Source organism: Mustela putorius, unplaced genomic scaffold (assembly GCF_011764305.1).
Source record: "Mustela putorius furo isolate JIRA1106 unplaced genomic scaffold, ASM1176430v1.1 tig00000179_pilon_pilon_pilon, whole genome shotgun sequence".
Taxonomy (NCBI): domain Eukaryota; kingdom Metazoa; phylum Chordata; class Mammalia; order Carnivora; family Mustelidae; genus Mustela; species Mustela putorius.
Window position 1 is genome coordinate 12538705 of NW_025421305.1, and position 280430 is coordinate 12819134.

Below are 280430 nucleotides of genomic sequence, written 5' to 3' on the forward strand. Positions count from 1 at the left end.
CAAAATTCCTCAGCATCTGCCCGATGCTCCTCCCTCACCATGCCCCACCCAACCAGGCTGGAGAGCGGACATCAGTTCCTGCCAGCCAAAAGGATTCCTTCCACAATCTCTCTAGAAGCCATATTGCACCAATCCCCACATCTGGTTTTTGTTCATGACTGGGCTCAATGTGTCTAACACCAGCTTACTCTTCGGTTTTTCTTTAGACTATTTTCTCCGTTACAAGCTCACCCTGCCCTTGTATCACTCACCACACCTGAGAATTTACTGAACCTGCTCAGCCGAGCACAGTGCTGGTCTTACTTAAAAGGGTATTTCTAAAACCTTGCACAATGCCTACCACATATTAGGCGTTCAGTGTGTGTTGGCTGAATGAAGTTAATTAATAAGTCATGCTACATTCTAATGGAACTGTCAAAAGGAAACATCCAGAGACATCTCATAAAGGGAACATTTTATTTGGAGATATCTTGAGCATTATTTTATCTTCATTTCCTGTTAAGGCAGTAACAGTCTTCCTGGAGGCAGGTGGGGGAGAATGATCTGAGGCTACATTAAGTTCAGTCTACGATGAAGCCAACCTCTTTGTATCCAGATGCGGCAGAAATACAGATTACGGGCTAGGAGAGGCCACAGATTGGCTTCTCGAACGTGCTGCCAAGGAACAGATCCAGGGCGAGGCATTTCAATTGCTTTGCAAAATGGCTAAGTTCCATTACATGCCATTCCTGAAGAGGATACCTCATGGATGAGCCCTTTTACCGGGACAGAGGGAGTCTAGTGTTGGTTCACAGTGCTCTGTCGCTTCCTAGCCTTCGGTAGGTTTTCATCATCTATTAGGGTGGTTCAGATTCACACTGCTCCTCTGGTTTTGTTTCATAATTCTTTAAATGTCATATGGATATGACTGTGTATTGTGGGGGGGATAAAGGGTGGGATGGGGGTGCGCTTTTCATTGGCACATATTGCCCCCTTGAGCTTGGGGGGCTAGCAAAAAGCTTCTACACTACCAAAAAAGTAAACATTGATAATATGGCCTTGCAGCAATCAGATGTACTAAGATCTAACAGCAAATTAAAGCAGAGCCCAATTGCTTCCAGTCACCAGATAAGTTAGCCAGACCACATCAAGGAGAACTAACAGGCAGGGCTAAATGCACGGAGAGCCAGCACCCGGTGGATGCTTTGCTGTGGCTCCACACTGCCCCCTGGTGGTATAATGCTCAATTACACCCTACTTGGCTGTAAGCTGCCCTGTTAAGAATCTGAGGACAAGATGTTAGACCAGGTCTCAACCCAAATCCTAGAGTTAAAAAACAGAGGCTTCCTGTTGACTGATAAAACCACGACTGATGACATTTGGGATTCTAGTTCTGAGGAGAGGTTCTGATGATGTCCTACTTCTGCAAATCACCAGACTGTTGGGACCCCAACAGCCTGACTGATCTGTCAGATGCTCCAAAGGGCCCAGATACAAGAATGGGAAGCAGAGGTGGGCCACAGAAGAAGGCACAGCTCTGAGAGCGTGTAAAGCAGAGCTACGGGAGACAGAGTGTAGGGGACAGGGAACAGAAGAGGCTTGTAACAGATCAAATGCTGGCTGCCAGAAATAGGCTTTAGGACTGGTTGGATGATTTCCCCTCTCCTGGCTCTCACCTTGAACAAAAAAGGCAGCCAAATTAAGCCAGTTTGAAATATGATTAATAACAGTGCAGCTTCTATACTTGACCAATGGCAAAAGCAGGAAGGGTGCCTGGAAGATAAGTTTTTTTCTTCTCTAGATTTTCAAGGCAGCAATAAATTCAACAATAAAAAAAGATTTGTAAGAGATTGGATTTTGTTTTTTGTTTGCAAAGAATGAAGCATTTTTGTTAAAAACAGGAGAAGCTACCTGGCTGAACAAACATATACTTTCTGGAATCCTGGATAACGTCACCAAGTTGAACACTTTGGAATGGCTTTGACTCGTCCCCATGCTTCCTGTAGGTATCCCATGCTGAGCAATCAGGAATGTGCATGTGGCCTCCCCACTGGGATCTACACCCTCTTCATTCCTTTCCCCATGAGGCAAGCAAACACCGTCATGACCATTTTGGGGTTCACTTCAACCAGATCTTCTGGAAGAGCATACACTCTGGCGCCAATTTTTCGGGCCATAGAGATGGCATATCTAAAAGGGAGGAAAGAGGAAGAATGAGGGGAGCTTGAGCAACACAATATGAAGGGGACCCCTCAGGACCATACTCATTGTCATCCCACATACGACATACCACGTACCACACACCACATCTATATCCCAGATACTCTGCAGAACTCATTTTTGGGATACTTGGAGTCCGTCAGGGCGTCCTCCCATTTTTGTGGGCAAATCTTGGCCCAACAAAGCTGCTGACTCTTATCAGACTTGCTGTCTAGACTCAAGATGATTACAAATGTATTATCTGTCCTTAGAGACCCCCTGAGCTCTTGCCATTTTTGGTGCCTTCACCATGAGTATTCTCTTGGGCTGCAGAGTGGCAGAAAATGTCATAGAACTGAACAAGAATGTGTGCTGGGAAAGGTTGGCAGACTCCATTTCCCCTACAGAAATATTTTTACAAGGAAGTAAAATGGGGAGATGCATCGGTCATACTTCAACCTCACACATCAGTTTTATTCCTTGTTCCATTCCAGTCTTTGCCCACATAGGCATGTATTTATTTATGTTACTATAATACTGGTATAGCAGAGTTTTATATTACACATTTTCCACATAAGATTATTATAGCTCCATTGGAACATTTTGCTCACTTTTTAATTATAGGAAGATAATTTTTATGAGTTGTAATCTATTTTCAAATAAGCCCACACTACTACCTGGCAATTCTTTTATTCACCTCATTTATTATCTAGCAACCTCTTATAAGGACTACTCTAGAGATTCCCCATTCTATCTAAGGCCCCATTATTCTCTCTGCTCTATAAACTAACTTTATTCTTTCTCTACTGATCATATTAAATGAAAAGCATCAGGCAGGCATAGTCCCCATTCTTTCTCCTTGACCATTTCTCAATCACTTCCTCTATATTGATTATTAATGAGACAAAAATGTACTTTTCTATTATAAAATACAGAGGGAAGTTGTTGAAAAATTAGAAACAAGAGCTTCAAGAAAATCATGCAAACCTTGCCACCAAAACAGAACCATTTTTAGCATTCTGTATAATCCCTTTTACCCAATTTTCAAAGAAATTTTGGATCATGCCTGCAGAGACGAGGGCTTGGTGGGGGGGAGCTCTGATATCAGACTTTGGACCTCAGCTGAACCACTTAGTAACTCTAAGACTTTGGGCTTTGTAAACTAACTTAAGAACTTCAAGTTCTTTAAACCTAATCACATTCTCCTTGAACAACTAGGCCCACGTTTTTTTTTGTTTGTTTGTTTTGTTTTAATTTCTAGGTTTTCATATGTATTCTTTCCTCTACCTGCAGTATTCTTTCTCCCTCCTTCACCTGTCTACCCCTAGCCTCCTTCTTATTGTCCTTTCAATATATCTCATCTTAGATGTTACTTGCTCTGATGATCTTCGTTTCCCTTCCTGTCTCTTCCATAGCACCCTGTGTCCCTCATCTACCCCATCCTTCTATTGTAGTTACCATTCATAATTCCAGCATACAAGGAACACAGGCCTCCAAATTTCCCAAATTAGGAACAGAAAGAATACTGTTGAGAATATATATTATATATATATATATACATATATATATATGTATATATATATATACATATATATGGCTGCTGGGCACTATTCAACTTGTTAATTCTGGAACTTTCTGATGGATTGAATTGTGTCCCCTCTGCCCCCCCCAAAAAAGATATATGGAAGCCCTATCCTTCTAGTAACTCAGATTATGGCCTTCTTTGGAAAGTTATTTGTTTCAAGTATAATTAGTTAAGATGAGGCCATGCTAGAGTGGGGTGGGGCACTTATCCAATATGACTAGTGCCTGAAGAGACCCAGACACACACACAGAAGGGAGACAGCCATGTAAAGTCACAGACACATAGGGGAGACAGAGGCAGAGACTGGAGTGATCTATCTATAAGCCAAGGACTGCGGGCCATCAGCAGAAGCTAGGAGAGAGGCAAGGGAAAGATTCTCCCTCACTGCCGCAGAAGCCACCAACCCTGCCAACTTCTCAATCTCACACTAACAGCCTCCACAACTACGAGAGAAGACATTTCTGTTGCTTTAAGTTGCCCCGGTTGTGGTATTTGGTTATGACAACCCTAGGAAATAATACAACCGGCTCTGAGAAAGGCACCACTCCGGAGTATGGGTCAGCAAAATTTCCATAAAAAAAAAAAAAAATAGGTAGCCAATATTTTAGGTTTTGTGGGCTTTGTCACAGCTACTCAACTCCGCCCTTCTAGTAGGGAAGCAGCTAGAGAACATATGTAAATGAAGAGGCATGGCTATGCCAATAAAACTTTATTTATAAAAGCAGACAACCATCCAATTTTGGCTCATAGACTGTAGTCTGCTGCTCCTCACTCTACACGGTAAAGCCCCCCTCAAGCAGCTGCTCCCCAGCTGGTAAAGATTCTGGTCTTGACCCCAGTCCTGCTCGGTCATATCTACGGCTAGTCACAAATGGGGTGTGTTTATATTTGGGCCTGGCACGTACTTTATTTAGGAAGTCTCTGATCGATTACAATTAGAAAATGGGTTTTATGAAACTAGAGGCTTGCTTACCAATTGGAAGAATATTCTTGTTGTCCTTTATCTTGCTCCCATTCTAACACTAGGAGTCTTAAACTGCTATTGTACAATATCTAAAGTAATGATGATGGGACACAGTAAGTAATGAGAAGAAAAAGCAAATAGCGCAATAAACTGCCCAAAAGGCACAAACAATAGACTTTATAGCTATCATTGCCAGTTGGATCCTCCCCTCCCCCACCTCGGGCTTATTAACGTACTTGGCATTGTTGAGTTTCTCTTCATCATTCAGGTTTTCTGTCTTTAGAAGGTCATAGTTGATGGAACCTGGTTGAATGGCATCAATGAGATCCAGAACAGGCAGACTTGTGCTAATCTTCGGGTCCTGCACAGAGAGAAAGAGTTGGTTTCATCAGTATGTCCCCAGCTTACCTGTGTTTCGCTCAAGGGAAGTGGATGGTTCTCTCCTCTTAAACACAAAAGATACACGGCCTGGTTTGGGAAATGCCACAGTGTTCCACATGGGCTTTCAAGTCAACTGTCCTTTCTGTAGGTAGGGGTGTCACAGACTTCCCAGTGCCTCTGGAAGTGGAGGAAACCCATTGTCTGCCAACAGGCAGGGAGTCGTTCTCATGCAGTGAGTGGAAGGGAGTCTGCAGGCCAACCCGGAGCTGACCGGCAGGGATCGTGACGAGGACCCAGCTGGACAGGAGTTTTGGCAGATTCTCCCTTCTTGAAGACCTCAGGGAAAGAACGGAGTCCGTAGGTCCAAGGAGAAGGTTCCAGCAGATGCATGAGTAAATGCAACAATAGTAACTAGCACCTGCTGTGGCCTCCCGGCTTGCCCAGAACTTCTTGTAGGTTGCCTTTAGGTTGCCTCACTTGTCGCCACCAGCCTCAGGTCTAGGCATCAATGCACAGTAAATAAAGGGAGTTTCTGAGATTCAGTGACTTACTGGTAAGCGGCAGAGCTGCATTTGAACCTAGATACTCCGACTTAAGATCCTGGGCTCTTTCTTTGGCATTGTAAGCATTTTCATGATCACGCCCAGAGCTGTGAGGGCGCCCAGGTGCTCTCCCTTCTCCCGTGCACCTGTGAGTGCACGCATGGAGAGGCGACAGCACGTGGCCCTCTGAGCAGAGTCAAATCCATACACTGCACTCCTTGAGGGTCCAAGTCAGAATGCATTCTCAGCAAGGAACAAGCTACAGCACCCTTGCAAGGTGCTAGGTCTCTCGCATCGGTCCTCTGGAGAAGAGGAATGATATTTAAAAAAATATAGTGGGTTCATTTTTAATTACTCCTTGGTAACGTGAAGACTCTTACAAAATAAAATGGATACGTAATCATAATCCAATTTCCAACATTAGCCTGAATTTCTATCTCTTTTGAAGAGCCACGAGGGAAACCAAATGGAGGGATCTGAGTTTGGATTCCTTTCCTCCTTTCCGCCCACAGTGCTGTGCAAGCGCTGACAGGTGGAGCTGGCTGGCAACTGGCAACACTCATAGACGAGGAGGGGACCAGGGCTCCTTCCAAAATGGCTACTTACTCAAGAGTGAACTGTGTTCACTGTTTTCTTTCTAGGATTTCACTTGAAAGGAATGTGGGGCTAAGGTGACATTTTTCTTTTGTGTGTGTGTGTATGTGTGTTTAATCAATTCTATAATGACTTCATGAGAAGACAGGAAAAAATGAGCCCCGAGCAACACAAGGAGTAAAAAAGCTGTCAGACCTTCTCAAGAATGAGTCCCCACGAGAACCCCGCTGAAGCCACAGGGCAACCTCATGGGCGGCAGTGACATCTGTTTTGTGGAGAGGCTGCGCGCCCCTGGGCTATCAGCCCCATGGCTGCACAGTAATGGTTCAGTGGCCTATGGCTGCACGCTGCTCTGGAGCCTCACCTCACGGGTAAAGGCACTTTCTGCTCACTGACGGATCACCTCCTGCAATTAGTAGCTGTACCCTCAGCCCCTGCAGCTCCAGTGTCCTCACCTCTAAAGTGAGGTGAACACCAAAGCTGCCTTCACAACATCTGAGAGATGACACGAGGCATGACAAGCAAGGAGCCCCTGTTGCTCAGGGGGCGTTCCCTATTGTGAGTGTTCCCAGATTTGGCCCTTTGTCTGCTTTTATAAATAAAGTTTTATTGGAACACAACCATGCCCATTCATTTATTTATTTTCTACAGCTGCTTCCTTGCTACCACAGTAGAGTCCAGTCTCTATGACAAAGCCTGCCCTTCCAAATCTTTTTTTTTTTTTGGAAGAACTTGCTTAAGCCTCTGACCAGCCTCTGTTCCTGTATCTGCTCAGCTCTCCAGACTGAAGGGTTAGCTGGAGGAGAGACAAAGGTGGACATTATCTGTGATGAGCTCCCAGGGAGGACGTTCCTGGTGCAGCACAACCCAGAAATACTGTCTACTCTTTCTGGTGGGGTGAAATTTTCTTTTTTTTTCTTGATTGTTTTCTTGATTTTGAAGCAGAAGTCTAGATCATGACAAACTGCCTCAGCAATCATGTTAATAAAACTCTGAAGGGGTCCCTTCCCCTAATTCCTGACCTTTAAACCAAAGCAAAAACAAAAACAAAAACAAACCCTAGTTAAGACAGCACAGACATTATGAATCAGGTGTGAAAGTCCCTGGAGGAAGGATCCAGCTAATGTATGAAAGAAGAGTTAAGAAATTTAATAAAGTATAATGCTTTTTTTTAATAAAAATGGGATTTGGATACATGTACACAACTGCTTTTCCCCAAAAAACACCACATGGGAGAACTTTTAGCATTTTTATATTCCACCATCGTTAGGATACTAATCTGAATCATGAAGCTGTGTGCATTTAAACAATATTATTGTATTTTATGTTACTTTGGAAGAGAAATGTCTAAAACAATGTATTTAAAATGACGGGTTCTTTAAATTAATTATTACATGGGCGCCTGGGTGGCTCAGTTGGTTGAGTGACTGCCTTTGGCTAAGGTCCGCCTTAGGTTAAGGTCATGATCCCAGAGTCTCAGGATCAAGTCTTATATCAGACTCCCAGTTCCACGGGGAGTCTGCTTCTCCCTCTGACCTTCACCCCTCTCATGCTCTCTCTCACTGTCTCTCTCTCAAATAAATAAATAAAATCTTTTAAAAAAATTAAAAAATAAAATTAATTATTACATTAAAAAGTGACAAGAAATTTATCAATGAAATAGCCTGTGACCATTAAAACAATAATGGGTCATTCAAGCAAAATAAAAATTGGAGGGGAAGCCTCAGACACCTCACACTGAAGGTCACTTTAAAATAGAGGGAAAACAATAAAGATAAGCACATAGCTCAGATGGCCGTGAGCAAGAGACTAAGACTTTTACCTTGAAACTAGAGATAGATGAACTTTTCGCCGCTTCCTTCAATGTTTCATTCACCCAGTTGACAATAATGTCATCATTGACCTTCTGCCCACCTCCAATTTCTTCAAGAATATTCAGCGTGTACCTGAACAAAATCAAGAGTGATTTCTAGAGAAAACTCGCTAAGGAATTCAATAACACAGAAAGCAGCCAGGGTAGAATTGTTCTTTTCTTCCTTAGGTACGCCTCAGAAGATAGCCTGGACACCATTATGCTTGCAGGAAACATAAAGTAAAATAAAAACATTATTTCCTTTTAGAATATAATTTAAAATGTAGCTTTGTGGTTATTATCCTGAGATGCAGAATACCTCCTTCTAAGCACTGTCATTGCTCTGGATAGGAAGGGAAAACAGAAAAGAGGGAAAGCAAAGCAAAGCAAAGGATTCAAACCAGTTGACACTTTTCTTAAAGGAACCATGAGGGCACCAGGGTGGCTCAGTGGGTTAAGCCTCTGCCTTTGGCTCAGGTCATGATCTCAGGGTCCTGGGATTAAGCCCCGCATCGGGCTTTCTGCTCAGCAGGGAGCCTGCTTCCTCCTCTCTCTCTGCCTGCTTCTCTGCCTACTTGTGATCTCTGTCTGTCAAATAAATAAGTAAAATCTTTAAAAAAAAGAAAAGAAAAAAAGGAAACCATGAAAATGGAGGGACAAGTCAATGTTAGAAAAACCCAAGGGGCCAGCATAATGAAGGAAAAATATTAAAGAGTTTCCTTCTTATACCATACAAGTAGAAATATTAGGAACACACAGACCACAGTTAGTCTTTAGTCTGAGCATAAGAATCACCTTAGAAGCATACTGTTAAGAGAATTGGGTTTTTCGGGAAAAGCTTTAAAAGACACTTCAAGCTCTAGTAAGTGAAAGAGTCGAGTGGTAGGTGCAATAAACAGAACAACTTTCTCCCAGGGAAAGCAAGGAGAGTGTCAAGATGAGAAATGCTCAGTCTGGGCCCAGAGACCAGACCAGAGGTTAAGGAATTAATGGATTTGAATGGGATAAGGCTCAGGTAGATTTTCCAAATAATCGTATCCTGGAAAAAGGCCCTAGTTTTGATTGGTTCATAGAGATGATATTTTATAGCATCACTGGCTTCCTGTTTCCTGATAGTTTCCTGATAGCATGGGTATTGAGTTTTGAGCGGTTACCATAACAATGAAGCATTTCCGCCAGGGGAGTGTGGTAAGAAAAGGCAGGTGAGTGCAGGTTTCATCCATCCTGTCTACCACCTCATGGGGCAAAGGAAGTTTGATCTGCTAGAGGCTACGCTTGTCTCAGAGGTGAATTCTCACTTCCCTTCATCAGGACGCCCATACTACTTTGTTGACAGGTAGGGTCCAAGGGCATAAAGATTATTTTGAGTTAAAAGCAATCAAAACACAGCAGATTTAGGAAAAGCTCCTTACCTCCCTCCAGATCTGCTGAAAAGAATTTGGAAGAAAGACCTGGTCCAGGAAGAGAGCTATCAACAACTATGAACAAGGTGTGGCAGATAGGGAGGAACCTAGCAAGGCCTGTTTGATCGAAGTCCTCTCTATGTCTCCATGTTTCCGAGTGGCCCACCAAACATCCGTTTCCCAAACATTTAGTCTTTTCATCTTCCTGAATTGCATTCCTTTCCTTTGAAGTCCCAGATCCCTACCCCTTCTCCTTAGTTCAGAATGCTATACCACTTCATTTGGCCTGCCCATCTTTGGAATTTCCAAGTCTGTGTGGATTCCCGTTCATACAAAATTAAATTTGATTTTCTCCTATTAATCTGTCTCAGGCCAATTTGATTCTTATTCTGGAAAGAAGGACGCTGAAAGGCAGAGGAAATTCTTCCTCCCTGACAATACTCCCAAGTGGACAGAAGCTAGGGAAGAAACCAGTACACACAGGCTCACCTCGATACAAAAGTCTGTCGGTGCCAACAAAAAGGCACCAAGCAACAGGGAAACTGAGAGACATACAGAAAATCATGGAGGCAGCTGGCTGCATTTGGGGGTCTGAGAACGGCCCCTCACGGTGGCAACAGAGTTCTGGGGAGTACACAATTGCCCTTCCCCCACCTCAAGGGAGGTGCGACAGTTTAAACGGAATCCTATCCCCACCTCTAAGCACAATGGTAAAAACAAAAGGAAAAAAAAGATAGAAGGACATTGGAATCTCAACTCTGGACAGTCCAGGGAGCACTTGCCGTAGATTCAAAATTTTAAAACACAAATCAATTTGGCTCATGTCTACCTAGGATTTTCCTTGTGAGAGCATTGCTCCATACCATCAAACGTGTTTTGGGACAACAGTGCTTTTATTAACCTCCCCAGACAGGATCCCAGCACAGCACCCCTGGTGCTTGCACACTGCCTTGTGCTAAGAAGCCGTCTGTTACGGGGAAAGGGTGTCGCGAGCCCCAGCGTCAGCTGGTGCCTGATTCAACAAAAGAAGATGGATGGGGGGTGCACGCGTGCCGCGGGAGGGGCTGCGATTGTTACTCACTTGCCTTCCTGCCTTCCAGGGCTTGTTTGATTTATTTAACATTTGACCCAGAGGGACAAACCGTGCTGTTTTGTTTTACAAGGACCTATCCCAAATTCACCGTCCACAGCCTGTTTGATCGGCGGTGAATTCCTCATCTGCCTGCATCTTTGTTCATTCGCTGGAGTCTGACACGGCTGGCTGCTGGCAGCTTCCTTCCTTCCAGCTTTTGTCTCCAAATTTATACAGATGCTATTTGCCAGCTTTCTAATCTGAAAACGACTTCCAGGCTCCTGAAGGGGAAAGGGAGGTTCAAGCACGCGTCTCTCATTTGTTCTTAGAGGGGAAAATGACATGCCATTTATTGTCCAGATAAATGACCAAATTAGCACATCTGTGCAATCCAATGAAATAAATTCCAGCTAGAACTAGCTCTAAATTTAATAGATTTGTTAATGTGTGGAACACAGAGAAAAAAAAGGTCCCCTCTGGTGGCATTTCCATAATTATCAGTCATTCCATCACCTTCAACAGTAATATATTTCTCTGTCCACTTTCTTATATGTACCATTCTTGAATAAGCACTCATGAGAAATGTGACTTATTAGCCAGCTGGGGACAGCAGCTGCAGTCTAGACTTTATGGTATATACACCAGCCATCGAGTACAACATCAGGCCCTGTTTCTATAAGATAAACGGAACAAAGATGATATTACAAGGTGATTTTCAGGTATTAGTAAATTCAAAGTGGCATAGAGTGGGCCGGAGATTTTTTTTTTTAATCATTAAAATAGAAAACATCAAAGCTTACATCATATTCAAACCCAAAAGTCAACTTAACCATTGCAACTAAAAAGGTTTGTTTGTTTTTTAAAGAAATCAGTAGCCAAGTCAGCCTATTAAGAATTAAACACACACATGAAAGACAAGAGAGAAGAGGTCACACATGTTTCTGAAAATACCCTGGTACAGCTGCTCTTAGGGACGTTCAGGGACATTCTAGATAATTCTAGACGGAGCTGAGGTTTCTTTAGCGTTGGAGTTTTCTGTGCCAGAAGAGCCTTGTGAATCTGCCTTTAAACTTAAAGGAGACCCCGGTTTAGAGGTGGGTAGTAGAGCGCTATACTTGGTAAAGCCAGTGTGAATCAGGTAGCAAACTCCATTATGATCACTTCTGATTACATCCCATCACCTAGAAACACTGACATACTTACTTTGAAGGCCATTGTGAATATCAGGGCCTAGAGACAGTGGGTTAGGATTAAAGCTAGTGCCTAGAGACACTACACACCTTGTCTTTGCCACTCACTCATGAGACATCATGTAATGTGACATGTGGTTTCTGGAACTTCCTTCCAGGTAGTAAGTGAATTAAGTCATAGTAACATTGGTTATAATAAAGGGATATAAGATTTCTGCCTGGTCAAGGCCACCAGGATAGGGGGAAAGAGTGAAACATTCTTCACTGCCTGGTCAAGGCCACCAGGATAGGGGGAAAGAGTGAAACATTCTTCACTGCCTGGTCAAGGCCACCAGGATAGGGGGAAAGAGTGAAGCATGCTTGGGAAGCATTCTTCCCAAGCTCATGCTTTTGCACCAAAAATCATTTACTTTTCTTATATTTTCTATTTATATATTACATTCTACCTTGTTCAAATAACATTGCCACATGGTTCTCACATTAGTCAAGTCTGTATTCAATTCTACAAGGTAACTAAAATTATCTCGTGAAGAACTAGCAGGAAATTCTGCTTCTAGCCATGGTGCAGTAATAGGGACCAGCCTTCCTCTTCTGCCTTAAGCACCCAAACACAATGAAGAACATATGAAGCAGTGGTGCTCAGAGACACTGGACAAAGTAAGCATAAAACAGTGGTCCCTGAAAGAAGGAAGGCAAGCCTGCTGAGCCCTAAGATTATCCCAGCTTATTGTGTGAAGAGTTTCCAGGCTGCAGTGCAGAGAGAAGGAGAACCCAAGCAGAGCAGAGCACTCCCCCTGAGTTGAGAGGACAGGACTGAGAACTCAAGGAAACCAAGGTGTGTGAAATTTGTGGGGCAGAATACCAGAGCTGCCTGGAGAGGAAAGAGTCATCTAGAAAGAATGCTCCGGACATCTTCAGAAGGTTTGCCGTAAGTCTTTACCTAGCTGAGTATTACTCAGTGCACGTGTGTGAGAAAAGTACTAGAGACTGGAACAAGAACAGTCAGAAAAGAATGGACAGAATGATTCTCAGAAAGCACACAGCACTGGAAATAATTTGGTTCCCACCAGTCAGAGTAGAAAAACCTCATGATACCTACAGCATCAAGTTCAGTATTCAGAGGAGATTATCTCAGTACAGAGAGACAACACTAGCTCAAGCCTAATTAAACTTTTAATAAGCCCCAAAAGGAGCATACTGTGTTTAAGTGTCTTAACTGCATCCCAGGAAAAAATTACAGAATATTTAAAGGAATAAAGAAATATCAGCATGCAGCAAGGTGAAATTCACAATGCCTCACATACAATACAAAAGAAGTGGCAAAATATAATCCATAGTGAGGATAAAAGTCAATTAATAAGAAACAGACCAAGAAATAACAGTGACTATAATTATGTTCAGTGTGTTCAAGCAGGTGGAGGAAAGAGACACTGGAGATGCTGAAAAGACCAACTCAAATTTTTATGCATGAAAACGATAATCTCTGAGATAAAATATATAGATACATTGGATGGGGTGAATGTAAGATTAGATAATCCAGAAGAGATTAGTGACCTTGAAGACAAAGTAATAGAAATTATCCCAAATGAAACACAAAGAGGAAAAATGAAAGAGAGGGGAAAACTGAATAGTGTCAATGAACTTAGGACAACTTCAGAATGACAAAATAGGTGTGTAGTGCATACCTGGAGTCCCTCCAAAACAAACTGGGGTGGGTGGTATAGGGAATATATTTAAGGAAATAAAGACCACAAGTTTTCCACATTTGATGAACACTACAAACCTGCAGATTCAAGATGTTCAACAAACCTCAAGCATGAGAAAGACCAAAGCCCATTATAATTCACTTGCTTAAAAAGAGTGATAAACAGGGGTGCCTGGGTGGCTCAGTGGGTTAAGCCTCTGCCTTCAGCTCAGGTCATGATCTCAGGATCCTGGGATCAAGCCCCGCATCAGGCTCTCTGCTCAGCAGGGAGCCTGCTCTCCCCCTCCCCCCACTCTCTGCCTGCTTCTCTGTCTGCTTGTGATACCTCTCTCTCTCTCTGTCAAATAAATAAATAAATAAATAATCTTAAAAAAACAAAAACAAAAATAAAACAAAACAAAAAAACAGTGATAAACAGAAAATCTGAAAATAAGCCAGAGAAAAAAGATGTTATATACCAAGGAATGAAGTTAAGAATAACAGCAGATTTATTATTGGAAACAATGACTTTTTCAGACATCTGGAAGCTGAAAAGCTTCCTCCCCAGCAGATCTCCACTGTTAGAAATATTTCAGATAGAAGGCAAATGGCATCAGATGGGCATCTGGATCTATGCCATGGAAAGGTAAGCTCCAGAAAGGCAAATGGATAAGTATAGCACATACAGCACATTTTCCTCTTATTTGGAAAGATTCTTTAAAAGATAATTGACTTTTACTTACACAAATCTAAAAATAGAATGTTGGAAAAAGATATGTCATGTTAGAATTCACCAAGATAAAGCTAAGTTTATATATATATTATAGCAGTGGCTATATTAACATAAAAAAGTAGATTTCAGAGAAAATATTATCAGGAATAAAAAGAGTCACAACACAATGAAAACAGAAGTGATACATTAAGAGGACAAAACCATCTAAAATGTTTAGAAATCTAATAGAAAAGTTTCAAAATACCTGAAAGAAAACTTAAGGACCTGAAAGGAAAAAAACAAAACAAAATAAAACAAAACAAAAAAACCCAGGAAAATTTAAAAAAACACTCCTTTGGTTTTAAGTTTAGCTTAAAATATCGTTCCGCTGGTTTAAATCACATTCCTGAACGTTTGCTAGTATCTTTCCAGGTCATCAATAATACACTCAATAAAAAGTCATTTCCCTGGGCTACATTACCTTCTCATTAACTGCCAAATCAAGGCTAATGTTAGAGTGCGGTTTCCTTCGTTGAGATCTTGTCCCCCAATGCCAACCAGGGAGAACTTCGCTTGATTCTTCCCCAGCTCCACTGCATAGTTACAATTTTCAAGCTGTTATTGAGCAAGAAGGAAAACATTCTAATGTCATCACCTCTACGATGAGAAATATAAGATAATAAAAATAAAGACACGAAATGAAGTAAATATTGTCAGACTGAATCATCTCTCAAGTCTTGCCTGATTTCGCAACGCTACATTTCTAAACTAGTCAAAGAACTTCCCACCTTTTTTTTTTTAATAGAACCCCTCACTTCCACCAAAACATATTCATAGTGTACTCTAAGTGCAAAACCAAAATGAATTCATTATTATGGAACACTGTCATGGCTATATCACACTCCAGAAATAGAGGGCCATGCTCGGTGACCCATCCATGACATTCCTAAAACAGCTGAAGGCATGGAGATTGTCATGGAAAATCTGGATTCTCCATCCCACCTGCCCATAATGGGCTGACGTGTGGGACAGGGAAGTATTCCTGTGGCAACGCTTGGATCATTGAGAGCCAAGGAGACAAGGAATGGTGAGAAATACATGTACCGACCCCATCATTGTTTTACAAACAATGTGTTCCCACTGTGTTGACATTAGACAAACTATTGGTACAAGTCAAACTGTCAGTCCCAAGCTCTAATTCTTAAGGAAATTAGAATAAGCATCCCGCTGGTGGAAGAGCGACCCTGTAGCTCGGCTTGCTCTAATTATCTTAATTAGAATTTTTACATCATAATGTTTAAAGACATCCAACATGGAATTATAAATAAGTAATCAACTGAAATAATGGACTCACTTTAATAAGTTCAGGCTTCTGATTGCTGTGCTATAATTTAATCCCTGGATAAACATTACTTATCTAGGTCTGGCCTCCTAATAAAGTATTCACGGGGTGCGCTCGAGGCCTGTGACTTCCCCTGCCTGTGGGAACATCTGGAGAGTCACTGTGTACCTTCTTCATGTTGCCTCCCAGTTTGGGGTATGGTGGTTTGTTTACTCTATTCCAATCAACAGGGACTTTAATCTTTTCATAGAGCTGGAAGATGACCAGGGCATCCGATAAGTCACTGGACAAAAACAAACACAAAAAGAATTCTCAGACAGCCACCACTGATTAAAGGCCTACCAGGGGCAGGCCCTTCCTTCTATATTGGCACAAGGAATGTTTGCAACAACTCAACAGAACTGGTATTAGTAGCTACATCTTTAGAGGTGAAGAAACTCTGACTCAGAGAAACCAAAGAAACTTAGGCAAGGTCTCTCCCAGGATGACTATCTGTGCCCTGGGGGCCTGAGCTCGCTTCCTCCAGGAAAAGAAATATGGCTCCAATGAATGGCATAGGGGACACATCACCGTAAACTCAACATTTTTTGTTTTGCCTGCTAAGGAGCAGGCCGCAGGGTTACGAGGTGTAGGAAATCTGTCCTTTTGCTGGGTTAGGATTGTGTACTGACCACAGAGCAAGGGTGGTGTGTGGAAGCGAGTCTCTCAGTTCAGTTTGGCAGTAACCCCCTTCTCATCAAGGTGCATACATTTGTGAAGAGAATTGCCCACCACAGAGATACTTGAAATCCTGGGGAATCTTCCAAAGTCTTGGTGTCTCCTGTTAAAGGTGAGTCCCCACACACTCTTACCTATACAAGTGATTGACTCGAGGGTTAACGCCCAAGGAGTTCATCCAGTTCCTAAATGTCCGTTCTTCTCTCGTCTCACCTAAATTAATGAAGACCCGTTATCTTTCAGACCCCTAGAAAATATGCCTCTTTTATGATCAACATTTAACTATCGAGGCTATAGTAAAAATTGAACCTACAATGAAAAAAAAAGCCCTTAATTCAATAAACCTTAATGGATTTGGATGAAGATTGTTATTCTGTGTTCATTTTTTCTTCTCTAGTCCAATTTAGTGAATGTTTCTATAACATCTATTAGTATGACACAGGCTCCTGTGTGGGGAAGCAGTTCAGAGCTGGCCCCCAAAACATCATATTCTTTACAGAAAAACAAGAATTTAGGCATCAAAGCGAGATCATGCAAGCCCCGGGGTATGGGGTGGTATGAGGTAAATATGAGGTAAACTTATTTGCTATTTGAGTTGAAATAGGAGAGAGAACAATTTGGGAGGGAGTGGAGTTTGAGCCCTACCTTATACATAGGGCTGGAAAAACCTGGGCCAGAAGGAGGAAAGAGGAGAGGATGTGAGGGAATAGGAAGTGGCGGGAAGAGAAGACAGCAAACACAAGGAGCATAAAGGGAGCCACCAATTGCATACTGGGTATTTACCCTAAAGATACAGACGTAGTGATCCGAAGGGGCACGTGCACCCGAATGTTTATAGCAGCAATGTCCACAATAGCCAAACTATGGAAAGAACCTAGATGTCCATCAACAGATGAATGGATCAAGAAGATGTGGTATATATACACAATGGAATACTAGGCAGCCATCAAAAGAAATGAAATCTTGCCATTTGCGACAACATGGATGGAACTAGAGCGTATCATGCTTAGCGAAATAAGTCAAGCAGAAAAAAGACAACTATCATATGATCTCCCTGATATGAGGAAGTGGTGATGCAACATGGGGGCTTAAGTGGGTAGGAGAAGAGTAAATGAAACAAGATGGGATTGGGAGGGAGACAAACCATAAGTGACTCTTAATCTCACAAAACAAACTGAGGGTTGCTACGGGGGGGTGGTTGGGAGAAGGGGGGTGGGGTTATGGACATTGGGGAGGGTATGTGCTTTGGTGAGTGCTGTGAAGTGTGTAAACCTGGCGATTCACAGACCTGTACCCCTGGGGATAAAAATATATGTTTATAAAAAATAAAAAATAAAAAATAAATAAATAAATTAATTAAAATTAAAAAATAAAAAAAGGGAGCCACAGACAAGGTCTGTATTAAAACCATTAGGAACTCATTTTTCAAGGATCTGTGTGATAGGCGGAGATAAGGCTGTTTGGTAGCTACAACCAGAAGTGGGGTTCTCTGAATGCCAACCACCAGATTTGGGTTGATATTTTAGACAATGCCAGTCATTACAGGTTCTTTTTTTTTATGATGACAATAAATTCTTGAGCAAGGCAGAGACACAATGAAGGCGGTAGTGAGATGTGCCTGGAAGCAGTGTGCAACATTGCCGACATGCAATGTGCATTTAAATTAAACACACAGAGGGGATGGTGTGTGCTACCTACACATGGGCACACTCAAATGGTCGATAAATGGAGGAACAGGCCACCACGACCTATTGAAATGGTTGGTGTCTGATTTAATAAGAGTCCAGAAAGCAGTAAGGAAAAAAAATAAAGATCTACAAGTCATTCTGCAGGAAGAACTACTAGTATTTACTCATCAGTAGACTCGGGTTGAGAAGAAGAAAATATCAAAGTGGGACCCAGGGTTTGGGTGACTGAAGAAAAACAAAGTGGTATGATTAACGAAAATGGAGAGTTTCTAAAGGACATGGGTGGGAAGCAGGGAAGGCAGAAAGGCACCGCAGGGAGGAGAAGTGATCAATTGTGTTTGTAGATGCTGAATTTCCAGCGATAGCAAAGGAACCAAATGGGGATGCTCTAGAGGCAGCTGGAAGTGGGTGATTAGAGGGCTTGATGTATATACTTGGTAGTCCACAAAATGCCTGGACCCCTGACCACAATTTATCAAATGATACAAATGCAGCACTGTTGGAATAAGGATTGATTTTTATACTCCCAGCTCAGGTAAAGCATTGCAGGAAAAAAAAGAGATCAATCAAAACTTTAAATCCAGATTTCCTTTCTTTAGTGATATTCATTTTGTATTAATTTTGTCTTGATTTTTTTTTTTTGGTGTCAACATTAAAACTCATTTGTGAAGGAAAAAAGAAGAACCCGACAATAGCTACACCCTTTTAATCTGATGTTAGGGCTGTAACCCCCAAAACACAGCAGTCAGGGATCCTGCCTCAAAACTGAACTCCGCCCCACCCTACCTCCCACATCCAAATCAAAGAAACAGAACAAAAACCTCACTAAGCACCTCTTAGAATTAAGTTAAATATTTTTGGGTGACAAGTGGCTGCCGTCTCTTGCATGAGGAATTAACACTTAGTCCATTAAGTACATAAATTAGGTTTTTGGAACTCGGGATTTATTTCTACCCTATAATTAAATGCATTGTCTTCCCTAAAACTTTTAATTCTGATAATGGATGAAGCTTATGCATAATGGATGCGATATAATGGTTTTTGATTATTCCTGCTTGGCTGTAATTGGCTTGATTAATCTATTTATTCTCTTGGTTATATATCAGAGAATTGATGACCTGTTTGCACATCTTCCCCAAAGTGTGGCTTATATTTGCTTAGCAGGTAATTTCAAACCGCCCTTGAACTGGAATGGTGAATGCTTTCCCAAACTTCTAAGCAACAGGTTTCCAGTTACCTTCAAGAGCCCCCCAGTCGATGTCCTGGTTCTCGGGTTTGTGCAGGGCAGGGTATCTGTTAAAGAGGTTGGCAATGAAAGCCAAGTTCAACTTGGGGTTCCCTCGGACTACATCTGTGGCTGTGACAAACTGCCGGCAGCCCAGCCTCTCTGCCTGCTGCAGCATGCATTCTGCCCTCTGGATGTCATCCTTCTCCTGCAAAAGGGAAAAGGCCAGTTCAAGGCTGGGTCAAGGCTGTCCATGCAGAAAGGAGGTAGGAGAACATGAACAAGAAATGGGAATCTTATGGGTGCACTTGGTGTTTAACCTCAGATCGACACTTAATCACGGCATAGGATTACTTCTCAGTGCCTGAACTGAAATCAGCAAGTAAAATGTATCTCAGAAATTGAGACATCGAGTCTCTTGTCTCTCTCTATACAGAACCAGGTCAGATGAAGGCTTGGTTGTCCTGTTCTTAAAGAGATTCAGTAGATTCTATATAGAAGTTTCTCATTTAAGCAGATCTTAATTATTTTCAACGATGAAACTTCCCTTTTATTATTTGCTTACAGATTCTGTGTGATTTCATCTACCAAAAGTGTCCCTTTATTGTCATAAATAACACTCCTATTATCAGTTCATCAGAGACATTCCCACCACTCAGTACGAACTTTCGATTCATAGAGCCACCTTTCCCACACGTGGAGCTGTTGTGCATGTGACTCAAACACAATGAATGCAATCAGTTAGTCGAGCTACACATGGTCAGCAATGAATCTGTAGCAGCAATTTGGCTTTTGCAGACTTCAGACCAGGGGCTTGACATGTTAACAGTCTGTTCAAATAGTTCTAGGGAATCTCCAGTCATCTGTAAGTAGACTTTTATCTGAACATAAAGTTTTGTTGAAAGGTGGTCCACCATTCTTAAAACGTTTAGGAGTCTATGACCCCACCAAGTTTCAGGAAACGGAACTTTTCATTGTTGATTAATACAATGCTTCCCTAGATACTGCTGCACATTACACACTTCATGAGCTTGTCATTTGGGAATGAGTTGACTTAGATATTAACATTGGATTTAACTCTAAACGAGGCTTAAGACTCGATAATACTCTCGAGGTGAGTATGAGTGGTGGCAAAATCAGTGTGAATATTCTGACCCATGCTGTGCGGTCTTTAAGAACTCTCAAACCAGACACTTCTAAGAACTCACACAATCCTACCTAGGGCTTTCCTCCTGTTATCCGCCCCCCACAATGATGTGGTGATGTAGATTGTGGCTGGGTGAATGTTGGAACCACCCTGGGTTTAAATCCTTTCTATACCATGACTCTGTGGTCATGAGATGACTACTATCCTCTCTGACCTTCAGCCTTCTCAACTATGGAGCTGGTATTTAACACTTAGCTTAGTGATATTTGCGACAGTTAGAGGCCATGTATGCAAAATGCCTAGCGTAGTGCCTGGCACTGGAGGAGGTGTTGTCTCCTTGTCATTACCAGAGGAGAAGGATCCAGCCTTGGATCAAATAGCTTCCAATAATCTATCATACTAAGTAATCCATCTGAGACTCAGCTTTTTCATTGATAAAATGAGAATTTATTTGTAAAAATATCCCACTGATTTCCAGAAATAATATTCAGGCACCTAAAAATAAACACAATAATACCTCTTGGTGTCCTGTGTCTCTTAAATGATGAGACATAGAGACATGCCTACCTACCATGGTGTGTGGCACTTGAACAGTATTAGTTTCTTTCTTTCCTGACTATTTTCAGATGTACTTTCCCACAGTTATAATCCCAAACCATGAACAGTTGTTAACAGTTTTAACAGGGCTTTAAGCAGACACAGGCACTCCTGGAAATCCCAGAGTCAGGGTCATGCAGGGCCATGGAACTGCCAACGCAAGGACAACATCACATTCTCTAAACACAACTTGGGACACAGCCTTACCCTTAGTCCTGACATGTCAATAACAACTGCAGGGATACCTTCTTCATCTCCTTTTGGAGCCACCTGCTCAAGCAGGTGGTAATAAGCTTTTGAGTCCTATGAGAAATTAAGAAATTACAATTTCAGAATAGCACAGCTAATCACACACTTAGCACAACTATAATTTCCCAAAAGCAAACATATTATATTTCTTATTTGACTGTCATTCAAGAATGCAACTTAATTAACAAAACTGGAAGCATTCACTAATTTGAATTTTCTGTTTCTCTGTTTACGTATCATCCTGGACTTTCTTTTTCAATGGAACATAACAAATATAGGACATACACAAAAAGCAACCCGAAGAAGCAAATGCTATTCTGTTGTTCTTAGGGGAGAAAAATAATTTATTTGTAGGTATTAAATTATATATAGGAAAACATATATACCTTTATATTGCTGTAGAAGTCAGTCAGCTAAGGTTTAATTAAAAAAAAAGTGACAGAAAAAGGAAGCAGAAGTTTAAAGCAGAGTTTAAAAACACATTTATATGGACAATCAGCAAAAGAAAAATAAGGATTTCAAAGACAGAAGGTTGAAGCAATAACAAGCGATCTTTATGTAATAGGAGATATTAAGATGACAGGCACATTCAATGTTTATCAAGAAGTTGGAAAAAAATGGTTAAATTTGATGACAGCAGATTGGATACAGTTATTGAATTCTCACATTTTCCTAGATTTACAAATATGGTTATTGAAGAAAAGATTTCGCAGAATCCTAGACTTAGAATTATAAGTTCATGCTCATTCAATACAGATCATCAGGTAATTTATTTAAATAATTTAAAATCATCTTAATTTCTCTTAAAGACTGAAAACTCAGCTGTTGTTCTTTTTGTTTTTAAAACTGGGTGGGGCCTGGGGACAGCAGAGGTAGGCTCCCCACTTACGACATTAGAGACATTAGAACAAGAGAAAGCCTGCCACTGATGTTGCACCTGGGGAAACTGATTTTTAGCCCTCCCTTCCACCCTCCCCTTCTCTTACTTTTCGCCGTAGCTATTTTGAAGTCAGTGAAAGTTCTGTGCAGGTGTTGGGCACAAATCAAATCTGCTTGCCACGTGTTACATCTGGTTAGCTTTGCTAAGTCTTCTCTCATTTTCTGACCCTAATAGACCCTTCTCACTCGCTGTAGGGTGGGTGTTCTCCCCAAGTTTGCTGACTTGGTTGATTTCAGGGCGCCTCCCAAAGCTGCCAGATGTTCAGACACACATCACAGGGCTGACCTTGGGCACGTGCACCTGCCCCCTGGTGACAGCCACCATCCCAGTCTCGGCTCAGCTTCTCAGTGCCCATGGTTATTATTCTAAGAAAGACAGCTTTTTAGGGATGAGAAATCGGGCACATGTATGGCTCAGATGAAGCAGCCTAATTTTGGCTGAAAAGCTTGAAAATTTTGGCTGAAACAGGTGCAGAGCTTAAGGGCTGGACACCGAGGAAGATAATGCTGCTGCCTGACTCCTGTTAATCCCTGTTTGGTTGGTGGTGCTACGCCCTCAATAACCAGTGAAAGTGGCGTAGTTAGAAAAATGCATTTGGCATTATTAGCTTAGGTGCTAAGGAATGGGGGACGTTCCATCTGGAAGCTTCTGTCTAACTAGCACGATGCCCAGCGGCCCCTGAGTCCACAGTAAGGGAAAGCTGTCAAAGAAACAGAAGCATGGGAGACTCTTGGTGAGTCATGTGACCTTTTGTGGACTCTTTCTCTTTGGAGATTTCTTTAACTTTCAAGAAAGTGGAGCCTGAAATGTTTTTTTCCTGCTGCCTCCCAGCATCTCATACCGTTCCTTAAGCTCCTTCTGTCTTGGCCCATCTGTCCTTAGTGCCAACAGCCGTCTTTCACCCTGACATGGGAATTCCACCACCTGGAAAACCACAGGGCAAGCTTCCCTCAGCCTTTCCACACCTTGGGTCTCCGCTGTAGGACTGCCTGCCCTTCTGCTTGCCCTGGGGGACATTCTCACTGCAGAGAGTTTCCAGAGTCATTAACTTTTAAAGACAACTCTGCTTTCTACAGAGGAAAACCTTGCAAGAAATTCACTGGCTGTTTCACAGAAGCACTATGTACGGTGCCCAAGTACAGGGGACCTTGGCGGCTGACGTGGGGCTTGAATCCTGACCCGGCTCCCCAGCTGTGCGAACCTGAACAAATTACTGAAGTTCTCTTCTACCTCAGTTTCCTTATCTGCAAAATATCAACGGTTTCGTGTGAGGATTAAATGAGCCCATACACATGGAAAGTAGGTAGAACAGGTCCTGGTAAGCACCAGACACCATGTTTGATATTCTTAGGGTCATTAGAAGAGGAATCCTCATTTAATTTTTTTTTTTTTAAAGGATTCCCATCTGATGCTCCCAGCAGACACTCCCTGATATTTTATAAAATTGGGACATCCCCGTCCTACGCATCCTCTCTTCCTTGAGAAGCAGTCTGACTCCCGCCCTTCCTCCCTCTACTTGCCAAAGCTGTGAGCCCCAGGAGGGCCACGTCCCTTTGGTGCTGAGGTCAGGTCACCACGGGGCCCACAGGCGGAGCTGCACGGGGAGTCCTGGGAGGCCCGAGCTGCTCCCACAGCCCCAGCCACCCTCTAACGAACTCTAGGGCTTCTGAAGTGATGGAGCTGAGTCTTTGTGCTTTCTCCAGGAATGCCCCAGTTCCCCATCTCCGCAGCAGTTGGTCCTGCACTCTACCTACCTTGATGTCCGTGCTGAAGTTGCTGATTTTGCCGCAGCCTGCGTTCTCCAGGTGGTAATTAGCCCACCTCAGCAGGAGCTCCTCAGGGGACAGCTTCATCAAGTCCTCCAGACTCTCCCCTTCTCTCAAAAGAGCAATCAGGGCTGAAGAAGGACAAAAGCCGAAGAAAAATAAATAAATACAGGGGATGTTTGAAGGGATTAGTTAGAACTTCAATTGAGCTCTGCTGGAAAGCTGACATAGCAGATGTTATTTCTCTCGGGTGAGGGTACTTACAGCCCTTCCCATGGAACAAACACTTTATTATCATTCCCTTATCTATTATCCTCAATTTTCAGGTGGGGAAGACACGTCACCAGTATATCTCAGTGCTAAGCCCAAGAATACCTCAGCAGAGCCACAGAAATAACCAAGACTGTCAGGGTCAGAAAGTTCTGCCAGGTCTGTCAGACCACCTTTCACCATACGACAACAGTTCTGCTTTTAAGAGATCAATTTTGTAATAATGACAATTGTCTTCTTGTCTGTTCCCATAGGTGTTTTATATTTCAAATGCTTACTTGCATAATTATAGCATCTCAAAAAGTATAATCAACTCTTTCCTCTATTTTCCCCAGCTAAATAAATACATTTTGCTCAGCTAGAAGGTTTAAATTGAGTCCAGGCTATAATTTGTAAATCAATTTTCTTTCTCGTGGGTTCTAAGTTTCCTATTTACTTCTTCTCCTCTATATGATGTTTAATATATATTGGTTTAAAAATGGAAACCCAGGGTTCTTCGCCTGTTATTGTGATTTAGAGATAGAAATTAAAAAGTGTGTATAACTAAAGATCAGAATTTGGCTACAAACTGCCTATTGGTGGGCTCTGTCCTGGAAAGCTAAAAGGTAACTCTGTTTTTTATATGATTCTTATCATCAACTACTCCTTTTGTCTAAACAACTGGCTGCAATTGTTCAAATGCAGATGAGATGCAGAGAGCAGACAGAATAAGATTGGCAGCTACAATAATTAGTTGTGAACTCTAAAACCCTGCATATAATCTTCCATAGTCTCAGTAGGAAATAGATCAACTCTCTCCAAACCTGGAGCTAGCACTGTGAACTGCTTCATCAAATAGAGTTAGAATGAGTCTATTTGTTACAAAGTATCTAGAGGTCAAGTAACCCAGAAAAGCTCTTGTGGATAGAGCCTAGACAGCTAGACTGAGCTCTAGGTTCTAAACAAGCATTAGTCTGTGGTCTTAAAAAGCTTTTGCTCTGTCATTTTTTAAAAGTCTGGTCAGTGTGGATAGAAACTGTTACATTAATGCAAGGGATGCGATGCAACTGTAGTTCTCAAAAGTTGAAGATTCTGAGCTCAACATTTCCTGACATCTTCCCCCTACAGAACCCCAGTCCATGCATTAATAAAAGGCCAGGCTACTCTTAATATCTGCAGCTTTGTACATACCTTCATTTCTACTGAGTTCGATGTCAGCAAACAATCCAATCTTGATGACTTGCCACAAAAGTCCCAGGACCAGGTAAGGCTTCCCCTCCTTTAAGTCCTCAGCCCCGATGTTAACCACATGGCATCCAATGGCTGAGGCTGAATTCAGAGCCAGGTTCAAATTCTCCTGCGGGAGAAAAAGTGTACAAATGTTGATTTTGACTTTGCAGATGTCAAATTAAGGATTCCTGGATGACAACAATGCCTTGCTTCTGGAAAGTTCACAGGTCTAGAAGCATGGTCTTCACTAAATTTTGGCACTGCGAAAAAGCGGTAAATAACAGCTGAAAGAAAAAATCTGGGCATATGCCTCTTCGATCAAATCAGCACCCTGAGTCAAAAGCCCATCGTGGCCCAGATGAAACTAATGAGGGTTACAGTTTTCCATTTTTCCCTGTGATGGAGCCTATGCCCTCAATGTCCCCATCTGCCAGACATAAAGGGGCACCTTTGAAGATAGTCACTGTCATGTCATTGGCTATCATTAACAGTGTAACTGTCAATGCAAATCACGGTCACACAAAAAAGAATAACAAAACAGCTTTTTGACTTTCAGATTGGGTATTAAGAGAATGAAAAAGACACAAATCCAATTCCTAGAAAAGATAAGAGTACTTTTTACTGAGACAATTTATTGAGTATCCATGATATCTAAGGACCTGAAGTATCAACGTACCTATTCATACACACATACACACAGGCACACACACATAAAGACTACATGTTCTTATAACTAACAACAGTGTATATAATGTGTATATAACTCATACACAGTTGGAATAGAATCAATGACATTTTTAGTCTAGAATCTGTACACTGTTCTTGGGTCCAGATAGGAGACGATATTAGAGGCAGTGATGTATAGAGTTGTTTTTATGACAAATTAAAAATAAAACCAGGCCACTAGTGAATTGGAAAGGGATTATCAGAAAAGTAGTCTTGGCAGGAAAAAATATACAGTGGGAAAAGGACAGTCTCTTTAATAAGTGGTGCTAGGAAAATTGGACAGCTATGTGTAGAAGAATGAAACTTGGCCATTCTCTTACACTATACACAAAGATAAACTTGAAATGGATAAAAGACTTCAACGTGAGGCAGGAATCCATCAGAATCATAGAGGAGAATATAGGCAGCAACCTCTTTGACATCGGCCACAGCAACTTCTTTCAAGATATGTCTCCAAAGGGGCGCCTGGGTGGCTCAGTGAGTTAAGCCGCTGCCTTCGGCTCAGGTCATGATCCCAGGGTCCTGGGATCGAGCCCCGCATCGGGCTCTCTGCTCGGCAGGGAGCCTACTTCCTCCCCTCTCTCTGCCTGCCTCTCTGCCTGCTTGTCATCTCTCTCTGTCAAATAAATAAGTAAAAAATCTTAAAAAAAAAAAAAAAGATATGTCTCCAAAGGCAAAGGAAACAAAAGCAAAAATGAATTTTTGGGACTTCATCAAGATCAAAATCTTCTGCATAGCAAAGGAAACAGTCAACAAAACAAAGAGGCAACTCATGGAATGGGAGAAGATATTCATAAATGACAAAACAGACAAAGGGCTGATATCTGAGATCTATAAAGAACTCCTCAAACTCAACACACACAAAACAGATAATCATGTCAAAAAATGGGCAGAAGACATGAACAGACACTTCACCAAAGAAGACATATAAATGGCTAATAGACACATGAAAAATGCTCATCATCACTAGCCATCAGGGAGATTCAAATCAAAACCACATTGGAATACCACCTTACACCAGTTAGAATGGCCAAAATTAACAAGACAGTAAACAACGTGTGTTGGAGAGGATGGGGAGAAAGGGGAACCCTCTTATACTGTTGGTGGGAATGCAAGTTGGTACAGCCACTTTGGAAAACAGTGTGGAGATTCCTCAAGAAATTAAAAATAGAGCTACCCTATGACCCTGCAATTACACTTCCGGATATTTACCCCAAAGATACAGATGTAGTGAAAAGAAGGGCCATCTGTACCCAGTGTTCATAGCAGCAATGGCCACAGTCACCAAACTGTGGAAAGAACCAAGATGTCCTTCAATGGACGAAAGGATAAGGAAGATGTTGTCCATATATACTATGGAGTATTACGCCTCCATCAGAAAGGATGAATACCCAACTTTTGTATCAACATGGACAGGACTGGAAGAGATTATGCTGAGTGAAATAAGTCAAGCAGAGAGTCATATGGTTTCACTTATTTGTGGAGCATAAGAAATAACACAGAGGACATGGGGAGATGGAGAGAAGAAGGGAGTTGGGGAGTTAGGGGAAATTGGAGGGGGAGACAAACCATGAGAGACTATGGACTCTGAAAAACAATCTGAGTGTTTTGGAGGGCCAGGGGGTGGGAGGTTGGGGGAGCCTGGTGGTGGGTATTATGGAGGGCATGTATTGCATGGAGCACTGGGTGTGGTGCATAAACAATGAATTCTGGAACACTGAAAAGAAATTTTTAAAATATAAATAAATAAATAGATAAATAAAAGAAAAGTGGCGTTGGGGTGACTGAGTGGCTCAGTGGGTTAAGCCTCTGCCTTCAGCTCAGGTCATGATCTCAGGGTCCTGGGATTGAGCCCCTCATAGGGTTCTCTGCTCAGCAAGGAGCCTGGTTCTCCCTCTTTCTCTGCCTGCCTCTCTGCCTGTGATCTCTCTGCCAAATAAATAAAAAAAAAATTTTTTTTTTAAATAGAAAAGAAAAGAAAAGTGGGTTTTGCCCTAGTGTAGAGCTCAAATGATGAATGAAAAATCTTCTTCCTATTTATGGCCAATACTAAAACACGACATCAAGATGAAATTTAACATGAAGTGCATTCATATAGGTTTAATCATTGTCCTCACTTTGGTTACCACTTCCATTTTAAAAGTACACAGTACTGCTTACAACCAAACAGCATAATATACTGTTCATGATTTAAGGAGTGAGACATGCTTTCTGAGCAAGGGAATTACAATAGTGTTGAAACACTGGAACATTACACAGAAATACAGCTTACTTACTACTGGTTACTGTTCCAGTTAATCAACAAATTGAAGGCATAAAACCAAGTTATATTTATCACACTGGTGGCTGTGGCCAGTACCACCGTGGGCTCCTAGAGGTCTTCCTGTTTGTTGCCCCCTCATTTCTTAGAAAGGCTGATCTTTTCAGCTAACACGCTGTGGATTTGGCATCAGCTCGAAGATAAATTGCTAGGGAAAGTGGAATTAAAACTTTAGCCAACATGAATTTTATTCATAAGTGGCCAAAACAAACAAAGAATGCCCCCCCAACTACTACCATCCCACCAACATTCCCCAGCCCAGGTCCCCTGTTCTATTAATAAAAGATACAACTGTCTCCCTCTGTCCTCATGAGTCATGACGAATCACCAGCTGCAGAGCCGAGTTTGGGATTAATGTCCGAGCACCTGGGGAAGACTGGCTCCTCCTTTCCAGGGCTCATTCATTCCAAGCACACTCTTATAGCTTAGTAACAGAGAGAAGGCATACCTGAATGGTGAAGGGGGTGAGTTTCTTTTTGTTGATTGTCCTTTCATCAATTGTGTCTGGCACTGACAGGTTGATCATTTTACTGGGGGGGGGGAAAAAAAAGAAACAATTAAATTAAAGAAAGCTGGCCTTGGAATAACAGAGTCCAGTGACACTGAATTTAAATTCTAGCAATACTATCACCGAATAAGGCAGCAATATAATCTGTGTGGTCCAGTGTTTAGATAAAACATCAGTTATGCAATTTTGATGAGATTCAAACTCTCTATGAGAAATGTCAATGTTACTGAAATCACACTAATATGTTGAGGCAGGAAATAAAGACCCAACTTTATTCATGCATGTAAGAGGCTGCAAAATCATCCTGGTGTCCTTAGCATATTAGGAAATTCTGGGTAGAAAACCAAGGTAAATCCTCCATAAATACTTTACTTTCTCAGCTGTGAAAATTGTATATAAATGACTATATATATACTAATATAAATGACTACCTGTACACTTCTGAGCTGATATAATGTCTGAATTTCTCTCTGACACCTGGTGGAACTCTATGCTGTTAACCAAGTGGATGATAAAATATTTTATATCCTGCTGTAGTCACTGTTGTATCAGTGCTTGGGAAGTATCATCCACGTAAGTGCCTAATACATTGATCAAATGTCTAAAGCAAGCAATTTTTATTTATAAAAAACTACTTTCACTCATTTAGCATTGGTGTAACCTCTTGGGACATCAAAAATAAATTTCCTTAGGTCACCTCCATCTTATTTAAAGAAAGGAAGTTGAAAAAGCAAATCCAAAGAACCCACAACAAATTCAAAGAATAGTAAACTTGACTGTGGTTATTTGTTTTTTGTTTAAAGATTTTTATTTATTTATTTGAAAGACAGAAAGAGACATGAGAGGAAGGAGGGTCCCAGGGAAAAGCAGACTCCCTGCTGAGCAGGGAGCCCAGTGTGGGGCTCGATCCTGTGACCCCAGGATCGTGACCTGAACAGAAGGCAGTCGGTTATCCAACAGAACCACCCAAGCACCCTGGCTACTTGTTTTTAATGAGAAATCAGCATTAACACTTTTTCCTCACAATTTTTTAAGCAACTACCTTTTCTTTGGTGTTCTTTAAAGATGCATTTCTGTAACTTTGTAGTGTGTGTGTGTATATACATATATTTAAATAAAAGACACTTTATTGCAATTCAGGCAAAACAAACTCTTAAGTCATTATTTTAAAAATCTGAAACTGTTGGTGAAATAGAAGCCGTGGGAGATGGCAGGAGGGAGGGGTGACTTTAGCAAGCAGAAGGTAACCTTGCTCTTGAAAAGCTGATGGTGCAATTAAAGAGACAAAATATATGGACATGAAGGATCCATAAGGATCCAACAGAAGAGCATTATAATGGCTTCCAGAGTACTATGAATATGTGATTTGAGAATCCAAAAGACCCCTGGGGGACTGGAATAGACCAGAAACTATTAGAGTCAAAGGATTTCTATAGAAGAAGAAGATGTAGAAGGGTATTCTTAAAAATAAAAGGCAGGGGCGCCTCGGTGGCTCAGTGGGTTAAGCCTCTGCCTTCGGCTCAGGTCGTGATCCCAGGGTCCTGGGATTGAGCCCCGCATCGGGCTCTCTGCTCAGCAGGGAGCCTGCTCCCCCCCATTCCCCCCCACCGCCCTGCCTGCCTCTCTGTCTACTTGTGATCTCTGTCTGTCAAATAAATAAATAAAATCTCTTTAAAAAAAAATAAAAAATAAAAGGCAAAGCCATAGTTGCAGTTATGAGCAGGATGGGGATGGGGGAGAGTAAGTATGGTTGTAGATGTCTTCATTGTTCACAGAGCAATTCACTCAGTAGCCTGGGCTGGGTACCTGAGTCATGGGTGGTCCCTGGAGATAAAACTAGAAGGGTATTGAGGAAAGATGATGGAGTGCACTGGATGCCAACCTAAGGAATTAGAACTTGATCCTGAGGCTATATTCTTTTATGTCTTTTTTTTTTTTTTTCCTTTTTGGCAGTTGAAAGTTTTTAAAATGAAATATCTGTGTGCACTCTAATAAGTAAAATACCAAAAGCAGAGCTGTTCTACTCAGAGCAGGGAAGATGGGGTTCTAAGTCTTGTCCATCCATCCTTCCCTTCAATTCCTGCGCCCATCGGAGACTGGGCATTTCAAGCCTTTTCACTAACCACATGTGTGACAGCGGTATCAGAAGCTGCTAAAGCCAGAGCTACAGAAGCATTTCAAAGACACCGTCATGACCATCTGTGTGTTGAGGTCTTCCACAGACTGAAAACATTCCTCTTTGCCAGGGGTCCCAGCATTTGCATTGCATGTTTTTATGAACCCCCTCAAAAGTCCTTTTGCTTAAGGACTTGCATTGGGATTCTTCAGTGGTCATGCTGCTATTATCAAACTATCTATTTTTGGGGGTAGGTCATGTTCAGATCAAGCCAAGTGGTATATAATTTCAAAAACAATTGCTTTGGGCCTTGTATTATTGCATCGTTATTTGTACATATTTGTCTCTATGCTGCCCATCCCTCTCCTCCAACCAAGTAATAACAGTTTTAAGTTTCTCATTATAAGTTGCTTTTGAAATTAGTTTGCTTTCCAAGGACCTGCCAAGTAAAAGTCCGGAAAGCATTTTGGGTCCCCCTGAGTACCAAAGGAAGCTGGTCTAGAATAAACCCAATGAATCATTGGTATTCCCCCAAATTCCATTATTTACCAAAGGACAATGCCATCCCCAACAGCACTGAAGAGATCATTTGTGTTCGGATCCATCGGAATAACGTGCCGACAGTCGGGGTCATTCTCCAGGGCTTTGTTGATCCAGTTGACGAAGGCGTACTTCTCTTCCTCTGCAAGTAAATGATAAAAATGACTTATCTGCAAAGTGAAAATCTGACATAAGCACAACTGCCCCCATGGAAAGACATTGAGATATTACCTGGTCCTATCATCTTCTATTTTTTGACATTAGAAAATCTCAGATGACTTGGGGAATAGGCACAGAATCTCTGTTCACTCCAAGTCATGAAATATATGGCAGGCAGATGGAGAAATTATATATATCATACATAACTATCATATAAAACTATATATATAAGTAATAAAGATATATTTTATTTCTATGCAGATACAATTTTTAAAAAAGATTTTATTTATTTATTTGACACAGGAGAGAGATCACAAGTAGGCAGAGAGGCAGGCAGAGAGGGGGAAAGCAGGCTCCCTGCTGAGCAGAGAGCAGAATGCAGGGGTGGAGGGGGGGACCCTGAAATCATGACCTGAGCAGAGGCTTAAGCGACACAGGCACCCCTGTAGATACAATTTACATATGAATGTGATCTCATGCTTATAGGACAAAACTCAGGCTGCTGATAGCCCAGCCAATTTAAATGAGGGATAATCACAGATAATTCCTATAATATCTCTGAGTTTCTTTATATAATTACAGTGAAATTGCTATGAAATACAATCTTTTGTCCTATACACTTTCTTTCCTATCAGTAAAGCTGCCAAAAGTTGATTTTGGAAGTTTAACTAAAACCTCAAGTTATGCCTTACAGCCCAGCACCGTGTCTCCCAAATTGTGTGTCACTGAAAACAACAGCATCATTCAGAAGAATCCTGAGTCACAAAAGTTTGGGAAGCACTCCACAGTGCATCACTGTCTTAAAGATTCAACATGTATATTCATATAATTTCTGTCTTCGAACGTCAAAGGTTAAACGCTGTCTCCGCAATTACAGACCGTCCTTAACCATGAACGTATCTTTAAGACCAGCTAATGTTTTGAAGAACTCAACTTGGGATTTGTTGGATGACCATCCCATTTGAACTTTGAGTTTCCATTAAGGCTGTTGGATGGCAGCCTTCAGGAGAAATATGCAACTTCCTTCCAGATCAGTGAAAACACAATTTTGGGGGGACCAGTCAGCAGGCACTGAGAAGAATGACAAGGTTTGGAGGACATAGAAGCCTAAGCCATTCATTTTATGCCTGACATTGACAAAGGAATTCTGACAGCCTTCATGTATTTTTTAAAAATTTTATTGAGATTATTTGGTATTGGACTCTGCCAGCACCCACCCCACTTCCGCACCCACGGGGGTAACCTACCTGAATAGGAGTGCTGGGTGCCAACACTAGACTGCTCCGACGTGCCACCGATTGCACAGATCCCTTCCTTCTTGTTGATCGCCTTTCTAAAGGTCTTGGCAACCTCTGTGCTTTTTAGGCCATGAAAAACCTGCCAAGATGTAATGTACGTTTAGAAACCCAATCTGTGGTCAAGAAAGCCATAAAGCGAAGAACACGGAACATTGAAGCAAGGAGGGTGGGAATGTATTTCTGGATATTTTTTCCAGTGGAAGTCCCAGGTGTCAAATGCATCTCCTGGTATTCTGCATCGTACTCACCTTGATGAACTCATCAAAGCTGATCCTCCCATCCTGGTCTAGGTCACCTGTAGCCATCAGGTTTTCTGTGATTTCTCTCACTCTGTACCCAGGCAGAGGCAAGCAAGCAGCCTTGAACAAGTCATTCAGCTCATTGCAGCTGATGTACCCGTTGCCGTCGGTGTCTGCAAGGCAAGCGACCACCTGAAGTTTCAGGGCAATTCGGGGACCAGGATGAAGAGGTGAGGGAAAGGTGAGATGGGAGGGGCGTGTGCTGCAGAGGCAATCATTCAGCGGCCCCAGCCCGACCCCAGGCAAGAGCTAAGTCTCACGAGTTTCTATGAGAGAGGGGCATTCATGTTACTTTCAACTTCCATGGGTCACCATGTCACAACAGAGATTCTGGAAGCACAATCCAAAGAGACTTTCGTAGGAACAGATGGGAAAATAAATCACAAACTTAGAGATACAAAGGAAAACTATGGAATAGTAGAAAAACAGAGGAAACCAAAGAAAGAAGACAAGATAAAAACAGGAGAAGAGCTGTAGGTGTCAAGGGGTCCATTCCATGTTTTGAGAGAAAGTAATTTTCTTAAAGTAGACCTTTCAAAATGAGGTTCCCCCAGCTCCTCTGGCCAATACCACTGTATTCTTTCCACCTGTACCATTTTGCTTATGTTACCATTTCATCAACTCTCTCCTGAAGCCACTCAGTAAAGAGGAGAATTATGGGATGTGAGCTGCCTGGTCTACTTACCAACTTTGGCAAAAGCCTCTCTGAGCTCCATCATTTCTTCGTCGGACACTGATCCTCTGGCCATTTTTATTGCTTGAGGGAACAGATCTGGAGAAGAAAAAGAACATAAGGAATGACTTCTGTGCATCTTAGTTCTTAAAGTACCACATTAAGCAGCAATCTCCACTTATTAAATGAAGAAATATCCCTCTGCATCCCTCATGATTTATAACAATCTTTCCAATAGGTAAGAAATCGCCTTATTTTCAACCCTCCATGTGGTGGTCTCCAATTGCCTCTCACCACTTTCTCCTCTACCTGTGTATATAGACTGCTCCTCACATCAGGAGCTGAAGCTGATTTCTCTCCCCTTGAATCTGGGCTGATCCTGTGTCTGCTTTGACCACTGAGAAGGCAGCAGAAGCCATGTCTGGGACTGGAAACTTCTGGTTCCTTCCTTTTGGAATGTCCATTCTTAGGATGTTCCCTCTTGGAAACCAAGTGCCAAGCTATGAGATGTGCAAGTCACATGAAGAAGCCAATGGCTGGGTGATTTGGTCCCTGCTGGGCTCCCAGCTGACAGCCAGCATCAAGTGCCATGCCCCAGAGTAGGTCAGTTAATTTTATTTTATCTTTTGAAGATTTTATTTATTTGTAAGAGAGAGGGAGAGAGCGAGCGAGTGAGCACAAGTAGGGGAGTAGCAGGCAGAGGCAGAGGAAGAAACAGGCTTCCCACTGAACAAGGAGCCCGATATGGGACTCGACCCCAGGACTCTGGGATCATAACCTGAGTCGAAGGCAGATGCTTAACCAACTGAGCCACTCAGGCATCCCTGGAGTGGCTCATTTTAGATGTTCCACCTGATTCAAGACCCTGGATGTCCACAGTCCCAGTCAAATGACATGGAGCAGAAAAATCATCTAGCAGTGCTCAGTCAACAGAATAAATCATTGCTGCTTTAAGTCACCAAGTCTTGGAATAGTGTGTTACATGGTAATACACAACTGTAACACTTAACTTTTACATAAATGTCTTTTTTAGAGGTGGCGTCATGTTCACATCAAAAATAATTATGTTGGGCCAAGCCAACAGATAACTTTTATAACTTCAAAGAGAGTTTTCCAAGTTCTCTAAATATTTAGAGAAGGAGGAAGGGAACCTGACCCTCTAATAACTCATATATGGGAATCTGAGGGACTTTTTAGGTGTTCTTTTTTCAGAAAGGCTAGTCTTGCTGAGAAAAGTTAATGCTAGGGCTGGAGTTATTCTGCTTTCCCTGCGCTTTATTGCTGCCCCCTAGTGGGTAGAAAAAGAATGAAACGGAGCATGGATTCTATTCCCCATGCCCCTGGCTAATTCCCACCAGGTACTTCAAATCGGGAGTTCCGCTAAAGTTTACAGGATTTCCTGGTGGGGAGAGGATGAGTGAGTGGGGTGGTAGTGTGGATGACGGGGCATTTTTTACATGGAATTAAAATTTGAGCATTTTAGTGAAGTTACTGATTTTTAAAACCATCTTACTACGTTTGTTGCAGGATATTGTTTTAAACGAATTTCCTTTTCTGTATAGTCACAGCATTCTCTAGGCTGTGTTTGCTCTCAGTGGCAACCAGCAACCACAGAAAACAACAGTTTTAACACTTACACCTAGAGGCCAAGAATGCCTTGTGCTCAATTTTGCAAATCCACATCTCTTATCCACAAACTATTCTGTCATGTACCTTTATCAGAGGCTTCAAACTTTTATTTCCCCCCAAATCCTTTTTTAACAGAAGCTTTACATGTAGATAAAAGTGAACAAGTGAAAAAGAACAACTCTGAGAGGCTTTGGTTGAAAAATCCCAAATGTCCCCTTGCTGCCACTAGCCCTCGTCTTGTCACCGTATGCACCTGTGGGAACCCAAGGGAGCAGGATTTGAAAGTCAGAGAATTAGATACTGTTGCTATTTCAACTCCTCTACAAATATGTTTTATTATCCATGAAAATTTTATTATTTACCTTATGTATCTAAAAAGTTTCCCTGGGGGGCACCTGGGTGGCTCAGTGGGTTAAGCCTCTGCCTTCAGCTCAGGTCATGATCTCAGGGTCCTAGGATAGAGCCCCGCATCGGGCTCTCTGCTCAGCAGGGAGCCTGCTTCCTCCTCTCTCCCTCTTTGTGTGCCTCTCTGCCTACTTGTGATCTCTCTTTGTCAAACAAATAAATAAAGTCTTTTAAAAAAAAAAAAAATAAATAAAAATATTTTAAAAAATAAAAATAAAAAAATAAAAAGTTTCCCTGGATTTTCTGAAGGTAAAACTGTGTAGAACTTAAGGGTACAAGCAAACATCAGTTACATAGCATGGGGACCCTTGGGGACAGACAAAGCTAGCTGACTTCTTGCCATCTTCACTCCCTTTCCTTTTTTTGTCTGTTTTTCTCTGTATCCCTTCTCCTTTTTTATTTTTTCAACCTCTCCTCCCATCCATCCTCCACCTACCCCCGTCCCACCAAGCCCTGTCCCCAAAACAACTTGAGTCAGGTTACAAAATTAGATCCATAAGAATTAAATGAATAAAATCATATGAAATTTTTTGTTTTTTGATATAACTTTGCAAAAGATATTTTATTTGAGAGAGAGAGAGAGCATAAGCAGGAGGGAGGGGTAGAGGGAGAGGAAGAAAGGGGCTCCCCACTGAGCAGGGAGCCCCTGATGCTAGGCTCCATTCCAGGACCCTGGGATCATGACCTGAACTAAAGACAAACACTTAACTGACAGCCACCCAGGCACCCCAAAATCAGTTCAATTGTTAAGAAGAAATAAGTATGGGCAAAAATAAGATAATGACAGAGAGGAGCTTTACTCCTCCAAATTCAGAGTTAAAACTACACATTTTGCTAGAAGGAAGCTGAAAATCTAGCTCCAAGTTCTCCAGAAGCTAATGCAAAAAGGAAAGTGTCATTAGTTACAGAATTTACTCTATCAATATAAGCCAAACAAACCAGATTTTTTAGGGCCACAGAACTGAGCTCTGATGGCAATCCCTTCACCCAGGCCTCAAGGAGAGGACACCTGTGGGATGCAGTAAACACAGCTTTGTGTTTATTACAATGTCCCTCAATGAAATCTGGTGGCATAAATATACGTATTCCCATTTTGTAGAACAGGAAACAGACACTCAGAGAAGTTAGGACACATTTCTCAGATCACACAGCCAGGGAGGTGGGTAGCCAGGATTCCAATTCTCACATGTTTTCTCTTCACTTGTGCTATCTGTTCAGATTCAATGCCTTCACATTTATGTTAGACACATTCATTTCGTCCACTCATTTGTTCACCCAGCAATTATTCCTTAGCTGTCTAATATGTATATTTCCTGGGAGATTTTAAAAAACTATAACAGAGAACCTTCTAGCTGAGGAAGATCATGCTTTCACATGTTAGGAAAACAAGGCTTCTGGGTTAAGAAATTAGCACTTTAGCTTTTTACCCTTTACTAAATCCTTGTGACTAATTTGGCCAGGTTCTCCCTTATGCCTTTACAAATATTCCCTGTAGTCATGAAGAAAAGGCTCCCGTCCATCCTATTTTAGCAAGATCTTTGACAAAATCTGGTCTAAAGCCCTAAGCTGGCTGGCCTTTCTTGGTTTTTAAGTGTCTTATCACTTCCTGGTTCATGGATGTTCATGGGATTACGAGAGACACTCTCTCACTTACAAATACTTTCCGAATGTCTACTACAAGCCAGGCACTACTCCTCATTTCAGGCATGGGACATCTACACTGACCTAGTTACCCTGAAAGCATGAAGCAATGTTAAAGGTAAGGAGACTGAATGGGATCTCTGAGCCTAAATTTAGCCCTATCATTCGACATAGAGTTCGAGGTTGTAAAGCATGGTAAGAGACTGGTGAAAAACACAAGTAAAGGTAAAAAGAAGATGACATTTTAAGGGCCAAGAGCAGGGCCAAAGAAGAAATGAAGGAGTTATAGTATTAAGCAAGAAGGAAAATCTGAAGATGATGCTGCAATGAAAAAGTAGAGAAAATGTTTTAGCATAGAAATCGCATGGCCCATTCAAATTAAAGACTTAGAAAGGGGGGTAAAAAAGCATTACTTTAAAGCCACGTGATTTTTAAACCACGGCAAGTAGGTCAAGACGAAAAACCCGAGCATCTGGAGAACTGTATCTTTCCGAGAGATTTATAAATGGGGAAGATCAACTTGGAGAAGCCATACAGAGAGATGGCCATCACATTTCAAAAATCCAAAATCCTTCAGTAATTAAAAACCTAAAGGAAATTTTATTTGAAAAGGTGAATTGGATGGGGTGCCTGAGTGGCTCAGTTAGTTAAGCATCTGACTCTTAGTTAAGTTAGTAAGTTTCGGCTCAGATCGTGATCTCAGAGCTCGTGTGAGATGGAGCCCTGTGTCGAGCCCCATGCATCAGGGCTCCATGCTTAGTGGGGAGTCTGCTTGACCTTCTCTCCCTCTCCCTTTCCCCAGCACTCTTAAATCAGTAAATAAATACACACGTACATACAAACTTTAAAAAGGTGAGCTGGAGAAGGACTAGTCAACAGCCCAAGTTAATGTGCTACTGTGTTGTTTTGGGTGCAAGCATGAATAGCTATGCTATGAGAGGGTCTCATTTACTATCAGAATGAACAGAAAGTCCTGGAAACACATGTTAACTTCTAGAGGCAGAGGGAACCTATGAAATAATTTATTATGACTCCTTCATTTTATAGATAAGAAAACCAAAGTTTTGATGAGATGAAATGCTTTGTCTATGCACATGTTCTCTAAGCAAGGCTGGAGTTTTAAATGTAGTTGCTGGGGGTGCCTGGGTGGCTCAGTGGGTTAACCCTCTGCCTTCGGCTCAGGTCATGATCTCAGAGTCCTGGGATTGAGCCCCGCATCAGGCTTTCTGCTCAGCAGGGAGCCTGCTTCCCCCCTCTCTCTCTGCCTGCCTCTCTGCCTACTTGTGATCTCTCTCTCTCTCTCTCTCTCTGTGTCAAATAAATAAATAAAATATTTTAAAAAATAAATTAAATTTAAAAAATTTAAAATTAAAATTAAAAAAAATAAATGCAGTTGCTGGTGAGCAGAACAAGAAGAGGATGGAGGTACCCTTAAGAGAGCCATCAAGGTCCATGACTGAGAAGAGACCCTTGAACTAATTGAACTGAATGTGCAAATCGCAGCACATTCACAAAACAGAGAAGCAGGAAGAGGAGGGAATTAAAAACATGCAAATCAGAATGTTTCTAAGAAGGATATTCCTGGGGTTAGAATCAAAGATTAGGTACTTTACACAGTCTACTAATGTATTTGCCTGGAAAAAAAAAAAAAGCCCACTTCAGGCACATTTGAAGGTTATAATCATGGTAGTCAGATTCATAAGAATACTAAGTTAAGGTTTCAGTTTGCAAATTACTGGCATGTAGGAGGCAGCCTCTAGCAAGCTTGCTGCCCTGATGGGATGAGCTGAGCCCTTTGAAGCCTGAAGGAAGTGGCCAAGGAAGGCATGTTCCTTCCTGGTTCCACGCTGCTGCTCCTGCTTTAACTGAGGCCCCATTTTGTTTTTTCCAGTTTTACAGAGAAATCATTGACATGCCTCACTGTGTCAGCGTACCACGTACTACATGATAGTTTGATTTACATATGATAAGAAGAGGTTCCCCGAACATCCATTTTCTCATACAGATACAATAAAAGGAAAAGAAAGAAGAAAATAAGAAAGGGAAAAATTTTTCTTCTTGTGATGACAACTCTTGGGATCTACGCTCCGCAGTTCTCCTGGGTACCACACAACAGCGCTAGCTGTGTACTTCGCAACCCTAGGAACTGTTTCTCTTGTGATTGGAAGTTCATACCTCTTGACCGCCTTTCTCCAATTTCCCCTCCCCTACCACCTACTTCTAGTAACAACAAGTCTGATTTCTTCTTCCATAAATTCAGTTTCAGTTATTTTCTTTTTTATTTTTTAGATTCCACATGTAAGTGAGATCAGATAGTATTTATCTTTGTCTGTCTGACTTATTTCATTTAGCATAAAGCCTTTGAGGTCGATCCATGTTCTCGTAAATGGTAGGACTTCCTCCTTTTGATGGCTGACTAATATTCCATTGCATATTCTTTATTCCTTATTAAGGGCTCTTGCAAATCAGTGGTGAATTTCGGAACCCTGTTTTTGAATCACTGCCAAGTCATGAATCTAAGGGGACAGACTCACACCATTCATCTAAGTCACATTTGGCTGCTAGTTTTCCTGTAAGCACTTAAATTTATTCAATTCACTTAAATTAATACCTATAAAATCTCAACATTTGGCCAAAGAAAGTACTGGTTGTTCATTTTTATGAAATTATTTCTAAAGTCTTAAGAAAACAAAATAATCCTCCAAATTGCCAAAGCCACAAAACCCGCTCACTTCCTTAGGTTGGTGAGTGTTGAGTCTTAGCTTAGAGGAGGCTGGTAGTTTCCAGATCAATAGTGAAAGAGAATTTCTGATAATGGCCACTTAGAATAAAAGCACCTGACTCAACTTCCCTAAAGTTGGAAAACAGACACTATTTGCAGGAGGTTACTAGAGAACATAGTGCTGTGGAATTTACAGAAGGAAATACATTCTCTAAAAATAAATGCAAAAATGTAAGCTAAATTTTCTCTGAGGGGTTTCCTAAGTGACAATGAAAAGCAGCAGAAAGGAAGGGAAAGGTGACTTGCCCAGAGTGAGATGCTCACGGGCTAGATTCCTTTCCTAGAGGGGGTAGTGGTGAGCTGGTCAGTATTTTGGTTCGATATACTGACGCCCAGTTATGTAACTGTGAGGATCAGGGAGGCATCTGTAACCTGGCATCACATTGCCTGGGACTCTTTTGAATGTGTCCTACTTTTCCTGCAACTTGACACACTGGGTAAAGTAAAACTGGAAACTCAGGACCCAGATTCCTAGCTCTACCTCAATAATTTCAATACACAGAGAGGAGAAAGCTATACAACTTGCGAACGTTCGGTCAATAATCCGAAACAACATATAATCAAGGATATCATTAGTACTGCAATCTTAGTGCTAGACCACGCTGCCCGAAGAAGAGGAACATAAAATACACAGGAGTCCGAAGCAAAATAAAATGCCCCTAAGTTTTTAAGAAGCCATCATGATAAACTGTGAGACAAGGGAGTAGCTTTGCTTCAGGTAATTTGGTCCCCTTCGTGTTACAAAGTTGCCCACTGCAGGGGATCTACCCGCCAGTAATTTACTCTATCTTCTTGGGATACTATTCCTCTATGGATACAGATATTCCAAAGTTTTACATAAAGGAGGAGTCTGAAAATATTTTAAAAATGACTTTGTTTTTAAGAGCCAAATCATGATGAAGAGCCTCAAATATAGGTGACCGTTTAAAGGAGCTCTTATGAATTCTTCTGTCAAGTCAAAAATCTTTTTTGGATGGTCTTTTTTCTCCCTGCAGATACACTGATTTCCCCGAGGGCTGCTCCAGAGCCCAGAACGCATGTCTCTGCAGCATTGGAGGTAAAGGTCCAGGAAGGAGTGAGGGTTGTGGGCACAGACCAGGAAGGAGTAAGGCAGGGGCACAGACTCGGCGGCTCTCTTCTCTGGCTATCTCGGGCCTGTAAACTCTCCCGGGAAGCCAGAAGGCAAGGTTACTCCAAACCGAGTGAACATGCTGTTCTGGGTGCCTCTGTGGTCTGATCACGGTTGAGGGGCTTTGGAAGCTGTACAAAGCATAGCACACAGAACTCGGCTCAGTTACCAACCATGGAGTTCCCATCTCCCCCCCCCCACACCCCCTCCCCAGCACCAGCACACCCCTGATGCCACCTGTTTTCTACGGAGTTGCTCAGAGCCATTACGGATGTGACCCAGAGCAAACATCTTGCAAGCAGAGGGGATACCCAGGCTTGTAGGTATGGAAGCCCTCGATGCTTTGTCATTTCTCTCCTTCCCTAGGCTGTAGACAATGACGCCTCTGGGGTTAACATCTTGAAAATCTGCAGCTACCCTTCATTCTGCATTCTACCACAAAGACTTTGAGATCCAGACTCTTCCCTACTGAAACGTCAGGGTATCCTTGGATCGTTTCAAAATGCTAAACATTATTACAGACTAGCAGATTACCTACTATTCAATTACCTCAATACCAGACACCATTCATTCATTGTTCAGTTATTCATTCTTTCTCATCCTCTATAAGACTAGGTGCAAAGCACCACTCTTATAGCTGGACTATGAGCACAGGGGTTGCAAAGCCTCAGACTTCAAGAAGCCCACAGTTAAATGTCAGGTTTCAAATGTGATGCACAGATTTTAGTTCACTTAATGCTTAAAGTTTAGTTCACTTTAAGATGTTTAAGATGGTTAAACAATGCAAAAAGTTTTGAAGATCAAAAACAAACATGTGAAACAGGGCCGTGAGAGGAAAAAAGATTACCAAGAGTAAGAAATTAGCATAGAAACTTACCAAAAAGTAAAAAGAGAAAACATCTAAATCAGCCATGCAAAAAGGTAGCCAGATAATTTATACACATGTACATCTCCAAGGAAACCTTAACCGAAATAACTGAGGAGAATTGGGACACAGAGCCCCACGTGGGGGCCTGGGAGACCTAGCGTACTGTCTGAGGACTGTCGGGCTCTGATTTGCCTCCTTGGACCTCTGTTTCCTCATCTATAAATTGAGAGATGAAATCCCTTCCATGTTAAAAAGTTCCAAGTCTAAACCATAAGTGACTCTTAATCTCACAAAACAAACTGAGGGTTGCTGGGGGGAGGGGGTTTGGGAGAAGGGGGTGGGATTATGGACATTGGGGAGGGTATGTGCTTTGGTGAGTGCTGTGAAGTGTGTAAACCTGGTGATTCACAGACCTGTACCCCTGGGGATAAAAATATATGTTTATAAAAAAAAAAAAAAAAAAAAAAAAAAAAAGTTCCAAGTCTATTCACTAGCTGGTAAGTGTGTGCACAAGTTAGAGCCTAGAGAAGGTGTATTTCAAATGGGCCTAGAGATAGGGAGGGGGCCATCAGGAGCCATGGCAGTCACCCCAATGGGCCTTCTCGGGGAGGCACAGTCTCTGAAAAAGGACCCAGCATCTCCCAGCCCCTTCCGGCTCCTGCCCTTACCTCAGCAGCAGGTAAATCTCTGTCCTCATGCATTCTCCTCACTGACCAAGGCAGATGCCCCTTGCTTGGTGGCTCAACACAGAGCAGCGAAGTTAACCAAAGCAGCACATGGGACCTGCTTTCTGAGATGTCAAATCTGTGAACAGCTTAAGACATGCTGATCCAGTTCACTCCCGGTTTCTAGGCAAGGCTGTATGCAAACTGGCCCAGAAAGACAGCCACCTACTATTTTCTTAAAAATATCCAAATAAGGAAACCCTATCACCTCTCTGGTGTCTCATATCCCTACCTGTAACCTAAATCTTTTCTGATACGATGAAAACTTGCTCTCTCTTGAGCTATTCTCAGAGGGAATTAGAGAAGCGGCTCAATTCATAAAAATTCTGTCACATGCCTTAAGTGATCGCCACCAACCCCCCTTTTTTTTTTTTTAATTCTTTTAACCTGTTTTTGGGGACTTATCTTCCAAACCTTTTCTTTGCTATATTCTGGGTCTATGGCAACTTCCTTAAATGATGACATAAAAATAACAGAGTCAGGGGCGCCTGGGTGGCTCAGTTCTAAAGTGTCTGCCTTTGGCTCAGGTCATGATCTCAGGGTCCCGCATCAGGCTCCCTGCTCAGCAGGAAACCTGCCTCTTCCTCTCCCAGTCCCCCTGCTTGTGTTACCTCTCTCACTATGTCTCTCTCTGTCAAATAAATAAATAAAATCTTAAAAAAAAAAAAAAAAAGAAGAAGAAGAACAGCGTCATAGAATGTAGAGGAGAAGGGACCGTAGAGATAATCTATCTGGCCACCCTCTTCCTGCCACAGAGCATGCTCGGATTGGAGTCTGGGTCTCCTTCCTTTTCCTCTTTCCGTTATAAGTTTCCAAACTCAAGAGGTCATGCTGTTCTTGAAGTAAGACCTGCTCAATATACAGTAACTTTAATTCCCCCATGATTTCAAATATTTAATAAATATAATTTCATGTGTTTCCTGTACATGACGAAGAACTTAATGAAGAACTTAATGGAAACAAAACAAAACAAAACAAAACAAAAACCTCTCTATGTATTGAGAAGATACTGTCAGGCTACAAAGGTCCTAGGTCCTGGGCTACAAACAACAGGTGCTAAATCCTATGTACACGTACTATTGGCATCTTCTAGGTTAAAATGACCAAGGCTAGGTAAATGACTTCTTCTGGGTGTTGTTGTGTTTTTTTTTTTTTCCCCTTGACTTTGCATTGAGGGCCTCTGATTTTCCTTTGTAACCAAAAAAAGCAAACCCCATTAAAACAACTCACCCTGAGGCACCATGTTCAAAGGATAAAATGCCAAATTTACAGATAAAAACTAAAATGACACCCTCAGACTTCTAAAAACATCTGCATGGCTTCAGACACTCTGTTCTGGCTGTCAGTTGGGAATCAGTGAGCTTTTTCTACCCTCAGCTCTGTTCCTGACCTGAGCACGTGGCTTCTGGGTGCATATCCACTCTTTCAGCAGACTGTGAGATCACCGCTGGACATCTAGACCGGAGGTCACCTCATGGAGCTGTCACCTGGCAGGTAACCGGGTGAATGAACAAACCCATTAACTGATAGCATACAGGGCTTGAGAAGTCTACTCTTACCTCCTTTGAAGAGTTTAACGATAATATTCTAAAAATATCCCTCCCGTGGAAAGGGACAAAGGCCTAGAGCAAGTGAGCGAATGTTTCAAATTTTGTGAAACCATTTTGCTGGAAGAATGACCTTGCTGAGTTGCTATGGGTGTGAAGAGAGGCTAGTGTCCCTAGGCAGTCTTCCAACTGGCTGCGGAAGGCTCCCTGGCCCTGCCCGGCCTTTGCCAGCGGGTTTCTGCTTGTGTGGTAGCAAAGCCTGGGCCTGGGGATCCTTCAAGCTGTCTCTGGAAACCCTGCTGGCTGCCTGTGATGCTTGGCAGTGGGTCTCTAAGTACAGTGTCTGACTTTGACAGGAGTCCTGCAGAGATAAAGCTGTGAGCTAAAGGGGGGGCAGAGCAGCTGGGCGGCTCCAAGTCCAGGAGCCAGGAGCACCCAGGAAACAGCGAGGAATGGGTGCTAGAGGTCCCCTGGATGTAACTTGCATGGAACAATCTGGACTATGAAAATATGTCTGTACATTTCCTCTTTCAATAAATATCTGCCAAATACCTGCTCTGTGCAGGTCCTGGGTTAGATGTTGGCAACACAAGGATTAGGTGTGGCCCCAGCCTGTTTAGTATGGAGGATGGATTCCAGTCACTAGAATATGAAGGGAAATTTAGATCCACAGGAAGGGGGAGAAGAGCTCTCCCTTGGAGAGCCAAGCACAGCCCCTGGAAGAAGTGACACCTGGATTTCCACAGATGAGGAGCCTTTTTTTCATATTCATACAGGATGATTAATCCTTATTCTCTCCATAAAATGTTCTCTCCATCTATGTTGGAGTCAGAGACAACAATAGCTAAAGGACAAATGGGAAGGTCAGCTAATGTTCAGTGAATGGTTAGTCAATGCTAAGTGTTTTATATGCATTATCACACTTAACGTTAGCCACAATCCTATGCAGCATTATTGTGATTTTCTCTTTGTAGATGAGGGAACTGAGATTTTAATAATGGGCTCAGGGTTACCCTACTATGACTAGGGAAGCCTTACACTTACTCCAGAGCCCGGGGGGAGGGTCAGCAAGGGACACTGCCCCACACTGCAGGCCAACACCATGTAGGTCTTACTGGAGGCACCTTTCCTTGTGCCTGTGACCACTGGATTTCTGCATCTTAAGGTTCTCTGCTCTCCTTTGGGGTTATGCAGCTCTGACCTCGTGTAAACGAAGGACACACACCCTTTGCAAGATTTTACCTATGGCTGGGGCTCTTCCTGGACTCTTTTGAGATGTTCTAAATGTTTCTTCTCTGCAATTCTTCACCATCTTGAGGGAAGAGTTAAGAGTGAGAAAACACCTCGAGGGGGATCTTGCCTTTCCCTGCCCCCGCCTCCTGCCTCTGGTGCACGAGGGCTTGTCTTTGTTAGAAGCTCCACACCTGTCAGCCAATCACATTTCGTAAAGCGCTGGCCTCCTTCTAGGTGCTGGAGATGCAAAGATGAAGAGGGGGAAATCCCTGCTCTTACATGACAACCTGTCCTGTGAAAGAAGAAGCCAGTGCATCTCAGAGGCCAGCCTGACCTCCACACTCCAAAGGGCTTATGATCATGGTGCTGTGGGAGCCGGGAGAGGGAAGCACTTATCTCTGTCCCAGAAGAGAAGGGAACGCTGTCCAAAGGCGGTGATACTGACCTTCATTGAGTTACATCTTAAAGAACTAGTTGTAATTTTCCAAAAAGACAGAATGGAAAAGGACCCTCCGTTTCTCCATACAGTGGTACCCCCCTATCTGTGGGGTAGACGTTCCCAGATCCCGAGTGGATGCCTGAGACCACAGATAGTACCAAACCCTACAAATACTATGTTTTCCTTTATATATACACAACTATGGTAAAGTTTAATTTACAATGTAGGCACAGTAAGAGACTGGCAATAGTAGCTAAGAGAACAATTCTAATACTCTGCAATAAAACAAATGTGAGTGTGGTCTCTCTCTCAGAATCTCTTACTGCACTGTACTCGCCCTTCTTGTGGAGATGTGTGATGATAAAATGCCTGTGAGACGAAGTGAGGTGAATGACGGAGGCACAGTGATGTACAACTAGTAGGCTACTGTTGACCTTTGACCTTCTGAAAATACATCTGAAGGAGGACGTTCTGGTAACTGAAACTGTGGACGCGAAACCATGGGAAAGGGGGGACTACTGGATAAGAGAAAACAGTCCCACGAAGTGAGGAGACAAGCCTGAGAAGATTGCCAAGGAAGCTGCCGGGGTTTGGCATTACTGGCCCTGAAGGCAGCTCCCAGAAGAGTTTGGGGAAGTGCCGGCATGGCTGCCTTCCTCTTGTTTCTAGAAGAAAAACCTTGGTGGTCTAGGCTCTCCTTTCTATCTTCAGTCACAATGCTTACAGCATGTCCTCTAGGTAAGACACTCTCCAACCTCCTCAGGCAATAAAATGATTGCACCTAGAAGCCATTTCTGCCTTTTGTATGGACATCGCTTTCTCCTCATATCACCATCTCCCATCTAGAAAATACAGCCCTACAGAGTGAGGAAGGAACTGGACATATTACAAAATGGGAAATGGGGGCCCGGAAAAGTGAAGTTGCTCCCCAGAGTCTCACAGTGAGTCAGTGATTGGTCTGAAAGGAGAAGTAGAGCCTGGAGAATGCTAGTTTAGACTAGCTAAGATATGGGAAAAACAGAAGTCCATTCACATTTAAACTACCTAATAGAGTAAAAACAAACAAACAAACAAACAAACAAACAAACCTGTTGAAATGCAAAGTCCATGAAATGTGCTTTATAGCTTAGGGAGGTAGGTGGAGAGGAAAATGAGAGGAGGTTCTTCTCCCACACCTTCCAGAATGGCCTGGGCTCCATAGTTGACAGCTTCTCCCATTGCTACCCTGTCCAAGCCAGCAAAAAGGCATGTCAGGACATGGGGAGATAGAGAGGAGAAAGGAGTTGGGGGAAATTGGAAGGGGAGGTGAACCATGAGAGACTATGGACTCTGAAAAACAATCTGAGGGTTTTGAAGGGGTGGGATGTGGGAGGTTGGGGGTACCAGGTGGTGGGTATTATAGAGACCACAGAATGCATGGAGCACTGGGTGTGGTGCAAAAATAATGAATACTGTTATGCTGAAAATAAATAAAAAATAAGTAAATAAAAAAAAATTAAAAATTGAAAAAAAAAAAAAAAAACCAAAAGGCATGTCAGGCATCCCCTAAACCTCATCCAAATGCTAATGATCAGGTGGGGGAGTGGGTTAGCCCATGCATGGGTATTAAGGAGGGCATATATTGCATGGAGCACTGGGTGTTATACGCAAACAATGAATCATGGAACACTACATCAAAAACTAATGATGCACTGTATGGTGACTAACATAGTGTAATTAGAAATAAAGAAAGAAAGAAGGAAAGGAAGGAAGGAAGAAAGAAAAAAGAAAGAATAAATGCTAGTGATCTTGCCTTCCTTTGGGAAGTTATATAATATTTGTATATCTATAATAAATAGGAAGCAGCATGGTATGGTGAAAAAATGATGAGTTTCTATGCAACTGCTTCTTGCTATGTGTTTCTGTACATGTTCCTTAAGTTTTCTGAGCCTCAGTTTCTTCATATGTTCATATGTAAAAAAGGGACATTAGTAATGCAATTTACAGGGCTCACTCTATAGGGCTGCATTAGAATTCAATGAGACAAAGGGTTTAAATTGTATACAACAGTGCTTGGTGAAGGAAGGAAGGAAAGAGTCAAGAAATGAAGGGGAAAATTTAAAAAAAAGAACTTTCATAAAATTATCGTGGGGAACAAACTCAAGTTCCACTATAAATTATATAAAATATTATGTATAGTCACCATCTAAAATCCACACTTAACTGTATGTATGCTGTGTGTGTGTGTGTGTGTGTGTGTATAAATCTAGATTTCACATCTATGTTCTATCTTCAACTGTCCTTAGGTTGGCTTCTTTGGGCTCTTTTACTACATTTCCCATCCAGAGTCTTTGAAGGCAGTTTCAAAAGGCATTGCAGGAGTGATGGATGCCACAGATGAGAAGCTGGTGGTACTGGTACTGGCTGATCTCAGGTTGACTTGTCAAGGGGCTCTGGGCCTAGCCTCGCCTGAAATACTGACTGAAATACCGAAATGATGGAAAGTACCTACTAACAGTTGAGGAAGTGCGACCCAGAGGACGAAAATGTACAGCAACTTTAAAAGCCTGACCACATCCACCATGAGTCACAAAAAGAAATGACACTCTATGGACCATCGGCCCATACCTCCTCGGTCTCAGGGCTGTACCAGTGCCCGGCGACTGATTCCGTCATCCTGAACCTACTTCTCTCTGCTCCCTGGTTCTCCAGGCATTTCCTCTATTACTGTTGGAGCTGGAAAACTACCAAGACAATGTGCAGCCCACATTTGTATATTAGCAATGACTTAATAATTCTTAATAATATGACCTCATTTTCTATAGGCTCCATGGGGTAGTTGTTCTAGAACCTCTAACGACAAGCTCATTCTCATAAAAAACAAAATGAGGACTAACAGATACACAAAGGCAGGAGATTTGTATTAATTTGATGGGCTATACTTATCTTCACTCTGTTGGAAGCCACGGTTTGGTTGGCAAATATTTACCAATACCAACTGACAATGGGATTTGTGATAACATTTCATTTGTCAAAAATTTTAAAACACCTTTAAGAAACTGTGACTATAAAATGGGAAAGAGGCAGGGTGTAAATCTTGGCTCTGGCACGTACTGGCTCTGGGACCTCAGATGTAACCTTCCCCAAACCTCAGTTCGGCCATCTGTTATAAGAATAGGACCACATTGACCTAATCTGGCTTTGGTGTGAAAATGGAAGAGTAAATATATGTCAAGGGTTTAGCGCGGCACCTACCAAATAGCAAGGGGCCGGTCAGTCCATAGTGAGGTGTGTAGTAGAGTGAAGTGTGCACAGTGGCTGATGGGGGGGGGGGAGAGGAAGAGAAAAGGAACCCAAGAACAGACCAAGGAAACAGTACTTTCCCCCATTTTACAGAAGAAGAAATGGAGACTTGCTCAGGCTCCACACTTAGTACAAGGCTAGAAAGTGAATCCAAATTTGCTCTCCTTCTGTATACCAATACCATGTTTCATGCAGAGAAAGGACAGTCCTACTCCCAAAGTTTAAAAAAGCTAACATTAGATACAATGTTAAACACAATATATACTATATACAGTCTATATGATCACCAAACAGATGAAGTATTATAATTGCCTTTCTCTGTGGTTGCTGGCAAGAAACAAAGAGTCAAGGATATTTTGATGAAAAAAAAAATCTTAATCTGAAAGACAATGAGGGAAGGGGAAAATCTGAAAAATGTCTGCAAGGTGACCATAGTATTCTGTCTTTCCAAAGGGTAGATTTTTTTTATGTTTATAAAGCACTGGAAACAACAGAGAAAGTTCGTTTCCCATTTTTAATATGGAGAAGGGGGTGTGCAGTAAAGCCAGCACCATAGATGTCACTCATTGTGTTTGTAGTTTCACTTAGCACACGTCACCTGGATTTCTCCTTAGGGACCCTTGTGGTGAAGATAACCTGAGCTGATGATGTCAAGGAGGTGTAGAGGACCCAACGTTTTAAAATGCTACACCAGAGGTTAACAAAGACACAAGCTGAATTCTAAATTTTGCCTGAGAAATGGCAAAAGGAAGATGTAAATTTTATACAAATACATCTGTGCACCTCTTAACTTCATATATTTGGATACATAGCTTGCATAAATCTGGGTGCTGACGACCCAACTGGGGGATCAAAATGCAGGCTGTTGTTTAAACGCAAAGTAATTATTCCATTAATTCACTTCCCTCTTGAAAGTACAACCAGAGAAAAAAAGGAAAACACATTATCCAGGAGATTGCAATTCACATGCATAATTCATTTGCCTGTAGAATTTGGCGTCTTAGCTTTTCTGCCTGTGGAGAACATAATCACTTTTCCACTTCAGCTCAGCCACTCAGGAAGGTGTGTGTATATGTGTGTGTGACCGAGAGAGAGAGAGAGAGAGAGAGAGAGAGAAGACAGAGAATGTCCATCTGTCATACAATTGGTGCTGGACTAAAACAAGAATCAAGACTGCAACCACAGGACTGTGGCTTTGCTAGTTGCTCAGTTTAACATCTTTCCTCCCAGACAAAAACGAATGACCATATTTGAGAAACAAGACTCCTTTTAACTTACAAACGGGCCTGACGCATAGGTGTGGCTCTGAAGCTCACCAAAACTTATTTTAACTTTAAAAGTGGGTCACATTTCCTCCTCTATTTTCAACCCACAATTAAAACACTCTTTCATTCTTTCAGTTTGTAGGATGCCTGTATTTGGCCAATACTGTATAAATATGGGTATATGGACTTCAGCATAAATATTAAATTATTTATTTGTGTCTATTGGTCACAACAATCAGAAAATATGAAGACCATTTGACTGAAAATATTATTCCAACCTTCAAAGATGGGGAACTTTTCAAAGATTTTGAGGTACAAGTCATGTTTTGTGACCCATGCAGAGATCTATAAATTGGTAAAAACTAAATACTTAGTCAAGTGCACAGAGGTGTGGGGTAAATGCTGCTGCTGATGACGGACGAAGAAGAAGTCTGTTTGACAAACGCAAATTATAATATAACTGTACTTATTTGGGATAGATTATGATTATTTGAGCTCAACTCAAGAGCTTTGGTACAAATAAGCCCCATGGTCACTGTTTATTCCAGGAGAATATTACTTCTCTTGGAACCTAGCAGTTATACAGAACTGATTCAGCTGTGGAAAATTAAAGTAATAAAATATTTGAATGCATTAACTTGTCTTTAGATATGAAGATAACACTCTAACCACCTCACAAGATTGTAGCGATGACTAAATGCATCAATATGGTTAGAAACACTTAGGAAAACACTCAGTCCGAAGTGAGTAATAGGTAACTGTCAGCTATTATTATTAGGGTGAGAAACTGAAATTCTTCCATTCCCCCGCTCTGCTATTCGCTGTGTCTTACAAAATGGAGAGATGACGAAATTACAGGGAAGACTGCTGTAATCACCAAACCTGGCAAACCAAAACAATGGGGACAGTCTGATAGTTTAAGGAAGTTGATTCAGGAGGGAACCGAGGAAAGCCAGAGGAGATGCCATCTGGGCAGCTTGAGGGAGGCGCCCCTAGAATGTGATGGCAACTTCTTAGAACTTCAAAATGGAAACAGTGTGAAATGTGTTGTTGTTTTTTTTTTTAACTTAAAGCTTAAACTTTTTAAAATTTTTTTTTATTTTTTATAAACATATATTTTTATCCCCAGGGGTACAGGTCTGTGAATCACCAGGTTTACACACTTCACTGCACTCACCATAGCACATACTCTCCCCAATGTCCATAACCCCACCCCCCTTCTCCCAATCCCCCTCCCCCCAGCAACCCTCAGTTTGTTTTGTGAGATTAAGAGTCACTTATGGTTTGTCTCCCTCCCAATCCCATCAAGCTTAAGCTTTTTTTTTTAAACATTTAGTTATTTATTTTAAAGAGAGAGTGAGAGCAGTGGGAGAGGGAGAGAGAGAATCCCAAGTAGACTTTCCAGTGAGCAGGGAGCCTGATGGGCTCAAACCCATGACCCTGCAATCACAACCTCAGCTGAAATCAAGAGTTGTATGCTTAACGCACTGAGCCACCCAGGTGGCCCGAAACATGAACACTTTTTTGATTTAAGTGCATTGCCACATGGCAAAATAGGGAAACATGAAACTCTTGGAATCGGTTGACGATGGTTAGTTTTATATTTTGGTGGGGCTCTAATTCTAATTTTTATGCCTCCAGGGTTCAATGGGAAGATACATAGCCTTATTTCAGTTGATTTCTGAGGTTGGGAAACCAGCCGACAAAAAACCCTAAAGAGACCATGAGATTAATATAAATGATGTCACTCTGTTATAAAATCTACTATTAGTCATAAAATCCAGTACTTTTACAATCTTACTTTATAAATTGTGACCCTTCATTAATACAATCTCATGAGCGAGTTTCTTAATTTTATTTCACCTTAACTAATATAAAAATTTGTTTGCCTTTTCTCCTGTATACATAAAAGGTCTTTATTTCGTAAATAACAAGAAGTTGAGTTGAGAACTTTCTAGAATAATCCAAAGTAATTAAGCAAAAGTTAATGGGTTTCCAGTCATCAAAGAAGCCCACTGTCGGTGCAATAGTTTTGCTAAGAGCAGTTAAGTTTTAGCTCAAAGAATGAAAATCATAATTTTGTCTGTTTGTTGTGGTCATCAGACAATTTCTTAAATACACTGAACTCGATATTTAGTGCTTTGAAGCTAAAATAAAGAATAGTGTTTTGGCAAAGAGGAAGCATGGTAGAATACAAAATATTGTATGATTACTGTAGCTCTTTTCACAGCAGTCACTGGGGGGTCTCAGTAAATATTAAGAGGTGAAGTCAGAGAAAAGAGTTCCGTGCATATCTAAGGAGCTGACAGAAAATACTTGAGACAATTTTTCAATTTAGTCAGTGTCATTAGAGCAAGAGAAGGAGCTCAGGCTGTCAGCAAACAACAGTATGATTACTGCTATACTTACTCTAAGATCAAAGCCCTAAGCAGGCACACACTGGAGAAACCGTTAGTGGGGGCAAGGGAGACAGGGGAAGGGTCCAGAAGGGAAGACCTCAAAAAGGACACGCTTCCTGACGTGAGTCTGGAAAACTGAGCGTAAGTGTTACAAATAAAAGAAAGCAATTGGTGCAACAGTTGGAGCAAAAAAAAAAAAAGTGAAAGAGCTTGGAACTTTCTGGTGGCTTGTGGTCTTGTGTACCCAGAACGTGGCCAAGAGAGGATGGGGGAGAGCCAGAGCAGAAGGAAGTGACAAGAAATAAGGTTGGGGAAGTGGTTGAGGCAAGTTGGTGAAGGCACACAATTCTTTAGTAAAATGATAAATTAAAAGAGAATGCTTCTTTATTCTATTATTACATGAAACCCACAATGATAACTCTTACTTATAAAAATAAAAATGCTTCTGGATTTATTGCCATTTTTTTCCCCTCTTCTTTCTCTCTCTCTCTCTCTCTCTCGTTTCTCTTCCTCCCTCCCTTAAAATTGTGAGCACCAAGATCTCTCCAGTCAGCTTCTGAAAAAAGTCTATAATGATCTACATGTGGGAAAAATATGCTGGTGTGGAAGAGGGGATCTAGAATAGACAGCTGCTTATTGAGAAGGAATATGGAGCCGACAATCCTGGCTATCTACCATCCCTCGACCCTCCAAATGCCCAGTGACCTTTGGCCAGTTTCTTCCATGCTGAGTCCACTCCTCAGGTCTAAGAGCAGTTGAGAGAATTACATGAGATGATGCATAAAGAGTGGCTTCACATTGGAAGGACATAAAAATATTATAATATAATAATATTATTACTTGTCTTCTCTAAGTAGGTAATATTTGAACGACACTTCACTTGCTGGCCTCCTCCCCTTCTTCAAAGGGGTAGGAAAAGGAATTAGAAATGAGATTTAAATACTGAAATTGTTTGCCAAATTACTGATTGTGTCAGGCATACTCCCCATTATAAACTAAAGGAGACAAAATTTAAAATGTGATAATGAAATCATCCCTGAGATAGTGAATGAAAGGTCCCACCACAGCAGTCTTTGTTCAAAGGACAAGACCCAGAGGATTTTTCCCTGAAGTTACTAGGGGTGAGCTGGAATGAAGAGAAAAGGGTATTTTATAACGTATCTGGTTGACACTTTAACAGTCTAAACGTGATTTAAGTCAAGAGACTTTTTTTTTTCTATTTTGAATTAACTTATCACATTCTGTTTTACTTCCTCACAAAGTAAGGAAAATACTGATACAACTTCACATTCTGATTTATTTTGTTCTCACTAATAGTTTTACTGGAAATAAGACAGAGCATTGTTTTTCAAATTTGTTGTTTTCTAGGATGCAGATCCTCCTCCCCAATTTCCACATGCTTGCTAGTGTGAAACCATTCAGGAAAGATGTGTAAAACAATATGGATAGCCACATTTTGCCACTTTCAGAAATTCACATTTATGGGCACACAACTAATTCCATTCAAATCTGCGTGTGCAGATGTTCTCTGAAAATGTTTATTTAATAAGAACCAGTTTATGATCAATTTATGTAAGTTTAAAATGAAGACATGGCAAATAAAACACCATTGTCAACTGAGATGGTTTTTCTTTTTTAAGTTGTCCTGAGGAAATAACTTTAGAACACAAGTTGCTCTATTGAAAAAAAAAATGGGTTTTGATAAGCATCCTGCTAAATTAATCCATTTCCAGTCCCAATGGCTTTTTATGTTTACCCTCTGTCTATGGTTCTCAATAACTGTTGGATAGGATAATTAAATGAAGGTTGATGCTACAAAACCCAAAGCCTACAATTTCAACAGAGCTTCTGGAGAGACTATCCCATATCAACTCTATTGGGATTTCTGGTTTTTATCAGTCATTTGTTTGGTCATAAGCCTACCCAATAGTTCAGCCAATTCTGTAAAAACAGTACAATTAAGCAAACAAATTGCTTTTATTTTTACAAAATAAATGAAGGAGAGGCCTCTGAGATGCCTTGTGGTTATTAAACACACCCATGAAAAACCGTTGGCGCCAAAATCACTCAAATACCCAGTAACTCACTCAGTACCGTGTGACTCAAGATGTGAATATATCCACTCAAGTACTGCAAAGCAACTTTTTTAGAAAAACAGAACCACAGGAGCTAAAATTAAACTATTCCCACTAGGCCAATGAGCAGCACAATCTAAATGATCAATATGCACTTTCCTGAAAACATTTTAAGGCAGATAAAATCACAGTAAATAGCCTCCCTGAAAGGGACCAAGAGATAAATCAGAACATGGTTTGGTTTAAAAGGGGGGAAAAAAGAGTCATTGGGTAAGCGGAGAAGCCACCCCGGAGAACTGAGGGGCCCCCCTCTGAACTGTAGCTTGGTGGGACAGTTAAACCATGGCAAGGCTCGCATAGGGCTCGAGTGACAGGTGCCGAACCTCTGTCCCCTGAAGGCAGAACCCACAGTCCACAGAAACAGAGCCACGCAATGAGCCAAACATCGTAAGCACTTAGAAATGACAAAACGACAAAAAGACATGAAGAAAATTTACCTTGTAGAAAAACTGTCCTCAGTGGTACTGGCGTGTGACCAGAAACCCCCTTCTTTCTGATCTGCAGAAAAACTTTGTCAAACCCGGGTGTGCAGTCACAAGGCAGGAAGTGACTAGAAGGACAAATCATCAGCCGGGAAAGAAATAGATTTTGTCTTTATAAGGACATTTTACCTAACTTTTTTTTTCCCCCTTCATGTCTCCTCCCCCCACAGGAATCACCTGACAGAACAGGTCACGCTGAAATTCAGAACTCTCTTACCACTTCCTCTTTATAACGCATTTCTCTCTAGCTGTCGCTTAGGCTCCCTGGGCTACTTAAACCTGTCTGATTTCCAGATAACGAGGCAAGGTCAGCTTGCTGCCTTTACTTCTTGCTCTGACCTGGACGGCAAATGCAAAACCCAGGTGCCTGGCTACTAATAGCAAAGACAAACAAATGATTGGTTTTTCGTGGGGTAGCCAGAGGGAAAGGCGGCAGGTACACCTGAAGCAAACTACAAGGGATTTCCTTGGGAAAGCCCCGCCCCAGCCGAAACCTAACCTCACTTGAGTGTCCCTGAACAATGATCTTATTGGAGCAAACAAAACAAAATGGCCTCTTTAAGGGGAAGGGAAGAAAGGGCACGATATTATTTACTCATTCTTTTATTTATAGAACATCTATGTGGTAGGGATCTCTTTAACCCAATTAAAGATTTCAATTATTTAGACGTTTTCTATAAAGAGCCCCAGCAGGTCACACAGGCAGCTCTGCTAGAGTTAAATGGGTAGTTAGCTAGCTTCCTTCATAAAGATCAGATTTATTTTTTGAATGCACATTTTATAAAATGAGCAAGAGAATTTAAAACAAAAAAAAACAAAAAAACAAAAAACACCCTCTACTCTATGTCTAAACCCTGGATGCTGGTCTTGAGGGTGAATTCCCATTTTCAAAAGTCAAGTGCTCAAGTGCCCGTGGCCTCGCGGAGGCTGTGAAGGTTGTGTTAGTGCCTAAATCACATTAACTATACATTAAGCGTAATCTCCAGATCACCCCCAAAAGCTGTGCAGCTTCAGTGGTCAGCTACTGAAGAATGAGGATTATGGTTGTGTTTTAATCCGATGATAACTTGATCATGCTTGATCATTCTATAGGCTTCTGTAGCTACAGGGGTCCTGGAACCCCCACTAGTGGGTACTCTGGTTGGGGAGCTGCCCTTACACTTCTTTTGCTTCTTTGATTTCTCCTCTAGAAAGCTCCTGCTTCTGACCTCAAATGTTAAACCAAGATATTTCTGATTTATCTACATCATTAGCTCATGGTATATCAGCTTCTTGGTCAGAACCACATGGAGGCCATCTTGATGAAGAGGGTGGACAGTGTAATGGAAGAGACAGTGGAGATTTGGTCCATTCTGGAAGTGGTTCACCTCCAGAGAACTATCAGCCCTCTGGTGACTCCCAAGAAGATTGAGAGGGTGCATCAGACCCTGTTTTCTCCATTGCACAATTACTCCCAACTAATAGAATGCAGCGGTGTTTCCAGAAGCACCTGAATTCTTTTGGGACACCAAAGAAACACCCGTGCATCATTATGATGGTACCAGTCATGCTACAAAGTGGCCAAATACTAGTGGTTCCTGCTCTGGTGGGAGCAATCCGCATTCTGGGCCCTGCAGTCAGACTCTCCAGATAATGTCCTGATGGTTTAAGGATGAAAACATATGAAATATGGAGCCCTCCAGTTGGGTTCTATGTCCCAGGTTGGGAATGATGATGAAGGGGATGAAGACCCAGGAGTAACATGTCCTAAAGGGGAACAGAGACTCATTCATTGCATTTACCTGGGAGAAGGAGAGCAGCCCCATCCCGTATCTACTGGTGTCTGGTCATCGGAGATGTGAGGAATTTGTGAGGAAGCACAAGATCTATTTGTGCCTCCTTTCAACGAGCATCAGGGGCCTGTTTGCAGGCCCTGGGGATTCAGATGAGTGCGGTACAGTCACTGCTCTCAGGAGCACACAGTCTAGTCGGGAAGAAAACTGTGTACATAAACGAGTGCCACCTAGTAGGGAAAGGGGTAGAAAGGGCCATGGAACACTGAAGCAGGTGAAGATGTGAGCAGAGCTGACACAGGAAGAAGGTGAAACACGTGCGGTGATGACGAGCCATCAGAAGAAGGATTCAGGATTCCAGACAACATCTAGCTTCTAGAAGATGAAAGCCACGGAACCGTGTCACTTTATCACCTGGCTGAAGGAGGTTTCTTCTCCTCAAGCACCAACGCCGCTTCGGCTCCAGCTCAGCCACCCACCAGCACCTCACCCACATCCTGGACTACTCCCTCTGTCAGAATCTTTTTATCTGCCTCCCAGCAGCATCTGTCTCCCCAGATACTGGCCGTTGTTTAGGTCTCAGATCGAGGCTTGTTCAGGGGGCCAGATTTTATCACTGTCGGGGTTGAGAACTTGCCTGTGCATCATGTTAGTAGGCAGAAAACTGACTTTTGGTTTTACTATTACTTTTCTGTTCTCTACAGACCACACACCTCTGACGGCTGACACCCAGAGAGGACCTCTCCCACTCTCCACCGTCCATAAGCCTCTACTGCCACCTCCGCCACCTCTTCACTGGCCTGTCCTTTGCCTTCCCTCGACCGCTACTGCCCTCCCCTACTCCCCCCACCCCTGGGCTGCTCAGAAGCTCAGGGCCTCAGTCCCTAATTCCGTGCCTAATTCCGCATCAGCACAAGTCACAGAAATACAGACTTAGAATTCAGGCTTCCTGCCATCAAATTTCTGCTCAGAGGTACTTTTATTCAATTTCATTAGTTACTGAGACAAGCATTATTAACCGGGGTGTCTCTCGACTTCTAAAATTAGATGCCTAACCTTGTGTGTGTGTGTTCTTCCTGGGTTCCTCATATTACTTATCGTAATATTAAAGAGATCACAGAGCCCTAGACGTTTGCTCCACTTCTCCTGTTGCCTCAATCTCCCACTCCATCCTCCTGCATCCTCCCCACCCCTTATTTGCTGAGATGATCCACGTCATCTGGCCTGAGCATCCTCATCCAGCCTCCTCTGCTCCCACAAGATCCACCTTTTCTTCCTCTTTGAATCTTTAGAGGAGGTGTTCTTGTGTCTTCTCAGTCATTTTAATCCTAATCTTGTATCAAAGCTCATTTTAATCCTAATCTTGTATCTTCTGTTTTCTTAAATACCTTGCTCCATCAACGACTGCATATTTTTCTGGTGTCTTTGATCTCTTACACTCCCTTCACTTCCCCTTCGTGCAGTGTGGGATCGGTACGAAAGGAGGAACACCTCTCCTTCATTCTGTTGTAACCCAACCTCCCCCCCACCCCATCTCTTGATGGGTAGGAAAGCAAAGGAAATAAGATGGGCACAATCCCTCCTCTCTAGAATGTCCCCTGTAGTCAAGGACACAGGAAAAGCCAAGTAGTACTCAGAACGATGAGTTGAAAAGCGAAGTGCCCATGGGAACACACAGCACTAATCCAGACTTGGGGTCTGGAAGGCACACGGAGAGCAGTGGTATGTGTGTTTTGTTTTTTTAAAAGATTTTATTTATTTGTTTGACAGAGAGAGATCACAAGCAGGCAGAGAGAGAGGAGGAAGCAGGCCCCCGCCGAGCAGAGAGCCCGATGCGGGGCTTGATCCCAGGACTCTGGGATCATGACCTGAGCCACCCAGGCACCCCCTATATGTGTGGTTAAGAGATAAGACGGTGAGCTGCTTGTCTGGCATGGGACTCCAGCTCTACAGCTGTATTTGTCAAGTGGCCTTGGGCAAATCACTCATTTCACTGGCCTCAGTTTCCTTTTCTAGAAAATGGGGTAAGAATAGCATCTACTTTATACAATTGTTGTGTAGGTTCAGTTAAATGGAGAGACATAGAGACCACAGTAGAGTGCCTGGCACATAATAAGGGGTACGGAAGTGTTGACTCATCTTTTAATATTTATACCTGTCTCTGGACTAGACTCTGCACCTATATAATTTCATTCATTCCTCACAATGGCCCTTTTAATTTGGTATCAATTTTGTGTTTCCTTCCTTTTTCTTTCTTTCTTTCTTTCTTCCTTTCTTTCTTTTCAGTATAGTTTCCAATTCTTTACTACCTCTTTGCTGTGGAATTCTACCCTGACATCTTTGCTGTGAGACTTTTCAGGACCTCCCACTAGGGTCGGTAAGGAAAGTAGGGTAAACCCACCCAGGCTTATTTCATGTAACTTGCTGGGAACAGGGCATTCGAATGCTATCAGACAAGACACAAACCGGGGTCTTGAATACGCTTTCATGATCTGACCTGGTCTCCTGCGCATCGGACATTTACTGTGAAGATAACACACCTTGGTTTACGTGGAATGAGGAGGTGCTTGAGGTCAACCCGAACCCAGCCCACAGCCCAGGGCGAATCCAGCTGACCCACATTCTGAAGCAGAGCCATCCCGGCTGACCTATAAACCTAGGTTTGTTTTTGTAAAAAAAGTTGAGGTTTGGGAGTATGATGTTAATATTACTAATTCTTTACCAAACTCTCTGACAGAGCTCGAATACAATTTAAAAAATCAGGAGATGAATCTGTTTCTCTTTTTTTCCTTTTGGAGAGGTGTTTTATAGTGTTGTCTGTCTTCCTGTCTACTCCTGCTGCCCAGGTGCCATCCAGAAGCTCCCCTCTGTCATCACCCCGGGAATCCCCTTCTCGCCTTCTGGGCTGATTCTCCTGTTTCTATACCACACACCTTCCATCTTCTTGATCTACTTCCTTGTTTTACTAAGTACATACTCTAGCAGATTCCTAAGATTACATGGAACATTAATTTCTTGAGATGCTTTATAGCTGAAAACATGTATAGTCTAGTCTCATTCTTGGAAGGCCACACTGGAAATCATTCTCTCTCAAAATTCTGATGGAACTGTTCCAGTATCTGATATCATCCTGATTTAAGGTCCCTTGAATGTTATCTTTTTTTTTTTTTCTTTCTGGAAATACTTGGGATTTTTGTGTTATGCCTGACATTCTGAGATTTTATGATATGCCTTCGAGTATGTATTTTTCAGCCACTGAGTGCTAGGCACTCCGTGATTGCTTAATGTGGAAATTCAAATATTTCAGTTTCAGGAAGTTTTCTCTCTCTCTCTCTCTCTTTCTCCCTTTCCTCTGTTTTCTGTGTTCTCTTTCTTCGAGATTAGATTTATTTGGATGTTGGGCTACCTGCCTTGATCCTTTCATTTTATCTTTTTTCCTTCTACTTTCTGTCTCTCGGCCTTTCTATTTTACTGCCAGGGAAGTATTTCAACTTTTTCTTCAAAATTTCCACTGAACATTTTATTTCTTCTTCTTCTTTTTAATAAGTCAAGGGCTCTTTCTTTTTCTCTGACTTGTCCTTTTTCTTTTATAGCAAGGTGGGCAGGGTTGATGATCAGGGCGGTTGCACTGCTCCTGGTATAAACTGTCTACCAATCCTCCTGTTTTCCAGCTCCTTCTTGCACAGAGACCTTCAAAGGTATGTGATGCCTCAGGGTTCGGAGCTTTGCTGGGTGCATGGTGTGGTTTGAGATGCTTCTTGTCGGCAGCTCTCATTACAGGCTACAGTCCAGCTCTGTTGGGCGAGCTTAAGCACTTTCCACTGTCCTTCTAATTTATGGCTTCCAACATTCTGCTCACGTCTCCTGTCAACTCTTCCCTCATTTGATACTGGGGTCTCCTCCTAGACTGGGAAGCCCATGAGGCCAACGGCTGTGCCTGCTTTATTAGCTGCTAAACACTCTATCTGACATTTTGAAAATGTTTGTTGAATAAAATGAAGAGGACTCAGCTGACTGGAGGGGGGAGATGGAAGGAAAAGGCAGAAATGGACTTTGGCCACAAGGGAACGGCATGTGCTAAACACAAGGGAACGGCATGTGCTAAAGATGACGGGGGAGAGAAAGCAAGCTCCGTCTAGAACCTGAGAGGGTCTGAGTACTCCTGCCGGGAAGACTGCAAGGGGGTCAGGATCAGGGCGGGGTGCGAAGAAAGAGACACGGCTGGGGAAACCAGCAGAGACCAGATCGTGGTGGGTCTTCGAAGCTGTGTTAGAGAGTTTGATCTTTACCCGGAAGGGAATGGGGAGTTATTTAAAAGCCTCTCCTAGTCTCCTAGGGCAGCTGTAACAAAGTACTAACCACACATGGGTGGTTTACAATAATAGGTATTTATCGTCTCATGGTTCTGGGGACTAAAAGTCTGAAATCAAGGTGCCAGTGGGGTTGGTTCCTTCTGAGGGCTGTGAGGGACACCCGTCCCGTGTCTCTCCCACTTTCTGGTGGTTTGCTGGTAATCCTTTCTTACAACGGCATCACCCAGGTCTTCATTATGCCAAACTTCCCCTTTCTATATGGAGACAGTCACATGGGGTTAAGGCCCACCCTTCTGACCTCATCTTAACGTCATCATCTACAAATACCCTGTATCTAAATAAGGCCCCACTCATAAGCGCTGGGGTTTAGGACTTCCACATCTTTTGGGGAGGACACAATTCTTAGCAGCGTCCTAACAGAAAATGACATAATCAGACCCATGTTTTAGGAAAACCTCCCCGCCTCCAGGAGAAGGGGCAGGGCTGGAGAAGGTAAAGACCTCACCACTCCAGAGGCCTTTGCCTCCGGGTCCGTGTAGGGCGAGGACAAGTGGTGGTGGGACAGAGAGAGGTGGGCAGATTCCAGGGATGCTTGGTAATCGGGTGAGCAGAAAGGAGCCGACTAAACGCAGAGGAAGAAAGAGACTGAACAGAGGAGAAAAAGCAGTCAAGGATGCCCTCATTTCCTAACTCCCCCACGGTCTTTACTGGGCTGCTCATCTCATGCTGGTTCTAAAACCGTGCCCTACTGGACTGTATTTAGTGTTCATGTCTTGCCTTAGGCAACATTTGACTTGGACACTGGTCACCATCCTTTCCATTTTCAAACTCTCTTTTCCCTGAACAATGATTTACACGTAATTGTAAAATGAGCAATTCTATATTGAAATCCCACTAGCATCCAATTATCTAAAACTGAATTCATTCTTCCTCTGACAAATAAGCCACTGGGCACCCCATCCCTTACTTCCTTAGCTCAGCCAGGAATGCATCACTGACGCAGGACAGTCCAGAGTCCTATTTACTCCTATTTTTTCCTCCTTCTTACATGTGGCCAAAGTTGCATCTCTTTTTACCTGATAGTCGTTCGCCATTTTGTGCTTTCCGTGCCTCTTCTACCTCATTTAAGCCCTTACCACCATACCCCAGCACTTTGGGTCAGCTTCCTGATTCACCACTTCCTTTTTTTTTTTTTTTAGAGAGAGAACATGAAAGAGTGGGGGGATGGGGCAGAGAGAGGCAGAGGGAGAGAGAATCTTAAACAGACTCCAGGCTGAGTGCCGAGCCCAACACAGGGCTCCATCTCACAACCCCGAGATCAAGACCTTAGCTGAAACCAAGAGTCGGATGCTTAACCCACTGAGCCACCCAGGCGCCCCCTCACTTCTCCTTAATACAGCCCACACCTCCCCATCACACTCTTCTTCATCAAGCTCCATGTTCCTCCCCTCATTCTCCTGCTCATTAATCATCTGAGGTTACCTATCACTTCTACAGTGATGTTCAAATGCTGCCTCATCCGTCTTTCAAGCCTCCTACTACTTGCACAAGCCCCTGGTGCTGTCGAGCTGGTCTGTTAACTGTGGGACTTGCCCAGCACATTTTTCTTATGCCTCTCAGATTCCTGCGCTCTCTCTCCCTGCCTGCTCGGCCACTCTGCATTTCTGTAAATCTGATCAGTCTCTGAGAACCAAGAACAAGACTGGCTACATAATTTGCGGGCTCCAGTGGAAAATGGGCCTCTGTGTTCAAAAGCGATTAAGAATTTTTAGATGCTGACAACAGAACATTAAGCCAAGCATGGAGCCCTTCTGAGCAGAACCCCTTGTGTGGCATGGATCACATGTTCACAAAGCAGGCCTTGCTCAAGAATCCTTCCTTGACCACCAGTTTATTTTTCATTCTCTTCCTAACACCTATAGTAGAGTCTACAAAGCCATCTTGACATTTGTTGCATGCTACCTTCCTTTGTCCATTAATCTCTATGTCCGTATATCTGCACGTGCTGGTAGCATCTCTATTCATTCATCCAGCTTTTATAGGACCATACTATGTGTCCGGCCCTTAGAAAACAAAACCAAAAGACTCCTCTCATACACTCAAGGATTTCACAATCTGGAAGGTTACTAAACATCCTAACAATTATAATGCCGTGGGGTAACCGCCGTGGGGAGAGATGCCCAGGGTGCCGGTGACATGGGGAGGGGCTGCAGGCAGGAAGGCGTCTTAGAAGACGTGTAGCTGGGACTCCAAAAGTGTGTGGAAGCTGGCCAGGCCAAGCAGGGCAAAGAGAGAGATGAAGGTTGTTTCAGGTGGAGGGACCAGCACATACAAACTGTGCAGGAATGTTCCGTGCCTCGCCCAACTGAAACGTCAGCTTGTGGAGTACAGCAAACGCGCCCTCTCCGAGCACCTCATGCAATTCATTGCTCGTAGTACAAATCCAATAAATATTTAATTAGTTGAGGTAAATGGATTCCATAAACAATGTGGGATTTAAAAGTTAAACCAAAGAACAAAAGTAATTAGAATTTTAAAATATGTATCTAAAATTCACTAAGCATGAGGGATCTTCCAGAGAATTTATATATGCAGCGGCCCTATAAAGACTGATTTTTACATATATTTAACGCTAATTTTATTACCCCTTTCTGATCACAGTGCAACAAAAGCTAATTATGGCTTGTCTTGCCAGGTAGAGTATAAAAGGAAGTGGGCTGTTCCTTGCTGCGGATTTGATTTTCATAAAACATCCAGTACATAAAAATGCTGTCCCTGCACTATTTTTAAGTATTAAAAAATTTAAAAAGTTGAATCTAGCCAACAATGCAGGCGATGACCATTTCAAAAGCAGAAACTTTGCATAACTTTAGTTTATAACAATGCTGTAGCTATTCACTGGCCTTTTACAACCCATTTGCACTAGCAGAGTCATTAAAACAGATGCAGGCTGAAAGGAAGGTAGGCCACTTACCTTCAGCTTCCTAGGCTGGAAAGACAATATTTCCTCAACTTTTGTAAACAGATAGGCTTTGGCTGCTGAGGGTTTGAGGCATTTCTAGCCACCAAGAGCACAAACACAAGGACAAAGCTTTTTAAATAAGTGTACAGAAAATAATAGAAGAGGGGAGCCTGGGTGGCTCAGTTGGATGGGCGACTGCCTTCGGCTCAGGTCACGTTCTTGGAGTCCCGGGACTGAGTCCCAGGACTGAGTCCTGCTTGGGGCTCTGCTCAGCGGGGAATCTGCTTCTCTTTCGGACTTCTCCCCTCTCATGCTCCCTCTCTTGTTTTCTCTCTCTCTCGCGCTCAAAGAAATAAGATCTTAAAAAAAAAAAAAAAAGAATAGAAGAGAAAGAATGTGTGAATCAAGCACTACAATGGAAAGTTATGAGCTACGCAAAGCTAAAATAAATAAAAACAACAAAACTAGCAAGAAGAATATTTGAGGAGCATGGTGCACAGGAAAAGCAAAAGACCTGAAATCTGCAATCTTAGCGTCAAATTCTGATCCCTGTGAATGTCAGATCTTGAGCCAGGCGTTTCCCCTATACTTGGCTGGTCAACTGGAGACAATACTAGCTATGTCACAGAACTACCTTGAAGAATAAATGAGAGAAGGCATGCTAACACAGCTAACACAGTGGTCCAAGCTAGTGCCAAATGTCCCTTGAATCCAAGTGTGTAAGTTGTGATCTACAGAAAATACTGAAATACATCATTATATCAGGTTAGGTTCATTCATTCCAACAATCTTTTTTTTTTTATTACAATTCACCTGAAATTTCTTACATATCCACCAGTGCCCAGTGCTAGGGCACATCACATGCAATACTTTCAGCAACCCCATAATGTGAGTGGCATTTATTCCATTTTAAGGTAAGTAAACTGAGGCCCAGAAGAAGAGTTGTTGTTTTTACTGTGTATCTGCAGCTGCATTATGAAAATATTTCTGGTCAAGTTCTCCATTCCTTAAATAGAAATATGAATCAGCTGCTAATTCTCTGCAGAGTCGGCCAAACAGAGTAGCTTCAGTGAATTCATATGACACAGTTTCCATATTTCAGTCACTCCTTTATGAAGTAAGTATTTACTGTGTTTAATGAAGGCTGTACTGTGTCTAAGACACAAAACAAACAAAGGTACAGAGAATCACGGAAATGTAAGTGCTAGAGAGTAAACAACGGGATGGGCTGCATTAGATCATTCTGGTGGCAGACAGACGGAATGGGGTGGACAGTGACAGGAAAAAGGAGAAGGGTTACGAGGCCATGGCAACCACGGAGGGAGGGGGCAACAGTGCCAGCCGGAGTGGCAGCAATGGGCAGCAGAAGCAAGAGACACACACAAGACTGTTTCCGAGGCTATGTGCAGAGGACAAATGAGAAAATGAGTCAAGAATGACTTTGAGGTCAAGCAGCTAGGGAATTCAGGGAAGAGGGTTGTCCTGGGTCGAAGTGTGACATTTTAGGAAGACGTGGGGGAAATCCACTGGATCACAAAGGCATTAAGGCAACACTGAAAATGCTCAAGATTGCTCACCGGTGCAAAACGCAAGCTACGTAATGGAGCTGTGGGGCTAAGTCAAGGCAGAAGACACAGATCTGAGCCTCATCAGCATGGAGAGAATTAAAGCTTCAAGTCAGGGTCAGCTCTCTAGGAGGAAGCACTGAGAAGCAAAGGAGCAGATGTTCAAGGACTGACCTCCAACATCAAGAGGGGAAAAAGAAGACAGGCCAGTTTGATTAATTTTTTGGCATGTAATGGAATATGCTTAGATAATATTGATTAGATTTCAGATTATTTTAGATTGTATTAGATAATAGAGGACTATATTTTATTCTTATTTTTCTGTCCAGTAAATGTTAAGTATCAATAAAGGAGAAGGCATGTGCACTTTAAATTCTGTCCATTTTGAGAAAAATCCTATTCAGGGAAAGGAAATGGTTCAAAATGAAGTCTCTTGGACCCAACAAGAATATCAATAATCTCTTTCCATTTACAATAATGGGTAAGATCTCCTTCCATTGTCAAGACCCTGGAAGTGCCCAGAAGAATCTCAAAACTTGTTTCTACCTGCCACATCACAACATCCAAACTCACTCACTATTTTCCTCATTCATGCTACTTTTTACAAAACACTGAGACTACAGAGGTGGATAAAACAGGCATATCCTCTGTTCCTACAGAGTTCATAGCCTACCTCCTGACATTTTGCATCCTGCCTTTTTGCTTCCGATCCAAAGTAAACAGGATTGAACCTCCGTGACATTTAATTCACTTGCTTTTCTCATTGTCCTTTGGGAACAAACTTTTGACAGATGAAGGCTGATTGCTTACTAACCAGCAAATAGAGGTCTTCTTTTAGATGAATTAGATAGTAGCCAGAAAATGCAACAAAATAGGCCCAAGTTGTCACACATTCTAACCTGAGTAGTTGAGTGGTTCCTGCCACCTCTCCAGAGGGCGGTGTCAGCTGTCTACACCGGGAGGGTTTAGCCTTCAAAGGCCTCCTAGTCTTTCACAAACTCCAGTCAGAGGAATGAGAAATGGGAAGGAGAAGGATCCTTTGTCATCTCATCTCCTTTCTCCTTGTCCTTTTCTGTTTATTTATTCTTTCAAAAGATAATATTTATTTATTTATTTATTTATTTGACAGAGAGAGAGAGAGAGAGACAGCACAAGCAGGGGGAGAGGCAGAGGAAGAGGGAGAAGCAGGCTTCCTGCTGAGCAGGGAGCCTGATGTGGGGCTCAGTCCCAGGACCCCAAGATCATGACCTGAGCTGAAGGCAGACACTCAATGAACTGAGCCACCCAGGCGTCCCTGTCCTTCCTTGTTTGAATCAAAAGAAATGAAGGATAAATGAAAGGTAAACAAAAAATATATTTTTAAATGAAGAATAATAATTTTTTTTTAAAAAAAGGCCCTAGAATGAATGAAGCAGAAACTCTCCAAAATTGTTGTTGGTAGTAGATTTGCTGAAACTACTGAATTTAAAAACTTTCATTTTCTAAGTGTTCAGGAAAACAAGGCTCCAGAATGTGTGCCAACTCTGCCCACCCTAGTAGATGGCATTCATGGGAACACAGGGTTGTTTTCATCTAAGTCATTTTCCTGCCTGTGGTTTGAGTCAATCTCAAACACCTACAGGGACCAGGCAGGTGCTTAACTGGAGTGATGTGGGCTGGGTATAAGTGACAGAAACTGACACCGGCTGGAAAAATAGAAGCCTTGTCCACAGGTAGTAGCAGAAAGAATACCAACTTGATTGCTCAGGAGAAACCAGAAGTCTGAATTTTTATGTGAAATCATCTGATTTTTAAAATATTGTCAATGGAGATGCCTGCCTTCAGGCATCTTAGACATCTGCCTACAGCTCTGATCATGATCCCAAGGTCCTGGGATGGAGCCCCACATCACGGTCTCCCTGCTCAGTGGGAAGCCTGCTTCTCCCTCTCCCACTCCCCTTGCTTTTGTTCTCTGTGTGTGTGTCTCTCTCTGTCAAATAAATAAATAAAATCTTAAAAAATAATAAAATAAAATATCATTAATGAATTTTTTTTAAGATTTTATTCATTTATTTGACAGATAGAGATCACAAGTAGGCAGACAGGCAGACAGAGAGAGAGGAGGAGGAAGCAGGCTCCCTGCTGAGCAGAGAGCCTGATGTGGGGCTCGATTCCAGAACCCTGAGATCATGACCTGAGCCGAAGGCAGAGGCTTAACCCACTGAGCCACCCAGGTGCCCGTCATTAATGAATTTTTAAAAATTACATTTTACGTCCCTAACTTACAGTCTCTGGGCTATGGCGGGTTTGCTGTGTTTGTACAGAAACAAGGAAGCTATGGGAGAGTCATCAACATGATTAACCTTCTCATGTGTAACTGGTGCAAAGACTCAAGAATGTTGAAATAACCTGACAGAGGAGACATCCAGTTATAATGGAGGTGAAGAGAGAGACAATTGAAAGACTTAAGAATGGTGAGAAAATGGTGACTATTACTGTACATATGGGACGAATGGTTTGACAGTAAAAATTATACTGAGAGTTTGGTAACGAATTATGCAAGGTATTGAAATGAGCTTGACCTATGTTATTACCATTGTTGGCATCATCATCAGCTGGAGACGAGGGGAAAGTCCCTGGTGTGGTTAATACTGGATGCCTAGCATTAATCCAAAGAAGGCTGGAAATGTTAGGAATTTACATGCCATGGCAAATTGCTGCTGAAGGCTGTTGCAAGGCATGGAATATTCCATTGGTTCAAAGCCCATTGTACCAAAATTTGAGGTTCTGGTGCAGACTCATGTATCCATTCACTCATTTTTTCAACAAATATTTATTGAGCACTTCCTATGTGCTGGGTACTATCAGAGGCACTGGAAATACAGTCATGCACGAATCAGACAAAAGTTCCTGACCTGTTGTAGTTTACATCCTTGCTGGGAGACACAGGCAATAGACAAGATAACAAAGTATACAATATACTAGACAGTGATAAATCTTAGGAAGAAAAAATGAAATAAGGGAGGGGGAATAGAAGTGTGTGTGTGCGTGCGTGTGTGTGTGTGTGTGTGTGTGTGTGTGTGTCTCCTTTAGGCAGAGAAGGGTGGTATGGATTTGAAATTCTAAATAAGGTTACCAGGCAAGGTCTTACTGAGAAAGTGACATTTGAGCTGAAATAGGAGAGACAAGGGTGCTGAAGGTGAGGAGTGGAAGTAAGTCCTGCGGATTCTGGAGTAAGAAGATTCCAGGCAGAAGGAAAAAATGCAAAGGTCCTGAGGGAAAGGTGCACCTCCTGTTTGCAAGGCCAATGTGATGAGCAAAGCTGGAGAGGAGGAGGAGCAGATGAAGTCAGAGTGGCCTGCTCGCACAGGGTGTTGACTATTATCATAAGGGATGTAAGAAGTCATTGCAGGGAAGGAATTCTCCTGATTAAACCAAAGGAGAGAAAGCTAGGTGCAGTAAAATCAGTGGGAGGCTGTTGTAAGTATCTGTGAGACAGGCATGGCTTGGACTAAGGTCTCAGCAGTGGAGACGGTAAGAAGTCACCTGATTCTGTGTATATTTTGAGAGTAGAGCTGGAAGAATTTACTGACAGATTCTTTGCAGCATTTAAGAAAGTGAATAATCAAGGAGGAATTCAAGGCCTTTGCCCTGAGCCAGTGGGAGAGAATGATGTCTGCTTTAGCCGATGTGGAAAGACTAGGTGAGAACAGGCTTGAAGGTGGAGACCAGCACAAGCTGTTTTAGACTGGTTGTGCCTATTAGGGACCCACTTAGGAGAACTGAGCCGGCAGTGGCCTATGGTATCTGGAGGCCCACACTGTGGGGTTAAATTTGAAGTCATTGATTGTATTTAAAACTGTGCGATTAGAGGAGATCACCTAGAGAACAAATATAGATAAGGAAGAGAAGAGGTCCAAGCTCTGAGCTTTGAGGCACTCCAACATAAAAGGTTAGGAAAATGAAGAGGGACCAGCGGAGTATACTAAGAAGGACTGCTCAGAGAGATAGGAAATAGATCAGGTGCCTGTGATGACTTAGAGGCCTAGTAAAGATAGATCTCAAGTTGGGAAGAGGGACCAATCTCTGAAAAGCTGCTGCTGGTCATGTAAGATAAGGCTAGAGAACTGCCCACTGAAATATGGAGGCCATCAGTAATCATGTAAGGACAGTTTGGTGGAGATGTGGGGCCAAAGTCCCCTTGGACTCTTTTCCCAAAAAAAAAAATGGGAGGGAAGACATTGGAAACAGAAACTATAAACAAATTTCAAAAGATCTGTTGTAAAGGGAAGAAAAGAAATGCAGAAACTGGTTCAAGGGGGTGTGGGCTCAACTGTCTTTTTTTTTTTTTAAGATTTTATTTATTTATCAGAGAGAAAGAGAGCGTGCACAGAGGAAGAGGGACAAGCAGACTCCATGATGAGTATGGAGCCCCTAGTATGGGGCTCGATCTCAGGACCCTGAGCTCCTGACCTGAGCTGAAACCACGAGTCAGACACAACCAGCTGAGTTACCTAGGCGTCCCTCAAATGTCTTTTTTTTTTTTTTAAGATTTTATTTATTTATTTGACAGAGAGAGATCACAAGTAGGCAGAGAGAGAGAGGAGGAAGCAGGCTCCTTGCTGAGCAGAGAGCCTGATACGGGACTCGATCCCAGGACCCTGGGATCATGACCTGAGCCGAAGGCAGTGGCTTAACCCACTGAGCCACCCAGGCGCCCCTCAAATGTCTTTTTTAAGGTGGAAAAAAAATAACAGTATGTTTCTATGATTCTGGGAATTACCCATCAGAGAAAGAGGAAAAAAATCATGCAAGAGATAGAGGGAAGATGTGATGGAGCAAATGTCTTGAAAAGATAAGAAGGGATGAGCTTTAGTGAACAAGTGGGGGGCTTGGCCGGTCAAGGAGCAGCGACAGCTCATCCATGAAGACAGGAGAGAAAGCAGAGGAGATGGTCACAGGTGTTGGGAGGCGGACCTGTGCAAATTCTTCTGACTATCTGTATTTCCACAATGAATGAGTTTGCAGAAGGAGCTATGGAAGGGCTATAAAAGAAAGGAGAGTGTATAAAACAGCGGGCTAGGGGTTTGGAAGAGAGGCTGCTTGAGGGGAATTTGGTGTGGGGCCTAAGCAACATTAATGGCTAGTGATTACACTTAAAAAAATATTTTTCTTTGAATTAGTTAATATTTCATTTTGAAATCATTTCAGAATTACAAAAAAAGGAGCAAAAAGAGTTCCAGGAATTCCTATATGCCCTTTCCCCCACCTCCTAAAATGTTAACATCTTATATAACCATGGTACAACTGGCAACATCAAATTAGCTTCGATCCACCACTACTAACTAAACCACAGACTTTTTAAAAATTTAGCACATTGTCTTATTACTGTTCTTTTTCTGGAGTAGGACCCAATCCATGATCCCATAGTCCATTTAGTTGTGATGTCTCCTTAGTCCCCTGTAATCTAAGGTACTTCCTCAGTTTGTCTTTCAACACCTGGACATTTTGGAAAAAGCTAGTCATACAATGTCTTTCATTGGGCTTATCTGTCTCCTCACTATTAAATCAGACCTACACTTTGGGCTGGAATGCCACATAAGTGATGTGTCCTTTTTAGCGCATTGTATCATGGGGCACCTGAGGTCTGCCATGGTCCTCCACTGTAAAGCTAGTGTTTTTTCCCCCTTTGTAATGAATAATTAAGTGATCGTGAATATAAAGCATTCTGCATGGTTTTTCTCCCTCCTGGTGCAGGTACTGTGTATGTAGAGAACGGATTTAACATTAATATTATGGTCTATCAAGTGAGTACCTTAGCTAAGGTATAAACTAAAACAGCTAATAATATTATCAAACAGAAAGGTTAACTGCTTCGGGCACCTGGGTGGCTCAGTGGGTTAAGCCGCTGCCTTCGGCTCAGGTCATGATCTCAGGGTCCTAGGATCAAGTCCCGCATCGGGCTCGCTGCTCAGCAGGGAGCCTGCTTCCCTCTCTCTCTCTCTCTCTGCCTGCCTCTCCATCTACTTGTGATCTCTCTGTCAAATAAATAAATAAATAAATAAAATCTTTAAAAAAAAAAAAAGGTTAACTGCTTCAATAGATTTTCAATCTAGACCAAGCAATCAATTATAGAAGAGGATGTTTGATTTCAAAGGAGAAAAGTAGCCCTAATTTTAAAGTTTTACAGCACTGATTAATTTATACCCAGGTTTTGTGGAACTACTTGTGTTGTACTTCTGGAAAAGACTTCTTAAATCAAGTTTTGTCCCTCTAGAGTACATACAAGTGTACAAGTGCCAACAACTATTTATGGGACCAATATCTGGTCCCCAAACCTGAAAATATAAGGGAAATAATAAATAGAGAAAATAAAAGATGTACCAAATATCTAATTAAAACATCCTAGGGACTCCATGAAAAGTCAAAGGTTTTCTCAAGTGAAATTAAAAAAGTGACTAAATGGGGTGCCTGGGTGGCTCAGTGGGTTAAGGCCTCTGCCTTCAGTTCAGGTCACGATCCCACAGTCCTGAGGTGGAGCCCCACGGGCTCTCTGCTCAGCAGGGAGCCTGCTTCCTCCTCTCCCTCTGCCTGCCTCTCTGCCTACTTGTGATCTCTGTCTGTCAAATAAATAAATAAAATCTTTAAAAAAAAAAAAAGAAGTGACTAAACATTCTGAACTTCTGATATAGTAGATGTGCCTAATGGAACATTTTTCTTGCAGTGGGATCTTGAACTACTTGGTGGTTTCAGCTGTCTGCTTTCAAAGATATGGAGGCCTGAGGTGAGGTAGAAAATATCCAACACAAATCAGGAGATCCTGCATTTACATTTACCCGAGTAAATGGCCATTTACATTTACATTACATTTTGCTCTAGTGGCCAGGTCAAGCCACTGGAGCAAAACAGTTAAGAGCATGTGCTCTGGAGTTACCAAGGCTTCGATCCCAAACCTGGTTCCTGGGTTTATGATCTTTGTAAGTTTGGATTACTTACTTTGTAAGTTTGGATTCCTGGAAGCCCTATGTTTCTTCATCAACATAAAAGTAAACAGCATCCTCAGCCTAACGTCCTTCCAAGGCATACATGAGAAGCAGCATGGGGAGCACTTAGCATAATGACCAATACCCAGCATATGCCCCCAAAGTGCCAGCATTCATACAGAAAAGATTTTTATTATAGCTACTGTTACTACAAGTCACCTTCCTGGGCTTCAGTTTATATCTTTTTTTTTTAAGCTATTTTTTAAAATTTTATTTATCTACTTGACAGAGACAGAGATCGCAAGTAAGCAGAGAGGCAGGTAGAGAGAGAGGAGGAGGAAGCAGACTCCCTGCTTGATCCCAGGACCCTGATATCATGACCTGAGTGGAAGGCAGAGGCTTTAACCCACTGAACCACCAAGGCGCCCCATTTTATATTTTAACTGTGAAATGAGGGACATCAACTGGACCAGAATTTCTCTAACATGAATAAATACCTGGAAAATGATCGCAGACTTCCAGAGTTGTCTAACTATTTCTATTACAATAAGCAAGCATAACATTGCTAATGCACTTAGATAAACTGCTAATGCGCTTAGATCCTACCTATAAATAAAAAATTAGCCTAAAAATTAAATTCAAAATAAAAACAACAAAATCGAGGTATGTCTTTGAATGAGGAGAGCGGTGATTTTCTGGAATTAAATCACCCGCTGCCCTGTGAGCAGGGGTCAGTCCCCGCAGGTTATTCTGTTCCCTGCCCGTGCTACCCACTGTGTTCTTCAGGAGATCAGCGCTTCACTGCTGCCCTTGCTTTTGAACTATAGCAGCCCAGACATCATTTGGCCTTCATGTTGCCCGAACTCATGATTTATTCGGAGCTGGTTCTCTTCTCACTAGCCCTTGGAAATTAAGAGAGTAACTTGGTGTCAGTTTCAGACTTATCTCTTAATGCAGATCCTGGAGACGCCCAGCTCCAAATCCTTCAGGGGCTCTCTACTGCTTCCAGATCCTGACAATCTGAGTCCCTTCTCAGACATACGTTGGCAGCCTTCTCTAACCAGCTTCTTCTCTAGTCAAACTAGGACACCGGCTGCCATAGCCTGAATAGCCATGTGCCCTCAGATTTTGTACATACAAATCTACTCCCCAGAGTGATGATACTGGGAGATGGGGCCCATGGGAGGTGATTAGGTCATGAGGGTAGAGCCCCCAGGAGAGAGATCAGTGCTCTTATTAGAGGTCCCAGAGAACTCCCTTGCCCCTCTACTTTCCTGGCCAGGGTGCGGATTTTCTATTTTCAGGGACAGGACCACAGCCGAGGCTCTCAACACTATGCAGGGTATTTTGTTTCAGTTCTCTGCCTGCTACAGACTAGAGAGTCTTCCCCACTCCCCATGTACATGGTACAAACCTAGTGCCTGGTTCTAAAAGTCCATGTCCAAATTAGACATCTCTGTGGACTGCCGTGGCTTCATCCTGACCTGACTTCACTGCCATTGAGTTCTTTTTCTTTCCAAAAGAGGATTTATTTCCCTTTCTGCTCATCTCTGCTACGTACTTTTTTTTTAAAGGTTTTATTTGTTTATTTGAGAGAGTGAGCAAGTGAGCAGAAGTCGGGGAGAGAGAGAGCAGGGAACCCAATAAGGGATTCAATCCCAGGGTCCTGGGATCATGACCTGAGCCAAAGGCAGATGCCCAACTGACTGAGCCGCCCAGGCACCCCTCAGCTATATATTTTATCTGACATTTCTATGATTTAGGATGGGTAGGAAACTGTCCACCTCAGCACTGGCAGCCACGTAACAACTGTAATTCCTAGCATCAATTTCTAACCAATCAAACAAACTACACATGCTCAAGTATAAAGTAACTTTATGACTATTCATATAACATACATATATAGACATACACATATATACATCTATAAATACATATGTATGTATATATGTAAAATACCTTCATGACTGTTCATATGATGTATGTATAGATAAATAAATACCTATGATTATTTTTAAAGAGCACAAGTTCCATTTTAGTATAATTTAGTAACAAAGTCACTCTCCCATACAATTATAATAATAATGGTCATGGTGTGACATTTCCTTTCTACTATTAGCTTCTGAATTTTCACTGAGAAAAATAAAAAGTTGACTGAGCATGTTCAATACTCCAGGCACCATGCTAAAGCTCTTTAAGGACATTCTCGTTGAATTTTCACAGCTCTTTATGGGGTAGGTGCCATTACTACCCCAATTTTGCAGATGTAGATACAAAAGCTTAAAGGGTTGAGCAATTTGACCAAAGTCATATAACTAGTAAGTGGTAAGGCCAGGACTCAAACCATGTCTGTTTGGCTTATGGACCCAAATATGTAACCATTTTACCTCTTATCTTAAATAGCCAAAGTAGGCAAACTGGGTATATTACATATCCAAAATATACAAAGATCCCTCAAAAATCATTAGGAGGGAACAATAAACACTACAATGTAAAAATAGGCAAGAGACTAGCATAAATCATTTATAATCATATTTGGTAATAAATAGAGGAATAAGATATTTAAGCTCATTAATAATCAAACACAAATTAAAATAAGATGTTATTTTCTACCTATCAGAATAAGATTAAAAAATGATTAATTCCCAGGACAAGTTAGCTCCCTGAAGGGAAATAAACACACACAGCTGGTGGGAACTTAAATCAGGATTTCTAGAAGACAAATAGGGGGCATTTTATCAAAAAGCTTTAAAATGTTTATGCCAAGGGTACTTGAGTGGCTCAGACAGTTAAGTATCTGACTTTAGCTCAGATCATGATCTCAGGGTCCTGGGATCCAGCTCAGTGTCGGGCTCTACACTCAGCAGGGGAATCTACTTATTTCTCTCCCTTTCCCTCTGTCTTTGCCCCCAAACTGCCACTCATGATCTCTCACCTCAAATAAATAAATAAAATCTTAAAAAATAAATAAATAAAATGCTTATGCCACATGGAAAAAAAATCTTATATTTTTTAAAGAAACAACAAAGCTATAAAATAGCAATGATACAATATTTTTAAATTAAAACACATATGTGTACATATGTATATGTGTAGGTATATAATATGTTTAGTTATATATATCAAAATATTAATAATAGTTATCTCTACACAAAAAGGATTACAAGAAATTTTTCTTTCTTTTTTTGTTTATTTGTATAACTGATTTTCCTCCAATAAACATGTACTAGTTTCATGACCCCTAGTTCAGTATTTCTTAACAACACCTGGGCAGGAACCTGTACAAGAAAAGGCTGGATTGGAAACAATAAAGTGGGTCTATAAATATGGTCCCACAGAATGTCTAAGATAAAACAAACGAAAAAAATTGAGTCACCTGGGGCGCCTGGGTAGCTCAGTGGGTTAAAGCCTCTGCCTTCGGCTCAGGTCATGATCCCAGGGTCCTGGGATAGAGCCCCACATCGGGCTCTCTGCTCAGCAGGGAGCCTGCTTCCTCCTCTCTCCCTCTCTCTGCCTGCCTCTCTGCCTATTTGTGATCTCTGTCTGTCAAATAAATAAATAAAATCTTTTTTAAAAATTGAGTTATCAAATAATATAGGCAATGTAATCTCTTTAATTAAAAATTATATATAGTTATATATTATAAATTATTTAATATATATGAAATTGTATACATTAACTATATGTTCTATATTAATATATATTAATTATATTATATAATAAATATAATGGTTTGGGAGAGAAGACATTTACTTCCTATACTTTTCTATTATTTTTTTCCCAAGAAGCATTAATGACTTTGATATTGAAATACTCAATTAAAAATATGAAAGTTGAAGGAGGAGCTGATAAAAACTCATAAAACACACACGCTTTTGTTCATTAAATTGAGGAAATACCAAACTCAGTGTTAACATCCACCAAGCTTAACAGATATTATTTTATAGCAAATAAAATCACCCAGTCTAGTACTAGAAAGTCAAGTAGAATTATAGACATTCTTACTCCAAGACTGGTTTATGTGGGAAATGTCAAGCTATTCAATAATTATTGGGCTACGCTTACGGTTAGTGATCAATAATAGCTCGTGAATAGAAATCAGTAATAGAACCATAGAGCAGGAATATGGAAAGAGTCTTCAAGGTGAGGAAACTGAGCTTCACAGAAGTTAGCCACCTGAGGTGACACAGTCCTCTGAGTCCCAGTTCAGTTTGAGAAACAAAATGGAAAATACAGACAACCTCAACAACTCTCTTGAATCTTCCTTTAGTGATTCAACCTAGAGCTGTCCTGGAGTGACTCAGTAATGATACTTCTTATATAAACTTCATGAACACACACTCAGGAAACACACCCATTGCCTGGGTGGCTCAGTTGGTTAAGTGACTGCCATCAGCCCCAGTCATGATCCTGGAGTTCCAGAATCAGAGTCTGGCCTCAGGCTCCCTGCTCTGAGGGGGGTTTGCTTCTCCCTCTGCCCCTCCCCCTTCTCGGGCTCTGTCTCTCTCTCTCTCAAATAAATAAATAAAATCTTTTATTTTTTTTTAAAGATTTTATTTATTTATTTGACAGAGAAAGATCACAAGTAGGCAGAGAGGCAGGCAGAGAGAGAGGAAGGGAAGCAGGCTCCCTGCTGAGCAGAGAGCCCAATGTGGGACTTGATCCCAGGACCCTGAGATCATGACCTGAGCCGAAGGCAGCGGCTTAACGCACTGAGCCACCCAGGCGCCCTAAATAAAATCTTAAAAAAAAAAAAACAAAAAACAGTATAAAACTGCTATAACGGGCATGTATGGTGTCAAGAGATAGGGTCTTGATCTTCTCTCTCATTAAGGCTGCATGAACTCTCTGGTACCAACCTCCTGTGCTGTACCCCAATCCCATCCAAAGTCTGACCCTTGTATTTCAGACAGGTGCTATGTGGTACCTGGAAGAAAGGTGCCTATCAGCTTGATATGGTCACCCCATGCTCTCCTGGGGGCACCTCAGCCCAGGCTCCCGAGAGACAGACTTTCCTGGGGAAAGGCACTGTCCTTCTCCTCCTTGCCCCTGGGGCTCCCGTCCCCATCCCCCCCTGACCCTCCTGCCCCCTGCCCCTCAGCAGCTGGGCCTGGTCTTCTGACACAGCGGATGCTTCCTGGCCTCTTGGCTTTGTGTCCCCAGTGCCTCTCCCCATGGTGGGGGGGAAGGGGGGTGGGCGGCGAACCACCGCCAGGCTTCTCCAGCCTTGGGTCCTGAGCAGGTTGCACCTGGACCCTGGAGCACTCCAGGTCTCTCTCTGTTCCCAGTCCCAGTCACCCCCTGGGGTCACTGCTGCTGGTGGCCTCGCTGGAAAGGGAAACACATCCCTTACCCTTAGGGTTGGGCGTCTCCTTGTCCTACCAAGCCAGGTGGAACGACTGGGCAGGGCCAGGTGTTACTTTCCCAGGCTGCAAGCCAGGGATTGAGCGATGGTGGAGGGCTGCACCAGCCACATGGTGCATGGCCATCTGAGGGCTACTATTTGGCCGGAATGTGTGTGCTATTGTTCCCTCACTTATTCTTCTTACTAAAATGGTGCTCGTTTGCCTTTGCGTGGATGTTTCATAAGGACAGAGGTCATTTGAGAGAGGTCTAGAGGTCAAGCAGGCAGTAAAGTCCTTCCCTCCATTTTAGCCTGAGCCCTTCCCGTGTGTGATTCTTTTATCCTCCAGCCAGCTCATGTCAATAACTCATGGAAAATTCTGGGCTCTTAAAATCCACACCTCTACTACTATAGGACGTCCTTGCAGCATTTGAAGCTCGAAATACACCTTATGGAAAATGCTTCATTTTTGAAATGACTTTTTCTCCTTGAAAATAAGGATCAATAAGTGAGATATACGTATCAAGAAACACCAGACCAAGTCTAGTCCTCAGGTGTGGATCTAAAAAGCACACTGCTGTAATTCATCACAGCTCATTTTACAGTGGATTAGCAAAACTGGTCCTTCTGGTTCCTAACTAAATAATCTCTACTAAACAAATGGTGACAAGCCAGAATTGTTATATTAATGGATCCACTTTCAATCCCTGTGATCAATCACTTCAAGCTGAGCCCATTAGTGCCATCTCCCTTTTACCTGCACTGGGGACACCAAGTGTTTTGCAACTATGTACTGGGAATAACCAGAGAGAGTATGTAGGATGAGATGCTTTTTTTTCCTCCCAAGTAGGATCACTTGGGTAAAGTGATACAGCAAGTTACAGATCCACTGAGAGAAATCCTTTTTAATGCCAAGAGTCTGGTATTGGGGAAAGGAGCAAGGAAGGAGGGAATGTTCTGGTTTCTTTAGCTCTAGCTGAAAGAAGTGATGACTCCAGGTATCTCCTCATGGGTCTGATTCTGGGTACATTGCTAAGTGAAGGGGTGTTGGGGTTCCTGAGTATACAAGGAAGGGACCCACACGAGCAATGGCATGCGAAGGTCCCATGGCTCAGAGCAAGGTACCATCCAATGAGAAGCAGGAGCACAGACTAAGTCTCATGTTGATTGCTGGTTTGCATGCAAATCTCTGGTGGTTACAGAACTTTTTCGTTAAAGCAAGTCTTAAGCAGAGCCATATTAATAGGTCAAACAGATAAAAGTGTGGGTGTTCTGCTTGGAACTGCAGGGGAGGGAAGAGTAAAGAACCACAATCTGTCTTCCCCATGGCCCCTGACTAGAGCTGGACACCACATCTCCTTCTTTTGGACCATATTACTTCACCTGGCCTACCTGGCGGAGGACATGAAGCCATTTTCTCCATGCCACCAAGGCGTGTCACTCCCTGGGACAGGGTGAGGAGAGAGGCAACGTCTGGAACTTCCTTATCTCAACCCTGATAAAATCTCTGACATCGGAACTTAAGAGTGAGGGATTGAGATTGTTGTCAATCCTGAAGGGTTGTCAAGAACGTGCTAGACCCACGGAGTGATGCTGAGACAGTAGGCCAGCGTTCTACATGTCCAGCTAAGGTGGAAGAAATGCAAGTTCCTCACCAACACAGAGAGTATGATGCATCCATCACATGTCCAGGCAACTTGTGCTCTTCCCTACCTTGGTCCCCCTGCACCATTTTAGCCTTGTTACACGGAAGGTAAAGCATGCACTTAGGGCTGTGGGCAGAAACCAGAAAGATAGGTTTGAGGAGCAAAGCCACCGTGGTTACTGTTTAAGGTCATAAACTGCTATGCATCTTAGAATGAAGAGTGTCATCACAATGTTTAATGTCATAAATTGCTTTGCGCCTTAGAGGGAACAGTGTTAACGCCAAGCATTTCGACTCACCTTTGGTTCTAAATACTACATGACTTTTTTGAGGGCTGAACGGTGGGCATGGGACTCATATACTTTATGGGCATGGCACATATTTCTTAAAGATTTAGGATCAGCTCTCTGCCGGTTCCAAAGTCTCAGTAGATGAACGTGCACCTGAGAAAACACCTGGGAAGGATTCTGTGCTTTTGGAACACCTTTCCCTCTAGCCATTCAAAGGAGGGTCACATCGTAGCCCTTTTGCCTTTTCCACTGCTGTTAGGCTCACCAGCTAGCTGGCCCAGAGGATGCTGACAACAGGGCGGCTTTCATCCTTGGGCCACTGGTTCAGATTCCCCATGGATATGGTCCAATGCAATCAATGGAGTCATTAGCTCCTAGACTCGACTCACGTGGAGGACGAATCGAGGTCTCCTTACTTACATCACTGACTTGGACACTTTCAGGTACAAGCTGTCCCACAGGTCCTCTGCAGCCCAGACGGGCATAAAGATCTATGTGACAGAACGCAGGAACCAACCTACAGCACGTATCTGTTTTACAATGTGAGAGCCGCAGGTGGTTCTCTGCCATGCCCGAAATGGTAGCCAACTAGGTGCGCTATTTTATGGCTAAATGCCCAGGATTCACCAATCATCAACTATTATCACATAAAGCAGGGACAATGCAGACAGGACACTTGGGCCATTTGTTTCCTAATAATTAGCATCTAATGAGGACTCATTGTACACAGCACAAAACTAAGTCCTAGACACAGATTATTGCTTTAGATCCCCACAATACCCTGAGTTAGGTCCCATTTTACCCCAGGTTCACTGGTGAGGAAACCAAAGGGTTTAGGCTCAGCAGCTGGCCCAAGGGCAGAGAACTAAGAAAGGGCAGCCAGGGATTTAAACCCTGAGGAGCTGAGCTATGTTACCTGGCCTTTGATTGAAATTTGATGCTGATATAAAATGTGCAATTAGCATGGTAATTCTGGAGTAAGATAAAGCAAAATCAAAGCTAAGAACAGTGCATTCCCACAGAGTAAGTAACCAACATTGACATTTCATCATTCACAGCACCAAAGGCAAGGTTGCTTAGTCAACCTAACATAAAGAAAACAAATAATTTTTTACCTTTTTTTGGTGAAGGATACAGTCACACAATATACATAGATATCTAATATCTCCCGGGTGCAGATAAGCAGTCTAAAACCATCACTAAAGCAAAGGAAATACACAACGATTTTCAAGTATTCGGGGTAGTGTAAATAAATAACACTATTCTACCCAAACAACAAAACAAAAAAAGTTAAAAAAAATTTTAAAAACCTCAAGTACTTAATAGATAAGTAAAGCCTTTGAAAATGCTTTAAAATTTCATTTCACTGTCTAAAATTATATATTCTCAAATGAATCATTATAAGTTGTTTAATAAAGCTTACAGTTTAGCACCTGCAAAGTATCTTATGCATAGTAGGTTTCCAATAAATCTCTTTGGAATGAATGAGTAAATCCATGAATATGCTTTTAAAAACAGACACTGTCCTTTCATTATGCTTAGGATTTTTTTTTAAATTTATTTATTTGTCAGAGAGAGAGAGGGAGAGAGAGCGAGCACAGGCAGACAGAATGGCAGGCAGAGGCAGAGGGAGAAGCAGGCTCCCCGCCGAGCAAGGAGCCCGATGTGGGACTCGATCCCAGGACGCTGGGATCATGACCTGAGCCGAAGGCAGCTGCTTAACCAACTGAGCCACCCAGGCGTCCCTAGGAATTTTTTTTTAAGTTTTTTTTTTTTAATTCTATGATGTAGGTTGCATGATAGTTTCTTATTAACAATTTTTAAATCATTTCCTTAGTAAAAAAAATTTTTTTAAATGAATCTCAGGATGAATCTCTACTTCAAACAAAGAAAAGGAAATAACTACCATCCTGAAAGACAAAAAGAAGTATCTAAATAACGGACCAGAAATAATTAAAATAATTAAGAACAGAAATGAAGCTTTCAGATATGAGAAAAAGAAAAGCAGCTTCAAAATATCTTTATTAACATTTAAAAAATATATAAAACTGTTCTCTTGTAGCATGAAAACACAAAAAAAAAATCTATAAATTTAAGCCACTGTGACTGGTGAAGAGTAAGACGTTTCCTGGTACTGTATATAGAATTGAATAAATTCAGACCAAGTAAATACCTCTTTCTCAAAAGCGCTGTGGTACCCTGGGTTACTGTAGGGACTCAACAGTTTAACCAACGTGCACACAAAAATAACTCTTCATTTTTAAAAAGAACCTCCAAAAAACTAATATGAGCAAAAAAATACAAATTACTGCAGTTATTTCCATATGGTAAAATGTTAGATTAAATCTACACTAATGAAACAATTCAGTAAACCTGTTATATTTAAAAGGAAAGAGGAGAGAGGTATATGGAAAATAGTAAAGATTTCTAGCAACAATTTCTACACCTTTCCAGCAGAGCTGTGTCCTCTCACCTAACAGGCAAATCTGAGATTCTCCCAAGTATTCCCCAAGCATTAGGAAAATCAATAGCATTAACTTCGGGGTGCCTAAGGTTGCTTTTGCATAAGCTTTTATCTCATTTTTAGCAACATTAAAAAAAAAAAAAAGCACAAAAACACAGGATGTGTATAACCTTGGCTCACCATTGCTCTGGCTTCCTTAATACAATCTGCTAAAAGAACCAAAGTGTTGTGGTTTAGTTTCACAAGCTTCATCATATGGTTCTGCCAAAACTGCAAAGCTAATGGGACAAATAAAGAGGCTGACCATGCTGTACAACAGGTAAGACAGACCCTTCAAGTCAAAGAAGGAGCTTTAGTCCTTAAAGAGACATGTGTGTTTTTTTTTTAAAGGAAAAAAAAAAATGAGGCAGTAAACAGTAAAAAAAAAAATTAATAAGTGAAATAAAAATACTAAAATAATCCAAATTGAATGTGATTTGTGTTTTCTAATCCAGTCTACATTTGTACATTGTTTCCATATTAAACAGCCCAAGATTCTGTCTGTAGATACTTGCTAGAAGAGATCTGCAGGAAATGAAGTCTGGTACCTGACTTCATATATGACAAAGCATTTTTTTCCTTAAATTATTGATAAGCACATTGCCTTGATTGTGACCATGAGTCACTAAGCATAAATTTTAAAGGCCAAGCATTGTTCAGTAAAAGTACATCTCAATAGTTCTCATTATTCCAACAACTTTTGAGAACACAAGAACCTGACTCAATTTAAATATTGAAACACAGATTAAGTATGCAAAATATACATTTTTATGCCTAAAAACAAACACTTTTCACGCTTACAAAATATGCACAACAAATATTATTTGAGACAAAACCTAGCAATCATATCTGCCTATTGTTGTCAACTTTGTTTTTCTGAGAGGCTAATCAATCTGCGGAGTAGACACGGGCAAAAGTGGTATAAATCCACGCCAGCCGCCACAGTCTCATTGGGACTCAGTAATCCTACAAGGTAAAAGAAACCACGTGCTAATAATACTCTAAAGAAAAACAAGCTGCTATTTCCCAGAGTCTGATGAATTACTTTTTTACTTTTCCACTTTTTTCATTAATTGCTTTAAAATATATGCTTGCTCCTAAGGAGAAAAAAAAGGAAGACTTGGTTAAGGACTAAATCTTAAAAGATCCCCAAAGCTGGGCAGATTTATGCTTAAGTCTCTCATCTTCCAACACCTGTTCCTAAAGCTCCTACACTTGCACTTAAGGGGTAAAAAACGAGACTGGGAGGAAGCTCCATCTGCTTTACTTTCTGAGCTGGGATTTACACACCTACCTGATGAGTTCTCTCTCACACTCGTTCTCCCTCAAATCTTCAGAGACACACGCACACACACATGCAAACACAGACGATGTACCGACCACTGTCTGTCCAGGTTCATCAACACCGTGACAGAGGAGACAAGCCATACTATGATAATCACATCACGGTTAACAGTGAGAAATGGGGTTCTTTTAAAACCCGTTTGGACCCTTCATGTCCCTATTGCTACTCAGTTTCTCTTCATCCAGAAACTTGAAAGGTTCAGAAAGAGAAAACAATTTGCATGAAAGGAACAGAAAGAAAAGAAGAGCGTTCGCTTTTCGCGGGGGGGGGGGGGGGGGTACTACAAAATCAGCAACGGGACCCGGCTGCGCCCAAGGGCAGCATTAAAGACGGCCAGCCCAGCCCCTCGAGAAGTCGTGTGATCCAGAAGAGTAAATAAGTAAGAGTGGTCATTGTCATTAAGAATGAAAATAGTAATAACGATTGTCACCACGGGGTTCCGTACAGCAGGTGCACACGGAGCGGACTTCTCCTCCAGCCCCACCGCGCGCAGCCTCCCGGCAGCCGGACGCCGCGGCCGAGAAAGGCCAGTGGGCTCCGCGCGCGCGGAGCCGAGCCGAGGGGCGGGACCCGCTCCCGGAGGCTCCTCGGGCACGCGCCCCGCCCGGCCCCGCCCGGCCCCGCCCTCCTCTCTAGCGCCTGCGAGTCGGGCGGCCGGGGCGGTATTCTCGCTTCCGGTTGCTAGGGCCAGTCGCCGTGGCCTCTGTCCGCTTTGCCAGGGGACGAGGGTAACCTAGGTGCTTCCCGCGGGAAGACCCACCACCTCCGTTGACCATTATCTTGCTGCCTAAATTCCGAGGCAAAGAGGAAAGAGGAAAAGCCAGTTCTTTTGAGAAGCAGCGGATTGCCTTAAAGGATGGACCGGTATTCTCTGATACTATGGAAGGAAAATTGCCAGCATCAAGTGGACGTAATAACAGGGATAATACCTTGAGCCCTTATGTGCAAAGTTATCTATTAGGGATAAAACGGCCCATTTATGCAGCTCCAAAGCATTCCCTTCTGGACTGTCAACGGAAGAGAGATGGGTCAGGCACTTTGATGCTGCCCTGAAAACTAAGGTCATGTTTTGGGGGTCCATCCTCTGGCATCATTTCTAAATAGTACTAATTGGGATAGAGATCCTGGAAAATCTAATTAGATTGAAGATCATCTTAGTTTTTGATTAAATAGTATAACCCAACTAGTAGTGGCTGCAGTTTATAACAAGTCATTATTACAGAAAGAAAACAACTTACTTGTGAATGGTTAGGTATTGTGGGTCTTAAGAGGCTGTCACGGAGGGACTTGCTTATCTTTTTGACCGAATCTTTTTCCAAATATGTGAAGTGATAACATTTTGAAGGTAGAGGGAAAAAATGAGTGTTGTTTCTACTGCTCTGGAAAATCAGTATTTACTAGAAGATATAATACTGGCAGGCTGAATATTTTTGCTAACGTGGGAAATTTTAGAATGATCCTGATTGGTAATAGTATATGTATGTTAAGATTCTGTGTGAATTGTAAACCTAAATTTTACCTAGATTCTTTCTAGAAATTTTAAAGAATTTTCTTTCTTATCCTCTCTTTTATAGGAATTCTGCTTGGACTTAGTACAATATCAGCACAGAATGATTTTCACTAAGATGTAGTCTAGACTCTAATGAATGATTTTTCAGCAACAGTTCAAGCATAATCAAAATGTTTGCAACTCTCACTTAATTAATAACTGTGAAAAACAGTGCTTATTATTCATTAAAATGCAAGAGCACCCACAACTACTTCGAAGACCTTTACCTCCAAAATTCCCTAAGCTGCCTTTAAGTAAGAAGAAAGTCCATACAGGTATGTGTATTAGTCAGACATGTTATTAAGTTTATTTAGTTTTCATAGAAATTCCTCAACCTGCACAGTTCAGAATCACAATGGTAAAAGAAACACCCACTAATAACCAGTAACTTACAAATGTTTGTTGTGAGATGATAACATCCAATTCAATTCTACAATTATAGTTGATCCTCATTGTTCATGGATGCCATAGGTGCAAGTTTACCTAACTGCTAAAATTATTTCTGACCCCCAAAGCAGTACCCTGTGCTGTACTTCACCATTTTGTAATTTTATTTATTTGCCAGAGAGAGAAAGAGGGAGAGAGAGCAAAAGCAAGGAGAGATGGAGGGAGAAGCAGGCTCCCTGCTGAGCAAGGAGCCTTGATAGGGGACTCAATCCCACAATCCTGAGATCACGACCTGAGCCAAAGGCAAGTGCCCAAACAACAGAGCCACCCAGGTGCCCCTATAGTTTCTTTTTTACTCAGTGATATGCAGAATTTTTCAGAGCCGTAGAGAGAGCTCTTTCTCCTTTTATAATAGGTGAACTGTATGCAGGAAAGCAGTATATAGGGCGACTGTTGGTCCTTAATGACCAGGATGGTGAAAACACACGCTCCCGGTGGACATCCAACAAGGGATATGCTCTGCCTTCTTATTTCAGCTCTCATACTGTAAACAACAGCCCCTTGCTCAGTCTGTTTTCATTCTTTTCTCAGTGCCACGTTTTTAAAATTTTTGTGCTTTTTGCTGGTGATTTTGCTATCTAAAAGAGCCCCCTGGGGCATAGTGCTGTCTTGTGTTCATAAGCACGAAGAAGGCCTGTGCCTTACAGACAAAAAACATATATGTTGGTTAAGCTTCCTTCAGGCATGAGTTGCAGTGTTGTTGGCTGTCTGTTCAATATTGATGAATCAACAATATATATTAAAGTGTCTTTAGGGGCACCTGGGTAGCTCAGTGGTTAAGCATCTGCCTTCGGCTCAGCTCATGATCCCGAGTTCCTGGGATCAAGCCCCACATCAGGCTCCTTGCTCAGGAGGAGGCCTGCTTCTTCCTCTCTCACTCCCCTTCTTGTATTCCCTCTCTTGCTCTCTCTCTCTCTGTGTCAAAAATAAATAAATAAAATCTTTAAAGTGTCTTTAAATAGAAACACGTATAAAAGAAAATTGTGTAGTGATTGGTTGCTGATACTGTTGAGAGCAGAGACCTAGAACCTAACCCTGGATTTTTCCTAGAAGCAACGGCTCAGTGTTGGATAATTCAGTGTTCACTGAGATTTTTATAGAACAAAACAGTCATAAATAACAATTGTGCTAGGAATTGAGGGTGTAATAGTGAGCGAAAGAGACCCTGTCCATCCTCTTCATTGATTACCTTCTGGTTGCATCAAATAATCATGTAAGTAAATGTAAAATTACCCTGGGATAAGTGCTATGAGGGGAAGGCAAGCCACTTGAATAACTATCACTTTATATAATATACCCATAATCCTCTACTTCCACGTGCGGTATATTGACTCCTTACTTACAGCAATGATAAAAGTAGCATATTTCCACTTCTTTCCCCTTTTCAGTCTCCCCAACCACCTGATTTTCATTGATTGTGTTCATTATTTTATAACGTATTTCCTTATTTTAGTGTTAACATTTATACTGTTAAAATATGTCTAGTCCGTAACTTGATTTACAATGTTAAATTACTACCTTTGAATCAGGCTATTAAAGATGTATAAATCAACATGCCTAACACTACCTCCAATCTCCTATCCCACTGTCCCTTTCAACTTTTGTTATGTTCTTTCTACATTTCTTTAGGTGTTCTACGTTTCTACATTTACAACCTATTCTATAAAAATAATACCCACACAGTTATGTGGATTTACTGCTCACCACCAGTTCTTTTGTTGTAGTTTTTTCATTCATCTTTTGGTTGAAGTTTATCTGCTGAGTACAGGAATGACTAATTCTTTTTGGGGGATGGGGGGGGCCTCTCCTGCTTTTTGTCAACTCAGAGGTTCTATGACCTTGGCTGTTACTAATCCCATGTTTCTGAAGGCTTTTGGTGGAAGACTTTGCATGTAATAGATGTTTAAAATATTTGGTCATTAATACTTAAAATGACTCAAGTACAGTTTATAAAAATGAATATTCAATACATTTGAAATAAAACTCTGAAATAAATATCTATAACTTGCATACGATTCTAGATACTGTAGAGAATTAATAACCTGAATGATCTGGTGCAAGTCTTTTAGGACATTTTAAGACCTTTAATCAAGTTCTAAAGATGAGTTACACATAAAATCAGAACCTTAAATAACAGTATAAGGCAGCATAGAATTTATGCCCAATTAATGGTACAGACAGTAGTTCATAGATATGAGAGAGTACTGGGGCAGGAATGGGGCTTGAACTAAGACTTGAGGAATTAGTAGAAGTGGAATGAAATATGTTTTATGGAGGAGACCTGTATAGTTTCTGATGGCAGAGGAGTCTTTTAGGAAAGTAGAAATTTAATATGTTAGGGGGAAAAAAAAAAGAAATCATGGGGAAATGTATCAAAAACTTGGGAAGTACAGAATTGAAAAGACAGATAGCATCTTCACTGGGAGGATTTCCCTAAGCATCTCTTCCCTCCTTGAGTCAGAGTATCTTCCTTTATGCTCACGTAGTATTCTACCATTACCCCACCAAGGACTTATTCTCTGGTCTCTTTTGGTTTTGTTTGTTTGGTTTGTTGGTTGGTTGGTTGGTTCGGTTTGATTTGTTGTTGTTGTTTAGATTTTTTTATTTATTTGAGAGAGAGAGCACACAAGCAGGGGGAGGGGCAGAGGAAGAGGAAGAAGCAGACTGCCCACTGAGCAGTTCCCTTCTGAGGGGACCAGAAGTGGGACTCGATCCCAGGACTCTGGGATCATGATCTGAGCCAAAGGCAGATGCTTAACCCACTGAGCCATTCAGGTGCCCCCTCTAGTGTAACTGTTTACCTGCCTAGTTTCTATACTAATCTGTGAGATGTTTGCTGGTAGTAAGGTCTGTGCTAAGTGGTTGTACCCTTAGCACTGTGTACAGCTGGCACATGGCATGTGTTAAATGTTTATGTAATGAATGAAAATGGTTAAGTGTGGGCTATATTAATCAGGAAAAATGGATTGAATAAGGCTTAATGTAGACTTTGAAAGAAGAAAATGATTTCAGTTGGTTCATAGAGAAGGTATTCCACACGGTGTGATCAACCTAAGAAATGAAATTACACATGAGTAGGGTGGGCTTTATGGTTGTCAGTAATAACTAGAGTATCCAGAGGTTTCCACTGGAAGTTAATGAATCATTACCCAGCAAGGTTAGGTGAAGTGGATCCAATTCACATAGGTCTTATTCACCAAGCTAAGGAATCTGAGTTATCACTGATAAGACTCAGATAATTTGATGGAAATGTTATCAGGCTATGTCAGAAAATCAAGGTTGAAGTTAAATTGATGTCAAGTAGGATGATGAAAGTAAAAATTAGAAGGGAAAATCTGGGTTTTTAAAAAAATATCACTTAACTGCAAGAGAAGAAGTTTAAAATGCAAGACCTTGTGTGAAGGCATTTCATAAACTTTAAAATCATTGTGTAGTTGTGAGATGTTACAGTACTTGTAATACTTCTTACTTGGCCTGCAATTGTTTACTGACTTGCAGCAACTTGGAAAGTGCAAAAGGCCCTAGAGTGGGAGTCCAGGGATCTGAGTGCTGGTCTTAGTTCCAACACTGATACAATGCATGGCTTTGGGAAGTCATTCAGTGGGTGGGTCTTATCTTTCTATTCTGAAACCACAGATCTTAATTAGGTCAATGATTTTTCAATCCGTTTCTTCACTGTAAAACAAAGGACAGGGGACATGAATCCATCAGAACAATAGCTCACTTCCTCTTTGATTCTCATGATAGAAAAGGAGAGGGGAATGGAGTGGGGGAGGAAAAGAAGTAGAGAATTAGAAGCTTTGGAGCTGACATATATATTTTGAGTATAGCCTGGAGGTGATTCATTGGGTGTGTTATATGTGAAGACTGAGGAATTGGAAGTATGTGGACTGAAAAGTAACCCCATAAGAAGATAAAAAACATCCTAATCTCTACTGTTAACTTATATGGAAAAAAAAAGTTATATGGGGTTACAGATAGAATCAAGTTAAGGATCTTGTGATGAAAGATTATTTTAGATTATCCAGGTGGGCCCAAAATGCAATCACTTGTATCCTTATAAGAGAGAGGCAGAGGGAAATTACGCACACAAAGGGATGATGATATGAAGATGGAGCAAAGAGAGATTTGAAGATGCGGGCCTTGAGGATAAGCATGGTGTGGCCACAAGCCACAGAGTGCTAGAAGCCACCGGAAGCTGGAAGAGGCAAGGAATGGATTCTCCATAAGAGAATCCAGAGAGAACATGGCTATGCTGACACCTGGATTTTTGGCTCAGTGGTATAATTTTGGCTTCTGGCCTCCGGAAGTATGAGAGAGTCGATTTCTGTTGCTGTAAGCCACCAAGTTGGTGGTGATTTGTTACAGCAGCTAGAGGAAGCTAATTACAAGAGGAATCCAAGAATCCAGGATTCCAGTGTGTGTGTGTGGTGTGTGTGTATGAACAGGTGTGTGACGAGGTAACACATGTACCTTAATGAGTTAAAGAAGAACAGAAACTGTTGATGAGTAGACATGAGACGTTTGAGGTGCTTAGGGCTTCCAGACCCAGACTTAGAATTACTGTATATGGAAAATTAGTTAAAGTCAGATAAAGTCAGAGGGATAATGATAGAACTTTTGGGAATATTAAATGGTAATTTGAGAAAGAAAGATTTGTCTAGAGAAAGATGAATAGCCAGGTGGCATTAATGGAGAAATGATGGTGTCCTCATGAGAGCCAAGGAAAGAGCGAATTTCATGAAGAAGAGAGTAGATTAAAGTATCAAATACTAAAAAGAGGTCAAATAGTAATAATGTGTATCCGTTAGGTTTAGCAACCAGACATCAATAACTTTGTGATAACAGCTTTGGTAATAGAGGTGGGAAGTTCCAAGTCATAATAGTTTGAAAAGTAAATGGGAGGAAACTTTGAAAGGACAATAAAAGAAACTTTTATTATAAATTAAATATCCTTCCTAAATGCAGCACATCAAACTTAGGTTGTCTTTTGTGTGTGTGTGTGTGTATCAAGATAGCTGAAATTTAAAGTATGAATACCAATCAAGTATATATCAACTAAAAATAAAAGAAAGTAGAATCGGATGAATTATCAGTGTATATCACAAACTTCAGGGAAACCACTTAAAATTCTTTTAAAAGAAGTCCAATTGATATGCTAAAAGAGAAACTGAGAAACTGAATCATAAAATGCTCAGTTGAAACCAGAAAAAGAAGAAAAGGAAGGGAAGATTAAAAAAAAGCAGCAGCAGCAGTGGCAAAACAATAGTAAAGAATGGAAAACTTTATAAATGTGGCAGATATTAAGCCAATAATGTCCATAATTCATTACAATTAATGGTCTAAGTATACCAATTAAAAGACAAACTGTTATAGCAGATAAACAAGACCCAACTCTACGTTGTCTATAAGCAACTTACTTTAAGTATAACTTACTTTAGGTTAAAAGTAAAGGTGCAAAGAAAGACATACTGTATTAACGCTAATTTTAAAAAAGCTGAAAAAGCTATAAATTTCAGACAGAGCACATTCAGAACAATAAAAATTATTTGGGATAAATGAGGCAATACTTAATTATAGAAGGGTCAATTCTTTAAGAAGACATAATAATCTTTGACATGTATCCAAAAGAGGGAGTTAAAATATCTGATGCAAAAACTGCTAGAATTGTTAGGAGAAATAGATAACTCCACTATTATAGTATAAAAGTTCCACACTCCTTATCAGTAATTAATAGATTTGCAGGTGGAAAACTAGTAAGGATATAGTTGAACCAAATAGTACCAACAATCAATAGGATCCAATTGTCTTCATCTAACAACAGCAGAAAACATCTTCCCAAACTCCTATAAGTCACTCATCAAGCTAGACCACATTCTGGGCCATAAAACACACTTCCAAAGAACAGATATTGTACAATATTTGCTCTCAGAACACAATAGAGTTAAACTTAAAATCAGTAACCAAAAGATATGTGGAAGTCCCAAAATATTTGGAGATTATACAACACACCTAGGTAGGACATGGGTCAAAGAAGTCACAGAGATATTTTTAAATTGTTTGAACTAAATGAAAATAAAAATAAAACCTATCAAAATGTGTGGTACACAGCAAAAGTAGGGCTTAGAGGGTATGTAGAGCCTTGAATGCATATATTAGGAAAAGAAGATTTATCTAAAACAAATACTCTAGGCTTTTACCCTGGGAAACTAGAAAAGGAGAAGACTAGGTACCCTAGTCAATCATTCAGAGGGGAATCTAGATGAACTCTAGAAGCAGAATGCCAATGCTGATGGATGCCTTCATGGGCACATTTCCGTGAATGATATGAATTCATTAAAAGACTAATGACTATCATACCACCCTCAATATGAATTTTCAGGAGTATCCAAAAGGCAAAATAATAACACAATAAAAAAATATATCAGTGGTTGCCGGAAGTTTGTTCAGGGAGAGGAAAAGTGTTGAACAGGTGAAGCACAGGGAATTTTAAGGTCGTGCAATTATTTTTTAGGGTATTGTAATAGTGAATGCATGACATGATGCATTTGTCAAAATCCATGGAACTGAACAACACAGAGAATGGACCCTAATGTAAACTATGGATTCTAGTCAATTGTATGTCAACATTCGTTCATCAATTATAATAAATGTACTACACTAATGCAAGATGTTAATAATAGATAAAACTGTGTGCAAGGGAGGGGAATGAATGGGAACTGTCTTCTTGCTCAAGTTTTTTTTTTTTTAGTCTAAAACTGTTCTAAAAATAAAGTCCATTAATTTAATTAAAAGTTAGATTAAATAAAGTGAAACAACAGAGAGGAGAAGAAAAGACATCAAACTGAGTGTAAATTACTTCATTTTGCCATTGAAGGGAAGGATAGCTATGGTGAGATGGTGGTGGAGGTCTGGAGTTTGTTGAGGATTTTGCTTGTGTTACCATGTTTGTTTTAATATGGGAGAAAAGGGGAAAAAAAGGTGAAGATAGTGGTATAACCATTTTATTGAATGAGCTGTTTTTATTAGTTTTATATAAGGAGGAAGGAAACATTCTTCTCCTCCTACTGCCCTTCACACTCACATGGCACCTATCTCTCTTCCCAGGATTTTCTCATCACTGTCCTCTATGAGCCTGGTTTCATTTTCAGATATTAAACAAATAGTTCAACCTAAATCATTATTTTTAACAAGCATGTACTCAAATCTTGCCCCTTCTCCCAGCTCAGACTAGGTCTGCTAATTTGTAGACAAGTCAAAGGAAACAGGGTCATAATAAGTTCTTCCATCTTGTTCTTTACTTCTTTTCCACACTGATAGTTTCTGCTCCTGCATAGGTGGGGTTAGGGGTGGGGAAGAGTTAAGGAATGGAGGTAAGAATCACACATCAGTCTCAGCACCCCCTGAAATGCCAGGAGATTCAGATCAAGTAGTTTCAAGGATCCTCTTGCCTTGATCCAACTGGAACACAGCCCTGGAAGGACTAATATGGTTTTTTTTTTTGCTACTCTGGATTAGTGTGGGGGGGGGGGGTGAGTAGGGGAGTGGTAAGATGTTATATTCTCCTTGTGGCATACACTCCTCTTTCTCTATAAATGCTTCTCTGAGAATTCCCCTCACATGGCTTGAGGTGGGGGAAAAATCATCCTCTTCCACCCTCCACAGGGAGGGGAAGGTCAGGAAAACACATACCACTCCAATAGTGCTATTCAGAAGAATTCCTCTCTGTGAATTCAGGCCAGTCTCCAGCCATCTCTTAAAAGGGTGAGAGTTGGACTTGTTTTGACCATCTCTTTCCAAGCCTTGCCTTAATGTAGAGGTCCTCATCATTTATTGTACTCAGCTGAGACAATGGAAGAAAAGTCATTTCACATTCAGTCACAAAGGAGAAAGAAAGCATATGTACTGAAGAATGCAGGCACAGTGCTTTTCCTGGACCTAAGAGAGAAAAGAACATTTACCATTATAACCTAACTGAACTTGTAGTACGTTGTAGCCAATATCAGGATGTTAATAGTATTTGGACATTGGTCTGCCATTTGGCATTGAAAAGAAATGTCTTTGCTTGAAGAAGTTTCAAATGAGGAAGAGATAGATAAATAGCAAAGCTTCATTCAAATCATTTTTTCCCACCCCTACTTCAGTTTTAGTAGTAACTGCTCAAAAACAAAACAACAAAACAAACAAATAAAAAAAAAACCTCCCTTTATGTCTTATTATTCTATCAATTCTGTTCTTCCAAGAGTTTTTCCCTAACCTTTCTAAACCTAATACAATTTAGTCTTTCCACTTCTCCAGTTGATAACTCAAACTTTACCCCAGTCAGCTAAACAAAAGTCCTGATAGCTGAGCAAACATATACAGAAAATTTTAGAAGGCAAAAGAGGGGTTAGTAAGTAAACAAAAGCTATGAATGCTAACACATTAATAGTTTCGTCCCTGATACCTTGATAAATATAAACTAATTGTGTTTTCTTTTCTTTCTGGTTTAGCCAAGACTGTTAAAACTGAGCCAAAACATGTAACATTCATTCAAGATGAAACCACTTCAATTGAAAGAAAGAAAACTAGTTTTCCTGATGTTGTTTCAAGAAGTCAACCACAAACCCTTGTCAATATCCAAAATCTCTTTCTTGATCATTATATACAAGAAAGAGTGACTACTATTTCAATACCCAGAAAAACTTCTAAGAATGTGTATTGGCATATTCCAGAGACTGCTACTGGTACCTTATTTTTTCCAACCTGTCATTCAGCCTCAAGTCGTGTTTTTGGGAAAGAAATAAGACAAATGAAAAGGTCAAGAAAATCAAAAGAAAAAGCATCAAAAATAAAAAATATTTATTTTGGTGACATGTTCAAAGACATTGTGGTTTTCTCCTCAGAGTTCTCCAGATTTCCAAGTACTACTTCCCCAGCTATTTCTCCCAAACCCAAGGAAGTTCTATCTGCATCTACCTACACTTTTAGGCAATCTCTGATAGGTGCAAGAGCAACAGTGCCAAGCCCTATAGCAAGATCTAGTCGTGTTAAAGGAAGAAGATGGTGGGCTAAACATTTAAAACAAGATACTGCTATGGTACTAAGTATTACTCGTTTTCCAGGTCCCATCTCCATACCAACACCAGTTTTGCCAAGAAAACCTCAAAGACAGTCTTTGTTAGGTAAATGCATTCTGAACATGGTTTGTAATAATGGGGTCAAGTAGAGCAAGGGAGAGGGATGGCATGAAAGCAAAGGGTGGTTGGGTGGTTATTCCTTGCATTTGCAGTTTGGATGATGGGATCACTTTTGGCTCATACATTCAATATATGAGCCAGAATGCAGTAGCAGAAATACTGACTTTGGAGGTCTCCCAAGGTCAAACCGGGTGCTCTACCTCAATGGTGGTAGTGGGAACCAGATGAGGAAGTTCAAAGGATCTGAAAAGTCAATATAAAAGAGCAGTGGGAATGAACAATCATTCAGAAGGTAATCTAGATGAACTCTGGAAGCAGAATGCCAATGCTGATGGATGACTTTATGGACATATTTCCATGCATAATACAAATTCATTAAAAGATGAATAATTATAATGAAATCACAATACCCTTAACACAAATTTTCACAGGAATCTAAAAGTTGGTTCATTATTTTCTTTTTTCTAGAAACTCAGGTAGCAGAATCTGAAAATGTAGAAAGTACCCTGAGGCAAAGCACACCAAACCTACCTGAAGGTAAATTCTATATCATTCTTTTAAAAACTGCATATAAGTTTATCTCTCTATAAAAATATTCATGACTTTGTGTGTCAGTGTATGTGTATGTGATTCATATATATGTCTCCCCTCATTTTTAGAGCTCAACTCAGCTCTTCAGGCCATTTACTTAGCAACTATTTTTTTTTTTTTAAATATTGACTTTAAACCAAACTGGAATGATGTTGGGAACATAGAAAGGATCCTTAATCTGTGTGGGGCAGGTAAACATGAAATAATGAAAATTAACTACTTTCCACATGCCAGTCACTGTTCTAAGTGCTTTGGCTTTAGTTGCCCAGCAAAAACAAATGAAAAATAATCTTTAAAGAAAATTATATCATCCTAGACTCACATTATTTCTACAAATAATTTCACAAACACAGTGTGTAGTAAGCAATTCATAAATTGTGAGGCACACAGAGACACAAAATGAATGTGAACTAGCAAAAAAGTAAGCAGTGAAAACATACCCACAGGAGAGCCAAGTGTTAGAATTATCAGATACAGATTTTAAAATAACTTGAAGACTTTTGGTCTGTCTACAGTTGAGTAGCTTGTATTGGACAAATCCTCCTACCAAAATCAACTATTAAAGCTTCCCAAAATATAGAAAAATGCTATTGAAGGTATTGGAAAGTAACCATTGTAGGCCTGACATGAGAGGCTACAATCATTGAAATAAGGAAAGATTGTAAGTCAGCTCTCAATTTACCTTGCCTTTTGCCTGAGGTAATTTGTGGTGTTAGAGAATAGAGCACAAGTAGAAAGGGGGAGTATAACCGAGTTGAGGAGATAGCCATCAGACTTCAGAGCTGTCAGTATAGCTGGGGCTTGATGCAAAATCTCAGAGAGGAGAGAAGTGAATCCAATTATCTGCATACATATCTGCTAATTTCTAATCTGTGCATGTGCAGAATAAAACTCTAAGAAACACAGCAGGAAATATCAGCTGAGATGCAAAGGAAATGAACATATATTTTCATAGTGGCATGGAAGACAGTTATTGGAATTAAAGCTCTGCCAAAATGTAGGGGCCTTGTAAATACACTGAGCTTTAAGTTGAAGACCCAGAGGACCCATGTGTTAGGAATAAGGATGATGTTTTAGAAGAAGGCACAAGACTAAAGTAGATTATCCCTAATAAAGCTCGAAACCAAGCCTTAATGTATCAAAGTGATACTTTTGCCTAATCAAAGAAAATTTAACACTTGCTGGAGAGATGTTGCATTAACCCGATCCTTTAAAATTCTCATCCACAATGTCTAGCATTAAACTTAAAAGAATCACAAGACATCCTAAAAACAGGATAAAGTGAATCAGTAGAAAGAAACAGATAATAGAAACAGACCCATAGAATCAGATACTGAAGTTTTCAAATGGGGATTTTAAAATAATTGTGACTACTATGTTTAAGAAAATAAAGAATAGGAGCACCTGGGTGGTTCAGGTGTTAAGTGTCTGACTTCAGCTCTGGTCATGATCCCAGGGTCCTGGGATCAAGCCCCACATGGGTCTCTCTGCTCAGCAGGAAGCCTGCTTCTGCTTCTCCCTCTCCCACTCCCCCTGTTTGTGATCCCGCTCTCACTGTCTCTCTCTCTGTCAAATAAATAAATAAAATCTTAAAAAAAAAAAAAGAAAGGAAAGAATAAGTTGGAGAATTTTACTAGAGAACTAGAATTTTTGTTTTTAAAACCAAGAGTCAAAATTCTGGAACAGAAAAAATAATATAACAAATTAATGATTCAATTAATGATTAAACATAGAACATTCCAACTATAGAACTTTCTCTTTTTTCCTAGTTTAATTTACTTATTGTGAAAAATGATTACCAAAAGAAAGTAATATCTATCACCTTACATTTTTCTTGTTATGAGAATTTTTAAGATTTCAAATATACAGGACAGTATTGTTAATTATAGCAACCATAGGACTCTCTGAGCACGTTATCCCTCCCAATAATTCTGTACCATTAATTAACTTGACATCAATTAACTTCTCAGTCTCCTCCACATCATATGCTGAAACAAGTCATGCTGCTACTTCTGATTTATTGAGATTGTCCCACTCTGGTGGTTCCTTCTTTGAAAAGTTTCAGGTGTGAGTTTAATGGTCTTCAGATCCTTCAGAGATCCATCAGGGAATTTATCCTTAATCTCCACCTCCATTTTCTTCATTTCCACTCAAAAACCAACGGCTTGGACTTAGTCCATGAGGATAGGTGAGCTGGGAGCAGGCCATAGACTTTGGTCTTAACTTACTCTCCTTTCCTTCTTGCTCCACTCTCTCCCAAGACAAGGACTCTATGCAGTTAACTTTTACACCTATTGATCTGAAATGGGCACACAGGGCCCATTTTATAAATAGAAACTGAACACTGTTTTCTCTGGTCTAAGATGCATTATTTCCTTGTGTTGAAGCAATGGCATAAGAATTACTGAGGTTGTAAAATATGTTGCTGCAAATAATGCAGCAAGAATGGCTATGAATATAAAATTTATATTACAAAATTTCACAACATTTTCCTGCTGCACTTAGGTGCATACTTGGATAGGACATTTTTGATAGAAATTGAAGCCCACAAGGGTCTTAATAAAGTAAACTTAGATGATCTCTGTTTGGCTAACTTCTTAGTTATTTGGATTTTTCTTCTTGTATGGGGTCTTCAAACTGAGAGAAGGAAGCTGAATTATATATGCACTTGAAAAACTCATCAAGATGGTATTAGGAGAAAAAGCAAGGTTGTTTCTTAGGAGGTGACCTCTATCTGACTAAGATTATATGATGTCCTTTATTAGTTTTATGAAGCAAGAAGCTCCTATGTAAATTAATAAAATTTTAAAAATATATTTTTACATACAACACAAAAAGACTGAGATTGGTGGAATTTAACTTATCTAGATAGAAATCTATAAGCATATGGTTTTCTTTTTGAAAGGCAATTGTACTATCTAATATGTGGAAAACACACACACAACAACAACAACAACACCTAGTTTAGCAACAAGATGAGATTGGGTGGGGGAAGGTTATGAGGAATCTTTTCCAGAGGATTTACACAGCTAACCTATTTATGATGATTCACTGTTATCATATCATCAATACTTTTAAACTTTCATTCTAAGTGCTAACACAGTTGAGTCTCATGTTTTCTTCTATTTACTTAGGTATTGTTAAATCTAGAAAACAAGAGGAATCACAGGTACATCTCATACGTGGTGGAGGTCTTAAGACTATCAGTGCAACACGATATGAAACAATAATAGCCATGACCAACCTTGCCATAGTAAACTGTCAAATATATGGAAGAAATGCACTTAACCTTAAGGTATGCTAGATTGTTTTAATGGTAACTTCTTTTTGTATTACCTATTATTTTTACTTTAGGTTTCTTAATTTAGGTTAATTTCCATGTTATTAAAGGGATCTTTCCTGTTGCAATAGAGATTCTCTAGGAACACATTCAGATTTATCTCTAAACCTGTGTCTTAGTTTGCCTTCCTTCCAGTTTCTTAAAATGTTAAGATCCAAAGCAATTATAGTGTTTTTTCCTTATCTAACATGATAAGAAAAGTAGGATTCAGAATTATCATATTTTAAAGCTATCAGAAATCTTTGGCCCCTGTGCCAAATCTAGCAATAGGCTGACTTTTTGCTGAACATGAACCTGGTGTGATGAATAGCAATAATAATAGTTACCATTTATTAAGCACCCACTATGTGCAAAGAAAATGTTACTCTTAAAATAGGTATTATAATCTTCATTGTGCAGATAGAAGCACTGAAGCCCAATGAAAATAGCTCATGAAAGACTACACAGCAAACAAGGAGTAGAGCTTGGGTTTGAAGGCAGGCCTCTTTGACCTCAAAATCTATGCTTTTTTTTTTTTTTTTTTTTTTTAAGTAGGCAGAGAGGCAGACAGAGAGAGAGGAGGAAGCAGGTTCCCTGCTGAGCAGAGAGCCCGATGCGGGGCTCGATCCCAGGACCCTGGGACCATGACCTGAGCCGAAAGCAGAGGCTTTAACCCACTGAGCCACCCAGGTGTCCCAAAATCTATGCTTTTTTATTTTAAATTTTGTTTTGAAATAAATTCAAACTCATAGAAAAATTTCAAAAATAGGAAAAGCTATAAGAGTTTCTTGAGGGAAATTAGAGGTTCAAAAATGCCTCTGCATACTGGGGGATTTAAAAAGCTAGGTGCATGGCCAGCACAGGATGCATTCTCAGAAAAGGCCCACGAAGACTCCAAGCTTTCACCACCTTTTAATGGTCTAGCTAATCATTGAAAGGGTGCCCCTCAATAGAGCCAATCTGAAAAGACCAGAATATTATTCTCTCTCCTCCCAGTCCTGTTTTACAGGACTCTTTCAAAACACTAACTGAGGGACGCCTGGGTGGCTCAGTTGGTTAAGAGGCTGCCATTGACTCAGGTCATGATCCCAGCGTCCTGGGATTGAGTACCACATCGGGCTCCTTGCTCAGCAGGGAGCCTGCTTCTCCCTCTGCCTCTGCCTGCCATTCTGTCTGCCTGTGCTCGCTCGCTCTCTCTCCCTCTATCCCTGACAAATAAATAAATAAAATCTTAAAAAAAACAACAACACTAACTGAACACAAGCTAAAGGAGCACAGATTTCAAAGACAACATGTGAGAATGTAAAGACAGCAAAACAATTTAGAAAAATCACTAAACCAACAGCAATAGCCCACAGCAAGCAACAAAAATAAACACTGAGAAGGGGGATAATATAGTTTTTGGAGTTACCACATTATATAAGTTACCACATTATAATAAGTTATTATTATATATAAGTTATTATATATACTGTATATTATTAATATATTATTATATGATTTATTATATTAATATTTTATATATTTATATATAATATATATTATATTAATATATTTATTATATAATTTATTATTGTATAAGTTACCACATTATAATATTGAAAGTATTTAGTTTTCAACAAAATATGTGTAACATGTGAAGAAACGATATGGCCTAGTCATTGTAGAAATTAATAGATGCTGTCTCTGTGGAAGCACAGACATTGGACTTGCTAGAAAAAACCTTCAACTCAACTGTCTTAAATATGCTGAAGTAGCTAAAAAATGAAGAAGAGGAAGAATGATGTGTGAGAAGAGATTTATCAAAAAAGAGATAGAAATTATAATAGGGAGGGGTGGCTCAGTCATTAAGCCTCTGCCTTCAGCTCAGGTCATGATCCCAGGGTCCTGAGATCAAGCCCCACATCGGGCTCCCTGCTTAGCAGGGAACCTGCTTCTTCCTCTTCCTCTGCTGTTCCCCCAGCTCATGCTCTCTCCCCTTACCACCCCACCCTGGCCCTGGCAAATAAATAAATAAAATCTTTTTAAGAAAAAAGAAAACAAAATTATAAAGGAGAAACAAAAAGAGCTGAAAAATATAATAACTAAAACATTGGAAGCTTTCAATAGTAGGATTGAGCAGGCAAAAGAAAGAATCACAGAACTGGAAGGTAAGTCAATTGAAATCATCCAGTATGAGGAACAGAAGAAGAGGATGAAGGAGGAGGAGAAGGGGAAGAAGGAGTAGAAGGAGAAAAAGGAGAAGGAGGAGGAGGGGGAGGGGAAGAACAAAGGGAAGGGAAAGAAGGAAAAGAAGAAGGAAAAAAAAATGAACAGAGGCTCAGAGACCAGATACCATCAAGTGAACCAAATAGAGGTAATGAAAGTCCTAGAAGAAGAAGAGAAAGAAAAGAGCAGAAAGAATATTTGAAGAAATAATGGCCAAAACCTTCCCAAATTTGATTAAAGCTACAAATCTGTAGATCCAAGAAGTTTAACAAATTCCAAGAAGGGTAAACAAAGAGATTCACAATGAAACACATTATAATCAAATTGTCAAAAACTAGAGAAAAACCTTGAGAACAGCAAGAGAGGAATGATTTGTCATGCATAAGGCATCCTAAAAATTAATAGCCAGTTTGTCTTCAGAAACCACAGAAGCCAGAAAGGAATGGGATGACATTTTTAAGTGATGAAAGAAAAGCAATTTTTTTTTTTTTAATATTTTATTTATTTATTTGACAGACAGAGATCACAAGTAGGCAGAGAGGCAGGCAGAGAGAGAGGAGGAAGCAGGCTCCCCGCTGAGCAGAGAGCCTGATGTGGGGCTCGATCCCAGGACCCTGGGATCATGACCTGAGCCGAAAGCAGAGGCTTTAACCCACTGAGCCACCCAGGCGCCCCAGAAAAGCAATTTCTCAGCCAAGAATCCTATATCCAGCAAAACTGTCTTTTGAAAAACAAATGAGAAATTAAGATGTTCTAAGGTAACCAAAAGCTCAGGGAGTTCTTCAGGGTGCAATGAAAGGACCTTAGACAGCAACTCAAAACCTTAGAAAGAAATAAAGGAATCTGGTAAATGTAACTACACAGGTAAATATAAAACTCAGTATTATTCTATTTTTGGTTTGCAACACTTCTTTTTATTCCCTATGTGATTTAATGATAAATACATAAAATACTAATTATAAATCTATATTAATGGACATACAATGTATAAAGATGTCACTTTTGACAATATGTCATAAAGTAGGGCAGGGATGGAGTTGTATAGGAACAAAGATTTTACATGCTATTGAAATTAACTTGATATCAATCCAAACTAGATTGTTAAAAATTAAAGATGCCAACTGTAATCTCCATGGTAACTATCTTTAAAATATATACAAAAGAGAATGAGAAGAAAATCAATATGGCAGATCACAAAATAATTAAACTCCAAAAAGGCAGTAATCAAAGAACAATAATAAAAAACATTTTGGAAAAGGCAAAATTATAAAGACAGTAAAAATAAACAGTGGTTGCCAGGGATGGTGGAGGAGGGAGGGAAGAATGAGCAGGAGGGGTATAGGGGATTTTTGGGACTGTGAAATGTTTTTGTGTGGTACTGTGCTACTGGATACATTTCATTATACATTTGTCAAAACCCGTGGAATATTCAACACTAAGTTTGAACTCTGATGTAAATCATGGGCTTGGGTTGATAATGATGTGTGTTAATGTTGGTTTATTGATTATAACAAATACATCATACTGGTGTATGGAATGTTGACGTTGGGGACCAGGGGAATGTGGGTAAAGGGGAATGTGGAGAAGAAAAATCTCAAATCAATAACCTCACTCTACACATGAAAAACTTGAACCAAAGAGCAAAATAAACCTTAAACTAGCAGCAAGAAGGAAGTAAGAAAGATTACAACAGAGATTAATGAAATAGAGATAGAAAAACAGTAGAATTGGGGCACCTGGGTGGCGCAGTGGGTTAAAGCCTCTGCCTTCAGCTCAGGACATGGTCTCAGGGTCCTGGGATCAAGCCCTGCATCAGGGTCTCTGCTCATCAGGGATCCTGCTTCCTCCATCTTTCTCTGCCTGCCTCTCTGCTTACTTGTGATCTCTCTCTGTCAAATAAATAAATAAAATCTTTATAAAAAAGAGAAGAAAAGAAAAGAAAAGCAGTAGAATCAACAAAATCAAAAGTTAATTCTTTAAAAGGATCAATGGAATTGACAAACCTTTAGCTAAATTAAGAAAAAAAAAAAAAAAGAGAGAGAGAGAGAGAGAGAAAGCAAATAACTTAAAACCAGAAATGAAAAGGAAGACATTACTACTGGCCTTATAGAAATAAAAGGGGTTATAACAGAATACTATGAACAATTGTGTGCCAACAAATTAAATATCTTAGATGAAATGGCAAAATGTTTTTAAAAAGCACAAATTACCAAAACTGACTCAACAACAAATAGAAATCTGAGTCAACCTATAATGAACTAAAAAGATTGAATGAATATCAAAAGCCTCCCAACAAAGAAAAGCCCAGGACCACAAGGCTTCATGGATGCATTCTGCAAAACAGTTAAAGAAAAATGAATACCTATACCTCTCAAAATCGTCTTTAAAAAAATAATAATAAAAGCGAAGGGAATACCTCTAATGGTATTCTGAACCCAGTTCCACCATGGTGGCTGGAGTAGTTCTCCCACAACACCAAGCAATTCTTAGACACCAGCTGGGGGCCTACAATTCAACTCAATTTTGCCACTACTTAGAGCAAACACCAGATACCATAGGTAAAAGACTCAGTCCCTCAAGACTGCCTTCCAACTCACAATGCCAATCACAAGCCCAGGTTGGTAGGTACCTAGTAGCTGACCAACTGGCTATAAATTAGAGGTTCCCAAGAACCATTGCTTCAGTTCAATTAATTGGCTGGAGTGGCTCACAAAACTCAGGAATCCCATTTACTTACTAGATAACTGGTTTATTATAAAGGATATTAAAGGAATTAAAGGATAAGAGTCAACAGTCAGATGTAGAGATATATAGGACAAAGTATGGAAAAAGGATATTATAAGGGCCTATTTAGCCAGAGCGACTCCATCTTGGTTCAAAGCCATTTTGTTGTTTGTGCAGTAAAACTTAAACTGACCCTGCCCCCCCCCCACCCCGAGAAACTTACTTAGAAGCAAGTCTGGGAAACCAGTAAAATATGGTCGGCTTGTTCCTAATAACAGAGCCCAGAATTACAAGGCCAGGTCAGCCAGGTGCTGATAACAGAGCCCAGAATACAAGGACGAGTCAAGCCAGGTGAAAACATCCAATCAGTAAAGCGCACATACTATCTCCCTAACCACCAAAGAATGTAAACCCAGCCTTTTGGGCGCCAAACTTGAACGCCAATTCTGACCAGAGTAATAGGTTAGTTCAAACAGCTACTATAGGGTAAATTATAATTCAATTAGCCACCTGCGTGTGGCTTAACATTACTATACAATGTTAAAATCTCCTTGGCCATCTATGTGTGGCCAGGATTTTGCTCTATAAAAGTTAGTCTGTGGGGCTGGGAGGGGCTGCTCTCTTCGGAGGCGGCCCTGGCCGGTCAGCCTGACTTCTAATGCTTGGCGTAAAATAGAGCTTTGCATAACTTTGACCTTGTCTCAGTCTCGTTCCCCTGGCCGATCAGTCTAACTTCCAATACTTGTCATAAAATAAAGCTTTAAATAACTTTCACCTTGTCTCAGTCTTGTTCCTTTGATAACGGACCCTAACAGATATGAAGATTCCATGCCCTCTCCAGGCACAACTCTCCCCAAATCTCCACATATTTACCAACCTGGACACTCTCCAAACCCTGTCCTCTTGGTTTTTATGAAGGCTTTATTACATAGGCATAATTGATTAAACCATTAGCCTTTGGTGATTGAACTCAATATCCAACCCTTTCCCCTCTCTGGAGGAAGGGAGTTAGTGAGGCAGAAAGTGCCAACTCTCTCATCACGTAGTTGGTTCCCCTAGAAACCAGCCTCCATCCTTCAGTGCTTTCCAAAAGTCACCTTATTAACATAAATCCAGTTGTGGAAAGGGACTTGTTATGCATTTCACCTTTATGGCTCTGAAGTGATTTCAGGAACTGAGGAAAGGGGATCAAATATAACAAAAGATGTTCCCACTGCTCTTATGATTCCAGAAATTTCAAGAATTTGGAGACATGTGAGTCAGGAACTTCAAATGAAAACCAAATTATGAGAGATATATTTTGATCATCTGAGTGACCAAATACATATTCTTGTGAATTAGAATATCACAATCTCAGGATGCCTGGGTGGCTCAGTCAGTTAAGCGACTGCCTTCAGCTTGTGTCATGATCCCAGGGTCCTGGGATTGAGTCCTGCATCAGACTCCTTGCTCAGCAGGGAGCCCGCTTCTCCCTCTGCCTCTGCCTGCCACTCTGCCTGCTTGTACTCTCTCTCTCTCTCTCTGACAAATAAATAAATAAAATCTTAAAAAAAAAAACAACACGAATATCACAATCTCTAACACATTCTGTGTTGTCAGTATAACCTAGATGCCAAAGGAAAAAAAGACACCAAAGAAAACCACAAGCAACACCCCTTATGAATATGGATAAAAATCCTCAGCAAAATACTAGCAAACTGAATCCAAAAAATTAAAAGAATTATATGTAATAACAAAGGGACATTTATTCTTGAAATAAAAGAATGATTCAAAAAGAAAATCAATACACATTAAACATAATATGTATATATATACATATTATTATACATAAAAATACAATATTCATAAAGGGAAAAATAGTCATCTTAACTGATGCAGAAAAGGTATTTGACAAGACTTAGTTTTTTGAAAGGATTAATAAAATTTCTAAATCCATAATATGATTGATTAAGGAAAAACAAAAGAAAACTCTAAATATCAAATCAAATTTTTTAAAAAAGGGGACATCACCACATGTCTCAGACATCAAAATAGAAGATTACAAAACACTAAGAACAACCTTTTCCCAGTAAATGGCCCAGCTGTGATGAAATGGAAAACTTCCTTGGAAAACACAACCTGATAAAACAGTTACAACAAGAAATAGAACACCAGTATAGTTTTGTGCCTGTAACAAAATCTAATTAAGATTTTAGGTAAGAGCTTTTACACAAAGAAAGTTCTAGGCACATAGGACTTCCCCGGTGAGTCTATCAAATATTTAAGGACGAAATAACACTAGTTTATATGAACTCATTTTATGATGCCTATATAACTTCCACACCAAGGCCAGACAAGGATATCATAAGAAAGGAAAATTATAGACCACTATTTTTGATAAATTAAGTGCAAAAATTCTCAAGAAAACATTAGCAAGTCAAATTCAGCAATATCAAAAATTAAAAGTGAAGGATAATGTATCATGACTAAATGAAGCTTTCACAAGAAAAGATTTTCAACAATATCATCTTAATAAGTGCAAAAACTTGACAACATTCAACATCCATTTAAGATGAAAGAAAGGGGCACCTGGGTAGCTCAGTTGGTTAAGCACCTGACTTCAGCTTAGGTCATGATCCTGGGGTCTTGGGTTAGAGCCTCCCATTGGGGCTCCCAGCTCACATAGGAACCTACTTCTGCCTCTCCTTCTGCGCCTCCCAAACTTGTGTTCTTTCTCTCTCTCTCTCTCTCAAATAAATCTTTTTTAAAAAGATGAAAGAAAACAAATATACCTCTAAGTAAACTAGGGTTAAAGAAAACCTTTCATAATTAAATAAACAGTATCTATGAAAACTCTGCCACCAACACCATATATAATCAGTAAGGATTGAATACTTTCTCCCTAAGATAGGTGCAAGGCAAGAAAATTCTTTCCTTCACTTTTATCCTACATTGTAATGATGATTTTAGCCACTTACATAAGATAAGAAAGATTAGGAAGAAGTAAAACTATTTTCATTGGCATACAACACAACTGTTTATGTAGCGGAATCTCAAAACAATCTTACCAATAAGTAAATTTAGCTGGAAACAAAGTCAGAAGTTTAAAAACTGACATAGGACTATCATCAGGGTCAAAGTCATAGAGGTCATCTAGAATTCTGCCACACACACACACACACACACACACACACAAGAAAAAGAGAAAGGACAAAAGACTTTGACAGATCTTTACAAAGGATGATATACTAAGGGTCAACCATAACATGAAAATGTTCTCGTCATTGCTCATCAAGGATGACTAATTGAAACCACAGTCAGATTGCACAGCATATCCTATAGGATGACTAAAATTAAAAACTCAGGAAGGGGTCAGTTAAAAAAAACAAAAACAAACTCTGGTAGTATTCCCTTATTTGTTTTTCATGTAGTGAGCTTTTTGATTTGCTGATTCTTACCATTCTGTTTTTTATTTTATTAATTTTTGCCCTATCTTTATTATTAGTATCTTTCTTCTTTTGGAAGGATGTATTTGCTGTCCTTTTTCTAACTTCTTTATATGAATGTGGGCTTCCTATGAAAAGGGTGATTTTCAGCCTTTCCTTTTCTTGTTTATGTATTTAAGACTCCAAATTTTTCTGTAATCATAACTTTAACTATATCCTCCAAGGTTCAAAATGTCGTATTTTTTAATATTTTAATTTTGAAATGATTTAAAAATTATAGAGGTGTTGTAAGAAAAGTACAAAGGAAGCCCGCAGAAGTACTTCATTACCCCAGAATACTTAAGCACATATTCCCTATAAGCAAGGACATTCTCCTATGTAACCATAGGGCAGCCTTCAAAATCAGGAAATTAATATTGATTCATTACTCTATTCAACCAAGAGATCCCACTTGAAGTTTGCTAATTTACCCCATAATGTTCTTTATCACAGAGGGATCTAATCCAGGGTCACAAGCTGAACACTGTTGTTTCAGTTTCTTTCAAGCTGATGTTTCCAGCTTTCTTTGACTTTCATGACTTTGAAACTTAAAAATTACAGGCAAGTTATTTTACAAAATGTGCATTACTGTGGGGTTTTAGTATATTTTCCAGTGATTAGATATAGGTCATTCAATGTTGGCATTAATATCTCAAAATGTTTTTCTTTAATTTTATTTTATCATATGGCACATGATTTCAATTTATCCCATTACTAATAGGGTTTACTTAGATTACTTGTTTAAAGTGGTATCTTCAGAGCTTCTTCACTGTTACTTTCTTCCCCTTTGCACTTAATATATAAAAATGATGCAAATAATCCTAATTCTCATCAAATGTTCAATTTGTTTCATGTGGTGAGTATAATCTGTTATACTGTTACTGATTTTTAGTGGGATGGCTGGAGCGGAAGTGCGTATGGGCTGGGGTGGTCCTAGGACTCTTGGTGCAGAGGGTTCTCTGATGGGACAGCTGGAGCTGAAGTGGGGGCAAGCCAAGTGGTCCTAGCATGCTCAGTTCAGGGTCACTCTGATAAGGTGTCTGGAACTGAGACGGGGCACAGACTAGGGTGTACTGGGGTGCTCTGTGCAGGGGGTGCTAATGGGGTGGCTGGAGCTGAGGCAGGGGGCACGCTGGGGGTTCCTTGGGATGTTTTGCTTAGGGAATACCATGGTGGGGCTGCTGGGGCCAAACAGGCATGAGCCAGGAAGTCCTAGAGCACTCCACTAGGGGCGCCCTAACAAGCCATCTGGAGACAAAGTGGGTCAGGCCTGGAGTGTTTTGGGGTGGTTTGCACCTGCGCCACCTTGCCTTGATGGCTGGAGCTGTAGTGAGTATTGACTAGGAGTGTCCCAGTGTGTACCATCTTGGGGCTGCCTTAATGGGGTGGTTAGAGCTGGCGTGGGCTAGGGGACCAAGGCTCACTGAGACAAGAAGACTCACTCTGGTGCCCAGAGCCTGCTCCTTTCTGCTCTGTCCGTGGAGAGGAAATGTTACACGTGGTGTTCACCAGCCCCTCTGGTCCATAGAGTTCCAGCAGCTCCCCTACCATTTGGCAGAGTTCTAGAGCTGCATCTCTTATATTCTAGTTGCTCTTTGAACCATGGCTTTTTCTCTGTGCCTCAGGGTAGATGAATCTGGTACTGGTCCCTCAGTACTGTCCCTCCCCGCTGCAGTTCCAGAGGAAGCGTTTGGGGTGGGGGTAGGGGGCTCCCTGCCTTACCGTGTTTCCATCTCTTCTGATGTTCTCTGCATGATCTCTCTATCTTTTGTTGTGCAGAAGCCATTCAGTCAGCCCTCAGTTCTTCTTCAGGTGGAATTGCTCTGTAAATAGATGTAGAAGGGGCATGTGTATGGAGAAGGTGAGTTCAGGGTCTCTCTGTGTCACCATCTTGGACCAGAAGCCTCAAATGCTTTATTTTGATCTAAGCTTCAATCTTTATAGAGGTTTCCAGTTAACTTTTACTCCTAGGGCTGTAGCCTTTCAGCCCTTTCATACCAACTCTGAGACCCCCTTGTCCTCGATAAGCTGTGAATTCTAATTTTTATCTCTCTAGCCCTATTAGACTGGCTATAATTCTTCTCAACTCAGCTTGTCCACAGCTTTTGATTAGGCAAATGACTTAGGGAGAAAAGTAGTGTTGAATGTTCTGTCTACCATCCTGAGATTCTCTTCTTTCTAGAAGTTTGGCTTATTAAGACCTAGCTACTTTGTTAATTCTCCAAACATTTATTGTGTTGTGTTTGTTTACCTTTTTGGTTTTAGTGAGAAGGTTGGTTTGAAATAAGGTCGTTAACCATTAGGATAAGTGAACAATCAGATTATCTGGTTTTGTAGTGAATTACTTTTATTTTTTTAAGATTTTGTTTTTAAGTTATCTGCACAGCTAACATGGGTCTTGAACTTAACAATCCTGAGATCAAGAGTCACATACTCTACTGACTGAGCCAGTCAATAGAGTGCCCTTTGAAGTGAATTACTTTATTTATTCATTTATTTCTTCATTCATTCATTCATTTATTCATTACATGGGGCTTGAATTCACAACCCTGATATCAACACCTGAGCTGAGATCAAAAGTAGGATGCTTAACTGAGTCTCCCAGATGCCCCAGGAGTGAATTACTTTAAATCAGAGATTGGTGAGTTTTTCTGCAAAGGGTTGGATAAAAAAAATCATAGACTTTGAGAGTTGCATGGTCTCTGTCACTCAACTCTGTTACATAATGCAAAAGCAGCTATATACAATACTTAAACTTATGAGCATGGCTATGTTCCAGTAAAACCTTAACTTAGAAAAACAGGTGGCAGAGTGTAGTTTGCTAATCCTTGCTTTAGATAGAGAACGAATGTAGCTTTTAAAGAGTTGGGTGGAACTAGTGAAGAAACACTTTATTTCCACAGCCGTTAATATTATTTTAAGAAAATATTAGACTCCAGAGTAGAATCTTGAGCTCTGTGGGGTGATATAAAAGAATTAAAGGTCATAATTCCTGATCTAGTTCAGGACCTTATTAAAAGAAGTAGACTTTCTATGAACAAAAACTTATACAAAACAAGTGTACTGATTAATCTAATACAGACCCAAGATATAAGGACTTAATGGTTGCTAGAGCAGTTCAAGAGATTGGGAAGGCCTCCACATTCTTAGTGCTTAGTACCTTTTTTCCCCTTCTTTTGAAATAATTTAATTTAATTTTGTTTTTTATTATTAACATATAACGTATTACTTGTTTCAGGGGTATAGGCCTGTGATTCGTTGGTCTTACACAATACGTACCACTCACCATAACACAAACCCACCCCAACGTCCATCACCTAGATGCCCTATCCTTTCCACCCCCTTCCACTCCAACACTGTCAGTTCGTTTTCTGAGATTAAGAGTCTCTTAGTTTATCTCACTCTCTGGTTTTGTCTTGTTTTATTTTTTCCTCTCTTCCCCTATGATCCTCTGCCTTATTTCTCAAACTCCACATATCAGCAAGATCATATAATTGTCGTTCTCTGCTTGACTCATTTCACTTAGCATAATACCCTTTAGTTCCATCCACATTGTTGCAAATGGCAAGATTTCACATTTTTGATGGCTGCTCTGATCTTTATTATTTCTCTTCTCCTGCCAGGTTTAGGCTTTATTTGCTCTTCTTTCTCCAGGTTCTTTAGGTGTAGAGTTAGGTTGTATATTTGAGACCTTCCTTGTTTCTTGAGAAAGGCTTGTATTGCTATATATTTTCCTCTTAGGACTGCTTTTGCTGCATCCCATATATTTTAAACAGTTGTGTTTTCATTTTCATTTGTTTCCATGAATTTTTAAAATTCTTTAATTTCCTGGTTGACACATTTATTCTTTACTAGGATGCTCCTTTAGACTCAACGTATTTGAGTTCTTTCCACCTTTCCTGTTGTTATTGAGTTCGAGTTCCAAAGCATTGTGGTCTGAAAATATGCAGGGAATGATTCCAATTTTTAGTACCAGTTGAGACCTGATTTATGACCCAGATGTGATCTATTCTGGATAATGTTCCGTATGCACTAGAGAAGAATGTGTATTCTATTGTTTTGGGATGGAATGTTCTGAATATATCTGTGATGTCCATCTGGTCCAGTGTGTCCAGTGTGTTGATCTTTTGCTTGGATGATCTGTCCATTTCAGTGAAGGAGATATTAAAGTTCCCTACTACTATTGTATTGTTCATGTGTTTCTTTGATTTTTTTAAATTAATTGGTTTGTATACTTGGCTGCTCCCATGTTAGAAGCATAGATATTTTAAATTGTTAGATCTTCTTGTTGGATAGTGTTCTTCCTCATCTCTTTTTATAATCTTTGGTTTAAAACCTAATTTCTCTGATATAAGGGTTGTCACCCTAGCTTTCTTTTGATGTCCCTTAGCATGGTAAGTGGTTTTCCACCCCCTCACTTTAAATCTGGTGGTTTCTTTGGGTCTAAAATGAGTTTTTTAAAGACTTTTATTTATTTGATGGAAAGAGAGATCACAAGTAGGCAGAGAGGCAGACTGAGAGAGAGAGAGAAGCAGGCTCCCTGCTGAGCAGAGAGCCCAACGCAGGGTTCGATCCCAGGACCCTGAGACCATGACCTGAGCTGAAGGCAGAGGCTTTAACCCACTGAGCCACCCACGTGCCCCAGGGTCTAAAATGAGTTTTTTTGCAGACAGCATATCAATGGATCTTGTTTTTTTTTAAATCCATTCTGATAACCTATGTCTTTTCATTGGGGCATTTATCCCATTTACATTCAGGGTAACTATTGAAAGATGTGACTTTAGTGCCATTATATTACCTGTAAGGTGACTGTTGCTGTATACTGTCTCTGTTCCTTTCTAGTCTGTTACTTTTAGGCTCTCTCTTTGCTTAGCTAACCCTTTCAATATTTCCTGTAAGGCCTGTTTGGTGTTTGGAAATTCTTTTAGTTTTTGTCTGTCCTGGAAGCTTTTTATCCTCCTCTTATTTTCAGTGACAGCCTAGCTGAATATAGTATTCTTGGCTGCATACTTTTCTCATTTGGTGCTCTGAATATATCATGCCAGTCCTTTCTGGCCTGCCAGGTCTCTGTAGATAGGTCTGCTGCCAATCTAACGTTTCTACCCTTGTAGGCTACAGACCTCTTGTGCTGAGCTGCTTTCAGGATTTTCTCTTTGTCTCTAAGACTTGATTTACTATTAGATGATGGGGGTGTGGACCTATTCTTATTGATTTTGAGGGGGGGTTCTCTGTGCCTCCTGGATTTTGATTCCTGTTTCTTCCCCCACATTGTAGAAGTTCTCCACTATAATTTGCTCCAATATACCTTCTGCCCCTCTTTCTCTTTCTTCTTCTTCCAGGATCGTAATTATTCTAGTATTGTTTCATCTTATGGTCTCACTTATCTCTCAAATTCTCCCCTCGTCATCCAGTAGCTGTTTATCTTTTGCTCAGCTTCTTTATTCTCCATCATTTAGTCTTCTATATCAGTAATTCTCTCTTCTGCCTCATTTATCCTAGCAGTTAGAGCCTCCTTTTTGATTGCACCACATTAATAGCCTTTCTGATTTTGACTTGGTTAGATTTTACTTCTCCAGAAAGGAATTCTCTAGTGTCTTCTATACTTTTTTCAAGACGAGCTCATATCTTTATAATTGTCATTCTGAACTCTAGATCTAACATCTTACTAGTGTCCATATTGACTAGGCCCCTGGCAATCGGTATTGCCTCTTACTCTTTTTTTTTGATATGAGTTTTCTCAGAAAAGAATAGATGAACGAGAGAACAAAATGCTAAAATGGTAACAATGCCCCCATAGAAATATACACTAAACAATCAAAGGAGACCCAAAATGGGGGGGGGGGAAGAATATGATCAGGCTGGTGAATAGAACAGAGCCATACACTCGATTTTGGGTGTATTTTGGTCTGTTAGAAGAAAGAGCAACCCAAATTTTTAAAGAAAGAAAAACTTATATATATACAAAAAATAAGGTTAAATACAATAAGGTTAGATAAATAAATAAATAAATAAAGTTAAATACAATGAAGGGATAGAATAGTAAAGATAGTAAAGGTGAAAATTAAAAGAGATTCTAAAAAAAGAACTGATGAGATAAGTTGGTTGAAAAAGGAAAGAAGAAAAATTCAAAAAAAGAAAAAGAAGGAAGAATTTAAAATTAAAGATGAAAGACTAAAGCATCATGGGGAAAAAGCCATGAATTCTATGTGCTGTATTCCCCTAGCACTGATGAGGTGTTCTCATTGATCAGTAAACTTGGTCTTGGCTGGATGTTCTTGCTGAACTCTGGGGAAGGGGCCTGTTGCAGTGATTCTCAAATGTCTTTGCCCAAGGCAGAATTGCACCGCCCTTGCCAGAGGCCAGGATAAGCAATCTGCTCAAAGATTTTGCTCTTAGGAGCTTTGTTCCCTGAACACTTTCCATAGAGCTTTGGAGTAGGGGAAGGAAAATGGCAGCCGTCTAGTCTCCCGCCAGGAGGAGCCAAGAGCTTGGGCCCCACTCCTCAGTGCACCCTCGGAGAAAAGCAGTCAGTCACTCCCATCCCCTGGTCTCCAGCCACGCTCTGTGCTCACCGGGCCTGCGACCGAGTGTTTCCATCTCAGGCGCACAGCCCCATTTGGAGGCTCCAAACCTAGCCGATTCCTGCAGTGCGCTCTGAAGCCATTCCTCCTGGGGGTAAGAAAGGGAGTTTCCCCAGTTCTTTCACTTGTTGAACTCCTCCTCTAAGAGCAGTGGCCCAACTGTGCCTCGGATCATGGGTTAAGGTAACCCTGAGCGGAAAGCCCACTCCTCGGCTCTATCTCTGTGGCCAGCTTCTCCACCCCATATCTGGGAGCTCTGCAACCCCGAGGGTCCTGAGACCACACTGTCCCCATGAGGGTTCCACTCCCTGCTTAGTCTCTGGAGCAATGTCCCTCAGTGGAGCAGACTTCTAAAAGTTCCGATTTTGTGCTCCATTGCTCCATGGCTTGCCTGGAGCTGGCCCCTCCCCCCGCGGTCTCTCTTCCCATATATCACCTCCATTCACTTCTCCACATGTCCTACCTTGCAGAAAGTGGTCACTTTTCTGTTCCTAAGGTTGTTGCTATTCTTTTCTTTGATCTCCTTTTGAGTTCATAGGTGTTCAGAGTGGTTTGATAGCTATCTAGCTGAACTCCTGGCACCAGATGAAATCTAGGTCTCATACTCCTCCGCCATCTTGGACCACACTCCTCTAAGGCTTAGTTCCACACAGCCATTGCATGATAACCACAGCACCACAGCAAATGGGCTTTATGATGGGATGATAAAAGAGAGATCCAGGATACCTGTGGTGGGCCAGCCTCCTAGTGATGGTCCTGGGGATTACATGAGGCAACATGAAGGTTCTGGATATTCACTCATTCAGCCAATATTTATTAAGAACCCTCCATGTGCCAGTGGTAAACTATGTATTTTAACTATGTATCAGTGTGCAAAACAGAAGAGAATGACTGTTTCATGGAGCTTATTAAAATTTAGTGGGGTGAGATCAGACATATATTTGTACATAGTCTGTCCTATGATTATAAGAACTATGAAGAAAAATAAGGCAAGTGACAGGGAATCATCGCTGGAGCACTGGTTTGAGAGGTTGCTCTCTGTCATAGGTTGGTTAGGAAGGCCTCTCTGGCCAGATGACATATGAGTAGACAGCTGACTCTGTGCTGGTCACTGATGAGGTGAGACTATATAGTTCATGGGATAACATGAGGGAAGAAATTTCCAGGCAGAAGGAAACGTAAAGACATCTAGTTGTCTGAGCACACTAAGTGAAATGATTAGAGACTATGATAAACACATATCTGCTCTGTAAGTACAGCACCAGTTCTGCAGAGAAAGTGTTTATGACAGGAAAAAAGACTACCCACTTTTGTCTATATACACTACTTCAGTAAAAGGTCAATCTTGAAACCAGTACTCAACTTTAAGTTTCTTTAGCCATGAGCCCTTCATTCTCATATGATATGTGGCATAGTCTAACGCACCTGCAATGATGTCCCCCTTTTCTATAAGCTGAGGTCTGATCATCCAACACTGGTGTCCCTTGGTCCATTCAGTTGACCACTACTGATCCCATGACCCTTAAGAAACAAGTGTTTCAATTATCCTGGAGTGTTAAAGATACTGAGGACACCAAACATGTCTTAATCAGTTCTGACTGCTATGACAAAATATCATTAATTTCTCCCAGTTCTGGCAGCCCTGGAGTCCAACATTGAGGGATGTCAGCTGATTTGTCTCCTAGTTAGAGATCTCTTGCTCATACCTACTTTCTTCCTATATCCTTACCTGATGGAAAAGAGAGCTCTGGCCCCTTCTTCTTCTTATATGGGCACTAATCCCATTATAAGGGCTCCACCCTTAAGACCTTATCTCACCCTAATTACCTCACAAAGGCCTCACCTCTAAATGCCATCACATTGGGGTTTGGGACTTTAACATAAAGGTTTGTGGGCAGCGCAAACACTTAGTTCACAGCGGCGCATAGTTTTCCTCAATCAGAATTGGCATATTTAAACACGAAGTCTTAGATAGACATTAGATTAATAGAATGATAACAGAAAAAGAGGTGGAAACAAGAAAAAATAAGATAAAAGAGATAATTAAATATAAAATGTATTCACTTACATTTCAGCACACATTGGATACCCCATAAATGTTTGTTTGCCATTAATTGAAATAATTCCTGTCACACATCTAACACTAAACTTATTATAAACACGAATACTTAGCAGAGTTTCTATTTGGTTTCTATCCTTTCCATATTTAGGGCATTATTATGGCAGACTAACAAATGAATGGAAGATGAGTATAGCCCTGTTAGTGTACTGTGTCAAGCACTGTCACTCAGTTATGTACTCATTTATTTTTACTTTGGTATAAAATATTTTGTGGATTGTTAATTAACCTCTTATCACTTGTCACTTTCTTTTAGGGCTTTTTTATCACAAATTGTCCAGACTTAACGATTTTGGCCTCCCAATTGGTGTATCTTAACTTGTCCTTCAATGACATCAGTTACTTCCCCACAGAAGTGAGTCCATTTTTATCATTGTGTACATTGCACTAATTTCTTATTAATAATAATTATAATAAAAAATAGACATTTATGATACCCTGGAAAAGAGCAAAAAAAGAGATAGGTGATAGAGCCAATCAATGTTCATTCATTGATTCTACTACATTAGTTCAAAGGGTTTATAAAACGTACCAAGTAGAGATCTGTGATACTTGATCATTCTACTCATGTTTGTTTCTCTTTTCTGTTCTTTAGATACTTTGTCTTAAAAATTTACAAATACTATTACTAAGAAATAATCCTATCAAAGAAATCTCTTCTGAAATTCAGCAACTTAAGCTCCTTAGAGTTTTCAGCATTGCCTTTAATTTGATTACTACTCTTCCACCTGGGTAAGGTCAATGGCTTGAGATTATGAGCACAGAAAATAAAAAGCTTATAATTTAGAAAGAGATCAATTTCCCTTTTGAAAGCAGCTAGCAACTGAATGATTCCCATTCTCTTCCAGTTAGCTTACTTGCTTCTTATCATTGTGTTAAAAGCAATCATAGCAGCTACATAGATGGCAGCTAGTGAGGGGCTAGTGAATGCTCATCTAGAGATCCATTATTTGAGTATGGATTAAGTGAACACCAATTACAGGAAAAGGCTTGAGTGAGAAACTTGCACTGATCCCTTGATAGCCTTTGTGCATTTGGAAAGGACACTGCATATGGAATTAGGTAATCTAGACTTTTAACTTCAAAATTGATAATGATCTGTTTTATCTGGGGAATCACTTAACCTTCCTGGTCTCAATTTCCTAATCTATAAATCAAGAAATTAGCCAATACGATATGTATCATCCTTTAATAATAATGTTGATATTTGGGTATAAAAGAGACGGAATTTTTCCAGACCTATGGACTGGTGATTATTTAATTCTTAAACCAAACCCTTAGCCAAATGCAAAATGACATACATCTTTCAGTTAAACAAATTGGATGTGGGTTAAGGGCAAAGGAACAGGGACTCTTATACAGTTGAACATTTTGTAAAAAAGATTCTCACTGAAATTAAGGAAATGCATCAAAATTCATTTATAAAGTTGTTCACTCAGCATTGTTTATATTTATCAATCCAACAAATTCTGCATTAATAAACTGTAAAACTATTCAGTCATTTAAAAGAATAAAAAAGCATGTTAAACTTACACCATTCCTGTATATAAACACATTTCACATTACACATAATACATATATAACAAATCAACACTAAAAGTAAGAATATTGCATTGTGTGTATTTTATTTCTATTTAAATCATCTATTTTTTGAACAGTAATATAAATTATATTTTCCCTGCCTCGATTCTAGAAGCAGCTGTTTCTCTAAGCAAACTCTGCTTCCTTTTTATTGGAAGATGGTATTTAAAACCGAGATCCATATACACTATGGAGTATTATGCCTCCATCAGAAAGGATGAATACCCAACTTTTGTAGCAACATGGACGGGACTGGAAGAGATTATGCTGAGTGAAATAAATCAAGCAAGAGAGTCAATTATCATATGGTTTCACTTATTTTTGGAGCATAACAAATAGCATGGAGGACAAGGGGAGTTAGAGAGGAGAAGGGAGTTGGGGGAAATTGGAAGGGGAGGTGAACCATGAGAGACTATGGACTCTGAAAAACAATCTGAGGGGTTTGAAGTGGCGGGGGTGGGAGGTTGGGGGAACCAGGTGGTGGGTATTATAGAGGGCATGGAGTGCATGAAGCACTGGGTGTGGTGCAAAAATAATGAATACTGTTATGCTGAAAATAAATAAAAGAAAAAAAAAGAAAGAAATATGCATGGAACTTTCTTCCATGTGTTTTCATGGCCTGATAAAAAAAAAAAAAAAAAAAAACAAGATCTGGGTGCTAGAAGTCCCAGTGCTACTGGGATAACATTGCTTCTAGACACCCTGGGAACAGAGCTAAGTAATACATGTGTGTCTACTAATCTGTGTGTACACATGTATCTATATTTCTGTGAGTGTGTGTGTGTGTATATATATATATATTTGTAAATATACACACACATAACCCTGTGTATATACACATATACACACACAGCTACATATATGTATGCATATAGAGACCCATATATATGTATATATGCATATATGAATATGTACATCTAAATAAAATTTATATTTAATAATCTGTAAAATTGTAATTATGACCTTTAATGACTGTAACTGTCATTTAAACAAAATGTAGAAATTCCTAAAGCAACTACAACTTGTTCATAGCTATAGGGTCAACATTGCTCACTATTTAGAGATTAAGCAAATTAGTTTGAACTATTGGTTAACTACTAGTTATACTCAAAAAGTTTTAAAAAGCTATTTCTAAAAAATATTAGAGTTTCTAAAATAAAGCAGTATATTTTTCAAGATTTTATTTATTTACTTGACAGAAAGAGAGAGCTCAGGCAAGGAGAGCAGGAGGTGAGAAGCAGGCTCCCTGTAGAGCAGGAAGCCTGAGACAGGGCTCGATCCCAGAACACTCGGATCATGCCCTGAGCCAGAGGCAGACACTCAATCAGCTGAGTCACCCAGGCCCCTCCGAAGCAGTATATATATTTTGAATCAAATAACATGGGTTATGTATTCATATCATGGGGAGATTGACAGCACAAAGTCAACTGAGGCCTAAGTTTTTGTTGCTACTATTTTTGCCCTGGGCTGCTTGGGGCATAAACTATGCAAATGCAGATACTAAAGCCCAGGTTCTGGAGACACAAAGAACTGGGTCCTCATCCTAGCTATGCCCCTTACAGATAGACCCTCTACAGTTATAGTTATGCCCTGGATTATACTATGGAAAGTTATAATTAATGCTCTCAGATTAAATGTTTGAAGTTTTGTGACCACGAAAAGGTCTATTTAGTTTTCTTGTAAAATAAAGACAACAGATCACTTAAAAAATCCAAAAGGTTTCTTCTTTTCCCCCAAACTTTAGGATAGCATTTGTTCATGAAATACATGGGATTTTTTTTGTTCATTTAAGAGGTAATGAGGAGCACCTGGGTGGCTCAGTGGGTTAAAGCCTCTGCCTTCGGCTCAGGTCATGATCCCAGGGTCCTGGGATCAAGCCCCGCATCGGGCTCTCTGCTCAGCAGGAAGCCTGCTTCCTCCTCTCTCTTGCCTGCCTCTCTGCCTACTTGTGATCTCTGTCTGTCAAATAAAATATTAAAAAAAAAAAAGGGGGGGTAATGACATCACCAGAATGTGTCTCTCTCCTTGCCTTGTTTTTTGGTTGTTGGGCTCCCCCCCCCCTTTTTTTCTGTTTCTTGTCTTTTTCATCCCAGAGTCCCCCTGGAGGGCCCTGACAGACTCCAGAAAGAACTGACTCCACTAACACCACTAACACCTTGATTTTGGACTTCCAGCCTCCAGAACTGGGAGGGAATAAGTGTCCGTGGCTCTAAGCCACCTGGCTTGTGGTCATTGGTTACATCAGCCCTAGGAAACAAATACAGCAACCAAGAAAAGACCCTCTCTAAATGTTTTAGAAATTTCTCAGGCGGCTTTTTCTGTATGGGGCTTTAGCTGCTCCAAACATTTCAAAGCTGTCTTAAAGGATAGAAGAATCATTTTAGGAACTTCGATTGTCATTAAGCCACCTATAATGAAAAGAAGTCCATAAATTTCAAGATTGTAGGAAAATGTAGTTTCTCCGTATTTCTACCTCTTTGCTCAAGTATTTAATTATTTATTCATGCCTAGTAATGACAAGCAGGTAATCATTTTTAATTCCATTTTCTTTTTCTGTCTAAGGTTATTTCTTTTGTCCCATCTTGAGGAACTTGATATTTCCTACAATAGTATTGCTTCCATTCCTAATGAAATCCAGAAACTCAGGTAATCTGAAACTTGTTAAGTACACAAAGCTATATGCCCTGTCAGGACATATTTGGTAATGACTGTGTTGGAGAAAACTGAGTTCGTTCATACATTTAATAGCCACAAAATGTAATATATGAAACGTCACATTTATGAAAAAGTAACTTGAATAACTGGCATTTTTAAGACATAACATTTTCAGTAATTATTTAAAAGTTGTACTGATGGCTTCTTAATAGAATGACATGCTTCATTTTGTCCATTTTTCTGGATGTACACCTGTAGTTCTTATTGGTTTTATTTCTTCAGGATAAGGAAATACATATAACAGTGTAAGCCTAATACCAAGCCCTGATTCTTTCTCACATTGACTTTTAAAATCTCACATCTGAAGTTCATCTATGTCCTTACAGATCAGTACTCTTTGGATTATATTCTTTTGATTATGACTTTAGAATAATTTTTAATAATTAGGAGGGAGATTGTTTTTCAATAATAGCCTTTTAACTATTCTCCTTAGATCATGAGTTTTAAGAGCATTTAATATACTTCCAAGCCCCTCTTCCTCCAAAAAAATAAACACAAAATTGAGATTTCAATTATAATTGTCTTGAGTTTACATATAGGTTTTGAAGAATTTACATTTCTGATGTTAATAAATATTTTCATCCTAAAACAGAGCATATTTTTTCATTTGTTCAGATTTTGTTTGATGTCCTTCATAGGAATTTATGACTTGGGTGCCTAGGGGTTGACTCTTGTTTTCAGCTCAAGTCATGATTTCAGGGTTGTGAGATCGAGCCCCACATCCAGACCCAAATCAGGCTCTGCACAGAGTCTTCTTGAGATTCCTTCCCTTTCTCTCTCCCTCCTTCTCTGCCCCTTCTACCCCCGCCCCCCCACTCTCTCTAAAATAAATAAATAAAATCTTTTAAAATATTTATGACTCGCTTCACATTAAGTCCTTTATCTTTATTACTAAACTTCTCTAAGTATTCTATAATTGTGTTGTTATTATGAATGTAACATTTTCTATAATTTTCATTTCTAGCTGACTATTGCCTGTACAGAATAGAGGAAAGCTATGTCCTTCCTTACATGAATTTAAAATTAAGCTATATAACCCAAATTATCTTCATTCTGACTCAGTTTGACTAGATTTCGTTTGGTTTTCCAGGAGCATAGTCTTAATCTACAGTAAAGTGAGATGATTTTATCTGCTTTTCTAATATTTGTACAAATTATTTAATTTCCCATGTGACAATCTTTATATTTTAATAGGGGAATTCAACCTCTTCACCTTTGTTATGGCCGATATATTCAGTTTTTTTCTTCCAGTTTACCTTGCTTTTACTGTTTATTTACTTTTTTCTTTTCCTATTTACCTTGGGTGTGTGTGTGTGTGTGTGTGTGTGTATGAATTTTTTTAAGTATTCTCCTGCTTCCACCCCAACTTCTCTGCCTCCCAGAGCACGATTGCCTCAAGAGCACCGCTCTGTGTGTTTGTCAGTTTTTCTCTTCTTGCTGTTCTGCGGTCTGCTCAGGACCAAAGGCGGTCACAAGAGCACCATTCAGAGAGCGTCAGCGACGTAACGGGAAGAAGTTTCTCTGCTCCCTGCGATGCTCAGATGCTCAGCTGCTAAGGCTGTCTCTGGTGGAGCTTTTGCAGCTTTAGAGACTGCTGAGTCTATCAAACTCCTCAAAACTCATCCAGAAGAAGGATGAGCCCAGACTGCTGAAGCCTCTGAGAAAAAGCAACTCGGGAAGGGGCAGCCTCCCCGAAGGGGTATTTAGGGACCCCCACTGGCATCTCCCTAGAGTCCACCACACTTATTCTGGTTGTCCTTTGGGCTCTCTGCTGCTGGCCCTAAGGCTCCCCAGAGGGAGCAGAGTGACCATGCCAGCTCTCTCCTTTAGGACCACAGTAAAGCCTGGGGTATGGTTTCCCTTTTCCAGAACATGACAAGTGCAGTACTCAAACTGTGGCTGTGGGATGAAGACAGGTGAAAGGCCATGTTCTTAGCTCCATTGTTTCAAATCCTACCAAAGAATTTAAGTTGTGTGAGGAGGAAACTACACTGCACATGAGAACCTAGAGTTCCCAGCAACTTTTGACCTATAGCCCGCATGTCATCCTTTTCACTCCTAGCATCTTTGACAAGTTGGACAAGACTTTGATTTGTTTTTATGTGTCCCTCATAAACAGATACTTTTCTGCCTGTCTCCAGCACTAAGTAGAAATATGAGTAACTGAAAAAAAAAAAAAAAAAGCCCCACACACAAAACAAAAACAACACACTAAAAAAACATCATCAAGGCAGGTAGTATAAAATGAGAAAATCAGTAATGTTTGTTCTCTTCAAACAAAGGAATCGCTGTTATCAGAAACAAATGGCACAGTAAAAACCAAGGGGATTCAGGTGATGAAAAATCAAAACTGCAACATAGCACATGATATTTTTTGCTAGTGGTAATTTCACTGTTTTGATTAGACTTGAAGGAAAAAATATGTACTGATGTTCAGTTTGTCTATGAAAATATATTCTATCTTTATACTGTCTAGAATTTTTCTTTTTCCATAATGATATGTTGCAGAGACCCAAAGTACATGCTTTAACTCTGCTATTCACACAAATGCAGTGATCTGCATAATAACAAACTGTGTCATTTGCTTTGTAATTCTCTGGTTCTAAGGAAATATTTAAACACTTGGACGTTATTGCTACTACCTTTGATGCCAATTTGCAGGAACACTGGGACAAAAAATTTTATTTTGCTATTATAAATTGCATATAAACTTTTAAATTTGGTTTCCTTTATTTGCAGATCACTTGAAAAGCTGAATGTGGATGGGAACGAACTGACGACTTTTCCATCCACAATTTTGAAGCTTAACCTGAAAAAAATCCTCTTTGAGAATACATTCACTCATCCTATGTTTTGGAAAGAGAATTCTTTGAATAGCCCACCATCCCTTACTCATATTGCTTCTTTTTTCTTTTTAAAAAATAATCTACGTGAATATTATAATGTGATCCCAGCGGAAATTCAAAAGCTACTCAAATGGTAAGCAGATTCTGACACCCTTTTAATGAAAATACACCTTTAAGCATTTAAAATGTTGTTCCTTAGAGGCCAGATGACAGTTCTACTATTAACACATCCATATCGCAGCCTCGAACATACATAGAATTCTTTAAATATCTCCTTCTGTCTCTTCAGAGTAATAATGGAGTCTGAATTCAGCCCGTTTCCTAATACTCTCAGTTTACTGCTTAATTCCAGTGTGAGTTACAAATTGCTGAGGCGTGGCCGGCCACATCTATATGGTGTGATTTTAATCTTTTCTGTGAATTACTAAGGACACAGAAGTGGTTTCTTCCAAAAAAGGGTTCTTTGGTCCCCGGCAGACCATGTGGGGAAACCCTTTGTACTCTAATTTCCTAGAGACCAGGAAGAGAGCAGCCTTATTTAGAGCATTTTCTCCTCCTCAGGGATTAATGGCCAGTGCGAGAATCATTGCCAAATCTCAGGACCAGGGTTTCTAAAGCCCAAGCAGTAGGAGTCCACTCAGCTTCTCTCGTATTTTCTTCCAATGGAATAAAACTATTTTTACACTCTCCAGTCCTTATATTATTGATTTAACAAATCTTTGTTGTCTGCCTAAGTAAATTTCCCAGCAGTGTATGAATTACCAGTATTGACTCCATAAAAGGCAGGAAGCCTAAACAGATAATAATCATCAAAGAAATTGAAAATGTGATTAATAATCTACCAATAGAAAAGGGCCCAGGACCTGAAGCATGTTAAATCTTACTAGTAATCAAGGAACTGCAAGATCAATGGCAACAACAGATATTTTACCTGTTTTATTAAGATTAAAAAGATTGACCTTAGGGGCGCCTGGGTGGCTCAGTTGGTTAAACCGCTGCCTTCAGCTCAGGTCACCATCTCAGGGTCCTGGGATCGAGCCCTGCATCAGGCTCTCTGCTCAGCAGGGAGCCTGTTTCCCCCACACACACACACCTGTCTCTGCCTACTTGTGGTCTCTGTCTGTCAAATAAGTGAACAAAAACTAAAAAAAAAAAAAAAAAAAGATTAATCTTAAACTTTGTCGTTGGATGCCCCAAATCTAGATCACTATATACCAGTAGTAGTACTGTAAATTGGCAAAAGCTTTGTGGAAGGCAACTGGACAATATCCTACTTACCCCTTGAAACAGAAAGGTAAATCGTCAGAATCCATCTCATAGAAATAGTTACACATGAACACAAAGTTAGGACTAGGGATGATAACTGCAGCGTCAGTGTGCATCAATTAAAAAGTGGTAAAATAAATTATGGTATATCCACATTATAGAATATTATGATGCTATTACTATGAAGCAAAACCAAATGAATTGCAATAAAAAGTTGTCTAAGACATTTTGTTAATTCACTTTTGAGATTTTATACATAGACTTTAACGTGTATACATTTTTATATTAAGTTTTACTTTTTATAAATCTAAAATTGGCAAATTATACCAATGTCTACACCACCAAGAAAGTATGCGTGTCCCTGGAGATTCCCACCCTCACCAAATGTCGTGCTGTCAGACTTTTCCATTTTGCCCATCTGATGATTATGAAATGGTATCTGTCCTCTCTGATTACTGAGATTGAGAAGCTCCCCTTCTCAATGTTCTCTAGACATTCCAGTTTCTTCTTCTGTGAATAGTCTGTTCATGTGCTAATGTCAGTGGACTAATGGGGTTGATGTCTTTTTTTTTTTTTAACTGATTCAGCAGCATTTTAAAATATATACAGACACTAATCCTGTACAAAGCTAGGATATAGTCCCTTTATTTTTTAAAATAGTATCATTATTTTGAACTATAAAATAAAGCATAATTATTATGGAATGTTTGGAAAATACAGAAAAAGATTACAAAGGCATTTAAATTTCCTGTGATCACACTGACCAAGAATAATTACTGTTTTCTACTTGGAATCTCTCCTTAAGAGTGTTTCCTGCTATGCATCTATACTTTTTTGTTTTAAAAAACCAAGATTGTTTTATATACATTTATCCACTTTATTTTTTAGCACTTACTTTTTACTTATGTATGTCTTAGCTCCTCAATTAGAAGCTAAGATCAATAGTGACAAAGGCCCTATTTTGCACTACTGTGAGTCTCACATAACATCAAGCACAATAGTCTATTCTTCAGTAGAGATTTATTAAATATTGACTTGATGTGTCTTCCCTTCCAGCACATCTAGGTGTGAATGGTGTCAAGGTCCCATGTTCGGTGAAGGTTTTCGAGTCATCCGATCCTATGATGGTTTTGGAACAACACACCTTCCTATTTTGTTTCTTGTGTGTTCTTCTTCCTGCTATAGAGAAGTAAAGGAATGCAGTTTTGTTTCAGGTAGTATTCCTAGTGGAAAAATAACTCTAAATTCTGCATTGATAAGTCAGGCGATGATTTAGGAGTCCCACTTTAAAAGCCATTAGAGTTTATGTCTATAGTAATTAATCTCTTTGAGAGTACAGCTTCTTTCTTCTGTGGCTCCTCTTTGTAATCCCAGCTCCTTAGGAAAGTTTGTGACTGTTGGGGAGTGGTTGCAGAATGATTACTTAAGAAGGATTAGTAAAAGGTCTTTGGATTTCAGCGGAAATCTAGAAAATTTCTTTTAGAGCACATTTGCTGTCAAATGAGAAATGATGGAAAACTTTGCAAAAAAAAGGATTTACATTACAACTGTCACTTTCATGCATCCATTCCAAGAGATAAGATAGCATTTCAAAGTCATCAGTGGGGTTCATTTCTCAGATGAGTTCAAAGTCATGTACCCAAGTTCTCTTTGTGAATTTCTGTGGAAATCCGTCCAGTGCCAACCATCTCAATTGTGGATTGTTTTAGGGAATAAAAGATTCATTCCAGTCCTATATTTAGTTGTTTGAATTCATTACCCAGGCTCTTAGAAAACTGGTACAATCTCTCAGTTATCCTGACCCCCATCTCACAAAGCCTGATTCCATAGACTGCTGCCAGCATTCAACAGGCCTTCAGTGAGAGCTGGCAAAAAAATAAAGTAAAACTTACAAAATTACATTGCAAAGCAACATACGAATGCAGTAGAACTTGAGGCTTTAAGAATTAGTGTTTGGTAAGAGAAAGGTAAAAGCCTTTTGATATACAAACAAAGAAATTTTAGAGTAGCACAGAACTGTTTCATATTTGGTATATTTTTTAAGTGCACCTAAATCCAAATGTCATTGCTAATGACAAAACTTGATAAAATAAAATGATTGAAATTTATCTTTAGAGAATGTCAGAAAATACACATTATGTCAGGTGTGTGTGTGTGTGTGTGTATGTGTTTCGTTTAGTACTATTTAAATCAAAGACAAAATAAACCAGACAAAATTTTTTCTGACTGTTGATTTCAATAAATTGTGTTACTCGTACTCTCCTCCTTTAGACTCAGTTTGATTTTAAACAGAACTATGAAAACTTTGTTTGAGAAGTATATACCATATTCACCAGCAAAAGAATAAAATTCTTTATACAGAAGTAACTACCATATCATGCAAGTAATCCAGAGGAGATGTTTATAGCATAATAACAAATACATGTATTAAAATGCAATATATCCATACTTCTAAAACAAGATAAAAAATAAGATTACATCCTACTGGCATGTAGCCTATTCATACTCACCTTTGTCTCTGAAATGCTTGTAGGAGGAAGAATTATTTTTTAATTTTAAAAATGTTGATTTTTGCTTTGAATAACAAGGTGATGTGATATTGAGATAGGAAATAAATTGAGATAGGGAAGAAAGAACAGCTTTCAAAGAGGAAATTACAATATCTTAGAGATGCTGCAGAAAAATGAATATACCTAGACATTTGAACAAATACGAAAAACACTTAGAGCCCAATCTCATTATTTCCTCGTGGTTAGTGTAAACCTTGAATCTAAGTGATCTGAAACATACTTATCATACAAACATTTGAAAACAGAACTAAACCTAAGAAGAAAACAAAGTTCTCCTTGTAATGTCACTCAATGAAAACCAGAGATAACCATCTCGACATGTATATTGTATATGTGCACATTTATATATTACCTTTTTAAAAATATGTATTTATTTTAGAGAGAGAGCGAGAGCATGAGCAGGGGGAGGGGCGGCGGAGGAGAATCTCACGCAGACTCTCACCTGAGTGCAGAGCCTGACCCAGGGCTTGACCTCAGGCCCCTGAGATCATGACCCAAGTCCAAATCAAGAGGCTGTCCCTTAACCACCTATCCACCCAGACGCCCAATATTACTCTTTTGTTAAAGAGGGAATTATCTACCTCACACCATACACAACAATTTCTAGATTCCTCAAAGGTTTAAATTGAAAATACAAATAAATAAATAGGGTCTTAAATAATTAGAATGAGAAGGACCTTTTTAAGCAGGAAATGCAGCCAAAAAGAAAGGATGAACAGATTCAATACGTAAAAATTTTTAAAATTCCTGGACAGCCAAGATCCTCATACATAAGGTCAAAAGACAAGCAACTCATGGGAAAATACCTGTAATACATATAACTGACCAACAGGAAAGTCGTGATTGTAAATGACAGAAACCCACTCTAAGGAAATGTAACCGTATTCATTTGTGTGTGTGTGTCTTTAGGCGCAGCCAATTCAGGAACTCAGACGGTCATGAAGGCAGTATCTGTTTTTCTGCCTATCTATCTAGCTATCATCTATCTCTGAGCAACACTTTTAAGCTTGCCTCATTTCCAGGTAGCAAGGATGGCCACGGATGATTCCTGGAATGTCAGGAACCTTAGAGAAAAGTGCACTATCTAAGCCCAACCATTACACTGAAACACATTAGGGATGATTTTCTTTGGCTCAACTTGGTTCACATGTTCATATATGAACACAACGTTGTATCTTCATGGTTGGAATGCTCTGATTGGCCAGGACTGAGTCCCATCTCTGGAACTGGGAAAGAAGGAATTCCCTCTTCCCAAAACACATGAGTCAGATTCTCTCCAAGAAAGAGTTCTGGGACTGAAAATTGAGGGAAGTTTCTCTAGCCCTCTTCTATGTGATGCATGCTCACACATGCACTTGCTGTTATAGGACCACTTTGGGATTATTCTTATTCAAAGTGGGGAGTTTTTTGACATGAAGACCTTAAATTTTAGTTTATAAAAATCATGGAGGGCGCCCGGGTGGCTCAGTGGGTTAAGCTGCTGCTTTCGGCTCAGGTCATGATCTCAGGGTTCTGGGATCGAGTCCCTCATCGGGCTTTCTGCTCAGCAGGGAGCCTGCTTCCCTCTCTCTTTCTCTGCCTGCCTCTCTGCCTACTTGTGATCTCTGTCTGTCAAATAAATAAATAAAATCTTTTTTAAAAAAAAGATCATGGATAAGCCTGGAGGACATTATGCTAAGTGAAATAAGCCAGACACAGAATGAAAAATACTGCCTGATCTCTCATATATGCAGGGTCTGAAAAGGTCAAGGTCACAGAAGTAGGGAGTAGAATAGTGGTTATCAGGGCCTGGGGTTTAGGGAAAATGGGCAGATGGATGTTGGTCAAAATCAATCTACTCCCTTATGTTGTTATCTTTCATTGCTAAGCTTAGCAAGTCTGTCTTTCTCCCCAAATTACATAAATATCTATCTGTAGTTTACTTATTTTACATTTTAATACTTATGCATCTCAAAATTACTTTAGTATGGAACATGAGGTGTGGTTCCAAATTTAAGTCTTTCTAGAATGCTGGGAAAGTTGTTCCCCTTTCTGTTCATTTCCTACTGAAGCTTTACCCTACCAACTCGAAATGCCACCTTTATGACACACTGAATTTTGAGATAATTAGGCCTATTTCTGTTTCTTTTTTACTTTCTACTCTATTCCATTAACTTGTGATGGAATATCTATGTTGGCATCTATGTGATGCCAACACCATATTGTTTTAATTATTTTAACTGAAACTACATCTTAATATATCTTATTCAAGTTCCCACTCATTGCTATTTTTGTTCAGTACTTTTTTTCCCCCAAAGATGTATTTATCTACTTGAGAGAAAGACAGCAAGAGTGAGTCAGGGGAGGAGCAGAGGGAGAGGGAGAGAGAGAATCCCAAGCCAACTCTGAGCTGAGTGTGGAGCCCAAAGCGAGGCTCGATCCCACGACCCTCAGATCACAACCTGAACCAAATGGAGAGTCAAATGCTCAACCAGCTGAGACACCCATGCTCCCCTGTTCAATAGATTTTTGTTATTCTTATACCTTCATTTTTATATGATACTTATTAAAATCTTTAAAATTACTTTGTATTATCTTCCTCCCTTTCACCAAATAAACTACTTTGGATTTTTGTTAGCAACTGAAGGAAACTGAAAACCACATGATATAGAACACACACTGTATGACTTAATTTATGGACTAATAATGGTGATGATATTAATTCAGCTATTGGGAGATTTTTTTCTATATTATATATATAATATGTTATATATATATAACATTAGGTATACTATATATTATATATATATTCGCCATTGTTTATGACAAAACGCTGGCCTCTTTTTGGAAGCAGTGATCATGAATATTGTTGTTTATGCACTTATTTAAAAAGTAGAGTTTTTAAGCTCAAAGATTTGATCGGTGTAGCTCTGAGGAGTACTCTACCTTGCTCAGGAAAACTGGATGCCAGCTCTGGTTGCTCTCTGCTCTGTCCTTGGTTCTCTCTGTGAAATCCGCATGCTTATTTGGCTGGGGCAGAAGGCAGGGGTTGGGGGTGGGCCAGCAGGGTCTCTACAGCCCCCTGTGCTGGGGATTGTCCTTTCCTGCTTGGAACCTAAGGAGGTGGAAGTATGTGCCATGTCCTGGGCCCCGGGTTCTCAGAGGTCACATACTGGTGTCCCTGTTTAAGCAGCACCTTAACCCACAGAGGAAATGCTTTACTTTCATACACCCGACGTCATACCTCCTGTACCCTTAACAATCTCTTTCCCAGGAACCGCCCCTCCAACAACACACCGTAAGTGACAATTTGAAGACATTCGATGGTGTTACTGTCTGCCAGAGATGCCAGGGCTGGAAATGCGGCAGCACCTGACCTCAGCCAAGGCAGCCCAGAGCATTCCCCAGCCTAGGCTGGTGCAGCTGCAGTGAGCTTTCCAAGTGGTCCTGCTGGGGGGAGTCGGGGCGGGGGAGGCCCCTACCTTCAGGTTCTGGGGTCAGGGCCTGAGATCCCAGAGTTGATTGCTCAGGAAGCCAAAGGAATGTCCTGTTTCAAAATGATGGCTGGACCCTTTTATAGGCCCACCACTCTCTGGGAATGCTCTGTCCCTACCAAACTCCCAGACTCAGGATCCTTACTTTTAATAAGGTCAAGGAAAGCAGAGATGGAATCATGTGGCTGAAGCTCCTCGGTGCATTATGGGACTGACTGACAAGGTACCTAGTGCGGGACTTGGCCCGAGCCAGGGCTCTGAAAAGGGTAGCTCATATCTCTAGTGTCAGAATGTGTATTTTCCCAGCCTCAACCCAAATCTCCCTTCTTTTATACCATGATGGCTGCCTTCAAAGGCATTATGGTTTGTCTTTTTATATAGATTTTAAACACCTATTTCCCCAATTTCTTCTCTTTTTAAATTATCAGCACAAGGACATTTCCAATGGATTGAATATCAGTTGAAGATCTCTGACTTTTGTTGTTGTTTGCATCGTGATTGTGGGGGGGAGGATGTAGAGATTAATGGCAAAATTGATTCTTTTTTTTTTCTATTTTTCCCAAGTTGTGCTTAGTTAAGCACTTCTAATCTTTAAATAGGATTCCTTTGGCTAGCAAACAACGCCACCGTTCCAAATGCAATTAATCTCAGAAATCCATAACTGCGCAAATCAACAAATGCCAACCCATTTTGATGATCTAGCCACTCTTTTCTGACACATCAGGAATTCCTGTTTTTCACCCATAAGAAATGCTGTATGTTTGATCAGAAAATGGCAGTTGGAGGACATACACATGAGAGGCCCAAGGGCCCTTCTGCTGCATACCTCTGGGGAGACCTGAAGATGCTTTGTTTTGTAGTGGAAGAAAGAAAAATAATAATCACATCAGCATTATTTGAGTAAAACTTAGAAACTAGTGTTCCCTGGAGATTTTTTTTTTAGTTGAGTTCAATTCACCAGTGATTTACTGAGCACCTACTAGATGCCAGGAACCATGAAATATAGGTTCTTTGGATCTAGTATCATGTGGAATGTTCTATGATAGAGATGTGAGCATGGTGGGAATGCAGTGAAGCATCACAGAGTCACTCACAGAGATTAAGGAAGCTTTTGTGAGGGCATATTTGTCAAGCCAAGTGAGCAGGGTTAATGTCAAGTTTACAGCAGCAAATTTTGGGAGATGAGGCTTAAGGCTAGAGAAATAAATTGGATGAGTCATGAGGCTCTCACGTGATGCGCTAAGAAGTGTTATTAACTGCTGAAGAGTCATTGAAGATTTTAACAGAAGAATAACATGATCAAATGTGTATTTTAAATAGATTGGAAAATTCAGAGAAGATGCTGGGGTTTCCAACCAGGCAGGACCGTAGAGGTAGGGAGGAAAATTTTCCAGAAATATTTAGAAGGTAAAATGGGCAGAAAGGATGCATGAAGGAGAAGGGGCACCTCTGGAATGATTCCCTTGATCTCCATTTTGGGGGAAGAAGAAGTTTTGAAAAAAATCTCAACTTCATTTAATTCACCAAGCCTATAACTGTGTTATAAAAAAAAAAACAGTTTTATAGAACTGATATGATATTTTTAAACTGCATATTGGTTTTAATTCATATTCTGTTCTCTTCCAGACACTAAAGTGAAGTTGAGGTTATTTTATGTCAATGTCACTTTTTAAAAATCTAGATCTGTCCAAAATAGCAAGGGTAATTATTCTCTCTATAAAAGGATTCTTCGTTTCATAAAATAAATCTTTTTGTGCTCTCACTGTCTCTCAGATAAATAAAGGAAATCTTTAAAAATAAAGAGCTCTAAATATGATTTAATATTCTGCCCCTCATAAATATACCTATTTTATAAAAACAGACATATACACACTTTTGAATTGATTTGTGAATTTTTTTTTCTAAGACAGTTTTCTGTTGTTGTTTTGTTTGTTTTAGAGTAAGTGGCAGGTCAGTATTTTCTCAGGTGACTTTAGGAGAAAAAGACACTAAGATTTGAATACTCCTAATTTGCTTACTTAATCTCTCAGCAAATAGTGGACTGTCTTGCCATTACTTCAGACTCTTACATACAATTCACTGTAAAGCAGATTACATTGCCTAAATATTTTATAATTTGCTGAGCACTTTCACATACTGAAGGAAAGGAGGGAATTTTAAAGCCATCGTGTTTTTAGTATTAACCTGTGTGGCATGGAAGATGGATTACTCAGCACATTTCCTTTTTCTTTTTCCTCCTTTGGAATAAAATCCTGCTTTTTAATTAGGCACGACTGCCTTACAATATAAAAATACTATGTTTCCCAGGTTCTCTTGAAGCTAGATCCAGCCACTAACTTACAGTGATGAAATGCCAGTGAAAACAATGGCAGGATACCAGGAAGGCCAGTTAAAGGGAACAGGTGGATTTGAGAGAAGATCCCTTTTGCCCTTTGATCTCTCCCCTTTCCTCCAGCCTAGAATGCAGAGAGGATGGCTGGAGTTCCAGTAGCCATTTTGGGCCACGAGGTGACCTTGAAAATAGAAAGTAGGAGCCTCGGTCCTTCGTGACACCATAACCCACAGCATCAGACTCGTGTGCCCACCTTATACATGAAAAGAACCCAATTTCTACCTTGTTTAGCCACCAACCACCAATACTTTGGGCTTTTCTGTTCTCTCTAGCCAAACTTAATCTTAACAAATATAGCTTGTAATACACTCCAATCCACTGCATTGGGAAGGAATCATATACTCCCTCTACTGGAGTAATGTGTTTTTAGCTCCTTTCTTTTTCCTTTCAAGCTTCTCTTACCTTTTTTTTTTTTTTTAAGATTTGTTTATTTTAATTTTAGAGGGGGAGGGGCAGAGCAATAGCAAGGGAGTCTTTTTTTTTTTTTTAAGATTTTATTTATCTATTTGACAGAGAGAGAGATCACAAGTAGGCAGGCAGGCAGGCGGGGGGGGGGGGGGGAAGCAGGCTCCCTGCTGAGTAGACAGCCTGATGTAGGCCTCAATCCCAGGACCCTGAGATCCTGACCTGAGCCGAGGGCAAAGGCTTAAGCCACTGAGCCACCCAGGCACCCCAGCAAGGGAGAATCTTAAGCAGACTCCTGACAGAGCATAGAGCCCGATGTGGGGCTCCATCTTAAGACCCCAAGATCATGATCTGAGCCAAAACCAAGAGTTAGATGCCCAACCTCATCAGACACAGGTCTATATGACCTATGGGCAAGGAAGAAATCAACCACTTCGGGTCAAATTATTTTCTTTTTTGTTCCTGTGTGTACCTCTAAAAAGGAAAAACAAAGTCTTCTAAACCAGCAAACCAAGAAAACCTAGAAACAGCATGCAAGCATGTCAGATCTGCTCTGTTATTGAGTGCCCAACATCTACTGGGATAGAAATGCCTGGCCCTACCTCACCATAGTCCCTGCTTGGCTCAGACACTACTAAGCCACCCTTAGGCTCTGACCCTTTTCCGCCTCTGAATCCTTATTCAAGTAATTCACCAGACAGGGCTTCTCTTTGTCGACATGGTAGCATCTCATACATGTATTTGCTATCACTTCTTCTTGCGTTGCTGTGTTATTGTTTGGGGCTGGTTAGCCACTGTCCCAGGAGGCTAAAATGAGACTCTTGCTGTTTCCATTTTTAAATGCTCAAATGTTAAGTTTCCAAATTGAGGTATCATACAGAATATTCCAAATCAAAGTGCTAGGAAAGGAGGTGGACAAAACTAGTTTTGGGGCGCCTGGGTGGCTCAGTGGTTGAGCATCTGCCTTGGGCTCAGTTGGTGATCCCAAGGTCCTGGGATCGAACCCTGCATCACATCCATCACATCAGGCTCCCTGCTCAGTGGGGAGCCTGCACCTCCCTCTCCCTTGGCCGCTCCTCCCCCACCCCCCACTGGGCTTATGCACTCTCTCCCTGTCAAAGAAATAAAATTTAAAAAAAACAAACCAAACCGGTTTTGTGACAGCTAGTTCCAGCTGCAGTGGCAGATTCCTACTGACTGGGGGACTCTCCAAGAAAGCCACAAAACTGCCCCAGACAGTGTTTGCTTTGAGCATCCACCAAGGCCAGAAGGCACAATGCCTGATCAGGACAGGGCCAGTGACAAAGACTATGTCCTCTTCTTTCTACCCCTTTCAGAAAGGGTCAGAAATTGCCACTGAGTGATGGGAGAGCTCGCTGGGGGCAGGCAGCCAGGGGGCAGGGGGTGACCAGCACAGTCATCGGGGCCCTTCCCCCACTGTGGGTTTCAGGCCTGAGCCAATGCTCTTCTCACTTGCTTAAGAGCTTCCCGTGTGATTGTCACACTGGACTAGATGCTTTGCTGCTACCACAATGCTGCTTTTCTAACCCAAAAGGGCAGGAGGGACTTGTGGCATCTACCAGAGATTTCATGCAGAGGCAGGAAAGAACCTTCCTTGGAAGAGGTCATAAAGGGCCGGGGAAAGAAAGAGTCAAGTTATGGGGGTGCCTGGGTGGTTCAGTCAGTTAAGCATCTACCTTTGGCTCAGGTCGTGATCCTGGAGTCCTGGGATCCAGCCCCACATCAGGCTTCCTGCTCAGCGGGGAGTCTGCTCCTCCCTTTGACCCTTCCCCTCTCACCCGTGCTCTCTCTCTCTCTTAGTCTCTCTCAAATAAAAAAATGTTTTTTAAAAAGAAAGAAAGAAATGTATTTTTTTTTTTAAAAAAGAAAGAAATGTATTTTTGAAAGAAAGAAAGAAAGGGCCAAGTGACTCCGTGCTGCCACTAGCTGCTTCCATCCCCCCTTCATCGGTCTCACTTGCTCAGAGAAGCAGCCACACCAGCTTCACCCTTTGGCCCCTCATGGCCCACAGGCAGTGCTTGAGTCCAGGGCACTGGAACTACCTGACCCTGTGGAGAGCCTTTCTGTCCCAGCTTTTTTTTTTTTTTTTTAAGATTATATTTATTTATTTATTTGTCGGGGGGGTGTGGAGAGAACACAAGCAGGCAGAGCGGCAGGCAGAGGCAGAGAGAGAAGCAGGCTCGCCACTGAGCAAGGAGCCCGACAACGTGACTCTATCCCAGGACCCTGGGATCATAACCTGAGCCAAAGGCAGCGGCTCGACCAACTGAGCCACCCAGGCCTCCCTGTCCCAGCTTCTTCTGAAAATTGGAAAGGATATTTCCTGACAACCTGGAACATGAGAAGGGAGGTCAGTGTCCTCAAAGTGTCACACCAAGTTTGAAATGTCTGACCCTCCTCAACATTTCCACATCAACTCCCTGGATATGTTTCATCACTAGGAAAATCTGAACCAGTTACATTTCCAGTATCTTTCAAATACACAAAGCTGATGTTTAGAAATTCTGCAGAATCCAGGGATATGCCCAGAATAGGACTATGACTAGATTTCTCTTAAGGTGATCTTTTTGGGAGCAAATGGGCCTATTTCTCAGGAACTCAGCCAAGGCACTTATAATTTTTTTTAAAGTTTCGTGAGAACAATGGGCTTACTCAGAACTATAGAAATAATAACTTGATGTGCTTCCTTTACTTTTCTTTAGCTGGGTTTCCCATAGCTTAGGAGTCGTATACATTTTTGTACTAAATAGAGATGCACATTAATTGCATTTTTTGGTCCCTGAGTCACTCTTGCTTCTGCCATACACTTTTAATTGGAAAAGTGAGGCATTAAAAAGTAAGAATTACCCAAATCATTTATAGTAATGCAAAATTTGGCTCAACAACCAGATCAATAGTCTCCAAAATGCCTAGGACAGCTACAGAGACAGTCACAAAAAGTCATTATGTAATTGGGAAATATCTGCTCGGACACCAGATTTCTAATTGACCTTAACCGAGGCTTCTCTTGGCCCAGAAAGCATGATAATAGACAGTCCTTAAAACAGCATCCAGACAAGGGCATTTCTTTGTAACACCATACATCATAGAAAGCATCACCTTAACTGAAACTTTCCAATTTCATTTCCCCTTCTATTTGGCAATATGCCAAAAAAGAGACCCAAAATGATCTACTGTATTTCTTTTGGCAAAGCTCAAGGAACCCTCCACTGTCCCTGGATTTTGATTCCAACTCCGGTCATTCCATTAGAATAATAGAGGGTGTTTGTTATCAAGACTATTGGATCCAGCTCCTTGCTCGCCCCTCCCCGCTTTGACTGAGCAAGTAGAATTACAGCCCTTCCCAGTTCTCAGGGGACACAGCAGATAGTATTTCTTGTGTAAAGACAAACAAAAGAAGTAGGAAAATATTATTATATTGTAAAGGTAACAGGCATGCCATTAGGCACTCTCTCAGCCTGGGGGTCTAGATCTTGCTCTGTTTGGCAGGACTCCTGCCTGAGCACAGGACAGGGAGCTCCCCTGACACTTTTTTTTGGGTTTACAGGTAGCCTGGGAGGTGTCTGCACAGGGCAGTGGGACAGAAGCAGGCCTGTGTCATGGCTAGGCGTCACTCCTGTTAGTCTAGCAGCTGGTACGGCACCGGGGCAAGTGCAGCCCGGAGATGGAGGGGATTGCGGTCTCCACATGGGCGAAGGCTGGGTGGTCAGTGATGAAGACACCATTCAAGATGGCTTCTGGGTGCACACGAGGGACCCGGCACAGACCTACCAGTCTACTCCTCCCGACCTTCCTCTCACCCCTGCCCCAGACCATCTCTCCTCCCCATTCTGATCACTCTTTCCGTCCCATAACCGTGAGAGCTCTCTTTTCTCTATTCTCTGTGAGTTCCTGGGACACACCATCTTTCCCACCCTCCCAAACAGCTACATTCTCTTTCCTTTTCATTAGAGAACGTGATTTCCTTATCTAAACCACAGCCCACAGTTCTCAGCCAAAGCCAATCTGGATCCCCTTTCCCCCAGGGGCCCAGAAAGCTCTGTCTTCAAAGCTCTTCGAAAATCTTCAAATAGACCTAGCTCAAAAGCAGTGTCTGCTGAGAAAGGTTGAGAAGCCCACGCTAAACATGCAATTCCAGGAACAGGGTGTGCACCAGAATGTTCCCTCAAGAGAACACTAAGTTGGCACGGAAGTATCCCATAAAAATCCTATGTGCAGTTTTCTTATGTCAAAGAAGTCCTTACCCCTTTTTTATGACACTATGTCTGAATTAAATCAAGATCTCCAATTTACATAACTTTGAGACATCTTAAGAGATCTATTTCAAGAGCTGAATGGGAAGTGGGTGAGCCAAAGCTCTCTCTCTAAGGTGTTTTTTAGCCTTGCTCAAGCACCGGGCACGATCGGTGCCTGAAATTTCTCTGCTGCCATGTGGCAGTAATTTGTATCTGGAAATAGTCTTTTTTTTCATCGCTTATGATGCCTCATGATTGCCATGTACACATTGTGCAACAGTTCTCCATGATTTTGTTTCTCACGTCACTCCACAGATTCTCTTAATAGCTTGCTTTTACAGGTGAGGAAACAGAAAGCCTGAGTTTTAAAGGGTTAGATCCTGAACAGTATACTTTCAGGCTTCTAAACGTGAACATGCTCAGGGCTCCTGATACAGAAAGCCTATTTGCTTTCTGGAAAATCTGTACCTTCCACCTGTGTACACACCACACACTCACCAGCACAGTGAGGAATGTCTTGAAATATTTAATCAGTCAGTAGAGGAAAACAGTCCCCTCTTGTGCTTATTTCAATGGTCTTTATTTGAAATGCCCTATTCTCGAGTAGTTTGACTTTGTGATCCTTCTGAATTTTGCGGAGAGCCAACATGACAGAAATCCTCAACGAAAATGAAGAAATGCTTCACTCTTCTACCAGGAGCCAGCCTGAGCCAGCCTTAGCTATTTTCATTTTTAAAAGGAAAGGAACAATTTAGAAAAAGGAGAAGCTAAAAGTAACCCACGCTTCCACAGCTCGTTCCAGAAGTAGGAACAGCTTGTTTACTCTGAGGAACCAGGAGGAAGTTTGCTCTGTGTCCCCCATCTGGAGAGCCCAGGTCAGGGCCCGCATCAGCACCAGCAGCCCCGGAGGGGAAGTTGAGAGCGCTGACCCACGTGACTAGAAGCCTGCGGGCACTGAGAGACTCCCAGAAGCTAGGTAGAGCCTTGCTCGGCTTTCTCTACTTCTATAAACTCATCACTGGCAATGGTCATGTCATGGTGTCTCCGCGTGCCGAGAATCGTATGTAACTTAATGAACACGTGCTTGTCAAACCTGCAAATCCCAACAGCTGTACTTGGGTACAAGGGAAGTGGGTCAAATGGAGGCGCTCGCTCCTGCTATGGTGGCTTTCACACTGCATCAAAGGGTTGTGTCAAACAGGATGATGGGTGTTGCAAGGGGCAGAGACCACAAACCGTCTGCCACCACCACCAGTCACCACGGAAGCTCATTGTTGCCTCTCTCTCAACCCTTTCCGGGCAAATAACATCTGACGCCTTGCAAGAGGGCAACACTTTCTGGAAAGACGGCAGCTCTAACCAGAAAGTCTGATCAGGCACGAGAAAAAAAAATATCAGATTGCCAGATATTTCAGAGTACATTTTCATTCCCGAGTATGATGGGTCCGAAATGCAAACCATTGCCTTCGATTCAGCGCTAATCCAAGTAGCTAAAAGGAATGAGAAGCAGCAAGATAGAAGCTACACCCTCCAAAGCCTTTCTGCTTGGGTTGGCTTGTGTTAAGGGCAGACTCTGCTAAAGAATACCATGACGAGGTGTGTCCTCCAAAAAGCTACATCATCTAAAAGCCAATGACGATGACGTAGACAGAGACCACTCTGGGGAGCAGGAACAATGTTCAGATGAAAGGTCTGTTCATTTCCTATAGCTGCTGTAATAGCTGCTGTAACAGATTACCAGGGGACAGTGGCTTAAAACAATGTAATTGTATTATCTCCGTCTTCTGGAGTTCTGAAGTCTAAAATGGGTTTTACTGGGTTGATGTCAAGGTGTCAGAAAAGGTGTTTTCCTTCTGTTGGCTTTCCTTCTGTTGCCGTCTCTCTAAGTATTCCTCTTCTATGTTCTTCTTCTAAGGAAGATAAGGACATAAGAACATAACGTCCCTTATGTTTATACTGGGCCATCCAGATAATGCAGGATTATCTCCCTGAGATCAACTGATTAGCAACCTTAATTTCCTCTGAAATCTTAACTGCCCCATCGCCAGGTGACCTCACATGGTCGCTGGTTCCTGGAAATCGAACGGAGACATTTCTGGGGGACCATTATTCTGCCAGAAAAAATGGGAACACCAGAGAGTTCAGTTATGTATCCCTAATCCTCCTAGCAACCTTGGAAATGGAATGTTTACCAAGAGACTTTGAGAATTTAAGTACTTTGTACTTTTTCCAAAGATATTATGCTAGTAAGAGATAGAGCTGGAATGTGACCCAGATCTGTTCTGGAAGCCTGTGCTCATCCATGCTGTGTTCCTCCCCAGCAGGCAGCCTGGGCCCTCTACTGAATCTCTACACCACAAGGAGCCTAAAGATTCTTCAGCAGGAATCTCAGAGAAAATTCATCTTCATTCAGGCATTTCAAGGAATACTAGCCATGACCAAGAGTCAGGACAATTGGCCTCTACTTCATGTAATGTCTGCATTACAACCACTGCAGAGCTGGGCAGTGTGCTAAAACATGCAGGTTCTCTGGATCCTCGACTGTTAAACCAAAGATTTGAACTGTAAGATGTCCAAGACACCTTCTAGCTCTAAAATTCCAAGATTGACTAACGGTACTGGTGAAACTATGTTGCAGAAACAGGTCCACTCGATGGATGGCTAAGTGTTCCAAATGCCCCTTTTTATCATGATGGGCTCATCAGTAACATTTTCTAGGCATCAAACCAATCAGCTACTTTTGGTGTTTCTCCCTGGAGCCCTGTTCTCCTGCTCCAGTGGGCCTGTCTCCTGCCCGTGCTTGCTGCGTCTCAACCTGCCATTTTTGCCGACCACGATGTCGGGACTTCTGTTTGCCATTCTCCTGTGTTCAATCTTCTCTTTTCTGGACCTGCCTCTTCCTCTTTCATGCTTTGTTCCTTTGTTTTGATGGACCATGGACTCTGGTAGTTTCCTAGGAAAGTATAAAAGGAAGACAATTCTTTTGAGGGCTTCAAGAATGCTTTTGTTCTAACCTCAATGTTTGTAGCTTATAGAATTCAGGGTAGAAGAGTACCATCCCTCAGCATGACTCCTTGCCTTGTCTACTGCCTCTGGTGTGGCTGGTCGGCAGTATGATGCTGGTCTGATTCATGAGCCTTTGCAGACTGTTTGTTGTTGCCTTCTCTCTCTCTCTCTCTCTCCAGAAGCTTTTAGAATCTTTATCTCTTGTGTTGTGCAACTACAGAATGACGAGTTTTGTTGTGACTCTTTCTTCAGTTGTTGTGTGGGGCAGTCAGCGAGCCCTGTCACCTGGAACCCAGTCCCTTGGTTCCAAGAGCTTATCTCATTGCATTTCTTTATCTCGTTTCACTAATTCCTCCTCCTGTTTTCTGTCTTCTCCTGTATGAAAGTCATATTAGACATTCTAGACAGATCTATTGCCCTTATTTTTCTCCTGCGTTTTCCACTGCTGTAACTTCATTTCTATTTTACATGAGATCTCTTCAATATTATCTTGCAGTCTTTTAATTTTGTTGGAAAAGTACCATTTTTAACCTCAAAGAAATATTTCTTCCTTTGCTTTCTTTTATAGTATCTCACTTTTGTTTTGGGTGCAATATTCTCTCTTAACTCATTGCCAATACTAGTTTTTTAACTTTTTGTTCTGAAATAATTCTAGAATTGGCAGGAAGTTCCAAAGGCAATACAGGGAGATCCCCAAACCCCTTACTCCTTTGCCTAGTTTCCCCTCATGGTCACATCTTACATACTTATAAAGAGTATCAAAACCAAGGAACTGATATGTGTGCAAGGTGTGTTATAATTCTGTCATTTTATGACGTAAAATACATTGCCTCTCGGAACCCCCTTTATAACCTCATCCTTTCTCCTTCACTGCAGAATATTGATTTTTTTTTTAAGTTGTATTTTCCTATTTTCAGCATAATCTCTTTCCTCAATGTCCTCTCTCTCTTTCTCTCTTGTCTCTTTCATTCTGGAAGCTACTCACAAATGGCTGACAGCGTTGCGCATTCATTCATGGTTGAGCAGGAAGCTCGGCTGTGGTATTTGGGGGTCTCACCCCAGTGAGATCATTGGCAAGTTTGTTTTCTCTTTGGAGGACCCTCCAATGGCAGCGCCTGGGATCTTTCCTATAGGTTCCCTGGGAGGCTCCAGTGAAGAATCCTCCCATCTTCTCCTCAGGGACAGGGAGAACTATAAGCCTGGCTGCCAACTTCTGGAAAGCAGAGTGTGGGGAGGGAGTGGAGAGCATACGATTCCATGGGCAGACTTTCCCTTAACCCCCTTGTCTTCAGCTTGCTTCCCATCTCTCCTCACACCCCTTCACGGTGATCTCCCAAGTTTCTTAAGTTCAATTTCTGAAGAAAATAAGCCTCCAGTCTCTTGTAAGGTGCCCAACTTCACGAGGATAGGGAAGGGTGTCTAATGGCTCCTGACAGATTTCCCCGAAATTCTTTGTTTTCCAGTCCTTTGCCTCATGGCACTTCACATTTTTGCAAAGCCTTTCTGTGGGTCTAAAAAGGAACCTCTGACTTCCCATCAGTGTTCCTCTCACCAGCCACCATCCTTAGTCACAAATCCTCTAGCAACCAAAATTCTGTTGAAGTGTCTTTCCTCTGACACTGTTTCTTATCCAATTCACTCAGTCCTCTTAGGATATTTTTTGTATTTTCTTACTTCCTTTACAGTCATTTTAATAGGATTCTGGGAGGGAAGGGGACAGGAGTATGCTGTTGACCTGTCATGCGTAGACAGCATTCAGTAGTTGCTTTTTAGAACAACACTTGAGGGGCACCTGGGTGGCTCAGTGGGTTAAGCCGCTGCCTTCGGCTCAGGTCATGATCCCAGGGTCCTGGGATCGAGTCCCGCATCGGGCTCTCTGTTCAGCGGGGAGCCTGCTTCCCTCTCTCTCTCTCTCTCTGCCTCTCTGCCTACTTGTGATCTCTCTCTGTAAAAGAAATAAATAAAATCTTTAAAAAAAAAAAAAAACAACAACACTTGAAGTATATGGTGAAAGCTGAATTTGTGTCCTAGTGAATTTTAAATACAGAAGTTCCTTGGGAGTATATTTCAGTAAATTATCACACACACAAAATTGAGATCACTTCTACTACTCAGAAGTAATTCTCCCTTCTCATTTGTCTTTAAAATTTTGGTGGGTGATAGATGGCTGTATCTTTCAGGTACCTTTACCCTCATTTCCTGCTATTGCAATACCAGTGTTGTGAAATTTGACAGCATATGTGAGAGAAGGCTAAAGTGAAAATGAGCTCCAGACAGTATGTAACTTTTGCCTCTAGAGTTAATCACCTCTAACCAAGGACACGGACCCACAGAGCTCTTTCTCTGGGTTCTCTGCAGATGACTCGAATGAATGATGGCTTTGTCTGCTCTTACCTGCTTTGCCTTCTAGAATCCAGACTGCTTCTGACTGACCATTGCCTGAGTGGATGCCAAACAGGGTGGGAAGGAGCTGTTGGTTTTGAAAGCTGTGAGTAAGGTCTCCTGAAGGTTGAAAACCTGCAACAAGTGTGGAAGCAAGAGAGAGAACTTGTCAAGAAGAAAGAATTTAGCCGAGAAGGAGAACAAAGGGAAAAGCGGACAGTAATGGGGAGAAAGACAGTGGAGAAGGTATGAGAGGAGACTGAAAGCGACACGGAAGAGAGATATGAAGCCAACACAAAGAGAGCTCGCACCATTAACCAGCAAATACTGATCTGAACAGAATTGAAGTTAGCCCATTCATTCATTTAACAAATATTCAGTAAATCTACTAGGCGGCCACAGTATACAAGTCCTGGGTCGGAAGGAATAAAAAAGGACCAAGAAACATATTTTTTAAAAAGAAGGAAAAGAAAATATCAGATAGTAAGAATTAAAATAAGGTGTAGTTGAGTGGCAAAGGTGTCGCTAGGTGGTGGTCATTTAAGCTCAAATTTGAGTGACAAGAGGGAACCAGCCTGCAGAGATCAGGGCAAGTAACACACAAAGTGCAAATTAAAAATGTAACGAGCTATTGTTTTACACCTGTCAGAAAGGCAATAAGTTAGGTTAGAAGTTAGTGATGCCAGATATTGGCAAGGATATAGAGCAACAGGAATTCTTATTTGCTGTTGGAGAGGGTGCACATTGGTACAACCACTCTGAAAACAATGATGTGTTACCTAGAAAATGTTAACATAATTATATCCTAGGGGGCCTGGGTGGCTCAGTGGGTTAAGGCCTCTGCTTTTGGCTCAGGTCATGATCCCAAGGTCCTGAGATGGAGCCCCACATCGGGTTCTTTTCTCCGCAGGGAGCCTGCTTCCTCCTCTCTCTCCCTGCCTGCCTCTCTTGCCTACTTGTGATCTCTGTCTGTCAAATAAATAAATAAAATCTTAAAAAAAAATTATATCCTAGAAACTACTAGTCCACACCTAAGTATGTACTGCAGAGAAGTTTTTACCTGCGTATTAGGAGGTACGTCCGAGAAACTCTGGAGTTTTGTTGTAACAGCAAAAAGTGGGATAGGCTCAAAGGTCCACCAATGGTAGGATATAAAATTGATATTTTAATGAGATCTTGATATTTTAATGAAATAAAATGCTATATAGCAGCAAGAAGGAATACATTACGGCCTCGTTCAACATCATGATAAACTTCAGCAACATAGAGCAGAGTGAAAAAAACCAAATGGCCAAAGTCATATGATTTCGTTAACATGCAATCTAAACCCTGTATTGTTTAAACATACAAGCAAACAAACCATAAACAAAAGCAAGAGCAGGGATGCCTGGGTGGTTCAGGGGGTTAAAGCCTCTGCCTTCAGCTCAGGTCATGATCCCAGCTCAGGTCATGATCGAGACCTGCACTGAGCCCTGCATCGGGCTCTCTGCTCAGCACGGAGCCTGCTTCCCCCTCTCTCTCTGCCTAACTCTCTGCCTACTTGTCATCTCTGTCAAATAAATAAATTTTTAAAAAAATCTTTAAAAAAAAGAACAGCAAGCGCATACTCCATACAAAATTCAGGCAAGCATTTATCTCAGAGTGGGGAGGACAAGGGCTGGGATCAAGGACGATCTCCCGGAGCTACAGTAAATGACGGATGGCTGGTGGGTACGTGAATATAAGGGACGTTGTTTTCCTGCAAACATCCTATATATTTTACAAATATTGCATGTATCCATCAAAAATTGCTTTGAGTTAAATACAAAAAGCGGGGAGATATTGTAGACAGAGGCAAACACAAAGGCTTTAAAGTGGGAAAAGCTAGGTGTTTTCCAGGGTATGAGAGGAGGCCCGTGTGGCTGCAGCACAGCCCTTGGCGGCAAGGTAGAGAGAGATGAGGCATCAGAGAGGTTAAATATTGGCCCAAGATTATTCACTTGTTAAAATGAGAGAGGCAGGATTTGAACCCAGGCCCACGTGTCTCCAAATCCATGCTCTTTACCATTCTCTGGCAGCCAGAGAAGGAACGTTCTTCTACCGGGTTCTGAAGGCTGAGTGGGAATTTTCCAGGAAAGAGGAGAAGGGAAGAGGTGGAAGTGGCAGCAGGCAGAGGAGAGCCCGGGTGAGCCGAGCCTGGAAGTGTGAGGTGCTGCGGTGGTGAGGTCTCTCTCTCTCTCTCTCTTTTATAAAATCTTTCAACAAGTATTTCTTGAGCAGCCACATCGTCCAGATCCTGGGATGAACCCAGTCCCTGCCCTCACGGCCTTAGCTCCTGGCAGAGGCCCAGGGGAAAGCCTTGGGGTGGTGGGATGGGGCAGTGGGAGGGGCAAAGGGCCACACATGCTTCCTGGTTTGGGGCAAAGAGGTCCCAGGATGTGAGGAGAGGCGGCCTGAATCCCAGTCCTGCCCTTTCTGGGGAGGAGGGCTGACCGTCTCCTTGCTGAGTCCATGCAGCCATGCCTTCCTGGCTCTGCTCCCTGGCGTGCTGAGTGCCTACAGGGCACAGGGCCTCAGGTGCAGGGGCCCAGCCAGGCCAAGCAGCGAGCTGGAGCAGGGGCCCAGGGAGGGGAGCGGGGAGCCTGGCGGCCAGCCCCTATAGAGGAGGGAGGGACTTGGGGGCTCTCAGAGGTCTGTCTGAGGGGGGCCGGGCTGGTGGGGGAGGCTCTCTGGGGGGCAAAGGAGTGGGAACCCAGTTGGAAAGACCTGCAGTGGGCCCGGGCTGGGGCAGGGGTGCTCTTTCACCGCGTGGGGGGGAGGGTTGTGTCGGAATCCCCTGGGGATTGGGGGTGGGGGATACTTGTCCCAAGGTGCTCTGCCTCCTTCCATCCCCCACTGCTGAGAGAGGTGTCAAGACGGGCAACCACAGAGGAGAGAGGAAGGACAAGAATGTTGTTGAGTCACTGGGCTACCCTGGGGGAGCTCTGGAGGCAGCAGCTGAGGGAGAGCACTGCTCCTGGAGCCCAGTGGCTGTGGGGTTGGCCAACTGCCCTCTGGATATGGTGGGGACTCTTCGGGGGATCGAAAGGATGGCTGGGAACCCCTGTGGCAGCAGGGTGGTGACCTCAGGGTGGGGCAGGGGGGTTGGGGGGAAGAGAGCCCAGAGGTGAGCCATGGTGCCTGTGGGCAGGCTTCTGCGGAGCCCACAGGAGATGACCAGCAGCTCCCCAACGCAATACACTTTCTCACCCCCAAGTGGGCAAGCTGTTTCCTCCCTCCAGAATTACTTCTCCTCAGTCTTTATCTCAAAGCTTTTTCTTATTCTTCACAACTTATTTCAAGGGCTGATTCTTCCAGGAAGCCCAGCTTATGCTCCAGCAAAGTGCTAGGCTGCGTCTTCCCCGCAGCAGAGAAAGGAGGGCGAGGGTGTCCCTGACTGAGCCGCTCACACCCTCACTTCCGAGATATTCCTGCCCCAACGCAGAACGTGATGAAGCCTGAGAGAAAACAAACCCGGATGATGTAGGAACCTTCTCCGGAGGAAGCAGACTGTCAAGGTCAAGGGAGAACGGACCCAAACTGAAGGAGATGAAGGGGTGTGACAAATAAATGCTATGCAGGACTCGGGAGTAGAATACCCGTGGCAAATTTTGAATATGGTTTGTAGGCTTTTGAGAGGAGAATACCATATATCAATATTCATTTTCGGATTTTTCATCACTGACCTCTCCTTATGTAAGAGAATATCTTTATTTTTTTTTCTTTTCTTCTTCTTTTTATTTTTTTAAACTATCCATGGCAAAGCTTGGAGGTAAAAAGGCATCATTTCTGCAATTCTTCACCAGCGTCTCCAAGAAGTGTTGGTAGAATGCCAGCATTTGGGGAAGCTGGGCAAGGGAGAATGGGACTTCTTTGTACTGTCTTTGCAACTTCTGTAATTCTTGAAACTATTGCAAAATAAAAAGGGTTTTTACTGTTAGAGCTAAGAAGGAAGAGAAAGCAAGCAGCAAAGAAAGAAAAAGAGGAGAAGAGGGGGGGAGAGGGGGGAGGAGGTGAAGGAAGAGGAGGAAGTGGGAGAGAAGGAGGAGAATCTCCGGCTCCTCTCAACGCTCACGCATCCCTGCAGGCTTGCTTGCAACGAACTTCACTCCTTAAACACACGCCTTCGGTGTTGCCTTCGTCATCTGACAGGGCCTCCAGAACTTCCTTGTTGTCTTCATTAAGCAATTTAGTGCAGAAAACTATAGAGACCCAAACTGCTTTTAAAAAAAAAAAAAAAGGTGGAGGAGTTTTGTACCTGCAGCCCTGCACTTCCCTCAGCTGCTCGCTCCAAAGGCCTAGGGTCTCCTCTCCGGCCCCTGCGCTATAGCAATGGCTTCTCTTCCTCTCAGCCTGGCATTGCTGTGAACCCCGCTGATGTCCTCCTGGCTTCCAGAAAAACAGAGTTTCTGTCCTGCCATCCAAGTCCACAGAGAATATACCTGAAGTTGATTTTCCTGCAACTATGTTGGTTTCCTAAGTCACATTCATGGGCTCCGCCTTTAACCTCCCTTGTGGCTTGAAATTGCAAAATCTGATAATTGGATTATTGTATCCTCCACAGGGTCTCTTCCAGCTCTGCACCCTGTGGTTCCATGGCTCTCAAGAAGTCAGACCTAGGAGACCCCAGAGCAGCCTGGCCTTCCAAGGAGATTTGACAAACTCTCTGGCAAGACTGTGTTGCTGGTGCCCTCTTGTGGGCAAATCTGACCCCTACCTAACATAGCTGGGAAATTGCATTATCAGGAAATGACAAAATCAAAATAACACCCAAACGCTTAAATAATAATGATTGACATTGGTTGGAGGGCTTGGATGCTGACCAGCAAACTGCACATATGGCCTCCCACCACCCTTCCAGCCGCCCTAGGCAGTGAGCGGTGCTACTTCCGCCATTTTCGAAGTCATTTTGTCAAAAGTCCTCCCAGACCCCCAGCACCAACCCAGGCAGCGGGATTCCAAGCTTTCTTCAGAACCCAGCATTATGCTGCCTCATCAGAGGAAAATGTCTTTATTTTTTTTAAAGATTTTACTTATTTTTCTGAGAGAGAGAAAGAGAGTGAAAGGCGAGAGAGATCACAGAGGGAGAGGAAGAAGCAGACTCACTGCTGAACAAGGAGCCCGGACCCTGACGTCATGACTCCAGCTGCAGGCAGATGCTTAAACTACTGAGCCACCCAGGCGTCCTGGACAATGTCTTTAAATGGTCTTTACAACAGAAAACAACTTTAGGGATCATATAGCCAGCATTTCCCCAAATGGCCCACTGTCTAGAGGCAGTTTCACTGAAGGATACTACGGCTGTGAGTGTATGTTGGTGGGGGTGGAGAGACAGAGTGTTCCAAGATCAAACCAGTTCGACAAAAACCCACTTAAAGAAAATTTATGGTGACACATCTCCCTGCATTCATTATGCTAATGTGGAAGAAAGAATGAGATAGAATAATGAGAAGGAAAGTGATAGGATATGGCACATATATTCCCACATATATCCCCTACTCATTAGTTTCTTGTTCGTTCCTCCACCTCAGAACACTTTGGGCCAGGTAGTTCATTGCTGTGGGAACTTTCCTATGATGTTTAGCAGCATTTCTGGTCTCTACACCTATAAAACCTCCCCTCCTCCACATTGTGACCACCCCAATGGCTCCAGACATTGCCAAATGTCACGTGAGCAGCAAAAAACGCACCTGGTGAATCCCCCAGTTTAGGCGATGCTTCGCAGAGCAACTCAAAGGACTAATGTTGCAGGAAACTCACTTCTGGAAACTCCGCTTCCATTCACTAGGCTCACCTGTAGGAGAGGACATGACGACCCAGGGAGGTGAGGGGACTTGCTCACACCAGGTATATAAATTGAGTGATGCATTTCCATATGGGCTTCAACCCTATCCTGTCACCCTTGGGTGACTCTGACAATGGGGGCTGAAGGTAGGATATGTAGGCAGGCCTCACTCAGCCCAGCAAAGCCCTGTCTTGGTCCCTGCTACTGTTTCACAGATACTCAAATTCTCTAACCATGTTTTTTCTTCCTTTTGAGGCAGTTCATGGACCTGGGGCACTTAGATGCTCGTCAAAAGAAAGAAAAGTTCATGGCTGATCCTGCGGTCAAGGTCACACTGTAATGAATTTCTGTTTTCCAACAAAAGCACCAGGAGGCTAAGTTCAGAGAGAATCCCTTTTTCTTAATGAAATTCCCCCAAGTCCCCTTTGCTTAAGGATTTCCCAACAATAGTAGTATTGGGGACCAAAGTTGACCTCTTATGTCTTTTCCCTGAAGAACCCTTGGAATGGGGACAGATTTCCATTTATTGAGCAGATGTGAGGTGGAATTAGGATCGGGGTATAAATGATAGGGGGTCAGATGGAGTCTTAGAGACCAAATGCTGTGTTTTCTAGAGTGTTCAAGCAGAGGCCAAATCTTAAGGTCAGAAGGACCCACAGGAGGGGGGAAGTTGGGCTAGGTACAAATTTAGTACCCACCCTGCCTCGGTGTGGGCTTGCTTATGGAATGATCCATAAGCATGCAGGGACATTCTAGAAGCAGGGACACACCCTATTGCCCTTCTCAGTCCACTGCAGCATTGGGTTTCAACCACCTTGACGCTAACCTTGGAACAGACTAAGGAGATAGTCTGGGGACAGTTACTTCTGGCCTGGAGCGATAAGCACTCTGTGCTCTGCAAAGCTGTTCTCACCCACTGAGCGAGCAAGCCGGACGCAGTGTTGACAATGTTAGCCATCACCCCTCCTGCGCTTGCCACAGGGCTGGCACTGCCCTGCAGGCTTTACCCTTATAACTCCTTTCATCTCCCCAACCTCCCATGGAGGCACGGTTACTGTGCCATTTACAGATGAGAAAACTGAAACACAAGAGTTGCACAAGGTCACAGACCCAGTGAGTGTAACAACCAGCTTTGAAATCCAAGTGGTCTGGATCGGGAGGATCCCAAAGCCCCTCTGCCCCCCATGCCTGACAACGCAGCTCTGAGAGCCCCGCAGTGAAAGGGATACAGACCCTACGGCTTGTCAGGAAACTGCCTAGGGCACAGTGTGTGATTTGTAATGACTGGAAAGACAGGAAAAACCAACTCTTCCTTTTAAAAAGGCCTTATGGGAGAAGGACATAGTTAAAGCAGAATCTGATCAACCGTCTTCCTAAAGGGTGGTGTCTTAGACCGTGATGACGACTGATGAGCTGCTTCTCGCGCCCCGCGGACAGCAGCGTGAGCTGGGAACAGCAGCGTGAGCTGGGGGCGCTGATGGGCTTGCTTCTTTGCTTGAGGAGCCGGAAGGGTGGAACTGAAAGCAATGCTGCCACCTGCTGGACGAATGGATGATTTCCCCCGTCCCTCCTAAACAATTTAACAGTTGGGGAAATAGAAGATTTCAGTCTCAGCCCATCTCCTCCTGGGCTGAGTTGGTGCCTCCTAGTATGCCTTCGGCTCAAGTCATGATCCCAGGGTCCTGAGATCAAGCCCCGTGTTGGCGGGAACCCTGCTTCTCCCTCTCCCACTCCCCCTAATTATTTATGTTCCTGCTCTTGCTATCTCAAATAAATAAATGAAATCTTTAAAAAACAAAAGCAAAAACACACACAAAAAAACCTCAGTCTCTACTACATAAGCGATATGTGATAAATGTTAATTTCCTTCTTTTTACCGGACAGCACAGGCTTTGGGACCGTTGACACAAACAGAGCCATGAGAGTAAAGAATTACTGTTTGCAGTCTTCACCTGTCTCCAGCTCTGAAGCTGATACAAGACTGAGAAAAGGCATCACCAGTTAGCTTAAGTTCACTTAGCTGGGGAATCATAAGAAGTGGCCGAGATTGGCCCACAAACACACTGCCACGCGAATAAGCCATTTCTTGTTGGCTACTGATAGAGAAGCTGTCTCCCAGAGCCTTCCACCTTGAGTGGTAAGGCAACGTGCTCTTGTCGGACACTCGTGGAATCCCTAAGAAACAGAGTACAGTGGAAAGACTTCAGATCCATAGTCAAGCCTTTTGCCAAAGGCATCTTTATGGCAATAGTACGTGCTCAGTAAATGACCTACTGCCTGGCTTCGTTATTTTGTCTTTAACATTGCAGTTTGCTCAAGTGAATGGGACTGAGGATAGGATCAATGTAATATGGGTGGGGAGGTGGCAGAAGACGACACTCCTCAAATGAGCAACTAGAAGCTTCTCGATCCCTGCCTGGGGTGGTGGCAAAGTCTGTGAGTGGCAAGCTAGAGCGCAGGGGAACTCTGGACCCCGGGGCTAGTGATCTAATGTCTCCACGCATCGCCCCCACCCACCCCGCCCACACCCCGGGTGAAAGAACCTTGCAGGCATGACCGGGAGGAACTGGGATCTCAGGCTTGCCACAGGTCTCTGTTGGTTTGACATCAGCCCAACACGACACAGAGAAAGCCTCGGTCATGAGCCTTCTCTGGTCATCTCCAAAAGAGGATGAAATCAAGAATTCCAGTGTCTCCTTTGTCAAACATCCTTCATAAGCCCGCTTCCTTAAAACCAACATTGAAGGATCTCTATCTTTAGATAAGCAAGTTTCCCAGCTGGTGTGAAAGGAGAAACGGCCCTTTTCACTTCACCAGAAACAAACTAGGGCTTTCGTGATGGGTGTCACAGCAGGTAGGTTGTAAACACAATTGGGAAATCTCAGCGTAAAACTGAGAAAAGCCGTCTCTTCTGCTTCCGCACTTAGGGGCAGCTCTTAGTCAAGAGGACTAAGAATACAAGAAATTAGCCACAGAGCTTAGAGGAATTCTGCACTTTCCTCCGCACTTTCCAGGCCTCTGCTTGTGCCTCCAGGCTTCTGGGTCCCAGGGCTGCTCTTCCCCCCTCGTCTTGCCCCCCCCCCCACCTTCCCCCCACCTGGGTTCACTGTGCTTAGATCCGGTGCTCTGTGCACCCCGGGATTGCCTGCCCTGTAGCCCCAGACCACTTACAGTAGATAGTCTGGACTTTGCCCTTGGTCCGGTCTCTTGAAGGTGAACTGTGCTGCCCCCACCAAGACCAGGGAGCGGCAGCCAGTGGGATGGAGCCAGAGGCGGGAAGGGAAAGAGGCCAGGCCTCAGCTAGCCCTGAGTCCTCGAGCTCCAGAGCAGAGCACCAAGGACTCGGAGGTTCTCAATTCAAACCTGTCTTCCTGCGTCCTCATGAAGAGCTATGCATCGCGGTAGGAGGATAAAATAAATCTAGTATAATCTTTACATATTTAAGTGTCTGGTATGAGGGCCTGCATTTGCCTTCTGGCATGGGCTCTGCAAAGGTTTGTGGGGCCTTTCCCCTCCTACCTCCTGCCCAGCTGCCTCAGTTCTCAACATATTGCCGGTGGCCACAGGGTCTCCTGTGTCCCTCCACTGCCCCCCCACCCCTGGCTGGGGTTCGGGCAGATGTGTGGGGCCGAGGTGAGCCCGGGCACGGTAAGGCACAGTAAGGTCCTGTCTTTATTTGAAATGTTGATATTTTATTCAACATTAATTTTTTTGACATTAATTTCTAAAAATATTACACAAAACATGATTTCTCTTGAATCTTGAGTTTTCAGGGTCCCCCGAATTCTATGCCTGAGAAGGAGGGCCTCGTTACCCTCCTGCCAGTTCTTCCTCTGCCTTTTCGAGCATCTTTCCTTTCCCGTTTCTTCCATGACAGCCCAGGTTCCGAACCTCATCTTCTCCGCTGGTCAGCCTCTAACTCCGGCTCCCATCCATCCTCAACCCTGACACAGCATTACCTTCCTGTGTAGAGGCTGATTTGTGAGCCTCTCTCAAAATCCTTCAAAGCTTCCCTGCCTCCTGCCGAGGCCAAAGCCCGCCATATTCACTAGGCTCTGTGTTCACTAGGCTTCACGTTCTGGGTCCTGCTAACCTTTCTGGCTTCCTCCCCAGCCGAACCCCTCAGTTCTGTGCTCGTCTATCACACTGCCTCTGGGCTGCTCCAGTACATAATTTGACACACGTTCTGCTTATCTCCTTCATGGCCTTTGTAATGGATCTTTCTCCACAGCAACATGGATCTTCTCCCCTGCCTCACGGGTGTCCCAGTGATGCCTCAGACTTGATCTGAAGTTGGAGCCCTAGGCTGACGTTCTAAGCAGCTACAGCAAAGAGCTACGGAAGTGACCTCCTTTGTCCCCAACCAGTTACTCCACAGGACACCACAATGTCTTCTATTAGACAGTCTCTCTCCCTCTCTGAGGTCCTCCACAGGGACCTGGGATGGGGCAAGGCTGCTAGACCCCGTCCCCGTTACACGCAGACTCCATGAGTGTGGCCAGCTGCGAGCGCCAGTGCTTTCCAGCCTGTGTAGGCAAAGAGGGAAAGCAGGGCCTTTTGAACACTTGCCATCAATGCCCCCTTGAGATGGGTCTGAAGGTATATTCTGATTTCTGTGAAATCTGAAAATCAGGATGGATTCATCTGCTGATGTGAGGTAAGAGCCACTTCCCCCAGCCACCCCCATGACGATTCAAGCCAGCACCTTCGAAGCTCATGGCTATCCCCGGGCACCTGAGGTCAGTGGTTCTCTCCAGTTCTCACAGATCGGAGTAGGAGAGGTGATGGTGCTGCTCGGTCCCCATTGTCATGTGCGTGGGGATCTCTATCCATACAGACACCCACAGGTCGAGAGATGCTATAGTTTCCATGCCATTGTTACCATTCTCTGAGTCTTGACGTCTGAAGGGAAGAGGCAGAGAACTGGAGGACATCAGAAACTGTGACACTCACTCATCTTCTAGCCCTCCTGATGCCCCCAAATGTTGGTGCATTGGTCTCCCAGGGCTGTGGCAACAAATGACCACAAATCGAGTGGTTAAGACAACAGCATTTATTCTTTCACCATTTTGGAAGTTAGAAGTCCAAAGTCAAGGTGTCTGCAGGGTGGGGTTCCTTCTTGAGGCTTCGAGGGAGAATCTGCTCCATGCCTCCCTTCTAGGGTCTGCTGCTTGCCTGCAGGCCTCCATGTTCCTTGGCTTATAGACACATGGCCCCATGGCAGGCATTCTCCCTGGGACTTCTGTGTCTGTATCTCCATCCAGATTTTCCCTTTTCTTATAAGAACACCAGTTATTAGAGCAAGATTTGCCCCAATCCAGCATGACCTCATCTTAATCACATCATCAACGACCTATTTCCAAATAAGGCCACATTCAAACATACCTGGAGTGAGAACTCAACTTTTTTTGGGGTGCACAGGGGGACATAATTCAGCCCACAATAATCCGCATATTAAATGGAGACACAGAGTAATTTACTCAGAGAGACACAGAAAATAGTTGGTATAACTCGGTTTTTAATTTGTCTTGACCTAATTATTACCACTTAATAATTGCTGTACCAGGCCCTCTGCTGGGTGCTTCCATGTCTAATCCTCACGGCAACTGCATATGCTTATGACCCCCCATTTTACAGAGGCGGGAGCGCACAGAGCATTTAAGCAACTTGCAGAAACCCATGAATTCAAAGCAGCAGATCTGGGAATCCATCCCTTAATTCTCACCCAAGTCAACCCACTAGAATATCTCTGAGATGTCTCACTCCTCCTCCTCACCCCTCCTCGCTCCATATCCCTCAGTATAACTCCCTCCTGCAGCTGTGAATCATGACTATAAAGGATACGTTACTGGAATTTTCCAAGAGACCAGTGTAAAGTTAAAACCGATCATTGGGATCACCGCACAGCAATTTGCTACCTCACAGCACGTACGAATCTGATGAGAAAGACCAAGTCTTCATCTTCCTCTGGCAGCCAGGAAGGAGTTGCACGGAAAAACCAGGGCAGTGAGTCAGGCCCATTAAAGAACAACGTATGTCACAACTGATCACTTCCCCACAGGCCTGCTGCACATGCCCTGAGGCCACTTCTGGGTTCTAACGGGCACCTCACTGGGAAGAAACATCTGTGACCACAGTGGGGAGGGACCGAATCTCAGCCAAACCCACAGAGTGGCTATGCATACTGCCTCATTCTTCCTCAAAATAAAAAATCAAAGGCATCGCTTCCTGGCAGCTGCTGGGCACTCCTCCTTCCTCAACATCAGAGATGCGTCTCACACACGTCCACATTCCGGTGCCTTGCGAACACAGCAGCCTGGACACAGAGTCCTTCAGGCAACGAGGAAGCCGCAGAAAGTTCCTCAAATCAACACAAGGGCGCGAGTGAGAAAGCCCTCGGCCCCATGGCGCTAGCTAAGGTTTGACCAGCACTTACAAGCTCGGATTGGTTTTGCTTCTATATTATCTCAAAACGGTACCACGTGGGTAGAGGCTAGGAATGTGGGCTTCGGAGGCAGGCGGACTCAAATGCCAGAGCTAGCTCTCCCCTGCACCACCTCTGGGGACCTAGGTCATTTCTCTTCTCTCAGCCAGTTGTCTTGCTTGTGAAATGAAGACGCTGACACAAACTATGGAGATGGTATAAGGATTATTAACAGAGCACTCGGACTCTGAATTCCTAAGAAGGAATGAATAGAAGTTACAGGTAGGAATAAAACACTGCTTTAAATTTGATCTTATTTATCTTATCCCATGTACCTAAATTTCTATTGGAAAGAGACCTGGCTTGGGTTGACTAGGTGGCTCAGGTGGTTAAGCATCTGCCTTCGGCTCAGGTCATGATCTCAGGATCCTAGGATCGAGCCTTGCATCAGGCTCCCTGCTCAGTGGGGAGCCTGCTTCTCCCTCTCTCTGCCACTCGCCCTGCTTGTGCTCTCTCTTTCAAATAAATAAATAAAATCTTAAAAAGAGAGAGAGAGGGGCCTGGCTTAAACAATAAATGAAAGCCCAGCCCCAGGTGCATCTAGGATATGAAAACAAGTGACAGGATGAGATTCGTGGGATTGGTAGACGCACTCATTTCTTTCATTTGCTCGATATTATCCTACTGAATACAACACACACACACACACACACACACATGACTGGATGGGGTTTGGGCAAAGATGGGCTGGAAAGGGACCCGGGCCCAGGACCCCTCTCAAGTAGGCTAGAATACACAGAAGGTAGAAGGGAAACAAACAAACAAACACAGACTCGCGTGTCTCAAGAAAGCATATACATAAAAGAATATAGGAAAAATAAATTCATAACGGTTTAGCGATTTGCCTTGCCTTTTTAATTGATGTCTATGATTTTATTATTACTAAAATCACATTGTTCATTAACAGTAGTTTCCCACAATTTAAGTCTGTAAATACCTTATGTTCAGTTTTATACTGATGAGACAAAATCCTAAAGGGCAGGGATGAAGTTCTACCTAGCCACGCACCCCTGACTCAGTGTGCGGAAGAGGGATGACAAGTGCCGCGCGGGTCTGTGCGTCTCTAAGGGCGCGGCGTACAGGCACCTGCTTCAGACAGCAGCTCCAGGCACCGCTGAGCAGCTCCAGCTCGTCTTGAAATGGGTGCACCTGCGGAAGTAACGTGTACTCTCTCTACCCACCCTAGAGTAAGGAAAATCTAGAACACGATTACAAAACGGATATAATTACGAAACGGCACTTAAGTCGGAAAAAACCCGGGAGTAGACAGATAGTTGGCTGCATTTTTGTTCACTGAGAGTACCAATCCATTCCACAAAACAAGCTTGAGAGAAAGACAAATGGAGTCATTTGTCAGTTACAATTCATACAAAAATAGGCTCCAGTATCAGCTACATACAACCGCTCAAATACGATTGAAGAAGTAATAAAAAAACTCATAAAAAAAACCCAGCAGCAGCAAAAACACTGAACATTTGTAAACAAAACCACCAGTAATAAACCTATGCTTAATAACCCAAAAAAGTGCATTCTCTTTAAAACATTAAATATATATAATAAAAAACAATATTGGCCACTTTTTTCCCTTAATATACAGTACTCAACATCTGCAACAATCTGATCAATGATAGACAGGAATCGGTGTTCTAAGGCATGTTGAACAGTCTTTCCCAAAATACTCAGGCATCATGTTGCTGCAGAAGGTAAACTTTGCCAAAGTCTCCTCCGAGCTGTGATCCGCGCGCACCGGGGACACTCGGAGGACTGGAAACACTGCTTGTGAAAGCACGCTCTGCACCCTAGAGCAGGAGGACAGCCATCAGCGAGCAGCCTATCTTGTCTTCTCACATACATACAAATGCTCATCCCCACCCTGGGGAGAGACGTGGTCTGGGTCCAGAAACCCGTCGTCCAACAAGAAATGAGGCAGGTTGGAAGGGACAGATTCTAAAGTCCCCAGTGTGCCATGAACATGGTGAGTGTTGGTGACTGACAGCTCAGGAGGCGGCCCTAACTGGAAATGCCCAAACTGGAGAGACCTGCCTCCCTCCCTCAAGGTCCTCTCCCTTGGCCGACACTGGCCTACATCGGGTGACTGGTCAACATGCAGTTTAAAAGGTTTTGCCTGGCCCCTGTCCCCAGTATGTGACAACATGCAAGCCATCCTGTTTCAGAGCGTCTTGTGAGACATGCTGACCCTCCATTGCTACCACACAATGGCTCGCCTCCTCCTCTGCCGAGTCCTGCTGACTTCACACCCTAACGGGTGTTGAGCCTAACATCACACCCTGGTGAGCTCTCTGCACACAGATCCGTGCTTTGGAGTTTCTCTGCTGGGGAGCCTCCCCTGCGATCCTGCCTAAAGTGTTCGGGAAGTTGGTGCTGGAGGGGTAAAGGGGAGGAATGACTCTTATCAAGGGTAAAGGCAGAATGCACGATCTGATCTCTCCCAAGAAACAGCTGAGAGGTCACAGGATTTCCTCAAGCATCAATACAGACAATCTAACAAGATCTGAGCATCTCTGCTGGGAAGAGCCAGGTAGTAAACACGTTAGGTTTTTTGGGCTACGTGGTCTCCGTGATGACGACTCAAACTGCCCTTGGAGTACAAGAGGGGTCAAGGACAGCATCTCAGCCTTAAGCATGACCGTAATCCAATTCTAAAACTGGGGCAGTGGCTACGGCTTGCCCTGGTGGGAAAGAACTGGGCCATAGGCAAAAGGGGGAACCACTCTTCCCTCCTGTATGGGGAGATGTCCCCCGTCATCCCCGCCTCACCCAAATTCTCTTCCCCACACACCCAAAACTCCATGAGGTCCTACCCTACATACACGCATGCACTAGCACCATTATACTTCCAACAACAGTGTGCTTAAGTGATTAAACTGCTATTAAGCTCATCGTGCACTTCCGTTTATTAAGCTATTATCAAGCGTGCATTATGAAGTTAATAAGATACCTGCACATCTTCTACACGTCTCAGTCTGAAAGGGGAAGATGACGGCTGTACTCTGGCAAAATTCACAGATGAAGCCCTTTCCTTGACACAGCTGTAAGAGAAGGGGGCCAAAAAGTTAAAATCCTCCTTGGCAACGATGCTTTTGATGGAGAAGTCAAGTAACTACTTTCACAGAACTTTATAAACCTCATCGTTAAGTGTCTGGCATCCCGGCCTCTAGAAGGACCGGGACGCTAGATCTCACTTGAGTAGAGTAAATGGATGTGAACGGTACGTGTGCCTCTGTTTTGCATGGAGAGATTTAATCTAAGACGCCAGGGAAAGATCATGACTTTATACGTGGGCCTTCAAATGACCTTATTTCTGAGGGCTGTTCTACAATTTTTGAGTTCATGCAGACACAGAGCTCCTAGTCCCCGGGATCCTGAGTCCACATGGCTGTCCTTGGTACGTCCAGAAAGATGGGAGTCAAGCAAGGTCCCCAGCAGCACTCGGCCCTGACACGAAGAAGTCGACTGGCCCATGCTTGCATTCCCAGCCCTGCCGCGGGCCAGCATGACGATCTTGGCTGTTACCAAATAGCTCCGAACCTCATTTCTCTCATCTGGAAATAGTGTTCCCCGCACTTCCCTCACAGTCGGTGGTAGTTAAATGAGGTAAGGTGCAGAACACCTATCCCAGGCCTTAAAGGGTAAGGGACAGCTCAGGGACACACCTGTCCCAGGGGAGCCTTACCTCACAGCTGGCCACATGCGCCAGGGAAGCTTTTAGAATGTCCTTGAGCAAGGGCACCAGCAGCCGTTTCTTGACCCTGACCAGATCCTCCAGGGAGAACAGGTGGAGCTCATCAGTCAGGTGCCTCGGCACCTGCTCAAACTCCTTTAGCGCGCTGCCGGGGAGGAAACAAAGAGGAGGTCGGACAGCCACCCACACAGAGGCTGTGACACAAGGAGGCTGAGCAGGCGGGGGTTTTCTCTGGCACTCACACTTGATTATTTTTTTAACTCAGTTCAAAAAAAAAAAAAAGAAAGCCCAAGAGCAAGTGAACCTGGCTCACCGTCTGACATTCTGCAAGTTTGTTTGGAAGCCAGAAACCTAAAATTCCCTAAAAGTGGATTTCAAAAAGCTAAGCCATCAGAAAAACATCTCTCACAGCCTGCCCATGGAGATTCTCAGCAAAAGACAGCTGCACAGTTATTTTTCAAGTCTTAAAAACATGTACTGAGATTTAAAAAAAAGACGACCTCATTCATTCCAGCTCAGTTTCAAGTCCATCTGCCTGCTGACTGTTGTCCGGCCAGCAGGAGGATCACTGCTCATAGGCAGGTGCGTGACTTGCCCAGCCAGGACCCCAGCACGGAGCCCAAGACTCAAGCATCCAACTGTGAGCTCATCGTAGCCACCTGTGTGTCCGAAGGGCAGTCACATATGGATTGCATCTTTCTCCAACCCCTACTTATCTCCTCCTGAATCCCCTATATCTGTTAGTGGCGCCACGCACTCATTCCCGAGCCAGCCACTGCCTACGCTGGACTTGACATTCCAACAGGCCAATCTGTGCTGAATTCTCCATCCAGCCTGAGATGCTCACTCACACTGCTTCTTCTAGAGGGGGACCCCTGACACTTCTTCAGTCTGACTTGCTCTTTAAACTCTGCTTTTTCTCCGGGAAGCTCTGTGGTCCTCCTCCCTGCCCCGCCCTGTAGGACCTAACTGTTGCCTCTTCTGTGCGGCACCATGTGTATATGTCTAACACATGGTCTGGCAATAAGAGCTTTGTGCTTTCTCCCTGGATGTAACATGAGTACCACAGACTTTTTATCTGAAGCACAGAATGGATACTCAAGAAATTTTGGTAGACAGTAATAATTATGAGGATTGTTATATGTTACAGGCAAGAAAACTGACAGCCTGAGACGTAGCTAACCTGTCACATCACTGCCATGAGGTAGAGCTTAAGGCCAAATAACTACAGGAGATGTGCTCCTCCCCAAGAAATTTAATTCAAAGGCAATACATTATCATTAAAGATATAGTACATTATCATTAAAGATCAGAAAGTGAAAGCAGCTTTAAAACAAAACAATTTTGGGGGGACGCCTTGGTGTCTCAGTCGGGTAAGCATGTACTTTCTGTTCAGGTCATAACCCCAGGGTCCTGGGGTCGAGTCCCACATCGGTTTTGATGTGGGGAGCCTGTTTCGCCCTCTGCCTGCTGTTCCCCCTACTTGTGTGCTCTCTCTCTCTCTGGTAAATAAGTAAATAAATAAAATCTTAAAAAAATAATAATAAAATGAAACAATTTTTTAAAAAACTATGATCCTGTCTATTATAACAAATAATCTTAACCCCTTAAGTAACCTCTTTTCTCACTTAAAAAATTATATCTCTGTCATTGAATTCATGCCTATACCTTTATGCCATGGCTCCCCAAAATTCCACCGCTATAAGTTTATTCTAAGGACATATTATGGATGTGCACAGCGATTCATCTAAAGCCCGGTCTTTTAAATAACTAATGGTATTAAAAATCCAAGTATCTATGAGGTATTAAAATCTATCTAGTTTACTATCTATACTCTATAGAGTATAGAGATAGTATACTATCTATAGAGATATTAAAATCTATTTTAATATAAAGATATTAAAATCTATTAGATTAAAAATCTACCAGTAAGGGGTGCCTGGGTGGCTCAGTGGGTTAAGCCTCTGCCTTCAGCTCAGGTCATGATCCCAGGGTCCTGGGATCAAGCCCCACATCGGGCTCTCTGCTCCGCGGGGAGCCTGATTCCCTCTCTCTCTCTCTGCCTGCCTCTCTGCCTCCTTGTGATCTCTGTCTGTCAAATAAATAAAATCTTAAAAAAATAAAATCTACCAGTAAGAGAACCATACCAAAATTAACACCACATGATACTATAAAGTACGAAACAGCAACGACAGTTTGACACGCCCTCCATCGGGGATTTTTTAAAAAGGCCATCGATACACCCTGCTCAGAGCACCTCTAGTCACAACAGCTAAAAGGTGAAAGCAACCCAAGGTGGCTGAACAGATAAACAAAATGCGGTAGGTACATATAATGGAATATTTTTCAGCCCTAAAAAAGGAAGGAACTTCTGACCCATGCTACAACATGGGCGTTTCTCCAAGAAATTATGTTGAGTGCCATAACCCAGTCACAGAAGCACAAATACTCTGTGGCTGCACTTCCAGGAGTCACCCAGAGGAGTGAGTCCATAGAGACGGTAAGGAGAATGGTGGTTGCCAGGGGCAGGAGGAGCGAGGGAGGAGGGAGTTATTGCTAAATGATACAGAGTTTCAGTTTTGCAAGAGAAAAAATTCTGTGGATGGATGGTGGTGACGGTTGGACAAGAATGTGAATGTACTTAATGCCACTGAATTGTACACTTAAAATGGTTAAGATGGTATATTTTGTTATGCGTGTTTGGCCACAACTTAAAATAACAACAGTAATCATAGTAAGGCCGCCGGCTGGAGTTATTTCATCTTTGTTCTGGCCGATTCTTCTAACACGTTAAGTTCATTACTAGTGAGCCAGAAGATTCAGCAACTTTAGCTAAAGGGTCTGGATCATCAAGAAGAGGCCCGAGGGAGTTGCTGTGCTAAGGAGCCCTGTGGATTGAAGGACCTGGAAGCAGTAGGTACCCAAGGGACTGGCAGGTGTGTGTAGGTATGCAGAGGCTCCCAGCCCTCCCAACCTCAGGCGTGGACGGACCCAGCCAACATCAGTACCTTTCAGCAAACCTGCAGGTCTTCAACAGCTTCTTGATATGAAAAAGTTGTTCCCGGGTTTCCTAATGTGAGAACCCAAACAGGGGGAGAAGTTAATGCAATCAATGACACAGAAAATGTACAAATCAAATGTAAATGTTAGTTCTAACTTCGAAATGCTACAACTCTAAGACACGCAAACAGTCCCTCTAGCAGGGGTTCATGACAGAGTCCAGTAGAAACCCAAGTTGTGTGAAGCCTGAGGCTTACACAACCACGGGGGACCTTCTTTGAGGAAAACACAAAACTGTCCTGCCTTTTGTGGCTACAGGGATAAAACCGGAGGGCATCGTGCTCAGTGAAATCAGACAGACACAGAAAGAAAAAAAACTGCATGGTCTCACTTACAGGAGGAATCTTAAAAGAAGCAGAGAGTTGAACAGGGAGACAGGGAGGTGAGGCAAATGGGGAGATGCTGGCCAAAGGGAACAAAGGTGCAGTTACGTAGGATGAACAAGTCTACAGGTCTAATAGATCGTATGAGGACTACAGCTAATAATACTGTATTGAACACTGGAAACTTGCTAAGAGAGTACATTACAGGTGCTCCCAACACACACACACACACACGCACACACACACACACAAACCCTAACTGTGGAGACGCAGATGCTAATTAGCTTGACCAGTAATTATTTCACTTGTTGAACATCAAATTATCATGCTCTACCCCTTAAACATAATTTTATTTTAAAAACTAATAATAAATAAATGTCAAAATCGATGTGATAAACGCAAAACGATGCCTACATAGGGAATTTGGTACCGGGCCTTGGAAAATAAAGCTCCAGCGGCTGGCAGCAAACCCGCCCTTTGGAGGATCCGGTTGTGTCCCCTGAGACGGTGCAAGGTTGCAAGGTGCACTGGCGGCCACAGGTCCCTTGGCGCCAGCGGCCCCGCCTCCCCCGCCGAGGCCAATGCTCACCCTCACTCTGTCCAGTTCCTTGACCTTGGCATAAAGGCCGTGGCCAATGCTCAGCAAATTGAAAACGGGCTGGGGCCCTAGACCGTCCAGCAGCCGTTTGGAGAAATTGCTGACGTAGTACTTCCTGAAGTCCCACGTGGTCAGGATCCGTGCAGGGATGCAGCTCTCTGCGTAGACGTGGCAGCAGTCACAGAAGTACTTGCCCAGGTAGTCACAGTACCGGAGCCGCTTCACAAACTCTGCAAGAGCCCACGGGAGGGTGAGAATGCCTCACCTCAGCTGGCGAATGGCAAACCCACTGCCCTCTGCCCGCCTCCCCCCACCGCTTCCCATTCCTGTGAGGTTCAAGACCCAGATGGCAGGGTTTGTGCTGCTAACATCGTACGTGCCCTCAGAGCCTCTGAGAAAGCTCCGAGGCTGTGTATTATATGGCCATTCAGGAGCCCTGCTTTCCAAAAACAGGTGTCAGAAAAAGAGAAAGCCACCCCAAAGACTCCTGAATTTGGAAGACAGGCATTGTAAACGGCAGTGTAGGCAAAAGAACAGGAGCTTTAGAGTCCAGAAATCGGTGGGAGTCTACCCTCTGCCTCCTGCCCGCCGGCAGCCTGAGGGCTGGTGGAACCCTTTCAGGCTAACTATCCTGAAGCTATAAAAAGCAGCTCAGGACCAGGTTATGGGCTATCACACCTACGGAAAGTGCTTGGTAAATCGTCAGGCACGCTTTGGAGACACCTTAGGGAGCAGCACCTTAAAGACTTCCTGGATAAGCCCAGGGCAAACACATTACAGAGATGCACCAAGGACGGCAACAGGCGATACATGGAAACAGGGAGTGCAGCTGACGAGGAATGACCTGAGAAACGATCTCAGCAGCAAGGACGTGCGTGTCGAAAGGGTGAATGCTTGGTTTTGCAGGAGACCGTCACAGAGGTAGAGGACCCAGGGCCGGCGAGGGGCAGAGGGGCGGAAACTCACTCTCAGGGCTGACCTGAGGGGACTTTCTAGGAGGACATTTCCACGATATACTTGAACTCTGATGTGTACCGGGACTCCTGCTTTGGTGACACCAGACAGAAATGGTAACATGCACATGTGGAGACACAGGTACCCATTACAGTACGTTACAGCAATCTGAACATACATTACGAAGCACCCAGCTAGACAGGCATGGTGCCCTCAACAATGAAATGACAGAGAGCCCACGAATGCATGGATGAGTGTGGGCAGTGGACATCCAGTTCCAGATGCTTACACTGCGATCGTGATTTTGCTTCTAAAAACACACATACACAGTCCAAGAGGATCCCCACCAAAAAGCCAAAAGTGAACACTTCCAGAGGGCAGGAGAAAGGATTTTTCATTCTTTTGCATTTTTTTAATTTGCTCAAATGAGCACGCATTGGTTTCCGAAATATATCTAACCAAATATATGGGCAAGCAAAAGGTGTAGGGACAAATGCATCAAGTCCCTGTGTACCTGCCACCCAGTTTAAGAAGAAGACAGCAACTCAGTTAAGTCTCCACAGTGTCCCGCCCTCAACCTTGGAGCCTAAGATGGGCGAGGATGATATCATCATCATCAGATTAAATGGAAGGATGGATGGCAAAGCAGCTACCACAGCACCTGGTACACTGAAGATTCTAAATCTAGTTTCTTTGCCCCAGCTTCCAGAATAAACAAGGTCGCTTGTATTTTAATGAAAGGAGACATTACTTGAATGACGAGCGCTTTCAGTGAGTTAGGTACACTGCTAGTCCTATATGCTTCTGCACGTATGTTTACAAAAATAAAGTAAAATAAAATATAAAACCAATCAATCAATCAATAAACAAGGCCCGAGTGACTGCAGGAGTTATCCCTTACTGAGCACCGACTTTGTGTTACACTCTGGTTAAAATTCTCACCTACACTGTGTCATTCTCTGCTCGAACCAATAAGAGGCAGGGGCTATTATGTCCCATTTCACTGATGAGAGCCCAGACAGGGAATGAAGAGACACTCGGGGAGCAGGCTAGTGGGGTTCCCACCCACGTCTGGCCGGAAGCTCCAGCTTTTGGCCATCACGGCCCCCTCACCCTCTGCCGCATGCAACGGAGAGAAAGGGCGAGGAGCTAACACCTTTGCGCTTGCCCAGATTATCCCTCAGACCCCGGTTGCACCCATTGATTCTTACTATTTACAATAGTTTATGTTCTGTAAAGGTGCCATGAACACCTAATTTGTCAAAACAGGTATGTATGCTCCTGAGGGAAAAACAGGTTTAGGCTTCTGTGACCCTCTGGTACCATTTTCACCAACTGGTCAATACATAACCCTGCTTTATGTGTGTTTTCTGTTTAAAAACACCATATCTAATGTATTTTGTTATAATTTATTTTTAACAACCTTTTATATATTATCAACGCTAATCCAACAGTAACAACCTTATATATACATTGCGAACAATATATTATTTTGTTATATTTTTGTTATATCCTTGCTCAGGACCAACAGCACTATCTCTAACTCATGCCTGAATGAAGCTTATCTAATGCATGTATATTTTCCATAAAGCAAATCATATCCTTCTCGTGCTTAGAAGCACTTCAGTACCATATGTGGGGGATATTTTAAATAGCTAACTCATCAACAAAAAATGCAAAGCTGTAACAAAATAAAAAAGGCATTCAATAAACCATGAGAAGGTCTTGTTCACAGTATGAGAGAGAAAACCAGAAGGCAGAGCATGGCCTTCAGCTGGAAACGTGTGCTTTGGGCAACTCAAATTTCAGGCAACTCAAATTTTTGGTGCTTTGTGCATATCTGGGCATGACTGTGAAAACACCATGCGTAATGATTCTGTGACCACCAATAAAATTCATCCAGTAGGTAAATCTGTAAATATGGAATCATAAACAACCAGGTTCAATTATAAGGACACATAACTAGGGTTGACGAATTCTTGTTAAGAACTCATTAAATGCTTTATGTTTGAGTTCTTCAATTTCAAATCTTGAGAAGTCAGTTGTATGTGTCTATTTCCTACCCTGGATTACAATTTCTGATTTGTCAGATGATGAGTATTTTTTGGCTTGTGACAGGGACTTGATACATTTTATATAAAATGGGCAGAAAGGAAGGTATGCTCTGGCCCTTCCACTCTACATTTCTGATCAAACTTAGCAGGATGGAAAGAGAAAGGGGAACAGATGGGACCAATAAATTTTCCTGATATAATTCATCTTTTCCTAAAATCTACAATCCTAAAATCTCAATGTCCGGTCATTCACTCATCAAATTTCATTGACTCTCTACTAAGTACTATACTATCAATACAGAATAAATGATGTCTCTCTCTTTTGGTTTCTTCAGTCCTTTAATTAAAATAGAGCTAAACGACGCATCCTAAACCAGGTGTTCTCAACCAGGGATGATTCCCTAAGAATATGTGGAAATATCTGAAGATATTTCCAGTTGTCATAACTGGAGAGCAACCAGTAGCATCTAGTGATGCTTTTGAACGTCCTAGAATGTACAGGACAGCTCTTCAACAGAGTCAGTGGTACTGAAGTCGAGAAGCCCTGCTTTAAACCACAACTGTTCTCATTGGAGGAAAAGTCAGTGCCACAGGAAAAAAAAAATATTGGAAGTACAAATTCTAGACCAGTGCTGTCCAAGAGAACTTTCTGGGTGGAGGGGACTCTTCTAAGCCTATGACGTCCAATGTAGTAGCTACAAGCCACATGTGGCTACTGAGCACTTGAAATGTAGCTAGGGTGTCTGAGGACCTGGATCTTTTTTTTAAATACTTTGTTTATTTGACACAGAGAGGGAGAAAGTACAAGCAGGTGGAGTGGCAGGCAGAGGGAGAAGCAGGCTCCCAGCTGATCAGAGAGCCCAATGTGGGACTCGATCCCAAGACCCTGACCTGAGCCGAAGGCCAATGCTTAACTGACTAAGCCACCCAGGCGCCCTGAGGAACTGGATTTTTAACTTCAATTAATTTAAATTAAATCTGAAATAGCCACATGAGGGAGTGGCTACCATGCTGGACAGTGGAGTTCTAGAATAGAGGTGGCTAAAGAGAAATAATGACTAAATGCAGTGTCTGAAACTCGGTTAGAAGCTGGATAGAAAAATTGGCTACAAAAATGACATCGTGAGAACAACAAATGAATATGGACTAGTAAGAGAGAGTATTAGAGAATTGTAATCATTTCCTTTGGTGTGCTAACTGTTCATCATCCTTATTTTTAGAACATGCTGGAATATTAAAGGGTAAGCTGTCACATTCTCTGCATACTTTTCAAATGGTTCAACAGGTGTGAGATTGGAGGAGCCCAAGGAGAGCAGACAACTACATGCCTTGTGCAGCTCTGAACTGAACCTGGGAGCAGATCAAGGTCATGGGTGAGATCTGAATCAGTCTGTGCCTGAGTGAATGGGACTGTACCAACGCGAAGCCCTCAGTTGGTAATTTTACTCTGATGATTATAAGATGCTAATGTGAGGGGAAGCTGGATGAAAGGAATATAGAATACTATTTTTGCAACTCTTCCGGAAGTTCAAAAATATCTTCAAGTAAAAACTCAAGGGGCATCTGGGGGCCTCAGTCGGTTAAGCATCTCCCTGTGGCTCAGGTCATGATCTTAGGATCCTGGGATCGAGCTCTGCTTCAGGTTCCCTGCTAGGCGAGGAATCTGCTTCTCTCTCTCTCTCTCTGCCTCTCCCCTCTGCTTGTGCTTGCTCTCTCTCTTTCAAACAAATAAACAAAATCTTTTTAAAAATTTTAAGAAGTCAAAATATATCCTAAGAACTATATAGGAAGTTCACAGGAAAAGTCCAAATTGCCTCCGTGTCTTAAAGTGCATCTGCCGTCTATGCCCTGGGCACCTGTGAGCAGCTTTCTTCTCTCCTTACTACTCTCTGCTCACGCAGGACTTCCCAGCAGTTGCTGCAGGTCCTTTGCTCAGGGTAACCCTTACCCCCACAATACACACACACACACACACACACACACACACACTCTTCCTGGGACAATCACTTCCCTACAGAACTTCTCCCTCCCAGCCCCCTCAAGCCCAGATTCAGTTCCCATGAAGGAAATCCCACAGCACTCTTGACTTTCTTTTTCATTGTAAGCATCGTACTTGCTGTTCACTTGGCTGATGCCTCTGCCTTCTTGGAAGCGAGCTTCCTGAGGGAAGGACCATGTTCACACAACCAGTGCAGGCCTACATCTCTGTAGTTGAATGAACTTAGAGAGATTGTTTAAAAGTTGGCAGAATCACAGTCATGTGTTCATAGTTTCTGACTCATGCACTCAAGCATGCACTCCATCCTGAGGCACCAGCATATGGGGGGTGTTAACCAAACAGACATGATTTCTACTAGACTAGTTGGGAGGATGAGTCCTTCCTTTCCAGGAAACCAGTTACAACTGTGATGAAGGGCGGGCACTGTCATTCAATATGGTAGAAGGAATCCCAGACAGATTTCTGTGTTCAAAGTCTTTTTCCTTCCAAGACTTCCTATCAAAGGCCAAAGGAACCCTTTCCAGCAAAGCTCCTCTCCCCAGCCTTTTACACGCCAGACCTGTGGATACACTCACAAGCAGAATATGTGACTGGCAGTCTTCAGTGGGCAATTTGAATTTCTGACTCGAAGAAGTCTGACTTTCTAGGCCCCCAGCTGGCCAAGGAATGATCCCTCAAGCCACCTCCCCAAATCCTCTCGGAGGGCTTTGGCCAGCTCCTTGATACAAGCCATTCAGGCACTCAACAAATACCTTTTGAGGAACAACTGTGTGCCAGGTGCTCTTGTAGGAGCAGGGGATCAAAGCAATGAACAAAACAGACAACACGTCTGTCCTCCTGGAACTTAGAATCGAGACAGGGACGCAGACCAACGATTAGCAAAATCTGTAAAATCTCGAAGAGCATTTTAGGAAGGTAAGTGCTCGAGTGAAAAATAAGTAGGGAGAGTAAAGTGTACACATGTTTGTGGCCAGGAATGTCGCAATGTTGGCATCTTCAACAGGGTGGCCAGAGAACATCTCCTCACGTCGAGTGAGGGAACCAGCCATAGGGATGTCATCCTCGGGAGAGTGAAAACCGGAAAAGCAAGTTCCTAAGTCAGGCATGAGCCTGCCTCCTTCAAGGACCAGCAGGGAGGCCGTGTGGCTGGAACTGAGGGCTCAAGGGCAAGAGAACCAGGAGATAAGTTAACAGGCCAGCCACACAGCCTTATAGGTCACGATGACCTCTTCAGGAAAGAGAAGGCAGCAGTTGAAGTTCCTATAACAACTCCACCCAAGGCATCTCTCACAAAAACAGCACACTCTCCAACTTTGCCATTCCTGGCCCTGTCATTGCGTCCTCAACGGGTAACCCACTGCCCATACTTACTAGGTTCTATTGGAGTTCCACAGCCAGCACACAAAAAATTCTGGGTTGCTACCACGAGTTCCTTCCTGCACACAGAAAAGGATCACAGTTACAGTTCAGAAATAGCCAACAGAGCATTTTTCACTGACTGGACAAGAAACTGACATCAGGGTGCTTTTCTGGGCTCAAGGCTTTAATTTCGTCATTTTTTCATTTGGGAAAAAAATAGCATTCTTCAGTACAGTTTTCTAGTTGAGATTTCTGGGTCATTTATTTTATTTTATCACTATTTAGCCTGTTAGTTTTATTTATTTATTCATTTATTTATTTATTTATTTATTTATTTTGAGATCTCTGGGTCTTTTAAAAACCCCTACTATCACCAGACTACAAGATGCACAGGACCCCCACCGGTGAGAACTGGAGACATGTAACTCAAGGGAGAAAAGTTCAGGGAGATGAAACACCAAGAGGTGATACGCCTGGGAAGTTCACACAGGGACCCAAAAAAACGAATAAGAGGTCACATAAGACCCAAGTATCAGACATTTCTGGAGAGCGACCATCTACTGCAGTGTCTTCTACTGAACTCTTGACGCCACAACTCCATATGTGATTTGGAAATATGAAGGAAGTTGTAAAATTTTGTTACAGTTTAGGGTCTGCAAAAATGGACCAAGGTAAAAATGTGCAGAACCCTAACCATGTGCCCTAGAGAGGACGTAGAGACATTTTAGAGAAAAGACAACCCTTGCTGAGGAGAGTGACCCCTCCCCAAGCCAGGAGAAGGAGCTCTTCTGCCCAAGCACTCTAGACACCTTCTTGTCATTCTCTCAAACAGAAAAAATACAAGATAGAGCCTATTAGGGCACTTCCATGGGCCGCAGGCAAGACCCTCCCCCAGGCTCTTCCTTATGCTGCAGTTTGGGAACACGTTAAATATAAGCCAAGAGGAATGGAGAAACTGTAAGTGGTTAAAATGTCCCCTTACAATGTCATATCCTCTCAGAAACAAATGAAACTATTACCTTGAGTTATTATGTATTTCATTTATACATAGACATTTATAAAAATGAGTTTATTTCTTTTTTTTCTTTTGCACCCTCTTTTGTCATTTTGTCTTTTAGGATTTTATTACTTCTTAGAGAACAAAGACATTTTTATACGCATCCTGTTGCATTTCTTTTTTTTTTTTTTTCTTAAGATTTTATTTATTTATTTGACAGAGATCACAAGTAGGCAGAGAGAGAGAGAGGAGGAGGCAGGCTTCCCACTGAGTAGAGAGCCCGATGCGGGGCTCTATCCCAGGACCCTGAGATCATGACCTGAGCCTAAGGCAGAGGCTTTAACCCACTGAGCCACCCAGGTGCCCCATCCTGTTGCATTTCTTAACTACAGCCCTCCTCAAGGTAAGATTTTCCTTTTAAAAGAAAATTATCCATTTTAGTTCACGTTGGCCTGGGAAATAGAGCAATCTTTTAAAGTTATTGTGTATGAATTTTAAGGTTCAATATTAGCCACTTAAAAAAAATCCCCTTTAGAGGCACCTGGGTGGCTCAGTGGGTTAATCTGCCTTCAGCTCAGGTCATAATCCCAGGGTCCTGGGATAGAGCCCCGCATTGGGCGCTCTGCTCAGCAGGGAGCCTGCTTCCTGCCCCCCCACCCCGCCCCGCCTGTTTCTCTGCCTACTTGTGATCCCTGTCTGATAAATAAATAAAATCTTTTTAAAAATCCCCTTTAAACCGGGCGCCTGGGTGGCTCAGTGGGTTAAGCCGCTGCCTTCGGCTCAGGTCATGATCTCAGGGTCCTGGGATCAAGGCCCGCATCGGGCTCTCTGCTCAGCAGGGAGCCTGCTTCCTCCTCTCTCTCTGCCTGCTTGTGATCTCTCTCTGTCAAATAAATAAATAAAATCTTTAAAAAAAAAAAATAAATAAAAAAAAAAAAATAAAAATCCCCTTTAAACCTACTTAATTTTTAATTGTTGTGTAACATACATAATAAAGGACATGGTTAAATTTGTCAAATTTACTTAGCACCCTCCCCAAAACCCATGAAAAACAAGGTGCTTGGACGCTAATTTAGAAAAATGTGCCCAACTTTCCTTTTCCTACAACAAATTTTCCTTCATCCTTCCGTGTGTAATTTTCTTCCCTTCCCCTACTTCTACAAAGAGGGGACCTATCACACCTTGTTATCTGGACTGGAAGCCCTCACAGCAACCCAGACTTACTTACTTCAGTGGTGGGTGAACATTAACTACGATTTGAAATCTGGGGGGCTCCCAGTCTTCAGCCCCTCGGATCCTCGACTTAAGGGTAATTTCCTGAACGACATCCACACTGGATTCAAAGTCTTTCCGGACGCGCTCTTCATTCACTACCTGTATAACACAGAAGAGGAGTTCAGAGCAACCCAAACAAGCCTATTTCTGGAACAGAAAGAAAAAGAATATTCAAATGTGTTTCCAGCATTAAAATATGCCATGAAAAATTAGAACTGCTTTCAACTGAACGAAAGAAGCCCTCCCGGTACCTAACACCATCTGTAGAAGTCTTGCTTGAAACGCCAGCCAGCTGAGATCACTTTTCTTAGTATTTTGGGGAATTCATTTGTTTTCAGACTTCAAGTTACTGTAAGTAGGTCGCTGTGACCCAGAATGCTTTAATTCACAGCAGAAGCCTTACTGCTCTTAGTCCATAGGCTACCACATGCTGCCCAACAGAACCCCCAGCTGTTGTCAGACTTCCCCCAAAACAGCTTTTAAGGCCATTCCCTAGCTTAAAAATGTCCAGTGGCTCCCCTCTGAGCCGTTCATTATCCCTTATTCATTATTCATTATCCATTCCACTTTCCTGTTTGCAATTAACATTCAAAGTAGCATTCTGTGTCCTCCACAATTTGGCCCCATCCTTCAAACCTAATTTCCCAGGAAGACCAACTCCGCACGCCCCCAACACACACACACACACACACACACACACACGTTATCCAACCACACGATGCCACCCTGCTCAGTAAACATACCATGCGCACCCGCCCCTGTCACTTTTGCTCCAGCTGCCCTGTGCCACGTGTTTCTACCTGCTACCACTCTCAAGTTTGGAGATGTCCAGTGGGCCTTCCCGAGTCCCCTGATAAAATGAAGCACCCTCCTCTGCATACGCAGACTGCTTTATTCCCACCCCTGTGTTCGCTCTGCTGCAAAGTTCTCTCCCCTCAATGGGCTGGGGGCGGTCAGAGGCCGGTGTGTCCACACGGGACCAGACTGGACATGACTCCTGCTCTTCCGCTGACTAGGCGGCCGAGGGGCGGGAACTAACACTTTAAACATAACAACGGCATCTACTTAAGAGGATAGAGATGAGGATGAAAATGTGAAATGCTGAATTCTCCGGCCCATCATCAACACTCGGGAAACACTCCAGGGACCATGCAAGGAAAAGCATAAATGCCTGAAGTGAACAGCAAGCAAGATGAGAATTTAGGAACTCTCAACGCAAGGCCAGTTTATTTGGATACTTACTACCGAGCCAGCTGCATTTAGAGGGCCTGCAGGCTGCTGATTAACGTCTGACAACAGCCAGCTCTTCTGGAATGCTCGGTACAGCTCCTTGGCTATTAGCTCAGCAGAATTGAAGTCTGGCTCATAAATGACACTGAAAGGTAAGAGATGCAAAAAGTGGAAAACGATATTCATGAGGAGTATGCTGTAGATCTTCATGTTTTCAACCATCCTTCCCCCTCCAAAAACTCAGAAGAGGTGTCACAGGAGGGAACATGCCCCAGCCACCCACTGATTGTCTCATGCAATGCAGTTCCTCCATGCTCGAAACAGCAGCTTTTATTTATGGAGGGGACCAAGACTGGGCAATGCAGTAAAAAAAAAAAAGCACTGGATTTGGAGTTCAAAGACCTGAGTTCAAGTCCTGTCTCTGCTCATCAAACAGCATTGTGTCCTGAGGCACATTTAGCCTGAGTCTCAGTTTCCATATTTATGAAAATGGGGTGAAAAATAAAATTCTACCCAGGCTGATTAAATGGGAATGTATACAAAGGCCTTTAAACACTCTATTAAAAAAAATAAAAGACTATAGAAAGCTCTATAGAAAACTTAGTGGTGATTGTTTCATTGTTAAATAGTAATCTCTGTCCCTAGAACTGGCAAAACTTGGTTGGAGATGTCAGAGGCTTGGTGTTCACAGTGCCTCAGCAGTAATGGTCCAGGGGTCTAGGTGCAAGTGGACACGGATGAGACCTACCTCTTTGAGGAGCTGCAGGAACACCCACAGGTTTCTGTGATATTGCTAAACTCACCAAGTTCTGCAAGTAAATAAAAGAAAGGGTATTAAAGTCTTTCAGTCTGTTTTACTTACTCATACTTAATTTTATAAGAACACAAAAATAAATCCCTGCCTCTCAGAAAGGTCTCGTTATTCAGCATCTCCATTCTTCATGTTCTCTGGGTTTCTACTATGAGACTACAGCTAATGACCAAAGATGGGATTTCAAAATCCAGTCTCCTGAAATTCCACCTAAATGTAATTGAGAGGCCAAACAGATCTGACTGTAATTAGTATCTGCTTTTGCATTCAATTCTACAAGTGAGATGAGAGATTGATTATCAAGGCATTTGAAATAAGAGCATCTAATTATTACTATTGTGATTTTTTTTAATCTGACATAATCTGATCTTGGGAGAAGTTTCTTTGAAAGCCATTGTAACATGGTATCACATGGGATGCATGTCAGTATGTGTTGAGGGGAGGGGAATTATGAGTCATCGCTGGTGAGTTTCCAAATCTTACCTATGATAACAAAGTCCTCAAAGTGACATTTACAGGCTTCTGTCAGCACATCAGAGTGAGTGGGCGTTCCGGCCACTGGGCTGCCCTGTAACACAGAATAACCTAGAAAAAGAAATGAAGGGGTTTTCACCAACAAGAAAAACAGTCACAGCCAACTAACTAGAAACCAGGGAATAAAAATGGGCCGAGAGTTTACATTAAAAGAGTTTAAAAATCCAGCTTTAAGAATGAAAAAACGGAGGGAGCTATTTTTGTGTTGTTCGTCCATTCACTGTGACTGAGTGAAACAGAAGGGGGAGAATCTGTGATGATGAGGGGTTCATAAGAGTCAGCTGCCTACTTTAATGTGTGTTTGAAAATTTTTAAAATACAAAGTTTTAAAAAAATGAAAGAGGACAAAAATCAGCTTCACAGTGAGGCAAAGAGTAGAAGCGACCTAAATATTGTACTGGGTTGAGGAGCATCCCCCCCCAATATATATTTGGGGGGGGGATGCTTGAACCCAGACTTGAACCCAACACTTTCTCAATCCTGGGACCCCAGGATAATGACCTGTGGATGTGACCTTATTTGGAATTAGGGTCTTTATCAATTAGATGTGATCAAGTCAAGCTGAGGCCATACTGGATTGGAGTGAGCTCAAAATCCAATATGACTGGTTATATTATAAAGAGGCAAATTTGAGCACAGACACTGATAGCCAGAGAAGGTCAAGTACAGACAGAGGCAGAGACAGGGGTCATGTGTCTACAAGCCAAGGAACATCAAGGACTGGCAGTAACCACTAGAAGCTGGGAGAGGCATGGAACGGATTCTCCCTCAGAGCCTCCAGAAGGAGCCAACCGTTCCAACAAGTTCATTGTTGACTTCTGTCCTGCACAACGGAGAGAGAATACATTTTCTGTTGTTTCAGCCACCCAGTTTGTGGTATTTTGTTAACGCAACCCAAGGAAACTACTACAAATACGTCCATGTTTTTCGATCCTGAATGCTAGTCTGTGGAATTATCCTAAGAATGTCATTAAAGAGAGAAAAAACAAAAGGTTAAAAAGGGAGGCTTTGATCAGAAGGAGCTATCTGCAGTGCCTTTAAAATATTAAAATACTAAAAGCTATCAAAATGCCAAATAATAATAAACTGATTTTGCAAATCATGTTACTAACTCAAGAAATACCATCATGGAAAAATGTGAAAACTGTAGCAACATGGAAAACTAGATAGGAAATACTGTTAATATAATCATATTATTAATGGAATTGCATTAACACAAGTATATAATCACTATGAAACTGTACTCACTTGAATAAACATAAGAGAAAAGCACAGAGAAATGGACACAGTTCTTGAGGGAAATAGTCTAGCCTGCAGGTTAGGCAGAGGTTATATAACTGGGCTTCACAGGGAACTGGCCAGTTTTTAAAACCACGCTGCCTGGGTGCTGCAAGTCACTTAAGGGTCTGACTTGACCCTTGGTTTCAGCTCAGGTCATGATCTCAGGATCTTGGGATCGAGTTCTCGTGCCCAGCTCCGTGTGCTCAGTGCAGGGTTTGCCTGGGATTCTCTCTCCCCCTCTCTCTGCCCCTCCTACTCCTTTGTGTGCACTCTCTCTCTAAGATAATTAAATCTTAAAAAAATTTTTTTAAAAACCAACAACACTGCGTGACCCTAGCCAGGTGACCATGCACAATCAGCTTCTCAGCTTTGGTTTCCTCCTGGGTAAGGTAGGACAACCTCACGCACTTCTGTTTCCCCCACCCTCTTTTGACCACGATCCACAGTAACATACAATCCCACTGCAACTCAGTTACAGACACAAAAATATTTCACTGATTCAAAAAAAAAAAAAAAAGAAGTTCCAGGAAGCATTGCTCCCTCGAGGTGAGTCGAATGCTGACACTTTCTATTCTTTTTGTTTGTTTTCAAATATTCTCCAGACCAACCTGCAACTTGAAGTATGCCGACCTCCCCCAAAGGAGTAATGTCTACCACCAGAAAGGTCACAAGAGACATATGTGATAAAAGACACATATTTTTATTGGGGTGGTAGAAATATTTTAAAATCTTATGTAACATATTTATATTCACGTTAAAAAAAAATTCAGGGGCACCTGGGTGACTCAATTGGTTACACATCCGCCTTCGGCTCAGGTCATTATCCTGGAGTTCCAGGACTGAGCAAGTGTCGGGCTCCCTGCTCAGCAGGGAGCCTGCTTCTCCCTCTGACCACCCCCACCCCACTCATGCTCAGCCATTCAACAAATATTTATAAAATACTATTTTAAGCAAGGCACTAGGCTGAAGGCAAATTCAAATGAGACCCATGCTATGCATCAAAGAGTTTAAAACCTCATAAGGGAACTGAGAAACTGACAAACATAGCTGTGAGAAAACACAATTGTGTGTACCCCAGCCTTGAGAAGGGAGGGCTCCACGCTGTACAACTCCAGGAGGGAGGGAGGCACGTACTCGGACAACCATAGAGCGTTTGGGAGCACAACTTGTGCTTCCTTCCACATGAATGGTGCCCCTGCCTTGGGATGAAATCTGGGAGCTTGTCACAGTGGTAATGGAGGGAGACTGCTTTCGAAGAGTGGAAGAGTGAAGGAACTGACGTGATGTTCCTGGGGACCCAGCACTGCAGGGAGCCCAGCCAAAGCAAAGGGAGGGAGGCAGACAGAGGCTTGGGAGAAATGTCTGCGGGCAAGTTGACCAGGCTCGTAAAACTAAAGCTCACAGTACAACACAGGGAAATGAGGAGAGGCCCGTGGGCAAGCTGCATCCCACAAAGCTAAAAGTCCCAGGATCAAATCTGGCACAAACCCAGTGGGCCATTTTAGAGGAGTAGAAGTTGTTCTAGGCAGACAGATGTGTGTGGGATGGAGGAGTGGAAAGAGGCTGGAAGTAAAGAGAAAACTAATGGCAGCAAATGTGTCTTGAGGACCTAAGTGCGCGGCTTACAGAATGACTGACCAGAGGCTGCTGTGATGGGCCAGGTCAAAGGCGCACAGGGAACGGATGGAGGGGCTGCCACCGTTACTGAGAAGTCAGGGCTGATTTGCTCACAAGAAATGGGGCCAAGACACAGACACGAAAAAGAAAGAGTCAAAGATAAAGCACAGAAATAGGCCTGAAATAAGAATCATTTCTTTTCTTCCCACTGGTGGCCTCAGAGGGGATGATGGTCCGATCACATTCCTTCACTCCCCTGGCCAAGGGTGGCTGACCAGTTGGGGACACCCAATCAAAGCAGGTCCCCTCGGGAGCTCCTCCTGGGAATGTGGATCTGGGGTCCTGTAAGACTGGGGTGAGCTATGCAGCTGGTTATTCAGGAAGTTTTAGAAAGTTGTAGGCAAAGGATTTGAAGATCTACTTTGGGATGTGACAGGAAAAGAGACATGAATGGAGAACACAGCATAAAGTCTCTCTGATGTGCCCTACTTGCCTTCATAGCCGCTGTCAGAAGAATTGGAAGACCCAGATTCTTGCTTTGTGTTGGTATAAAACGTGACTTCGGAGTCAGCTTGGTCATTCCCGAGCACCCCACTGGCTTCTTCCACACCCCAAGGCTCTGTGTGCTGTTGACTCAGGATCGTACACTTAATTTTCTCCATTGCTGCTATAATCATATCTGCAACATAGAAGTGGGCATTTTCCTGCAGGGGGAAAAAAAGTATCAGGTAAAATATAAGCATAATTGACTGTTTTTCATCGAGGGTATACTGGATTGAAAAATCAAGAAGCTGTACTTAAGTGGAGTTAATGCACAAAAATATAAATGTTCACTTAACTCAGGGATCACAGGTCATTCTATGAAGTAGAGCCCTTATCTTCCAGACACGTAAAATTTAGCCCACTGCGACCAATAGATACCCCAAGCTGAATTTCTTGTGATCTAAGACCCCCGGTTGGTGGTGGCCCAAGGGTAGACCTCAGGCATTGGTCATGGAAAATTTCCCAGCTGAGCACAGACACTGACTCAGAGCCCTTCTTAGCTCAGCGCGCCTGCCAGAGGCTGAAATGAAACCAATCTGCCAAGCTTCACCAAGCGAAGTTTCCAGATTTAAATCAGAACAGCACCATCTAAGGAATGAACACACTCTGTGGTTTTAGAAAAGGAAAAAAAAGAAGCTGTATTCACCTTTTCGACATCGACAGGGAGCAGGAATGCCTCCGGAGAGAAGGAATTCAAAGAAGTGGTTCTTCTGCTGACTTGAACGGCACCTGCCAATGCAGCAAGTTATTAAAAATGGAGAAAAAGAAGTTCAAAGATTCCCTAAGAAAACAAAATGAGGGGCAGCTGGGTGGCTCAGTTGGTTAAGCCTCTGCCTTCGGCTCAGGTCACGATCTCAGGGTTCTGGGATCCAGCCTCACATCGGGCTCTCTGCTCAGCAGGGAGCCTGAGCCCCCCACCCCCATGCCTACCTGCCTCTCTGCCTACTTGTGATCTCTGTCAAATAAATAAATAAAATATTTAAAAAAGAAAAGAAAACAAAATGATGCTAGACAGTGGCCTTAAAATATTTTTGTATTATTATTTAGCACAATTCCAGAATAAATTAGGATGCCAGAAGAAGACAGGACCTTCTGGTGGGAGGCTTTGCAGAGACTGCATTAATGGGGATCATTTCTACAAGAGCCTGTTGGAGCAACTTGGGAGCACTCCTCAGAGAAGGAATGGGAGAACCCCTGGATGGAGGAGGCCGATGAGGCGAAGAGGGTAGAAAGAGAAGATCGTGGAAACTACCTGAGGGAGACGGAGAAGGGTGAGAAGGAACAGTCTAGAAGCAGGGCCCTAGGAATTATGGGGTCTCTTCTCCCATGCACTGTGACTGACCCAAAACTTCTTGTTTACAGAGACAAATCTATCTGAAAAAGGCCAGCATTGCTTCTCTGAAAAGGTCTTCCTGCAGCCAAAAACCAGAAGAAACTGTGGAGGACGGATGCAGCTGACTTAGCCATTCTGCCCCCGGAGCCGCTCCATTACTGGCAGCAAACACCATCAAAACGGAATGATTCCTGTCATGTGATTCCTTCTTGCAGTATGTAAGGCAAAACTTTTCTACAAGGGCCCCAAGAGCTGAGTTGTTCCAACCTGCTAAATGAGCCAAAATGCCACAGATGGCTTCAAGGCCAGATAGCTCTCAGGGTGACAAAGAGAGACGCTAGCAGAATCGCCCGATCCCCTGCCTCTGCTTCAAGAAAGCGACTGTTCCACGGAGAACTCGGAATCAGTTAGCTCCAGAATCCATCTGGGGTGGGCCAGCTTTTTCTGAAAAGGACTAGGGAGTAGGTATTATAGGCTCTAAGGACCGTCTGTTGCAACTACGTAGTTCCGCCACTGCGGAGAAGATGGCGTTATCAGCAACACACGCTGCGCTTGATTTGTAAAATCAGGAGGCCAGAAGGAGCTGGCCCAGAGGTCATAGTTTTTGGACCCTGAGGAAGAAACGGGACAGAAAAAAGTCAAGCTGCAGATTCCAGTTCCAGCTCTCTACACCAGCTGGCTGGGCCTCTGTGTTAAAATATACTCATTTCTTGCACTAGGAGAGGCAGCTATTAAGAGATTGAAGGAGGCCAGCAATGTGAGTGCGTCCTGCAAACAAAAGGAATTGTGGATTGGTTTCTTGGGGCCTCAGGAAATGCTAGGCTGGGGGAGTGGGCGGGTGGGTCTTCCTCTAGAAAAGGAAGAGTGTGCTGCTGTCGGTTGTGACGAAGCAGTCACAGGGAAAATTCTGTATCTTAGTTGCAAATGCCTTGTCTTTGCATTGCTGTCCCACAGCAAAGAGAGACCAGATCGCTGGGGACTTTTTTATTTTTTTTTTAATTCCATAAGCAGCATCCTCCTACCAAGTTTAAGATGGAGTGGCTTTTAAAAGTACTTACAGAAATTGCTGAGACAAAAGGGGCTGGGGCAACTGTTTTCTTTCTGGGAGAAAGACAAAAGCTACAGGATAATTTTAAATTGCAGAACCACTTGCTGTAGAGTGTGTCATTTTGCTCAAATTTGGTTCTTATTTCAAAACTAGCCCATTTTAAGATTGTCCAAAATCTGCTATGCTTAAGCTATGAATAATATGTTAAAGATTATCATCATCTTTGACTCTTCCAAAAGTTTTTCCAACAGAACAAATAAACTGCATATTTTAGGGGAGGGGAGGGCTGGTTCTTGCTGGTAAGAAATAAATAAATTACCCACATATGTACACACATACGGACATACACACACACAGGCAGACGGGCAGCTTTCAAACTGTTTTGAAAGAAAAAAAACTTCATCAACTATTTGGGATTCTGAGAGAAATACAGATCGACACAGTGTGAATATAATATAATGAATATTTTCTTAAAAATCAGAACGCCACAAATGAGAACAGTAGTAGATAACTTATTGACTCTTGTGTGGCATTTTGCAGGCATTATCTTATTTTAGGAATTCCAGTTTTTTAAGAATATGTGAGTTACTTCAGAGCAATGGGAACCCTGGCTTTAATTAAAAAACAACAACAACCATCTTTTGTATAGTCTTTGGGGGAATTGTTATTACCATTTTTCAATCTTACTATTTTCTAGTCACACTCCATTTAGGTAAATAGAGATGAGGCAGCAAGTGCATCTCCTAGGAAAGTACCCATGTGAAACGGAACCCACTCTGTCTGGAAACACTCCCCACCCCACCCCACCCCACCACGCTGAATTGAGAGCACCTCCAATACTCTTTTTCAGGCAACTGCATGCGCCAGTAGCTCCTGGAAGCACACACCAGCTCAAAGATGGCAGCTGGCACTGATTATCAACTAAGCTGAGCAAAGATGCCACCCCCTTGCTATCGACGGAGAACAGAAATACCTGATTTTACCCATTGTGACCATCCGGACAGCTGGGCTGGAGACAATATTAAATGAGCTAATGCACCAGCCTCTGATCAAAGTGGAAAACCATGACTTTTTTCTCATGACAAAGACCGTAAGACGAGCTTTAGACCAAGCAAGGCCGGCATGGCAACAGACAGGAATGAGGTAAATTCCCGGCCGGGGTTACCTTCATCCGTGGAAGCTGTCAGTTGGGAAGGCTGCAGAAAAGCACGGTCCACTTCAGGACAAGGAGAGGAGCTTGTGAACAAAGACATCTGAGGAGAGTGTCCTAGGAACACCGCCTGCTCTTCCACTGAGGTAAAAGAGGGGTCGCTGCTCTTGTCCCCTGAGCCCTGGGCAGAGTCTGCGGTATCCTTTGACAGTGATGTCTCCACCATGGAGTCCCCGAGAAACAATGGTGAGGGGTTGAGGGGCAAGGCGGTGTCCTCTCCAAAGTGGTTCCCACTCTTCCTCACTGTTGGCACCCGAGGGGGCGAATCCTGAGACTGTTGCTGCTCACACTGGGGGTTAATCCAGGCAGCTTTGTGCCTTATGAATCTGACGTCTGAGTGGCAAGGAGGCTGGTCAGTGTCCAGGAGGCTGGGGGAAACATCAGTGTCACCAGGGTCATTGTTGTCCCTGTCCCATGAGTCCACTGGAGAATCGTGTCGGCCTGTAGACTGTGACACCATCTTTCCGAGCTCAGGGTGGGGTGAGTTCCACTGTACTACTGGATTAGGGCCTTGAACTCACCCGAATGCCAGTTGTGGGGAGGGGGCAGACAGCTTATCTGCAACAAGCAAAAATCATTCAAGATAAGTAAGAACCCAGTCATATTTTAAACTCCAAAATCTTTGGAGAAGAAAAAAAACATTAGTAAGTTTGTACTTCACTCTGTACAGTCAATTCCCCTTGGATTTATAAGAAATAACTAAACAAACACATAAATAAAGAAATAAGCAAATTAGCAATACAACTAGCAGCAGACACAAGAAGCACGATGTTGGGAGGCACCTGGGTGACTCAGTGGGTTAAGCCTCTGCCTTGGGCTCAGGTCATGATCTCAGGGTCCTGGGATCGAGCCCTGCATCCGGCTCTCTGCTCAGCCCGGAGCCTGCTTCCTCTTCTCTCTCTGCCTACTTGCTTCTCTCTCTCTCTCTCTCTCTCTCTCTCTCTGTGTCAAATAAATTAATAAATAAATCTTAAAAAAAAAAAAGAAGCATGATGTTAGGACAAGAAAGGGTTTTTCAAGGCATAAAGATAATCAAAGATTGTTTTACATAAGGATAAAGGCATATATGCATACTAGTGATAAAACAAATGAAAGTGTAAGACAGCCGTGCATTATTCCAATAAAATTAAATGTCAAACCCCAAATGGGAATACCATGGGGAAGTAGAGACACATTTTCATAGTTCCATAGTTTCTTAGTTTCTTGTTTTTATTTAGTCTGTGATTGTATTACAACAAAGTAGACAAGTGGGATTTGACATTGAAAACCCCTAGCACTAAAAACTTTGTTTTATGTAACTTGGATTAAAATACTGAATTATAATCGCAGTAGAAATTTGTGATTCGCTTCTCATATCTAAAGAACACACTGTGAATCTAGAATCTATCTTTTCTTTTCTTTTTTTTTAGTGGGTGGGGGACAGAGAGAAGGAAGGGGGACACAGGGTGAGGGAGAGAGAATCTTAAACAGGCTCCATTCCCAGTGTGGAGCCTGATGCAGGGCTTGATCTCACAACCTGAGAGCCGAAATCAAGAGTTGGCAGCCTAACCCACCGAGCCACCCAGGCATCCCAGCTGGCTCACTCTTAAGCTCACTGTTTGGCTCCAGTAAATACAGCCATGATTAAAATGTTGAGAGCTACTCCAAAGAGAAGCACTCTGGTCACCGTAATCACAGGCCCAGCATGTGTCCTTCTACTGCTCCCACTGTCCTTCACTCTACGAGGCTCAAGTAATCTTAACAGCAAAAGCGAAGTCAGCAAGGGGAAGGCGTAGAGATGGAAGCAGTTGGCTTAAGTGAGCTTAGCTTAAAGGAAGGGTGGAGAACAGGGGTGCAAGGTGGTGACTGAAACTCTGGAGTCAGTTTCAGGGTTTTAAAAACTAGCGTTATGGGGGCGCCTAGGTGGCTCAGTGGTTTAAGCCTCTGCCTTCGGCTAGGTCATGATTTCAGGGTCCTGGGATCGAGCCCCGCATCGGGCTCTCTGCTCAGCGGGGAGCCTGCTTCCCCCTCTCTCTCTCTGCCTGCCTCTCTGCCTACTTGTGATCTCTGTCTGTCTATCAAATAAATAAATAAATAAATCTTAAAAAAAAAAAACTTATTTAAAAACTAGCGTTATGTATGCAGATGGCTCCCACCTGGATCCCGGCTCCTGACCTCCCCTGGGACCACGGGCTAGCAGATCTTACTGCCTATCCGACATCCATCCAGGGGACATGGCAAACTAACACATTCAAAAAGATGCTAGTTCCCCCCACATCTGCTCCTCCCTGGTTTTCCCATCTCAGGAAACATACCTCTCAGTTGCTGAGGCCCCAAATCTGGAAGTGATCCCTGATCCTATCTTCCCCTAACTCTTCGTCTTTCATCCATTAGCAAGTTCATATCCACGGCTACCGCCCTCATCTAAGTCACCATCTTCTCCCACTTGGGTCTCCTTCCATCTGCCCAGCGGGTCTCCCTGCTTCTATATTTTTCAACGTACAATCAAGAGGTATGCAGAGATCTTTCATAAGCCTACATAAGATGTCAGTCCCCTAGTCATCCAGCAGCCCCTTGACAGATCCTATCGAATCTGTAATAAAATCCAAAATCCTTACCTTGTTCTTAGGGCATGACAATGATCCTGTCCTGTAGACCACTCTCACTTATCTCTGTCTATTCCCCGATAAGTCCCAACCACGCAGCAAACTCTTGTGTCCCACAGGCTCTTGCCCACCCTAATGGTGCTGTTCTAGCCCTTCTACCTGGACTGCTCTTCCACCAACCGATCACACATCTGACTCCTGTCAGTCCCGTTGCACGTATTGGTTTATAAATTACTTCCTCAAAGAAGTCTTTCCTAACTACCTCTCTTAAAGTAGTTCCCCATTACTCCCTATCACATCACCTTGCTTAATTTCCATCATAGTCGTCTCACTTCCTGACATATTTTTAGCTCCTCACTGTCATTCCCCTCTGCCCCCTCCCTATAAGCTCCGTGAGAGCAGGGATCTCGTCTGTTCTCCACCAGGCGCACAGCTCTCCATGGGGACTCAACACACATCCGGACTGAAGAGGAAAATCCAACAAACTGGAAATAATATCTTGAGCTGGAGAGAGGACTTTTGTGGTAGACACACCTGTTCTGTTACCATGGCAGAATTATCAGCACAAGGAGAGAAGTGAATCCGTGTTTCTAATGATAGGACATTTTTCTCACCCAACACTTACAAATAGACCAAAAGAAGGTACATAGGAAAGCTGTGCCACAGTTCCTTGGGTTTTCTTGACTTCTGTTCTAGGTCAAACCTTTCAAAGTGACACATACACATAGACAGGATACACATGATACTGCACAATACTACATAAGCTCCAAATCACCCCTCACCAAGTATCACAGGCTCTGGGGGCGACTTCCGGAATTCATCTCAAGCGCTTTGTCCTCCTTCTCCAAACCTCAAATCTCACTCACTGCCCCAATTTCTCTTCATCGCCTGTCTTTTCTTCTCCAATAATTTTGGGCTTCAACATCACAAATGAGAATCATGATCATGTTTCCATGGAATGCCCCCCACACAGAAGCCTAGAGCGAGTGAAGCACGCCCATGGGCCCAAACCTGCCAATTCCTCCTCATTCCCAGAAAGGACACTGGTAACCACTTCCAACCTCTTCCTATGAATTAACATACATAGGACAGGTCAGAAGATGGGACTCATACACAAGGGCTCATCCTGGACAGAATCTACAACCTCTTTTTCTCTCAACAAGGTCTTGAGGGTGCTTATCTTAACTATCTTACCACTTTCTATAGTATAAATGTATCCAGATTTACTGAGCCAGACTCCTACTGACAGAAATTTATTTTTGGTTTTTCACTATTATAAAACATATAGCAATGAACATATTTGTCTGTGTTGCTTTTTGTTGATTTTCTCTCACTGGTTCTCTTCTCTTTATAAGTTGCGGTTTTAGTTCTGAGTCCATAGCTCCTGATAATGTATTTCCAAGAGGATGAAGCTAGAAGTTGTGTTTTACACTCACTCAGTTCTCTCCACGTCATAGCTGTCCTTGTGTGGGGGAGACAATTACAGAAGTGAATGCATAGCCTACAACTAGTGATAAGTAGCAGGGATTCCTGAGTTGTTTTTTTTTTTTTAACAGACTAAAGGTAATAGTTCAAAAAGGGTGATGCTAATTCTGAGCCTCCCAGATGTAGAATTGACTTAACAGCACAAAACGGAGCAAAACAGACTTTCTTTTCAAAAATAATTTCAGAAGCAGGTACTTGCTCCACTTCCTTCTAGAAAGATGCTTTTGTTTCACACAAATACCCAGCAGATGTTGGCTTCTCGAGAGGATGACCAGGCCCTAGTCCCAGAGGTCAACATCTCCACTGCTTGATCTTTGGTGAGATACCATTATATCGCTGTGCTGCTGGTTGTCACCTTGCTTGTGGTTTGTCAATTATTCGATTAAACAAATTATTACTGAGCACCTACTACATGGTTGGTATTGTTTTTGTCTGGAAGCACTGGAGTAAAATAAGCTCCGTGATTCCTCCAGTCACTTATGTTCTGGTTAGAGGGGAGACGGTGACTAAACCCAGACATTCACACATTTCAGTGCTGACAGGCAGTAGGTAATATGGGCCCAAACAATGGTTGGCATCTTCCCGAAATGCTTCCGACTGTCACAAATGGGGTTTTTGAATCAGAGAGGCTTAGGTACAAAGATAAAATCAATTTTCAAAAACATTTTAAAGGAGGAGAAATCAGAGCGTACCGCCATTTCTATTGAGATTTTCCTGTTGAGGTCTGTTGAGGTAGAGCACGGGCCAGATTACTAGTTAACACACATGCAGCAGCAGAGGTCCTAGACAAGAGAGAGACTCCCGGATCCCCCCTGCCCAGTCATTCTGGGTGATTCTCTGCCCCTTAAGATCAGTGGTTCTGCTGAGAATGACCGCATCATGAGGGCAACCTCAGAGCCACAGGGTTGCCTGCAAAGATGCCACTTTTGCAAAAGGGGTGGATGACTCAGTTGGGCAGGAACCACCGTGACCTCTATAGTGACCTCACAAAAGTCTTTCAGACCCTAACCGGCCAGCACTTTGATGGCAGAAGAGCAGCTCTTAGCTGCTAGGACCCCTAACAATCAGATGAATATACAGGAGCATGTCAGATTTAGGATTTTAGATTTTCTCTGCCTGAGCCCTCACTACGGACTGAATACTTACTGGGAGCATTAAAGACTCATCTTAAATGTCACCTTCTCAGCAACGCCTCCATGGCCCCCCATATAAGTCACGGCCACTGTCCCAGCCAGTGATGCCTCTCCTCCTACCCACCTCTAGTTTTCTTCTTACTCCTTCGCATGACTTCCTGTTTCATTCAATCTCAAAGACTGACACCTGCTAGAATGTAAAATCTCTGAGGGTAACTGTTTAAAAACATTGTACTTGGGACACTTCTTTGTTCCCAGAAGCTAGAACAGGGGCACATCATAGGTGCTCAGCAAATATATTCTTTGAGTGTGAATAAAATGAATGAAGGAATGAATGAGGGGCGCCTGGGTGGCTTAGTGGGTTAAAGCCTCTGCCTTCGGCTTGGGTCATGATCGCAGGGTCCTGGGATAGAGCCCCACATCCAGCTCTCTGCTCAGCTGGGAGCCTGCTTCGCCCCCACCACCCCCGCCTGCCTCTCTGACTACTTGTGAACTCTGTCTGTTAAATAAATAAATAAAATCTTCAAAAAAAAAAAAAAAGAAGAATGAATGAATGAATGAACAAACACTACCTAAGTATGGTTCTGTTGGTTGTTTCTGTTGCCCAAGAAAGAAAGTCAAGAATATATGTCCATCAATAGAAGAAACTGGAGATCATGACCTAAAACTCCTGTCAACCGTTTCCTCGGAATAAAGGAAGTTAGACACTAGAAATCACAAATAAGAGTGGAGGTGAAAGGTAAGATTCATGTATGCCGATTTTATGGTGGCTTACCGAGCAGGCTCAATAATAAACAAATGCAAGTGAACGGTCAGCGTGTAAGCTATTTGAGGTTAAGACAGTTCCCTGGTCCTCTTCCTCTTTTCTGATCTACTTCCCTTCAAGCTTAGACTTTAAACAGACTCACACTATCACTTACCAAACAGAAACCATTAAGATGCCCAGTCAAGTGGCTCCACGGCTTCCACAAAGTGGCCAGGAATCAGAGCAAACTGCCATTTTCTGACAGCTACAAGGTTACCGCCACTGAACGACACATGACGAACTCTGTGTTCTAACATGAAGAGCGCCTGGAAGGTGACAGGGCTACATTGCAACAGTGGCGGTGGCATCCCAGGGACTCCTCCCTGACCAACTTGACCTTCGACAATGACCCTTAATGTTGAAAGTCTGCTGTCAAAAGAACACTAGGAAAGGACAGAAAGTAATTATGACAAATGGGTGGGGTGAGAAGGGGAAGACCCAACAAAGGCAAAGACCAAGGAACATAGATATTTTGCCTAAGAAGACTGCAAGGTTGCCCAAGATGCACAAATGACTAACTTCCTGTGGTCTGTGTATGTCACACTTAACCATTCTCATTCTATGTGATGATAATGTGAATTATCTCAGGTTTTACTATGCTAATTTGGGAACTGAAATCAAGAATGTTAGGGGACTTGCCCAAAGCCTTACCATGAATAACTACCAGACATAGAACAAAAAACCAAAAGTCTGACCTGATCCAAAGCTCCTTCCACTGATATTTACATGTGCTCAAATTAGGATGTTTGCAATTTCACTGGCAAAGTAATTTTAAGAATTTTCCCATGAGATCTGTCACAAAACGAAGGATTAAGAACCACGCCACTATGCTTGCTTCCATGTTTTTAGAACACCGTGCCTGGAATTTTATGATTATATCTATTTATTAAAAATAAACAAACAAAATTATTGTACCTAGATCTCCAGTATGGGACTATTTATTTATAAACCTTATATGTGCACAGCTATTCTAATATAGTTATCATGTAACTTAAAAATTCATGAAAATAGAATTTTGTTCTTTCTTCCAATAAATCATCTTGTAACCTAAAGGTACCTACCACCATACAAATAATGGTTTAGTTAAAACCTTTTATATAAAAAACAATGATAAACAAAAAAATTATCTATCCATGAACATTAGACAACTGAATAAGACTTACAAAAAATATTAATACAAACATTCACCCACAGTAAGGGTAGGCACCTACCCTTAAATGATGGCAAGTCTCCCATGTTTGGGCAAAATAAAATAGGGAGCCATGTCGGAAAACAGTCTGGCAGTTCCCCAAATGGTTCAAAATACAGTTACTATTTGACCTAGCAATTCCTCTCCTGGGTATACGCCCAAGAGAATGAAAGCAGATGTTCACACAAGCACTTGTGCACAAATGTGAATGGGAGCATTATTCACAATAGCCAAAAAGTGGAAACTACCCCAATGTCCATCAACTGATGGGGGGGTAAGCAAAGTGTGTGACCACCAGACAATGCAGTACTCTTCGGCCATAGGAAGAAGTGACACACTGAGACATGCCGCAGCAAGGGTGAGCCCTGAAAATGTTATACAAAGTGAAACAACCAGTCAGAAGGATATTTCATATTGATAGATACTTCTTTTTTAATGAGATGTCCAGTATAAGTAAACCCACAGACAAAACATAGATTAGTGGAGGAAGGAGGGAATGAAAACATCAAGAGTGATAACTAAAGGGTACAGGGTACATTTTTGAGGCTCTAAATGTTCTAAAATTAACTGTGGCAATGATGACACACATCTGTGAATATACTAAAACCACTGAACTGTACACTTTAAAAGTGGCATTTTTTAGAGATATATTTATTTGTTTGAGAGGGGGAAGGCAGAGGAAGAGGGAGAGAATACCAAGCAGATGCCAAGCTGAGCATGGAACCCAAGGTGGGGCTCGATTCCATGACCCTAAGGTCACAACCTGAGCTGAAACCAAGAGTTGGATGCTTAACCAACCAAGCCAGCCCAGCGCCGCGAACTGTACACTTTAAACGGGTGAATTGTATGTTATGTGAACTCTAGCTCCATCTCAATAATGCTGTCCAAAAAAATGAAGTGGGAAGAAGTTCCCATCTCCCTTCTAAAAAAGTCTAGGAAGCCTAGAGAGCACTGGTATGACATGGGCTTGGGGGCTCAGAGGACAACTGACTGTAAGTCAGGCTGCAAACACAGGCACTAAAAGTGAAGGGAAAAACAGAGCATAGATAAAGGGAATACAGAATATGGGTGCCTAAAGTAGGTACAGAGAGGAAAGGGGAAGTAGAAGTGAAATTGCCACCACTGACCTATCTGGAAAAAGAAAAGAGAAAAAAACAAAAACCAAGAGCTGGTAAAGACAACACCATGAACCTGATGGCAACCAGCAATGGAGCACCAGTTGCTGGACCCTACACAATGGTCCAGACATCAACAACCCCATCTTGAAACTAGCACTGAGAGGGAGGTTCTGCTGGTCCCAACTTACAGATGGGAAACAAAATCAACACAGTTAAGTATTGTGCTTCTGTTTTTAATTTTTTTAAAGATTTTATTTATTTGACAGAGATCACAAGTAGGCAGAGAGGCCGGCAGGGGCGTGGGGAGTTGGCAGGGTCTCCACTGAGCAGGAGAGCCTGATGTGCAACTCGATTCCAGGACCCTGAGATCATGACATGAGCCAAAGGCAGAGGCTTAACCCACTGAGTCACCCAGGCACCCCAAGTATTGTGCTTCTGTGTGATTAAGTGCTTATCCTTGAGAAGTATATATAGACGTATTAAAAATCATTGATAGAATTTCTGACATCTGCTTTGAAATAATCCAGTGGGGAAGTGCCAGCAGAAATTATGGGTGAAACCCAATTGGCCATTTCGAGAATTGTTGAAAATGGGAGAAGTGTACATGTACTGATCCCTTTACTTCTAGTTTGAAATTTTCCATAAGCAAACTCCCTAGGTAAAAGCTAAAAAACAAAAACAAAAACAGGGGTGCCTGGGTGGCTTAGTCAGTTAAGTGTCTAACTCTTGATTTTGGTTCAGATCTTGATCCCAGGGTTGTGAGATCAAGACTCTGGTAGGGTTCCACATTGGGCCTGAAGTCTGCTTGAGCTTCTCTCTCTCCCTCTACCCATGCCCCACCTCGTCTTGCACATGTGTGTGCCCTCTCTCTCTCAAAAAAAAAAAAAAAAAAATTTAAGAAAACAAATTAAAGGGGTACCTGGGTTTCTCAGTTGGTTAAGCAGCTGCCTTCATCTCAGGTCATAATCCCAGGGTCCTGGGATTGAACCCCACATCCAGCTCCTTCCTCAACAGGGAGCCTGCTTCCCCCTTTGCCTGCCTGCTGCTGCCCCTGCTTGTGCTCTCTCTCTCTCTATCTCTTTATGTGTCAAATAAATAAATAAAATCTTTTTAAAAAAAAAGAAAAATTCCATCAACAGATGAATCGATAAAGATGTTGTATAGATATATAATGGAATATTAAACAGCCATCAAAAATGACATGTTGCCATTTGCAATGATGTGGGTGGAACTAGAAGGTGGAACTAGAAGTGAAATAAGTCAATCAGAGAAAGACAATGATATGACCTTACCCATCTGTGGAATTTAAGAAACAAAACAAAGGATCATAGGGGAAGAGAGGAAAAATAAAACAAGATGAAACCAGAGAGGGAGATAAACCCTAAGAGACTCTTAATCATGGGGAACAAACTGAGAGTTGCTGGAGGGGAGGGGCTTGGGTGACGGATATTAAGGAGGGCACATGAAGTAATGAGCACTGGATATTACATAAGACTAATGAATCACTGACATCTACCTGTGAAACCAATAATACATTATATGTTAATTAACTGAATTTTAATTTAAAAAATTAAAAAAAAAAAAGAAAAACCGTCAACACTGCCATATCTGTCCATGTAACCTTGAGTTACCTCTCTGACCTACTTCTCTATTACCTCTCCATTCCTACACCTCTATACCCTTCTGCCTCCCTGCATCCCCTATCTGCTTCTACTTGCACTCACTTCTTTATTCAAACTTGCCTTTGGAAGGAGACTTCCTTCATCACCCTTTTTAAAACTTCATCCCTAAAATATACCCTATCCTGGTTTACTGCCCTATTTTTTTTTCCCCCAGAGCACTCGTCTTCTATTATCTTAGCCATCATCATCAGTTCCTAACTAACACTTACACGACCTTTACTCTGGGCCTGGCCCTGTTCTAGACTTTTCTACACACACACACAGACTTGATCCTTCTAACAATCTATGAGGTAGCTATAACAACACTAGGACCCGAGGCATAGCTTGAAACTGGAGCATTTCACACCCAGGCAGTCTTGCTCCCAAGTTCACATTCTTACCTGCAACGGTGCGGGGGTGAGGGAAAGACCTTTAAATCTCATGGACCCAAACATCTCTCCAGAATCTCAAAATTTATCAAGCACGAAGGGGCTGCTGGCAATGTCAGTGACATGGGCATGCTTATCCCTCCCTGGGCCCCAGTCCCCCACAGGGACCAAGAGTTTAAACTAAGAATGAGACCAAAACCAAAACCAACAACAACAAAAAACACCATTTTATATATGTCGTAGGACAGTTGAAATGATTAGACAATTGAGCCATATTGCTTAAAATACCCTCAAAATGTGCATAAACAAAAGTTCAACTCTCCTGACCCATCATATTTAAAGTGGCCATCCCTCAAGCTAGCTTTTAAGAATAATCTCCAAATAAAGAAAGAGAGAATAAGGAAGTAGCTTACATGCATTTCTTGCACAGTTGTGTCTGACCCACTACAAGTTGCTGAAATAAAAGAATGTGGAAGAGTTTAAGGCCACCCCAACCTCTGGTCTTTAGCTCCTAAAATAAATAAGACAAAAGCATCTGCTGGTCATGGGTGACCTGCCCAAAAAAACTTTGAGGCCTAGTTTACACTTATCTCTTTCAGTGTAAAACTAAGGATCCAAGAACAGAACTAAAGTATTTTTAAAAAATAATTTCCAAACATTAATTGTTAGGCAGATCACATTGAAGTGTGTAGATTATTTTGGCTTTTTCCCCTTTGTCATGTTCCAGCCTATGTTGAGAACAGCAAAAACACTTGTCTCTGGAAGTGAAGACTAGACTTTTAGGAATCATTTCTGCAGTTTGTTACATACGGGAAATGTTTCTCTTTCACAGTTCACATTTCATGTTCCAGTGAGAACTACAGCCTCTGTTCAATATTCAATAGGATTATTGGGATTATTTTGTGGTTGAGAAAACTGGGGCCCATAGAACGGAAGTAATGTGAAGCCCACACAGCAATTCAGCAGCAAACTCAAGCCCTAGGATGTGGATCCCGGCTCCAGAGCCCTCAATCTCCCCCTCATGCTGCCTGTACATGTGGGATAAAACACAGTGCAGAAGTTAAGAAAAAAACACCAGGGTCCCAATCAAATGTAATTTTTGTGCCAACCTGAGAAACTCTTTACTTACCAGCTGTTTGACCTTGGATAAGGCATTTAACCTCTCTGTGCTTCAGTTTCTTTAAGGACTGTTGTGAAAACTAAATGAATTCTCAATCCAGCACACAATATTCAACACCATTTTAGAAAAACTTCCAGTTCAGTTCACCACAGCACAATAAGGAGACCTAGTTTTATTACCCCACTTCGTAAATGAGTCACCTCTCAACTACTTTTAATTAAAACGAAAAACCAATCAGAGAGCTTGGTGACCTTGACAAGCTTACCTTATTTATCTTTTTAGAAAAGATATATACAATAAGACACACAGGCATTAGTATTGCTCACGTTTATAATGGCTAGAAGATTGGACATGCTTATTTAAAAGGATCTGCTTAAATTCTAACGGTAACACAACCAACCCTGTGACCCTTTTCCTTTCCATATCAGAAATATGGATCTAAATTTAGTAAAAAGGGAAACTATTTAAATTTGGCAATGCTATTATTTGTGTGCCCCAGAAGGGTGGAGAAAACCTGCGGGCAAGCAACTGTACTCTTTTCTCTAGCTCTTTACTTATCTTCCTCTAAAGATCATTTGAATTGAAATGCTGATTTTTGCATATTTATCCTTGGCCCTGACAGAGTCTTCCCGTATCAGAAAACAAGAACTCCAACTTCAGAAAGCGAAGGTTTTCAGAGTTAAATGTTCTCACGAAGAACATGGCAAATCAAACCTAACCCTCCCCCCACCTCCCACTGGTGGTCACTACCAACTTTCCTTAACTTTCTTAGCATTTCCCTCAGGCCCTAAAGAGGAGGAAGGCAAAGTTCCTGTCCCCTGATGTCACACTGTGATGCGCAGTGTCAGGTAGTCGTGCTGGGAAGAAGAACTGCCACAACACACCGAGAAACAGACGCATCCCGACATTTTGGGCAGGTAAGCAGGAAAATGCCCGCACTTCCAGGACGTGCTGCCTTAAGTCCCCTCCAAATGAGGTTCTGCTGGCGGCCAGGAGGGAGGTGTGGGGAGCAATGCGGTGATAACCGTCATTTACAGAAACCACTCTACATACTTCTCAAAACACTCCCCTCCCTCGTTACAAGTCATCCAATGTGGTAGGGCAGGGGTTATCTCCCCACTTCGCACATAAGCAAACAGATTCCATGAGGTTTCTTGACTTGACAAAACCTCACTGCTATTCGGCCTGAGGACGGAGTATAGGAAACTTGAATTTGCTGACCCTCAGTCCTCTGAACTTTCCCACCCCATCTGCAATTCGAACATCCTTCCAAGTTCCACGGCAATCACGAAGTAAGCACAGTTCTGGAATATGCCCCTTCCTGCTAGTCTTAATTTCCATTAAGGACGAACAACCCTTCTTCCGAAGGTTCTCCACGTTCTCCAAGCTGACAGCATCAGTAGTCGCAGGAGATGGGGGTAGCAAACCTCACCGCGCAGCGACAGGCAGGCTGGAGGGGGGTGGGGGTGAAACGCAGCAATTCGGCTTTCCCCGCTGCAATCTCAGCAGGTGAACTTGACACGGGCGCTCCACCACCCAGTATGCTGCGCTCTCCCGCTCTCACCTAGCTCGGGGAAGTAGCAAAAAGTTTGGCTTTTGCCACCAGATATCCCTAGGTTTGGGTGTCTTGGGGAGGAGCTCCTCCGCGGGCCTTCGCTGTCTGCGCGCTTTTGGGGAACCGAGAAAAGCCAAGGCGCTGGGAACACTGAGCCTGGGTCCACGCAGGGTGCAGGCTCTGCACCGCCAAGCGGTAAAGTGCCTGAAGGTCTCGCTCCCGAGCCTTCCGGATCCAAGCCCAGCTCAGGGTCCCTCCCTTTTGTAAGTCAGTTCTATAAAAAAAAAAAAATCCGCCACCCCCCGCATTAGAGCCCCTTCCTACGTTTCCCCCAGGGGCCTCTGCACTACCCCGCCCGGGCAGGGTCCCCCGACTCGCGCAAAGCCTCTCCCGAGCCCCTCGCGCCACCTCACCTCTCCAGCAGCCTCGCCCCGCCGGCGTGCCCCTGCCTCGGGCTCCCCTCGTACCCCCACCGCTCCGACAGCCTCCCCCCGCCGGCGTGCCCCCACCCCGGGCTCCCGTTGCGCCCCCGGACCCGAGGGGCGCCTCACCCCAGCTCCCCAGGTGAGCGCGGCGCGTGGGCTCCCAGCTCGCGTGGATCCGCGTTGCCAGGTCAGCGCGCGCCGCCGCGACGGAAAGAGGGCGCGCGGAGGGGGGAGCGGCGCCCTGACGCTGCCACGCCACCACCACCCCACCCCCAGCCAAAATCTCGGGCTCCCGCCGCAATCCGAGAAGGCCCCCGGGGGAAGCCAAGCGCCGCTCCCGAGCCTGCGGCTTAATGGGAGACGCGAAGGACGCGAGCCGGAACGAGCTGGGGCCCCCGCATTGCTCCAGCCCCCGCGCCCGAGTCCCCGGCGCCCACCTCCGAGCCCTGGGTGACCGCGGGCTGGGACAGCCGGGAGCAGCCGGGCTTCCCTCTCCCCGGGGTCCTCCCCGAAATCAGGCCCTGCCTTCGCTGGGGGACCAGACGCAGCCGCGCTGTCGGGGGCTGAAACACGGAGGAAAACGCAGACCTGGAGGACGACGAATTCCGGGCCCCAGACGCCCCAAGCGGCTGTTTTTGCATCGGTGCAACTGCCTGAAACGGGGAACGGTCCTCCTGAGTCACTGGGATTTGTTTGCATAGAACTCTGCGCGCCCCCGCGGGGGCCTAAAACTTAACCCGAGCGTGACCTCAGCGGGCTGCTCCACGGCGAGCCCCACTCCGAGGACTTCACTGGAATTCGTCCCACCCCATCCTCACCTTGTATTCTTGAGGCGAGGGTTTGCTGTTCCATCACAGCTAGGCTGCGGGGGTCGAATCCAGATCCAGGTGGATGCTGGGGGAAAGCTGCCAACCAAAACAGAAAGTTTTCCACCATTAGAAACCGAAGCCTTGACTTAGTTTCCTAGGGCAGAGTGCATGCCGTCCCTTCGCCCCTAGGGAGCTTGGACGCACTCCAGCGGCGCCCCAGTCTCTCTTGGGGAAGGAATCTCAGAGTTGCCTATCCCCATAACAACAGGTAGATAAGTTTGTCTGGGATTACTTAGAAGAATCCCTTCTGCGGGGATAAAACCAACCGCATCGTCCCCGCCTTAGTTGCTTGGCTTTGTCCTGTGTCACTTCTAGGTTGTGGAACCAGGTCACAGGTGTGTTGGCCTTTATGTGCTGGAAGGTTCTCTGGAACACCCTCTCCCTGGCACAGCCTAGATGGAGTGGCTAAGGGACAGCTCCAGGCAGTCTCTGCTCTCTCAGAAGACAGTGGGATCCAGTATCAAAGCCCGTTGATAAACTAGCTGTCAACCACCCCACCTTGGGTGACGTGCCCACTGCCTGTTTGGAGACCAGAGTTGTTTGGACCTGAAAGGACTGTGCATTTGGGGGGTTCTGTCTCAGGAATTCAGATAGGCTGAAGGCAGACTGGGAAGGGCTTACATTAAACTGGAAGGAAGAAAGGAAGGAAGAGGGTGGGGAGGAAGGAAGCGAGGAAGGGAGCTGGAAGGATGGAGGGTTGTCAATGGTGCAGCTCTCCTATGTACCAAATACTTTTCCAAATTATTTTGAGTTATCCTATCAACATTCCTGCAAACAGCAAATCATCTGCTTCCATTTCACAAAGGAGAAATCTGTGTCCTAAAGAGGTTAAGTTACTTGCCCAAGGTCACACAGCTAGTAAAGCACAATCAGACTTTAAAGATCAGTGTCTCAGGGCGCCTGGGTGGCTCAATGGGTTAAAGCCTCTGCCTTCCGCTCAGGTCCTCATCTCAGGGTGCTGGGATAGAGCTCCACATCGGGTTCTCTGCTCAGCGGGGAGCCTGCTTCTTCTTCTCTCTCTGCCTGCTTCTCTGCCTACTTGTGATCTCTGTCTGTCGAATAAATAAATAAAATCTTTGAAAAAAAATAAAGACCAGGGTCTCTAACACCAAACCCTGTATCCATTTTCCACTATGTTACTAGCAAGACGCAAAAAATAATGAAATCAAGGGGCAAAGCAAAAGCTTTCCCAGGAGTATATAAAAAAGGAGAGGGATCAAGAGGAAGAGGAGAGAAAGAATGTTATGCAATAAATCAGTCAGTCTACTGGTCAAGAAAAAGTCAAAATACAAAAAGCAAACTGTACTAAGTGGTAGCCTGGACAAGTCCAAGACAAGAAAAGCGTTCTTGTAATGGCACTAGAGGAATTTAGACCAAGATGGTAAGATTTGGTCAGTTCCCTTTGAAGTCACTTTAACATCATCTTCACCAACAGGTGAATAGGCTGGCCTACGGCTTGTTACGCAGATATCCTATAAACTTGTACATACACATTCACCAGTCACAGATAAGGAGGCGCATCTCCTGGAAGAGTGTCTCTACAATTTAGAAAGAAAGCTCAAGGACAGATTTCTTTTCAAATAAGAAACACTCATTGGAAACCTACTGTCCCCTCTAGGATTAGAATTCTGGAAGTAGAATTTCCCAAGTATTAAATGCTGAGGATGGGCTTTCCAAGACTGCCTAGCCAATTGTTCAATTCTGAAAAAGTTACTGATAAGTACTAGCTGAAAACCACTCTGGAAAAGCAGAGGCTGGTTTTCTTTTTCATGGGAATGTCATCTTCCAGGTCACAGGATGCTCCACTCCCCAGGGCCCAAGGGCAGTGACAGCCTCAGGAACAACTCACCACTTCAGCTGGTCAGGATTGTTCCCAGTACGCACTAGTCACACACAAGGCTCCATTGTGGCCAAGACAGCCTCATAGGAGACTAGAGGCCTGGCAGCCAGACCTCACAAGAGCATCAAATTTACTGTTTCAACGATTGGTAGGTTTACAATTCAAATTGTGCCATTAATTCTGTTTGCAATAATGTGCAACCATCACCACTATCCATGATTTGTGCCATGAGTGAGGATGCGCCCCTGTTTTTCAGCCCAGCTAACAAGTCAACAAAGGAGAAACCAGTCTCTGGGCAAAAACAGGAGGGAAACAAGATGAGGGGCATAATCAGCTCCGGAGAGGAGCCTAGTGATACCACGACGACGAACATTCAGGGAAGGAAGGATGATCCCGCAGTGGCAGGAAAGTCAACACATGCAACAGGTAGTAAAAGACCCAAGGTAAGCTGCATCTGGCTTCTCTCACTTTCTTTTCCTCCCTTCTGTCTGTTGGAAACATCCGCTATCCACAAGAGGACAAATTCGTATGATGACCTGTACATGAGGAACCTAAATAGACAAATTCTTCGAGACCGAAAATAAAATAGAGGGGACTAGGGACTGGAGGAGGAGAAGTGGGGAATTAGTGTTTTATGGGTGCACTTCCTGTTTGGGATGAGAAGAAAGTTCTGGAAATGGATAGTGGTGATGGTTGCACATATTTGCATGGGCCTAATGGCCCTGAAGTGTATACCTACAAGTAGTTGAAACAGTAAACTTTATGCTCTCTATATTTTACCATAACAAACTATATAGGTATGTGTGCATGCATGTAAATATATATTGAAAATATATACATTATAATGTTATATATGTGTAATGTGTATTCTAAGTATAATATGTGTTATAGTAAAAAATACATATTATATATAAGTATATATATTACATATATGTATTTAAGATCTATTATCATGATGTATTACTTCTTTGGAGTGAAAGCAATGTGCTAAGAGATGGCTTCTGCCCATGGAAACTCACTTATTTTTTTAAATTGACATATAATGTATTATTTGCTTCAGGGATACAGTCTGTGGTTCATTAGTCTTACACAATTCACAGCACTCACCATAGCACCCTCCCCAATGTCCATAACCCAACCACCCTATCCCTCCCTCCCACTCCCCAGCAACCCTGAGTTTGTTTCCTGAGATTGAGTCTCTTATAGTTTGTCTCCCTCTCTGGTTTCATCTTGTTTCATTTTCCCTCTCTTTCCCTATAATGCTCTGTCTTGTTTCTCCAATTCCTCATATCATTGAGATCATATGTTAACTGACTTTCTCTGATTGACTTCTTTCACTTAGCATAATACCCTCTAGTTCCATTCATATTGTTGCAAATGGCAAGATTGCAGGTTTTTTGATGACTGCATAATATTCTGTTGTATTACATACCATATCTTCTTTATCCATTCATCTATTGAAGGACATGTAGGTTCTTTCCATAGTTTGGCTATTGTGGACATTGCTGCTATAAACATTCGGGTGCATGTGCCTCTTCGGATCACTACATTTGTACCTTTAGGGTAAATATTCAGTAGTGCAATTTCTGGGTCATAGGGTAGCTCTATTTTCTACTTTTTGAGGAACTTCCATGCTGTTTTCCAGAGTGGCTGCACCAGCTTGCATTCCCACCAGCTGTGGAGGAGGGTTCCCCTTTCTCCGCATCCTCGCCAACACCTGTCATTTCCTGACTTGTTAATTTTAGCCGTTAGAACTGGGATGAGGTGGTTTCTCACTGTGGTTTTGATATGTATTTCCCCGATGCTTGGTGATGTTGAGCACTTTTTGATGTGTCTCTGTTGGCCATTTGGATGTCTTCTTGCAGAAACATCGATTCATGTCTTCTGCCTATTTTGTCTCACCTCATTTTGCTTTCCTTTAGGGGTGCCAGGGCCTAGCTTTGGAGTTGTTTGCACTCCTCCTTGAGAAGGAAGAGCAATCCTGCCAATTTACTACTTGCTTCTGCTGGTGGAAGGTAGCTTGGGGTCTGCGGAGGGCATATTCAGAAATGCCACCTCCTGCAAGAGGCTCCTTACCTTTCAACGAGAAAGGAAGCTGACACAGGTTTAAAAAAAAAAAAAAAACAACAACTAAATTTAACCGAGTACATTTAAAGATCTAATTTACTTGATTCAGTGATTCACGAATCAGGCAGCAGCCTCTCCCGCAAACAGAAGGGAGCTCTGAGTCTGGATGAAATTGGAAGGTTTTTAAGTCAAAGACAAAGGAAGGCTTATTTGCAGCAAGATCACTTTCCTCTGGGAAGAAGGCTGGGATTTCTCATTTAGACTAACCTCGCTAGCCCTGCTCAGTTCCTTCCAGATTGACCAGTTGAAGGACACCTTCCCAGGCAGAGCTGAAACCATAATGAAGTCTTGGTTCATTTTCTTCCTCTTGTGGGAGCAAGTGATTCCATTTCAGTCCTGTTCTTCCTTTTGTAACAAGTAAAAGGACTGTGGACTTGGGGGACAGTGTTGTTGTTTCCAGTCAACCAGGAATACCAGACACACAATCTCACTGCCTCAGGCACACCCTGACCCCCAGCCTGTTCTAGTGGAAATGACAAGATGAAATGCATGTGATCTTGGCTGGACAGATAATCAGTAAACCTTGTCCCTTGTCCCCCTCCTCCTCTCCCCAGTACACAGTTCTCACTTCTTCTTTGAAGATGGCCTTAGCTGGGCCAGTAGAACCAGAAGGTTCACCTGTCCTGTGGTCTATTTTCACAAGAAACATGGTATACAAAAAAACTTGGGGTCTCACATGAATGCAATGGTACACAGCAATCTGCTGTTAGAGCTAAAAAATATTTTGTATTAACATTTAATGTATTATTTGCTTCAGGAGTACAGGTCTGTGAATCATCAGGCTTACATAATTCACAGCACTCACCATAGCACATACATCTCCAATGTCCATAACCCAGCCACCCTATCCCTCCCTCCAACCCCCCAGCAACCCTCAGTTTGTTTCCTGGGATTAAGAGTCTCTTATAGTTTGTCTCCCTCCTGATCCCATCTTGTTTCACTTTTTCCATCCCTACTCCCCATGAACCCCACCTTGCCTCTCAAATTGCTTGTATCAGACAGATCATATGATAGCTGTCTTTCTCTGACTGACTTATTTCACTTAACATAATACCCTCTAGTTCCATCCACATCATTGTATATGGCAAGATTTTGGGGGTTTGATGGCTGCATAGTATTCTATTATGTGTGTGTGTGTGTGTGTGTGTGTGTGTGTGTGTGTGTTTATATACATATATATATACCACATCTTCTTTACCATTCTTCTGTTGATGGACATCTAGGTTCTTCCCATAGTTTGGCTATTGTGGACATTGCCGCTATAAACATTCGGGTGCACGTGCCCCTTTGCATCGCTACATTTGTATCTTCAGGGTAAATACCCAGTAGTGCAATTGCTGGGTCATAGGGTAGATCTATTTTCAACTCTTTGAGGAACCTCCATACTGTTTCCAGACTGGCTGCACCAGCTTGCATTTCCACCAACAGTGTAGGAGGGTTCCCCTTTTTCCGCATCCTTGCCAACATCTGTCATTTCCTGACTTGTAAATTTTAGCCATTCTGACTGGTGTGAGGTGGTATCTCACTGTGGTTTTGATGTGTATTTCCCTTCTGCTGAGTGATGCTGAGCACTTACTCATGTGTCTGTTAGCCATCTGGATGTCTTCTTTACAGAAATGTCTGTTCATGTCTTCTGCCCATTTCTTGATTGGATTATTTGTTCTTTGGGTGTTGAGTTTGATAAGTTCTTTATAGATTTTGTATACTAGCCCTTTATCTGATATGTCATTTGCACATATCTTCTCCCATTCTGTCAGTTGTCTTTTGGTTTTGTTGACTGTTTCCTTTGCTATGCAAAAGCTTTTGATCTTTATGAGTCCCATTTTAAGTCCCTTTATAAGTTCATTTTTGCCCTTGTGTCCTTTTCCTTTGGCAATGTTTCTAGGAAGAAGTTACTGTGGCAGAGGTCGAAGAAGTTGCTGCCTGTGTTCTCCTCAAGGATTTTGATGGATTCCTGTCTCACATAGAGGTCTTTCATCCATTTTGAGTTTATTTTTACATGTGGTATGAGAAAATGGTCCAGTTTCATTCTTCTGGATGTGGCTGTTCAATTTTCCCAACACTATTTCTTGAAGAGACTGTCTTTTTTCCATCGGACATTCTTTCCTGCTTTGTCGAAGGTTAGTTAACCATAGAGTTGAGGGTCAATTTCTGGGCTCTCTATTCTGTTTCATTGATCTATGTGTCTATTTTTATGCCAGTACCATACTGTCTTGATGAGGACAGCTTTGTAATATAGCTCAAAGTCTGGAATGTGATGTCTTCAACTTTAGTTTTCTTTCTTAACATTTCTCTGACTATTCAGTGTCTTTTCTGGTTCCATATAAAGTTTAGGATTATTTGTTCCATTTCTTTGAAAAAAATTGGTGGTATTTTGATAGGGATTGCACTAAATGTGTAGATTGCTTTAGGTAGCATAGACGTTTTCACAATATTTGTTCTTCCAATCCATGAGCACGGAAAGTTTTTCCATTTCTTTGTGTCTTCCTCCATTTCTTTCATGAATACTTTATAGTTTTCTGAGCACAGATTCTTTGCCTCTTTGGTTAGGTTTATTGCTAGGTATCTTATGGTTTTGGGTGCAGGTGTAAATGGGATCGATTCCTTAATTTCTTTCTTCTGTCTTGCTGTTGGTGTACAGAAATGCAACTGATTTCTGTGCATTGATTTTATATCCTGACACTTCATTGAATTCCTGTATGAGTTCTAGCAGTTTTGGCATGGAGTCTTTTGGGTTTTCCACATGAAGTATCATATCATCTGCAAAGGGTGAGAGTTTGACTTCTTTGCCAATTCAGATGCTTTCTATTTCTTTTTGTTGTCTGATTGCTGAAGATAGGACTTCTAGTATTATGTTGAATAGCAGTGGTGATAGTGGACATCCCTGCCACGTTGCTGACCTTAGGGGAAAAGCTCTCAGTTTTTCCCCATTGAGAATGATATTAGCTGTGGGTTTTTCATAAATGGTTTTATGATAATAAGGAACATACCCTCTATCCCTACACTGTGAAGAGTTTTGATGAAGAAAGGATGCTGTACTTTGTAAAATACATTTCAGCATCTATTTAGAGTATCCTATGGTTCTTGTTCTTTCTTTTATTAATGTATTGTATCACATTGATTGATTTATGGATGTTGACCCAACCTTGCACCCAGGAATAAATCCCACTTGGTCGTGGTGAATATCCTTTTAATGTACTGTTGGGTCCTATTCACTAGTATTTTGGTGAGAATTTTTGCATCCATGTTCATGAAGGATATTGGTCCGAAATTTTCCTTTTTGATGGGGTCTTTATCTAGTTTGGGGATCAAGGTAATGCTGGCCTCATAAAATGAGTTTGGAAGTTTTCCTTCCATTTCTGTTTTTTTGGAACAGTTTCAGGAGAGTAGGTATTAATTCTTCTGTAAATGTTTGGTAGAATTCCCCCTGGGAAACCATCTGGCCCTAGGCTCTTGTTTTCTGGGAGCTTTTTGATGACTGCTTCAATCTCCTTACTGGTTATGGGTCTGTACAGGTTTTCTATTTCTTTCTGGTTCAATGTTGGTAGTTTATATGTCTCTAGGAATGCATCCATTTCTTCCAGATTGTCAAATTTTCTGGTGGAGTTGCTCATAATATGTTCTTATAATTGTTTGTATTTCTTTGGTGTTGGTTGTGATCCCTCCTCTTTCATTCATGATTTTATTTATTTGGGTCCTTTCTCTTTTCTTTTAGATAAGTCAATTTTATTAATTCTTTCAAAGAACCAGCTCCTAGTTTCATTGATTTGTTCTACTGTTTTTTTGGTTTCTATTTCATTGATTTCTGCTCTGATCTTTATGATTTCTCTTCTGCTGGGTTTAGGCTTTCTTTGCTCTTCTTTCTGTAGCTCCTTTAGGTGTAGTGTTAGGTTGTGTACTTGAGACCTTTCTTGTTTCTTGAGAAAGTCTTGATCACTATATCCTTTCCTCCAAGGACTGCCTTTGCTCTGTCCCAAAGATTTTGAACAGTTGTGCTTTCACTGCCATTTGTTTCCATGAATTTTTTCAATTCTTCTTTAATTTCCTGGTTGACCCATTCATTCTTTAGTAGGATGCTCTTTAGCCTCCATGTATTTGAGTTCTTTCCAACTCTCCTCTTGTGACTGAGTTCTAGTTTCAATGCATTGTGGTCTGAAAAAAATGCCAGGAATGATCCCAATATTTTGGTACCAGTTAAGACCTGATTTGTGACCCAGGATGTGATCTATTCTGCAGAATGTTCCATGTACACTAGAGAGGAATGTGTATTCTGTTGCTTTGGGATGGGATGTTCTGAATATATCTGTGTCCATCTGGTCCAGTGTGTCATTTAAAGCCTTTATTTCCTTGTCAATCTTTTGCTCAGATAATCCATCCGTTTCAGTGAGGGGGGGTGTAAAAGACCCCTACTGTTATTTATTATTATAGATGTGTTTCTTTGATTTTGTTATTAACTGGTTTATATAATTTACTGTTCCCATGTTAGGGCATAGATATTTAAAATTGCTAGATCTTCTTGTTGGACAGACCCTATAATTATGGTATAGTCATCTCTTATTAAAGGCTTTGGCTTAAAATCTAGTTTATCTGATATAAGGATTGCCACTGCAGCTTCCATCTGATGTCCATTTAGCATGGTAAATTGTTTTCCACCCCCTCGCTTTAAGATTTTTTTTTTTTTATTTTGTCAGAGAGAGAGCGCGAGCGAGAGCGAGCACAGGCAGACAGAGTGGAGGGCAGAGTCAGAGAGAGAAGCAGGCTCCCTGCGGAGCAAGGATCCCGATGTGGGACTCGATCCCAGGACGCTGGGATCATGACCTGAGCCGAAGGCAGCTGCTTAACCAACTGAGCCACCCAGGCATCCCATCCACCCCCTCACTTTAAATATGGCGGTGTCTTTGGGTCTAAAATGAGTTTCTTGCCGACAGCATATCGATGGGTCTTGTTTTCTCATCCATCTGATACCCTGTATCCTTTGACTGGGGCATTTAGCCCATTTACATTCAGGGTAACTATTGGAAGATATGACTTTAGTGCCATTGTATTGCCTGTAAGGTGATTGTTACTGTCTATTGTCTCTGTTCCTTTCTGGTCTGTTTATTTAGGCTCTCTCTTTGCTTAGAGGACCCCTTCAATATTTTCTATAAGTCTGGTTTGATGTTTACAAATTCTTTAAGTTTTTGTTTGTCCTGGAAGCTTTTTATCTCTCCTATTTTCAATGACAGCCTAGCTGAATATAGTATTCTTGGCTGCATATTTTTCTCGTTTAGTGCTCTGAATATATCATGCCAGTCCTTTCTGGCCTGCCAGGTCTCTGTGGATAGGTCTGTTGCCAATCTAATATTTCTACCATTGTATGTTACTTCTTGTCCTGAGATGCTTTTAGGATTTTCCCTTTGTCTCTGAGACTTGTAACTTTTACTATTAGATGAGGGGGGGATGGACCTATTTTTATTGATTAAGAGGGGTTTTCTTCATGCCTCCTGGATTTTGATGCTTGTTCCCTTTGCCAAATTAGTGAATTTGCTATAATTTGCTTCAATATACCTTCTGCCCCTCTCTCTCTTTCTTCTTCTTCTTCTGGGATCCCAATTAGTCTAATATTGTTTTATCTTGTGGTATTGCTTATCTCTCTAATTCTCCCCTCATGGTCCAGTAGTTTTTTGTCTCTCTATTGCTCAGCTTTATACTCCATCATTTGTTCTTCTATATCACTAATTCTCTCTTCTACCACATTATCCTAGCAGTCATAGCCTCCATTTTTTATTGCCTATCATTAATAGCCTTTTTGATTTCACCTTTGTTAGATTTTGTTCTTTTATTTCTCCAGAAAGGGATTCTCTAGTATCTTCCATGCTTTTTTTTATTTTTGAGCCCAGCTAGCACCTTGATAATCATCATTCTGAAATTTAGTTCTGACATATTACTGATGTCTGTATTAATTAGGTCCCTAGCTATCAGTACTGCCTCCAGTTCTTTTTTTTTTTTTTTTTGAGGTGAGTTTTTCCACCCTGTCATTTTATCCAGATAAGAACAGATGAATGAGAGAACAAAATACTAAAAGGGTAGCAACGACCACAGAAAAATATACACTAACCAAATCAGAAAAGAGCCGAAACCAGGGATAGAAAAAGGGTGAAAAAATAATGTATATATATATTTTTTAAACTGGTGAATAGAACAGAGCCACACACTTGATTTGGGGTATATTTTGGTCTGTTAAAAGAAGCTATGTCCCAAAATTTTAAAGAAAGAAAAACTTATATATATACACAAAAATAAGGATAAACACAATGAATTGATGGAATATGACTGTAAAGATGAAAATTTTAAAAGATTCTAAAAAAGGAATTAATAAGATAAGAAGTTGGTTGGAAAAAGAAAAAAAAAAGAGGAAAGAATGTGATCAGGCTGAAGACTAGAAAAAAGCCATGTGCTAGATTTCAGCATATTTTGATCTATTAGAAGAAACTGTATCCCAAAATTTTAAAGGAAAAACCCCTATATGTATACAAAAAATAAGGTTAAATACAATGAAGGGATAGAATATGACTATAGCAATGACAATTTTAAAAATATTTTTATAAACATATATTTTTATCCCCAGGGGTACAGGTCTGTGAATCGCTAGGCTTACACACTTCACAGCAATCACCAAAGCACATACCCTCCCCAATGTCCATAACCCCACCCCCTTCTCCCAAACCCCCTCCCCCCAGCAACCCTCAGTTTGTTTTGTGAGATTAAGAATCACTTATGGTTTGTCTCCCTCCCAATCCCATCTTGTTTCATTGATTCTTCTCCTACCCACTTAAGCCCCCATGTTGCATCACCACTTCCTCATATCAGGGAAAAATATTTTTAAGAAGACATTGATAAAATAGTTTAAAAAGGTTAAAATAGGAAAGAGGGAAAGTTTAAAAATAGAATTAAAAAATAAAATTTTAAAAATTTCACTTTGAAAGATTAAATAATCATGGGGAAAAAGCCATGAATTCTTTGTGTTGCTTTCCCCTAGCTCTGGAGTTCTGCAGTTCTCATTAATTGATCTTGGTCTTGGCTGATGTTCTTCCTGCACTTCTGGGGAAGGGGCCTGTTGCAGTGATTCTCAAATGTTTTTGTGGGAGGCGGAATTGCACTGCCCTTGCTCGAGGCCTGGCTAAATAATCTGCTTGGGTTCGTTCTCAGGAGCTTTTGTTCCCTGAACGCTTTCCATAGAGCTCTAGAGGACGGAAATGAAAAGGCAGCCTCCTAATCTCCGGCCCTGTAGGAGCCGAGAGCCCAGGGCCCCACTCCTCAATGTGCCCTCAGAGAAAAACAGTCAATCCCTCCCCTCTCCCTGGTTTCCAGCCATGCTCCATGCTCACCTGGCCTGTGACCAAGCATTTCTATCCCTGGCACACAGCCCCCTTTGGTGTCTCCAAACGCAGCCGATTCCTGCAGCCTGCTCCTGTGCCGCTCCTCCCAGAGGAGGAAGGTGAGTCTCCCTGGATCTGCTACTTGTGGGGTCCCTGATGGAAGAGTAGTGGCCGACTGTGCCTTAGATCTCGGTCGTTTAAAGTAACTCCAAGCTGAGAGCCCACTGCTCTGCTCTGTCTCTATAGTCAGCTTCCCCACTCTGATACCAGGGGGCTCTGACACACTCAGACACCCCTGGTCTTTCTGTGACCCCATGGGTCCTGAGACCACACTGTCCCATCAAGGGCTCCCCCCACCCTTAGCCTCTGGAACAATGTCCCTCAGTGGAGCAGACTTCTAAAAGTTCCGATTTTGTGCTCTGCAGCTCTCTCACTTGCCGGGAGCCAGCCCTTACTCCCGTGGTGTCTCTTTACATACATCACCTTGGATTCACTTCTCCACACATTCTACCTTCTGGAAAGTGGTTGATTTTCTGTTCCTAGAATTGCTGCATTTCTTCTCTTTGATCTCTTGTTGAGATTGTAGGTGTTCAGAATGGTTTGATAACTATCTAGCTGAACTCCTGGGACCTGATGATATTTTGATCTCCTACTCTTCTGCCATCTTGCTCCTCCCCCTCTAGAACAAAAATATTAAGTTGTTTATAATCTGTCTTGCACTCTAGACTGTGGACCCAGGAGGACCTTTGTCCATTCTGAACTTCCTCCCCCACAATCTCCTTGCACGGGCCTGGTCCTGTGCTTCACATGTTTCTGGTGTTCCATGTATTTGTTAACTGCTCATGTAGCATGTGGGGTGTGATTTGAATGCCACCCCACAGAAGAGAAAGACATCAGGCTAAGATTATCTCGTGTTTGGGAACACTTGAAGCTTCCGACATTTGGTTTCTTAGTGGACATTTAAAGTGTTCTCTATGGTGATCTGAACCCAATTTACAGTCTCTTCTCTTACTCGTGCCTCAATTACCCTAAGACCCTCAATGGTCACCAATTGCTCCGGGAACATCCTTCATATTTTCCTACTTTTATACCCCAAGCCATCTACCACAACTTATATTTTTCACATTGACTTCTCAGCACTGACCTGATACTTTTGTGTTTCTTGCGTGACATTTCATTAGCCTTTCTGGTAGCCTTCTAGCCATGTTTAGACAATTCCTAACATCATTTCCACATGGAGTGTTTGAAAAAGAAAGGCTGAAACACCTAGATTAAATCCTGTGTGGTTGGTAGAAATATTTCTCTATAACTTGGATACCAAAAAATGTTACCTTGTTTTTCTAAATTTTTTTCTAAATCAAATTAAGTTGACTCTGTATCCCTACTTGAAAAAGTAGCAAGAAAAATCTGCCGTGTGCTGGAGAGCCTCATCCCCACCTTAGAGTTTTTCAAGAGCTCAGGTACCTAGGTAACATCTGAGGAAAGATTTCTGGTTTCTTCCATCAAGGTCACTGCAGAGATTCTCATTTTTGAAAACTATTGATTTGAACAGTCCCATCACTGTATGTCAAGTGTGGGTATGAAGGTCCTTCGCCAAGCTCTTAGGGATTCAGTCACTCAGCATTCAAATGCTGCCCCTTCAGAGAGTCTGTGCCCTTCCCATTTAAAAGACCTTCTCTGCCCTTCCCATTTAAAACTAATACACTCTTCTCTTTGAAGAAGTCACTTCCCACTCAGACACCCTCTGCCTCTCTGCTTGCCATAACACACCATCACAATTAAGTTAAACACAAAAATCTCCTAATTCCACCCTGAGGTACGTAAAGGCCTACTGACCTCCTTCAGGGAGATGGGAGAACGGTGGTCTTGGTCATTTGGATTTTTCCACAAAGCATGAAGAATAAAACAAGTGCATTTTCCAAGAAATTATCACGAATAACAAAATACAAATAAAGTCCTCAATCAATTATTTTGCCACATTAAGTTACAATCTTTTAATATGCCAGTAAGTGAATACCAACTAGCAGCCATTAAGCCATTCATCTTGATTTGATGCTCTAATTTCATGCCCTTCATGCTGGCTTCTATTTAAAAGTAGATTTTCTGTATCAATTTGCCTACAGGCAAGGAAGATGCTAACCAGACAACATGGGCATTCCCACCTACTCGATTCCCCCAAAGTTAAATTTGTCATAGTAAATAGTAATAAATGATCATTCCTCCTTACATAGTAATCTCCAGTGAATTTGATCACTAATTTTAATATTAAATCAACTCCAGCAAGTTATAAAAGGGAGAGCAATTGTCCCTCAAAGACATCCACATCCTTATCGCCAGAACCTTTTATGTCATGTTACATGGCATCAGGGGAATGTAGGTTGCCGAGAGAATTGAGGTTGCTGATCAACTGACTTGGAGATGAGATTATCCCAAACCATTCACATGTCCCAATGTAATCACAAGGGTGCTTATAAGGAAACAAGGGAGGCAGGAGAGTCCAAGTCATGCAACAGGACAGAGATCCAGCCAGCCATTTTTGGCTTTGAAGATGAGAACAGGACAGGAGCCAAAGAATGAAGGCAGTCTCTAGAAGCTGGAAGAGACAAGGAAATAAATTCTTCTGTAGAGCCTCCAGAAGGAACACAGCTCTTCTGACACCTTTTTACTTTGTGAGACCCCTTTTAGGCTTTTGACCTCCAGAACTGCATGATAATAAATTTGTGTTGTTTTAAGTTACAGACCCCAAGAGACTGAGTGATTTTGGTTGCACTGATGAAATGCAGTTTTTGGAGCAGCAAGGCAGTAAACCAAGTGGTTTCCTGGATTCCACTGGAAATATCTTAATTTTTTCTTTCTAATTATTAAAGTGCTTTGAACATAATAGAAGCTCTTAAAAATACCTGCTGAATAAATAAATTTTGACAAAATACAGAGTCTGTGAGCCATGATTGGTGTATCTTGGATTGCCTGGAACTTTAAGGATAACCATCTCTCTCTCTTTTTCTAGCTAATTGTGAATGAATGCCTCTGCTATCAAGAAATTGGTAGTTAAATTATACCAACTTGAAGTAACAGAGAAATTTGTGAAGATAATACCAGGTTCTCTTTTCTGCTTCCAGAGAAAATGTAGATTCTATTTAAAAATCAACATCAGTCTTAGGAGACAGTAGTGACTTCCCTCACAAAAGGAAGCTTCATTTCTACTCTGCGGTGTGAGGAAGCTCTTCAGGCTGGCTGGTGAGAGAGCCTGAGACATTCTTGTCAACACAGCTGACACCCCTATCTCGTACAACATGCAACACTAGGCCTGTTTGCAGAAGGAGAGACAAGTAGAGTGTTTCAACGAATCATTACCACAGTTGGTCTACTGAAAAGGGCTCCCAAGAGTCCTGTTGGAGTTGGAGCTTCTGTCAGAGAATCAAACCCAGTGTAAACAAAAAGGTCCCTTGAACAATATCATTAATTGAAAGTTGCTGACTTAAGAGTCCTCCCGGGGAGGCCTCTGCTTCTTGAATTCAGCCACGAACAGAGCTATATGCACATTCACTGGGCTCCTCTGGGCCATGGGGCCTCTTTTCTTATGGTCATTGTTCCTAACTCGTGCTGTATTTCTTTGGCTTTAAGACAGTCCTGTTTCAATGAGCAGAAATAGTGCAACCCAAAGAAGAAAAGGAAAGCCTAGGAGTTTCCTGTCGCTGCTCTAGGTTGATCTTGGCAGGGAACACAAGAGTGAAGAGTGAGGGGAGGAGGCTGGAGGTGAGAGTCTAAAGCCACATTAAGGTGTTAGAGCCTTGGCCTGAGGGCTGGGGAGCTATTAAAGGGTTCTGAATAATGGGACATGATCAGGTTGGGAACCTTGGGGATGTTTGCATTTCCCTTCCTTGCTGATATTAATGTCTTAACTTGTCCAACTTTCATGTGCATGGGAATCCCCTTGAGTATTGAAAAATGGCAGAGTCTAACCCAGTAGTTCTCAGGCTGAGCCCCAGATGCTACAACAAGCTCTGAGGTGCTACAAGGACTGCTGAGCTGCAGACAACACTTTGAGTAGCAAAGCTGAACAGAATCACTTGTAAGCAACCACCATGGAGTTTTTTTCAGAGCCTGGAAGAAGGCAAGGGAATGGCTGGAGGGCGTACATCAAGCTCTTTTCCATCTTCAAATAGCTCTGTGTTTTCCTGGGGCGATGTAATAGCCCAAGCAGAGAACAATGTGACAACATTCTTCATCATTCTTTCTGCGCCCTTTGCTTGTTCTGGACCATTACTCCCATTACTCGGACTCGCTGCACTTTCAGCTCAGAACTCCCTGTCTCGTCCTGCTCTCCGTGTGCACTTATTTACAAAGAAGCTTTGAAGTTCCTTTTTCCCAATGTCTTGAGCAGGACTGACCTCTCCATTTCTCGAGGTCAACATCAAGCCAAGAACATTTGCTTCTTCAAAAAGGACCATCGTGCCTTGGTTTGGATGATTTAGAGATATGAAGGAAAGTTGCAGAGAAATAAATTGGGTCCATTTAAATTGATATTGCAAAGAGAAACACAGGAGTTGTCAAGCCTTTGTTTCATCAATATAGCATATCCACATGCCACTGCATAGTATAAGTGACATGATAAGTGTAAAGTCCTGAGCATAAAGTCCAGTACACAGGAAGCATCCAGTGTATGGCTTTATAATTTACTCTGTTAAGCTGCATTAAACTTACTTCTCTTCCAACCTCAGAAAGACAGTATAATGCACTAGCTAATACTCAAGACTTTCATTGACTGATAGATCAATAGAACAGAAGAGAGTCTGAAAAGACTCAGATGCACATGGCCACTTGGCCCCTTGATTGGCAACAAAGCAGCCACTGAAGTTCAGTGGGAGAAAGATGACCCTTTCGTGTAACTGGTGCTTGGACAGTTTGATACCGTGTGGCATATAACTAAACCTGGACCTTTACTTCACACAATACACAGAATTAACTTGAGAAGGATCACAGACTTTAAAGTGAACAGACCTTAAGGTAGAACAATAGAAATCCTACTTTAAGACACACATAAGAGAATACCTTTGTGATTTAGAGGTTAATTAAGATTACTTAATCACGACATAGGAAGTGCTAATCATAAGAGATAAAACTGGTATTTGAAGTAATATACTCAATAATACCTACAACTTAGTCGTGCCTTTTATATTAGCTACAGTTTCTATTTATTTGAGATTTACAATGTATCGTGAATGATAACTCAACCCCATCCAAATACTCACACACAAAGCCTTAAATTTCACATTCATTTTGCGGAGACATTTGCAATTGCAAAATACCAGTCCTTTCCCAATTAATGATTTCTAAGCAAGAACAAAAAGAGAGGCCTCAGTCGCACTTCTAGAATCCCACTAAAAAGCAGCCCAGAAAGAAAACTGAGTATTGGTGCAGAGCTCTGATGAATCCATGGGCATCGTTTTGGGTCATATGACCCTCCCACCCACACGAGTGATCATCTCTTTCTCAAACTGTTTGTTTTGTTTTTTTTTAAGATTATTTATGTATTTATTTGAGAGAGGACTGTGCGAGAGAGAGAGAGAGAGAGAGAGAGCAGGTGCACACGCATGCACAGGCATCCACATGGACAGGGTGGTGAGCAGAGGGAGAGGGAGAAGCAGACTCCCCGCTGAGCAGGGAGCCCATCACAGGTCTTGATCCCAGGCCCCCAGGGGTGATGATCTGAACGAAGGCAAACGCTTAAGGGACTGAGCCAGCCAGGCGCCCCTCAAACGTTTTTATTTTTTATTTTTTTTTATTTTTTATTTTTTTTAATTTTTAAATTTTTTTTTTTAAGATTTTATTTATTTATTTGACAGAGAGATCACAGTAGGAGAGAGGAAGGGAAGAGATCACAGAGAGAGAGGAAGGGAAGCAGGCCCCCTGCTGAGCAGAGAGCCCGATGTGGGACTCGATCCCAGGACCCTGAGATCATGACCTGAGCCAAAGGCAGCGGCTTAACCCACTGAGCCACCCAGGCGCCCCGCCCCTCAAACGTTTTTAAGCAAGCAATTCATAGTCAAACTTGAGAACAAGCTTACTCACATTAAAGGTTTATAGTGCCAGGAAAGTCTTTGAATAAAATGGAGAACATCATTTGTGCATTTGCCCATGGGATTATACTGTTAGAAAAGAGGATGATAAGGTAGAGAATTTCTGAAAGCCCCGGACACCAGGATTCTTAGTTTACATATTACTTGAACTGATTTTTTCCAAGCTACCAATTTATGTAACACATAAATCGACACATCATCGACTTTTCTTCTTTCTAGCATCTAATCCATTTTGATTTCTTTCCCAGGTCTTTTCATTGTTTTTGGTTCCCTCCTTAATTTTTTCCAGTTAACAGTAGAACAAGCTGTAACAGGGCTGGTAGATAAAGCCAGTCTCTCTTCCTCAGCCCACAGCCTTCTCTCTGCTTAGTTTCCTGAAATGCCCTGTGTTTAGTGCCATCTGCAGGCTCCTGTCTCTTTGCCACTTACCAGCTGCATGCCTTGAGCCAGATGCCTCTTCAGGCTTAGTTCCCTTCTTTATGAGTAACACGCAGGGCTTGTGACACGCAGCACACAGGATAGACATCCAGGTCTCAGCACGGGGTCTGGCATGGAGAAGGTCCCTACTGGTGTGATGATCATAACTCTCTTGGGCAGTGGAACTGAGTTCTGATTTTGCCTTACACTCCTATTCTTTAGGAACCATCCCCCAAGCACTTCACGTTCAATCAGATTCTTCCTGACGCCCAGCATCTAACTTCCGAGGTTTCCAAACTAGCCTATGTCCCATCATGGGAACTAGGGAGAAGGAGGCACCCCCGTAGTAGACTGAGATTCGGGAGTGAAGACATGGGATCTTCTTTATGCCAGCCTTTTACTGGTTATCATAAATGAAAAAGTACCTTGCTGAAATGTGTCTCTTTGGTATGGGTATGTATCTCTTAGAGATAGGCTAGGAATTGATGGGGACTAACGTTTGTACTCTGTCAAGGAAACAAAACAATAGATAGTGTCAATGTTGAGTATATGACATCAGGCAAGATATTTAAGCTCTCTAAGCTTCAGTGTGCTTAACTATAAAGTGTGCTGCATGATAAGAGTATCTACTTCAATAGAGTGATTATGAAGATTAAAATAGGCAATTTGAAGGGAGTTGAGGGAAATTGGAAGGGGAGGTGAACCATGAGGGATTATGGACTCTGAAAAACAATCTGAGAGGTTTGAAGGGGTGGGGAGTGGGAGGTTGGGGGAACCAGGTAGTGGGTATTAGAGAGGGCATGGATTGCATGGAGCACTGGGTGTGTTGCAAAAACAATTAATACTATTATGCTAAAAATAAAAAATCGGCTATTTGATGTTTAGTACAACTTATATAATAAATACTTAGATTATTACTTATTACTAGTGCTCATAATCTCATTATAACTTTTTTCCATATCTGTAAAAAAGGATAATAATACCTATTACATAGGTTTTTATGAAGATTAAATGAGATAATCTTTTAGAGTTCCTAAGGCTGATTTCAACCTGGGAGCAGGTTTCCCCACATGCAGCACCAAGAAATTCTGGGACACCATTGGGGGATCCAAGAATTTCACTCAGTTCTGATACTATCTGCCCGGAGATAGCATCACATTCCACAGGTTAAGGGCTCAGTCCCACAAGACGGCCCAGCCCCTCTCTCCCCAACTTCACGTGCCAATCTCAAGCCCGAGGCTGTTCCCTATGCTTCTGATCAGCTGCTTACAGGCTGGAGGATCCAAAGACGTCTTCCTTAGGTTGGATTAACGTGCTAGAGCAGCTCACAGAACTCAGGGAAATGCTTACTTATGTTTACCCGTTTGTGAAAGGATAGGATAAGGCTACAGATGAACAGTCAGAGGAACAGATGCACACAGTGATTGTCCTGCACAAAGGAACTCAGTCCTCATGGAGTCCGGGGGCTGGTTTGGTAGCCCGAGGAAGCATTCTGGTTTCCCAAGTGTAGGAAATATCTGAAAAAGACCAAAAAACTGCCCAATTTGAGGTTTTAATGGAGCCTTCATTACATAATCATAATTGACTAACTCATTGGCCACTGGCTCATTTAACCTCCCGCCCCTCTCCCCTCTCTGACTCTGAGGTCCGGGGTGGGACTAAAAGTTCCAAACCTTTCATCCCATGGCTGGTCATCCTGGCAACCAGGCCCCCCACCCTTGGGTGGGTCCAGTAGTCGCCTTCATTAATAGCAACACTCTCGTTTCATGTTTATGGCTCAGAACCATTTTCAGGAATTATAGATGAAGAACAAATATATCTAAGAAATCGATTTAACCATCGGAATGACCAAAATTTGTATTTCTCAGAAACCACTGTATTATAGATAATATGTAAATATTTAAGAATATTTGTGGTACATTTCTAGATACATTATAGGAACCTAATATATGTTAGTTTTTTCAAACAAACTTCGGTTAGTTGGTTGTTGCACCAGGGCTACACAACACACACACACACACACACACAAGTGCGCACACACACACACAAGTGCACGCACACACACGCACAATTTTCCCTGGTTCTCATTGATACTATTGAAGCAGGAGAAAATCTATACATTGTTTCATGAACATGTGCACTGCTTAAAGGCTCAAGTCCCATCCTACAGATTTGTATGGTCACACTTATTAGAGAGATTTAAAATGAGTGTTCTTTTTAATGTATCCTTTTCCTTGAATAACATTCTACTTGGTGGGGGGAGAGGGACAGATGTTACTTATCCTGTATCCATTTTTTTGTTCTAATCCAAGTGGAAATTATAAACGACCAATCTGTTTAAAACACAAAGATTCCTTTATAGTGTTGTTCTCTCCCCTCATTATTGCCATCAAAAGCCAGTTGCTTGCCATGTAAATTCTCATAAAGCCAACCGGTCCTTATCGTGATCTATTGGCTCTCAGGGCATTTCCTTTTCTGTGAATCAGACATGATTCTTTTTTATAGACTTTCATATTTAGATTTATGAGTAACGTGGTAATGAGTCCCAATAAATGTCTTTTTTTTTTTAAACAAAGAGGCATTTGTTCAAGCAGCTAAATATGCAATTACTCAATACATTTCCCCCTCTTCTGCCTACTTTTTGAAATGAAACTGTGCACTATGTCATTGACATAAAGCAAGAGAGTATAAGGGATGTGTTTATTTGACCTTGGACAAGATACGTCTGGTCACTAAGCCTTAGTCTGCTCATCTTTAAAGTGTACATGATAAGGCTATACTTCAAATACAGCAATTATGAAAATTAAATAGACAATATGAATATTTAGTGCCATCCTGGCTTTGCTTTAAAAAGCTGATTATTTTTTATTTATTTATTTTTAAGATTTATTTATTTATTTTGGGGGGAGGGCAGGGCAGAGGGAGAAGGAGAGAGAGAATACAGAATCAGATTCACAGTTGAGCATGGAACCAGGGCTCCCTGCACGGTTCCATCCCACAGCCCTGAGATTATAACCTGAGCCAAAATCAAGAGTCGGCAGCTTAACCAAATGAGCTCCCCAGGTGCCCCCAAACTGATTATCTTTTAAAGATATCTAAGTCATAAGAAAGAAAGTCTTCCTATTTGCCCATATAGTGCCACATATTTCCCCATTTCCAGAGCTGGTCATTCTTTTGCATGGGTCCGGGTTGAGCTGAAGTCAAGCCTAGGCTGATCAGGTCTGTGCAGTTCCTTGTCTAAACCCACAGTGTGTGTGCAGGTCAGAGTCAGGGCCAGAACGGTGGCCTCTAGACTTCCTAGGAAGAATCCTTACAACCCCAGCCTTTCACCATTAGAGAGGGCATTGAATAGAATTGTAAGCAAATGAGTGTCTTCAGATACTCTCAAGCACCAGTGCCCTCTGAGCAATGATGGCACTGTTGACCCACTAAAGGAAGAGGACCTTGAGCTGCTTCGGCAGTTATCAGGACCTGGTGTTTACAGAGAGCGCTGCTGACTTGGGAAAGCATGTGGCCAAGCAATTAAAGTAAGCGGTTTGCAAAATGATCGAGGTTATCTTCGTCACCTTATCTACATTTATTTTAATCGTGTTTGAGAATGTTCCAGAAAACATAATGGACACTTTGGGAGTTACAATTCTTCAAAGTGTTTAAAACGTGGGGCTTTTTATCTGATTGTCAATAAAAATACATTTATTGTAGGATAGTTAGAATGGAAGAATCCTCTAAATTTCTAAGTCATACATAATCCTATAACTTATAGACAACCACTTTTAATATTTTGCTGTTTTCCTTTGTCTTTTTGCATACATATGTACATATATGTTATATATGTAGGTTTTATATATTTATATATATATATATATATATATAATATGTACACACATATATTACAAAATAGAAAAACCCCTTGTATATACAGCATGGCCCAGATTTTAAAAATAATATAATAGCATCAACATTTCTACAATTCATGAAAGAGCTTTCAAAAACCCTGATTTTGAGTGTTTGTGTAATCACGTACCATGATTCCATCACTTACTGATCCATGATTTATTTAACCAAAGATCTCTGCTTCAGATGATAAAATTATCATCCCACTGCTGGGTTCCCTTTTATGGAAGGGAAGGAAATGCCTCTCGGGTACTGCCTAACATATATTATCTTCCTGGGGAAACAATTCGCTTCTTTAATACAAAGGGTATTACAAGCTGTATTTATACTGTCAGACACCAGAGAATACACTGGCGGTTTAGGTTCCTCCTGTGGCAGACATACGAGAAACGACAGCAAATAAGAACCTCGAATCTTTTTTCACTTTGCCTGAAGGAGGTCATGTGGTCACTGACATGTTTGATGAAGATAAACACTTGGTACATTACCTTGATTCCTGTATTTAGTTGTTCCCTCACATATTCCCAGAGGATCCTAAAGAAGTGAAAGCCTGTTTAAGAGTGAATTATTCTTCCCTCAAGAAACTCAACTCTTACCGTATGTTGCTATTCCCCTTGGCCCTGCTGAGCTGGAGACAAACGAATTCTGATTTGAGAAGAGATCTGTATTTACAGCTGTATGAAAGGGATATTCAAACTAATTTAAATGTAAACTCCTTCCATAAAGTTTTAAAAATTAATTTCAGAGGTAGAATTTGTGATTCATCAGTTGCATAGAATACCCAGTGCTCATCACATCACGTGCCCTCCTGAATGCCCATCACCCCATCTCCCCACTGCTCCCTCCCCTCCCACAACCCCCGATTTGTTCCCTATAGTTAAGAAAGAGTCTCTTATGGTTTGCCTCCCTCTCTATTTTTGTCTTATTTTATTTTTTCTTCCCTTCCCTTATGTTCTCCCACACATTTTAAACATTTCTAGCTCTTTTATTTCCAAAGGTGAGGGGTCATTTGGTTTTCTTCCATCAAAAATGTCTTTCTGGCATCGCAAAGGTTTGCCCTGCCCCAGCCACATCCTCTGGCCTGTGCCACTCCCTCATTCCTTGACACCCCTGCTGTGAGTTCTGCCTGGCTCTCTGAAGATGGGATCACAAGAGATCTGCTCACTGCTGGTTTCTGTTGCTGGATCACTGAGTGTGATGGTCAAGAAAGAGCTCTTGAGATGTTGTAGGGTGCAACTTAGTAAATTTGCTCTAGTGGCACGGGGACAGGATGCTGTGCTAGAGCTGCACCTTGACTCTGTGAAGCTGGTGGCTTTATGCTTAGTGCTCAAGGGGGAGCGGACGTGCAGGGAGTATGAGATCATAAATGTCTTCTTCAAATTCCTACTTGTAAAATGACTTTTACAAGATTTTTCTGGTGCTTATCGTGCAGTTTGATATTAACCACAAATGAGACATACAGGCAGTCATGAGACCCTTTAAGAATGTAGCAACCAGGATGTATTTGATCCTTATCAGAACTATGCAGGCTATAGGCCAGCCTTCTGGGCTAAAGGGGGACCTTTTTCTGCTTCTTTCCCCCACCTCATCAGGATCCATGTTACTGATGAAGCTATTGATGGCAAGAATCATGGACTATAAACCACCACCCACAGCAAACATCTCAATATCCTTATCCAATGCACTTGGAAGGAACCATGTCCCAAGCCGTAGTACATGCTGGAGTAGGATGTTGGGGGAGGAGGATGTATATGGACTGGGTTTTAAGGAAGGCAAATGGAAATGAAGCGAAGTTCTATTTGGGGGAGGGACAGGAAGGAGGCAGAAGGTGGGGGGAGGACATCTAATCACTGTGTTACAGGATTGCGAGGTTCTTGTCTCACAGAGTCGAACAATGAATCTTGAGGACACAAAACGGTGAAGTGAGGTGGAAGTTTATTAAGTGAAGGTGAGAACAGAAAGGAAAGGGAAAAAACTCTCTAGAGTGAGAGGAGTCCAAAGAGATTGTCACTGAGGGCTTCTAGGGGCAGTGTTTTCTGGATAACTGACTGGGAAGCTTGCGGCCTTGAGCTGTGTGTGTCTTAGTTTGTTCCCTTATCTCTCGTTCCGCTCTGTTTCAGTGTCTCCACCGGCCCGGAACAGTCTGAGAGCCAAGCCAGGGACCTCCTATCTCTCCCGCCTGGAACGTGACTCCTTCCCCTCTCGTGGGACAGGATCTGTGGGCAGGAAGAGCTATACTGGGATTGTGAGCATGACTATACTTTTGAAATACTGGGAGTTAGGGATCTCGCAAGTCTCTACGGAATCCGGAAACAAGGCTCTCAGGACCTTGAGGGGCCAGCTGTGGCCAAGATAAGGTTACTTTCAAATGTGAAGGCACAGAGGCAGCCACGAGTTCCTCCAGGAAGGTCACGCTCTGCATGTTCAGGTATTCGTGAGCTGCAAGATGTTAGGAAATTTTCATTTAAGCTACATTTCTTTGTTTCCCACATCGACTTTGTGCCAGGGTTTTTCTTTCTCTGATATGATGATAGTTAACGAGGAGACGACAAAAGAGAAGCACCTCGCAAGCCCGTGTGGGGTATGTGCCTGGCTTGCACAGGTAAAATTAGTTTCAAAATTGCACACCTTGTACTTCCTCGTTCAAGGGGACTTTTACCCTCATTTCTTCTGTGTGTGACTCTCCAGCCCCAGAAGCTACAAGACCCTGTCACGTGACAGGGTCCACTAGGCAGTTTTCAACTGCTTTTTGCCATCACCCAGGCTTTCCAACACCGGGCCACCTGGATGGACTTCTCTTGGGGGAACAAAGGTCCTGGTCCTGAGGTCTGGTCTGAGCACCAAGAGGTTCTCATCAGCTTTGCATTTTATTTCCTCCTTTTTCCTGTATGGGAAAACCCTCAAATGGTTATGTGAGCGTAACCATAGCCTTTCTCTCTTCCTCTCTCTTATTGGGAAGAGAATATTTTGCTGTGCAAGGGGTAGAAACACAGAGGCACCTGGGGTGTGTTGGTGTGGCTGAGCTTTCCGTCCTTTGGATATTTATTTCTGAAAATAAGAGTGAGCATTTTGTTAAGACCCACCCCACCCCCAAAGGTACTAGCAAGTTTCCTTTTTGTTAACACACACACACACACACACACACACACACTGGTCTTCAGCCCTCAGCAGCTGTGAGCAAGAGTAAGAAATAGAACCTGCTGATGCAGCCCCTCTGTAACTTAACTGCACGGGGGCCAAACCACCCTACCATGGACTAAGAATGAGCTCAGAACAATGGGTAGGTTTATGCAATGTCTCAGAACCACAGTGGAAGCTTCTGACTAGATGGCCAAAATGGGAAGTGTTTATTTTTTCTTCTCTTCTTTCATTCTTTGCCTCATAACGACCACTCCCAACCTAGAAATCGGTTTGGGGTGATACTACTGATTCAGAAAGCCAACTTTGGAACAAGGCCAACAAGGCACGCGACACTCCTGACTCATTTCTAGGCAGAGAATACATTCTGGCCTGATTTACACAACTATTGCACAAACTCACTTTCCAAAAGATTTAGCTTGAATCAAAAGGCTCATTCATATCACTGTTTTTTGAAAATTGCTATATTCCAGAATTAGGCTACTCAATATTCTTTAAGTGGTATGAATGTGCTTTAGAATTGGGGTACTTCAAAATGTGTTAGTTTGTTCCCTTTTGGAAGCCCTAGATAAAACTTCTCTTCACAAAGGATTAGTGGTGAGCTGTTCCACATGGATGTTTTTATCCAAGACTGGCCAAATCTTCCACATTCTCTCCCTACAATAGGACAATGGCCTCAGTAATTCTCCTATTTTTCTATAGAATAAGAGCTTATATACTTACATGCCACATTCCAACACAAGTCATTAAGAATTTCCATCTCTACTATAAATGTACAAATGTAGAGATAAGAAAGCATCTTATGTTCTTTGTTTGGTTGAACGGGTAGGTAACAAGCATCTCAGAGGGAGTTAAGGTTTGGACACCGGAACTGGGTTTACTACCAAGCAATCTGGAAAACATAGCAATAAACCCTGCCTGGAAATTGCAAGTCACATTCCAAAGAAGGCTGGAATGAAAAAAGAATAAACCTACCAATAATGATTTGTGCTAGATCCTGCTAGTATAGGCATGCGTTTTAAGAACAGTTTTCTCATACAAAAGAGTCACCATCAAAGGAGTAGCCACAAAAAAATATACAGGTTTTGTTTCCATTCATGGAAAGTTTAGAGTCGACAAAACTGAACTGTATTTTTTAGGGATATATACATAAGTAGTATAGTTAGAAAGAAAAATGAAGAAATAAACACAGAAGTCAGTGCAGTGGTTCCCAGTAGGAGAAAGGGGTGGAACCAGTTATACCTGGGTGGTTCGTGATTGTGGGTCATTTTATTTCTTGATCTGGGTGGTGGCTATATAGATGTTTGCTAGATTCATTAAACAACACATATGTGTTCTATACATTTATTATCTGAGGACATGCTTTATTTCACATTAAAAAATAATATGAAAAAAATGTCAACATTAATCATCCCTAGGGAGATAAAGGCAAGACTTGGGAGCTATTGACTGTTCAATGACTGACATATTCCGTGTTATCCTAGAGTGAAATTCTCATCTGGAGATCCCTGAAGCCCTTCATATTTAAGATTAGAGGCTGAGGGATGCCTGGGTGACTCATTCGGTTAAGCGCCTACTTTCAACTCTGGTCATGGTCCCAGGGTCCTGAGATCAAGTCCTGCATTGGGCTCCTTGCTCAGTGGGGAGCCTGCTTCTCTCTCTGCCTGCCACTCCCCCTGCTTGTAGTCTCTCTTTCTCTCTGACAAATAAATAAAATCTAGGGAAAAAAAAAAGATTAGAAGTTGAACATGCTACTGCCCTTGATGCTGACTTCTCTTTGACAGTTTGGGACCGCAGGCGGCAAGGGCAGGAGCTGGAACAAGGAGGGCCCAGCAAATGATGGGGGAGCAAGATGAGGGAGAAGACCTAGTACAGGCCAGGGAGGCCAGAGGTCAGAGTGGAAACCAAAGGTCAAGAAGGCAAAGCTACTGGTGGTAAGAACAAGGCTATGTGTCTGGGCAGGTACCTGGCTGGCCAGGTAGAGCACGTGACTCTTGATCTCAGGGTCATGAGTTTGAGCCCCATGTTGGGTGTAGAGATTGCTTAAATAAATAAAATTTTAAAAAGAACAATGCTATGTGTCAAAACTAGGCACTCAAACAGAAGTCTGGACAATATTGGCAAGTTTTTGGAAGGAAAACTTGGAGCTCAGGAGATGCGATGCTTAGTCTCCTGGCATAGGCCCAGTAGAGCTGGGAGGGAGAAGCTGGTGGGAACTCAAAATTACATGTACCTACTATGACAGCAGTAGCTCTTGGGGTCCCTGAGGAAGGCAATGTAAGAAATGATCGAGTAAGTAAAAGGAAGGTTAGCCTAAGGATTCAGTCATTCAAATACTTATTGAGAGCCTCCTATGGGTCAGATGCTATCCTAGGAATCGGAAATCCGTGTAAACAAAGCAACCTCTGCCTTCCTAGAACTTGTGATCTAAGAGGTAGTGAAGGAGCAAGAGGGGCAGATAATAAATAAGTAATTATACAACTAAAAGGTGATTCTACACAGTACTATCGGGAAAATAAGACAGGATAATGGAGAATGGTCTCGGAGGGGCTAGTACTCAAGAATGTTGAGAAAAGCTGTTCTGGTGGAGGGACAAGTAGAAAGACGATGAAATGAGATGTTACCGGCAGTCTGGAAAGTTGTCAAGGGCAGTAATACAGAAAAGAAGCAGAGATGAGATCTGTGATTAAGGCCCAGCTGTTGAACAGGGCTTGGGGCCAGGAAAACTGGCTACCTGGAAAACCTGGAAAGATTAAGAACAGCCCAGTCCTGAAGGGGCTGAGGTACTTAATCCATTATTAAAGTTGGGGGCCCAGGCTTGGCAGAGCCCAACAGAGACCATGACTCCAAGTGGGGCAGCTGACCTGGAGCTTGATCCTGGGGAACATGTCAGAAGTCAGAGCCAGGCCCCGGAGCCAGAAAATCCTTTGTTTAAGACACAAACTGCATTTCCTGAGCCAATTGTTTTTTCCCCAAGGAAGCCTCAGATCTCTGATTTGGAGCTCTCACTGTGATCTCTGACGTACCGCATGAAGCACATCACAGAGCATCAAAGCTGGAGAATGCTACTGGATTCTCTCTTCTTGGCTGAGGATGGTGGCCATATTCCAGTTGTCCTGGGGTTACAATACACAGAGATGGACAATGCAGAGAAAAGTCCCTTGGCCTTCACAGATGTCTGGAACACATTTATTTGTCAATAGCCTACTTGTAGTGTCTCCCGGCAAGATAAAGTCTCCTGGAATACTGACCATTGAAAGCCGGGGAATCAAGCAGCATAAGGTTAGTGAACTCATATCTTGTCTACCTCATGGCTTGCCTTAGGCATATCTTAGAGATATGAAGGGTTCAATTCCAGACCACCATGATAAAGTGAGTCTTATAATAAAGCAAAGCAAATGAATTTTTTAGTTTCTCAGTATACATAAGCATATTGTATTCTAATAAGTATGCAATAGCATTATGTTTAGAAAAATGTATATGCCTGAATTAAAAATATTTTATTGCTAAAAAAGCTGACTTTCATCTGAGCTTTCAGCAAGTCATCATCACTGATCCCAGATCACCATAACAAATATGAGGAAAAAGTTTGAAATCTTGTGAGAATTACCAAAATGTAACACAGAGACATGAAGTGAGCGCATGCCATTGAAAAAATGACATCTATAGATTTGCTTGACACTGGGTTGCCACAAACCTTCAGTCTGAAAAAACACAGCATCTGGGGACACCTGGGTGGCTCAGTGGGTTAAGGCCTCTGTCTTCAGCTCGGGTCATGATCCCAGGGTCCTGGGAGCGAGCCCAGCAGCGGGCTCTCTGCTCAGCGGGGAGCCTGCTTCCTCCTCTCTCTCTGCCTGCCTCTCTGCCTACTTGTGATGTCTGTCTGTCAAATAAATAAATAAATAAATCCTTTAAAAAATAAAACAGCATCTGTGAAGTGCGACAAAATGAAGTATGCCAGTATTTACGATTAGCCCTTAGCTGTTCAATTATGTATTCTGGAAGGGTTCTTTCACCCAACACAGCAGCCAGTTCTGGTCTTCGGATGTCAAAACAGTTGAGAAAAAGGGCAAAGAGAATGATTCTATGAGACAGCTCTATGAGAAGCTGGAAAAGATTCCTTCCTGTTCCGCCTCCTATAGTGCGGGTTCGCCGAGACTGTCCCTTCCCCAAGGAGATCGCTAAAACAGATGACTCCGTAATCTTCCTGGCCCTCTTCATGGCTTTGCTGAGAGGTCAAATGGGGGAACACTATAGATTAGCTGTAGAGTATTATGGAAATCTGAGGGGTCATCATTATTATTATTTTATAGTAGGACCACGTTAAAATCTATTGCAGGCCCACAACCTCGGTGGTTCAACAGAAAAATGAGCTGATCGGGTCTAAAAGGCCAGGCCGTGGTGTGGTGGCAAATATTGAACAAAACACCTTCAGGGTGGGGGAGCCCCAATTTCTGTGGTGTAAATACCGTTGCCATGGGTGATACTGAGCCACCGATGGGATGCCACCAAACACAGAATTGGGAAGATAAGAGCACAGTGGTGTAAGCGGGCCCCAGCATACCACTGGCTACAGCAGGGACAGGGGGTTCAATGGGAAATCAAACACAGTCCGTGCCCTCATAGACTAATGCATGGTTGGGTTGAAGAGATAGACCACACAGTAAAACATCTTGCAATAGTATAATAAACAACAAAATCCTGTACTTAAAACAAATACAGGCATTTATTCCTCCAGTGAAATCTGTGCCCTAACAGGAAAAAAAAACCTTAAACTAACAAGATAAAGCTTTGATAGTAGAATTCTGCATCAGTTATAGTCAAGGGAGGTCAAGGGAAATTCTACCTCTTAAAGATAGCTGCCTACTTTTTTATGAAGACTGGCTGTAAATGTAATGACACATAACAGATTATGTTCAATGATCTCAGCTCGGTTACTGATAAGTATCAAAGGTACTGAGTCAGGGGCACTTGGGTGGCTCACTTGTCAAGACCCTGACTCTGGATTTTGGCTCAGGTCATGATCTCAGTGTCCCTAAGGTCAAGCCCTGGTGGGCTCCATGCTCTACAGGGAGTCTGCTTGAGATTCTCCGCACGGCCCGCTAATGTGTGCATTTGTGCATGCCTGCTCCCTCTCTCTCTCTCAAATAAATAAATCTTCAAAGGTACTGAGTCAAAGAAAGGGCATCTATGAACTAGAAGACCTGCAACCCATCTTCTTAACACCTGCTAGCTCCTGCAGCTACCTGTCCCTACATTGGCTGGGGAAAGGGCATTAGAGTTGGGGAGGAGTGTATGGGAGGCATGGGAGGAGCTTAAGAACCAAGGAGAAGACGTGGACCCCATTAACATATGTTTGTCCTGCTCTTTTGAAATCCATAATGTATACTCATACCACATGCTCCTGGGCAACCCTGTCGTCTGTCAGGGTTCAAAACTCAGCCACACCTTCAAGATTTGAGCATCACACAGTCTTTCTCCTTTGGCTGTTCTGATGGCACTTTTCTCTCTCCTCTTCTGGCTCTTCACATGTAGGGGCTGCCTTCAAGTTTCCACCTTCTCTTCTTTTTTGCTTTCTATAGTTTCTCTTTTAATGTTGACAGCAACTCCCTGTCTTCCTCCATGCAGATCACATCATACTGGCTGATCAAGACCTTCCCTCTTCCTGTTTAATCACCAAGTGCACAGCTGGTCTACTGTAGGCTCTGGACCACCAGTTTAAACTGCATGTCTGGAGTTAGCTTCCTGCTTTCCCCTCTGGCCAGTTCCTCCCCTTGAAGTCTCCATTTCTCCTAATGGCATGACAGTATTTAAGTCAGCAAAGCTTGAACTCTGAAGTCATTTTTCAAAGTTCCTCTTTCTCTAGTAGCTCTCACCATGTTAATCGCTGAGGCAGTTTTCCTACTTACTGGCACCAGTGTCATTCTGGCTTTCATGAGCTCTCATGGGACCACCTCTCTTTTGTGGCTGTTTCTCTCTGCTCCACCCTGTATCTAGGGAGGGGATCATCAGTCATGGTACCCCATCCAGCCTTTACCATTGTCATGTGACCTGAGCTTGGCCAATCAGGGTCTTTTCTTAGAGGTTTCCCAAATTGGAGGTCCAAGGATGTTTTGGGTTTTCTTGGTTTTATGCTCTTTAGCTTACAGGTGGAACTATAAGCATGAATCCAAAACTATGGTAGCCATGAACCTGAATGTCTGGAGAAGCCTAAAAGAAAACAGTTTATTCATAAATAAGAAGCAGCTATCAGAGTCATGCCTTTGTTCTCAACCTGATTTCACTTAACCTTAAGGGTGGCTCTAGTCCTATCTCCATTCAAAAAACATGTCCTTAGCTCACAAGCTATTTGCTGGCACAAGGGAACAGAACCATACACACATTTTAAAAAATTTAAATTAAATTATATGTTCTTGCCCAAAAGTAAGGGCCTACAACTGAAATGCGGGGAAATTCCTATTCGAGTTTTGGAGAAAGCAAAGCTGGAATTAATCAGCCAGCTCTCCCCTCAGCAGATCTGCAGTGCTAAAAGCCTTGCTTAGAGCATGTGCCCTCTCAAACTGAGTGTGATTCTAGTGTTCAAAGAGTTGGTTCTTAAAATTAACGCAGTTCCTGAATGCAATCTCATTATTTCATTTGGTGTGCAGCTGCAGAAACAGCCATAATTTCTGTGCTCTTGGGAAAACATTGGTTATAAAGGCACCTTCCCAAAGGTTTTTCAAGAGTAACTGCTGACTTTCCTTACTTTTCTCCTCATCCATCAGCTCCCCAAAGAAGACACAACTCTGTGGTACCTGTTCTAAGTCACTTCATACAACTTTGTAAGTAGGACCATGTTTATTTTAGGCTCCTTTCTAAGTTATAAACCCATTTTCTGGTAGAGTTAACTTACTTAAGAAACATCCATTGGTACGCTCGCAGCAGCATAAAACACCCGGAGTCTATTAGGAAGGGAGTTACCCTAATCAACAAAGCTAGACTCCTGCTCCAAGGGGGTTGATGATCTGGTACAGTAGTTTTCAAACTTGGCTGCAAATTGCAGACAGCTGGAGAGTTCCTCTTTCAAGTGGTCTGGGATTGGTCAGGCACACAAGGACTTTCAGCTTCTTTGGTGATGTGATTGTGCAGCTAAAATTGAGAAATGTTCTTCTGGATGAAAAGAAGCACTCGCAGGGCGCTCTGAGACCCTGGGGGAGAAGGACCCTAAGAGAGAATCTCGACCTTACAAGTGAAAATCTTACAAAATGCCCTTGTTCCACCCCAAACTCGTGAATTCAGAATCTCAGATCACAGGGCATTAGTATGTTTTAAAAGCTCCCTGGGTGATTCTGATACCGGGAGATGGTTGAGAACCTGGAACGCCCCCCTAGGGAGGTAGAGGGGAAGGCTTTCTAGAAGGACTGACAGTCACATGGAGACTTGGAAAATACACATGGGTACTTGGGCAAAGAAGCAGGCCAGGCCTTGACATTTACATTGCTTTTCCCATAACACCCACACAGGCTCTGGAACATTATAGTTACTCAATAAACTTCCATGAAGGAAATGTTAGGGATCACTGAGGTTACATGGGTGGAAACATCTGTATTCGTTTCCCGGGGCTGCTGTAACAAAGTATTACCATTTGGATGGCTTCGTGCCATAGGAGTTTATTCTCTCCAGTTCTGGAAGCTAGATCTCTCAAGTCCAGGTATCACCAGGGCTCCTTTTTGGAAGCTCTGGGGAAGAATCTACTCCATGCCTTTCTCACTTCTGGGGGCTGCCAACAATCCTTGACTTTCCTTAGCTATGAGAACATCACTCTAATCTCTGCCTCCATGGGCACATGGCCTTCTTCCCTTGTAGGTGTTTCTGTGTCCAGAGTTCCCTCTTATTCTAAGGACCCCAGTCATTGGGTCATCCAGACCCAGTCTAATCTAGCTTGAACTCAATCACATCAGTAAAGACTCTATCCCTAAATAAGGTCATAGTTTAGATAGCTGGGATTAGGACTTAAACAGATTGGGGGAGGGGTACAATTCAACCCACATGGAATCCTGAAGATAAGAGAAGCTGGAGGCCACAGACAGAAGTAGGCCAGGAGAGAAGCCTGAACTTGTCTTAGCCTTGTCCCTGCTCCCATTGGATCTATTCACTTGAGTGAGTGGCTCTGAAACATTTTCTAGTTATGAACCCCTAGTTTTTGTATGACTCTTCCACACATGACACATCATTAATTTGTTAAGTTACACTTCACATTTTTAGGGAGGAAAGAGAAATATTTTCCAAACCAATCGGAGATTGTGACATCTTCCGTCCTCCATCTGAGGCCCTAGCTGTACCGATTTGATTCCTTCCCTAGCTCAGACTAGAGGGCAGTGCGCACTCACAGACATGTGGTGCTAAACTGGGACAAATGTCACGGTATCTGTTTCTCTGTCTTTGTCTCTCTTCTCCAGGCTCTCTGTTGGTCCGCCGTTTGGGTGTGCCCTGTTGGAAAGGATAAACACACATGTGACATATTTAAAGTTTGATGAAAGGACTGAAGAATTCCAGCTGACTTTTACCCAACTTTAACACTTAGTTTTCAAGAGGCAATGTGGCTTCATGAATTGGTAAGATTAAAAAGAAATATTTTATCCTATATCCTTCTCCTTGGAAGACCCCACCTCACTGCCCACGCTGTGAACTGGGAAAATAATAAACTGTAAAAAAAAAAAATTTAGAGACGGTGGGGGAGGGGAAAAGGAAGAGGGAGAGAGAGGATCTTACCCAGGGTTCACGCCCAGCACAGAGCCCAACACATGGTTCTATCTCATAACCCTGAGATCATGACCAGTTAAGCAACTGACTGAGCCACCCAGGCGCCCCTAAACTGTAAAGTGTTTTAATTCAGATAAAAGTTGAGTGTTTTGAGTATATGACCATGACTTGTACATAAACTTGGAACCTTCCCGGATAGCCTAAGGTCTCTGAAAGCATCACACACAGTCTCCGTGGCTTAACTTCTGCCTCCTCTGCCCATTGCAGTCTGGCTTGTGTGCCCACAACTGCAGTGCAAATACTTTCTGAAGACGATCAGAACCTTCAGATTGTCAGATTTCATGGCTTCAGACTTAGCATGGCTAAAATGTAAAAGACTGCCACAACAGGCGCCAGCATCCGACTCTTGACCGGCCCAGGTCATGATCTCAGGGTGGTGAGATTGAGCCCCGTGTGGGTTCCATGCTGGGTTTGGAGCCTGCTTAAGAGTCTCATTCTCTCCCCTCCCTCTGCACCGCCCCATGCTGCTCTCTCCTTCTCTTAAAAAAAAAATAAAAATAAAAAAGACTGTCACAGGGAGCACTGGCAAGGATGTGGAAGGCCTGCAACTCTCAGACACTGCTTGTGGGCATGTAAAATGTAATACAGGTCAGCAGTTTCTTTGAAATACAGGTCAGCAATTCCTTAAAAAGCTAAACATACTGCAAACAATGAATCGTGGAACACTACATCAAAAACTGATGATGTGGGGCACCTGGGTGGCTCAGTGGTTAAAGCCTCTGCCTTCGGCTCAGGTCATGATCCCGGGGTCCTGGGATCAAGCCTCACATCGGGCTCTTTGCTCAGCAGGGAGCCTGCCTCCTCCTCTCTCTCGCTCTCTCTCTCTCTCTGCCTGCCTCTCTGCCTACTTCTGAGCTGTCTGTCAAATAAATAAAAATCTTAAAAAAAAAAAAAAAACTGATGATGTACTGAATGGTGACTAACATGGCACAATAATAAAAAGAAAGTTACACATACCCATGTCATATAAGCCAGCCTAAGGATTCGTGCAAGAGAAAAGAAAGCGCACGTCCATACAAGGACACAAACGTGAAGAGTCATAGCAGCTGGGAATTGGCAGTTAACGGGAGGATAGATAAACAATTGCAGTATCTCCCTGCTGTACCCACAGTGGACTATTACTCAGCAAAGAGAAAGAAGGTGGGAGGGAGGAGGGAAAGCTCTTTATATTTGCTCCAAAATGGATGAGTCTCAATCTCAAAATAATGAGTCCCATTCCCAAAATAAGGAAGCCAGCTTTATTTTTATTTTAAAGATTTGTATTTATTTTTCAGAGAGAGAGAGCACAAGCAGGGGGAGGAATATGAAGAGGGAGAAGCAGGCTCCCTGCTGAGCAAGAAGCCCAATGCGAGACTCCATCCCAGGACCCTTGGGATCATGACCTGAGCTGAAAGCGGACACTTAACTGACTGAGTGCCCTGGGATCCAGGCATCCCAAGGAAGCCAGATTTAAAAAAGAGTCCATGCTGTATGATTTCAGTTGTATAAAGTTTCAGAAAATACAAACTAAGTCATTTGCAAGGAGATGAAACAATCTACCCCAATCCAAAGCTCCATAGTGATGGATCTGTGGTTGGCTGGGAAGGAGGGATAGGAAAGCATAGAGACAAGGGGATACAAGGGACCAGAAGGAAACTTTTGGGGTGATAGGTATGTTTATCAGCTTCATTGTCGGGATGGTGGATATGACCATATGGAAAATGTATGAAATTATGTGCTTGAAGTGTGTGTGGCTTACTGTATGTTAATTACACCTCAAGAGAGCTGTTTTTAAAAGCCTCATGCATGCATTTCAGTCCTGTATTTACTGATTTATCGAAAGCATTTGGGAAATCACAATTTCCGCCTCTTTGAAATGCTCCTCTCGGGGCGCCTGGGTGGCTCAGTGGGTTAAGCCACTGCCTTCGGCTCAGGTCATGATCTCAGGGTCCTGGGATCGAGTCCCGCATCGGGCTCTCTGCTTGGCGGGGAGCCTGCTTCCTCCTCTCTCTCTCTCTCTGCCTGCCTCTCTGCCTGCTTGTGATCTCTGTCTGCCAAATAAATAAGTAAACTCTTAAAAAAAAAAATTGAAATGCTCCCCTCCCCAGGATTTCAGGACATTGCTTCCAGATCTCCTCCTTCCATTCAACACAGGCAGGCAGAGGGTATCGCTTTAGCTTCACATCGGAGTTAGAATTCTGGTCCACTGACTTTTTTTTTTTTAAGATTTTGTTTATTTATTTATTTATTTGACAGACAGGGATCACAAGTAGGCAGAGAGGCAGGCAGAGAGAAGGGAAAGCCGGCTCCCTGCTGAGCAGAGAGCCTGATGCTGGACTCCATCCCAGGACCCTGAGATCATGACCTGAGCCAAAGAGGCCTAACCCACTGAGCCACCCAGGCACCCCTGGCTTGTTGATTTTAAGCATAGAGACATATTTGTCCAGCATCATTTTGAGCAGCTGCAATAATCCCAAAAAAGCAGGGAAACGTCTAAACAACCTGCAAATCCCAATATCCCTTAAATACTTTCATATTTCCTGGCTGCCATGACACCAGAAAGGGGTAAGGGTTAGTGTGTTTGGGGGTATTTGGTATTTTTCATCATATGTGAATAACTATCCCTATAAAATAAGGAATTATGGAAAGACTAAAGATTCTAAGAACCAGCCCCCAAGGAACCCATCAGCCTTCTTACATGGCCCTGAGGGCTGCAAAGAGGTAAGGAGTTAATGCCCAGGAGCCCAGATGAGTAGTGTGGCTTTTCGTCCATCACTTCTGCAAACCTGGGGCAGAGAGACGGTAGGACTTGGCTAGGCTTTGTTCTCCTTCGATGCAGTGCAGACACGCTTCTCTGGCTTGACCTCCAGGCTTCTATCTTCACCCTGTTCATGGAGAACAGCCACTTTTCCAATCCTGATCAGTCTTGCAGCTGCTCACAGCAAGGGCTTCGAGAAATAGCAGGTGGCCATGCTTTCAGAAGCTGCCTTGCCTTGCTAGACCATTGAGTAACTTTTATGATATCTATTGCCAACTTTTTAGTTTGCCCAAGAGTTGCCCAAATATGTTATGACATGTGCTTATTTAATAATTCCCTACACATGGTTTGAATTTAAGAGATGAAATCTACCAGATCGTGGATCTGTAATTTGGCCAGGATGCTGAAGTTCAAAGTCAGGGAACTGCAGCCCAAGGGTCTGTGTACATCATGAATCACAGTTGTTAATCCTTATAGGAATCACATGCTTCGGTATTGACAGGTGCCTGTTTTGAGATTCCTCTGTTTACTAAATTCACGGTTGTCATGGTAATAACAGTCAAATGTGGTTGTTACCAAACTTACTTTTTGTCTCGTTCCAGAAAGCTTTCAGAGGAATTTCTCTTTCAAATGGTGTCAGAAGGTTAGGTGCCCCTAGGGGGAGCAGAAGACAGAAGGAGAAGCAAGCTCCCGGCTGAGCAGGGAGCATGACGTGGGACTCCATCCCAGGACTCTGGGATCATGACCTGAGCTGAAGGCAAATGCATAATGACTGAGCCACCCAGGTGCCCCTCTTGGCCCCTGTAGAAACAAGAGCCATCTGGCCAGGAGGCACTACTAGTTGTCTATTCCGTCAAAGGGTATTTGCATCATGAAGTAGTATTGAAGGAGACGAGAGGAATGAAGTCATTTGCAGGGAGATGAAACAATCGACCCCAATCAAAGCTCCAAGACAGCTTCCCTTTGGGGTGTGTGAGAAGCAAACTGAGAAGCAAACAAGCAGCGCTTCCTCTTTCTGTATTGACATGAGTCTTGTCAGTTATTTAAAGACTTTCTTGTTTTGGGGCCCTGGACCTCAGAAATGAGACAAGCTAAAGAGGACAGAAGGGCCTAACCCTTTAGACCAAGTAATGGTACTGAAACTGTCTTGTTAATTTTGAAACTGAGAGAGAGAGACACAGAGGGAGGTCAGATGGTTCTACTGCTACCTGTAGAACAGTAGGTGAGAGAAACTTTATTTTAAAGAAATCACCCATCAAAGACTTGAGCTAATATAAAGAAAAATAGGGTGGGCACCTGGGTGGCTCAGTGGGTTAAAGTCTTTGCCTTCAGCTCAGGTCATGATCCCAGGGTCCTGGGATCGAGCCCCGCATAAGGCTCTCTGCTCAGCAGGGAGCCTGCTTCCTCCTCTCTCTCTGCCTCCCTCTCTGCCTACTTGTGATGATCTCTGTCTGTCAAATAAATAAATAAATAAAATCTTAAAAAAAAAAAATAGGGACACCTGGGTGGCCCAGTCGGTTAAGCATCTGAGTCTTGATTTCAGCTCAGGTCATAATCTCAGGGTCACGAGATAGAGCCCCACATCGGGCTCCCTGCTCAGCACGGAGTCTGTTTGGAATTCTCTCTCTCCCTTTCTCTGCCCCCCACCCCCAAACTCTCTCTCTCTCTCTCTCTCATTCTCTCTAAAAATAAACAAATAAATCTTAAAACAATAAAAAGAAAATATTGTGAATTCCACCAATGTAGACATTTGAATCTGGATACCCGAAAGAATTCTTCAAGTAATATTAGCTAGTATTAATTGAATATTGACTCTATGCCAGACTCTGTGTGCACTGAACTCACTGAATTCTCTCAAGACACACAACTGTCTGATCTATTTCATATATGAGGAAATTAAGGCAGAAGCCATTGCCTAGGACCATAAACAGATAAATGGCAGAGCCTGGATTGGGACATGACCCCACTGACTGCTGATTCCTCCATGATACTCCTGACACTCTGCTGGCTCGGGGGGAATACTGTTAATAGTTTTGTCCATTTGTTTTCATCAGTGGGTTTGTTTTTGTTTAGTTTATCTTAGTTGGAGACTAGAGGTGGGGATGCCACATCAGTGGGGATTGCTTGTAATATCTAAATAATATTGTAATGTAATATTACATTTTATTTATAATGTACATTTACACATACATTTACATTTATTTACAATGTAAATAATATCGTAATGTTTACTGAAATGTGTATGTAAAGCTAAAATGTCCAGTTCCGGAGTTGAGCTCCCTGCCCGAGGAAGCACTGTGCCCTGGAATGGATGCAGTATGGAACTGGGAGTCCAGACCCCAGGTTCCTGTCCTGGAACTAACCTGTCATGTGATTTGGAGGAAGCTGAGTCTTTGAGCTCACATTCTTTATCAGTGCATTGAACCCCACCCTCCTTCATACTCATAGTAGAGTTCCCTCCGACTTGTAATTATATTAACAGTTTGGTTTGACTCAACACTTTCCAAAGCCCATAGAGAGGCCATGGAATGAATATGTATCTTTTTCATCCCTATAAATCTGGGGGGGGGGGTGCGTTGCGGTCTGCAGGCTTCCTGGAGGGGACACTGCCTTTATAGTCTTGTAACAAATAGCAGGTCTGGGAAAGCAGAAGGGAAAAGAGTCTTGGGGCCCCCAGGAGACACGTTTTCATGTGTTCTTTGCTTCCATTATGACCTCCTGCCTTGGTCTTCAATTTACAATCAACATTATTAGCCTTCTGTGCTAAGCATTGGGGGGATGGGAAAAAGTATTTGCTCTCCTCAGGATGGAGAGCCTGCCCTCAAGGAGCATAGCCACCAAGGAAGGATTCAGATAAAAACCTGGCTAAATGCAGCCGTTGTCAGCCTCTATAGGAGACAGCAGGCAGGTGGGGGCACCAAGAAGAAACAATTTTTATTTTTTAACCCAGAAAAATGTTTTATCAAGAAAATGACACTTAAAGAGCCTTGCAAGCTGAACAGCTAGCTGCTCAAGAAGGCACGGGGATGGGGAGTGTTTGAGAGAGGGAAGACAGGAAGCAATGAGTTTCTAGTCCTATTTGTGCTTACCTCAAAGTCCAGCGCTGACTACCAACAGAAAAACCACGTCCAGCCTGACCACATCTGTGGTGGGTGGAATGTCGGTTCTGAAGTTTCTGGGAACCACTGCTAGCATTAGAAACAATCTGTACCCCTATGTTTATAGCAGCAATGGCCACAGTCGCCAACCTGTGGGAACCTGTGGAAAGAACCAAGATGCCTTTCAACAGATGAATGGATAAAGAAGATATGGTTCTTATATACATTGGAATAGCCCTCAGCCGTCAGAAAGGATGAATACTCACCATTTGTATGGACATGGTTGGAACTGGAGGAGATTATGCTGAGTGAAATAAGTCAAGTAGAGAGAGTCAATTATCAGATGGTTTCACTTACTTGTGGCACATAAGGAATAACACGGAGGACATCGGGAGATGGGGAGAAGTGAGTAGGAAGGAATCGGAGGGGGAGAAGAACCATGAGAGATTGTGGACTCTGAGAAACAAACAGGATTTTGGAGGGGAGTGGGGTGGTGGGTATTATGGAGGGCAGGTATTACATGGAGCACTGGATGTGGCGCATAACCAATGACTTTTGGAACACTGAAAAAAAATAAATTAAATTAAAAAAAAAAAAAAAGAAAAAGAAACAATGAGCTGTGAGGAAGTCACGTTCCTCCAAACAGAAACTAGATGCTGGCAAGTGGATAAAAACGTCAGGAAACAAAAAACTTTTCATTGTGCTTCTCTTTTAAAATGAGAGACCGCAAGAGGGCGCCAGACTTCAGTTTTCTGAATCAGAAAACAGGGTATGGCAGAGTACAAAGGAAGAGATCACAGTTAAAGGGAATTCGCTTTTATCATTTAAAGTGTAATTTGAGGGGTGCCTGGGTGCCTGGGTGGCTCAGTGGTTAAGCTTCTACCTTCAACTCAGGTCATGATCTCAGGGTCCTGGGATCAAGCCCCACATCAGGCCCTCTGCTCAGCGGGGAGCCTGCTTCCCCCTCTCTCTGCCTGCCTGCTTGTGATTTCTCTCTCTCTCTGTCAAATAAATAAATAAATAACAAAACAAAAATTTAAAAAGTGTAATTTTGTTCTCTAATAAGAATAGATAAAGATTCATAGTACTTTGAATACATGTGAATATTGATTTCTCTTTTAAATTCTAAATTTGGGTTTAAAACACAATATAAAATACATATAGTATTGTTTCTTGCAATGGGATTCAGGCCCAGTGTTTAAGGATTGAGGAATCCAATAATAAACCTTCCAGCCCACCCCCTTCTCGATATTTGTCTTCTGGGCTGAGTAGACTATGCCTGTTAACAGATGCTTTGTTTGTTTATTCATTCATTTAACAAGTATTTGTTCAGATTCTATTATGTGCTAGGCAGGTTGCTAGGTGTTGAAATAGAAGGGTAAAAAGACACGGAGAGTGGATAAAGAAACCATGGTCCACCCGTCCTGTTACTCAAGGACAAAAGGAAATGAGTTATCAAGCTATGAAGAGACTCGGAGAAAACTTACATGCATACTAGTGAAAGAAGCTAATCTGAAGAGGCTGTGATTCCAACTGTGCTGGAATCAATATTGTGATTCCAACTGTATAACATTCGAGAAAAGTCAAAACCATGGAGGCAGTAAAAAGATCAGCAGTTGTCAGGGTCTAGGGAGGAGGGTAGGGTGAATAGACAGAGGACTTTCAGCACCCTGAAACTATTCTGTATGAGACCACCATGAGGGACACATGTTTTTATGTATTTGTCAAACCCATAGAACAGCACATTCTATGGCAGCGGATCCTAATGGAAACTACAGGCTTTGGGGGATACGATGTGTCTGTTGGCTCACCCGGTGGGCGATGTTGATGGCAGGGAAGGCTGTGCACGTGTGAGGGCAGGAAGTCTAGGGGAAATCTTTGTACTTCCTGCTCGGTTTTGCTGTGAACCTCAAACTGCTCTAAAAAATTGTCTTTACCAAAAAAGAGAAAAAAGAAAAAGAAAGAAGTTATGGGTGTTGCTCTCGAGGAGCTTAGAGTCTGAGGGGGAACAGACAACCCCCAGAACAAAAAAAGTATCACAGGGGCACTGCTCCAAGGCAGGCTTCAGTGTTGTGGGAGACCAAGAGAAGGGCCCCACGTCTCCCTGCAGAGTGTGTGTGTGTGTGTGTGTGTGTGTGTGTGTGCTTGTGTATGTGTCTCTCTCTCCCTGGAGGCCCTGGGCCATTACAGCTGCTGTGGGGAGCCCCATGGCTAGGGAGGCTGGAAGAGCTTCCATTTTTGTGCTGATGGGACCTCTAGGTAGTGGTGAGCTTTTTGATAAGTTGCTTTACCTGCTGGAGCTTGTTTCCTCATCTCTGACTTGGCACCGTTGTTCCCGGCCATCTGTAAGCCCGGAACATGATCAATCAATCATTGATCAATTGATCATCATCAAATTCTTTTGTGTATACGCAGTGAAACACGCAGAACGTAAATGTATCCCTTGAACCATATTTATGCGCATGGTCCAGTGACCTCATGTCCATTTACATTGAGGCATCGCCGTCACCAACCTCCTTCCCCACAGCTGTCTCACCTTCCCGCAATGAATCTGTCCCCACTCCACCTCCCCTAGTCCCTGGCAACCAGCATTCTACCTTCTGGTGCCTCAAGTAAGTAGAGTCAGATAGGATTTGTCCGTGGTGTCCGACTCATTTCACTCAATACCAGGTCTTCAAGGTTCACCTGTGTTGGCCTGGGTCAGAGTCTCATTTTTTTTTTTTTTTAAAGATTTCATTTATTTATTTGACAGACACAGATCACAAGTAGGCAGAGAGGCAGACAGAGAGAGAGAGGAGGAAGCAGGCTCCCTGCTGAGCTGAGAGCCCGATGCGGGACTAGATCCCAGAACCCTGGGATCATGACCTGAGCCAAAGGCAGAGGCTTTAACCCACTGAGCCACCCAGGTGCCCCAGAGTCTCATTCTTTCTGAAGGCGGTCCATCATTCCGTGGTGTGTCAATGGCCACGTTCCCCAGGAACTGCACAACTGGGAGAAGGAGAGTCATGACAGAGAACACACGGGCCCTCCTTTTTATCTTTCTGGATCCAAGGACGACGAGTTCAGACCTTGGTGTTCAGCAGGCACTGCTACTTCTGCGCGGACAGCTCATCCTTTTCTCGAGATAGGCAGGAGCTCCTGCCTGTGGGATGGCCTTGGATTCTTCTTGATTATTAGGCAGGAATCTCTTTCCCTCCCAAGAACATGCTCTATTATCATAGGTCCCAGATAGGGAAGTCTGAGAGAACGATGGCTCGTGCCTTCCCTTCAGCCCTCCCTGGATCTGTTCGGGCTGCTGTAACAAGTGCCACAGACTGGGGGGCTTAGAAACAGCAGAAATTTCTTTCCTCACCGCAGTGGAAGCTGGAAGTTTAGGATCAGAGTGCCAGCATGGTTGGGTTCTGTTGAGCCGAGGGCTATCCTCGGCTGACATCTCACTGTGTCCTCTCGTGGGTGGAAGAGGCAAAGGAACTCTTTGGGATCTCTTATGAAGGCACGAATCCCACTCGTGAGAGCTCTACCCTTGTGACTCAATCACCTCCCAAAGGCCCCACCCCCTAATGCCATCACATCGGGTGTTAAGATTTCAATATAGGGATCGGTGGGGAAGGGGTGGATACAGGCATTCAGTCCACAAGCCCTCCTTTGTTGCCGTGAGACGGCAACAAAACCAGAGCCCAGGGTGTTCAGAACCTGAAGGCCCCTACGTGCAGTTTATCAGAGACCAAAAAATTGAGTATGGGAAATGTGGTCTTAATTACCACCACGTGAAATCGCTCCGTGATGTGGCTGTGAGGAATTAGATTTCAGGAAGAATGCAAAAGTTAAAGCCAGTTTGTTCCAATAGAATTTTATGCCTTCCTCACATGGAGACTAGAGGCACCTAGGTGACCACTGGCGAAAAGGATTGCTGTTGGAAACTAGACAAGGAATAGACAGACTTTGAGAGCATTTGCCAAACCTACAATAAAATAATATGGTTTCATTTTCAAAGCGCTTGAGCTGTGAGACCCTCTTGAAGGTTCTCAGCTGCTTCAATCCCTGCTCTGCTGGAAAACTTTCTGGGGGTGTAGAGGGAAAGGCAGAATCGGGGTCCAGGCCCAGTACACTGCTAGGCTAAAAGAATTTCACACTAAGAATAAAGGACACCATTGATACAGAGCTCAGCTTTTTTCCCTAATTGGAATGGACTAGTAACATAGGATTGCGTATTAGCACACTCCCGATCCATAAAGCCTAAAATAAATCAGGTTGGTTGAATAGAAAACAGATGGCAAGCCTTTTGCCCTCATTTCTTGAAGCCTGGAATTGTGGGTGTAGGTGTGCGGGCTCCGGGAACAGACCACCTGCTTGAAACCCCGAGTCAGTCTTACCTATCTATAGGGTCTTGGGCAAGCCAGTGAAATCCTCTGAGGCTCAACTTTCTGTGAGACGAAGATAATAGTTATTGTAGAGTGTTATGAGAGTTAAATTGAACAACAAATGTAAACTCTCTGGTGTGATAGTGCTATTGGTGGTTATCATTACTATTACTATTATTATTATGAAATGTTTTTAGGATTGGATCTGTTTTCTCCTCACTACCGAAACTCCAGTCAGATATAATAAGAAAGGCGGTAAGCTATAGAAAGAAACCAATGACCTCCGTGATCTTGGAGAAATCACTGTATCTGCCCTCTCAAAGCTTGTTTGATCATCTGTGTCAGGAGGATGAAAGCAGCTATGAACTTACCCCACAAACTGGGGAGCACCAGATAACTGTTACATCCTTTTATTCTTTTAAAGCCTGGTTAACTCTGACCCTGACCCCACCTGGGAGGCAGGAAATTGAGTGTTAATCTTCCTGATAGGCTCCTCCCTCCCCCAGGAACAACTGAGAAAGGGCCTTTGTCTTTAGCCTGTCAGGTGCCCTTGGAGCTAAAGTCCCATGTTGGAGTTTTTCAAAGGTAGGTTCCTCTGACACTTCTTTGCCAAACAAGCACAGGGCATGGGTTGGGCATTGGAGGCCCCAAGCACACTGTCCACCCACCTCCGTGTTCTATCCAGACATTGCTTTATAAGGCCTGGTCACCTGCTAGAGGAGTTGGAAGAACCAGAGCTCAGGTCACCAACGCACAGGGCAATGAGGCAGAGGTGAATATGGCCCACCAATCTCGCCATTGTCCCCGGATGAAGATCACATGTGGGCTATGGTTTCGATCCACGGAGGGACTTTTCCCTTTTGTAGGTGTGCTTTCTTAGGACAAGTATGAGGAACTGTCCTCATCAGAAAGACCTAGACTGCAGAATCACTGTTTACAGAGTCGTCTCAGCACATTAAACCTTCTTCCACAGGAGAACTTAGAGAAGTTGGGGTCCCTGAGTCCCATGGGTTGTTATAATGACCTCCTACTATCACTGGGGCAGTGGGGGACAGAAGCCAGCTGTCCAGTAGGAAGCAGAGCCTCTCCCTCTGGGGTCTCATCTAGCTTGTGATCCAGGCAACCCTTGGTGAGCACAGCAGTCATCTCCATTACATAGCCTGCTTGCATAACAATGACAGTTACTTCTAGACTGTCCTTCTTACCTTCAGGGACACCTGGGGAGAGAATTCTATCAAAAGTTAAAGGCCCACTTCACACTTCTGCTTCTCCTGGGCCCTTTCTGCTGCTTTCACTGATTCTTTTCCCTTAATCCTTTCCAGTGTTTCAAAACCTCTAGAATCATCTGCTTCCCACTCCTGCATAGCCTTGCTATTCAGTGTGGTTCTTCTACCAGCAGCATTCATTTCACCAGGAAGCTTATGAGAAATACAGCATCTCAGACCCCATCTCAGACGTACCAAACCAGAATCTGCTTATTAACAAGATCTTCAGGGACGCCTGTGCCCAGAAATCTTGAGAAGCAGGGTCTCTTGGCAGTACTTCTTAAACTATCTGTGGTAGAGAACCAGTTCCCTAGATTTCCAACCCATCTAGAACCAGCACTTTCGTAAAGTGATTAAACATGAATTACTCGAACAATGAATTTAAAAATACATAGACAAGCTCTGTTATTTTATTGTTAGCCTCAGCCAACTAAAAATTACATTTCGGCAAATATAATTGGTGTGAGAAAAAAAAACTATAAAAATTACAAAAACTATACAGGTTTATTGAAAATGTGGATTTAGGTGATTAGTAAAGGAAATCTCTATTATGTTTCTAACTTTCTGAGTTTTTTTTCCTCTCGAAAAACTATGAAATAGTTTTCCCAATATTAAACACATCTATCCATGCTTTCAATAAATAGTGTGTATATCAATATTTAAAGTTTTTTAGTATGCCAAATATATTCACCTGTTTCTTGTCACCTACATTGCACTGATAGAAACTATTTGTGGGGGATAGTATATACCTAAACTATTTCTGTTTTGTTTTAATAACACACAATAGAGCTATCGGTTTCAAAGAGGTATATTAATAAGAATGGAGGAAAAGATTTCAGAGGAATTTTAGCAAGAAAATACAGCAAATGAGGTTGTATCTCCGAAAGATTATTTTTAACGTTTCATCAGCATCCATTCTTCTCTAGAATTCTCGGACATTCTGGGATAACCTTACTTTGCAGACTCTTTTTTTTTTTTTTTTTTTTTTAGGTCAACACCTCCCTCCATACATAATTTCATTTAATCTTTTTAACAGCTATTGGTGAGTACCATTCCTATTGCTATCACAGAAAGCAACCTGAGATTCCCTGGGTTGATATTTCAAGGGCTTGAACTCAGCAGGGCTTCCTCCCCAGCCCATGTTATACATGGAGAGTAGGTTAAGCAGAAGTCTGATTTAAAAACAAAAACAAAAACAAAAACCACCACTGCTGGCAATGTCATCTGCTTTCATTCTTTTGCCACAGGTTTCTTTCAAAAACTGAAGGTGTGTAAGTTATTGAAACTGCCCCGAAGGTTGCATTCAGGCTCTTAGATTCTCTCTCTTTTCAGTCTCAAAATAATTATGAAGCAATAAGGCTGCCACAGGAAAGTGACAGTTGGAGTAATTGATTATTTATCTTCTCTTCTTGCTTCTGTTGTTTTGAAATGAGTGGATTTATGTCAGTGTAGAGAATATGTTAGCACCAGTATAAAAGTGGAATTTTGGTTAAGTCCTGCTTATTAAAGGGCTGATAATAGTAAGTTGCTTGAATATTAGACATTGTGTGGAAATTGTACTATAAAACAACTGGCCATGTTGTGTATTTTAAAATTATTTCATAGATACTATGTATTGAAAAAGGGCTGGTAATTGGAGCACCTGGGTGGCTCAGTCATTAAGCGTCTGCCTTTGGCTCATGTCATGATCCCAGGGTCCTGGAATCTAGTTTTACATGGGGCTCCCTGCTCAGCGGAAAGCCTGCTTCTCCCTCTCCCACTCTCCTTACTTGTGTTCCCTCTCTCACTGTGTCTCTCTCTGTCAAATAAATAAATAAAATGTTAAAAAAAATTTTGTTTTTAAGCCGGTAATTTGGTATGGATGTGCACTTATCATATTCTGGCTTAGACAAAATATGTTTTATCCATCTGAGAGGTTGTGATGAAAGGCTAATCATTTATCTTCTTTAATCTGAATTCATTGATTTTGTTAGTATAACTGTTATTCTGACCTTTCTTTACTGTGTTGTGATCAAAATGTAAAGAAAATCACTACCTGATTTCAAGACTTAATTTAAAGCTATAGTAATCAAGACAGTGTGGTTTTAAAGAAAGAGTAGGCATATAGAATAATAGAACAGAGGAGAGTTAAAAAATGGCATATGGTCAGTTGACTTTTTGATGAAGATGGAAAGGCAATTCACTCAGTGCACAGGAGAAAGGACAGTTCTCTCAATAAATGGGCTGGAACAATTGGATATTGGGACATGTAAAAAATATACCTGGATCCGTATTTCTCTCCATATACAAAAATAGGGGGTATAGCTCAGTGGTAGAGCATTTGACTGCGTATACAAAAATAAACTATTCCATATACATGTAAGATCTAAAACTCTAAAACCTCTTAAAAAATAGGAGAAAAATCTTTGTGATCTTGGGTTAGGAATAAATACTTCTGAACTGGCATAAAAGGCACTATCCATAGAAAAATGACATTGAACTTTATTGAAATTAAGAAGTTCTACTTTCTGAAAGTGAATTTAAGGCAAATCAGATTGGGAGAAAATATTTCCATATTTCATATCTGATAAAAGACTTGTTTCCAGAATATATACAGAGCTCTCAAAACTCAGTAGTAGGAAAACAACACATTTTTATTTAAAAAAAAATGGAGAGCATATTTGAATAGACTGTAGACCAAAGATGATAAATGATGACAAATTAGGACACAAAAGGATGGTGAACACTAGCACTGTTAGTTACTAGGGAATTGCAAATGAAAACCTCAGTGAGGTAACCTCTACCTGGATGACTGAAATTTAAAGAAATGCAGCAACCAGATAGTGTCAAATGCAGAAGAGGAGTGGCTGCATTGCTCACAGGTTGCAGGTTGGAGTCCAAAATGGTACAGTCACTTCAGGAAAGAAATGGGCGGTTTCTTATGCAGTAAGCATACACTTACCATATCACTCAGCCATCTCATTCCTGAGTATTTACCCAAGTGAACTGAAAATTTATGTTCACATAAAAACCCGTATGTAAACAGTTTTAGCAAATTTATGCATAAATGCCCAAAAGAGGAAAAAATACAAATTTCTCTCAATGGGGGAATGAATAACGAATACAATACACCCATGTAATAGAATACTACTCAGCAATATAAAGGAAGGAATTACTGGTAGACCCAATAATGTGGATGAAGCTCAGGAAGGCATGATGCTGAGTGAGAGAATCCAGACAGAGACAGAGTCCATTTCTATGTTAGTCTGTTAATATGATGTTCTGGAAAAAGCAAAATTATCAGCATACAAAAGAGATCACTGGCTATCAGGGTCTGGGGAAGAGTTGGGGCTCTAAAAGGGATTGGTCTTGGTGGGGGTGATACCCCAATATAGACTTGTCATAACATGCAGGACTATGTACTAATCAAGGGGGAATTTTATATCTTAAAGAAGAAAAAAGAATAATAATAATTTAAAAAAAAAAAAAACACTGCAAAGGCACGAGAAAGACTGGGTTTTATGTCTGAATCTGATCTGCCTCTGCCACTCCCAAGTTTTCAACCACAGCCTCACACAGGTTCTACATGCGATCACTTGAATAACTACCTTGATCTGAGTGAAATTAGAATGTTATATCATTCTCTATGAGTTTAACTAGTCAAAATAAGTTGATAAAGTACAATTGTTTTCTATCTCTTCTTGCTTATCCCACTCTTCCTGGTCTCCCTTGCAGATTCCTCATCCTTGGACCACCCATGAGGGCTGGTGTCCTGTCTCCTCTGTCTTGCGACTCTCCATCCCACTATTTCCAGGACTTCTTAGTTACCACTTACATGCTTGTAAATCTCAGATCTATGTTTTCAGCTCAGATTTTTTCATAACACTGTTCTAAAACTTAGGATAATCGTTTTGATCTTTTAAAATATTTTGTGGGTCAGGAATTTAGGAAGGGCTCATCTGGGTGGTTAGTATCCATCCCAGGGGCATCAGCTACATTGCTGGACTTGGAGGAGCCACTTCATGATGGCTTCTTCACTATCTCCACTATCTTCACTATGACTATCTCCCTGTGGAAGGGGACAGCTAACAGCTGGTGCGGACTCTTGGCTGGTAACTCAGCTGGGCTGGGCAATCAGCACATCTACCCATAGTCTCCCCATATATGTGATCTGCACTTCTTGTAACGTGACCACAAAAATGGTGAATTTTATGTAATCAAATTCATTAAATTTTGCCTTACAGCTTATGTTTCCAAGATTGTGTTTGAGAAATTCTTTGCCAATTCATGTGGAAAAGTAGAAAACACAGAGTAAATGGGTGGCCATGTGCCCCAGAAGAATGAAGAATGGATTTTAGCAACATTCTCATGTGGGATTTAAATATGATACTGCATTCTGGAATGACTGCTCAGAGCGGAGCTACCTGGCCAACCAAAATACTTACCTGGGAATCATTATGTGTGATAGAAATAAGCTTTTCTGTTCTTGAGGTGGCCGTGTTTCCGGGTCTCTGTTACAGTAGGTTAACCTTGACTTAACTCATACATCCATTTTGCGGATGAAGAAATGAAACTTGAGAGATCATACAACCTCCCAAGTTGATTCAGCTTGAGTGCAGACCTCCAGGTAACTCTACTCCAGGTATCAGAGCCTGTATTTTTAACCCCTGATGTTGGCTTTGCTCTGCTTTCTTTTCTCAGAATTTCAAATCTTCCCATTAACCTTCATATGAATTTACTGCTTATTGAAGGCAATTGATAAACATTTAAAGTCAACATGAGGTTTATGCTCTGCAAGATGAAGTGTTAATAAATACCAAACATTACTTCTTTTAAATAACTTCTTTCGTATCTGAATATTACTTCCTATCAGGTAAGTTTGGAAAAAACCACAGATAGTTTGCATACACTGATAACCATGGTCTTGGTGATGGTGAGGACCCCTGGGGAGAGCAAGGATAAGGGATTATTGAAAAGGAATTAAAGTTAAACCTCAGGAAGCACTTGCACCTTATACAGGCAGATGAAAACATTATGCATAGACATTTGTGTGAAACAGTCTAAGGGCGCCCAGGTGGCTCAGTCAGTTAACCATACGACTCTTGGTTACGGCTCAGGTCATGACCTAATGGTCATGAGATCAAGCTCCATGTTGGACTCCACACTCAGTGGGGAATCTGCTTAAGATTCTCTCTTCCTTTCCCTCTTCCCCTCCCCACCCTGCTTGTGTACTCTCTGTCTCTATAATAAATAAATAAATAAATAAACCTTTAAAGAAAATTCTAAAGAATTTTGATTGGTATTGTATCAGCCATCATGATCCTGGGAAGTAAGGATGTTTCGTAGTAATTTTATATTCTTTATTTTTTTAAAATAAGATGTATTATTTGCTTCATGGATATAAGTCTGTAAATCAGTCTTACACAATTCACAGCACTCACCATAGCACATACCTTCCCCAATGTCCATACCAGCCACCCTTTCCCTACAGCAACCTCAGTTTGCCTCCTGAGATTAAGTGTCTCTTATGGTTTGTCTCCCTTCCTTCGTCCCACCTTGTTTCATTTTTTCCTCTCTTCCCCGCCATGACTCCCCATCCTGCCTCTCAAATTCCTCATATCAGAGAGAGCATATGATAATTCTTTCTCTGATTGACTTATTTTGCTTAGCATAATACCCTCGAGTTCCATCCACATCATTGCAAATAGCAAGATTTCGATTTTGGGGTGGTTTTTTTTTTTTTTTGATGGCTGCATAATATCCCATTGAATATATATATACCGCAGCCTCTTTATCCATTCATATATTGATGGACATCTGGAATCTTTCCACAGTTTGGTTATTGTGGACATTGCTGCTATAAACATTGGGGTATGGGTGTCCTTTCAGGTTACTACATTTTTATCTTCAGGGTAAATACCCAGTAGTACAATTGCTGAGTCATAGCTCTATTTTCAACTTTTTGAGGAACGTCCATACTGTTTTCCAGAGTGGCTGCACCAGCTTGCACTCCCACCAACAGTGCAGGACGGTTCCCCTTTCTCCACATCCTCACCAACATCTGCCATTTCCTGACTTGTTAATTTTAGCCATTCTGACTGGTGTGAGATGGTATCTCACTGTGGTTTTGATGTGTATTTCCCTTCTGTTGAGTGATGCTGAGCACTTTTTCATGTGTCTGTTGGCCATCTAGATGTCTTCTTTGCAGAAATGTCTGTTCATGTCTTCTGCCCATTTCTTGATTGGATTATTTGTTCTTTGGGTGTTGAGTTTGATAAGTTCTTTATAGATTTTGGATATTTGCCCTTTATCTGATATGTCATTTGCACATATCTTCTCCCATTCTGTCAGTTGTCTTTTGGTTTTGTTGACTGTTTCCTTTGCTATGCAAAAGCTTTTGATCTTTATGAGTCCCATTTTAAGTCCCTTTATAAGTTCATTTTTGCCCTTGTGTCCTTTTCCTTTGGCAATGTTTCTAGGAAGAAGTTGCTGTGGCAGAGGTCGAAGAAGTTGCTGCCTGTGTTCTCCTCAAGGATTTTGATGGATTCCTATCTCACATAGAGGTCTTTCATCCATTTTGAGTCTATTTTTGTATGTGGTGTGAGGATATTGTCCAGTTTCATTCTTCTGGAGTGGCCATCCAATTTTCCCAACACCATTTGTTGAAGAGACTGTCTTTTTTACATTGGACATTGTTTTCTGCCTTGTTCAAGGTTAGTTAACCATAGAGTTGAGGGTCCATTTTTGGGCTATCTATTCTGTTCCATTGATCTATGTGTCTGGTTTTATACCATACTGTCTTGATGATTATAGCTTTGTAATAGAACTTGAAGTCTGGAATTATGATGCCACCAACTTTGGTTTTAAACATTCCTCTGGCTATTCGGGGTCTTTTCTGGTTCCATATAAATTTTAGGATTATTTGTTTCATTTCTTTGAAAAAAATTGATGATATTTTGAAAGGGATTGCATTAAATGTGTAGATTGCTTTAGGTAGCATAGACATTTTCACAATATTTGTTCTCCCAATCCATGAGCATGGAACAGTTTTCCATTTCTTTGTGTCTTCTTCAATTTCTTTCATGAGTACTTTATAGTTTTCTGAGTATAGACGCTTTGCCTCTTTGGTTAGGTTTATTCCTAGGTATCTTATGGTTTTGGATGCAATTGTTAATGGAATCAACTCCTTACTTTCTCTTTCTTCTGTCTTGCTGTTGGTGTATAGAAATGCAACTGATTTCTGTGCTTTGATTTTATAACCTGACACTGTACTGAATTCCTGTATGAGTTCTAGGAGTTCTGGCATGGAGTCTTTTGTGTTTTCCACATAAAGTATCATACCATCTGCAAAAAGTGAGAGTTTGACTTCTTCTTTGATGATTCAGATGCTTTTTATTTCTTTTTGTTTTCTGATTGCAGAATCTAGGACTTCTAGTTCTTTGTTGAATAGCAGTGGTGATAGTGGAACACCCTGCCATGTTCCTGACCTTAGAGAAAAAGCTCTGAGTTTTTCCCCATTGAGAATAATATTAGCTGTGGGTTTTTCATAGACAGTTTTATGATATTGAGGAATGTACCCTCTATCCCTACACTGTGAAGAGTTTTGATAAAGGATGCTGTACTTTGTCAAATGCTTTTCAGCATCTATTAAGAGTATCCTATGTTTCTTGTTCTTTCTTTTATTAATGTATTGTATCACATTGATTGATTTGTGGATGTTGAACCAACCTTGCAACCTAAGAATAAATCCCACTTGGTTGTGGTGAATATCCTTTTAATGTACTGTTGGGTCCTATTGGCTAGTATTTTGGTGAGAATTTTTGCATCCATGTTCATGAAGGCTATTGTTCTGTAATTTTCATTTTTTAAAAAGATTTTATTTATTTACTTGACAGAGAGAGAGGGGAAAGAAGGTTCCCTGCTGAGCAAAGAACCTGATGTGGGGCTCAATCCTAGGACCTGAGATTATAACCTGAGTCAAAGGCAGAGGCTTAGCCTACTGAGCCACCCAGGACCCCAGTAAATTTTCTTTTTGATGGAGTCTTCATCTGGTTTGGGGATCAAGGTAATGCTGGCCTCATAAAATGAATTTGGAAGTTTTCCTTCCATTTCTGTTTTTTTTAATAGTTTCAGGAGAATAGGTATTAATTATTCTTTAAATGTTTTGTAGGACCCCCCTGGGAAGATGTCTGGCCTGGGTTCTTATGTGTTGGGAGATTTTCAATGACTGCTTCAATCTCTTTACTGGTTATGGATCTGTTCAGGTTTTCTATTTTTTCCTGGTTCAGTTTGGTAGTTTTTATGTCTCTAGGAATGCATCAATTTCTACCAGATTGTCAAATTTGCTGGTGCATAGTTGCTCATAATATATATGTGTTATATATATATATATATATATATATATATATATGATATATATATTATAATTGTTTGTATCTCTTTAGTGTTGGTTGTGATCTCTCCTCTTTCATTTATGATTTATGATTTTATTTATTTGGGTCCTTTCTCTTTTCTTTTAGATAAGTCTGGCCAGGGGTTTATCAATCTTATTAATTCTTTCAAAGAACAAGCTCCTAGTTTTGTTCATTTGTTCTATTGGTTTTTTTTTTTTTTTTTTTTTTTTTTTTTTTTTTTTTGTCTCTGTTTCATTGATTTCTGCTCTGATCTTTATGATTTCTCTTCTCCTGCTGGGTTTAGGCTTTCTTTGCTCTTCTTTCTCTAGCTCCTTCAGGTGTAGGGTTAGGTTGTGTACTTGAAACCTTTCTTGTTTCTTGATAAAGGCTTGTATCACTATATACTTTCCTCTGAGGACTGCCTTTGCTGTGTACCAAAGATTTTGAACAGTTGTGTTTTCATTTTCACTTGTTTCCATGAATTTTTTTCAATTCTTCTTTAATTTCCTGGTTGACCCACTCACTCTTTATTAGGATGCTCTTTAGCCTCCATGTATTTGAGTTCTTTCCAACTTTCCTCTTGTGATTGAGTTCTAGTTTCAAAGCACTGTGGTCTGAAAAATATGCAGGAAATGATTCCAATATTTTGGTACCTGATTTGTGACCCAGGATGCGATCTCTTCTGGAGAATATTCCATTACACTAGAGAAGAATGTGTATTCTATTATTTTGGGATGGAATGTTCTGAATATATCTGTGTCCATCTGGTCCAGTGTGTAATTTAAAGCCTTTATTTCCTTGTTCATCTTTTGCTTAGATGATCTGTCCATTTCAGTGAGGGGGTTGTTAAAGACCCCTACTATTATTGTCAATGTGATTCTTTGATTTTGTTATTAATGGGTTTATATAATTGGCTGCTCCCATGTTAGGGGCATCTTGCTCCTTCAGTAGTAATTTTAACTTACTCTATGCTCCAACAATCATCTTGTTGGGTGGATAATTGTAAGAATTTCAGATACGAGGAAACTGACTAATGAAGTAACTCCTGGATATGCTGCCAGATGTAGTAACTCCAGGATATGCTGCCAGGAGTTGTTTGGTTGTTCGGTAACAGCTGATCAAGGCTGTCATTCTGACAGGTGTGGTTAGATAAGATGGAATGGATGTCCATCCACAAGATCCACCTGAAGTAGAATGCAATCCAGTTCTCTTAGTCAGCCATGAAACCTGATGAGTGATCGTGTGCTGTGGGCTATGAATAAGATTAAAAAGAGCCAGGACATAAAAGTAAGACAAATCTGAATGCTCTTCAGAATGCTTTATGATAACTTTGGAGTGTATTTCCTAAAGTAGTTATTTTTCTTTAGAGAGCATATGAAAATTAAAAATAGTTAGCAATAGAAGCAATAAAAGACATTGTCACAGGTGATTAAATGCATAGAGGTGTTTTTGAGGGTCAACCTGAGAAAGATTAGACATGGGAAAGAAGAGAGATCATCTGCAGGTGTCCAGAGTTCCCGGAAGTCTACTGGACCACAGCTTGATTTCTCAGCATCATAAAGTAGTGCCTATTTCTCAAAGGGGACCTGAGAAGCTTGGAGCTATCTATTGGACACACTTAGAAGTCTCATTGATTTTTCTTTAAATTTAAAGGAATTGATGATGTACAACTGCTTTGTATTCTTAGAAAGAATCAAAGAGGACATCTAAATGCTGATCAAGAAGATTCCTAGCAGTTGTTGATACCTGGTACTACTCATCTGTTATAAGAATACTTTAAATATTATGTATAGCTTCATTTCGTCATGTAGGCATGTAAACACTCCAAGAACCCCAACCATTGAAGACTCTGTCAGCAGAGACCTAGGCCCTAACCATATGTTTGGAGATCAGTGAGGCCTTGATTGTCTCCATCCCTATAGGACTGAGGAGGTGTGTTGTTTGGATACAATAGGGGGTTGGGTGCAATAGAGGATTCAGTTACTACAAAAAGGGTGTGGATTAGGAGTTGTCTCAGGGTCAAAACACAAGCCAGTTCTTGGAACTGGGGAACTGGCTTAAAGTTAGCTTAGCAATAAAAGAGAATTGATCTTTTGGCCAAGAATGTAGGTGTCAAGTACTTTAAAACTACCAGTTTAAAGCTGGGTGGATCCTTCAGGTTGGAGCAGTACTGACCCTCTATGTGGGGTTTAACTGCCCAACTGGTGAAGAAGAGGGAATGAGAGCTTGGGAATTCAAGCAGGGTAACCACGGGCAGGAAGGGATGCTCCCATCTATTTTGAACCTTAGAGATTCTAGTTCTTTAAGGTGAATTTATAAAATAAATCTATGTAGGGATGCCTCGGTGGCTCAGTCAGTTAAGCATCTGCCTTTGGCTCAGGTCATGGTCCCAGGGTCCTGGTATCGAGTCTCACGTCAGGCTCCCTGCTCAGCAGAGAGCCTATTTCTTGCTCTGCCTGCTCCTTCCCCTGCTTGTGCTCTCTCTCTCTCTGACAAATAAATGGGTGAAATCTTTTAAAAAATAAAATAAATCTTTGCAAATAGGTATTTTAATTTTTCCTTTTGGGGATAGGTCTCAAATGTAACTTAATGTGTCATTTAAGGCAATCTTCTCTCCTCTACGCCATCTAACTATAAGCCAAAACATTTTTTAGAGCAGTAGTTCCCTGAACATTTTTTCAAAGTTGCATAAAACTATTGATAGTTTTTGAGAATCTTCACTTATGTTAATCTACTTATAAGTAATATGCAGGCACAATTTTCCTAAAATATTTTATATATCAAAAACTAGAAAGAAACTTAAAAGGATGAAACAAGGAATATGTACTACTATGATGCTGTTGCATCCCAATAGATTATTTTGGCCCTCTTTGGGGTGAGCACATTCCATTTTGGAGACCTCTCCTTTAGAATATTAATGGGGAATTACATGGTCTGAATGGCATGACTGAGTTTTCAAGCTACTGGGTCTGGAAACGTGATTTTTCTTCCTCCCATTCATTAATTTGACAGTGTAGGCCCTACAGAGATCTATCTTAAGTATTCTGAATTATTCTGATTAATGGCAGATAGCACTGGCCCCAGATGGCAATGTTGTCTTGTCCTGATCATCCTAACAAAGCTAGAGTGCACTGATTTATTTTCTTCCCAAAAAGTATTGGGCTCCAGCTGTGGAGGTCAAAGGCCAAATGAAACATCACCAGATGCTGAATCCAGGAATTCTCCTAGCACCTGGGTCTCAGGTTCAGAGCCCTAGTGAATCTACTCTCTGGTGATCTGGGTCCCTGAGACCAGAACAAGCAGAGTTGGATGCAAAAACACTGCTAAAGCAATCCTGGTGGTGCCTTGTGGAACTGCAGTATCATGGCTGTTGCTGCAGCCCAGGCCCTTATACATGTGAGCCTGAGCCTTGGATAGGGGCAGATAGAGCCTTGGATAGAGCCTTGGATAGAGTCCTTGCTGAGCCCCCAAACTTGCTGAGGAGTTCAGAAAAGCATTTCAGTATCTACTTCTCCAAAGACTTTTAAAATCAGTTTTTTGAGATATAATTCCCATTTCTTACAATTCACCCAGGTAAACCAATACAATGGTTTTTAATATATTCACAGGTATGTGCAACCATCACCACAATCAATTCTAGAACATTTTCATCACTTCAAAAAGAAACCATTAACCCAGTCGCTCTCTCTTATGCCCTGCCATTATTTAGTCAGCTCAAAAGAAACCTCTTTGACCTTGGGTGTTGCAACTTTTTCCTAACCATCACCACAGGCAAGGGAAACAAATGCAAAACTGTACAGTAAAGGAAACAGTAAACAAAACAAAAAGGCAGCTTACAGAATGGGAGAAGATATTTGTAAACAAAATATCTAATAAAGAGTTAGTATCCAAAATCTACAAAGAAATTATCACTCAATACCTAAAAAACAAATAAACAGTTAAGAGATGGGCAGAAGACATGAATAGACACTTTTCCAAAAAAGACATCCAGATGGCTAACAGACATATGAAAAGATACTCAACATCACTCATCATCAGGGAAATACAAATCAAAATCATGATGAGATACCATCTCACACCTCTCAGAATGTCTAAAATTAGCAATGCAAGAAACAACAGGTATTGGTGAGGACACGGAGAAAGGGGATCCCTCTTGTAGTGTTGGTGGGAATGCAAATTGGTGCAGACACTCTGGAGAACAGTATGGAGATTTCTCAAGAAGCTAAATATAGAACTATCCTACAATCCAACAATCGCACTACTAGGTATTTACCCAAAGGATACCAAAGTACAGATTTGAAGGGGGATGCACCCTAATAGTAATAGCAGCATTATCAACAATAGCCAAATTGTGGAGAAAGTCCAAATGTCTACTGACTGATGAATGGATAAAGAAGATATGGTGGGAAAAAAAGGAAAAAATATATATATATTCTATTATTCTATTAAATATATATATTCTATTATATATATAATAGAATATTACTCAGCCATTAAAAAGAATGAAATATTGATATTGTAACAAAGGGAATGGAGCTAGAGTGTATTATGCTAAGTGAAATAAGTCAAAGAAAGATCATCTCACTCATATGTGGAATTTAAGAAACAAAACAGATGAACATATGGGGAAGGGGAAAAGAAAAACAAGGAGAGAGGGAAATCGTAAGAGACTCTTAATGAGAGAGAACAAACTGAGGGTCGCTGCAGGGGAGGTGAGTGGAGTATGGGCTAGATGGGTGATGGGTATTAAAGAGGACATTTGTTGTGATGAGCATCAGGTGTTGTACGTAAGTGATGAATCACTGAGTTCTGCTCCAGAAATCAATATTGCACTAATTAACCAATATGTTACCTACTTAAAAAAAAAAAAAAAAAAGATCCTCAGTCTTTGTGTCTCTTTTCCAAGTTTCAAATTCTCGGGTGAAAAACTCTGATCGGGTGAGATGTCTTCCCTTAAAACAGTCCCTTCTGGCTGGGAACAGAGTTGCACAAACACTGTTAATGGAGCCTGTCCTTTTGTTGGCCTTTGGTTTTGCCTGTCCTACACGAAGATAGCCCATCCACCCTCTGGGCCTCTGTACTACCCTCTTAACTTCTCTCTGCCTCTAAGCTCTCTTCTCTGCAATCTATTTCTCTTGCTACCACCAGATTGTCCAAGAGAATCTTTCTGGGACTGTCAGTGTGAGGTCACATACCTGATGTGAGGTGTGATCTCTCCTGAAGAAGGGGAGCTTCCTAGAATTGATTGGTATGGAAACTTGACCCCAGAAGATGGGCCTAATGTAGGCAGGTGAGGGAGCTGGGCCTCTGCCCAATCTTTCTTAGCTAGAAGAGTACAGAAAATTAAACCCTATCTACCCAGCTCTCCTAAGTCCATAGCTAGTTCCATTCTAGATACACAGTAGAGAAGTTGATTTGTTAAAAATGTGTTGCATGCTTTAGGCCATTAAAGATGAGTGTTTGGGAGAAGTGTGGTTGAGAAGGGCTGGAAGACTTTGAGAAGGTTAGAGGTCTCAGCATGTGCTCCTGGATGGTAGTTGTCCAGGGGTTATCCCCCATCCATGCCCCACTCCTGTAAGCATCCACATGCGAATGTGTGAAAGCTTCGCATACACAAGCAATAAGGGCAGACCCAAAACTGGATGGGACCAGACATTCATAACCTAAGAGTAAGCCACGTTTTCTAAATTGTAGAATCCTACGCTGTTTATTTCTGTAGCTCCAGGGTTTGATAAAATCTTGTTCAATGTCTTTGTCAGATCTTGGGGTATCACTGAATTGTTGGAAGAGCCCTCTCTCTGGCTTGGTCCAGAGATCTCTTCGAGACCTGAATAATACTGGAACTGACTAGTAGGGACCCATTAAAAGGTGAAAGTGAATCTTACAGAATAAGATCCCCTGGGAATTCTACTTAAATTCTTAATAACAGAGGATATGGATATTTTCTTGAAGAAAAAGAATGCAGAGATACCTAAATAACCCCCCCTAACAGTTCATCACTACCTGTAGGATAAAATGTAAACTTCCAGGATGGGCTCATCAGCCAGTCAGTCTGGACCTAGCCCTCATTTTCTCCTCCTACCTCCCAACAAATACCCCATATCCTAAACACACATGTTCCTCAAACCTGTGTCTTTCTCACTCTGTTCCCTTTGCCTATGCTACCTGCCTTTATCCTACCTGTTCTTCAAGACCCTCTTCAATGTCACCCCTACTATGAAGCTATTCATCTATCCTCTTTCCTCCCTACAAAATTAGACCTTTCTCTATTTCATGTCCCCATGGCCTTTTTAACATAATTCGATTGCATCACTCTCCATATTGTTAATATCACTACTAGTCTGTCTCCTGCCAAGAATGTGCATTCCCCAAGGGTAAGGATCTCTCCAAATCCAGCAAAATATGTCTTCAACACAGGTATCAAGGAACATTATTCAGTGAATGCATGTAAAGATATTGCACTGATGATTTTTTCTATTAGGAGGAAGTCCACCAGTTATTTCTAGCAATCCAGTGTAAAAGGCAATGCTTGCCTCTCATTTGTAAAAGCCAAAGGATTTTCCCAGAAACCTTCCCAAGAAACTATCATCACATTATTAGAACTATTCTGATAAATTCTGAAGAAATGACTCTTGCCTGAGTTACTCTAGCAACTGAGGGTAATGGATGGTTACTTGAATGGAAGTCTTCAGATTAGCCCTTTTATTATTGAATTTCAGTGAGACAAAATGTTGGTATTATTCTGTGCTACACAAGATCTTATAAGGAAATCTAAGGTTAAGTACTACAGGGGTCAAGTTTTGTTTTGTTTTGTTTTTTATTTGTCAAAGAGGAGAAAAATGAATATTGATATCACTTGAGAAAAAAATGGAGAAACTATAAGGTATTTGCCTGGTGCATGACAATGTATTTCTCAGCATAAAATATCACATAGATTCTATAACCAGTTTAGTCCAAGGGATTGTGATTTGTCTTGCACAGGGCAGCATTTGGAACTCATTTATGAATTCTGTAGGCTTGTGTTCACAATACCTACAGTTGGAGTATCTGATTTCATTCTCCGGAGCACTGAGGAGACCTCCCAGACTGCAGGATAAATAATAGCGATTCTGTACAGAGTCAAGATCTGGTCCCAAGAGAAGGGCAAATAAGAATAAAGAAGCAAAATGAAACAAAAAAACAAAACAAAGTTAAAAAGAAAGAAAGGAAGGAAGGAAGGAAGGAAGGAAGGAAGGAAGGAAGGAAGGAAGGAAGGAAAGAAGGAAGAAAGAACAGAACCATCTATTAATCCAGGAAGAAAATGCATAACATCATTTTCATTATTAGGATTCCCTTTGTTTTTACTCTCAGAAGAGTCAGCCAACGTTAAGTTTCCTTTCCCGTTTAATTCCCAAGAGGGCACTTTTGCTGTGCAGGAAAAGGGCCAGGCTGAATGGTTTAGAACATCTACTTACTCCCAGTAAAAATACTGCACAAGAAAGCCCTTTTATTCTTGCTCCAACTCCTTTTCTCCTATTTCCTGTAGGGATTGCCATGAAAACCCCAAAACCAACGGCTTATATGCTGGGGGGCCTGGGCGGCCTTGACCCACTCCTCATCCTGGAGTGGACAGGGGCGGGGTGGGGGGGGGGGAAGGGAGGGAGGAGCCTCTCAAGGGGGTGTGGAAGGGGCACGTGGTCTAGCAGAGCCCAAAGAGAACGGAGTGCCGGCACCTAACCTGAGGCTTGTTGAGCTTACAGGTGGTTAGAAGGTGTTTTCCTTTATTTTGTGCTAGAACTCAGAGAAACACTTCCTTCTCCACGGCATCTCCCTGTCAATCATTACGTTAACTGGTTAGCTCCTCTTTTTTTAAAAAATAGATTTCCTAAACTTCAGACTCCTACATGGAACTGCCCAGGAGATACTACCCTCACCTCCACCTCCTCCCTCAACTCGCTCCTTCTCCTGCAGTCTTTCGTTCTTCCCGTGGTGGTGTCAGCACCACCCATGACCCCAACCACAAAGGCGACAAATGCAGAAACCGTCCCATTTCCACACTCTCCTTCCATATCCCTCCCCACAACCCCTGTGACCCTGGTGGCGGGTCACGAGTTACGAACTTCTGGTGAATTTCTCCCCCAATGATTTCCCACTTCCTCCTACCACCCACTCTTCTAACAGGGGCAGCTCACCATTTCTTCCTGTAGAGCGCTCTCTGGTGCCCAGCAGACGCCTCCAGAATGTTTGGTTTTGATGGAATGAAAAGGGATCTTCCCGTTAATTAACTTCCCATGAATGATTTTACCAGATTCTTTCGAGATAGGCTGAAGATGCAAAATAGAACAGGATCTCACAAGATATCTGAGAGGAAGGAGTGTTAAAAGGAAACATTATACAAATTTCCTCTGCTCTCATCAGCATGAAGAGCCATCTGTAAATATTTCACAAAGCTGACCCTCGGTCCTGCCTTAACCATCCTCCTGAGCTAGGCTCTGCCCATGGAGTAATATACACTGATCTTGATGATCTGTGGGTTACAAGAGTGCTTCTCAAAACCTCCAATTGTCTAAACTCTTGTTAAAATGCAGATTCTGGTTCAGGGGCGTCCGGGAAGGAGCCTGAGTTTCAACATTTTAATAAGTTCCCACATGATGCCAAGGCTGCTAGTTTCGACCACACTTTGGGTAGGGAACACTACCAAAGATAATCTTTCAGGGGCGCCTGGCTGGCTCAGTCGGTGAAGCATCTGCCTTCGGCTCAGAACATCTGGAGTTCCAGGATCAAGCCCCTCATCAGGCTCCCTGCTCAGTGGGGTGTCTGCTTCTCCCTCCGCCTCTGCTCTTCCTCCTCCTTGCACTCTGTCTTTCTCAAGTAAATAAATACAATCCTTATAAAAAATTAATCTCTTTCAGGGTAAAGGCTCATTGCCACAAACTATAGCACTGTCAATATTGAAACATTAAGGGACGCCTGGGTGGCTCAGTTGGTTGGACGACTGCCTTTGGTTCAGATCATGATCCCAGAGTCCCGGGATCGAGTCCCGCATCAGGCTCCCAGCTCCATGGGAGCCTGCTTCGCTCTCTGACCTTCTCCTCGCTCATGCTCTCTCTCACTGTCTCTCTCTCAAATAAATAAATAAAATCTTTAAAAAATATATATATTGAAACATTAATACTGGCTCAAGGCTCAACAGCCTCCAAGTGCTGAGGTTTCAGCTTCAATGCAGTAAGGCTTTCACCCAAAATGGCGAAGGCTCCCAGAACCGAGAAACTCTCAGAGGCTTGCCTTGCTGGCCATTGTGAGTCTTTCAGGATAGGCCATTTGCACAGGTATGGGCAGGCTTCAGAGACAGAGACGGCATGGCAGGAAGTCTTTGTCTCCCCTGACTCTATAGGATGAGAATCGGTAGGAACCTGGGGCCATCAAGGCGACCACTCCACAGGCTGCCAAGCCACCTTAGGGGAAAACCCTGGTGGTAGCCAGAGCCACAGTGCTAAAGCAGGGAGGAAGGAGGTAGGGAGAAATACCCCACTCATTCTCCCTACAATGGGGAGGCCAAATCCAACTGGAAAAGGTGGGTAAGAGAGCCCCGTGATCCAATCCAGCGGGGACCATGTTCCCCGGGGAACAGGGCAGGAGAGAGAAGAGTGAGAAATGGATACGGATTGGTTTAGTGGAAAATAAACACTTCACCAGCCCCTATAATAAGAGATTCAGAGCGAACTGAGAATTCTCGTCCTTTTTATAGAAATGTGTGGCTATTTTAAATCATGCCATCCCTAAAGACAGAGCAGGGGAAAGGTCACTCTTGGAATGGCTTGCTGTACACTCTGACTACCAAGGCTAGGTCTGGCCCAACAGTAAGCAAGCAGTGGGTGTGGGAGTCCCCCTCTGCCTATTTCAGTTCCAGCCACTGTACAGAGAATCTGACCCGAAACTCCCACTTCACCCAACAAGTTAATTCTTTAAAGGACTCTGGGCTCAGACACAGTTCTAAATAACATTGCTGGCTTTTCCAAGTGAATGCCTGCTTTCTTTCCCAAGGAGCCCTGTCACGTCTAGAAAGATGTAAATAAGAAAGAATGGTTTCCATGCACTCAGACCTCCTCCAGATGCATTGAAAACGCAGTGAAGGAAACCAGGCAAACTGATTATAGGAAAGTACACAGGACACTGGGATTAAAGTTTCACCTTTGAGTTCATCCCCAACAGAAAGCAAAGTGCTGAGGCTTAGCATATCCAGCTTAGGAGGGGAAAGGATTTCTCTGACCTCATTGCCTGAGAAAAGCTCAATAGGTCACATTTCCGGCTTGGGCCACCAAATGCTCCTTTGGCTTTTCCTTCCTATGCACAAAATTTCAGAAGTCACTGTGTTGCTGAATTTCCTTTGGAAACAGAAAAAAATAGTCATCATTGTTGACTGCAAGGGACAGCTCTGACCTAGAGTCAATGATTTCTTCCTGCAAGTGACAAAGCCTGTTTCCTCCAGCTGGTAATGACACTCTGGAAATGTGCTGGACATGCATTTCAGAAGCAAAGAATCCATGGCAAAAATGCAGTCTTCCTTCTACCCTAGTCAATTGAAAATGAAGAATATTGTTTTAACTCCAACATGATTTTCTTTTTGTATTTTTTTAAAAAACATTTCATGTATTTATTTATTTGAGGGAGACAGAAAGAGAGAGAGAGAGAGCAGGGTCAGAGAGAGAGGAAAGGGGAAAGGGTCAGAGGGAGAAGCAGACTCCCTGTGGAGCTGGGAGCCCAATGCGGGACTTGATCCCAGGACTCTGGGATCATGACCTGAGCTGAAATCTGTTGCTTAACCAACTGAACAACCCAGGACCCCCAGAATCATGTTTTTAAGACAGTTTTTTGCTATTGTGACCAAACCCATATAACATAAAACTTTCAAATAGAACCACTTTTGGGGTGCTATTTTGTCTTTTACTTCATTAGTGTTAAAAATATTTTGTTATTGAGGTATATTTGAGACTTGAAGTTACGTTAGTTTCAGGTGTGCAACATAAGTGATTTGACAACTCTATATGTTATGCTGTGCTCACCAGTAGGGTAGGATATGTCACTATTTTAACTATTTTTAAGCATGCACAATCAACGGGATTATGTACATTAAGAATCATATTTTATTTTCATGCTAGTGATTTTTAAAAAAATTTAAATTCAATCAATTAACATATAATGCCTTGTTTGTTTTAGAGGTAGAGGTCAGTGAAGAATACTATTTTATTTATTTATATTTAAAGAGTTTATTTATCCATTGGACAGAGAGAGAGAGAGAGCACACAAGCAGAGGGAGCAGCTGGCAGAAGAATAGGGAGAAGGCTCCCCAAGGAGCAGGGAGCCCAATGTGGGGCATGATCCCAGGACCCTGGATCATGACCTGAGCTGAAGGCAGACGTCTTAATCAACTGAACCACTCAGGGACCCCAAAGAATCATATTTTAAAAATAAATTCCTGAAGCACCCAGGTGGCTCAGTTGGTTAAGTGACTGACTCTTGATTTTGGCCTAGGTTGTGATCTCAGGGTCCTGGGATTGAGCCCCGCGTTGGGCTCCACACTCAGCAAGGAGTCTGCTTGTCTCTCTCCCTCTCCTCCTCTTGTTGCACTCTCTCTCTCACTCTCTTTCTCTCTCAAGTCTTCAACAATATACATAAATTGCTAAACATGGATATAATAAAGAGCTATCATTTTGATTCTAGAGAAGAATGGGAAAACATGATACTTCTACAGAAATAATGTTATAAGCCTAAATAAGAAAAAAAAATCCCAAATCCCTTTTCCATGTAGGGAAGGTGAGTAAGGGTATTGAGGGGCTTTCTACTCATCATTCACCACCTTCAGGAAAGTTCCCTTGACCTCTGCTGAATATACTATCTGCCTGGCCAGCAGGCCTGTCCTGGGATTATACCATTTCATTTGCAAGACTCACCATCAGAAAGTACATCCTTCTGGTATTGTTGCAAGTTATGTAAGCACTCTGCATCAGTTTTCTCATCTATAAAATGAAGATTAACATTAGTATCTACTTCATAGGATGGGGAATAAGGGTTAAAGTAAATAAGAGGATTAGTCAGGATATGATAGGTTCTGCAGCAGTAACAAATAAACCCCAATATTTCAGTGGCTTCACTGAAAAAGTTTACCTCTTGCTCATGTCACAGTCTGAGGTGAGGGAGGTGGCTTTCCTCCAAGGGTGCTCAAGATCCTGGGCTGTTTCCAAATAGCAGCTCTGTTTCCAAATAGCAGCTCTGTTTCCAAATAGCAGCTCTGACATCTTGGAGGTCTTTGCTTGCTGATGAAGGGAGGATTCACACTGGATCTCTACTGGCTTGGCCTCAAAGTGATTTGTCCTTTCTGGTTATGGCCCATTGGAAGTAAGCATGTATATATTAGAGCCACAACAAAAAATATAGGGTGTACTCTAAAGGGCCACTGTTTAATGGGTCATTTACAAAGCCAGGAGCAAGGTTAGAAGAAAGCACAGTGGTGGTGAGGTATATCAGGGGTACCAGCAGTTCAATCCAACCCTGGATTGTTAGTACCTAAAACTCAGGGAGGAGATGAGGGGTGGGGGCGGGGTAGAAATAAGTAAGCTAAACCCTCTCTCTTCCTGCCCCTCTAATTTTTGCTCTTGCCTCCCCTGTGGCCAAACGCAACTAAAAACTGAAAGTCAATGGAGCCTAGGTGACACCATTCTCTCAAGGTGAGCTTCCTGGGGTCCCAGGGCAGGGTGGAAAAGTGAGTCTGGGACAGCAAATGGGCAATGTCTGGCAGAACATTCAGAAGGTTTGGCAATGTGCTGAGCATGCAGTTAGCCCCAAAAAGAGAGAAGGAAAGAAGTCAAGAGTACGTGAAGAAAAATACTTAAAAGTTGCTTGTGTTTATTGAGGTTTTCATGGTTAACTTTACCTCTGACAAAGAGAAATTCGCATTTGCTAAGAAGAATTTTTCTCTTTGTAATGCAAGTTTTCCAACAAAGGCTCAGTGTCCAAAGCTGGACTGTTCTTTCTCCCTCTTAAAAGATGAGTTTAACAAGAAAAATGGTGTTTTGTTTGCAAAGTGAGAAACATTGATAGCTCTGCCCCAAAGTACCTTATCTGTTCAGGCAGCAATTACAACCTGAGTTAGGACTAATGGCACAGTTACACTGATAAGTTGCTGTTACTGTTTTCATTCTTTAACTTGCCAGCGGAATCCTCTGTTCCCTTATCTTGTACTGGGGTCAACCCAACAAGCGCAGGAGAAGTTGAAACTCTGACACTTCAAAGCACAGGACATCGTGAACACGCTCACTAGTTGTTTGTATTGGGCTTCACTAGATGATAGGCTGCGTTCCTGGCCAGCAAAAAGCTTTGCAGAACAGTTTCTGATGTTTACTCATATGTAACTTCTCATTCTGCATGTAAGTCAAAGGATCTTTTCCAAGGATCAAATTCATTTCTGGTTCCTTTCCTACAATTGTGTATTTTGATGTCAGAAATTCATCAAAAGTTTGAATCTGAAGGAGGTTTGGAAGTCATTTCGCCCAACCTCCTTGTATACCATCAACACCTTGAAGAGATCGGGGTTCTGTTTTTGCTCATCTGCTTTCAGTGACAGGTGGCTCTCTGAACCAATACCCATGGCATCTTAGTGCGGCCTTCGAGCAAGGAATGGGCCTTTGCCGCACTATCTCATTCACTGCTCACAGCTCTCTGAGGTAGCTACTATTCTTTGTCCCACATCACAAATGGGGAAACCAAAGCAAGAGAAGAAATTTGCCCAAAGATATACAATTAGACTGCACTGATGCAGGAGTTCAAACCCAGGTCTCTTTCCCCCTAGACCCCAAGTTTTTCTCCACTAAGGTGTCCCAGAACCTTTCAGAACAATCCATTCTCACCAGGACTCTGAAATCTCCTTACCTGTGGCACCCCATAATTTTAGCTAATTATTTTAAATTTTTGATAAGATTAAAAGATGGGAATGAAAAGTCTATTAATGATAGTTTACATTCTCTACCACTCTTTATAAAGCATGTCAGTGAACTTGTCAGCCGTCCTATGAGACAGTCAGTATCATCTTTATTTTACTTTATTTTAACTTAGAAAGCTAAGTTTCGGAGAGTTTGCGATGTTCACATGTGCAGCCCGATGCAGGGCTGAAACAGAGTCTAGGTCCTTTAACTCTTGGTCCTGGGCCCTTTGCATCATGCCATGCCATCGACTCAGTGAAACATGAAAACTTAGTCAGTGTGTTGGCTCTTGAAGCAGACACCTTCTCAAAGTGCCTTTGTCTAGACCATCAGGAGAAATCATCCTTGCCCTGGTTTCCACACTACTTCCCATCTTGTTCCAGTGCACCATGACCTCCTAAACTGTTGAAATGAGGAGGTTCAGTCCTCCTAATAAGCTAGTCCCATGCCTACTGCTTAGATTTAAATCCCAAAGAGAAATTCTGTCTCCATCATCTTTTCCACTTGACCTTGGTCCAAACTAGTACTGGCCCTCCTTGGTCAACATTTTTCCCAAGACTGGATTTTAGGAACAGGAGCAGATCAAACAGAAGGCAATCTAGAGCCTTTGCCATCATGCAAGAGTACAATGATGTTTCTGTTTGGTCTGCAGGATGCCAAACAGCTGCTTCCAAATATCCAGATGTTTGGCAATGTGTAAAACAAAACCTTGATTCATTGGGCAAATATTTCATTGCCATCTAATCAATCAATACGTGCTAGATGCTTTGGCATCCAGAAGATGTTATGCTTAGTAGTGATTAATTTTAATATTGCAACCTCCAAAAAGTATCCCACAACAAAAGCTCCCTACAGTAATTTCCAGTGCACAAATCTTCTTTCCATGTTGCTTGCCAATCTGACAAAGAGAAAAAGGTCCACCCACATTTTGCAAACTCTTTAATCAACTAAACACATCTGCATCAAAGGCCAACATTTCTTTTGTTGAGTTACCAGAGAAAAAAGAAACTCTAGGTTTTCCCCAATATGATAAGCTCAAACCAAGGCAAACAAGACACAATTTATTTTTTTTATTTTTTTTTTTTAACAAGACACATTTCAACCTTCTTTACCCTGTCTTTGATTTGATGTGATTTTTTTTATTGAGGTATAATTGACATATAACATTGTATTAGTTTCAGGGGTATAATCTCATGATCTGATTTCTATGTATTACAAAATGATCATCGCAAGTCTAGTTAACATCCATCACCATACATAATTACAAAATTTTTTTTCTTATAGTGAGACTTTTAAGATTTATTCTCTTAGCAACTTTCAACTGTGTTTCACTTTATATCCTGTTCCTTACATAGACTAACCAATGAAATAATTTCACGGTTTTACCTGATTGTTTTTCCTTACCCAAATACTTGGAAGCACATTTCCCAGATCATGAGTAACATGTACTTGAAGTAGCGTCCAGTGAGTAGGATCTTCAAGCTTTCTCTCAAGAGAGATGATAGCTTTTTCCTCCTTGGGAGATTCTAAACATAACCCAAGCTTCTTTACTTCCTGCTGGAGTCTTCAATCCACTGCTACTCAAATTCCCAATAGTATCCACTTTGTATTAAGCTATCCCTACATTTGTCAGACTGTGCTAAGTGCTTTAAAGATATGCATTTAATTCCCACAAGAAGCCATTTTCTTTTTTAAAGTTTTTATTTATTTATTTATTTTTAGTAATAGCTACACCCAACATGGGGCTTGAACTCAAGATCCTGAGATCAAGAGTCATGTGCTCTTAAGGACTGAGCCAGCCAGGCACACCTCTCCAGAAGCCTTTTTATATATGCCATTAAATTTGTACATAAGCAGCAGCTTGGAGAGGATCATCACTTTGACCAAGGTCACATGGCTATTGGGCATCAGAGCTGGCGCTCCAGAGCCTATGGGTTTAACTCCTCATTCTTCACCTGCTTTCAGAAAGATCATCCTCACAAACAGGATGGAATTCATGGGCCCCGTGCACAAGGTCCATCCCAGGATGGCCCTTCCTTGTCTTTAGCCTTTAGTCTTTATGTGCCCTGTGCCCACCATGAACCCTGGGATGCAACCTCACAGATTGTAAGACTTTCCGCACATCCTACTCTCCTCACACGCAGCCTCGTACTCACCCAAACTCATGCACTGCATGCTTAATATCTTTCCATGGGACAAATTCCCACTCATCGAACAAGGACTCCTCAAAAGGTAACCCCTCCCTGATGTTCAGCTGACCCCTGATGGTTTACCCTTCTTCCACGACCATGGTTACAGATTCCTTCCTTGGTTACAGAACCTCATGCGTTTATTGTCTTAGAATGCGGAGCACATGTTTTGAAATCATTTGCTTGTCTGGCTCTCTTTCTAGCCTGAGAGCTTCTTGAGAATAGGACTGATTGCATCTCTGTGTCTCTAGGGCCTTGTATAGAAGGTTTTCAATCAGTAATTATTAAATAAATGTTGAACTAAATCTACACTAGTTACAAGGATGTGTGAATGGTTACTAACATTTAATACCTCCACATAATGCAAACTGTCCTCAATTTGTGCCTCTATGGGTTTCTTAGAATGAGGCTGAATTCCTGTCTTCATAAGTCTTTAGGCAGAGAGAGTTTCTGCTTTTGCCTTCTGTGTAGACTGTGAAATTAGGCTTTAATGAGAGAGAGGGAAAGAGAGAGAACTCTTTCTCTCTGCAATTCCAAAATCCCAGGAAAGGACCTGATGGACTTTTTTTTAGTATATGTGCTGCCGAAGCGAGCACAAGACCTGATGGACTTGATTCTGACACTGGAATGATGATCACCACCCATGATCACATTATTCTAATATGACTGCTCCCATGTCACTGGGAGGAAGTTGCAATTCTATTAAATGAGAGTGGGGGTGGGGTGCCGAGCTAGGAAAACAACAGATGTCCACGACAGTCTGCTAACGTCGACGGTTGAAAAACAATCTCTTACTGGGGTTAGCGAACCCTTGTTTATACAGTCATCCCTCTCAATGTTTTGGACATTTTTGTAAGGGCCTCTTAAAAGATCAAAAGGTCACCAAAACTCAGAGAAATGCCTTTCTAATAGATGCATTACAGGCCCCTATGGTTGAGATATTTAGGGGCACAACAGCGTTCTCCATAGTTTTCAGTTACCCCATGCAGGGAGCTGTGAATGTCCTTTACTCAGAAAGCCAACGAGCTCTCTCCATTAACACCAACACTTCTGTCATCAGTGGAAGGTTTCGGGCAGTTAGGTTCTAAAGGTAAAACTCTGTCAGCACCAACATATGCAGAGCAAATGGAATCTAGAAGCCCTTTCCGTGTTAGGCTCAAGCCATCACCCCGTGGCACCAGGCACTATATTTGAGAACAGGTGACTGAATGCCTCTGAGCCCCTCTTTTCTCAGCTGTAAACAGGGAATACATAACAAAGCCGAGTTGCTGTGAGAACCAAGTAAAACCAAGGAAAGCACTCTTATATGAATATTATTTACTTGTGCTATTTTAGGAAGAAAAGGGAAAATCATTGAAGTACCCATTTAAAAGGGAATGGTATATCAGCTCTGTGTAACTACTCATATTTTGGTATTAAGGGTTTTGCAGTAATCAGAATGAAAACAATAACAAAATGGGGAAATGACTGGCACACTGAAGGAAGAATAACAGTGTTACATTTTTCTGGTGAACAATATGTATGCATATGAAAAAGAACTAGAGGGGCACCTGGGTGGCTCAGTGGGTTAAAACCTCTACCTTCAACTCCGGTCATGATCTCAGGGTCCTGGGATCCAGCCCCGCATCGGGCTCTCTGCTCGGTAGGAAGCCTGCTTCCCCCTTTCTCTCTGCCTGCCTCTCTGCCTACTTGTGATCTCTCTCTCTCTCTCTCTCTGTCAAATAAATAAACAAAATCTTTTAAAAAAGAGAAAAAACTAGAAAGGGGGTCAAATAAACACAATTTGGTATTTTGGGGAGGAGGCAGACTGGGGGGAATTTTTTTCCTCTTGTAACTTCATTTCTGATAGTATTGCCTGTGTTTGAAATTATATTTTTATAAAGTTCCTCCTTAAAATGACAGAAAGCAATTAAGTTCTGTCCCTCCTTTCTCATAGGCGTCCTTCTCCGAGAGGCAGGTAGCTATGGCATCCTGGACCATTTGCCCGAGTCCTATAGAAGTCTTCATGGAGTCCTGGGTCCAGTGAGGAGGACTAACGGTAGAGTTGCCCAAGTGTTGAAATGATTAAGACATATGGCATCTTCGATAGAGGCGGAAGTATGGAGGCAGGGCACATGTGGGCAAGGTGGCACAGTTCGCAATTTTTTCCCTGCCCACCATCTTTTTGTCCTACTTCAGCTATCTGTGCCCATTCTTCCGCTGGGAGGCCTTCTCCTCCCTATCTCAGTCAAGTGTCATAGGTGGAGATGCACTGGAGTCAATTAGCACATCTGTCAAGAGCCATAAAGGCTCCGAGATTTTAGTCTACGTGCAAGAAAACAAGTTAGCCTGCTATCATTTCATGGATGCTTATGGAGAACATAAGACTCTTTGGCAGAAACACACATACAAAATCTATTACTCATAGCAAAAACAGTAGCTAAAGTGTCAGCATATTTGTTTTGGTCTCCCAAGCTCCAGTTCCACAGGGTGGCAAGAAGGGAGAGGGGACATGTTCACATGTAGTGGGTTGTGTTACAGCAGAGAAACTTAGAGCCCAGAGGCCAGTACATTTTGAGCAAGCAGAGAACACTGTTGGCGCAACAAGTCAGTCTTTCCTCCCCACTCCCTCCATTCAAGCAACAGTCAAACTATACGTTCTTGACCTACTCAGTTGCACGTGTGACTAACTCCAGAGCCACTCAGGAGAAGGATAGACCTTGAGGCTGGGCACACCCAGCACATAACAGATGCTCAGGGCCATGTGTCCCCCAACGGTATCAAATTTGCTTGGCTACATACAGACATGCATGTGAGCCACCAGACCTACTGAGACCAAATAAAACCTTGGAAGCTTTTGCTCCAGATGGCAGCAACTAACTTCCCATCCCACTTCCATCCCCGAGAAGAATTCAGAAGAACCATCTTGTGACCAATAGAGAGAAGTCTGTGTGAGAGTAGAGTGTCCTCAGAGAAAGCAAGATTGAGAAATGGAAGAGGTCAGGAAAACGGATCCTGATGTTTGAACCAGTGTATAAGGCCAGGCTTAAAACCAAGCCACATACCTACAGAATGGCCATTTACGGAAGGCAGTGTGGGTACAGTTTTCTGTCACTGGCCAGTGGAATGCTGGACACAGATATTAGAGCAAACCTGTGTTAGGGTTCCCCAGGGAAACAGACCCATTTATCTACAGCTATCATTTAGCATAGCTAGATGATAGCTGGATAGCTAGATAGAAAGAAAAAGATAGGTTGAGGGAGAGAGAGAGATTTATTGTATAGGATTATGGACATAGACGAGTCCTAAGATTCGCAGCTGGCAAGGTGGAGATATGGCAGAGCTGGTAATATAGTTCTAGTCCAAGTCTGAAAGCCTGAAGGCCGGGAAAACCCATGTCCCAGTCCAAGACCACCAGGCAGGAGGAATTTTCTCATACTCACAGGAGGGTCAGCATTTTTGTCTTTTTCAGGCCTTCAACTGATTTGGTGAGACCCACCCACACCACGGAGAACCATTGACTTTACTGAGTCTCCCATTTCAAATATTCATCTTCTCCAGAAACACATGTACAGACACACTCAGAATAATGTTTGGCCAAATGTCCAGGCACTTGTGGCCCCAATCAAGTTGACACATAAAATTTAACCATCACAACACTTGTACTATTAAATTTCATTCATGAACTGTTATGAATGTGCTTAAATCTTTTTTCATTGGTGAATGTTTTAAAGTCCCTAGCTGATTCAACTTCACAATTTTTATTTTTCCGGACTCTTAGGAAAAAAAAAAAAAGGAGTTCTTTGATGAATCATTTGTTGATTCATTTCATTTAAGGTTTTGTTAGGGGTTTTAAGAGCTTAAAACTATGTTTTCATAGTTGCGTTATTCCTTAGGCTAAATTGAATCTGCTGGGTAAACCTTCCCCTGTAGTATAAGTGTTATTCCTCCATACTCATCTCTCTCCTCTTCCTGAAATAAAAATGGTCATGGGGAGAAGGCGGGGGTAAGTACTTTTTCAGGATAAAAATCTCTTTGGCTTTCTCACGCTATTTTAAGTTCATGATCCTGTCCATTTGATATTCATTTTACATGCCTGGCTTTCATCACAATGATTAGCTATTTAATTACATTTCAGCTGAAACAGCCAGCTAGCCTTTCACTGAGATTGAGGAAAACCTGAGCCTCACTTCCAGGCGTTTCTGAATCCTTCTATTTCTCTGTGTTATCTTTACAAGCAGCCTTTAATACAGAGACTACAATGTAGATAATTAACCTTCTAATGGTGCCAGGTACATTAAAAAACGGCTTGATTTTATTTCTGCTCCACTCGAAGTCTTCATCCACGGCTCAACCAAGTATTTCCCCCGCCTTAGGCCTTCTTCTCATGGAGGTCCACAGTTCCTCTGTCAGGCGACCAGTCAGCCAAGAAGGAAGGCATGTGAGTGAGACCAAATTCAGAACGGAGGGGATGTCTTTTCATTTTTGTCCTGTGCTCTTCATCTTGACTGTAGAGTGGAAACTTCTGGCCTCTCCAGATGCTGAAGAATTCATCCCTGGCCCCTAAGCCCTCTTGGAGAACTGGGGGGAAGCTTTCTTCTCTCTGGCTCCTCACCATGGTGGAGAGACCAATAGGAATGGTGGGGTGAGCGCTCAGCCTCCTTTATCTGCCAACACACAGAGAAAGTCCCCTCCCCACCTCTTCCTTTCCCTCAGCAGCTCAACAGCCTTCCTGAACAGCAGCCCTTTCCTGCAAGGGAAGCCTTCAGCCCTCTGCTTTTTGACTTGTGACTGCTGAATTTGTCAGGGAGAATAGGAAGCTTGAGGTTAGGCTTTGGGCCAACTCACGTCCTTTATGCTGCCAGCTGTCCTTGAATATAGCTGCTTTTGTATCATCATTAAATCTGGCTTCTTGAGTCTTTTTAAAATTTGTTCGGAATCTGGAGGAGAGACTAGGTAATAGGTTTGATCACCTCTCATGAAACCCCAGACCTACAGCAAGGACTTGAGAGAACTGGCAGGGAGTTAAGTGGGATACTGTAACAACATGATACAAGGTCCCAAGAAAATATGTGCTTGGAAGACCAAAACGTGTTAAGTTTGGGAACCTGTTTCTCTTGCATTCTTTTCCACATCGCATCAAACATATAAGGTAGGGACACCTGGGTGGCTCAGTTTGTTGGATGACTGCTTTTGGCTCAGGTCATGATCCCAGAGTCCCGGGATAGAGTCCCGCATCGGGCTCCCAGCTCCATGGGGAGTCTGCTTCTCCCTCTGACCTTCTCCTCTCTCTCATTGCCTCTCTCCCAAATAAATAAATAAAATCTTTAAAAACAAAATATGTAAGGTAGTTTTGATGGACACCATAAATGCAGCAGGATAGTCACAAGATAGACTTCTTCTTCTTCTTCTTTTTTTATTTTTTAAGATTTTACGTATTTGTCAGAGAGAGTGAGCACAAGCAGGGGGAGTGCCTGAAGGAGAGGGGGAGAATCCCCTGCTGAGCTCAGAGCCTGATGTGGGGCTTGATCCCACGATTCTGAGATCATGGCCTGAGCCTAAATCGAGAGTCAATCACTTAACAGACTGAGCCGCCCAGACACCCCCAGAGTAAACATTTCTTTTCTTTTCTTTTCTTTTTTTTAAGACTTTATTTATTTGACAGACAGAGATCACAAGTATGCAGAGAGAGAGGGAAAAGCAGGCTTCCTGCTAAGTAGGGAGCCTGATTCTGGGCTTGATCCCAGGACCCTGAGATCATGACCTGAGCCAAAGGCAGAGGCTTCAACCCACTAAGCCACCAAGGTGCCCCAAGAGTATACATTTCTAACAAGAGAACTTCCCTAGGTCATGTGATGTGTTCCAAATTGCATGACACATGGAGGCATACAGTTCAGGCTATCCTGTAATTTAGCAGATGGACAAATGGTGACTATCAGATCTTTTTGTTGTAAAGGTGTGGGGAGTTTTTCCCCTTTACAATCAGCAAATACCCTGGAGAGAAGGGAGATATGATTGTATCTAGACAATGCGTTTGTTGACTCTATTCCATTGTTTAGGATCATATTAGAACAAAATCCTTTTCAATGGAAGCCTATTAAACCGACATATTAGAAAAGGACAGACAATGCTTGCAGTTGAGAAAAACAAAACAAAACAAAACAAATTCAAATAAATAAATAATGGGTGAGAATCTCATAGGGTTTTTCCATAGTCTCCTGAAAGGCAGTCCCCCTCCTTAGGAGCATGTGTCTGTACCAGCTTTGGAACTAGGAGAACAACATGTCCGGGTGATGGCCTGAGCAAAGGTCAGGACAGTATGAAGGACAGAATACAGTGCAGTCCCAGGCAGGCAGGAAGAATGGATGAGAGCTAGACCAGAAGCCAGGGCAGGACCTGCATGCAGCCAGAGGGACCAGGGGAGGAATGCAGGTGTGTGATGGTCTTCTCTTTCTGATTCTGCATCTCTGTGAATCTTTCCCCAGCTGGAAATAAAAACGAAACAAATTTACTTCTATACTCCTCCCACCCCAGCTCTGAAACCATCATGAGCCTTGGAAAAAGATAGATGGTGTTCCCAAAAAGGACTTTGTTCAGCTGTGTTCCTTGATGGGTTTCTGGAAACAGGCTGGAGAGCAGGGGAGAAGGAAGCTAAACCACCTTGTTTGACAGAGTCACACAAATGATATGCAGGTGTGAAGTGACAACATCACTGTCATTCGTGGTGGTTATCTGGGACCCAGAAGGACAGACCAAATAATCACTTGGAGCCTTAAACCAGTCTTTCTGGGTGAGCTACCTTGTGAGGATTCTCAGCTGGTTTCTTCCTCCCCCTGGTGCTAGAGCAAGCTCTCCTAGGATGAGGAGTCGATTCACCTGGATTTGACCTATCCAGTGGATTATTTCTAGTCAAACCAAAAAGAGTGTCCTCTCACTACTGTTTAAGAGTTTAGTAAAGAAGAGAGCACTTTGAGGACTCTAATACTGGCATTATAGTAATGCCCCATTGTCCAGCTGACCGCTTGTCCTGTGCTCACTTCCCCTTCCTGCCTCCCGTCAGCACAGACAAGGCAGAAGGGATAGTTCAGGCAGTTTACAGACTCGAAACCATAGGCCAAATAAGCCATTCTTAAGGAACAAGCATAGTCCACGCCTCTTAGATAGGATAATCTAGTTTCAGATAATCACATTCCTCCGATAATGGTTCACCTCTCCCTTTTCATGTTGTTCTTGGAAGTCCCAAGCTCTGATTGTTCTCTTACTATTTCCTGGATGGGACAGCTTCAGGGTTCTACCTGAGAAAAGGCATCCAAATTAGATATGGAGCGCTACACTTACGTCAACCGATCAACAGGATTTTCCTTTCCAGCAATTGCACGATAAGTCTTGAATGCTACGCTAAGGCTACAGCAATTATGGAATACGATTATATCAGCCGACTACCTTGCTTTTCGCCATCCTGCAGTTAAATTTTTGCAGTATGCATTTTGAGCCCAGGCTGCAAGCTAGTACAAAACATTTCCTACTCTGTGTGCATTGTTTTTCCATAGTTTAAAAAAAAATTGCCTTAAGACACACTCATTCTTTTCATAGCCATAAGCTAATGATATTTTTGATAAAAACAAGATAGTGCTCAAAGCATAAAAATCTAAATAATAAAATTAATTATGTTAATAACAGTAGCTAACAGTCTTCAGGGGTTCCTACTCCTTAGGATTAGGATAAAGCATTTCATAGACAGTATGGCATGGGCACTGACGGTCAGAACTATCACTGGTCTCACACCTCTAGTAGGATACCTGAGGCCTATTGTCACATTAGGCACTAACCCTTTAGTTGCTGGGTCACAAAGAAGTGTGACGAATCTAGGGGTAGAAGCCTGGCAGGAGACACGGTGTTTTTTGGTGGGGAGGAGGTGGGGGATATGTTGAGGGCACTCATATGGAAATGTTATATATTTGAATAACAGATAATACAGATGGGTCCATTACAATCTTCAAAGGTAGCTAGCATCACTTCCATCTGGCTGAAAAGGAAACTGAGAACCCAGAAGTCAAATAGATTGTTCAAGATAACAAAGGAATTCAAACCCAGGGTCGCCTGTCACCCGGCCCTGCCTTCATTACATTCTACCCCGTTACATTCCCTCAAAGCACATCGTCAGGAAAAACTGTGAAAGACTTGGAAGCAAGGCAGAGGTAAAGAAAAAGATCCCCAAGTGTCCTCTGTAGTGCACCTTTCCTAGTTATCTTCCTTTTCACAGTCTCAGAGCTATTTTACCACTCTGCAAATTACAGAAAGCTGATAACAATGCAAATGATTCTTGTCCACAGAGTGGTAAATTACTTGCCTTTGGTGGAGTGCAATTGATAATTACCCCGTGGATAGACTGCTCTTTGTGTCTGCTTGTCAATTCCTTTCAGCATTCCCTCTCTGCCATAGATGTGTGTATCCATTCTCCTTTGAACCAGCTGAAATATCTTATGGGTTCAATGATTAATGAGGGAGTTAGATAAATTCTTTGACATGTGTTTATTTTATACTGGTATGACAATCATGATTTTACCCTTAAAGATTATCTCTTTTTTCCTCCCTGTAAGCCTGGGGGGTATTGGGGGGTGGGTGGGGGGGTGGAGAAGTGGCTGGAGGGAGAGAAGGAAAGGGAGAGAGAGAATCTTAAGCATGCTCCAGCTTCACAGGAGCCCAATGCAGGGCTCAGTCTCCAGACTCTGAGATCACAACTGACTAAGCCACTCAGGTGCCCCAGGATTATTTTTTAACAGAATGTATTTTGTGTGTGTGTGCATCAGTAGAATCAGAAAAAATGCCAGTATTATTTCCATCTCGTGGTTTGTTTCATAACTCAGGGACCTACAACATGAGCATACAAAGTGCTGTGAGAGTTTGGATAGCTCTGAATCTTTTGAGATGGATGGTTCAGAGGGTCCGTTGTCAATTCTCTTTCCAGTGCTACCACTATGTTATTTCTCATTCTCCCCTGAAACGTTTTCTTCTTTTTCTGCAAAATTAAGATTCTCTGCTTACTGATACTTTAGAAACAGTGTGTTACGAGAAGGGGAATATACAATTGGAGCCTAATTAAGAATTTTAGACTTGACAGGAAATGACAGATGCTGGCGAGGTTGCGGAGAAAGGGGAACCCTCCTACACTGTTGGTGGGAATGCAAGCTGGTGCAGCCACTCTGGAAAACAGCATGGAGGTTCCTCAAAATGTTGAAAATAGAACTGCCCTATGACCCAGCAATTGCACTACTGGGTATTTACCCTAAAGATACAAACGTAGTGGTCCAAAGGGGCACGTGCACCCGAATGTTTATAGCAGCAATGTCCACAATAGCCAAACTATGGAAAGAACCTAGATGTCCATCAACAGATGAATGGATCAAGAAGATGTGGTATATATACACAATGGAATACTATGCAGCCATCAAAAGAAATGAAATCTTGCCATTTGCGACAACATGGATGGAACTAGAGCGTATCATGCTTAGCGAAATAAGTCAAGCAGAGAAAGACAACTATCATATGATCTCCCTGATATGAGGAATTGGAGATGCAACATGGGGGCTTAAGTGGGTAGGAGAAGAATCAATGAAACAAGATGGGATTGGGAGGGAGACAAACTATAAGTGACTCTTAATCTTACAAAACAAACTGAGGGTTGCCGGGGGGAGGGGGTTTGGGAGAAGGGGGGGGTGGGGTTATGGACATTGGGGAGGGTATGTGCTTTGGTGAGTACTGTGAAGTGTGTAAACCTGGCGATTCACAGACCTGTACCCCTGGGGATAAAAATACACGTTTATAAAAAAAAAAATTAAAAGAATTTTAGACTTGAATTTGCCTGCCCTACTTCACACATCTCATTGTATGACAGATTATTATGTGTTTCGTGGATTTTTCAGGATACTAGTTTCTTTTGCTAGCCAGGGGCTCTTCATGAGCCATTTATGCTTTTATTCTCCTCTGACAAGGCAAGGGATACTTAGGAGATATGTCCTTCTCTGGGTGAGAAGAAATGTCGAAGTACTTTGGGTAGAACAGAAAGATGAAATTAGTGATTAAACTGTAATTTTGAGAGTCATGACATTTCATAGAAAAAAGATCTTTGACACAAACCATCCAAACTCTTCATGTAACGCAAGTGGAAACTGAGTTCCAGAGAAATTAAATGACTTGGCCCCAGTAACACAGCTGGCTGGTGACCTTGCTAGAAATAGGATTGCACCCTCATTTCCAGTTCAGTTCTCTTTCCATGACACACAGCATTTCAATGACCTTGCCCTTCAAGAACTCCAAATAGCACAATAGTTAAGAAATAACTATAGTGTGAATTATTTTCTTGAACTTCTCCCATCTTATGAAATCATGCGATTTATAAAAGCTTATTGTTTTACCAATTTGAAGGAAAAATCAAGGGCAAGGTCAATGGTGGCAAATTTGCACTTAAATTACAACTAGCAAAAATAAATGTTAATAAATGTTGTTCTCACTAACAGTGAAAATCTCATATTAGACTCGGTCATATGACGGCCACACACTCCACCTGCCTTCATTTATGAAAGCCCTCCGGGTTTTTCTCTTAGCTTGCTGAAGTTAGGCAAGGCTGGCTAATTGATGCTAAAAACATATTGGCCTACTTAATTCAATAGTTAATGACTAAGAAAACAGTCCATTATTAAGAGCCCTGCATTTAATATCTCTCATTTGCATTCAAATTATTTTTTAAGTTGAAAGGTAGTTTGAGGGGAAAAGTGGATAAAAGCCTGGCTTTGTTCTTAGAAAACATTAAGCCTAGAGGATCCCTTGGACTTTCAGGCATGATAAAGAAAAACAGGTACTGCCTAATGCAGCCATCTGGACCCAAATGGTCCCAGTTAGGAGAAGAGGCATGTATAATTAGAAGCAGTCCGTGCAGAATAGTGTAACCTGATCAGTAGCAAGGACCTGAAAGATGTGTGCTTCTCTCATATCTGATCAGGAAGCTACCGTCCACTGTCCGGGGTCTGGACCTTTAGGTGGCCCCATTCTTGCTCCGTGGTTTGCACACAGAATTGCTAACCACACAAGATTAGCAAACTTGTGTTAACCACACAAGGTAATCTACATGCTTCCCAGTTTCGCATCTAACCTGCTTCTGTTAAGAGATCTCTCCCAGGCATCACTCACTGGAAGATCTGAGTAACCTGGAACTCCTTGGGAATGATGTTGAATGAAAATCTGTTTAATATTTCCACGGAACTCAGTAGTAAAGCCCTAGCCTCCTGATTTTTAACCCTGCAGGAGTAATGAGTGGTCAGTTAGATAATATCTGTGCCCACGAGTGAAACAACTCCAACTGCACTAAGTTGCTAGGTAAGAGGCAGGGGATGAAGATTTAAATTAAAGGTAACTCAAACACATTTATGTCATTTACCTCCCACTCTGGGCTGAGTGGGAGGTAAATGACATAAATGTGTTTGAGTTACCTTTAATTTAAATCTTCATCCCCTGCCTCTTACCTAGCAACTCAGTCGTTTGTGTCCTGGTTGCAGACTCATGCAAAAGAGATGCCCGGTGTCATTCCGGAGTGAGCCTCACACTGGGAAGCCATGCTGTTCACGGGGCAGGTCTGTGCCCCAAGCCATAGGCGGATGCCCGTATCCCGCTGCTGACATATGGTGCCCCATCATTAGCCAGATGGTAGAAAGGCTGGAAAGGACCTGAGCACACATGAATTATCTAACCTGGGCTGTGGGAGGCTGTTAGGAGAGACTGGGCGGGGATCAAATCTGGTGTGTGGCTGTGGAAGCCTGAACAGGAATTTAAGATGGGGCTCAAGGTTAGCACGGATGAACTTCTGTCATCTGAATCACCTCAACCACCCGCCCCCTCTACTTATGTGTTGGAAGGCAGTTCCAATGTCCCTAGCTTCCCTCTGTGCCCAAAGAAACATCGAGGTTCAGAAGGAGAAATATTTGCAGTACCTATAAATTAGAATATATTCTGAGATAGTCTTATGCCTCAAACTACCTCACTTGATATTTTTTTTTAATAGGGAAGGTTTGTTTAGAGTCAGAGTTCATTGGATGAGGCTTGACCAGCCTTAGAAGGTGCAGGGTATGTCTAGTACCTTGGAATTATACACAAAATGGTGCAAATAGGATTTCACGCTCATCTTTCCAAGAAGAGGGTATATGTCTTGTCAGAGAACATCACAGGGGGGCACCTGGGCGGCCCAGTTGGTTAAATATCTGCCTTTGGCGCAGGTCATGATCCTGGGGTCATGGGATCGAGTCTCACGTTGGTTTCCTTGCTCAGTGGGGAGTTGGCTTCTCCCTCTCCCTCTGCCCCTCCTCCTGCTTGTGCGCTCTCTCCCCCTCTCTCTCTTAAATAAATAAATAAAATCTTAAAAAAAAGAAGTACCTCAAAGATCTGCAATGCCCAAAATGTTTTGTAGCCACTGTATAGACCCCAGGGAACACAGCCTTTCTAATCATGGCAGAAAGTATCCTGAAAGATCATTACTTGAAGTAGATGTCAGGTAACTTAGGGCCTGTGTTTTGCCTGGCCCTTGGGTACTTACATCACCCCTCAGCTGGCCGAGGGCACATTACCTATCATGCTCCAGAGATAAGTAGCTAACAGTAGGTAGGAAATGACCTGATTTCTAGTCCCCATTCTGCACTGGCCAGCAGCACAACATTGAGTAATTCACCTTCATGTCTTTATTTCAGTTTCCCAATCTGCAGAATGGGGAAGCTGGACTGCATTCCTGAGGCATCCCTCGCTGAGGACATGACAGACTATATATGAAGTCCATGATGTAGCTCTGTCTACGGAGAGGTTATGGGAGAGAAGTGGTCTGTTATTAGGAGCTAGTTCATTTTTCTGTCTTATAAGCCAAGCTGTATGCTTTAAGACATGTTGGATTTTGCAATCCATAGAAGAATTAGAAGCAAACAGATGCATCCAAGAGGAAAACCATCACTTGTGGGTAGCATTGAGATCTAGTGATAGGTTAATGTGCTAGTTAGGGCTGAAAACCAAAGATCACATATTTACGATTATAATGGGGTACTTGCTCTATGGTTTCTGATTTGGAAATATTGCTCATAAATCTCTCTTCCCACCTCTAATCTCCAGTTCTGCTCTTAGCAGAGAATATATATTTAGATTTTTGATCCTTGGCATCCAGTTCTTAAGGGACCAATTGCTAGTTTGGCATATTAGTGTTCTCAATTAGGTCTCCTGACTTTTTCACCCCAGTCTCCAAAAGAAGTATCTGAGTCCTTCCATCGAAACTGGATCCCATCCTTCTCATCTCCTCCATTTTCCTACATGTCCCATGGCCAACAGTCTCTGCCACTCTCATACCCCATGGGATCCATGATTGAAGGGTCCAACTCCTGACTTCGGTTCAGGTCATAACCCATGGGATCATGACCTGAGCTGAAGTCAGGTGTTGGACCCTTCACTGACTGAGCCACCGAGGGGCCCCAACCCCTCTTCTAATGATGCCCTGGAATGATCTTGAGAAAGAACTTGAGGTTCTCCACATCAACTCTTCAAATCCTGAGCACAGGAACAGTGATAACAACTGGGTGCAGAAAGCTTAGTGCCATTGTGGCCAGAGAGTGTTTCCTGCTAAATCTAGGGAGAACGGCCCCTCTGGGAGGCACGCTCCAGTTCTGCATCTGACTAAGGAGTAATGACAGCTTTGCATTTGGAAAATATCCCTGTAATGACATCAGGAGTCTTAAAAACTGCCTTTGGGGAACATATAAATTAGTGTTGTGATTAGATACACAGTACCTTAAGTACAAAGAGGAAGACTTTTTTTTTTTTTTATTCTTTTAAAATCCACCTAATGAATAGCAGGGCTAGAATGACCTTTGCTGAGGAGATGTTATAATAGTGGCACTTGGCATCATTTTAAATATTGACTTCAAGGTCAATTTTGATCTGTTCAACTGTGATTTATTATAGATAATGTCAGGAGGTTCGCAGTGTGAGATCACCTTCATCTAGGGTTTCTCAAATATATATGAGAAAAGCTGGAGGCAAACCACTTCTCTTTTGTGCATATTCACAAGGTGCACTAGCCTAGCAAAGACTTTAAGAAGTCCCAGAGTGAAATAATTTGTAAACTTCTTTATTCCCATAAACTATTTGGTAATAAAACCCTTTATGCACCAAGTCTATTAATACCCTAGAGAACTATGGTTCAGAGGACACATCCTGGATAAGAATGTTGCTTCCATTTATCCATGCAAGTTGAGCAATTTATTTATAAACAAATAATTTGTTCCCCTAAATATTTCATGTATTCATTATACATGAATGGGAGACAGTAGTCTCCCCACTCATCATAGGGGCTACGTTCCAACAGCCCCAGTGGATACCTAAAATCACAGATGTTACCAAACCCTATATATGCTGTTTTTTCCCTTTACATACATACCTATACTAAAGTTTAAAGATAAATAAGGCACAGGAAGGTATTAGCAAGAATAAAAAATTTATAACACCATTCTGTTGATTTAAGATGACAAAACACCTATGTGATGACATGAAGTGAGGTAAATGA

The 280430-nt window shown here is 42.3% G+C and overlaps 3 protein-coding genes and 1 long non-coding RNA gene across 15 annotated transcripts; 1 reads left to right on the plus strand and 3 right to left on the minus strand.

Moving 5' to 3' along the window:
- Positions 1-442: 442 nt before the first annotated feature.
- On the minus strand, positions 443-85147 carry LCP1 (lymphocyte cytosolic protein 1). Of its 3 annotated transcripts, XR_006605731.1 has the most exons (17): positions 55863-56294; positions 33959-34045; positions 33223-33386; positions 32924-33053; positions 31527-31659; positions 28802-28883; positions 25269-25434; positions 23817-23959; positions 21081-21176; positions 19142-19337; positions 16351-16429; positions 15668-15782; positions 14639-14772; positions 8067-8190; positions 4964-5088; positions 4737-4816; positions 2118-2169 (listed from the first exon to the last, which is right to left on the minus strand). XR_006605731.1 is itself a non-coding variant. In XM_004759209.3 (16 exons), exons 2-16 carry the CDS (start codon positions 34020-34022, stop codon positions 2037-2039), a joined length of 1884 nt encoding a protein of 627 aa, XP_004759266.1. In that variant the 5' UTR covers positions 34023-34045; positions 85054-85147; the 3' UTR covers positions 443-2036. The 3 variants fall into 3 exon arrangements, 2 of the variants coding, with proteins under 2 accessions (XP_004759266.1, XP_012915261.1); XM_004759209.3 differs by lacking the exons at positions 4737-4816; positions 55863-56294 and adding an exon at positions 85054-85147 and having other exon boundaries at positions 443-2169; XM_013059807.2 differs by lacking the exon at positions 4737-4816 and having other exon boundaries at positions 443-2169; positions 55863-56291.
- A 16-nt stretch (positions 85148-85163) lies between these two features.
- LRRC63 (leucine rich repeat containing 63) lies at positions 85164-127536 on the plus strand. Of its 2 annotated transcripts, none has more exons than XM_004759212.2 (10): positions 85164-85518; positions 86183-86432; positions 95097-95768; positions 96252-96320; positions 99509-99669; positions 117046-117144; positions 117385-117521; positions 120933-121016; positions 123825-124064; positions 126254-127536. In XM_004759212.2, exons 2-10 carry the CDS (start codon positions 86255-86257, stop codon positions 126471-126473), a joined length of 1860 nt encoding a protein of 619 aa, XP_004759269.1. In that variant the 5' UTR covers positions 85164-85518; positions 86183-86254; the 3' UTR covers positions 126474-127536. The 2 variants fall into 2 exon arrangements, with proteins under 2 accessions (XP_004759269.1, XP_004759270.1); XM_004759213.2 differs by having other exon boundaries at positions 85164-85472.
- LOC106006532 lies at positions 93728-109898 on the minus strand. The gene is made up of 3 exons (XR_001180636.2): positions 109812-109898; positions 94297-94542; positions 93728-93933 (listed from the first exon to the last, which is right to left on the minus strand). It is a non-coding gene; the product is annotated as an uncharacterized LOC106006532 (long non-coding RNA).
- Positions 127537-154522: 26986 nt separating the features above from the next.
- RUBCNL (rubicon like autophagy enhancer) lies at positions 154523-196044 on the minus strand. Of its 9 annotated transcripts, none has more exons than XM_004759203.3 (14): positions 195951-196044; positions 181853-182455; positions 178953-179035; positions 178257-178467; positions 174815-174916; positions 174269-174329; positions 173533-173665; positions 172244-172389; positions 170031-170095; positions 163644-163882; positions 162680-162741; positions 159663-159816; positions 158928-159018; positions 154523-157767 (listed from the first exon to the last, which is right to left on the minus strand). In XM_004759203.3, the coding sequence occupies exons 2-14, from the start codon at positions 182355-182357 to the stop codon at positions 157655-157657; spliced, it is 1965 nt and encodes a 654-aa protein (XP_004759260.1). In that variant the 5' UTR covers positions 182358-182455; positions 195951-196044; the 3' UTR covers positions 154523-157654. The 9 variants fall into 9 exon arrangements, with proteins under 9 accessions (XP_004759260.1, XP_004759259.1, XP_004759257.1 ...); XM_004759202.3 differs by lacking the exon at positions 195951-196044 and adding an exon at positions 195800-195940; XM_004759200.3 differs by lacking the exon at positions 195951-196044 and adding an exon at positions 195489-195616.
- Between the last annotated feature and the right edge of the window lie 84386 nt (positions 196045-280430).

Bases quoted from the DNA above. Each gene is read 5' to 3' on its own strand.
- LRRC63 (XM_004759212.2), top strand. From the start codon at position 86,255: ATGATTTTTCAGCAACAGTTCAAGCATAATCAAAATGTTTGCAACTCT. The intron at 86,433-95,096 runs GTATGTGTATTA...TTTCTGGTTTAG, and splicing joins TAAGAAGAAAGTCCATACAG to CCAAGACTGTTAAAACTGAG. The intron at 124,065-126,253 runs GTAAGCAGATTC...CTTCCCTTCCAG, and splicing joins ATTCAAAAGCTACTCAAATG to CACATCTAGGTGTGAATGGT.
- LCP1 (XM_013059807.2), bottom strand. From the start codon at position 55,992: ATGATTTGTCCTTCTAGTCACTTCCTGCCTTGTGACTGCACACCCGGG. The intron at 34,046-55,862 runs GTAAATTTTCTT...TTTCTTCTCCAG, and splicing joins GAGGACAGTTTTTCTACAAG to ATCTGTTCCCTCAAGCAATA. The intron at 31,660-32,923 runs GTAGGTTACCCC...ATTTACTTGCAG, and splicing joins CACCCAGCACTCCTATTCAG to AGGAAGAGAAGTACGCCTTC.
- RUBCNL (XM_004759203.3), bottom strand. From the start codon at position 182,357: ATGGTGTCACAGTCTACAGGCCGACACGATTCTCCAGTGGACTCATGG. The intron at 173,666-174,268 runs GTAGGTCTCATC...CTTACCTTTCAG, and splicing joins TCCTGCAGCTCCTCAAAGAG to TGTCATTTATGAGCCAGACT. The intron at 162,742-163,643 runs GTGAGCATTGGC...TTCTCACATTAG, and splicing joins AGGAACTGGACAGAGTGAGG to GAAACCCGGGAACAACTTTT.